Here is a 253825-nt window from a genome sequence, read left to right as displayed (position 1 = left end):
TGGGTGTGGCAAGAATGACCTCATGCTGAAATTAGGTAATGGCTGGTTTAGATTTTTACTTGAAGCAGTCTCTACTTTCCATGTAGCACGCTTATTGCCGTCCTTTCCTTTGGTGGAGGTAGCGTACATGCAGCAAGTCTCTCTGCTTTTTCCCAGATTTTCAGTTTACCTTGTTTTTTGGGAGAGGTTTTTTTGAGTTTGTTTGTTTTTTAAACCAATCATGCAGCAGGTTTCTGGTTGCTATTTCTTTCTTTTCAGCTACTTCCTAGGCCATGATTTCCATTCACACACACTGTAGATATTTTTTCCTCTTGCTTTGCTATACCTGTGGAGCACACAACCTCTCCAAGCCTGGGTGAAGTCCCCGTCCATCCTAGAAGATTGACAGTTTGGCTGGCCCCGTGCATTCATTTCCTCCCCACTCTCCCGCTTCTTGCTTACCCCGCTTGTTCACGCTGCTGTTTGGTTGGTGTTGCCATGGCACCGTGCAGCCAGAAAGAGGCTTCACATGCAGCATCTTGTGTTCTCTTCACAGAGGGCCACTAACAAGCGATTGAGGGCCAGTGACGCAAAACACACATTACACGAAAGCAGCTGTGTGGACTGACGCTCAGGATTCTGCAGCTTTAACAGTCGTGGGTTTACCTTCCCCTGTCAACATTCAGCAGAGGGACTGCTGCAGACTCGAACACATTGGGTGACCATTCGGTTCACCGAAGAGTTTTTTAGTTTTTTTTTTTCCTCTCAGAGTCTTGGTGCTAAACGCAACCATTTTTTCGGGAACGAAACTGGGATTTTCCCTCATATTATGCACTTCAATGGATACAGGTGGCTCAGTGGTTAGCACGCGTGCTGAGGAACAGTCCTTTCACGTCCGCTACAGGTAGGACTTTTGTCTTTTCACTAAAGTGTAGTTAGAGTGTAGAAAGTGTGATTGCTTTCCCAGTCTCTAGTTTCAGATGGAGTGTTGGTGAAGTGTTTTGTTGATGCCTAAGAGGAGCAATGCTATTTATAGTCATTGAAATATTTGTAATGTAAGATGTTTCACGTACCCAGTTGAAGAAGTGACGCTATGTTTAGTATTGAAGCTAAAGTTAAATGATAGACTGGAGGAATCATTTCACACTGTGGTCTGGGACTTTGTTGACTAAGGCAGGTAAGTTTTCTTTAAAAAAAAAAGGGGGGGAGCATCTTGCAGCTGTCCTTACATTGCCAGGTAAAGCACTCGGGTAGCAGATGTGACCTGCCAACCACATAAAGACCTGCGCCCGCCAGCTTCAATATTTAAACAAGCCCTGAAATATTCATCATTGCTCCCTGTGTTTATGTCCACATGCGTGTCCATTTTATTTAGATAGCTTAGGCGTGTGTTTGGTAAGAGGGTGGATTATTTTTACAATACTGGCTAGATTGTTGACATCAGTAAATTTATTCCACCTAGAGGTGCACAAATATATATCGAACAAACAGCTTTGTTTGACTGCCATTGGCTAATCAGCAAATAAGACATTGTGCAGATACAGATTTTATTTGTCATAATGAATTATTTGTGTGCTTGGAACATAAAGGGGAATAGATATCAAAAACAAAATAAACATTTTTACTTGGTAGTGGTGAAATAGTTATTTTAAACACTGGTATCAGCGCAGAATTTCACCCGTTCATCAGTGCATCCCTAATTCCATTACACGTCGCTACAGACTCTGTTTGTCTGACAGATCTAATCAATCTGTACAGCACTCACCGGCTTTGTAATCTCTCAGGTGCATACTCTACAGCCGTAATCTCAGGTGACCAGGTCACCAGGAGAGCGGGGCTTGGACGAAAGACAAGCAGATTAGCCGAGAAAACGCTGATAGAGCAGTTTCCTTGCTGGCAGGCATTGGAAGTTAATGCTGTGACAACATCACACGCGTCTCCTTGAAGGTTTTCCAGTGCGTGATGCTAAATTATCTCTGTGACGTCAGATGAATTATGGTTTTGATATTACCTAGGACGAATGCAGTTTAGTTTTTAGGGCATTTTTGTATTTAAAAGAGAAAAAAAATCTTTTCAACTCGAAGTTGGTCTAAGGTAATCTCTCCATGCTTCGGAGAAAGAGAAGGAGCTGCAGCCTGGAGGTTTTTCCAGTGGATACCTCAGTAGATGCCTCTCAGATGTTCCATGTGCTGCTGCTGTTGTTGTAAGACACAAAAAGCCAGCAGGTAGGCTAGCATTTGCCTCAGCTAGAGTGTTAAATGATAGTGTTAACGTGGCAGTAAACACAAAGTAAGCTCTTTAATATAAGGCCTAAGGCCGCTGCGCTGAGCTCTATTGAACTTTATTGTTCTTACACCATGTTTGCCTTTGTTCTCAAATTATAGCCTAGCTGGATGGTGAGACAAGCTGTTTGGTGTTTTTGCGTCATTTCTGGGTCTGTTTTTGCGAGCTTTCAGATAACCATAGGGTGGTTACAGGAGGAAATCTTGTTATACAAACTGAATAGATTTTTTTGTTAAGCCATTATGTCACTAACAGTACAGTTTCCTGAAAAACAAAGTTGGTTTATCTGACAGTTTTTGCTAAGCACAAATATGCCACTAAATTTGCCTTCACAGCCACTGACTGACACTCTTTTCATCTGGCTTAAAACATTTAAACCCCATGAGTGTTTGTTACAGACATTCATGTATTTGCTGTACTTCAAAAACAAATTTATTGGGTGTTTTGATTTTATTTCTTTTGAAGAAGTATACAGATGTCCAGTGTTGGTTGCTGGGAATCAAACATTTTGCTTTCACAAGCAATATTTTAGGAAATTTAAGATGTTTTTTTTAATCTTTGCCAGCAAAGATCTTTTAAATGATCGGTTATAAGGTGTTTAAAGTTCTAAAGCAACAGCAGCAAACATTACAAATACTGAATATCAAAGGTTCAGTTTTGGTTCAGCTGATTGGAAAAGGAACCTGTTTTGCTTTCTGGGGTAGGTCAAAAGGATGTGAGATCTACTATAATAAACACGCTCTATTGTTTTCTGTAGATGGAAGGAAGTGGCTAAACATTCCTACTTGCTGAAAGCCTTTGCTTCGAAGGACGTTTTGTTTTTCAGTTGTGGACGGAGCCATTTGGCTGTCGATTAGAGGACGAGGAGATTTTAGAGTTTATGTTTTTGAAGAAGAGAAGTCCAGACTGTGCTCCTCTCTTCTTTAGGATGGAGGTGTCCTGCCTGGAGCTGGCGCTGGAGGGTGAGCGCCTCTGTAAGGTGGGTGACTACAAAGCAGGCGTCTCCTTTTTTGAAGCTGCCATCCAAGTGGGCACAGAGGACCTCCAGGTGCTCAGTGCCATCTACAGCCAGCTTGGAAATGCCTACTTCCACCTGCAAGACTATGCCAAGGCCTTGGAGTTCCACCGGCACGATCTCACCTTGACGAGGTTGGACACATGAGAAACAGCTCTGTAAAAGGCCCTGCTGAGTGCAGCACAATGTTTATTTATTAACAGCGTGACGTGTCTTGTTCAGGACAATTGGCGACCTGGTCGGAGAGGCCAAAGCCAGCGGTAACCTCGGCAACACATTGAAGGTGCTGGGTCGGTTCGATGAGGCTGTGGTTTGCTGTCAGAGGCACTTGGACATAGCCAGAGACATGAATGACAAGGTGAGGCAACGTATTCGAGAAAATAAGCAATAAAGAATAAAAGTCAGATATTTGTATTCATGTATTTGAGAGTTTCAGAAGAAAGTGATCTTCACCACTCGTGTTTCCGGTTAGGTGGGGCAAGCGAGGGCACTCTATAATTTTGGGAATGTGTACCATGCCAAAGGCAAAAGTATCTGCTGGAGCGGAGCTGAGCCCGGAGATTTCCCAGAAGATGTCATGATGGCACTGAGGAAAGCAGCAGAGTACTATGAGTAAGAAGGAGAGCGTGTGATTTAATCAGAGTCATTTAACATTAGAAATAACAAGTTCTGTTACTTTGACTGTTGTGTCAAGTATCCAGTGTATTACAAAGTGAGCTGCTGGCTGACCGTTTGATTGCATATGCATTGTCAGGGCAAACTTGGCGATAGTGAAGGAGCTTGGAGATCGAGCTGCTCAGGGTCGAACTTATGGCAACCTTGGCAACACACACTACCTGCTGGGAAACTTTCGCAAAGCTGTAGCTTCTCATGAACAGGTGAGGGTGTCTTTTGGTAAGGAGTTCACAAGCATCCATGATGATGTTTTCTTTTAGTAAGTTACTTATTACGCCTTTTTAAATACAATGTTAAAATTCAGTGTTTCTGTTTCAGCGTTTGCTCATTGCTAAGGAGTTTGGGGATCGATCAGCAGAGAGGCGGGCTTGCTGCAACTTGGGGAATGCGTATATCTTTTTGGGGGAATTTGAAGTGGCAGCTGAACATTACAAGTAAGCCACACCTACATATGTGTATTAATGTTTGTTGTTGTTGGCCGCATTTGGTCTCTAGGCATGTGTGACTGGATCCTTAATCACTTGATCCTACATTGTCACCATGATTGTCTCCCCCAAAAAAGAGGAAATTGAATTATCAAATAACTGTAACATTTTTAGACTCTTTTCCTTACACAATAGTGGCAATATCTAAAATTCTATCATTGTATTTATGCATTATATTATGTTCCTATGAGCTCCTTCTGGGAAAGCAGGCCTGTATTGTATGAAGAAAACATAAAGCCAGTGTGCATTGTTTGAAGCATCTTGTCTGATTGCTTGTTAGGAAGACACTGCAGTTGGCGAGGCAGTTAAAGGACCGAGCCGTGGAAGCTCAGGCCTGCTACAGTCTCGGCAACACCTACACACTTCTGCAGGACTATGAGAGAGCCATAGACTATCACCTCAAACATCTCATCATAGCTCAAGACCTCAATGACAGGTACAGATGCAAACACAAGGTTTTATGATGCTTCTTTTGACGTAACTACAGTATGCCACAGTTAAATAGTATTTGCTTATGTATGGTTTCATTCTGTAGGATTGGTGAGGGCCGTGCGTGCTGGAGTCTTGGAAATGCCTACACTGCACTGGGAAACCATGACCAAGCCATGCACTTTGCTGAGAAACACCTGGAGATCTGCAGAGAGGTATGCACTGCTCATACTATCTTCACAGCAAAGCATTTCAGAAGTACTCAAGGCAAACTTGTTAAGAACAGATACAGAAATCCTTCAGCAGTAAAATTAAAAGTTGGTTTGTTCCTTCTGTTTTTTTGTTGTTGTTGTTGTTGTTTTCAGACTGGAGACAGAAGCGGGGAGCTGACAGCTCGTATGAATGTATCTGATCTCCAGACACTTTTGGGTTTGAGCTACAGCACAAATACCTCCACTGTTTCCGAAAATAAGGATATCGACTACAGCCTGCACGGTAAAAACTGTGTGACCTTCCCTATGCCCCTTGCTATAATATTTCAGATGCTTTGAATGTGTAGATTACGTAACATTGTTATTGTTTTACAGGAGCCAGGCCCAGGATGAGCAAACGACATAGCATGGAGAACCTGGAGCTGGTGAAGCTTACTCCAGACAAAGTAAATGTAAGAACTGCTCCACTGTAGTGCTCTGCTCACACCTCATCTACAAGAAGGGCTTCTTGTTACATCACCCTTTGCTATTGAACTTGTGATGATTGTGATCCATTTCTGTGCTGAAGGGTCAAAAGTGGAACAGCGACATCTTGACCAAACAGTCCAAACCCTCGCTGGCTAAGAGCTCCTCCAAGCTCTTCTTTGTTGGTCGTCTGCGAGGGAAGAAGTGCAAGTCTGGTGGCTCCAGTAAGGTCCTCCAGGACACCAGCAATACCCTGGATACCAGTCAGCCACCTGCACAGGGACCACAAAAAGTACGCAGACCTGGGGCATTCATTTGAAGATCACTCAGAGAGCACTCATGTATTCAAGATCAAACAACTTTTGCTGTTTTATTTTTATTTATTTTTTTCAAGTTGTTTGTTTTTGTTTTCCAGCGACTCAGCCCCGACATGCTCGGAGACGACGGTTTCTTTGACCTGCTGAGCCGATTCCAGAGCAACCGCATGGATGACCAGCGATGTTCGATACAGGACCGAGGCAGCAGGTTATCGCTAAACAGCGGCCCAGAGTCACCTCCCAGGACCATCAGGAAATGTAGGTCCATGCAATCCACCCACACAAAAAATATAACCACTGTTAAAATAATTTATAATTTGCGTACTTATTTATTTTCATTTGTAGCCATGTCAGAGTCTGCCAATGTGTCAGGCGCTCAGGGCAGGCGCTTAGAGGAGTCATCAGCAGCAGGGGGGAGCCTGCCAGGACTCAGGCTCAACCAAAACAGCAACCAGGCTGTGCTCAGCCACCTGATGGCCAACGCTGACAGCGCTGAGCCTGATGATGACTTCTTTGATATGCTTGTCAAGTGCCAGGTAACAGAAAAAGCATAGTTTACTGAATAGTTTGCTAATACACATTTATATAGTGCTGGGTGGGCACACTTGATATTCAAACACCGGTATAAACAGAAATATTTTAGCTCCTATTTAAAATAATTGTGTAGTTAAAGAGTCCCAACAGTGGAATCCATCCTATACAAGAATGATGTTTTTGAAGTGGATGCTGAAGGTAACAGGAAGCCGGTGTAACATAAGTAGAAGAGTGATGTCTGTTTGTTGTAGCCAGAGGTCAGGAGGCAGGATTCTTATTACCTTGCAAGAGATCAGCTGCACAAAGGAGCAAAGTATATTACAAAGAAAAAAGTTAGAAACAAGATTATAAACATCCTGTTACTCAGACATCAAAGTCATACTCTTTGCTTTCACCGTATTCCTTCCAGGGCTCCCGTTTGGATGACCAGCGGTGTGCTCCTCCCCCTCCTCCAGTCCGAGGGCCCACCGTACCAGATGAGGACTTCTTCAGCCTCATCATGCGGTCGCAGGCCAAACGAATGGACGAACAACGCGTCACCCTGCCTTCTGCTGCAAACGCTGCATCTAGGCCAAGCTCCAACTAAACAAAGCACTAAAGGGACTGTGAGGTCTTTTGTTTAATGAAGGTGTGGACAGTATCGTGATGGACCAGTGATCACTTCCTTGTCCTTTAGGACAACACATAGCATTATCAGCACTGTATGCAGTTGACAGTATGGGGGGGCGGGGGAACTCAGATTAACAAGGACTTTTCACACAGCTTGTACAAAGATGAACTCAGAGTAGCATCAGGGACAAAAGTGTTTTTTTAATAATTGTTTTTAATAATTCTGTACTGCTGCATACTCTCACTTCACCCTGTGTATTTTTAAATACACCACTGCAGGTATGTTTGTATTTATTGTTCTTGTCCCATGAACTGCCGTCCCACTGCTATGAAGTAGTAGAGGTATACTCATAGTGGTGTTTTAAATCACTCTTTTCATGTATTACAGCCCTTTACAGATGTGGCATACATGGCAGTGTGCGTGTCTTGTGCGTGTCTGTTTGATGTGATTTCATGGAGTTTCTGAGTTGTGCCATGTTGCAAGTAAAATGTAAATGTTTGAAGGTGTGATCTGTTCTGATTTCTGTGGAAACTTTTCATGAAAAAGTGACCATGGTGCTTTATGAATCTCATTGAGAAGAGTGTGTGTCTGTTTGTATGAGGTTTTTGTTTGAGTTAAGTTCCTGAAGTCGCACAGGAGGCACTTACAAAAGCTACTATGAGCAAACTGATAAAGTATGGATTTAACCCATGTACAGTCCGTGTCTCTTACCCTTTTGTACTAAATACTATGAGTTCAGAGGAATAAAACATGTCTGTTCATGTAGCCATCGTGACTTATTTGAAAATGTTCAGCATCAAGTATTTAATCCAAAGAAGAAAAGCAAAACACAAAATGCAGAGTTTGTGTAAAAGACACTTTATTGAAAGTACCAGCAGTCAGACTTCAGTTAGCTTGAACTCATCTGTCACTTTTAAAAACAAGGCTTAATACAAGAGCCACTAGCATTTCAAAAACAAACTAACTGTACATACATAAACACAACTGAAATAAATACATCTATGTACGTATTAGTTTGGCCTTCATTGTTAAAATAATATATACTATACATTAACATATAAACTTAAATATGCATCTCTGCAAGTAAGTCAATATTAGAAGACGATGTTAAAAGGACAAAGTGCGCAGGTTAAAATAAAAAATTAAATAATATGCATATGCCCCAAACACTGGTTCTAAATAAATATCAAAACACCCGTGCGTCCATCCAGAATCCATTGTGCATACGGTCAGACCCTTGTTTGGGGAAAAGACTGCCATCTACTGACATTACACACACACAGCAGTAGACAAGCCAAAGCTTTTGAACACAGCCAAATCCAAACTGTATGCAAGGGCGCCCAACCAATAATCACATGCTGTACTTCCCTTTGATACTAACATAGTAACGAGCAAGCCACTGCAAAGACACCAGAACAGCTTCAGCGCAAAAAAAAAAGAAAGAAAACAAAAAAACAAACACTGATTTTAAATTTAAACACACTAGCTCGTTTACACAGTTGGAGCTGCAGTAATACAGTGCATACAGTAATGTTAGACACCCCACGGGGAAGCACGAGATAGCCTGACTTCCATAGATTCGGCCTCCCGAGAGGAAAAGCTCACCACTGAAACACTGGAAAAACTACATTTTACATCAAATTTTTGTCTTTCTTAAACAATAGCAGCGTCTCACCAGCTGTAAAAAATAATGATATGCAAAAAGAGGAATGTATGATTCTCAAAATGACTTAACAAAATTTGATATTAAAAAAAGGACCATTTTTTGATTTTTTGTTTTTTGTTATGGAAACTGAGAACTCAAGGAAGGCACCATCATGAACAAAGCACTCCTGTCCTGTCTCTCCTACTCATCCCTTTAGGAAAAAGGACATGCAGCAACTGATTGGTGTGAGCAGAGAGCAAAAACGCAGGGCGAATTACAGGACGAAGAACGACGAAGAATCCTGCAGTTTTACTCCTCAGTGTGGTGATCAAGAAAGGAGAACATGCAACAAGTGTGCTTTTGATGTGTCCCAGGTGTGAGTCCCATTTGCTTTACTACAGACAGGAGGGAAAGGCTTGTTCACCAGTTTGTGTACCTATGAGTGTGTGTGTGTGTGTGTGTAAGGGTGGGTCAGTGTTTACAATGCAGAGGAGCAGTAATATTTTAGGGGAATGTGTCAGATAGAAACAACTGGCTCTGTGTGTATGTGTGTGTGTGTGTGTGTGTGTGTGTGTGTGTGTGTGTGTGTGTGTGCGCATACAAGTGTGTGTGTGTTATGGATTGTGTGTCCAAAGTGTGACAGTGCGATCAGCAGAGGATGAGAGGAAGGACAGGTCTTGTGTGTGCCATCGGCACTGGATCACTTTGTCACCGTGTTCTCCCACCACGGTCAGAGGCAGCTGTTTGGTCAGGTCACCTAGAGAGACGGAGGAGGAGGCAGAAAACCATCAGACACGCGCTAACATGTGGCCTCAAATATATACATACACTCTTAAATCTTTTAATATGTGGTGTTAAAGGATCTGCGACATCTTAACTAGCTGCCCACATGGACAAACCAAACTCTTTACCGTCACACGAGACAAAGATTGTTATTTGGCCACAGTGACAAGAGGTGCAGTATATTTGGAGGCGTTCAACCCTAAGAACACTGTACCAGCTGTCAAACATGCTGGTGGTAGCATCCTGCTCTGGGTTGTTTAATGTTGGGACATTGCACAAAATGAATGGAATAATGATAAAGGAGTATTACCTCCAAATTCTTCCAACTTCACCTCGAATCTACAGCTCAATGGTTAAAACTTGGACACGTCCAAATGTGATGCACCTATGATGTAACTCAGTCCCCTCTAGTGGCAGACCTGGAGCCAATCTCACAATCATCCTTTTAATTTATATTTTATTTAAGGAGGTGGGGAAACCTTCTATAAAACAGGCATACTTATCATCATCATTATAATTATTATTATTACAATTACTTCTGATTATTAAGACTCAAAAGATTGTTTTTTTCCCCAGATGTTAGTGATCAAACGAGTGGCTTTTTAATGAAACATTTTTAAACTTTGTTTGAAGTGATTCTATTGAATTAAGTGCTGTTACAGATGTTTTAACTATTGTAGCTATACCACATCATATCCAGATGCAACCACTGTATGCGCTCTGAAGGTAGACATACCTTGGAGGTTGGTGACCACAACCTTTGTGTCATAGGAACCAGTGAGCAGGTAGTGCGCTCCAGGGGAAAACCTAACGGACCGAACGTCACTGGTGTGCGGCCGGTACACCTGGACGATGCGTCCTCCTCTGATGTCATACAGCATGCATGCGCTATCTTCCTGTCCTGTTGCTAGGAGACGGCCACTAGGATCAACTGCGACTGAGGCAACAGGACTCCCTGTGTAGTAAAGAAGGGGTGTAGTTGTATGAACTGTCATTATTTTCAAATCGAGAACAACAGAACCAATGATAACATTTACTATTTCTGGTATCTTGGCTCACAATTCCCAAACACTTGCTATATTAAGAGGTGAAACACATGATGCGAGCCAAACCTGAGCCATGGAAAGCAGTTCCCACTACCCGCACACAGCTGGGCACTCTGAGGTCCCAGAAACGCACCGTCTTATCTTGAGAGCCGGAAGCGATCATCCAGCCTCCCCACGTGTACAGAGACAGGATGTGTCCTGAAGAGAGATTACACATTGTCCACTTTCAGCATCATCCTTACTCTCTCTGACTTCCACTTTGATTTGTGCTGGACAGATGGAGGGATGGAGCAGTTACCTGTATGTCCACTGAGGGCGTGCAGACCCTGTCCTCTCTGGCAGTCTGTGGTGTAGATGTTACAGTCTCCGGCCCCGGCACTGATCAAGATGGCTCCTCCACTTTCAGGCCCCTCCATGAAGGCCAGGTCTCTTATGGTACCGTCATGCATACTAAACTCCAGGTCTGGGCCTAGGATGCACAAAAATAAACAAAAATGAGAACACTGGCAATGCCACAAACGGGACAACCACCACACATTCACGCTGAGGACACTTACCTGTGGCGTTGCACGTTTCTGCGCTGAAAGGCAGCACTTTGACATATTTGTCATTGGAGCCTGTAGCCAGCAGCTGCCCACAGTGGCTCCAGGCCACACAGTAGATGGACCCTTTGTGGTGTTTGTTCCTCTTAAAGCGAACCACCGGCTGCTTTGTTGGACTTGAACCACTGAGGAGAGGAAAAGGTGGTCAGCTACTGTATGCAGAGATGAAAATAAACAGTTACTGGTTTGAACTTTCGAACTATTTACACACTAACTTTAACTAATATGGAAGAGAGGTTTATAAGCTAACTGACAGATCAGTGACCACATGGCAACCACCAGTCGCTAGGGAAAAATGTGTATTGCACATCTAGTTGCTGGCTGTTATGTGGTCATTAAAAGGTACTAAAAAGTCTACTTTTCACTCATATTTTAAAGGATCAGAAACAAAAAGATGGGTTTTAACAGAGATGTGATGGATCATACTAAACAAAAAAAAAATGGAAAAGAGAACATCTGTTAACATTTAACATTCACTTTTTTGATTTTTGTTACCTCGTGTCGAGCGTCTCTGGATAAGCGCACACGCGTAACGTTTTGGAGTTGGAGCCCACAGCGTACAGCGCTCCAGACGGGTGAAAGGCAACGGCTCGAATAGCCTGAGTGTCTTCCAAAGAATGCACCGGTACAAACAGGCTTTTTGGTTTGTCACCCTGAAAACACGCCATATACGAAAAACACACATTAGCAATGAGATTACAGCACCGTAATCTCATCTGATCTTCTCTACCCTATGACATGCATACTGCTGTGACATCACTGCCATTCAGATAAAACTGTTATAATCCGCTTAGCCAAATTAGCATTACACTGGATCATTTTAAAGTACAATGTAAACAACAGAGAATGTGCTGAACTTTAAAATCACACTACACAAGGTCAGAGCTAAACTAAGGGTAACACCTGAGTAACAACCTGAAACTGATTATTAACACCAGGTCTGTCATAACTGTTATTTCTAATGACGGCTGTCATTCTGCTGTCACCGTGTGTGTGTGTGTGTGTGTGTGTGTGTGTGTGTGTCCGTCCCTACCTCTTTAATTCGGGATAAAGAGCCTGGAGAGTCACCTTGTTGGCCTCCTTTTGGTTTTTGCCCACTGTAAAAAACAAACAAACAAACAAAAAACAGGGGCCAGTAATTCAACAAGCAGGTTTAAAAAACAAAAACAAACAAAAGCAAACTCACAAACCTCATTGTGGCGACAGGGGACTCGTTTGGAGGCGGCACAGGCCGACCCCCTACGGTGCGTTGCGGGGTGCTGCTGAGCACCCCTCCCCCTTGGGTCCGGCTCTGCTCGGGGGTTACAGACGGAGGGTTGTTATTGTCCTCGGAGGCGGGCGTGTTCCCGTTGCCATTACACTGCTGCGTCAGAGATTTTACCTCTTCTCCCAAATTCTCCATCCCCACGTTGAGCTCTTCCAGCTTCTGGATGGACCTGCAACAACCAAACACACGAGTTCTGTCTCCAAAGAGGCAACTTGTTTTCTACTTTCTACTAAAGACTTGTACCTGCAGGCCGACAGCCTGGTTAGAACTACAAAGGAAAACTCAAATATTAATGTAATTATTCACAGCTAGCCTTGTGAATAATTGAGAGTGCTACGTAGACTGGGAGAGGGAGGATGGGGAGGATGGGGAGGATGGGGAGGATGTCTCTGAGGGCAAATCAAAGAGCTTTTGTCCCGCTAGAAGAAAAAAAAACAAAAAACTATTTTGTCACCTCATTTTTAATCACTGAGCTGAAGCTAACTGAAGTGGTTTTGTGGTTAGAGAACATACAGTAAAAATATACATATAACATAATGCTACTGCAGTTTTGAGAGGAAACTGTGTCTAATATTGTGTACAACACAAACACACATGAGGTGGTGGTCCCATGTGTTATGTTGTAGCTGATTAGAGCAGATGGTGCAGTATAGACAGGAGGGGGTGTGCCATGCAAGCGAATCCACATGGGACTCGTCGTTTTTAAGAGCCTTAATATGTTAACCTTTTCTGACAGCTGCTCCTCTGCTGTTATACGACGGTCAATGTCATGCAGGCTTCACTTCAGCAAGCTGTCCCACAACTACCATGACAAGTGCGCCATACGACTGAACAGCTGTCTGTACCATATTTCCCCGAACTGTGAGATGAAGTCTCATTTTGGGGATCTGGTCCATTCTCCCCAGTTTAAGCTACTGCATTGCACTGTTGGTACAACCCAACCCTTCACGTGTTTACAGTGAAACAACTGCAGGGCTATATATATAGCTGCTGGATGAGATTAAATGAATAAATCAACTGCATATAACAAGAAATAACAAGAATTCAGTTTTTGAAATGCTTTGGTTATGCAGTCTACAGACAGATATCTGTATATGAATAAGAAGAATCTGCAAGCAAGCAAAATTTTTAGTATTGGAAGCTTTCTGGTTTCCATTTATCATCTGTTAGGCTCTAATGACCGATAACATTTGAAGGTTTTGGTCATGTGCAGGCATAAAGTCGAGCTAAAGGCAGACTGCATTTGCTCAAATTCAAACTTGACTAATGCTTAATGGAGAATCTGCTTTATTAACTTTTATCACTTTATCCACATTTGAAAACAATGGCCGGCAGACTAAACAGGAAGTCTTGGCCTGAATATCCAAAAACCCAACAGGAAGCCCTGAAAATCAGGCCGTTACCTGCGGAGGCTGAGTCAGCAGTTTAGCTGACTCAGCTGACTTGATACAAAAAAGCAGGACGGGACTTTAGAATAAGAAAGTTTATGTGAATGAAAGGATGAGCTTCAACAAATAAAAGATCTTGTAAACAGCATGATTATAGTGCTGAAGTAGACGCCACCCGTCCATGTCTATGCGCCTGCTTTGGTTTCTTTGTGTGAACCACACCTCTGGCTGAATGTGCAAACAGAGAACGCACATTCCTCATCTTGCAAAGAGCATTTAAGTCATTTCGTTCGCTGCGTTCGTACCTGTTGAGGAACTTCTCTGTGAGGCTGTGCTGCATGTCGCTGGGCGGGGGCTCCTGCTGGACCCCTCCCTCCAGCAACATCTGCTGGTACATCTGCCTCTGCTGCTGCTTCTGCTCCAGGTGCTGCTGCACGCGGAGGCGCTGGCGATAAAACTCCTCATACTTCTCTGTTGAGTCACGAAGCTGGGAATGAAGCATAAATATTTAATATTAGAAGCACATTATTTATACCTTTCTTTTTATTGAGCTGCATCATGTTGCACACAATTGAAGGGATAACCTGTAAAACATGGTGTTGCAACTAACCATGAAATCAAAATGTGTTTCCACCAGACCTGACCCGGCCTGCCGTCGCAGAGGATCACCATAATGAAGTTTACAGGATGATGGTGGCTTTGATGAAGCTACTCATCAACCGTGACTTTCTTCTACTGCTTCATTCATTTTAAAGGTTCAGTTCAATGTGAAATCAGATTTCCATTCAGATTGTTTCACTGTGAATTGCACAGTTTTGTAGATCAGCTGATGTCACAGATGTCTGCCTTCTCAAGTACACTGAATTTGTGAAGACTATGCAGCGATGCGCTCCAGAAATCATGACCTCTGACTGAAAAGGTCACTGAGATTCTAGGGTATGAATCTGAAGATCCTAGGTCGCCTCATCCTTGAGTTACCGTATTCACAAACTTGGGTGATTACGCCCCCCGCCCAGTAAGGTGACAATAATACACCAGCAGCCTTTAACAGCTGAGGAGTAAAAGAAAAAAAAACTTTCAAGAAAAAAATGAAATCACAAAACTTGTTGAGAGCAGTTTGATCTAAAAACTAGTAACCGGGTCGAAATATCAGCCAAAAACAAATTACTTTTTTTGACATGTACTTTCCATTATATTCAACATAATGCATCTCTACAGTGGACATCCAAACTCACGCAGAAACAATGCAAACTGTTCTAATGTAACGCTTTAAAAGAAAAAGCTGCACAAACCAAGCCACACCAGGCAGCTTCAACACTGCTCAAAGGCAGAAGTGTGATCATGTGACCCCTGCTCCGCGCCAGTTCAGGTATCAGCGGAGGAAGGAGGGGTCAGACAGGGAGCTGAGGACAGATCATTTCCCCCCTCTGTCCTCTGCTTCCTGTCCTCGCAATCTGATGGGAACAGACCTACCGGGTGTTGGGGGGGAGGACAGAGACGCTGGCATCGCGCCAGCTTGGAAAAGGGACAGAGAACAGAGAGGAAGAGAGGGCAGGGACGTGACTGTGAGATCACAGAGGTCCCAAAGTCTGCTTCTGTTTCTGGCCTCTTTGTGTGTCTCCAAGGTGACGGGGAAGGCAGAGGAAAGCACCAGCTTCACACTGAGCTGCACAAGAGGCCCCAGAATAGAAACCATGTGACAGACAGACACAGATACTGTGTTCACGATGTGTTTACGGGCAACACGAGGGCACTGATGAATCATTTTTGTGGCTGTGCTCCTAGGCTCTCGAGCCACATGTCCCCACTGACCCCGGATCATGACCTGGATCCACCAGCCTCATTGGTTACACAAAGCAATCGTTACAGAGCATATTATTAATGTTTAAATAGCTAGTGATGACTTTAGAAAGCATAATACAAATGTGTATGTACGATTTCCTTAATGCACTCTCATCCACACTAGATAACAAAACCTGGGCTGCCAATCAGAAGTGAAGAAAGACTAAAATACCAAATACAGACTAATCGGAACTGGTACTGTAGGCAACACCCATTAACGAAAGAAAACAATTAGGGAAGCTTAATAAAACACAGCACTTGTTTGGAAATGTGTTCGCATGCAACAGGCCTAACCAGTTCAAAAAGCAAAAGTCGCTGATGTTTACCTCATTCCTGTCAGCAGAACCAGCTGACGGAGCGTCTTCGCCCGGAGCTGAGGCAGGACGCGTGTTCTGGGCTCCAGCTGAGCCCATCATCTTATCCACAGGTGTGTCTGTCCTCGACCTTCACCGAGAAAACACAAACCCCAGAAAATCAATCAAATAAATCAACATCAATAATGGATCTTGCTCCCTTTTTGTATCTCTAGGAAAAGATTTAGAGACAGGAAATCTGTTTAAGCTCCAAATCTAAGCTCTTACGTTTCAGGGGATTCCTCAAAGATGCTGTGGCAGTCGGAGCTCTCCATCATGAGACTCCTGCTCAAGCTCTGCCCTCCTGCTCCCGGGTAGTGAAAGTTGGCAAACGAGTGGGACATCGGAGAGACCCCTTTACCCGGCGCTATTTCCCCGGCGCTCGCTCGCTTATCCTGGCCGGAGAGCCCGTAGGACAGCCCGTCCAGCGCTGGGTTCAAGGAGCGCGACATGTAGGTGTCAGCGGACTGCGGGCGGCGAAGGGGGGAGGAGGGGTATGGCGACAGTTTGCTGATGAGCGGGGTGAGGAGATCAGAGTAGCCAGTCTTAGCAGGCTTGACCAAGCGGTCTATGTGGATGTTGAGCTGCTTCTGTTCGAAGGCGCAGGAGAAGACGGTCTGGGCGAGGTTCTGCATCCAGGAGAGCAGCGACAGGTCCAGGTCGTCGCAGCCGTTACCGCACAGCATGTCGACGCCCAGGAGGACCTCGCTCTCTGTGATCTCCTCGCCCGTCGCTTTGCTCTGCACATAAGCGTCCGAGAAAGACCGGTTAGAGGCACAAACTCACTCAGGCCGCAGTCTTTACGTTAAATTTTAGCGTTTCACACCTGGCAGAACTCGACACAGCACTCATAGAGGACTCCCTTGAGAAGCAGCTGAAATAGTCGATCCCTGCTGGCCTTGAATCCAGCCTCACTCAGCTTCCTGTCTGCGGGGATGAACTCGGCCACCATGGTGCAGGCCTCCTCGAAACACTGAACTCTGGCCGTGCTCGGGTTCCAGTCCTGAGGGGACGCCAACAGAGAAATGAGACACAAAAGAAAATACATAGACAGTTTCCTCCTGCTGCTTCGATATTATGCAAGTCTTATTCTGTAACAGCAGACTGCGTGCCTTGAACTCAGCATGATTTGTGAGGCGAGGGAGTGTGAGGAGCAGACACAGCTTGCTGTAGTCGTCTTTAGACGGACAGAACTCCTCCAGGGCGTGGAGGCATTTGACAGCTTCCTGCATGGTGAACTCCAGCTGAAAACACATGAAATATATATTTTTATGTAACAGATGATCAAGGAGACGATTCCTCTAAAAAAACAGAATCAATCTTCTCTCAAAGAGCACACTATTGTTTTGGTTTTTGCCCTCTCGCACTGCCACGCGCTGAAAAATCACCACCAGCACACAATCAGGCCCGTTACACAAGTAATACACACCCCCAGCTACAATATTAACTGTGAGCATGCTCACTAGTACACGATATGCACAGATGTCCAAAGAAGTGTGAGCTAATCCAGTTTAACAGGACACGATGGCTCCGACAAAGCATCACAGGCAGCATCCACAACTACATCATGTTACAGCAGACTCACAGCTAGTCTAATTTGAGAGGATAGATGGAGTTTTCATGCAAGTCTGGTTGTCTGATTATACAAAATAGTGTGTGTCTGACTTCAAATTATTAGCAATTAGGACTAACAGAGAAATTAGAATCATCTCTCATATGAATCTTTTATAGCCTCAGCAGGGGAGTTTATGACAATGTGAATATTTTATTATGTACATATTATTTCTGCAAAACATTTAAAAAGGCTCTGAAAGTTAAATATGTCTGGACTCTTTTGGTCTGGTACATGTAATAACCCATCTATTACCAAGAAATCCAGCCATCTATTTTCCTTTTACCCAATCCAGCTGTCACTGGGCAAAACGTGGGGTACTCACTGGACAGGCTGCCAGTCCATCGCAGGGTTAACACATCGAGACAGACCACCATTCATGCTCTCATTTGTAACTACGACCTATTAACCAAACATGATGTCGGAGGAAGCCGAGGTACCCACACAACCACAGGGAGAACATGCAAACGCCACATAGAAAGCCCCCGGCCGGCGAAGTCAAACCCCGAACGTTCTTGCTGGGGGGCAACAGTGCTAACCACTGTACCACCGTAGCATTAGCCTATAAAGTATGTGTTCCTGATCCTTGTTCCTAACGCTGTCCTACTGGTGTACGCGATCCAGAACAAGGAGGGAGAAAACAGTCATAATCAGCTGTCACAGGTGGACAGATGATCTTTGTTAAGTGTTTTATCCACAACAGCAAACAACTTCATCAAAGGAGCAAATAAAGAGCTTAATCCAGATAACCTCTGACCGCAGTGTGGCCATCAGTCACTCCTTAAATGTCAGTGCTGCCACCATTAAACACAGACCCACACACATAACCCACCCACTTATAAGCAGAGAGCTTTTAAGCAGACTTCCACGGTTTCCTTTTCAAACAATACACATTACAAACAGTTTTTACCTGTTTTTATCTTGACAGTGGCCCACCTTGTTCACAGCCTAACAACACGTGACTGCTATAAAGGTTGGAAATTCAGGTTTTGTTTGGCAGGTTTTGATGACAGTCTTTAGTTTTCTGACTTACGTGCTGTGGCTCGTCTTCTGCAGACATGGCGTTATTCACACACAGAGCCTCCAGAAACTTCTGCTTGAGGATGATGTAACGAAACCTGGTGGCAAAATTCAGTCCTTTTACTATTTTTACATACACTTAGGAAAACATTACATCGCCTGTTTGTTTTAGTTATCAGCGACAAAGTGTCAAATAGGTCAAATGAACTGAATATGTGAAAAGCTGCAATAAAAGAATAGGAAGCCTCACCTTTTTCTGTCAAACTTGTCCATGCACTCCAGAGGCTGAATGAACTGCAGGACCTCATCCCACTGCCCGTCGAGGACCAGTTGCCTGAAACAAAATATTTATGTGACCTATGAATGAGAAGACTCACGGTAACATAAGGGTTTTTTGAATATCTTGTGTTTACTACAACAAAATGACAGCGTATAACAGAAACTTGACACTATTTGGTGAACCACTAAAATGTATTTTAATACTCAGATTCAGCAGACTGGCTTACTTCCAAAGCAGCACTCAAACATCCAGTGTGGAGGTGCAGTGTTACACTATCCTCACCATAGAAGATGCTATCAGAAACACTAAACTTACTGGACTGACTGGAACAGTTTCCCATTGCTCCTACTTCACAGAAATTCTTACACACCTGTATCTAGTCTGTACAGAGTGACCACTGAGTTCACTTACCTGAGGAAGAGCATGTCGTCTGAGTAGAGCCCGTTGATGACGCCGCTCTCTTTCTCCAGAGCGAGCATGCTGATGTGCAGCTTCCTGGAGTTGAGAAAGTCCAGGATCACCTTGATGATCTCCACCTCCTTCACATTTATGGTTTCCTCTGCTGTCATTGTGACGACGGGCTGCCAGTTACAGGATGAAAAAAAGCAAAACACAAATGATTAAAAAAATGTTGGGAGTGAAAACCATGGACAAAGTTAGAGGCAAGGCTGAGATGGTTTGGACATATGCAGAGGAGGGATCGTGGCTATATCGGACAAAGGAGGAAAACTACAGGATGTAGTGTAGTCATGGATATAGTAACTGAGGACATGCAGAGTAGGCGTGATAGAGGAGGATGGTGGCGACAGGATGAGATGGAGGAAGAGGAGCTGCTAAAGGGAGCAGGCAAAAGAAGAAGATTCATTCTCTTTGAAAAGAACAAATCTCACTGCTTTGGATATTATATTAACTGGATTCTGGGTAACACTGTCCACCTCCTGAGGATAAAATAGTAGGATTAGTTTTAATGCATCGCCAGGCACCGTGACTTCAGGATGAAACATGAAACTAATTTAGGGCCTTTTTTTTAGCAGGCAAAACAAATGCAGAAGCTTGTAAAAAGTAGATTTTAAGACTGAGATTACAGGTTTGCATTAAGTCTTCCAAAAAAAAAAAAAAAAAAACAGAGGTCATTGTGTGCCAGTCTGTGTAAATGTGTTAAACACGCTAAAACATACAAGCCAGGCAAAACAGAGGTTTGAAGTCAAAACATTAAGGTGCCGCCTCAGAGGTTGTGTTTACACTGGAGAAAACAGCACGTTATATGACTGTCGTGATACTATGTAGCCTCTGGTGTACTGATGGCTGTCTGTCGTCGAGATCGGAGAGATTTCATTTATAAAACTCCAGATAATCACAGCCAGGCACACAAACACACGCACGCACGCACTGCAGTACCGCTAAGCTAGCCTGAGAGATGGCTAGCTAATAACACTGGCACTAAGCCACAAGTCAAACAGCATAAGAAGCTTAGGCTACTTGTTAGCTTTATATAGGTCCTGGATCCAGCCTCCGGATTATGGCAAAACCATCAAACAGCTAGTTAGTGACAGAGCTCATACAAAGCTGACCAATTTCACTGGCTGACTAGCTTCAGCCAGGCCGAGGGGAGAGAGGCATCATCCGCTAGTTAGCTGGGCGGGCGGGGTGCTCACTGACAGCGTCCCCACCGACCACAGTAACCCTCCGCCGTGCTGCCATTACCCTCACCTGTTTCTGAACATACAGGGGATGAAAACGCTGGCCCTCAACGCCGCTCCGTGCTGCCCACAGCCGCTGTCACGACGGTACCGGTGCGGTATTGTCAGCGCCGTTTGTTTCGGTGTCTGTCGGTCCCTCCCTCCTCCTCCTGGTCTCTGACGGTGTCCCCTCCTTGCTGGATGTTTCTCTGCGGTCTGTTTGTTGCCCAGCCTGCCTGCCTGTCTGCTGCCTGCAGGGGCACCGCCTCCACCCACCCATCCATCCATCCATCCACCCACCCAGCAAACAGCCAAACTTCACACAATCAGCAGCATTAAACAGTGTATTATAGAGATAATGGCATTTTGTGAAGGGAAGGTGTGCATACAGTGAGGCTTTTTTATTGTTGCCTTCTTGAACGTAAAGACACATATTTAAAGGAAAAAGAATAAATAAACCATGTGTGACCCCTTTAGTATACGGGACGTATCTATCTATAAAAAAAGATAATAATTTAAAAAAAAGAAATCAATCTATTAATTAAATTAATTACTTCAGTTAAGGCGGAAATTAACAGCATCTGCATTAAGATGATGTGTTTGAGGTCCTCTGGTGGTCTGTTTGTGCAACATGCATGACATGCAGTGCAGGTTGAGATGGCTTTCAAGATCAAGACAAGCTTTATTATCCCCGAGGGGGACATTTGATTTGTAGTCAGCAGCATAAATAACACACATAAAGTATAAAGCCAAAAAACCACAAATCACATAATTAAAAAACGTAATAGTCGTAGGAACAAATGAGAATTTAAATCGATTTTTTTCTGCACCGAGGGAAAAAATGCCTCCTCCCTGAAGATAACAGCTGATACTCTGAAACAAAGGATGTGTGCCATCACCCCAAATCCTTTCTGCCTTAAGGGTCACCCTCCCTCTGTACATGAGGTCAGGATTATTTAGCTTCAGTACCTGCCACTTTGCTACACAATTTAACTATATGCTCCAACCTCTTCTCCAACTTATCTAAAATCAGTAACTATTTCCTTCATTTTAAACACATTAAATGTTTAGAAGGGACTGTCCACACCATGCTTGAGATTCATCTACAACTGGGTCACGATCTGCATCATGAAGCAGAGAGATGACCACTGAGTCGTCTGCAAATTTGATTATATGTCAGTCCTGATCGAGGTTCTGACTCTCATTTGTATAAAGAATAAATAAAAGTGGAGACACGAACCTTAGGGGAACCGGTGGAAGGTAAAGTACATCTGATATTGTTGACTTTCACTTTCTGAGGTCTATCTGTTAAAAAGCCTCACTGATTCAGATTCCAGGTAAGTTCACAAACATAAAGGTTGAAGAAGAAGAAGAAGACTGATTCCACGTTTTACTGTATATAATTACTATTAATTCTCTGTATTGTACCTTTAATGTATGTTGGCCTGTTTGTCCTGCAAGATTGGTCGGTCTTCTTCTTTCTTTTATTGCATGCTGTAAATACAAAGTCCATCCAAATATTGCAGGAAGGCCCTGCATCAAGACAGGTATACTTCAGAGATATCGATCTATCCAGTTAGGAAGCATAAACCATTATGAATCTGCTGTGAATTGTGAATTTCACCTGCTTTGGTGCAAATGAAAGTTATAACAAGACATCCCCCAAAAAGAGAATGGATTTGCAGGTGCTGGCCACAGATATTTCCTTTTCTCTTTATCTATCCTGAAGGATTTTTCTCTACTTTTGCTTTTTGATAGTTTCCATGCTACTGCTGGCTAAGATAATAAATGCAGCTTATTCAGCTCCTCAAAGATGCAGGAGAAACCATGAGGTGGACCATTACACACAGGGAGAGTGGACAGGGCCATATAAGGGCATCAACAGCGCAGCAGTACTAGAATGAGTACTTCGTGCAGACTAGTCGTGCATGTTTCTGAGCAAAATGTCAGAAACATTAGCTTTGAGGGCTCAACATCCTTTAGTGAGACCTGTGCTCAAAGCCCAGAACAATGAAGCTGAATTGGGATTTGCCCAAGCGTACCAGAGTTAGCGGGTCCACCAGTACTACCGAATTCTTTGCACAAACTAGAGCAAAACAATTGGCTGCCAATGGATTTTGTTTTGTTTTCAAAGCAGTGCATTCTTTTTCAAATGACCCCAAACTGCGCTATACTGCCAAACATACTTCCTAGTCTGCCTTCACACACATATGAACCCACAGCACTTTCATCATTATCACACTGTGGACAAGAGCATTTTTACAGCTCTTACTTTACTTAAGTCGTCACAAAGACAAGCACAGATAGTTTATTTAAAAAAGCACATTTTATGACACAGACATGTAATGAGACACCATACGTATTATTGATAGCTGGCATTTAATAAAGCTCAAAGGAATAGAAAAAACAATAACAACCACAAAAAAAAAGAGATCCATGAACAGTTGAGCATAGTTTGTTAATTGAAAAGAAAATGAGTTCAGAGTTGGAAAAAAAAAATACTATGGTTTTCTCTGTATACTTGCTGGGTTTTATACAATACCACACTAAAGCCTGTGTGAGACTTTACGCACTCTCAGCTACACTTTGCATTCAGCACACTTCCTTCAACATCTGCACTGCTTCCATTAGTACACACTTCCATCAGTTAAATGTTGTTACAAAAAATACTTCTATATGCCAAAATATATCTGTACAGTGTAAACACATACTGAAGGAACGTATGATTTTAAAAAAGAAAATGTAACAGTAACGTAAAAGAAATGTAATAAGCATGTCCTGAAGAGGGAACATCTTCGATTAGACTCGACAACAGTGGACGGGGTCCTCAAGTGCTATTTACAACTGTGGACGACCTCGAGGGCGATCACGCTCTTTAACAGTTTATCCACATTAAAGTGACATTTGTAGTGTTTGTTAGATCCAAATGCAACATGGTCAACGGCGAGCATTCGAAATCACTCTTAAATTGCACAGACTGATGACACAGTGTGGGATGTCCGTCTAATCTAATACTCACGATAGTCTCGTCAGCGACGCTGCTGAGCGGTCACACTTTTTGCATCTGTAGCACAACAAAAGGCCCCCGAACGACAACATACCGACACGCACGTGATAAATTATAAAAGCTACTCAAAAAGCTACCACAAGCTGACTTGTTCATCTTTAATGGAACTGCCATTATATACAAACTAATTTAACTTATACAGGTACAGCATATTATGTTTCTCTGAATAAAATCTAAGACGCCTTTTTTTAAAAATCATCTTCAAAGCATCGAAATCGCACTGAAATAAATTAAGAGCCTATTGCAGGTGCTTTCCAGAACAGTTTGATGGTACTGCACATGCTCGATAATCTCATCATTTTATTCGGAAAGTAAGTGCAATCACCAGCTGAGGTATTTTGAACCCTCACTCTTCATGGCACTTCACTATACACACACACACACGCTCATTCGAACACACACAGACACTAAATTTAACCGTCTAGAAGTTTTTCAGTCACGTGTACAAAAAACAAACAAACAAAAAAAATTACATGCCTCTGATCAAAGATGGGGAGGCGGAGGGGGGGGGGTAAGCTGATCCCTCATCTGTGCCGCAACAGGCGGTGACAAAATAACGTTAACACTCACGGTGTGTTCGTCTGACACAAAACAAGCATAAGGCCACACATGATCAACTCAGAGAAACCAAACGGCCTCTTTCAGAGGCGTGACATTCAGTGCTTCAGTGGTTCAACTAGATAAGGCATTGGTTCGCCTCTTAATATTTTATTCCATCTCTCTCTTTGTTTTGGCACATGAGAACATTGATGCACGTGCTGACGAGTACACACTTGGGGCTCGTTTGAAGCTGTCCAAATGGTTACAGCCAGCTCTGATTTTGTGAAAGTAAATCTGAGGCCCACCCGTGTTCTTACATTCCAGTTGTGATTTCTAAAAGTGGGAATGTCAATAAAAGAGCAAAATCCGCAAAGTCCTGTGTTTTTGCTCCGACGGAGCACATCCAGATGCTGCCCAACCCAATCTGGGCACTACTTGGGGTGTTTTTTGGGCGTGCCCTGTTTCTTGGTCTGCCACAGATGGCTGGCGATGGTAATGGCATCCACGCTGGCGGACATAGTTTTGGCAGGGATCTTGCTGAACTGCTTCCTATCGGAGTTGTACTTGTACAGAGCTTCGATCATCTTTGTTGTAATATTTTTCGGGCCGATGCCGGCCAGTTTGGTGATCTCCTCGGTTTCAGGGCAGTAGGTGTAAACGGACCGGAACTGGCAGCCGGCATCGCGAAACAACACCAGGAAGTTGTTGGCTTCAGATTTCTCCATTTCCTATGGTGGCAAATTAAAAGAAAAACAAAAAAACATCTCATTACGGTTTGTTACGCTCTTTTTAGTCAGGAAAAATATATTTATACACACAGATACAAAACATACATCAAGTATCTTGTTTTTCTGCCCTTCATTGACTTTGCCAGCCAGGCAGCAGTGAGCCAGGGCGTTCTGGATGATGTGCTTGTTGGACTTGGCACTGGGCTCCTTATAAAGTTTAGGTCCTGTGGGAACAACGCACAAGCGTGAGACTGCAGACAAAAAAAAATCCTTCATTGTTCAGCAGCTATGCAAATGTAAACAAACTATCTAAACTCCTGTGTCTACCTGTGTACTCAGTGTTGGAGGGGGTGGAGGAGGTGGTGGAGTCGTTTTCCCAGTCCTTCTCTCCGTTACGGCTGCCGGCCGAAGGACAAGAAGAAAAGCCTTCCGCGGAGTCTGGCCTGGAGGTGATCGCAACACAAACCAACAAATGACACACGCAAACATAACCACCACGAAGACGACAGACGAGCGTGGACACGTTACCGACACGTACGCCAACAAAATGCACACACACACAGACATGCACACACACAGATGTGGCAAAATAAGGTCAGACGCCGTGACACAGATCTCCAAGCCCTGCCTGTTGTCCCGCATTACATCATCGTACTGTCATAGTCAGATGAAACGGAGCAGCGAGGGGCAGAAACGGCACGTTCATCCAAGCAAAAGCAAAGTCTCGGTGCTGTCTTTATAGGTGCTGCGAGGGATGAGCTCAAGTACTTATGAAGGAACGAGCAAATACACTGGTGAAGCAGAGAGCAGCCAGCAGAGAGGAGAGAGCAAACAACAGCCTGAGAGCAGCACTGCACAGGACGGGAAGATGGGAAAAGAAAAAAAAACCAAGAAAGGTGGAAACAGCTCAGCCACGCGAGTCTCGGGAAACTTATTGCAGAAGCAGCTATTCAGTGTCGACACATCCATCTGCTTTTATGCGTTTGCCAATGAAATGAGGTTTATACAGTAAATCAACACAGAATCACATCTACTTCAGTTTAATGCACTCGCTCTGCTGAGGCGCTCCTCGTCGCAGGGTTACTAACCTTCCCTTTCTTTCTTTGGGAGAGCTTAAATAAAATGGGATATTGGCAGAAGCTAGTTTGTGGCCTCTGAGGGAAGCATGCAAAACAGAGGGAGAAAAGAAGAGAGGGACAAGAGAGAATCAAGATGCAGACTGCAGATCCTCACAGGGAGAAACGAAAAAAAGAAACATTTCCTCGAATTAAAATCACAGCTGGAAGGTCACAATTGGGAGGACACGAACCCACAATCCAAGTAATAAACTGCTTTTGAAATTAAGAGTTTTATTCTTTATTCCTGGGCTGGTTTCATTGACATGGACAGGTGTTGATAGATGTTTGCGTTCCTTCTCCTGGATCTTTTTGGGTCCAAAATGTGATCGTCAGGCAGACAGGCTGCGCCTTACCTGTTATTCTTCCTGTTATCTGCATCTCTGTCATTGTTGGCCAGATTGAGAGATGCCAGAGAAACGCTGGACACCGAGAAGCCTCGAGGACGCACACCTGCGCAACGACAGCAGACAGGTGCGGTTTTACCACGCGTCACAAAGTTCGGGTGCGTTTGCTCGCTGGGTTTGTCGCGTTGCTCACCTGTTGCTCTCGCGGGAGGAGTCGACGACTCCATGACGTCTCTGTGGATGGACTTGGGCCGCGGCTTTTTCTTGAGACTTCCAGATCGAGGCTTGATGACCTCGTCCATGTCCTCCATCAGTTTGAGCTGCTTCCTCCTCAGATACTCATTCTTGATGTATTCCCTCCTCGCCCTCTCGTCGTCCTTCTTCTGCTGTTCTTCCTCCGCTTTCAACCTAAAGAAGGAAACCAAGAGACAAGTAGGTAAATGCAAACTGTAGTTGGACGCTGAACACAGGCAGAAAGTCAGAAAGACAGACGGACCGTGCAGCTTCCCTCTTCTGCTCCTGGTCCAGCTCCTGCTGTTGTTTCCTCTCCTGAGCTTCCTTCTCTCTCTGCAGCCTCTTCTCCAGCAGAGCTGCTTTCTTGGCCGCCATGTCCTCTTCCCCTTTCACATCATCCTGGTGTTTCATGGACAGAAACACACAGATGTATAACAGACCTCCAATTATAAGCACAAGAAATGAAAGCTGGGTGAAGAAAGTGTGATTTGTGCAAATCAAGTGTGAAACTCAGGATCAAAGGTAAGAAAACTGACTCTTTGTAAGGATGGCAGCTCTGATGTTGGTACATTATCAGAGTGTACTGGACTAACGCGAGTTTGTGTTCTGGCCCGTTATTCTCGGCCCTCATTCGCCCGTGGTGTATTGTCTCTGATCAGCTCATGGCTCAACAGGCTCATCACCGCACATGCTGTTCCAGACTCACACAGTGTGAAACTCTTCCTTCACCATCAGGGCATGCAGTCTGTGTTATTAATGAGAAGTTGGTGAGCCGTGCACCAATTACCATTACAGTTGAGGGAAGAGAGTAAAAAATGTGGGGTGAATACTGAACAGCCCCGTTTCATGGCAGGTACTACTTACACATCTCGACTAGCGGTTATGCTGATGTTAGAAATGTTAGGCCATGTTTAAATCACCATCATTTGTAAAAGCTAAAAAACAAAAATCTGGAGGTTTGTTTTGAGCTAAAAAATTTGATGCTGAAACTCACCGTGAAAAAGAAGCCACAGCACATCTTTTGGTCTTCTCCTGTTTCTCCCTCTCCTGCCATCTCCTGACCTTGGCTCTCTGGAGGCTTCAGGTTCGACTGAGGCACCTCCACCACGTCTTTCCGATCCTCTGGGTCTCCTCTGACCCGGCTGTCTGTCGTCCCTTGGATCTCCGACACCGGCTGAGAGAGCACCTGTGATGTTTTCGATTGTTTGGATTCTCCCTTCAACTCCGTCTTCTTCTCCCGTCGCTCATCGTCCTTTTCTTTGGCTGCTTCTTTAGTAGGAGGCGTGTCAGCACTCGCCTTTACCACGGCTTGCTTTTCGTTGTTAGTGTTTTCTTTGTTGTCCTTGGTGTGTGCGTGCTTGCTTTCCCCAGAACCCTCATCGTGGCCCAAGTAAGCAAAAGAACTGATCTGTGTTTGGCTGGGGGTGAAACGCCTCAGTCTGGGCAGGCTGTCCACGGAAGTGGGTGTGTTGAGCATTCGGCTAAAGGGCGTGACCTTCAAATCATTTGGACGCGGCGTCCGAGGGGTTCTGGCGTGGAAGGAGGCCGGTCGTCGTTTGATGCCGGCAGGGGAGCGATTGGGTGCGTGTGGAGAACCAGAGGAGGACAGGATCGGCGATAAGGAACCCACCGAGCCTCTCCCTGATCCCCGGCCTGTTACACTGCTGCTACGCAACTCACGGAGCTGCCTGAGTAGAGCAAATACCCACAACATACATGTGACATGGTAGCAAGGTGATGGTAAGTGACCAATTCAAATAAGTGGTTTGGATTAGGTGGTACCTGTGTGGAGACGGTGCAGGAGGTGGGATGACCCAGGCTTGTTGCTGCTGCTGTCTCATGGCCATGATCTTCTCCTGCTGCTGGGCCAAACGCTGCATCTCTGTCTGCAGGAAGCTCAGCGACGTGTTCAGCCTCTCAATCGAGCGTGTGTATTCTGCAATATCGGTTTCTCCTGGCGTCACACCTGCGTCACCGCAAACATGAGCAATGACGTGAATTATGTACCTAAATAAATCTATTCAGACAGCTTCCTAAGATCCAGGCTGAAGAGTGAAACATTAGCAACTTGCAGAACAATACAGACATTTAATCAAAATATTTGAAAGACTCACTAAAAAACCCCCAAAAAAAACAAACATCTTGTGCTGTGATTTCGTACCGCCACCATCTTCACATGGAGATTTCGGAGCTGCCCCGTCTGGCTTGCACCTCTCGGCCCGCTCCATGTTGCCCTGCCTGATGTCCTTGGATGAAGTGAGCGGCTCTGGCGGAGGTGTTTCTGCTCCTGAGCTGGAGCTGGGGGGTGCTGTCACTCCCTTCCGCCTCACTACGTTCAGGAAGGCCGTTCTGCCCATTCTCTGTCGATGTCGCGTGAAAGCAGCTTCCACCTAAAGAGCGAGACATGTGATGTTTACACACTTATATGTGATGCTAAGTTGCTATGAATCTCTTTAAGTCCGTTTACCTTTTTCTTTTGTGCTTCGATCGCTCTGCGTTTCTCTTCCAGCTTCATCCTCAGCTGAATCATCTCTGAGGCGATGAGGTGCGAGGGATCTCTGGGTGAAGGAGATACTGGAGAGGGTGATGTGATTGGTAGAGGAGGTGTAGAGATCTGGAACCAAATGTAAACATCAGCAACACTGATTCATTGCTATTTCAGCCTGAGGTGTAATCCAGAAAGATTTGTGCGAGTGGCTCAGAATGAATGACAAACCTGAGATGAAATGTTTTTTGGTGAGTGCGTATAGGGGACATTGAGGTCTGAACTCTCTGGTGTGGTCCCTCCACTGCTCCTTCCCTCCAGCTTTCTGATCTTCTGCTCCACGAAGCTCGTCATCCGCACCAAGCCACCTCCGGAACCACCGGAAGATGAGACAGGGCTGACTGTGTGTGATCTGGGCAGCGTGGGCGCTGAACTGGGACAGGGGCTGTTTCTGTCAACTCCATCTCCCCGTTCACTCTCAGGGTTAGGGCCACCGACCCCTTTGCGTCCTCCCTCCTTGCTTCTTCCCCCTTCTAGCTTGTCCGGCAGAGGACACGACCGGGTCATGGCCTCACAGTCTGGGTCCATATCTGAATAGTCTCTAAGCGAGGACGAGTCCTCATCCAAGCTCTGGATGTCTTCGGTCCTCACATGGATCCCTGTGTCGACTTCATCAGTGGATACAGAGTTAGGATCGTGCTCATTGAGTCGCGCCTTTGCTGGACTCAGGTCATCTCCTCTACCTTGGGCTCCTGGAAGGTCTGAAGGTTCTGCACCATGGAGAAAGAAGGCATTATCTCCATCCCCCATCCCCAAGCTAGCGTGTGGTCTTTCAGTGTCATGGATAATCTTCAAGGCCTCCTCAATGCTCGGGGGAGTTGATGGGCTGATGTGGCCAGCGTGGCTGGGGCTGTTTCTGTCTGGCAGGACCCCGTTAGAATACCTGAGAACAGAGACACGTAAATTAACCGATTACAGTCACAGTGCAGGTTAGAGGAATCTTTTAACTTCCTGCTCAGTGAGAATCAGAAAGAAAGTGTTGGATACCCTTTATATCTCAACTTTCAACCATCACCTATCCAGCTACCATCCATCAATCCATCTGGTGTCACCATGTCAACATGCTACAAATAAATTGTTTTCTAGAAAGAGCATTTATTACATTCAATCACCACCTACATGTGTAAAACGAATTAAAAAACATTAGTTTTTGCATCCCTAACATCATTTAAAGCTGGCAGGAGCCATTACTTATGGATCAAAACAAGCCCGCTATACTGTACCTGCTTTGGCTCTTGACTGTGAATGTGTTGTTCCGTCCCAGAGGCTTGTGTGAGGTGAAGTCGTCATCCTCCTCTGGTATGTGTCTGCTCTGGCCGTTTACACTGACAGGCATCATGGAGAGCTGGCGTTTCATGCCTCCTCGGGACGCGTAGTGAACTTTGAACCCAAGGCCGTCGCTGCTGGCTGAGCGCGTCATGCCGCGCAGGGAGGGAGCCTCATCGAGCGGGAAGGTTGGGTCTCCATCCAGAGGAATTTCAAAGGAGATTCCTCGAGAGGAGGACCTAAAGAAGAGGAAAGGAGAAGAATTGTTAGTTTAATAAAGAAAAAAAGGTCCACTTAAGCCAAAGAAGGCACAGTTTAGCAGGGCTGTTGGATTTCAAGCACTTACTGTTTTTCTTTGGGCCAAGTCCCGACACAGCCATCAACATAAGACATGGAGGTAGATCTCTTCATTACACCTGTCAGAGACGCAGAGTATATTTGTTTAAGAGACTTATTGGCTGTATGAAAATATTTACACACACTGTGTGCGCAGTAAGTGTTTACTTTTACAGTGCTATGTTTAGATTGTTTCTACTGCTGCAAATCAGCCACTAGAGGGCATCTTGATTCAAAACAAAACCATGCACTGGTTAGTATTAACGCCCCTCAGTGACTTTCAGAGTACATTATTTTATTGTATGAGTCAAATAAAGCTCTTTGTTTTTTTGTTTTATGTTCTTGCCTCTTTTTCACACTTATTTCCACACTGCTGAATAACGAATCATCAGAAATGCTCTAAAACATCTATATCACAGCAGATGATCGATCGTTACCTTCAGAAGGAATTTTCTCTGGGCTCAAAGGTCTGTCTGCATAGCTCTGTTTGACTGGACTGGACACAGGAGCCATGTTTCTACAGGATACAGGCTCACAGGCTGCATACAAAAACATACAGTCAATATTCAGCTTTTCAATCATTTACCAACAGCGTGCTAATATTGTTGTAAAGCTGTACTATACCGTTCGGGTCGAAGATTCTGGGCTGTACAAATGACGGTTTAACCACTTCAAACCACCAGAAAAGCTCAGCCATAAACACCAGGTAGTTACTCTGCAAGACCACACCAGCTTAATGGTTAATTTGGAGATATTAGTAAATGACAATGAGCACAACACTTGACTTCTCCCTCCGTGTCTCTGTAAAGGTGCTACCAATCATAACAGATAACATCTGGATGGATTAATGAGGTCACAGCAAGTCAGCAGCCTGTCTCACTCTGGGGTTTGTGTGCATGTACTTCCAAATGTTTGACTGTCTGATTTACTTAATATCAAATCCATACACCTTTTGAAAACTGCCAAAAAACACCATCTGGAGTTTAAATTAACATGTGCACGGAGGGATGCAGAAAGCAGCACGAGTTGTGCATGTGTTAGTGTAATAACCAGATAGGCTCAGGAGGTCTGCAAAGATGATGATCTGTAGAAAACTAATTTGTCAGTTTATTTCTTCTCTAACAAGGTGAGTCTTTAGTGTAATGGTTTACACGTTCATCTAACAAGCAAAAGATCCTGAGATTGATCCCGAGAGGAGACCCAAATCCCTCCGAGGTTGTGTCAAGAAGGGCATCCTGGGTAAAAATCTGCAGAACTACCTGCTGTACTGAGGGCTGCTTTCGTTTCTCCTCTAACAAGGAAAGAACGAGAGCTGAAAGCTGTGATCTCTACTCCTCTGTGTTTACTTAAAGTAATGTACTGAAAATGAACAGACACATGCAGACAAACACTTGTTAAGATTCTGTGCGCAGTGAGTCTGTGGTGGACGGGCAGTGTGCCAGAGCCTTTAGCTGGCCTTCGTGATCCACCCCACTGTTGTAGTACTGTACCACTAAAAAGTCAACATGCACACACACTAAAATTTATGTAGTGGATGAGAAATGAAGGAAAACAGTGTGCAAATACGAAAACTTTCTGATGTTTTATTTTTTTTGAGGAATGGAAAGTCCCAGCGTGCTCGGATCATGGCTTGAATCTTAATGTTCCTTCCCACACTCTCTGCATACTATTTACCCACACTGCCACTGCTGCACTGGTGTTTGGATGGCACAGGGGTGCTCTTAAAGTAGGTCTCCTAACCATAACCAAATAAGCATGAAAGGAGGAGCTCTGTGTCTATAAAAGTCTTTTTTGTTTGTTTGTTTTTTCACAAGAACAAGAGAGACATGAAGAGAGAAGAACAAGAGAGGCGGGCAGAGATGTGAATCTGTCCTCTGTTGGAGAAGGGAGTGGGATGGAGTGAAGGGAGTCTCTCAAAAGTACAGACACTGCACTCTGAAAGCACCAGCACACACAGTCTGTTGTAATCTGTCTCTCTCTAACATATACATACATAGACACGCACACAGAAACATACACACAATAGCAATCCCTGTAAGAGCCAAGCCTACTCACATTCAAACTTTTCCTTGAGTGACTCATTTTTGCCCATGCGTAATTTCCCACTCTTGCTCTTCCCCCTCCAAAAACGTCTCACCATTTCTCCATCTCCTTTCACCGTGAAAGCAGAACTGTCTACATACAGTTTGACCAACCTTTATAGAAGCATGGGCGTAGAGCAGGTCCTCCAGGGTGAAGTGGCAGCAGTGGTTGAGGTTGTTCCTGCAAAACTCCTGCACCAGTTGTAGGTTGTACAGACTGTCAGCCAGGGACATGGTCTCCTTGAGGCAGATATCTGTTCAGCAAAGGGGAGGGGTCAAACACAGAGACACAAGGAAAGGGTAACGCGCCACACAGGAAGCCGAGGACACGATAAGAGTTTATGTTTAAAAAAAGACTAGAGGAGGAGGAAATGACTCTTAATTGTCCTGCATTTGTCATAAGAAGCCTCTCATTTGAATCACTTAAGCTCCTTGAAATAATTTGTGACGAAAACGTTCAAACCCTCTTCAAGTGCTTCTAGATGAATCATCAGGATTTTTATCCCCTGACGTTACTATAAGGACGGCCCGTGTATGTGTAGGAGGTCTGACAAGGCAACGGAAGACTACGGCAGCTGGTTTCTCTGCTGTGATGTCATTCTGCGCTTTACTTTAAAAAAAAAAGTGAAGAGAGTAGAGTAAATCAAGCTGCCAACAAGAAACCTTAACGAAGCACAGCTTGTTTTCACATCTGGTTCACATGCCTGAGATCTTCCTGCGAACTACAGTCGAACACCAGAGTTGTTTGTCTTTGAAATAGCAGCCGGCTCCACCTCTCCCTCACACAGCCCTCATGACCAATCACATTCCAACCCGGGGCATTTTCAAAAACGACAGTCTGGGCAAGCTCAGCGGAAACACGGCTTTGTTCTCCATGAATCCTAGTACCCTTTTTCTTCCTCTATCCCTCTATTTATACCACTATCAACAAATGCATATTGTGAAATATAAGGATTAGGTTTTGCATTTATAACACTCGCTTATGCACAATGCAAGTATTATTAATACACTCTTTGTTAAGCTATTGTAAGAGACTGGCAGTGAGAACAGTGACTTTTTTGTGCTCTGACTGAAAGTCACTGTGGTTAGTTTGATGTGCGCTATTCTGTCCTTTAATATGTGTGTTTGAACTGAGTTTAGTCTTGCAGTCTTGTGTGTAATAAAGCTAACAGACGAAAGTGTGGATAGTTAACAGAAGAGGGGGATGGTTGCAGACCTTCCAGTCTGATGGCCTGCGGGCAGTAGAAGTGCAGCAGCGCAGTCAGGGCGCAGCCATCTGTGTTGTCCTTCAGCAGGTTTTCCACCAGGGGGAGCGACGGCGCGCTCCTCTGGGCATGCTCCTTCCTGTAGCGAGCCTGAAACCATGGCAACGGCACAGAGACATCAGCTACATGTGTCATCGCGGTGGGTGTGTACAGCCGGCTCTCTGATTATCGATACAACCACATCTCCATGCTCCAGTCAGTCACACACACGGGTAAGGTAGAAGTGTTAATTTGAGGATCTTCAAACACACACACACCTGAAATAATACAGATTAACATCTTCATGCAAACAAACATTCAGTTAAGCCACACCTCAATAAGATTTATCATGTTATAAATGGTAAGAAGGACGCATATTCATAACCCTCACAACCCTGCTCTCTGCGACTGGTTGTGAGGCGTGGTTAATTCCCTGCATGCATGCTAGCAAATGAACGGTTTGCACCATTTCAACATCTACTGAGAACTCAGTGGCACTGAGGCAGTCTGAAGCTCTGGTGCTGCAGCAGACAATGTGTGTGATTTAGAGTTAAATAATAATGTGTGTGAGTGCATCCTTCCTCCCTGCAAGTTTTCTTCATGTCCCTCTGGGACTATCAAAACCACAGCAACAACTTTACTACATATTATTATACACATTCAGGGCATCGGTATTCTTAGTTTGCCCATGAAGACAAAATAATTATCACATACAACAGAGCGATTATGTTCAATAAAATTACTCAGTAGAAGATCTCATGTTTATGTGCTCATAAGAGCTATGCATAGCCCAGTAGTATAGGTGTAGCTCCCTAATGACAGGTCATAATGGTCACTATGATTTTTGTCTAAGATGTGAAAACGATGGTTGGGTTTGAAGGGTCGGGGGTGTCTGACCAAACCATGACGAGGGTCAGGGCCGCATGCAGTGACTGACAAGGCAAGTCGGGAGGTGAATGTGAAGGGACGGGGGGATTTTTGGGAGAGGAGGAAGTTGGCGGGTTTGTTGAAGAGGTGTTTCTAAGTATGAGTCGACTTACAGGTACTAATCTCCAGTACCATTTGCTAGGAGACTTGATGGTGGATGATGATCGGACAACAACAGGAGAGAATGTTAGGTGTTAGGTGTTTCCCCAAACAACAGCAGGGAAAAATATGCTACAGCTGCTAGGACTCATGAACAAACACCATCTTAATACCTCTACAAAAGCTATATAATACTTAAAATGTGTTACTTTCTTCACACATTTGAAATCAGCATCAAAACACACAGTGAGAATCACAGGATGCATCTGCTAAAGCAGAAGTTTAGTTGTGTCATACACCCATAGGTGCCCATGTTTACCCACATGGAAAAGAAATAGTAAAAACTTATGATTTACTCATGAAAGTGGCCACTTTCTCATTACTTTCATATATTGTTTTAGTAAGTATCCAAAACATACAAGTTTCATTATATAATTTTTCAAGGGATCTTATATCTGTTTTCACTCTTGTGTGCTTTTCATAGAAGTTTCACACAAGACAGATACAAACTTTATAAGATTTATATACATCTTTTCCATATGGGTACATATGACCCTGAACTTTATTTACACCACTTATTTTTGCTGCACTCCATTTCTTGTGATTTAATACAAATAAAAAATTTAAGTATTATTTACCTGCATTATTACAACTTTAAGCTAGTTTAATTTAAGCATCTGTAACCAAACAAAGTTGGTTTGAACCAATCAGCAACCCCTGAGAAGCTACTGGCCAATAAGGTCACAGCTGTCTGGGTCTGTCTATGTTTCATAGGTGTGACAAGAGTCAGATTGCTCAACCAACCCGCTGCCAAGTATTTCTTAAACGACTGGCTTCAAGCGCCTTATGTTCCAATTTTGCATAATTCTCATTCATTCAATCAACTGTAGGTGTTTTTTTTTTTTAGCAGTGTACCTTACCAATAAATCACAATCATCAAAATAAACAATTATTCCTCTTAGTCAAAAAGCCTACTGTGTCTTTAAGTAATGTAACTGGATTAATGTCAGTGAGGATGTTTATTTATAATAAGTAAATGTAATCATAATGTGTACCATACATAAAGAGACCACACAAAGTCACAAATACTACACAGCAACGTGTTTTGAGATAGAAGGCTGTAGTTTAGGTTCAAGGTGATTTATATTTTTAGTATTTAGATATAATGTTTATTGCCTAATTTCAGCTCCTTTTCAATTGCAAATGAGTTATTAACACAATGTACAGAGAGCTAATGGGAATAACTAATTGGGCAAAATAAAAACAGTCAGCGAGTTTGTCATATTCATTCATGGTCCCCAGACTAACTGCAGATTTGATCTTCCCAGTCCATTTGTGCTCAGGCAGGACTTGCAGTTTTATTTTACACTTAATTGTAGTTTAAATGTGCACAAGCCTGTTTCAAAGTCAGATCTGCATCCAAAGTCTAATCCCTCATTTCTTGGCCTGTCTTCTCAGTTTGTTCCATTAAACTTAATGCAGCCTTTTGAAAAGTTATTGACACAAGCTGCAAACTAATAAGCACTCGAAACCTAAAGCTAAAAATACTTTACAGAGCCACAAACATGACCTAATTTTTGCAACTAAGATCCTAAATCTTGTGTAACGATCCAACATTGTGTGTTTTCTAACTTTCTGCTCAATAATACGATTAAGACCTAAAGTCTCAGTCCACACAAAGAAACGCTGAGTGCTTGGTCATAAGACCATAGTTAACGACTTTTCACACAATCCTAGAATAAACAAGCCCCACTGAGAAGTGTCTTGTGCTCATCCTCTGGTGTGAGAGTGTGTGCTTGCACAGTGTGTGTGTACATGTAAAAAATCCTAATAAGTGAATAGACTTCTATCTCTCTGACACTGCAAAGACAGAGCTGTGTGATGGAGCATGGAGGAAAGCAGCTGACTGACTGAGCGTCCAGCTATTTCTCAAAACCTTAAAAAGGCTGTAGTCTTCCTTTGTTCTAACTTGTTTTAACAAAGCCTTGATAGGTCACACACCCCGCGTGTGTTACCACAGCGCAATCGCAGATAGGCACTGATCTCTCTCTGTCACTATATTAACACAAAACAGACAGTAAGCAATAGAAAACGTGCCAAGAAACTCCCACAGCAGATAAAAGCTCTCGTCTAACTGACTTAACCACTCGTGACGTCCTGCAGTTCTTTGAAGAGCCAGTTAATTCTGCTCCATATGAGGAAACACACTCACAGTGACACTGTGCAGGAAACTTACGACCTGTTGCCTGCGAACAGGTTCATCCACGACACTGTGTGTTTTCAGCTGTGAACTGCAGTGTAACTTTGTGGGTGCACCGCACATTCATGCTCCCCAGAGGAGGAATCCAGCCGACTCTGACGATGCCCTCACTTTCCGTGTGCGGCCATTATAAAGGTTCATATTTGTGTGAATCGCTAACAAATATCTAATAAGAAGATACTGTTACTGTTGGGCTGCTGAACTAACCTGTGAGCATGTTTTAGAGTTAAGGTGTCCACTCAGGAAGTGATTCACTCGCTGCTGGTGGACATTCCATACTCCGGTTGCCTAGGTAACCTAAGGTATTAAACATCCTGTCACTGCAGCTTACTCACTTCCTGTATGAATGCCCCTTTAATTCACTGCATGAAAGAGGTCAAATCAACATTTTGTGTCTGTTACCTGGGCTAACTATCTGTCAGTTCTGTGGGTTGCTGGAAAAAGACATTCATGTTTCCCAGATGATGTACCCCACTAGCTTTAGAGGACACTACACTTTCTCTGCTGTCAGCATCAACTTCCATTTCTAAGTTTTGGGCTCTGACCAACATTCCTCACAGAGGCACACAGGCCTGGAGAAGATTCTAGATCCTAAACAAAGGCATGTTCCTTGAATTGCATCTCTGAAATTAGTCCTTTCACTCCATTCAATCAGTGTTTACCTCTCTGAGTTAGAGTATAGCTAATCATTTCCATCTGACACAAGTGATCCCCCCTCCCCCGTTTGTACTCCATCTTGGTGAGATAAAAATCTTTTTTTCCATTTTTAAACGTTCGCCATCTTGTGCCCGTTTTAGAACTCGAGGCCCGACAAAGCACCGCACTGTAGCTTCACGGTTAAGTGAGCAGCAGAGGACGGTATCTGACTGCAGTGTGTTTGTGCCAGTAGACTGGCTCGAAGCGTTGCATAACTACGAGGCCTGCAGGATGACACTGCCTCTCTTCTGCTACAGCTGACAAAGTTCCTGAGTGTCTCTCACTGTGGTGTCATTTCTCCCTTTCCTCCATCTCTGATTATCCCTCCTCCCTCTTTTTCTCTCTCTTGTTTTCTTCCACCCCCGTGTCTGTCACCCTTTCTCTCGTTGGCTTCCCCGCACATTTCTTTGTCTCCTTTAACAGCAGTGTGGCAACTCTTGCCAACATTTCTCTGCAGCTGGTCTGAGACTGAGCTCATCTGTTCCTCTGATTCACAGAGCCCCGTGTACTGAGCTGCATGTGACTGCATGTGTGTGTGTGTGTGTGTGTGTGTGTGTGTGTGTGTGTGTTTAAAATCCAATAATATGAACGCGATTGGTGATAAAATGAGAAGTAATTGAAAGAATTCAAAAATAGATTTAATTAGATATGGCACAATACCACTTTTTTAAGTCCGATACAGATACCATAAATTTGGATATCGGTCAATACCGATATGAATCCGATATAGTGTTTTTAAATCAATAAAACTGTTTTTTTAATATCTTGCTGCATTTTGTATAAGTTCATACTTGAGTTTAAATAAACAACAACACTAAAGCTATTCTGTTATACCTGTATGTAAAAAATGAACTGCACCCAAAATATTTCATAGTTCAGCAAAACTGATCAATCTAATAAACTTAAACTTGCACCATCCTTCCTATTCTGGTATTTGAAAGAGTACTTAGCAGAAATATTAAGCAACCTAACTAATAGGGTTGCAAACTCCCAAAAAAAAAAAAAAAAAAAAAAAAAAAAAAAATAGGGAACCACCCCCCACCCTCCACCTCATGATGCTTAATCGACATAATCAACTTTAATTTGATGCAGTGTGGAAAAAAAATGCACAGAAATAAATTATTTTTCTACAATATTTAAATAGATTCAATATCTTTCTTCTACAGAACTGCAGACTGCACAGATGGTACCTTCCCAAAGGAAAAAGTAGTATAGCTTACTAGGTTACATTAGACTTAACAGTTACTATATACAGTAATGGACTTCTATATATTTTACATAAGATTAAAACTTTGGGTGTGAGATTAAGATAATTATTTATTAAAAGCTAGACATTTTAAATGAGAATAAGAAAGAAAAGTATGTCTTTGTGCCCCCTTTTCCCTGTTCATGCCCTATCAGTCCCCCTGGCTAAACTTTGCTAGATCCGCCCCTGCACAGTTACCAGCCGTCAGCTGCGTAGAAAAAGATCCTCGAGTAGAAAGTAATATTAAATACATTCTAACAACAGCTTATCAAGGTTAAACGTGCTGCTGTTGTTCAGCCGCTGGTTTCCTCTTTCTGGTGAGAAGTGGGCCAAAAACAAAGAAGAGAGACGGACTCGCGACAGAAAAGCCGATCAGCTGATCATTAAGCAGTTTCATGATTGAAGTAGCAACAGGAGAGGGAGGGGGAGAGAAGAGGCCGTCGCTCCATATATCGGTTGTTAAGCTTAATGCGGGAATGCTTTACAAACATTCAGAGATGAACTTACACACTTGCTTTACTTCTCTCTGGGATAACTTCATCGGAGATGAAATGCCGGTTTGGTAGCGAAGCTACAAATACACACAGCCGCTCTATCACGTGAGCACACTGCTCCAACGTGCAAGTTTTGTGAGGTGCTTTTTTGATATTTAATGGATCGGATGACATTTTTTATTTCTCTCCGATATCCGATCCAGTAATTTACGTCAGTATCGGACCGATACCGATACGTAATATCGGTTCGGTCCATCTCTAGATTTAATAGATTTTCTTTTCTTTTTTGCAACACCTGCATACAAATTTCTCATTTACTTTGCTGCTGGAAGTTACCGTAGATTGGAAGATTTATGCAACTCTGTGTGTAAAGTAAAACGCTGGAACAAGGATAAAATAAAAAAAAACTACAATCTGTTGTTTCACAAGACACCAGAGTTTCATTTAGAGGTGCTGATAAAAAGAGCTAACAGTCTCCCCATGTTTGCAGTTCTAATAACAGGAGTTTTATAGCACAGGCATCAGCAGGTCGTTGAACACCCTGTTATTTGGATCATTCGTGGAATTTTTTATTTCAGTCTATGCGTGCGTTCTTACTTTAAGCGCTGTGGCGTTTGACTCCTGCAGTGAAGCCTCTCTCAACTTCTGCTCCTCTACAAGGATGTCCCTCAGGTGTTCATTTACCTTCAAAGAAAGAGAAGGAACGAGAAAGGCAACGAGGTCAAAAGTCAGACAAGCATCTGGTGCACACTGAAAGTGAATAGTGAGTCTGTGCTGAAGACTTGAAAAACCGGCGGTGATAGTAAGAAGGCACACATCAAACAGAAGATTGTTTGTCACCACCACCTCCACCCATCAACGACTGAAGCTAAATATAAATATACCATCGAACCAATATACCGAACTCGGCTAAATTCTGATGCAAGCACAGGTTTAAAGGTTTGTTTTTATTGTTTTCAGAGGATACACATGGTCACATCAGCCATTCCCCCCCGCCATTGCGTGCCACGCCTCGGGGCTACGCAGAGACACAATCGTCAGTGTTTTACCAAGTGTGTATCTGTAAATAAATCCTGCAAAGTGTGCATCTTTCCGTCTTTGGCCTTGAAGCAGACAGCACATGAGTTCTTCCAGAAAGGATTATGGCTGATGATAAGAAGATCTTACATTTGATGAACTCTGTACTGAGGCTTGTTTTATTATTTCAAGGAGAAAGAAAGGAATTCATCTTTGAGATGAGGCTGTTTCACACTCAGCTTACTCCTCAAACACTCATCAAGGACAGTAAAAACCACTTAATGTGACCAAGCAATCTTTAAAAGCGCTGCAATAACAGAGATCAAACTGCTGTCATCTTGAAGGTAAATTTGAATGGATTTTTAATATAAATAGTCACTGCAAATACTGTGAAAGTCTCCAAATACTTAAGAATTACCTTCTTTCTTTTTGTTTTATATTTTTGGGGTGCTAGCCAGAAGGTTCCCTGGTAAAGAGTAAAACTTCCCTAGTTGTTTAATTTGAATTGCATCAAACTGAAATACTGTGTTGTTTGTATTCCTGGAAACTGTAGTTTTTTTGTTGAATTATGGATGTTTCTTATTATTTTGGTGCTTATTTGTCGGCCTTTCGTTGAGATGGACCGTAAAGTGTTGGCTCACTCTTTAATACACAATTTTAAGTGAACAAGCTTTGTGAGTGTAATTTCCCTCCAGGAATGTGCTTAACCTTCTAATTTACACAGTTGGCTGGAGTTAACGGGGTTCATGTTGGGTACGTGTTAGTGCTTTCAGCTGGATCCAGGTGGTGGATTGACCCCAGAGTTAAGTTTTACCCTTTGCCAGAGAACCCTCTGCATGGCACCCCAAAAAGATTAAATAAAAAGGGTATTAATAAGGTCATTTTTTGCAATCTGCTAACACACAGCCATGCTCCCAGCACAGCCCACTCGTGCCTGTGTAATTTATTTATTCTTTTTTTGGTAATTTGAAGTTTAACACTGTAGGATCTAAAATCTCTCAGCCACATGCACAAACGCTGGTTTGTGCATGGATGTAAAACCAAACTCAAGAGTCTGGCAGTCATTCGAAGAGCTGAAGACCAGTTAGATTAAATTGACTTTTGATATGTGATGTTCCACAACAATGAGAAAATCTTTGTTTTAGTGCGTCCTGCAGCTGTAATGCTAATGTTACCATTAGCTTTGATTGTCTCTCCACAGGCCAGAACCATCCTGAAACTGTAATGCTGAGAGAAACAGTAAGAGAGATTGCACATGGTAAATGGAGTGGTACTTATTAGTGCTTTTCTTTTCTGAGCATTCAAAGTGCTTTTACCACCCGCTTCATTCACACTCACACATACAGCCCTTTATTCTATGCCTTAAGCACTTTCTAAGTATCACACACGCAATCACACTCTGATGGATCAGGAGCAATTTGGGGTTCAGTGTCTTTCCCAACGGCACTTTGGGATGTAGACTGGAAGAGCCGGGGATCCATCCACCAACCTTCTGATTAGCAGATTACATGCTCTACCTCCTGAGCCACTGCAGCTTCCAATTGTGGGAACTTTAACGCTGATTTGCAATCAATAAACAAAGTCTGGCTGACGTTCTGTGTTTTCAGTTTGACCTTTGTAATCCAAGCCCAGCCTCTCTTTCTGACAGCAAGAACAGCCTATGAATGAAAATTTTAAAAAATTAAGTAAAGACTGGAGAAACACCCTTCAGATGTTACGAGTGTTGTTGTTGCGTAGTTTGTACACCAGAGGGCACTACTTCTCAGCAAAGTTAGGCAGAGTGCAAACAAGTTTTAGGAAATCTGTTCATGTTTATGTCTGAAGTGAAGAGTAACATCATGCAATATTTTTGAATATTAGATTTTTATATCACCAAATCAGTATCAGTATTGGTTTAAAAAAACAAAAACAAACCTGTATCGGTCGTAGTTTAGCTGAAACAGGTGAGACTACTATCAAGTTGTTAAAAATACTGACTGTATGTAGAAGATGGATGGAGATCTGAAAGTTGAAGCCAATGTGAAAGCTCTTTTAACCTGTATTCATTAGGTGGTCAGCAGGTGGCGCCTCCTCTGACTGAAGAAAGAAGTTCGGTTTTATAGAAATCCGCCCTGTGACTTCAGCAGATATTTTCCTGGTGAGCTCATAGTGACAACTGCTACTTATAAGACTCACTGAACACAACAAAGCTTGTTTTCTAAATTATGCTCCCGATTGCAGTGAAAGAGGAGAACAAAGCAGAAAGAAATGGCTACTCTATGATCCATCATTTGCTTATTTGCTTATCACATCCGATTTCAAAACATCAGTGAAAAATGCTCAGATTGAGGCTTCACAACTGGACTTACTAACCACCATCACGCTGGCTCTGTCACTCTTTTATATACAGTCTACAAGGTTAGAATAGTCGTACCTCAGTGGGGCTTTACAGGCTTTAAAGCCCCACTGAGGTACAACTATTCTTCCTAATCCTGCTTTAACAGAGACTGGGAATCTCTCTGGCATTATCACATGTGCACGGTGCCAGTTTTTCCATCTTCTCCTCTTGCAAACATATTAGATTTCTTACAAACAGTGGAGGAATTAAGAACTGACACACTTTCCAGGAGCTTGAGTGTCTACTAAATCCAGAGAACAAAGTAAGTAGAGTGAAACGATAAAAAGCCACCTTGGTAAACGGCTTAAGGCTTAATTTAGCTCGTGGAGACAACATCTCCCTGTGTTTGTGTATACGAGTACCTTGTTGATCCAGGTGGTGACTGCATCCTCTGTGTCGTAAGGCAGCTCCTGGATGCGTCCGTCGCCGTTCGATGGTTCGGCTGTGGAGTACCTGTTGATGCAGGACATCACCCTCTCCACGCTCACCATCTCTACGGTGTACGCCATCATCAGGGTGTCTATGAGCGCCAGGTGGGAACTCTGCACAGACACACAGCAGCCAGATCAAGTTAAAAAGGCAAAGTCAGCTACAGATTTGAAATTTTTATTTTATCTTTTTCTTTGAAAGGTTTTCCCAAAAGCAACAGACTGACAACTGGGAATTTTTACATGCAAAGTTGCCAAAAAGAGTGTGGGGAAAAAAACAAACCATGAAAGTAATTTATATAAATGGCACATTTGTTTTTAAAAAAATCCACCTCACTTTCACACAGTCTGTCCAACCAGACCAGCTGCTCAGCTGCCTTCTGATCACCATCCGTCTTGCCTTAAGCCATGTAAAACTGCTTCACTGTTAAACGCTGGAAAAAAATACTTATTTTTTTCTATTAGGCACATTTCGTCCAATTTTGAGTCATTGGCTTTATCTGAGTGGTTGTAAAAAAGCAACATCAACACCTACACAAAGCTTGACATTCTCCCAGCCTTCCTAGTCCCATTCCAGGCCGGTCAGACCAACAGACCTCCCCTTCCCTTTCCTGTCACCCTACAGTCAAAAACATTGTATATATATGTGTGTGTGTGTGTGTGTATGTGTGTAAGCATATTTGCCTGCTGCTTCCCTCAGCATTGCTCTGTGCGTCCAGCCTAACTAAACAACCATCTAAAATCTGGAGCTCCATGATCGAAGTGACTCAAACTGACAAAAACAAGCAGTGAGGCGCTGTGTCTAGCACAGGCCTCTATTCATAACCACAGAGCCACATGCAACAGCCAGTGTGACCAAGTCTTTTCCAAAGAAACAAACTCCTGCTTCAGCGCTATGAGTTTACACTTCCACTGGTGCTCCGAGTCATCACGGCATGTCGTCCTGCCAGTCTAAACATGCAGAGAGGTGCAGGAGTAAAATGAGCTCTGACCTCATGGAAATACGTGCTGAGATGCTTTGATCAGCTGTACCTGATGTGAGTAAATGCTACTCAAGTTAGCTGTGCTTACGTTGCACACATTAAATACTGTTATGTAGACCAAGTGCTCATACTTATCCAGTGTAAGCTCTGTTCTTGAGTTAGTTAATTTATTATTTAATATGAATCCCAACCCCAACCAACACATCAAAACCAGAAGCTATGCAAACAAACAGAAAAACAGAAGAAGCAGCAGGTTCTCACGCTTACCATGACTTGACAAACATCAGTTATTAAGTTGTTTATATAAACAAATATGTTGTGTAAGCTGGTGCGTCTGAGGATGGTGGCTGGTTTCACCTGCAGCGCATTACACAGGTGCCCAGGATTGTTTGGACAGCTCCAATTTATGATTCTTACCAAACTTATTGAGCTGTTTATGAAAACGTCTGCAGACAGACACTGTTTTCAATTCTTGCAGTTTCAGGATATTGCCAGATGTCTGACATTGTGTGCATTCTCCTCCAGATGTGCTGCAGGACGTCTGGCTGACGGCTGGACAGACGAACGGAGAGAGACGCCAAGCAGCTTAGAGCGAAGCTAAAGAGTGAAATACCGTGATTTAAATGAAACTCGCTGAGCTTTTTCTGTGATTGAAGCTTTTCTTAAGTCATTTACATAAAACTACTAAATCTTTAATATTGGTTAGAGGCTTGGGTAGGTGTGTGCATGAGTGTGTGCAGGGCTCTGAGCAGAGAAGCCACATGAATTTAAATGATTGTGACAAATCACTTATGTTCATTTTTTAAATAAGGATGTTTTTAAGCTGACATTTTTTTTATATCAGGAAAAAAAAAAAGCACTGACATCCAGCATTTTATTTGTCATATTTTATGGAGAACATTAGTTAAGGCACATAACTCTCTGTAACCTGGTAGGACAGACAACAGTTACTGTAGCTCTCTTTATTCTTTATGGTAATGTAAGACTGCCCATACTGAAGCAGCTCTGTGGTCTATGCAGAGAAACAGAAGCTAATTAAGTCCCTCCCACCGTGGATGGGAAACAATTCTGTTTTCCACTGACTTTGTGGGTCAAAGTAAAACAAAGTTACTGACAGTAACCTGTTAAATGGACGGATGGAAGCCTCGCCATGGCAAAAGTATGGTGGCCCTGAGAGGACTGTAACTTAAGAAAACACCAGAAAATAGAAAAAACTAAAATCGTAAAAGTCCAAAAAACACAAAAAAAGTTAAGTCTCAGTGCAGTGCGTTTGACCCAACTTTTTGTCTTCTATATATTTTAGCTTTGTAACAGCTAACCCCTCCAGTGGTTTTCAGTCTTTACAGTACACACAGCAGTACCACCATAGGTCCACACAGGCACATTCCTGGCAGATTAGATGAAGGGCAATTTCTGCTGTTTACCCTGCAGCCTGAGCGATGAAAGATAGTAGCGCGCTGCCCTGATAACTTTCCAGACTTGTAAAATCCTGAGTTGTATCCAGTAAAACCCACTGCAGTGTTTGACATTCAATTCAAATGAATGGCTCCGGTACTCAAAGTGCACTAGAGAGTACCTGACACAATGTGCTCGCACCTACACAGCCACTTAACATTGTTTTAAAGCAGGGCTGGTTTTTTGTCTGAGTGCCCACTAATGCTGCAAGAATAATAGCCTGTGCAGAAATTATAGTCCACGATGTCCATGTGCATGTATGTTGGAGTAATGGGGATGAACATAAAAGTGTGAGCCTGAAAGATGAGGATGAGCAGGACGGGCAGTTTTCAGTCGCTGCTTACATATTTACAGACTGGTCAGATATCCACAGGGGAAAAAGACGCTACTGTTGATAATACAACAAGATTTTAAGAGCCATGTGCCATCTATTATGCCTCCACAAAGACCTTTGTGGTGCGTGTCTGTGCACAGAAAGCACTCACGGTGACAGACACGCCTTATAAGGCTGTGGAGATGGCAGGCGCCTGTCATGTAAAGCGCTGCAGTACGCTCGTGCACATTTTCTAACAGGAATTCATCGGTATTCATTCCCACAGCTGTGTGCGTGCGTGTGTCCCTGATCAAAGGCATTTATAGTAAAGCACAAAATACAGCCAAGCAAACAGACAATAAAAGTCATTCTCCACAAACATCACAAGTGCAGGGACATCTGAGCCCCGCAAGTGGTTGTACTGCACAACTTTACACCTACACGCCTGCCTCTACCCAGATGTGGAGACTGATAGCCGTCTTTCTTTTGCAAACATCTGCAAAAATCTCCAAATTTTTCTGCGTTATTCAACAGAGAGCTGATGGAGGGATACACGCCCCTCTGCAGAGAAAAATCAGTTACTGCTCAGGCTCCGTCTCTCACTCTCTCATTTGTCACTTTCTCGTTTCAGTGTTTTAACACTGAGGGCGACGAGTCAAAGAGGAATGAGAAAATAAAGCAGGCCTTGTACACGCCACCGGACATCTGACTCCATCTGCTCCACGGAGGTGTGAATTTGAAGACGGGCAATTAAAGGAGCTCTAATTTGTGCGCCAGACGTTCTTTGACTCAGTGTGAGCCCCACCCTCCACAGTGCTGCAGTAGTGCACATCACGTCTTCCTCCCTCCTCTCCTCTAACCCTCCCTCTTCCCCACGTATGCCGCTCCTCTCCTCCTCCGTCATGCCCCCCTCCCCCCCCCTCCTCCTCCTCTCTCGTCTTTCCAGATGGCCATATTAACACGGGGCCTTTTCCACACATACTCTGGCACACACGTGTCCTCATGACTGCCAGAAAGGCAATACCTCCTTCACATCTTTTCCAAAGCTCTTCCCACACTCACCCTTTCCCCTCTTTTCTTGCTCTACTTTCCTGCTTTTCCTCCTGGACAGCAACCAAATGGCAGCCGCCAAACTACATCTCCCCCACTTTTTCCTCTCGCTCTCTCTATATATCCATTCGGTCTCTGACAAACTGCCACGCTCCCCTCCCTTCCTCCTCCCTCTCCTGACATGAGTTATTCTTCTGTAGCACAGCACTGAGAAAACCATGAGCTCATCATTTTCTCTGCAGATATACCATAACCCAAAATGAAAAGCCTCAACTCTAGTGTGACCGAAATGATCCTGCTGAGTCCATAAATACATACAGATCCTCTGCTTTGCAGAGGCAATCTAATGAAATCACAAGGACACAGAGTAACAATAAGACCAGAGAGATTAACTAATAGCCTGCCGGCGCGTCAGACAAATGAAGGTCGATGAGTTAGAGAGTCGATGGGCTCCATTTGTTTACTTAACGACTGTCACTAAATCACCTGAAGCACACAAAGACGGAGGCGTGTGGACACACACCGGTCCTTATGTGCACTTCTACAGGTGTGCAAGGACATGGGGTCATTTAGCGCTGCGGCAACCTTCAAGAAAACCTCACTCACGCGCTGAAGGAGGCAAAGAGTACAACCAAACACAGACACGAAAATTCAATTGGCTGCGTAACTTTGAATTACCTCTTGGAGCTGAAAATGAGGGCTAATAAAATTCAGCTACAGCCTGAGAAAAATGCAGCGGCACAGGCAGGCTTAATGAAAAGTGCTAACTGCACCAAAATTCAGGAGAAAATCATTTCTGGCTTAATTTCACGCATTAAGTAGAGTTAACGTGACGCAAAGACAGAGAAAGACGAGAAACGCTGAGAGAGGCCGAGAGAGTGAAGGTGGAAGAAGGATGGAGAGGGGTGGAGAGAGAGAGGGAGGGAGGAGAAGGAAACGGTGCACTGCAATGCAGACACCTTTTGGCGTCAGCAGAAGTGCCCGGGCTCCAGCCGTGCATGTGTTAGCAGTGTGTGTAGATCTGCAGGCATCAACTCACCATCCTATCAGAACTAAAGCAAAATACACTATTGTGAGCTCCTCTCACAGCTTGTAAAAGGTGACAACATTATTACGGCTTTATATGAGACAATCAATTTGTAGATCAATCGGAAATTATCAATAGTTACTGTAACTGTTTCAATTATATTTCAAGCAAAGATGAAGCCTTTTTTTATTTGAGAGAGAGAGAGAAATCTGGTCTGACTGTTTTATACGACAGCAAACTGATCATCTTTGTTTTGTTCCACCATTGCTTTGATTGGACCAACAACCAATTAGACGACATCGGTTAGCTAGTAAGCCAAGTAGTTTTTTCAATTTCAATTCAATTTCAGTTATATAGCATCAAATGACAACTACACTCACCTCAGGGCGTTTTTTTTTTTATTTAAATTTACCATTTTCTGACATGTTTTACGCAAACCTCACAATGAGCTTTTATTCGATGACGTAACGCCGCTACACTGTAATGTTTTCCATCCAGTCCAGAATGTAGTTTTGACAGCACACGACTATACGTGTAATATCTCTTAGTGAGGTGACCTGAGTCAAGTTTGCGCTGTATTCAGTGGCTAAACAGTGAGGAACAGTTTGCTATAGGAAACCCATCATTAGCCGTTGTTTTACTTGCAAGAAGACAGATCTGTGAGGATGGTTTAACAGTACGACTCATACGTATTCCACATGAGGTTGGCACACAGCAAAGCACACAGTAACAGCCACGGTCATATTAGTGCCAGTATAATTATTTCTAACTGTGTAATCAAATAAAGCTGCTGTCTGGTTAATTGATTAAAATGATGTTTAAAGTCACACATTTCTGCTTCCACTTCCTCAAAGTGAGCAGTGAGGGTTTGCAGGTTTCTCTGTTGTGAATAGTTTTGGAAATTTTGTCAGATAAACCAAACAATTTGAAAATAAATTGGGGTCTGGGAAACGCCGGCACTGTTTCTGTGCTGTTTGAACATTTTCTAAAGGATTTATGAAAATATGTGAGTAAACAGTCACTATAAACAAAGTATGATACATGTGAGCACATGCGTACATTTGCAGAGATTTAATTGATGTCGTCACCAGAGATGGGCAGTAACGCCTTATTTGTTACTTATAACGCGTTACTGTAATCTGATTACTTTTTTCACGTAGCGAGTAAAGTAAGGGATTACTATCGCAAAAACGGTAATTAGATTACAGTTACTTTCCCGTAGGAACGCTGCGTTACTGCGTTACTAAAACCGTGATTTTTTGCGAGAATGTCTCATGACAGTGATGTAAGCAAGTTTGACGTTCGTGACAACAGCTGTGTGCAGATCAGCAATGGATAATATATAGAGTGCGGGAGAGAGTATGAGCGTGCAGCGTTTAAAGCGTGGAAGTACTGACCTTACTTTGAGTTTGATTCCATAAAAAGTGACAAAAACATTAGCGTCCGTTGTGCGTGGGAAGAAAACTTCTTTTTACAGCGAAAAAAACCCCTAAACTTCCGAGCAAGCACCGAGTGCGCAACGACGTAATGGGAAACTCACAGAGAAACTCTGCACCAGGGTAAACCTCCGCCTACCCTACTCCTGCTTTACAGGTGAAAATAGAGCAACAGGACCTCTGAGTCTTTTATTATTTTATTTATTTTCTGCTGTGTTTTACTTGCATCTATTTGAAAGACTGAGTGTAAACACACAAAAAATATTTTATTTTATGTGCTGGAATGTGCAGAAAATAGGTTTAAATATTAAACAAATTTCTTCCAGTCAGAGAATGTTGCATATAATTTAATTTCTGCTTGATGCATGAAGTTAAAAGATTAAAACTAATAAAACAAGTTTTAAAAAGAGACTTTTCCATTTGATTACATTTTGTATGATGGATTATGCAGAAAAAGTAGAATTGGGCTGAAAGATCTATCGCTTTATCACCTATTCAGGTTGTAAATCGTGTTTTTAAAAAGTAACTAAGTAATTAATTACTTTTGGGGAAGTAATCAGTAATTAGTTATTGATTACTTTTTTCAAGCAACTTGACCAACACTGGTCATCACACATTTCACACATAACGCCTACACGGATAATACCATACCGGGATCTTTGGATTTTAAATGTGAATCCACACATGCTTTGAAATCCAAAAGACGTCGCTGTCCACGCTCATGAAAAACATCTAACGAATAAATGCTCATTGAGGCAGAGAAATCCTTCTGTGTCACCTACTTTTTCACTGAACTCATTCAGGCATTCTGCCAAAAACATCTCCACTCACCATGTTTATGGGTGTGCTGGTCAGATCCCTCTCTGTGACCAGTCTGTCCTTGTCTGTGACGTACAGGCCTTTCTGGGCCAGCGCCTGAATGACAGCATTGTGTCCCAGTAACGGTTTGACAGCATCGCTGCGGAGGATCAGGCTTCCCGCCCGGCAGTAGAGCTCTGCAGACTGAAGCAGGCAGGCGACCGGAGGCTTCAGGTGCTCCTGGTTGTATTGGTCCCTGTAGAAAGGCTCAGCCAGCTCCTCTGGCACTGCATCTGAGGGGTAATACAGAAACAGAAAATGAGACAGGTCAAAGTTCGCACCTGCAGTTCCTCATATGGCCACTTGAGACCATTCTACTTTTACAGCAGAAATAAACAAATCAAATTCAGTTTTGGTCTTCATGAAGCTGCACGGGACGGTTATTTCCTTTTATTTCCACAGATCTTACTCATTTAAATTATATTATGCTAATATAATTAAGACCATAGCCACCTACAGAGACAGGTGGGCTTGGAAACAGGTGACTGGAGCTACTAGCTGTCTGCTAATGACGCTCACTGAACAGGACCTCTCAGCTCTCTCTGTTCTGTGTCAGTGCTTCACAAATTATAGCGTCCCATGTGGTTCATTTTACTAACAGGCCATTCAGGAAGTCTGTGCTCCAGGTTTGTTTTTTTTTAAATAGTGAATACCTAGTAGCTCTGCTTCTGTGCGATGCACCCATGCAGGCTACGGATGTGCCTTGCTAACCCAAAAAACAAGATGATGATGGACAACATGCCAAACTCAACACTGTGGCCACAAAAACACTCACCTGCTACTTCATTAGGCACACCTGTTCAACTGCTCGTTAACACAAATATGCAATAATGGCAGCAACTCAATGCATTTAGCCATGCAGACATGGTCCGAGCACCCGAATGGGGAAGAAAGTTGATTTAAGAGACCCTGAACGAGGCATGCGCCTCTTTTGACCACAGTGAACCCATCGTCTGACGACTGTTTCCAGCACGATAACAAAACTCAAATCATCTCAAACTGGCTTCTTGAACACGACAATGACCTCACTGTACTCAAACGACCTCCACAGTCACCAGTTCTCTGCCCAACAGAGCGCCTTCAGAATGTGCTGGAACTGGAGATTCACATCATGGATGTGCAGCGAACAACTGTGTGACGCTATTGTGTCAACATGGAGCAAAATCTGAGGAACGTTTCTGTCCAACTTTCACCTTTAACCTTGTTGAATCTACGCCACGAAGGATTTGAACACTCCCGAAGGCATCAATGCTAAGAAACAATCACACAGAGAATCAAACAGATAATAAAAATGAAACCTGAATTTTACGCTCTGCTTTTCCCGTCTTTGCTACAATTCGCTACACTCTAACACACAGACACTCACAAACTTTCAGAATGTAATCAACACATGTCAGGAGGTCTACTGCATGTCCAATTCAGAGCCTGTGTTAGTGTTGGTGGAAGTGTGTGTTACAAAGCATGAAGCACCTTCTAATCCTGTTACCTCATCCTGTAAATCTGATTTGAAGAAAATAGCCAAACAGAAACAGACACACACACAAAACAGCTTCTAGAAGTCACTCACTCCGGATCCTTTTCATCCTACTATGCTGTTGTTAACCACAGGTTGTGACTCACAGCTGAACTAGTCATTAATCTATCACTGAATGACATACATACTGCGCATATGAACTTCCATCCCACAGGCATGACTTTCAGACAAGACGCCTGTATAAGAATGTGTGTGACACACTTTTAAAAGACTGTGTGCTTCAATACGCATGTATTCCTGGTGTGTAGGGTCATTTCCTCTCTGCCTGCGTCTGAATCACCCTGAGGAAAACAAAGGACACTGAAGGAATCCATCTTAAAGGTACAGCTTTCCTCTTCGAAACAAGAAAAACCGTGTGGAAGAAAAAGCTTTACCAAACAACTTTAAAAAAAATCAAATATGTAAAGCTCAGTGCAGGGAAAAAAACTCTTATTAGGCTTGTGATCAAACCTCAGCAGTTTTCCAGTGGCTGTGGTTAGCACAAGCCTTCCTGTGCTTCGACAGCGGGTGATGAAAAGAGATATTTAAAGCAACAGGCAGATGTTAAACGGCTCCATAACAAGCCCTCCTGCATCCAGCCTCAGCGTTCAAAAATCAGTCGAGTTTTTATAAGAAGTATAAAGTTGATTAGCAGAGAGGAGCTCACATCGCTGCGACTTTGGTGTCTGATAGTTACACTTTTGTTGGAACTGTTTAGCTGCACTCCACACAAAGAGCTGTGACAACGATCTTGGATAATAATGCTTTCTGTGTCACTTTAAAGTCCTAAAGAAATCACATGACCTTTTACACTTAAAGGTCAATAAAACAATTAAACAAGGAGCTAGAGCAGGCTAGGACGAAGAGCCCCGCTTTTGTAGAGTTCATGAAAATTTGCCTGGTCAAGTAAAAACTCTCTCCTTTGTGTTGGCCATCAAAGAGGAAACAGACAGGAAGTAGCTGCCACAGGAAGTCCACATGGAGAAGACTGCTCCCCTGGAGACCTCTGGGATTACCGCTCAGCAGCGTTTATATCTGCTGCCTTAGAGCTCTATGTTTAAATAGAATACATATTAGTTTTACTGGGTCTAGTTTAGTGCTCATCTTGATTATTAGTATACCTTTAAACCTTTAAAGACTTCTTTGGTCATTTGTGTGAAAACAACACTGACATCTTGTTTGAAAACTGTTGGTGAATGCATAAGCTACCAGACATGGAGCACCAAGAACACTCACGTTATGTTCCTGTCGATGTGGTAGATGTAAGTCTAATATCTATGGTCTCAACAACTCCGCTCGTTACACGTCAGATATCATTAAGTTTCTGATGTAGTAGCTGGGGAGCGCATTTACACTGGAGCACCTAAAATAAGGTCAACTAAAGGCCAGTAACAACCACGAGCACCTAGAGAACCAAACTCGGTGCTTCTCGTTATCCAGAACATCCTTGAATACTCTATTCTATTAATAGTTAGCACTGTGGCCGTGCTGCTGAAAAACTCAGGCGACCTTTGTTGTTTTAAGTTCATCTGATGCCAACGTGGAGCTCTCAAAAGTTTATTGTTTATTTCACACACACACACTAATCACAAACTCTGTTGCTGATCTTTTCAGCTCATGTGATATCAGTCCGCAGCTTTAAAAAGGATAGATTTTCAGGGTTGTATATATTTAGACACATATATGGCATGCAGATCCATTTCTCTGAAGTTGGGGCACAAACTTTAAACTGATGGGCACAGAGCTGTTCCCACTGAGCACCACCGGACTCAAGCCATAGCTCATGCTTCCTATCTAGGCCAAACAGGACTCTGAGGACCGGTTATGAATTGGGCCACAGTTCTCGCCGGTGCTGGGAGCTGAAACTGTGTCACCGGAGGCACGGAGGGAGAAAAAAAACCCCACCAAAGTGGCAGCAGCAGCATGCTGCAACAGCCGCAGGGTCCTGCACAACCAAGCTTGGCCTTCTCACACGCTACTATCCTGCATGTCTCTCCACCATGTCATTGCTCCTGAGGCTGAAGAAAAGTAACGTAGTGCTCACATTGGTAAACGCTGTAAGATCAATGAGGTCTGCCTCATTGTCTGTCTGTGTAGTGTCCACGCAGATGTTGAAAGACTTCATTAACAGCTGGATGAACCTCTGGGCTCAGACGATGCTGGAATTGCTCCGTCTTTATGAGGCCGAGATGTTTCACAGAGTACAAGAGACAGGCTAACGCTGAGGTACACACACATGCTGTCACATATACAGACAGAGATCCACATGAAAACACCACCATGACAGAAGAAGCTACAGCTAACACTGGGCTGCCTGGAACCTGTGAGCTCTAAGCAGCTGTTAGACACACAGAATCATTTCAGGAGGAGATATGAAAAAACTTCATTGTAATCATTTAAATGTTTTTTCCACTAAGTAAATGTGATGAAACTCATGTGTTTATGGGTTCTTTGCCATTTTTCTTCACTTTATGTAATGATAAAATTAAAGTTTTGGCACAAACTTTGGGTTTAATAATCATTGGTCAACATTTATCAGATGGCCTGATGTAGAGAAAAGCAAGTTTGCCATGATTAAAAACACAATTAGCCAAAGCAGAAGAGTCTGTGCTTGGTTCAGCCCACTGATTACTTCAATGATCATATTTTATGCATGTGAATAAATGCACGTGTGCATTTTATTTATAATCCATTCTTCCGGGGAGTATTTTGATTTTTTTTTTCTTTTAAGACCAAACTATTATTCTCTTAATATACCAACAAGTTACAGTCCTAAACTGAAGTTATGAGCAGAAGCTGATCCGATCTGTCCAACCTGACTTCTGCTATTGGGAATAATTAGCAGCAGGTCGGCAAAAGGTTAAACCAATAATCCTGAACCAATAGTGGAGGGATACAGTGAGGCTGATATGACATATGGACTGACTTTAGAAACCCAGCCTAATGTAACCAGGAGAGACATTATTATGGGCTCCAGCTAGTTTAAGCCTTCATATAGACTCCAGGTTAGTGTGCGGTTAAATAGGACTTTGAATGGGAAATAATGGGAAGATTTCTTGCCCTAATAACGAGGTTTAATTGTGTTTGTCTGTCACAGTGAGAGTCTGATTACAGGATGCTGTTTACAAAACAGTCTCACTTGCACACCCTCTGGTCCGACACGACAGCAGGCCTTATTATTACACATGTTAGATAATTATCTTAACAGCGTTTTCCACTATTCTCATCCAAAAAATAAATTTAAAAAAAAGGGAAAGGAGGAGCGAGGCACCACCTACCCGAGCCGAAAGCCTTGGCCACCAGCCACGTCAGACTGCATGATATCTTGGCCCTGGTGAAGTCGTAGTGATCGAAGCTCTTGATGGCAGGGACGATGAAGGTCCGTCTCATCCCTCTGTCATCTGCCGCATCTCCCATTGTTTCACTGTGAGGGACCCGCTGCTTTACTGCTGCTGCTGGAGGCTCAGTCTGCAGGAGTTCCTCCTGACTGCGGATAACATCCCGTCCAGAGGAATTCAATGCACCAAAATTTCCTTCTCCCAAAAAAACCGAAAAGAATCAAAGGGGGGAAAAAAACCCAACAACTTTGGCCTGGTTTCTGAGAGCACGACGAGCTGGAAATGAAACGGCGCCCCTCGGTTCATATGAGCTCCATCCTCAGCGTTACGTTTCCGTGATAGCCTTAAACCCTGGCAGCACGGCGCAGTTTAGTGGCAGGATTTCTGAAGATTTCCTCCATTCCCTGACATTACTATCCTCCGGTCTCCCGACATAACGGAGCAGCTGTGTGGCACGGGAGGAGCGCTAGAGCCCGGCACCACGGGGCACTTCCCCGGTCACACCGAGTTGGCTGTTGGTGTTCATGCCGCTCTCCTTCTTCTTCTTTTTTCCCCTTTCCTAACTGTTTTCTCACCCTCTGTATCTCGGCGGCGTCTCCCCTGCGCTTTTCCTGCCGCACTGATCGGAGGATGGAGCGCACTGCGCACGCGCGATCCACCCACCCACTCTGCTCAGTCCTGACAGGAGTCGCCACAGTGTAATATAAACCAAGGTGGAGTTAACTAAATCCCAGATGTTGTTTCCAAGGAGAAATACACTTCCAGCTAGTTCAACATGTTCTCCTAATGCTGTGAGGCGATCCGCAGTTCACTGAAGTGTTAGGAGATGAGGACAGAATTAGTAGCATCCCACCTCAAAAATGTGCTTAAAATATTCAATCAGTGGTGCGCACAGAGTCTCCCACAGTGTGATGTTATAGTACGACCGTCTGTCGCTACAGACATAGTATCATGTTACATACTGTTGGCATCCTTACAAAATGTACACAGAAACCTGACAATGTGATGTGGAAGAAAATTTATAATCAGAAGAAGGCTCTGGGCTTCTTCTCAGTTGGCTCAGTGGGTAGATTGGGTCATCTAACAATTGAAAGGTCAGTGGATTGATCTGTTGCTTCTCCAGTCCACATACCCAAGTATTCTCAGGCAACATACAGAGCCTCAGGTCCAAACTGGGAGCTGATTCCATGGCAGCCTGAAAGCTTAAGTCTTTGCCTCCCATTCTACTTTTAGAAACTCGAGGAACCACAGGTAAGCCCACAGTCTGAAAGCAAAGTGCTCTATTAGACTTACGTGATAGAATGGCATCTTTAAGATATGTGACCTTCAGACCATTCAGGACTCTGTGTGTGAGGAGAGGGACTTCAAAGCTACCTCTGGATATTACCAAGGCAGATAAAGAGATCCTAACATGAAAAGCATACGATCTCTCTTTCTAGTTTCTGTCAGCACTCTTACTTACATTTGAAACCAGCTGGATGATTGTTGTTGGGACCTCACAGTAATAATAAATTACAATAATCCAGCCTGGAGGAAATGTGGGTTTTTCAGCATCACTCTGAGACAGGATGCTCATAACTTTGACAATATTGTACAGAAGAAAGAAGACAGTCCCAGTACACCACCACCAACGTCTGCTGCCTCATAATAAACGCCAAGAAGAATTATCAGCTTTTCAACATTTTGTTTGAAAACTGAAAATAGAGAACATATAAATAGAATTAATAGCAGAAATGCTGCATTAGATTTCAGTGCCCGGTGAATATACGTGATGCGACACAACTCACATGCTAATAATCAACATTTTGACTTTGACTGTGTGGAAATGATGTGAGAACTATCATTATCTTCAATTTATTTAAAATAAATTTATATCACAATAAAGTGCAAAAAGCAAATGTTTCTCATAACCTTCTGAAGTATGTCAGTAGTTCAAAGCTTACGGACTAAAATTCTTACATGACAGAAGTTCAGGTCATAACAACTTGAGATGCTTTCTTAGCAACTGAGACTGAGGATCAGTCACAGAAGACAAAAGTACCATGAAATAAAGCACAAATGTGTTTGACAAAGACATCATCATCATCACCATCAGTAAACCGTTTGATATTACATCAGAAAATGTGACACACAAGGAGAACTTAAATGAAATATCAATGACACTAACAGTAAATCTATAAAAAAAAAAAAAAGAAGAAGAAGAAGAATCAGCAGAACTAAAAAGACATCTGGAAATGTACGTTTCTTTTGAAAGGTTTTAAAAGTTTTCCCTGGTAGTTTGTTTTGACATGAATATGACCCGATCAGCAAGTTCTTTAAAATCATCTTTCCAACCAATCACCGTTTGTCAACAAGTTGCTTCTTGTTGCATTTTTCCCCTTCATTTCAACTTAATCATCATCCAAATGTTACACATCTGTTCCAAAGTTTACACAGCAATTTCCTCCCCTCCCCACCAACCAGTCCTGCAGGTGGCTGCCCTTCCCTGAGCCTGGTTCTGCTTTTTCTTCTTGCAGTCACCAAGTACTTGCTCAGAGAAGGTCGTCTGATTGTTGGGGTTTTCTCTCTGTTATTGTAGGGTCTTTACCTTACTGTATAAAGCACCTCGAGGCGGCTGTTGTTGTGTTTTGGTGCTATATAAGTAAAACTGAATTGAATTGAACTGATTACATTTGGCCATACTCAAATCAGCACTTGAGATGAATATGGAAATTATATTAAAATTACTTTTTGGACAGTGACTATGCAAGATGACTGCAGTCATGGGAATGGATGAGAAGTGTGTAAGAGTGCTGCACCCTAGTGTCTGCAAAGAGCTCATACAGCTGAAGAGGTTAAAAAGGAAGCCTCTCTTATTAGTCAGTAGATGGCACTCCTATGCCAATTATACCATAAAATGGCCCTTGCTCTGTTCAGCATACTTTATCACTACTACACTGTTTTCATGTACTTAATGGCTCTTTTGCTGCTCTATTGGGATTTCTTTCGCTGACAGGTTTGATTGCACTGACGTAAACTACAGCAAATAAATTCCTCATAGTGGTCGTTACAGCTTTAACACTTTAGTGTTCAGGAAAAACATGAATACTTCTTTCATTCTCAGCATATAAACTGATGCCACACGTGCCATAAAATGTCCAGCTTCACTGCTCCCCCTTTGTTTAATTGGAATCCTCCCTGTTTGCATTTCCACCCAAATCCACATTCATTCGAGAGTCGTTACCAATCATAATGTAGTTAGCATTTTCAATATGAATGTTTGGCTGTGGGTGCCACGCAGCCGTCGGGGGCCCTGGTCGAAGGTTTGGTTCTACTGAGATTGTCAGATTGCTTATTTTATTTAAATGCTTCATTGTCTGTTTCTGAGCTTTCTCCTGTTTCCAGATCCATCTCTGTTTTTTAATTTTTGCAGGCAACAATGACTTTTGGATCTTTTTCTCAAAGTTCTTTCTCTCTTCAAGTGGATTCACTCCCTGCAGCACCATAGGCATATCCTGTTTGGGCATGCAGTTCTCTCGTGGCAGCAGAGGGATCACAGTGTTGTATTTATGTGCCTTGTTTATAGAGTTGACGAGGGCAGCGTTCGCCTTTAGATCCAGCATGCAAGTGTTGAAGTTGCGGGTAAGCAGCAGCAGGGTGAAGGCTGAGTTGTTGATGGCGTCCTCCATGCTCTTTATAGTGGTCTTTCCGGCAATGGAAAAGTCAGAGAAAGTCGCACCTTCAAATTCACCACCAATGACTGCTTCTATTTTCTCCTTTATGCTTTCGGCCATATCTGAATCTTCCGGTGCATGCAAGATAACAAATGCATAAAACATTTCTTCTTCCTCTTCTTCCACAGCTTTGCTTTCATGTATTTCTCCAGGAACACTCGTCTTCGGTAGTTTAGGACTTGGCGTTTTTGTTTGATTGTCTGATTTCGTGTCACTCTCATTGCTCACTAGTGATGCTGCTGCTGCTGCGCCATACTTACTTGAGTCTTGTTTTGGGTCAAATGGAGGAGATCCAGTGGTCTTAGGCTGAGCTTCAGATGACTGAGGTGGCTCGGTCACATTTTGTGCTCTGTTTTCTTTAACGCTGAGGATGGGAGGATTCGATTTGGGGTTTCCTGGGTTCCCTGGAGAGGTTCCGTGTGCTTGAAACAAGATTGTTGAGGGCATACTTATCTCCAGATGAGTAGGGTAAGAGGGCATTGAGGGGAGATTTGCACTGAGGGGGCTGGGAAGAGATGAAGCTGATGAAACCTGAGATTTTTCCACACTACTGAGAAGATTGGAGTCAGGCTCTGCCTTCTGATCACTGGAGGGGGACATCCACTCTGCACACTCAGGCCCACAGACATTTTTAGCTTCCTCCAGGAATTCATAGTTGTATAGTTCCAGGTCATTACCATTTCTTGTTTTTACGCAGTCACTAGAAAGAGCACGCTTGTATGCCAGATTTCTCAGCAGTGGATCACACAGCCTCTGCTCTGTCAAAACTTTAAAAACATGAGCCAGCTCTTCCAACGATTCTCCCGTTAAGGCTTCAAAAAGACCGCAATGAGATCCAAAATCTTCCAAATTGCCTCCTCTCATCTGACACTTCTCGGCCACATGCTTAGCGAGGGAGCTGTCCGTCAACATCTGGAGTTTGTCGAGAGCTTCCACCTCCTTGTGGAGGACGATGAGACACAAGGCGTGTATGATTTTATCTTCAGGAGAGTCACCCAACTGGAATGTCAGACTAAGGAGTCGTTCTGAAGGTGTCTTAACAAGAAGGTCAAAGACATCCCTCAGTCCTGTCCCATGGTTGGCTCGGCTCTCGAGACTCATTTTCAACTTCACCTGTGAGCCAGCGTGTAACAAAGTCGATGGGATCACATGTGACTGTCGAGCATAACCATTCTCAGTTCTTCAGGGACTTGAGTTGCTGAAGAAGTGCCGTTTCCTGTATGTTCCTCTTTCTTTAGGCATAAAAAAAGAAAACGTGTCAGAAATCACAGAGCTAACACGTGGTCACAACATGATGTGCTTCAACTGTATTCAAAAAGTAACTTCAATGAATTTTAATACATCAAGCTTAGCATTTTGTCTCCCTCTTGTGATCTTTCATTATTCCTCTTTGGATTATGTTCTGTAGAGGTAAAATAAACTTTCATCTGATCATTTTGGACTAAAACAACGGAAATCAGGACCAGCATCATGTTCCAAAAGCTATGACTGAGCTATGTGTGTGTTTCTAGCTCAGAATAAGGAAGTCCCAAAGAGTGCTTTTCTGCTTCAGTTAAGTTTTCAGATAGAAACTTTTTTATCTTAAAATCCAAAAACAAGGCTCTGAGAGACCGATGATTCCTCAGAATAACCCTAGCCTCAATAAGTCTCCTCAAACTTCTACACTAAACTTTTCCAGTGAACGTACCTGCTGAAGTTGTAGGCCTCTGCCAGCCTGAAGTAATTTTGGAGGACATACTGATGATGTCACAGCTTGCGAAGTACAGGAGCTCAAGAGGGACAAAAGACTGAAGCAGGAAGAAGCCTCAATTCCAACTGAGACTACAGCTCTCCCGTGGGTTCTCCATATTACAGAGCTGTACCGTCCTTAAGAGACTCTATTTATAATGTAAACATTTAACACTTTAACATGTATTTTCATATAGTATGGTAACTTTTTCATATAGTTTGCATCTGCCAAGAAGACAAAGAAAAAAAGATCTCTTCTTGCGGGGAAGTGTGGAAGTCTTGAGCACAATGGGCGTACAAGAGAGGAGGAATTCTGGCATTTTCCCCTCTCGGCTGAGAGGCAAGTGTATTTTTATCCTCAGAGGAAACCTCCAACCCTGTATTTACCAGGGGTGGGGTCACACCAGGCACACTGAAAACCAAGATCAAGTCCTTCAATGCAGCGCAGACACAGAGCCTCTCTGTTCTGAGTGCAGAGAGCGGTATGTGATATGTTTACTGCACGTAACCATTTCTGAAGGATTAATGTGACTCTATAGGAAGTGTGGTTTTTATGCCTTCCTTAAATATCTCAAGGCTGGAATTTCAGTTTCTTTATGGAATAAGACACATAGCACACACACACACACACACACACACACACACACACACACACACACACACACACACACACACACACACACACACACACACCCTCCTCTGTAACTGACAGCAAGCCAAGAAAACCAAAATCAAGAAACCATATGAATGATACATTTAATCTACACTCACTGGCCACTTTATTAGGTACACCTTGCTAGTATTGGGTTGGGCCCTCTTTTGCCTTAAGAACAACCTTTATTCTTCATGATACAGGTTCAACAATGTCCTTGAAATAGTCCTCAGAGATCCACCGCAGGACTGAAGTGTGGTTACTGTGGAGGCCTTTTGAGTACAGTGAACTCGCTGAAACCAGTTTGAGAAGAAGCCATCGGAAAATGGGTACACTGCAGTCATAAAAGGATGGACATGGTTAGCAAGAACAGTCAGACTGTGGTGTTTAAAAGATGCTCCCACACCATTACACCGTCACCACATTAATCAAGACAGGATGGATCCATGTTTTCGTGTTGTTTACAGCAAGTTCAGAACCTACCATCTAAATGTTGAAGTCGAGACCCATCAGACCAGGAAATGGTTTTCCAGTTTTCTAGTGTCCAACTTTGCTGAGCCCATGTGAAGCGTGACCTCAGTTTCCTGTTCTCAGTGTGGTCTTCTGCTGCTGTGGCCCAGTCTGCTTCAAGGTTTCACCTGTTGTGTGTTCATCTGCATAGCTTGGCTCTAACAAATTTGCGTTCCTGTTGCTTTCCTCTCAGCTTAAAATAGTTTTTCCTTTCTCCTGTGATCTTTGCCATCAACAAGACATTTTCACACAAAGAATTTCACTGGATATCTTCTCTTGTTTGGACCATTCTCTGCAAACCATAGAGATGGTTGTGCGGGACAGTCTCATTACATCAGTGATTTCAGAAATACTCACAGCAGCCAATCTAGTACCAATATCCATGCTACTGTCAAAGTCACGCAAATCACATCTCTGCCTCATTCTGATGCTCACTTTGAACTTTACAAGGTTGTCTTGAACATGTCTACATGAAAAAGCCCAAAGATACTAATAAATGACAAAAGAATCAGTGAGACTCAATTGTATTGATTATGCAACACAAGATGGTTTCTGTAACATTTTCCTGATTCTGAATCATGTTTAGAATCAAAACTGAGCCATTTTAAAGTTTTAATCAGGCTACATAAACTGACAGGTCACACAGAATATAGTGTAACACCAGCAGACAGGGGAGGTGGAGCTTTATAAAGAAAATGCCCCAAAGTTCTTACTTAAACATGAAGGAGAGCAGATAAATATTTAAGCAACCCGCGTATTGTGTGTACCGTGATGCAAATACAGCATCAGAAAGTGGTTTAGTTGACTAATGTCAATCCGTCAGACTTGTTAACAGCTTTGTTGCTTCTGTGTACATTACCAGCTTTGCCATGAAGAGACAAAAGAGACTCTGTAATAGAGTTAATAAATGAAAGATTCAGTGAGGGATTTGTTGTCCACAGAGCTCATGAATATGATGATTTTAGCTGGAAGTGCGCACAACTGAGACTGCCTTTCAGAACCCATCCTTATACGTCAGAGACAAGTCAGTGTACACTGTACGTACTATAAAACCATCTAGTGTATAGTTAGCAGCATACGTGACTCTTGGAGTTGCGACTTGATTTAAGGTTAAGAATAATAATTAACAAATATGTGTTCTTTATGCTGAAATTTAGAAAAGGTGAAATATGGAACATTTTGTGACACTTAAACAAATCTTTTCAGGTTTCAGGTGCAATTGAGGTTTTAACTGAGGTATGTAATTAATAGAAAATGTAAAACCTTGAATTAAATACTGTTAATTCACATTTTTTAGGATACTGAGGGGGAAAAAGGTAGCCATAGTGTTTTTAATGTCACAGAAAGAATCTGAAGAAAGTATTAAAAAAAGCTGGACGCCCTTAGGATCCTTTTCACACATATGTTATATATATATTTTCTTATGAACTCTCACACACCATTAAATGCCCTTGTATAAGATTTGCACGCAAGGTTTGCTACACACACACACACACACACACACACACACACACACACACACACACACACACACACACACACACACACACACACACACACAGCCTCGGGATCATCCTCAGTCTGTTACGTAACACACTGCCAAACGTCCATCTTTATTGAGGACAATTCTTCTAACGAGAGACACGCTCTCCCAGCAGCTGTGTTAGTCAGCCTGCCAGTAAATTTGCCTTCACCTGCAGGCAAAATCATGTAGTAAGAGGCTGTGTCAGTTCTGCAAATCCCGACATCGCACAGGAAACATGACGTGGTTTGCCACACATGCAACTCTCCCTTTATCAAAGCTGAAATGCAAACATGTGTATGTCTACGTGTTTGTGAGCGTGTTTTCTGGCCGTGGGAGAGAGAGAGGCCCCGGGGGACACACAGAGGGGTCACATATAAGAGGCTTTAGGGCAGACAAGTGAAAAGGGGGCCCTTCCTTGGACAGAGACTAAAGATTAGGATGAAAGACATATGAGTGTGTATGGAGCAAGTTGGAGGGGTTGGTGGGGGTGCCTCTATTTTTTATGTCTCACCCACTGCTGCATCTCTCACACGGGCCATTCAAAATGAGCAGGAAGTAGACGACAGATAAGATAGCGAGATAGGTGCCTAGCGAAAGACAAAGTGAGACCCTGACTGATCGATAGGCTCTTTAGAATTCAGTTTGTGAGAGACAGAGGAGAGGCCGCGCAATGCACGGCTCTTTTTCCCAGCCACCTGATTCGTCACACATGCTAAGAGAATTTAACACACTTGCTCCTGGCGAGCAAATATATTCTCCGCACACATGTACATGAGAAGACGTGCGCATACAAAGCCATGCACTCATTCAAACAAGCACCCCACAACTGCCCACCCACTGTTTTTGGCCTCCACTGGAACACTAAAAGAAACACCTGCGTTACGGCCAGTGCTCCACTCTGAGGGAAAGTTTTGCATTTTTCTGCAATTTTTGTTTAAAGCAGCATACAGCTTTAAAAGCTTACGCAACAGTTTATTTTGTTCAGATTAAGATAAAGGTTATGGATGGATGGGTGCAGCTTTAGGTAGCCTACACACATTCAGGCGTGTTCTGTGTATCAAGGCAAAAATAAACTATCACATACTGAGGCTAGTTTATGCTGTTGACAAAGTGAGCCAACAGATCTGAGCTAATGTGACAGTTAACCAGCATTAATTCAGGAGCAAAAGTAAATGAAGCGGGCCTGCGGACACGACAAGGGAGTGCAGCGGGGATGGGAAGATGTGTGTACTGTACCACACTGGACCATGCTTGGATGAGCATGTAGGCCATGCCAACAACAATGCATAATACAGCCTCTGGTGATGGGGGGATGGATACGAACACACAGAGCTCCCACCTTACCTCATGTGCACACAACACGCAGACATTCACTTGTGCAAGCGCACGCGCACAAACTCACACGCATGCACAGACATTGACGGTGATGCGGCATGGAGCAGTTTATGCTCATATCAAAAGAAAGTCTTTGATCAGTGTGACAGGAAGGGCACTCGCCCCAAAGGAATTAGCTAACTCTCCTGCCTTGCACAAAAAAAAGCACATCCACAATAAATCAGGCGTGCTTGCATTTGCAACAGAGGGGAGAGAACGTTTGATATTTAGCTTCATTAATATGCTAAATGTATGAATATGATTTGTTCCAGTTCACTGTCCAGACTAGCATGTCCATAGTGCCATGATAACCATAAAGAGCAGAATGTGCAGAAATTCAGGTTGCATGTATAATCCGCTCAGTTTAACAGCCTGTTACTCTGCACAAGCAATTTACATACAGCTTTTAAATTAGTACCACTTTTATTTCTCCTAAAAAAAAATGTCCTGACACGGAGAATACTTTTAAAAGAATCCCCGATTTTGTTTATTTTTGCTTGCTGGAGCGTTTCACCGATATAAGATACGGTTAAGGTGATGTAATATTTCCTCTTAGTATATAAAATTGAAGATAATTAATTAGGAACAGTTTGATACTTAGGTTTTATTGCTTAATGTTAATAAGAAGATTACAACATTCATGTTTGTCACTTAGATTTGAGGCCACAAACTGGAGCTGTTTAGCTTTGCTTAAGTTAGCAGATAACTTAACCCTTTAAGACCTACCATATAACCAAGTCCACCGGAGCTTATCTTTATATTTTTACATGCTGTAGTGCCATTTTTGGGAGCATTTCAAGTTGTTATACATCAATACAACCGTCATAGCCCAAATGTTAATAATATGTATGCATTAAGTGCATAATAACTACATAAATTGCAAAAAAGTGCAATAAACTACAAAAAAAAAAGAGTTAGTTAGAGAAATTTCCGAGGTTTATCCCTCAAAACTGTAAATACAAAAAAGTTGCACAAAATAGTTTCCAACAACAGGAAATGTATTTTGAGTGTCTTCATAGTTTTATTTTTGAGATACACCAATTTTTATATATTGCAGGAAAAACAAAAATAAATATTGTAATGCAAATTTGTGAAAAAAACAAACAAAAAAAGCATGTGCATAAAAAGAAACTATTTCCAGCAGTGCAATTTGAGTTCTAAGCATCCCAGAAACTATTCAGAAAAACATGAAGTCAAACATGACTTTTAAAAACACCAGTATAGGCATATAAGGTCCCAAAGGTAAAAAACAAAACAAAAACTACATTCTCTGCGAAATGACGTCACTTCCGGTTTCGGGCAGGTAATGGCGGACATGCTGAGGTCTGTTCCAACATAGGAAGTGTTATGAACAGCTGATCGGATGGCAAAGCATGTTTCTGGAATATTATGCTTTTGTTGCTGCAAGTGCTTTTTATGCAGTTTTTGCAAAGCCATATGTGGAAGGAAACCGTGACTTAGGATAAGCTGATGGCATAAGATGTAAATACAACTCCTGCAGTTTCTTAAGCAAAAGAAATTATTGCACTAGTGTACTTCTGGGAATCCATCCTACCTGAAATAACATCCTATCTAATGGTTCTGCGCAGACTCGGTGCATGCGCACAACACCAACCCCGAATTAACTTCTTTTTCTCTCACCTATCCGGAATATTTCTTAAGGTTATGGTTATGGTTAGGGGCAGGGTTAGGTTTAGTCGCAAGTCACTGTCAAATTTTAATACGGGTAGGACATTTTGTCAGAGTAGGATGGTTTCTCAGAACACCGGTTCTACAGGGATTTAAAAATAGTTACGCAAAACAGAGCATGCTGCTCCAACAGGTTTTAAAGGGTTAAAGAAAGAAAATGATAGAACAACCAAATAACCATAACTTTTTGTTTTTTTCAGTTCATAAGTTATATATAAAATAAACAAGCATATATATTTATTTATGAATTACACACCTATGAGAATGAGCAAGTCTAAATATTTTCTCTACTCTCAGCTAAGCTAAGCTAGCTTCTGCCTGACTATAGCTTAGCTGTTTTCAATCTCTTAATCTAGTTATAGTAAACAAAGTAAATATATAATAATATTATTATATGATAATGCAGCGGTAGAATCAGTCCATATTGTAATTCTACTGCTGTTCCTCAATAATTTGTAACTTTTTATAACTTAAAATTTCAAGATAACCACTCGAGTTATGTATCTAGCTTACATAATTTCAAACAACAAAACAAACACAAAAAACAAAAAATAAGCATCTTGAAATTACATGTTGTTTCTAAATGAGTAAGACTTAGAGATACTAACTTGAAAATTTGATTTTTGTGGCGGGAACAAGCTTCCAAACTACTGGTTGACAGTGACAATTAGCTACAAAGTAGCCACTGCTTCAAATTCTCTGTTACTTGTTATTGGTGTAGGAAGTCAACATTTTTTTATACTTTCATGCTTGCGTTAAAAGAAATTTAAAAAGAACTAGCTATGAGCTCTAATTGGGGGATAAAGTAGGATTTGGCAGCTAGGATAACCCTGAAGGCCTTTACACAAAAAGCATGCTGTGAAAAAGCAACATGAGATCTGAACTTCCTGTGTAATGAAATGTGAAAAAACGAACTTAACATCAAACCATGACGAGCTAGTTTCTAAACAAGAAAAATACGAAACAGATTCATATAATTCAAAATAGAAGGCAGTTTCGTACATATTTTAGGATGTCAGTCCAGCAGTTTGAGCTCTTGTTGGCAGAGTTGGGACCACATCTGAGGAGGCAGAGAAATATTTTCAGACAGCCGATTGACACCAAGCAGTGTCTAGCTGTATGTCAGAGGTAAGTATCATTGTATATTCAGTACTAGTGTATGTTTTGCACTAGTAGGTCACTTGCTGCCAAATACAGTGATCTGACTGGTCAGCTCTATTTATTCTGATCCTATAAATTGAGCTAAATGCCACAAAAAAATCATCCAGCGAAATCAGGCTGTATTATGAATAAGTGAGCCCAAAACACATTTTTATGCATCAGTTGTGTAAAGGCCTTATGACAGGGTCACTTAGAAATATGTCACAATAATTTTTTATATTGAGCTGCAATAATAATGGATTAATAATGGATTGGATTTATATAGCGCTTTTCAAGGCACCCAAAGCGCTTTACAATGCCACTATTCATTCACTCTCAGCTGCAGTGAAGTTACATTTCTATTCAAGCTGTGTGAAATTATATTACATCCTTATATGTGACCTGTGCTGCTGCAGCTGCTCTGAGAGTCACTGTTGTTTAGCCAAAGAAATTCAACACGATATAAGCAGAGGTTACATAATCATGCTGGTTTTCCAACCCTGTACAGTTTAAAGCTTGTACAAAGGATGAATTCGGTGAGTGAATCTAATCAGCATCATCATCTTAAATTTAAATTGCTGTCTGCTGCCCTTGATTTAATCTAGCATTGAGCATGAACAACACAATCTGCTCTGCACCAGTTCAACACAGTACATTACCATAAATGTAACCAGTTTAGCCTGCACTAACTACCTCATATTTTCATGTAACCTTCGAGCAACACAAAATTAGTGTGGTTCAGTTTGTTTTGCAAGATATTCACAGAATGGACCCCCCCGACCTATCAACACATTCAACAGCCAATTAAAACTGTAAAGAAATATAGAATTAAACCAGAATTAGTTTACCACACGTCAGTGCTTGCCTTTGGAAATCATTTGTTCTGTCTTCTTTCTTAGTCTGGCACATAGTCCATTTAGCTAGCAGACTCACTGTCCTCTGAACAGAAACAGGATGCAGTATGTGTTTGTTAAGCTGTTCGAAAAGTCGCATCTAAAGAAATTGCTCTTAAAAAAACTATAGATGCTGAAGTACAGCATGTGGGAACTTAATGACAGCTGTACTGTCAGAAGAAGGAACGGGTGGAGGGATCCAGATTCATGTTCAGATGACTTTATTAATCCCAAAAAAGGGAAATTTGTACCTGCTCACATAGTCAAACTCACACAACCCTGAGAGTGTGTGAGGTCGTGGGGTGTCGTTACATTCTTATTACAGAACAAGTATCTCCATGCCGTCAGCTGAAAGCATCACCAAGCTGCAGCGCACGAAAATGTGCTCACTCCTCAGTATTAAGTATTAATCTGCCTTTCTGCTTTAAATGCTCATTAGCCAAAGATGCCAGCACATTCGGGACTATTTTAGCCCCTAAATTTAACCCCTTCTATTCTTTTATACTTCGCTATAACCTCTAAATGAAACAGGAAGCTCCGCTGAGGGGATTCCCCCATTTATATAATCTGTGATATAGCCTATATGAGAGCTAATTTCTTCCCTCCTCTATTTCTCCTCTTTTCCCCCCTTCGTTCAGCCTCTTTTTAGTGTGAGAATCCCCCCGCCCCCCAGTTTATAGTGATGGTCAAATTGATGGCTCTAATTCTATCCAATGAAAAAAGGTTGTTAAATGTTATTAAAGTCACCCACCCAAAGCAGGGGAGAAAGGAAGTGAAAGAATAAGAACACGGTGAAGAGGAGAGGAATTAAAACTTGCTTTGTATCGGCAATGAAGAAAACTAAAAGAATAAATGGACCCAATCTGGCTGCACTTGGTGCTAGAATGGCTGCCCATCCAAAAGCCCATGCCCAATCCACCATGTCACTTTTGTCCGTCTCCAAACCCTGCGGATGCTCTGCTTTTATAGCAGATGCACAGAACCAAAGGATGTGAGGCGTGAAAGCAATGGGAAATTCATTACATATTCCTACCCCCCTCCGTTCACCATAATCACCACAATTAGCAGACATCTGCAGTGACTCCAAAGCTGGGAGTGTATTCAGGCAATCAGAGCAGCTTCACCGACAGCACTGACTGCAGCCCCCTCTGTGATGGGCCTCATCCTGAAGGGAAGCATTCCATTAGAAACTCAGTGATTAATTGAGACGCCGAATTCGCTTCTGGCATCGAGCACGAATGAAACCCAACAGGAGGCATCCATGATGGCAGAGCCGCGCACGGGATTGCGGTCCAGAGTTGGCGGGGACTTTAACATAGTGTCGATGGTGTTAGATGAGGCGCTCGCGCTGTTGGTTCGCAATTATCAGTATGAGAAGAGTTACTAGAAAACAGCTATGTGAAGATTTTCTGACCCATCAAGTAAACAAAACCTGTGTGTGTCTAACGATAACCTGGATTTTATAGGTACTTACGGATATTGGTATTATCCCCCGTGCTCTGAGAAACCTGGAATCCAGATTCCTGAAATCCACTAAAGCCTTTTATGTTGTTTAGCTGTAGATGTATCTTGTATGTAAAGGACATTTTAAAGGAACTGTTTAACTTAAATGTGAAGCACCGGCTGTCAGACATTTGCTTAGCATAATATAAAAGCAGGAATCTAAAATAACTTTTCCAACCAAATGATGCTGATCTGTACTACTGTGTGTTATTTCTACCCTTCATTTGTAAATCTCTAGAGATGTTGGTACATTTAGACTCCCTGTGTTTATACTTCTTGACCTAAGCAAAGTTAACACTCTCAGTTTACAGATATGAAGCGTCAAGCTTTTCAAATCTCTGCGAGAAAACGGGCACATTCTTCAAAATGTCAAACTATTCCTTTAAGACGTCTCTGATTGGATGATTATCAAAAGTGTTGGGTGGCCCACTGTATGTTCTCCATCTGTAGTGGATGACAGCATGTTAGACAGCTCATTACTGAAGCAGTTGGAGATGTCACTCTTACTAGGCACAGTATGGAACATCCACGGCTTTAAGCCTCAGCTTGTCATGAAAATTAACAGTAACACATTGGACTCTTATCATCTTGCCTTGAGTCCGGCGCCGGCTCGTTTCCCGGATTGCGCGGCACGTGGAAGTAAGTGTAAATACGTACATCAGTCGAGCTTACGCGGACGCAGCTGCAATTGAGCCTCATTGTCCTCGGAAAAAAGGGGGGGAAAAGCCAGCTTTTTATAAACTCAGCAGACAGGCATGTTGTCACACAGACGAAAACACATTTGGAGTTTATTAGATTCATCTGCAGGAGATGAAATCATCCAGAACAGTTGAATGATTATGTGTATCACTTTATAAATGGTTTTTAGTAACGACTGATGCATTATTTAGAGAAACACCACACTATAACAAATACTCCAAACAATCCAAAGGAATCCTTTTAATTTTCCTGTTTTATTTCTTTACAGTGAGTGTTTTTCTCCAAATGCACAGAGTACACGCTTGATATTTGCCAAACTTAGCTTTTCCTCCTCATATGCAAAGCTGACGTACTTTGTATTCTGCAGATTTTAAAATGTGCATTATTTACATCAGATGTGATTATGCGTCCGCAATGGATTTCAGTGCTTCTTGGCACATCACTACGTATCAGTAGAATAACATGAAAGCCAGCCACCGCAAAATGTACGGCAGCCGTCCCGCTGCTTGCGTGTATGTGTCCTAATGAGATGCAAACAAAACATAAGACCACTCATCAAAGCACCGTTCAGTGAACTCATGCTCAAAATATCCACATGGTGATGTAAAATTATAGGATTTTGTACAGCATCGAGGGTTGTTTTGTTTGAGGAAGTTGGAGCTAACCTATAACACAGAGTGGTGCAGTGGTTAGCGCTGTCATCTCACAGCAATGAGATGACAGGTTTGAATCCACCAGCTCGTTGGGGTTTTTCTGTGAGTTTACTTTACTCTGGCCTTCGTCTCCCTCCACAGTTAGAAGACACGTTCATAGTTATGTTGTGATTCTAAATTAGTCATCTAGATTGTCAACCTAGGCTAGCTTTTAAGAAACTTAAATGTGCTTAACTAGAAGTACAAAGCAGAATAAAATGGAAGGGCTCAATGAAAGTACAAATACCTTAAAAAATCAACTGATTTTAAAACTGCTCTCGCATTAGTGTGCATTTTCTACCAGTGTAAAAACACAAGCAAACAAAGAAGCCTTAAGTTTGGAGTTATTATGTGATGTATGTAATGAGTAAATGTGGGGTGTTTTTTCTTCTTTTAAATGAGGCTTTAAATTTGTATCTGTAGTTATAAATGTTAACACGCTAGTAAGAACATTCCAACCCAGTGGAGAGCTCTGTGATAAACGGATCGTTCTGTTCCAGGAGTGGTTCATCGAATTAAACGCAGACAAAAAGGATCTTTTCAGTTTGTCTTTTACAGCAAGGCCGTTTTCAGCTACTGTCACTGTGCAAGTTTATCATGTTACACCTGCATTTATTAATCACCGAAAAGACTCTTTCCTGGTGAAGTCAGCAGAACTGAAAGGGAATTTCATGCAACAAAAACTAACCCACCCAGCCCGAAACCCCGGGATTTCACACATATACTACCCTTCTCACAGAACAGAGCTGACCCTAACCAAAGCAGAAAGACAAGTGGGGGGCCCCAGTGCAAAACTGATGAAGAGGACAAGCACATCAGACGCCGCACAGGTCTTCAGGAGGAAGTTTCATTAAATAGCAGTGCTGTTGTATGATATCTTGTCTTGTTTGGTGTTGTGTTTGGTTTAGCTCACACAATGTGTTTGTAGAACACAGGAGTGGTGTTCGCTAAAAATGGACCGCTGAAACAATCGTAAACAACTAATGACATGTAATTCTGTGAATTCAGTGTCTTTTGCATTTCTGATGAATTCCATGTCATATCAGATCAAATACAAAAGGAAGGTCAGCTAAAAGGTAACCCTGAACTTTAGATTTCACTATACCTTGTCAAAAAGGGGCACCCAGATTCTTTAAAGTCACCGAGAACCATGTGACGCTTTGGTTTAAAAGGAAAGATGAATTGCACCGACTAAGGAATTATAAGGTTTTCACACCATAGCAGCCGCGCGCATAAACACCCACGTGGTTAGATTTGTGAAAGAGCTGTGATTGAAGCTGGGGCTAAATTAAGAGGAAAGACAGATTAGAAGCTTAACGGAAATCAAGCCAAGGCTGTTGCTCTCATTTGGATGTTGGAAATTAGACCGAATAGTGAATAAATCTAGGTGCTTTACTTTCGAGAGCACCGTTCCCACCAGTTATGCAAATTAGCCTTCAAAATGCACACAATAATCGAATGATGTGGCGCTTTGTTTGGAGCTTTGAGCGTGCTTATTTTATAGGTTTAACAGGGACGAGAGCGGCGCCTCCTCGTTTTGCGGCTTCTTCGTGGCTGTCGTAAAATCGTAGAGCTACAATGAAACGGGGTGTGATCCTCCACTTGGTGTTTCCTTCCTTCTAGCATGGGTCTGGGCCTTATAAAGGCCTGTGTGGTGTGCCACAGACACGCCGCCTTTCTGCTGTGTGGAGAAATGTGTTCAATCACCATGGCTACTGGACAGACCCCTGCTGTGGTTATTAGGATTTCTCTGTCTGCTCGCACAGGTTAACCACTCACTGTCTGTGTTACGGATGCGAATGTGAGTGAGTGTGTTCAAGAGGGTTACAGGTCAAGAGGTGATTTAATATTATAATTATAGAGCCAGAGTGGTGGGTTTTTTTAAAAGCAGGATCTCACCTAGAATGGATCAGCTCGGACCGCGCTGCCTCTCAACAGTATGTGAGAAGGGGGAACATGAGAAAGCTTTAAGCTGTATTGATTCAGCCGACTACTCTCGGAGTGAGTACCAGAGGATCTGAAGACAGAATTATCCATGCACCATTTCCTCCCCTGCTCCTGTGTGGAAAATTCTGCAGTTCCAGCTTTGTCGTAGCCTACATACAGCAGAAACACACACACACTCAGGGCCCCATAAACATTGTGCTTAGGGACACACACAGCAAGAGAGAGAGACACACACACAGCGTTGAGGTTTGATGTTGCAGAATAATAGTTGTTTGATTTATTTATAGTCATTCCCTTCCATCTGAATGGCTCTGCATATTTTTTTGTTAAATTAATCTTAAAATAGGACAAGCAGACGGATTAAAAAAAACCCTGCAGAAGCACGCTGCTGTAATGCTGTAAAATTTAGGATTTTCTCTATAGGCTGCTACATCATTTTTCCCATATTAAGTTATGCCGTAATGTGGGTTATTATAGCGGTCTCTGAGCCTACATAAAGTGCGCTGAGGTCTTTATAAACACTAATAACACGCACTTGGGTGCTCCAGTTTCACTCTGAGTCCATATGAAGAGATTATGGGAAGCCATAAAACTGTGGAGGATAAGTCCCACCAATGAAATCTGAATTTCTGAGACACGGGGCATTGTCTGCATATGCCTCTTTGCCCTGAGTATCCTCCTCCTCTACTCCCCACCCGGTTTCTCCTGAATAATGCACGATGGACACCCCCTCCTGCGCTTCCTCCCTTCAGCCCCCTCCTCCGCGCCGGCCCTGTGTCCAATAGCCGACGCGCATTTTATCAAGCTATCTCTTCTGAGCCAATCCCAGTCCACTCAGTGATCCCTGTAAACCGGATGCCCTCCCTTCTGCCCCTCAAACAGACGTAATCTGTGGATCAGAGAGGCAGGCGCCCAGTCAGTGCGTGGACTTGGTGTCGGATGAAGAAGATGGGAGTAAGAATAAAAATTAAAAAAATTAAAAAAGAAAAGAAATACTCCCCGCTGCAGAATCAGAAGAAACTGCGATCAGCGCCCCCGCGACAGGAGAATGAGTCCTGCTGCTTCACCAGCAGGGTGAAGGGAAATCTTGTGAGTATGCCATCATGTCAAATGCATAACCTAAAACGGGGATGTGGTGTTTTTTTTGGTTAATCCGGTGCAGTCGGCGCAAAACCGGCGGTTTAGTTAAAAAGAGATGATGCATCTTTTTTTAATATATGTGCGTTTTTTTAACAAAGTATGAATGAGCTGATTAATACGTGGCTGGATGTGAAACTCTGTGGCGGTGTGTGATGTACTCCGGGTTGTCGCTCGGTACTATCGAGGCGGCTTTAGCTCTCAATGCCACTCATTTCTTCTTCTGGGCATCCGTGTGACTAAAGGAAGAGAAGGGGAAAAGGGCGATTTCCGATTGCTTTGGCAAGTATGAATCCTTTTAAAGCGCACTTCAGTTAAAAAAAACGCTCTCGCAGACGCGTCGATTGCACACGGTGGGCAGACAAACGCTGCCCTCCCTTCTCGGAAAGTTTTAACGGTGTGTTTAAAAGAGCTCAAAAGAATCACGCCGAGAGGCTTCAGTGCAGCATAACTTTGACTGCTTTCACTCAGCAGACAGTCTTTCGTTCACACTGAGGCCTGAAAGTCGGCTGATAAATGGTGTCTATTATTTTTCCCAGCCGAACAATGCGTACCGGCTTTGTTTGGACCATCTGTCATTGTATCGACATTACAGCCAGCCCTCCTGCCCCACAAAGAATCCTGAGTGGGAGACACCTGAAGCGCAGACAGCAGACGGCGGTCGTTCAGAGCCGCCACCCGTCTCTCGCCAAGCCGTGACTCATGGTGTGGTCCGTCTGAGTGGATGGGTGCGTAACGCGGCCACAAAATAAACAGGCGCTGGAACAAAGTGTTGCAACTGAAACATGATTTGTTTTTGGGGAAGGGATTCCACATCATGCACGCGTGTCTGCTGATGTGTGGTTTATCCTCAGATGTACGCTGGGACTGGAATAGTGCAAGTAGAGAAAAGCGTTTGCTGTATTTGCGCATCCTGAATTCTCGGAAACAGCTTGTTGCGCATCTGACTTCCTCCCGGAATTTTTGGGCCTTCGGCACATGGCGAAAAAAACAAAACAGCCAGACTGCCATTTTCAGGGTGGGCACACACACACACACACACACACACACACACACACACACACACACACACACAGATACAAATAAACACACTCCATCACAAGCACTGCACACTCAGTTTGGGGCATAGAGGCCAGGAGACTTCAGAAACTGCACTGCTTAGCTTATAGACACGTGGTACCAAGCACTAATATGCCTTAAGGTTAATGAGGCAGTCTCCATAAATTCTTTTGCCATCTGGATATAGTAGGTCTAGACGCTTAGTGCAGCACTACATTTTACCCACTATAGATTACTCACAGAGTGATTTGATGAAAAGAAAAATCAATGGAATTGAAGAAAAAACATTTACCTACTGCCGAGAGCCATTTAACTGCGTGTACTTTAATTTCTTTTACATAAATTAGTGGGAAAATCTGTCTCAGTAAGTCGTGTGGTGGAAGAACACTCCTGATAGGCACTGATGTGATCAGCTGTGATGGCCTCGCTTCCATCCCTGTCAGGACTGAGTTACATTTAATTCACTTTAGCCGTGTCCCCTGTGAAGTAGAAAAAGCTGCTCCCTCACATTACAGAGCAACCAATGTCCGGGTGCATAGCTGTTTAATTCGGTTTCAGAGAGTTATCGGGGTGGGATAAGTGAACGGAGCAAAGCCAGCGTCTTCCTGCCGCTGTAATGTGGACGCAGGGGCGGTTTGGATGTTGGCTTATCTTATCTCCTGCTTGGATCTATGATCATCATTCCTGCATAGCTCATTATCACATATGATGAGTTTCATCAGCTGCACCCTGCAATTATGTTGAGAAGCAACCTGCTATCACAGCGGAGAGGCTCTCAGCCGCAGATCACTGTTGTTCCTCCATTACACGGCATCTATTTCTCAACAGAGTCCGCAGAACAGTTCCAATTAAACATTATTGTTGCTTTAGTTCGTCTCTGTCGGTGGAAATGCAGCGATGGCACAGGGGATCATCATCAGCAACAGCAGCTGGGGTTCGCCGATTCGTTCATTCTGGCTCAAATTCAACTCCTGGATGACGAAAGTGTTGAGGATAGCACAGCTCAGTTCAGCTGCACTCATTCAGCACGACTGCCTTTTTTTAAATAGCAAAAAACTAGTTACATCTTGTATATTTTTATAAATCCGTCTCTGTCTAAGGATCCAAAACAGCCAATACAATACAATCTCACAACTCCTGTGAAGAAACCTTGCGGTATGTCCATGCATCTCAGCTAAATGGAAGTTTAGGCCTGAATGCGTTCATATCAACAGGATCCTGTGTGTGTTTGTTCTTCCCCTGTGTGTGTGTCTGATTGGGTAATGGGTAAATGGAAAGGCTAGGTAATGGAGACCCCTGCACCCTGCCTTAGGCATTGTGACATACTGCGTGTCTAGATGAGTGTATGACCTCTAACCTCTTGTCTAGCCAACGGCTCAGGTCCGCTTGGGTCAAGCCAGGTGGCTTTCAAAAGCCTACTGGCCCGTTCACAAGCAGATGACATTTAAACTCTTTGCACGTCGGCTGATCAGCAGCAACATTAAAGCCACTTGCCATAACATTGTGAACGCCCACCTTGTCTTGCACCAATATTGCACCTCTTGATGGGTGGGCCTCCAGGATTGTTGGACCTTTGTCGTGTTTCTCAAGCTGTTCCTGAGGAGTTTTTGCCGCATTGTGGTGGACGCCGCTGCTATCAGGGAATACCCTCGCTGTGGTAGGTACACTTGATCTACGACCATATTCGGAGGGGTTTGATATGCAGATCAACGCACATCTCAGAGGAACGAAACAGTCCAAAATAAGATCTACTTAATTCAGCCTTTTCCTTACTTCTTAAATTCAGCTCCCGAGAAATGGCCTTTCTCTCGCAGCAGCTCAAAATCCCAAATTAAGATCTTAAAATGCTCTTTTTCTTCTCTCTGCGCTGGCCGTTTGTTTATTTGAAATGACTAACCCAAGAAAAGAGTAAGAATCAATCACATATATATGATTGGACTGCACAATATCAGAAATCAGTCTCAGTGATCGAAATCGAGCCTTTGAGTCTCTGTGCATTTTATCTCCTGCTTTTCTTGTGTTTCTCCTGCTATTATCCAACTGGGCAGAATAATTGGTCTTAGCTTGATTTATTATTTTGCTCTTCTTATGGTTCTGAGAGGAGACAAAGACGAGAGGAGACAAAGAAAATGGTTGTCTGGCTTTGTGTTACAGGTAAATTTATAGAGTAGTAGTCGTGGGAAATGCTGATTATGGTGCTAAGAAAACAAGTTAAACATCTCTGGAATAATCAGATTTTACCCGTCCCATGCCTACATATTTTTTTCCCCCCAAACAGCCTGATTCTTCTTCTGCTTTTATCTTAAAGGGTCAAAGTGTAGTTGACCAATAAAGATATGAGAAACAACAGATTTAAAAATCCAGACGCAGATCGGCTAATCTGCTCGTTTTTCCCACGTCGTGGTTGCGGTGTTTAATCTCAAACTACCATAAGACACAAACTAGCCTTGAACCTGTCGCTGCTGAGAGAAACAGCCCGTCTCCATTCTGTCACTACATGCTCTCTATTGTATCTCTGCACAAGAAACTCCCCATTGGAAATTTTGGAATCTTTCCCATTGTTCCTAAAGGAAAGGGGGGCTTTCATATGGAAGTGGGGAACGCCAGGAAATGACTGGCATTCTTTGTGGACAATTTGAAAATAAACTTGTGGGTCCTCACTTCTCTCTCAACAGCCAAGCACAAAACTAGAAATTAGAAGTGAGGGTCATGGTGTTAACAATTCCCTCTTTCTTGTGTTTGCTGCTGTAATTTGTCCCCAAATCTATATTTTCTTCTACTGGAGACGCGCCACCGCAGTTTCCGCTTTTTGTCGAGAGCTTTGCACCCTCTTCTCGACAGTTTCTTGAATGGACGCATTCTCTCTGTCTTTTTTTACTTTTCCTTTTCCTTCAGTATTTGTCCTTATTTTGCCTTATCTTCCCCCCGCCTGTCTTTAAACACAACCCCGCTGCTTGGGCTCTGCTTTATGAGGTGTGACAGTTGAAGTCTGGTTGCCGAGGCAGGCCGCGTGGACTGGAACGTAAAGCTTTGCATTCAGCCGGCTGCAGCCGGGTTTGTGGAGGACTTAAACTCACTTCACCCCTATACAGTACCTCGTATACAGGAACTGCCTTCATTATGCTGAGCTGGCATGAAAGTGCAGAACTGGAAGGAGGGGAGAGCGGGGAGAGGGAAAAAATAACACTTTAACCTCGGAGCTCGTAGTTGAACACATGCAGTTGCTACCTTTGAAGGGAAAAACTGAAAGAAGATTAAAAGCAGATGTTAATTGAATTAATTCATCACTTCAGCTGCACAAAGTTTAGCCTCTTTTTTTTCTTGTGTATTTTGGCTAAAAGTGTTCATAGCTCTCTCTCACTGCTTTGATTTAATACTAAACAGGCTTTCTCAGACGATCAGCCTCTCCACCCCACAGATTGACACTCACACCTTACCCTCCTCCTCAAACTCCTCTTGTTGTTTTTCCCACCGGGCCAGGGGTAGTTCCCAGGTATTTGACCAGTCTAGCGTAGCAGGGAGGCTGGTTGTTGTGTCCTCTGTGAGACAAAGGCAGCGTGCCTCAAGTATAGGGATGAAAGGAAACGGGGCTGTGCAGCCACTCATTTTTACAATGGGAAACCTCCTTAGCGAGGCTGTAGGGCAAATGACCACCTTCTCTCTTCCTTTTCTTTAACAAGCACCGAGGCTGAGAGCGTGTCTCTATCTTTTTTCTTTTTGTAGTAGGAGGAGCAGCGCCGCGTATATACCTATAGATGTGAGTTTGTGTGCGCGTGTAAAGGAGGAAGGGATATCCTTTGTCTCTGCGCAGAGTGCTTTTTGAGCTTTCGCTTCCTTACACCTGCTCAGCTGACAGATGGTGCTTCGCTGTTAAAAGATGAACCAGCAACCGAGGTTGAAATTGTTAAAAGATGGGTGGGGGAAATTTAAGGGAGATATCAGAAAAATAAATACGTATGCCATTTAAAAATGTTGCTGGATCCTCTCTTCAGTAAAAGGGGACACGGACATTGGGTGTTTTGCTTTCTTCAAAATTGAAGGAATTACCTTCAATTACCAGTAAGAAAAAAAAGAAAGAAATAAAAGCCACTTTTAAGATATTAAAAGCAACAAAATCTGTTCAACTTCACAGTGTTACATTTAAGGCTCGATAAGGGCTGTAGGACATTTTGGCGTCGGTGAGTCTAAAAACCTAAAAACATACAATATGATGTGAAAATGCCTTTAATTTTATGAGCAAATGATATATTTTTTCATTAAATCTTCTATATTGGTCCTCAGTGTAGTGTTGTCAGGAGGGGCGGGGGGTGGGAGCGGAAGCCGCAGGAGTCTTTTATGGCTCCAGGTCCAGAGACAACCTGTTCTCAGGCACTTCTCTCCTGGCACTTTTTTATGACATCATAAATTCCTCCATTTCCTCTGACCAGCCCTAGGTGGGTATAAAGGACGTACCTGGCCAGTAATTGTCTGTCTGGCCCTCTCATCTGTCGGATTCCTAATGCTGCTGGTGACCTCCTCCAGAGCCAGACTCTCAGACTGCCTCAGGATACAGAGATCTCTTAGATCTGCACCGTGGACCAATAAAAACTGTAGTTTATTTGTTGAGTGATCGAAAAAAAAGAGTGAGAGAGAAGAAGAAACAAAAAAGCTTGTTTCTAGTTCATTTAGATTAGCAACGAGAGTCAGCCTGGCACCCACATTATGGAGGCCTCTCTGCGTGCATGTGCTCTTCAGACCGTCAACATCAACCCACTCCCACTCTCAGACCTGTTGATACCTTTTGTTTGTTGAAATATGAGGACGAACAGCAGAAAAGAAGGGATTAGGGGAAGAAAGACAAAGTTTTTTTTTTTTTTTTTTTTTGGAGGGAAGGGGGCCCAGAAACACTCAGCGCTCACATTAATCTGACGCTCAGCTCGGCTGGCCTCAGGGAGGCTCGAACAATACACACACCAGCATGACAACATTCCTGGAGGTTAAAAAGGTCAGGGGTCACCCAGTGACCCCACCCTGCCAATCAGTTCCAGGGCACTAACTCGGGGCCTTTGTTTTTGCTTTATGTCTTCGCACTTGTTGAACAGACTCTGAGCCTTATGTTACAATGTGCCCTTTGCTCTCTAATAGACTGGATTGGCACGGAGCACTTTTACGTTTGTTAAGTCAGTTTTGGCTTAGATAATAATCGTTTTTTTAAAAACAGGGAGGGGGCTGCGAAGAAGGAGAGCGTAGCAGTGTTTCATTGCTGCAGCTTCGGGGTTCAGAGGCTTAAATGCAAAACAGAACATGGAGAAAGAAAACACATTAGCCCGAGGCTGCAAAATGTGCACATTGACTTTAAAAAGCTTTGGCCAGGTTTGCTTGGCAGTATACTTTTTAATATTATGTCTGTAGCCTATGGCGCATACTATAACCCAGCCAGATGTTTGGCAAGCCCACATCTATATATGGGAGCAAAAGGAACCACGGCAAAGCAGCCAAGCTGTAATTATTGTCCATATTTTCAATTGATTTATGCCCATTTTATATAATCAGCCCTCCCGGGTCACTTATTAGTCCAACATAGGCAACGTCGATGCTCAAAGTTGTATTTTTCCTTCCTCATGGAAAATCCAGCTTCGTTTTTTTTCTTCTTCTTCTTCTTCTTCTTTTTTTTTTTTTTGCAAACAGCACAGCAGACTTCAAATAAAGTCTGCGAGCCGTCATTAAAGTGGAGCGTATGCATGTGTAGGCATGGAGTGGCATGTGAGGCCCCTACGGGGAGACTGCAGGTCTGTTAGTCATTATGACTGAATGTACAGTATACACTGGAGTGGACACGCAGCTACATTAAAGCCTCACCCACGGCCACATTGGACCACCCCAGAGACACACCGCTGGCACTTCCTCTGCCCGCTTCCATCGCTCAGCCTCAAGGGAAGTGCGTTTAGGGATTTCCTGAGCAAACTCGGGGCAATTAATCGTGGGTTGATTAGGAAACTTTCTAGTGAAAATCCAATTAATTGTAAGAAAACATTGTACTCTTTTCCTTCTTTTTTGTGTTTGTTGTTCTGTGCATTGAAATAAACACCCTCCTGCGTTTTCTTGTCTTCTAGGTTTTCCCACCCGGCTCCGTGAAGATGATTTCAGTCAGGTATACTTCACCACAGCACTCACTTTCTTGCAAAAATATTCACAGTGCGTCACAGAAAGATGGCTATAAACCTCTTGAATTTTATCCTGCATGCCAAATCCGCTTATACAGTGGAGGAAGGAGACACCGCTCTCTATTAGTCTGCAGTTAGAAATGAAAGCCTATCTTGGCTGCAGCTGTGGAGGAGCTCCAAAGATGGGGACGTTTATTGTCAGGAGCAAATAGAGGCCTTTTTATTTTGTCTAGCAGCTGACGCCTCTCCCCACCCACTCCTCCATAACCGCTTTTGTCAGTAATGTAGAGTGGCCTGCTCGGGCAAGAGCGAGAGACCATGAGAGTTTCAGAGTGGAAAGGGAAAAAAAAGAAAAAGAAGTGGAGTTAGCTGTTGATAGGCTCGGGGAGGAAAGGCACGGCTGTTTGCCATATGGCGCAATTATCAGCTATTTGAAATGATTATCACTCTCCATCAATACAGTGTTTAAATGTATATATCTGAGTGTGTGTGTGTGTGTGTGTGTGTGTGATTTGATCTCTGGTTTGTGCCCCCGGTGTAATGTTGAGATTCTGTGACCTGCAGCCTGGCCCCCCATTTAAACTGGGATAGCTATGATCTACCCACCTCTAACCCCAATCCCTCCTCCCTCTGTCACCCCCTCCTTCCCTAACACACACACACACACACACACAAAGTCTACCAGCACAAAAGAAATATTCAGCTGTAGAGAGGGGGTCTCTCAGAGGGCGCGACATTGAACTGGGGGGGGGGGATTAAGTAGAAATGGCTGGCTGACACTGGGGTTGCCATGGCAAAGCCCCCTTTTTCTCCTCTCCCTTCGACCCTCCGCCTATTTTTCATTTTAGGTCTTATTGTGGGGGCGAGGTGTAAGTGTGTGTGTGTGTGTGTGTGTGACTGTGATGGAGTAGGGACAATCTAATTCGACATATGAATTTAGGCTCTTATCAGAAGCTGCCCTGCTTCACCCCGGGAGAAAAAGAGACCTCTGCTTCAGTCAGAAAGAAGAGAAACATCCGAACACGTGATGTTACAGACCTGCTATCTGCTGAGTATCATTAAATATTATGGTGCATTTTATTTAGCAGTTAATGTATTCCTGTCATTTAAAAAAAATAAAAAATGACTTGAACATCTTTGCATGTACACAGAGGAAAGCATCCCACGGCAGAATTCAGAGGCAGTAATTCAAAGACGCGGCGTACGCACGGGACAAAGAACCAAAAAACAAATTGTCTGTTTTATGACTGAATTACAGCGGCAGTAATATGGCGCATTACTCATCCGCTGCAGCCGGGGCGTTATCACGCTAGCCTCATGCTGGCCTCCCAGCAGCCCCAGCAGAGTAATGGATGCAGGTCGAGCTCGCGCGATGACATCAGCACCCTAAGCCGATGAAATGGGGCGATGAATGACCATAGATCAGCGTTTACCAACCTGACGTCAGCCCCTGCTCTGTGCAGCAGTGCACTGACACCGCCGGCAGTTGTTCTCTCAGATACTGGTCCGCTTCGGACAAAGGGAGCTCACAGCAGGACGTCAGTATTGTTCTCCGGACTCGGTGTCCATAAGACCTGTGCCAGGATTGAAGATGGTTAAGCAGAACTGCTCACAGGGTCTTTAAAGAGTAGAAATACAAGCATATGCTTATTATATTTTAGTAGAATTCAGCCTAATTACAGAAATCCATTTTCTCCCCAGTGCCCAGATATTTGTCTCTGAGATTTTATTTTATGCTTCCACCACAAAAAGACTGAAGATGAATGGAAGCACTACTTTGTAGTGAAGAAATGGCTCTAATGAACACCGCTGACAGAATGATATGTGGGTTATTTATAGAAGCTGGGACTTTGTTTCTGGAAAGATGGTTTCGGTATGTAACGTTTTGAATGTTTTTTTTTTCTCAATGCTGTGATCAAGAAAAACAAAAAAAGAAAACGGCATAAATCAAAGAGCTCAGACAGATCTCACAAAATCTATGCAAAAGAAGCCAAATTTATCCTCATGGCTACACACCACAGGAGGAAATGGAGAAAATGTTTGTCTGCGTGTGTGTTTTTCTTCTTCTTTTTTCATGTGTGTGAAATCAGTCTTTAAAGAGAAGACAGTGGGATATCAGCGCTAACAACTTTTTCTTCATCTGTGTTTCAGATGCTGTTACGAGCAATTTTCATCTGAAGATGAAAGACTTCGTGTTCCTCTGATTAATGAGGTGGTAGTAAAGCTCTAAAGCAGAGCCTCTCAGCTTATGCTCGAGCTTAAGTATGCTTCGTGATGCTTTTGTGTGTGTGTGTGTGTGTGTGTGTGTGTGTGTGTGTGTGTGTGTGTGTGTGTGTGTGTGTGTGTGTGTGTGTGTGTGTGTGTGTGTGTGTGTGTGTGTGTGTGTGTGTGTGCGGGGAACATAACCAGAACTGTCATTGCCCTGAGGACAGCGGACTCATTCTGCCACTGTCTTGTGTCGTTATGTCCTCTCGTTACGCAACCTGACCTCTGTGGTTCTGAGCATCGTCCCCGTCCCCCTGTCCCATGCCTGTCTGACTGGCTCTCCTCCCTCCTCTTCCTCCACACCCTGCCTCCCGTGTCAGCTCGGCTCACGGTCACAGCTGCCGTCCTTCCTCGCCTTGCTTGCCTCGGTGAACATTCAACGCTGTCGGTGAGTTTGGTATGGACACAAAAAACCATCGACCGTTGACTGTGCCCCGTGGTTCGCTCCGACGGCGTCAGGAACGAGCGAAGGAAGAAAAAAAAAAATGAACAAAGGGGCAAAGTGGCTGCATGAAAATCCGGTGACGAGAACAGACGCACACAGCCGCGCCGCACACAAAAGTGACACTCTGTTTCCACTGTACCCGAAGACCTAAGGTCACAATCAACATTCATTGCTGTCGCTGGGTTGGACTGTGTAGAAAAGCTCACTGAACAATGAGTGCAACTGTGGCCCAGATCTGCCTGACTCGCGTCTCAGCCAATCAGTCGGCCGGATGTGAGGCACTCTGATTATTTTATTTATATACTTCTTGTTTTTCACTTCTATTTTCTCCCTCCTTCCTCCCTCCCCGGTGCTGGGAGTCTTAAGGGGAAAGAGAAGGAGAGATAGAGACACAAATAGACTCCTGGCTGCTTGCTTGTCCTCATCCTCCTCTCCTCTAATTGATGGTTATGTGTGCAGCAAGGGGGAAGGAAGCGGAGTGAATGTGTAATCATTTGGAGTCTCTTCTCCTTTAGATGTTTCATCCCTCTCTTTTTTGTTTGTCTAATTATACACTGAGCTGAGTTAACTCTGCGTTAACTGTGCGCCTGTGCTGGCAAGAGAGACGGGCCGATGGAGAGGGAGGACAGGGAGAACAAAAACTCCAGAAAGCTTACAGCAGTAGATAAACGATTATCTAGTTTTCACTAGATTTTGCTCGATGTTCCCCCTCATGCAAACGTGCTGGGAGAAGGAAGGAAATTCCGGCTGTATAAAGTCGATTGTTTCCACCTTTCTCACCGAGGATGCCTCATTATCTGTGTTTGAGTTTCATGAGAGGTTTCCTGCCTGCCCCTGTTTGTTTGTGTGTGTGTGCGCTGGCTAAGATAGAGGACCTGTCTGGCAGAGGTGTGGACTCGAGTCACATGACTTGGACTCGAGTCAGACTCGAGTCATTAATTTTATGACTTTAGACTTGACTTGAAAAAATGTTCTAAGACTTGTGACTTGACTTGGACTTTTACACCAATGACCTGGGACTTGAATTGGACTTGAACCGGTTTACTTGAAAAGACTTGATATTTTACCCCAAATATAAAATTTAACATGCATATTATATAGAGATTGAAAATGTGACGTCATTCACGGGTAGAACCGCAAAGGATTCTGGGAACTCGTGGCAAGCGGTAGTAGCGCACGCAGGCTTTCAATTGAAATCAGTCACACAGCGATAAAAAGAAACACAAAAATGTCAAGAAGCCGTTGTATTATTAACTGCAATAGCCGGTCGCATGACAGCCACGGGAAGCCGACGGGTAAAGAGATCGGTTGTTATCGGATTACGTCGTTGAAGAGAAATTGTTCAAGCCATGTTTCCGAAGTAACAAAGACGCGACGGGTGGCCTGGATTGCAGCCATTCAAAGACCAAATATAACGTCCCAGAACACTCCAGCTCACAGGTTAGTCTGCTCCAAGCATTTACACGAAGGTCAGTGTTTTTCAGTAGTTAATACCTCATTTTCATAACATAATTGGTGATATAGGTTACAAGCAAGAACAGAAATTGTCGCGCTATGCTCCTTTATTTATTGTGCATAAATAGTGAATTGTCCTGACACAATATTGCGTTTCGCTTCTGTTATTATGGTACATTAACAAAAACATATACTTTTATTCACAGGATAAAACAGGTTTTTTGTATCACTAATTGTCCAGTACGATTACAGCATACAATATTGTTGTCACTGCTACATTTCTGTGATGCTACCAGAAATTATTTCCACTACTAATTAATTACCGTTGAGCTCAAAGGTCCTATTAATAAACGGTTAACGATTGTGTATTTATGACGACAATTTGTGAGACTGGTAAACTTATGATACGTACGATGGTCTTTCGTTCTACACGGTGCATTTCAAGGTCCTGTACCCATCCGTCGGTAAACTGTACCCGGACTTGTTGCAGTGACCTGAAGTTACTAAACTTCACGAGTGTATGCACTCACTCCAAGAACCGTATGATTATAAATATGCATATAAATATGCTACGATGAGATAGCTGACTTCATCCAACTAGCAAATGTTTTCCAGGCTACGTTGGTGATGCAGTTCTTTTTAATGTGTATGATATTTTTGTCATGCGATTTTAAAGCTGGTCCTACAACCGCATCCAAGAATAACATGCAGCTTATCTCAGAACTGTCGGTGAAAATTATTCTTGGAGCTAGGTTTAATTGAGCTGCATTTTAAAGAGGTGCAATTTCACAATTTGTGTATATTTTCTAAGTTCACTATTTTGTCATGTGTTGAGAAAAACACAGATTTTAAAATTACATGGTCTAATATTTACATTTAGCATAACTGCAACATTATTTTTTCGTTTTGTTTTTTTTAAAGACTCGAAAGGACTTGAAATTCAAAGTTTCAGACTTGTGACTTGACTCGGACTTTTACACCAGTGACTTGAGACTCGACTCTGACTTGCCTGACATTACTTGAGACTTGACTTGAGACTTGAGGATAAAGACTTGAGACTTACTTGAGACTTGCAAAACAATGACTTGGTCCCACCTCTGCTGTCTGGTGATCTCACGGTGCAATATGTCATTTTCCTTCTATGCTAAAGCCTGCTGTCTCATGGGGAGGGGGAAAAAAGCAGTCTATAACCTTGTCTTCCTTCGCAGTCTGGGACCGGCCACACCGCTGCCATTTCTCATTGTAGCCGCCTGCAACGACTTCTGTAATTCAAGTAAGGTGAACCCAAAGCTCACACATGTGATGTATGGGTGTAAGAATGTTTGTGTCACTGATTTGTCAATTAAACTAATAAAGTTGAATCAGTTCATTAGGCTGATGTGATTATTTACTGTTCGGATTAACTCGTGTTTCACGTAAGAACGATCTTTGTCATCTGTGTCATTTAGTCACCAAGTCCCATGTCCGTGTACCCCCGCCTCCCAAGTCTCTCTGTATTATTCATAGAAAAGCACTCTGTGCAGTGGTGCAGAAGAGTGGAGGTGATGTAATAGTGGCCGTGAGCGTGGCTTCGGACTGTCATTTGGGATGGATTCATGCGACAGGAGAAAACGCTCGGTTTGTTCAGCCTTGTTGGTGTCGCCAAAAGGCGCAGCTGATGGCAAGAGACGATAAATAAAAGTGTCATCACAGTTTTGTTGAAATTAAACTCGGAAAGTTATCCAAACCATAAAATGTATAAAGGGAACAGTGTGAAAGCCCACATCGTGTGAACCAGTGTGTAAGAAGCTGGGATGCTGAGAGACACGAGAAGAAACCTCGGGAACAGACTTGAGCTGGAAACAAATCCAAGTGTTATTGAAACGTTGTTTCACAGCACCTCAAAGTGACACTACCCCCATCTAGTGCTGAGCTGTACACACAGCCTCCCTCTAACGATGTGGAAATCATGTATCATTTATTTAGCATAGAGTAGCTGAGGGAAACTGACCAACCACAGCCGAGTATTTTGGTTAGCTTTAATTTTTAATTGATCTTGGGTTTTTTTTTTTGTTTGTTTTTTACAGAAGTGCATTCCTTGTCATTAATCTTTAAAATTTTAAATTGCTTTGGAGCATTACAGAAAAAAACAACAACATTAGAGTGTTACAGTTAAATCATTTCCAACCCTGGCTTTGGTTTGGTGTAATTAAAAGTGCTACATAAATTGGGAATTATCAATTTGTTGAGATAAATAATTTCTACATCACATTAGTATTGAGAAATTAATGTGCTCAAAAGCAGACAGCATATGTGTAATTTCAGTGGGCTAAACAAGCATACTTTGGATTGATTGTCAGGTAAATATGTTGTTATTTTCATTCTTCTTCTTCTTATTATTATTGTCATTATTATAGTACTGTATAAAAGCCTTGAGCCAGCCGTCATGTTTTTACAGTTCTCTTTCATGGAACTAGACTAAAGTGGTCTCGCACTGTAGTTTTTTTTCTTTGGACATCGGTTGCTTTTTCACTTCTGACCTTGTTCTATGAAGGATTCAAGCATAAAAAGGGCAACGAACTCCAGGGATGAACCAGTGTTGTGTCGACAAATAACGGACAACTTGTTAAAGAACAAATGTTAAAAACGATCTTTACCCACTTTGTTATAAGATGCTTTCTTTAAAAGACTCTATGATAATGATGATAGTAAGTAGGGACGGGTACCGGTGTTGTGCCAAAAAGTGATTGTCTGCCAAAAACTGATTTCCGGTATTTGCCAAAAAGCGATTGCTCATATTTAAAGTGCTATAAGTAACTTGTTGGGCTATAATATGTTAAACATATGTCAAATGCATCCCTTATGGATGACATAAAGTCATCTTGAGCCACAAACAACATTCGTGTAGCAAGATACAAGCCGCAATCAGTTTTTGGCAGCGACTTTTATATAACCTTTATTTATGCAGTAAAAAAAATCTCATTAACATTAAAAATGTATTTTGTAAGAGTAAGTTGGCCAAGAGCACAGCAGAAATGGCAGCAAATATTACAATAGTTCTGTAAAAATATTTTAAGTGGGGATAAAGGACCGGATTGGTTATAATGTAAGTACAAGTTGTAAAGATACTTAAAAAACAGATAATTTTTTAATTCTTTATGTAACCCCTTTGTATCCCCTGTTCACCGAAGTCTATTTACGAACATACGTAAAGATATTACACATAAAAAATACACAGAAACACTGGAAATCACTTTTTGGCAGACAATCACTTTTTGGCACAACACCGGTTCTGACATAAACGGTAGTAACCAGACCGAAAAGCAGCGCACATTTCGGTGCTTTTTTTTCCTGAGATGTCACTTTGGATTCTATAGCCAATCATTTTAGGTTTCCGAGGATAGTAGGCGGGCCCAGGTACGTACGTTCTTTTAGAGCAGAGCTACAGATTAAAAACGCCCAAGGCGAAGCGGTCAAAGTCTGGCTGTACTTCACAGCAAAAGATGCAAACTCAGCAGCCTGCAACAAGTGCTTTAAGCTGATACTGTGCAAAGGAGGTAACTCCTCGAATCTGTTGAAACACCTGGTGACGTATAGCATTTTGTTATACGCCGAGAAATGCTGCGAGACCTCACACCGGGCACATCTACTGCGGGTGTGGTGCCTGTTATTGGACCCAGAGTTAGCAACATCCCCCAAAAACACGAAGAGGAGAGTCCTGGCCCCTAGCCCTGCCAGTGTAGCAGAAATGATGACGGATGATGACGGCAGCAGCAGCCGTTCTTCTCTGCATGAGTAGCTTCATGTTGTTCGTGTGTAATTTACGTTGAGTACACTAACCAGTTATTACATTAATGCACGTAAGGTGAACTAGCAAACACCTTTGTAGTTACATGCAGCTGTGGTCTTGTTTGATGTCAGATACTCCCTGCACCCTGGCCAAAAAGGCTAAAATGACCAAAGAAAAAGTGGAAAACAGTTAAACATGAGAGGTTTTGGACAAAGTTTGTGTTTTTTCCATTGTTTAAGCACTGCTTCCAGCCAAGAGTGATGCCATAAATCCCCTATAGCTGCAGAAAAGGCTAACATTGTTATCTTTTTACAAAAAAAACAGCTGAACATGAGAGGTTTGTGGACCAATTTTGTGTTCTCCATTCTTTAAGCACCGGTTTGAGCACCGTTTAAGCACCGGCACCGTTTCAAAAGTACCGGTTTGGTACTGGTATCGGATAAAACCTAAACGATACCCATCCCTAATAGTAAGTGGTGTTGGGAATTATGATCACAGATAAGTACTGTCAGATTTTGGCCTCCTCAGAGCCCAGACCAACAGAATAAAAGACGGCCAACATCCAAAGAAGAGCTTTGAATGTCCTTCAAGCCTGGAGAATTATTCCTGCAGACTACTTAGAGATTAAGAGAAAGCTCCATGAAGAGAGTTCAGCCAGTGTTGAAGAATAATGCCGGTCACACCAAATACTGACTTTCAAGCTCTTTAGAATTGTACATGTTGTAAAGACCCACCTTTTAGCACATCCCAGCACACCCACTCACTTCACCAGATACACCTTGTTTAGTTCTCTCACCTTTGATTGGGTGTGGTGCTTGTCCTTAATTGCACTCACCTGTCACACATAATATAAGGACTGCATTCACTTTTGGCTCACTCCTTCATCACTCCCACATGGGGCGGCAGCAGAGGTGAGGTTCTGTTTGGGGTTTTTATTTTATGTATTGTTTAAGGTAATGAGTAACTTAAATCTCTGTTTTCTTTCAGCATTGGCAGTCCATGTGTGTCTTTCCTTCCTTCTTTGCTTTATTGATTTGAGAATAAAAGGAGAACCCTGTGAATGATTAGATGACTGCTTTATTCTTATTCTAATCGGATGAGCCCATGATGCTGATTACTTAAACCCTGAGCCTTCCTTCCTTCATAACAGTACATACTCTGTTTTTGATTTATATACTTTATATAGACTCTATTTCTATTTATGTCTGTACATGTTTCAATAAATCGTTGCATACATCTCTCACTTTTCTAGCTAATTTTAAAGAAATTAGGGTTTGCTCAAGACCTTTGCAGAATATTGAAAATGTGCTCCTGACAGCACTTTGCAGCTGTACAGTCCTTTTGTATTTCTTATTTTGTCTACTTAAAAATCTTTCCCTCATTGCCATATTACATTATTACCATTAAAAAGATAAATTGCTGTTCTTTAATATTTACTCCATGTCTTACCCACAGACGCTTACCACTGCAGCCAAGTTTATCGTAGTGAGTAAAACTTAACACTAAAACCAATCAAATTTTTTAAAAAAATCTAATTTTGATAACTCTGCTGCCTACAGGCTGTTTCTGAAGGAGCCTCGGTTCCTTGCATGCACAGAATCTAGCAAAATATAATTAAGATAAGACGAGAAATACTTTATTTATGCCAACAGCTGGGAAATGACTGTGTTTAAGCAGAAAATTAAATGGAAAATACAAAAAATGAAGATCTTCATAAATCGGAATATAATACAATAAGATTAAACACAAAATGAATGCAGGTAATGTGTAATGAGGTATTATACTAAGTCAAAGGTCAAACTAGCTTAACCACAGAAAAGCTACAGATTAAAATCAGGGCAGATTTCTCATCTAACTGTCAACAAAGAAATACCTGCTCTGCAACGTTCTTTAAAGAAACAGATCCCACATTGTCTTTCTGCTTATGTTACTGGAAATTCACCTAATGTTTAACGACTTCCTGGGTTTTTTATCACGTGGCACAGAACTTCCAGAAAACTTCTCACAGTGAGAACTTTCAGAGCTGGAATCTTTCAGCGTGAGAAGATAAACAAAGAACTAAGATAAAAGGAGGCATGCAGTGTCACGTGTTAATGTGGACAAATTCAACAGCACACAAGCAGAAGTGGTTTTAGACCTGAACAGGTACTCAATGTTTCCCTGAAACCACACAACCACTCATGGAACTGGTTACTCTTTCTCACCACAGCTTAATTCATGGACAACTCTTATATTTACAATGAATACAAACATTTAATATTACACAAGCTCTTAAAACTGAGTTGATATCTGCAGCATATTTGTCATTTGCAGCAGGCTCCATAAGACGCCGTTCACTATAAAACAGTGAGGAATTACAGGCTGCTGAGCTGGTGGATCCTCTGCGCTCTATTCCTAAAATGATGATAGATGGAGTTACTTCTCCTGCTGTTTATTAGAAAATCACAGTGTTTGCTCTTTATTCTGTTTCTAAAAATCTCACCTTATGCGATCGACACAGTTCATCACCCATCTCAGAGCTGGATTGGCGCATGCTTTCCCCTTCTTTGTGTAGAAACTACATTAAAACAAAGCAATATGTTAATATTTATACACCCACAGTAAACACTAATGTTGTGTCAAGTTTTTTTTTTTTAATTTTTAAAGCAGTTTGTTAAAGTAATTGTAATGATGCTCACATGATGGCATTGATGGGACACATCTCTGTGACAGTCTGGACTGAGTACCCCTCGATGGCTGAACATGGTAATCTGCCTGTCATGTACCTTCGACAGCAGTAACGATAAGCTGTGAAAGAAGGAAAGAAAACGTGTTAAATTAAAATATGTGTATGCTTATGTGTAAATGTGATTAAACAGACAAAAAATCAAAGAAAATAAGGCAAGAAGGAAACAAATACAAACCTGCTGATGTGTTTGCAGTCAGACAAACAGTAAGTGTGATCACCACCACAGCTCGGATTGGCAGCATGTCTTCTTCGTTTGTGTTGGCAGCAGTGACTCTGATGATGAAACTGTCTCGCCTTTTCAGGTGGAGTCAGAGAGGTTGTGCTGGTAAACCTGCTAATCACAGCAGCCTCATGTATACCTCAGCTCTAAACGCATCAACACATGTGACATCATCACAAAAAGTCCCAGCATTTTCCCGAGTTAAAGATAAAAAAAGAGGAAGCGGTGGAACAGGTGGAGCAGGTGGGAGTGGCTATAAATACAAACTACACTGTGTTAGTGTCTGCATACCTTTGTTTTGACTTTAGTAAGTATGCAAATATGTGTGCACATGTTTATTTCACAGATGATATCAGTAAAAAACAAACATTCATGATGACATATTTCCAAGCAGGTGAGGAAAAGATGGTGTTCTTGTTCCAGCAAAATTATTAAATGTTAAAAATTTAATATCAGTGCAAAAAAAGTGTTCTGTCTAACGGTTCTATATGCATGTATATCTACGATCATTTTTAGTTTTTTTCATTTCTATGTTTCAAACGTCTGTCCAGAAAAAGAATCCAAACTTTAAAATGATGAATGAATAAACAAAGCAACATATTATAAAGCTTAACACGCAGTATTTGGGAGGATGATGACTGGCATACCACTGGGACCACCATCACCTTCACCCTCCACATCTTCTCGAGCTCTTCTCTGAGCCCTTGGTATTTCTCGAGCTTCTCGTGTTCCTTCTTCCTGATATTGCTGTCATTCGGAACCGCTACATCGATCACTACGGCCGTCTTCTTCTGTTTGTCACCACCACTATGTCCGGTTGGTTAGCCACCACCATTTTGTCCGTCTGTATCTGGAAGTCCCACAGGATCTTAGCTCGGTCGTTGTCCATCACCCTTGGGGGCGTCTCCCATTTTGACCTCGGGACTTCCAGGTTCTATCTATCTATCTATACATACACACAATTATAAATTTATATAAATGTTAAAGATATATATATATGCATACAAATATTGGGTCACATGTTAGGTTAACACTCCCTGACAAGACAAAAACTCCTGCAAAGCCAGCTCCTGCAACATGGGAAGTTTTATAAGGAGTGTCTTTGCGACTTACCAGGCAGTTAAAACAATTAAAACATAAAAGAGGCAAAAATAAAACTAATACAGTGTGAGACATTCAGAAGCACATGGGGATAAAGTGTTTAAAGAGGATAAATTATCAACTAATGCAAAATTACAAATAAAAATGAAAATCTCTGGAGTTGGAGAGCTGGAAAAGGTCACGATGAACATGTAGCCGGTGTATCAGAGAAACTCAGGAGAGTTTTCGCCAAGCACAACATCCCAGTGTATTTCAGACCCAGCAACACACTCAGACAGAAACTGGTTCACCCGAAAGACAAAACTCCAAAACACAAACTTAACAATGTGGTGTATGCTGTACAGTGCAGCGAGGAATGCCCAGACCTCTACATTGGAAAGACCAAACAGCCACTTCACAAGCGCATGGCACAACACAGAAGAGCCACCTCCACAGGACAAGACTCCGCAGTCCATCTGCATCTTAAGGATAAAGGTCACTCTTTCGAGGATGCCAATGTTCACATTTTGGACAGAGAGGACAGATGGTTTGAAAGAGGAGTGAAAGAAGCCATCTATGTCCACTGTGAGTGACCATCTTTGAACAGAGGCGGGGGTTTACGACACCAACTCTCTGCCATCTATAATCCAGTTTTGAGATCCCTTCCCAGACGCCTTAACGCCCACTCACATCCTGGGCCATCTGACCTCAGGAAATCACATGATAGGGTGGGGTTAGGTTTCACAATGAGCTCACCCAAAACCAGGCTGATTGTGACCCACACCCATTTTCACACCTTGGCTCATGTGATTAGTTAGAGGATAATCAGGGGGTCCTTTTGTCCCTGTTTGGGGGGAAACTCCCACTGGGTTTAAATCTGGGACTCTCCACCATTTGACCTTAGAACTGAAGAAGCTTCTCGGATGAGAGATGAAACGTCTTCAAGCAACTCAAAGAAGTCCAGACGCTTTTCTTTGCAAGCTCCTTAGACTAGAGGTAGTAAACTATATTGCAGTTAATATATCTGATCAAACAAATACATAAATACATACAATGAAAAACTACTAGGAAAAAAAAGATAAGCATTTAAAACTATTACAAAGAAGTATAAAGCTAGAAGGCAACAAACAAAATGTCAAAACAGTTAAAGGAATAAAGAGACAGAAAAATCAAGGAGCCAAAGATTCAGGGACCACAATGAGATTTAAAAATAAAATTAATTAAATCAATTATACACAAAATGACCAGAAAAGACAACAAACTGCCATAAGAAACCATAAATTGGGTGATAAGAAGCCAGAAAATTGGAATAATAATATAGAAACATTTCCCAATAAAGCGATTATGAAACTGTAAATAATGATCAAGCAAAATGTGAAGTGACCATAAGAGCATAAGACATGCTGAACAGCCACGGTGTGTAGTGCAGAGTACCCGCAGTGGGTGGCAGTGCACAGCAGCACATGAAGGACTCGCCACATGACTGCTGTGCATCCATGCCATCTAAAAATCACTTTCACTCGCGTACCGATGTGGCCTAAAGCTACATTTGATTATCAAAGTGTTGTATAGCTGCTCAGAAAGTATCGCAGATGTTTCCAGGTAACAGGCCACATATAATAATGTTTCCGCTGCAGATGTAAGGTAAGATTCATATTAGCATCATAATATGGTAATACTATCCTAATACGTTAAAACATTAACCCATATTACCTTATTGTTATGAGGTTACAACCACTTTAAAGTCAGTAAATAAAAATTCAAATGCACAGTTCTTACAATTTTATTGCTAGCAGTTTATCATATTGTCCTCGATATACTGCTGTACTAACTGGCATTGTTTTATTGGCATATGTTGTTTCTACATTTCCCACTATTCCCATTTTCTGGCCTCTTATCACCCAATTAGTCTAATATTGGTTTTTGTCAAACAATTGTGATTCATGATATGACCTTGATATTACTTTAGTAATTAGTAATAACGTCCTCTTTCTGTGTTATTACTGGGCTCCTTCCACCTCATTACCCCCACTATTGCATCATTATTACCAGCCTGTAGTAAAAAGTGCAACTAAACACCATCATCAGAGCTGATGACATCTTGTCTGCACAGAAATACCTGTTCTGATACATGCTTTAAATAAACAGCCTGTGACTTCCTCCTGCTGATGTCACAGGACTTTCATCTGCTATTGTTTAACAATTAGATTGCAGCACAGAACTTCCAAGCTGGAATTTTTCACTGTTACAAACTAGGAAACAAAATAAAAGGAGGAATGCAGCGCCACGTGTTAAATGTGAAAAAAACTCAACAGCACATAACGGGTAATAGTTTAGACTCATTTTATTTAAATGTATGTATAAAATCACAAAAACATATTCATAAATTACGCTTTTTTGCCACAACACTAGATGCAAAAACCAAAATCTGATATTTACAATGTATAAATTAATATTATACAAGCTCTTAGTTTGTTTTCTGTAGCTGGCGTCAGTGGTCTGTTTAAAAACCTCAGATGATCTTCTACATCTGCAGCTGTGAGCTGTGCTGGTGGATCCTCTGCGCTTTTTTCCTAAAATGATGATAGATGGAGTTACTTCTCTTGCTGTTTATTAGAAAATCAGAACACTTGCTCTTTATTCTGTTTCTAAAAATCTCACCTTATACGATTGATAGCGTCAATCACCCACTTCAGAGCTGGATTGGCGCATGCTTTCCCCTTCTTTGTGTGGAAACTACATTAAAATAAAGCAATATGTTGATATTTGCACACCCACAGTAAACACAAATTTCTTTCAAGCAGTTTGTTAAAGTAATTGTAATGATGCTCACATGATGGCATTGATGGGACACATCTCTGTGTCAGTCTGGACTGAGTACCCCTTGATGGCTGAATACGGTAATTTGCCTGTAATGTACCCTCGACAGCAGTGAGGATAAGCTGTGAAAGAAGGAAAGACCATTTGTTCATATAACAGAGGACAAAAAATAGTGCTTATGTGTAAATGTGATTAAACAGAAAAAAATTAAAGAAAATAAGGCAAGAAGGAAAGAAATACGAACCTGCTGATGTGTTTGCAGTCAGACAAACAGTAAGTGCGATCACCACCACAGCTCGGATTGGCAGCATGTCTTCTTCGTTTGTGTTGGCAGCAGTGACTCTGATGATGAAACTGTCTCGCCTTTTCAGGTGGAGTCAGAGAGGTTGTGCTGGTGATGTGCTGATCACAGCAGCCTCATTTATACCTCAGCTCTTAGCGAACTAGAAAAATCCCAGCATTGAAAGTTAAAAATAAAAACAAAACAAAACAGGTGGAACATGTGGGAGGGACCTATAAATACACATGGATCCATGGATCTGCAGGCTTCTGAAATTGCACTGATTATGGAATGTTGTGATATTTATAGACCAAATATGTGCAGATGCTTACTATTTCACTGATAATATTAGTTTGAAAAAATTCCAGGTATGATTAAATGTCTGTTTCAAAACTATTTAAAGATTAAGTAGGCGAGATCACATTTTCCTTCTTATTCCAGGAAAATGACCGCAGATCCAGCAGCAACAAGCCATATAGCACCTGATGTAAAGTACTCAATAAAAGACAAGCTTATGAAAAGCTCAAGTATGCCTGGGTAAATATACACTAATTTAAAGTTTTTGACTTAAAAGTAACAAACTATATTAAACTCAATATATCTGATTTCATTTTTAGTCTTGCTGAAAACTTTTTAGTTGCATTTTTAAGAACAACACTAAACTACTGAGTTTTACATCAGCAAAGACAAAATTCTGATAAGTAAATGAGACTAAAGGACACAGTTTCTTAATAGTAAAAGTAATACTGACCCTCCAACCATCCAACCCATCATCAAACCAAACAGCTAACAATCCAGCCAGCCAAGCATGTGATAATTCATTCATAGAATGATTGGGATGCATTTCCAGTTCACTTTTTACCTGCAAAGATTATGGCTTTAACCAAACTAGTGTGGTTTACCTATTCAGAAGAAACAGTGTTTCAGCTAACCTTCTGCTGTGTCCTCTTCATTTTATTTATTCTACATTAAATAAATGTAGTTTTATCAGCTAAATGTTTGTAAAGGAAGGCTCCATGTGTTGCCACGGTGCAGTGGTTAGTACAGCAGCCAAACAGATGAAAAGTCCCAGGTCGCCAGCTGGGAGCAATACAAGCCAAGCCTCTGAGAATGGGGGAATACATACCACTGAAGCTACAAGTTTATTTTCAACCACACAGCAATATTGGAATTAGATGAACAAGAAAGTCCAGGTTGCTAGAATTCTTGACTAAATGAGGAGCTCTTTTTAAAGTCAGCAACAAAAGTCAAAAGCTGAGAATTTTCAGAAAGGCATTGCATCATGTTGTTCTGATATATCTTAAGGTTTGCCAATGTTTTCTTTTTTAGAGTGAAAAGCAAATCTTTTAATTTTGTGCATAAAGTTGACCTAGTAAATCTTTAGAAAAATGTTTGCACTGCCACAGTTTTTTCATTACTTTATTTTTGAGCCGGGTGTGTGTAATAGTGAACTTATAATGCATAGAATCCCTGCAGTGTGTCCCCTCAGTGTACCAGCAGCCCCACTTGATCATATCCACGTCACTGTGTTGTGATAAAGTGAGTAATTGTTAAAAAGTCAAACAGGATATCAGATGAAGCATGATTACCTTCTAAAAATGAATGTTATTCACATAATTTTGTGGTGCAATGTTAAATAATATTATTAAAGTGTAAAGCAACAATGTTAAAGTACTTGAGGGAGGAAATTTGCCCAAATTGAAACCGAGCTCCCTCGGCACACAGCTGCAGCAGCTTTCCTTTCTCCAAGTTTCATGAGTACATAATGTAGCTAGTCTGTGTTTTTAAATATAATGCAAAAGTGAAATGTACAGGAATGCAGCAAAGATGGTCACAGGAAGCTGAACCAGCCAAGCAGAGTGTGTAGGTGCAGCTCTGTCTGAGGACCTGGACTTCCCCTATTGTAGACTCCTCCCTGTTCTCTGGCAGCTCTGTGGTTCTGGCAGGGCCGCCGGAAAATTTCACCTGTCTTTGCCCGCAGGTAGGACTGTGGAAATGTCTCAGCAACTTCCTTGTTGGTTATCTGCCATTAATCAGGTGTTGTTGTCAAGGTCATGTGAATTAACATTTTCTGTTCGAAAGTACAGACAAGTTGTTTTTATGGTTTTTAATTGTAGAAAATTGACAGTCAATAAATCAGTGCATTCTTGAATGAGTGAGCAAAGAGTCTGTTACCATCAGCTCAACTGCCACCTGCTACCTGGCTAGACTTCCTTGGCTTCACTCCAGAATCATGTGACTGACAAAGACAAACTGAGGCGGATTATCACACCAGTTAATCATCACATTACTTCAAGTTTAAAGTTGAATGGGGTAAAGTTGAATGGCTTATATTGTTAAGCACTTTGTGCTATATAAATAAATTTGACCTTGACCTTGACCTATTAACACTAAAGTGGACAGAAAACAGGCAGTTATGCATTTTGCAGCTCTTATTTAAGCCTTCTAAGCCTTCCACTTCATCATAGCTGATGAAATACCTGCTCTACTACATGCTTTACATAAGCAGCTCCCACAACTTCCTCCTTTGAGAAGTTTCGTCAGTTATTGTTTAGCTGTTTTCTAGGTTTCATGTTATGACACAAATGTTTAGAGCTGGAACTCTGGAAAGATTAAAGGAGGAATGCAGTGTCACGTGTTTAGTGTGAAAAAATTCAACAGCGCATACGTGCTAATAGTTTTAGACCCACAAGAGGTACTCATTTTATTTCAATGTATGTATAAAACCACAAAAACAATTGCATAAATTACTCTTATTTAACACAACAGTACATGCACAAAACCAAAATGTTACAATTACAAAGTATAAATTAATATTATAGACCTCTTAAAACTGAGCTAATATGTCCATTGTATGACAACATCTTTCTTATTTACAGCAGGCTCCACATGATGGAGTTCACTGGACTATAAAACAGTTGCTGGATGCAAAGATCTCATAAAAAACTTGGTTTTCTGTAGCTGGCATCAGTGGTCTCTTTAAAAAGCTCCAATGATCTTCTATTTCTGCAGCTGTGAGCTGCGCTGGTGGATCTTCTGTGCTTTTTTCCTAAAATGATGATAGATGGAGTTACTTCTCTTGCTGTTTATTAGAAAATCAAAACATTTGCTCTTTATTCTGTTTCTAAAGATCTCACCTTATGCGATCAATAGCGTCAATCACCCACTTCAGAGCTGGATTGGCGCATGCTTTCCCCTTCTTTGTGTGGAAACTACATTAAAATAAAGCAATATGTTGATATTTGCACACCCACAGTAAACACTAGTTTCTTTAAAGCAGTTTGTTAAAGTAATTGTAATGATGCTCACATGATGGCACTGATGGGACACATCTCTGTATCAGTCTGGACTGAGTACCCCTTGATGGCTGAATATGGTAATTTGCCTCTCATGTACCTTCGACAGCAGTCAGGATAAGCTGTGAAAGAAGGAAAGACAATTTGTGACTAAACAAGAAACAAATCATAGAAAGGCAAGAAAGGACAAGAAAGCAACAAATACGAACCTGCTGATGTGTTTGCAGTCAGACAAACAGTAAGTGCGATCACCACCACAGCTCGGATTGGCAGCATGTCTTCTTCGTTTGTGTTGGCAGCAGTGACTCTGATGATGAAACTGTCTCGTCTTTTCAGGTGGAGTCAGAGAGGTTGTGCTGGTAAAACTGTTAATCTCAGCAGCCTCATTTATACCTCAGCTCTAAGCGCATCAAGACATGTGACATCATCACAAAAAGTCCCAGCAGAGGCACAAGTAGGAGGGGCGTATGAATCCACATGGATCCACACAAGGGCAGTGTTTGGAAACATTTGTTTTGATTATGGAAATTTATGGAACAACTTTTATTTAACACTTTTCCAGTCTTACAGTGTTTATGCACATACACACACCTGTCACAAAAAGGTAGTGTGATTACTTATTAACTGTGTAAAAACGTGTAACTTTTGGGAGGAATTGATTTCAAACCAGCTCAGTAGGAAGCAAGGAATTATAATTATGGGCAATTTAAAAGAAAAACATTGCATCATACATGTTAATTGTTGCATTAACACACCCTGACCGGACAAAGACTCCTGTAGAGGCAGCAGTGCAATGTGGGAAATTTTATAAGGCGTTGCTCCTTTTTGTGACTCTCAGCATTGACATCACAAAAGCGTCATTCTTAAATTAGGGAAATGTCACTGGTTTAAACATAGCTACAACCATTGATTTTTACTGGTCATAATCCAAAAGGCTGAGACAAAAATTCAATTATAAACCTGTCACTATTTTATTACCCAAGTGTGATATTTTATATATGGTATTTGTATTCAAATATCAGAATCAGAATCAGAATCAGAATACTTTATTGATCCCTGGGGGAAATTATTTTTTGTTACAGTGCTCCATTTTAAACCAACATTAAGACAAGACAGACAATACACTAACTAAGAATAGTACAATATATACATATATATACATACATACATACATAAGTCACTCAAGGACATACATACAAGGACACATTAGTGTCTGTTTTAATAAAACAAACAATGTGGTGTAAGATGTATCAGTGTTTCGCATATTTGTTCATAAAAAGAACATCTTTGTTTCTCCTTTGTGGTGTTTCCATCTTTATCTTTTGTTAGGAAAAAGAAGAAGGAACACGCTTGGGTTGCTCAGCCTCTGCTAAATACAACTGGAGAGCAAACAGAAGTATAGCCGAACTGTTTCATTCAAAGACACTGGAAGTATAAACTATTACACTTCCCACTGTTGCATATGTATTTTATTTATTCCCACTTAGATGGGAATGTGATTTGTGAGCCTTAACTGTGTTTAATGTTAAATTAAACAGTTACATTGTGTGGGAGTATGTGCTTAAGTTTCCTTTCAGCATATTTTTGAGCATTCAGTACCTTTGAGGTTTTACTGAAGAATATTCTGGACTTGACATTATATTTTTCGCTGTTTTGGATTGTTGCAAAAAAAAAAAATGTACATTGATCAAGTAAAAGGATGTAACTCATCATTAGTAACTCATCAGTAACTCACCCCCGACCCAGAGTGGTAATTCCACCCTTTTCTGGCTGATGACTATGACCTCAGACTTGGAGGTGCTGATGAACCACATCATCTGCAAAAAGCAGATACGAGATTCTGAGAACAAAGTGGAAGCCTTTTGCCACTTGACTACTGCTATAAATTCTGTCCATAAAATTTATGATCAGAATCAGCCCTGATGGAGTCCAACACCCACCAGCAAACTTATTTGCCGGCTATGCAGACCAAGGTCTTGCAATAGAAGTATAAGGACTGATCGGCTCTTAGATGCCCCATACTCCCAGAGCAACTCCCACAGGACACTCTGTGGACACGGTCAAATGTGCTTTTGAGACTGAGATCACTACAATCACTCTAGATCTCTAATATTTATTCTATTCTTTATCATTGTATCATCATAAATACAAAAGATAATAAAAACTAAACTGAAACTAGCAAACCCACTCTGTCTGTGTGAGTGGGTTTGCTTCAGGCTTATCTTTTCCTGTGTTATGACAGATTTTTCTTACCATTGTGTAATTAACTGTTATTTCATATCTGCTACAGGTAGATTTTCTGAATGAGCCTTGCTTTCAAGCAAGGAAAGAGTTTTCATTGGTGGAGATTTGATAGACCAGTGTCCATAAAATTTTATGCTTTTTCCACATCAATGATGTCATCCTGGGCTATGGAACATATGTGTTTTCTATGTGCAGCCAAAAAGAAGAAGAAGAAGAAATAACTGTCTTATAGCAGCCGATTAAACAGAAAATACAAAAAGGTTTACACCGTAGTAATTCAAAATCTGGCACAACTAGGGGATTAAATATAAAATGAATGCCGGTATTGTAACCCACACGGGAACAAAAGTATAGATGCACGCCTATTAAATGTTTTGGTAGCCTACACCAGGGGTGTCCAACTCCAGGCCTCAAGAGCCGGTGTCCTGCAGGTTTCAGATGTGTCCTTGATCCAACACGGTAGATTTAAATGGCTAAATTACCTCCTCAACATGTCTTGAAGTTCTCCAGGGGCCTGGTAATGAACTAATCATTTGATTCTGGTGTGTTGACCCAGGGTAGTATCTAAAACCTGCAGGACACCAGCCCTTGAGGCCTGGAGTTGGACACCAATGGCCTACACTTTTGATAGTAATCAAAAAATTTGTGGCCGAGTCAGTGCCAAGAAATTTTCAGCCAGAATGCCCGAAGCTCATTAAAGGTGACCAAAAATGTCTGGTTAAGCTGCAGCTTACAACAAGACTTATGCAAAGGCCATATTTTTGATCCTGCATTGATTAGAAAAAATCCAAAATAATTTCAAACTGGGGAACCCAAGTCTTGTTTTTTAAAGTTAACAAAAATGTGTGCTGTACAATCCTTCCAGTAGAATTCAAATTGTGACTGTAATACCTGTTAAATAGAGAATTAAGAGTAAAGGAGGAAGGATACATCATTCAAACAGCACAACACAAAATGCATTTATAAAGATTTTCTCTTACACGCGCGCTGATACTGCATTGTTTACACCAGCAAACCAAAAGAGTCGCTGGCTGCTGGCGGCAAAGCTCACACAGAAAACAACATGACCCACAACACGATAACCAATATGTGTGCAACAGGTTGTATAAAAATGTAAGCGCACGTGTCAGCTGACATTCTAGAAACTAAACGATCATCTACAATTATCCCAACTCACTTGTCTTCATGGTGGGACTGTTTAACCTTTAAGAAAACATCATATCATGTTAACTGTAAACACAGAGAAAAATTTGCAAAGTAGAAAGTAATTTACGCTGTCACAATAAAAAGTGTGGTTTAAAAAACCACAACGAAACCTCCACAGCGAAAACCCAGCAAAAAAAGCATTTCCTTCTGAATTATAATGGACTAAACTGCAGTAAAATACAGGAACTTTAAATGTGTACATGAGCTTATATTTGGGTATTTTTTTGAAAGAACTTTAAAAAGACACATGTTAGCACAAGGTTTTTAAGGTGTTGTTCCTCTTTGTGAATCTCAACATGCACTTAAAATGTAAGATACCTAAAAATAACTAATACAGTGTGTGACATTTAGAAGCATATGGGGATAAGTGTTTGAAGAGGATCAGGTATTTCACCGAAGACCTTCGTGCTCTTGCTGAATGTGGGCGCTACACGTGGGTTGCTTTGAGGTTATACGAAGGTTTTAGGTCAAAGGGGCTTATTTTATACCGAAGACCGATGCAACAAAGGAAAAGCTGTGCATTTGAACCACTGAAATAGGTCACGATCCACGGACTATAAATGCAATTGCTTACTATAAACTTTCCACCAAAACCATCTCATGTCTTGGTTACATATTTCTCATTTCTGGTTATTACACATAAACTACCACAAGTGGCAAGCGGCTCTAGCTTGATACAGAAGAGGAAGTCCACACAAGTGTATTAGGTGTTGACTGACAAAAGACAAAGGTCAGTAAATCAGTGCATTTCTGCGTGAGTGAGCAAAGAGTCTGTATCCATCAGGTCAGGCGTCTACCCATTATAACAGCCAAGGCTGTCATGGTCCTCCCGTGCATCGCTGCCATTCTCTCTCTCCTTCTTTATCACTATGAGTGTGTGGATGTGTTTGTGCGTGTGTGCCTAACCATGCTTTGTCTTGCAAGGGTTTGATCCTTCCAGAATTCCCACCTTCCACTCGGGGACACCTGACACAATCAAGCTCACCTGTTTGTCATGTGCTGATCAACCTGCCACTACTTATACTGGGAGAGATCCTTTAGTCTGCGTCTGAGTGTTGAATTAACCATGTTATTGAAACCTGCTCCAGTCTGCAACTCTGCCGCTTGTGTTCCTCTACGATTATTCACCTGTCCCTCTCTTCTGTGGAGAAGTTATCCTGCTGAGAGAAATCTGTGCGAGAGCGAGGGGTGGAGAAAAATTTGTTCCTCTTCACGTGCGATTGGAGCTCAGACCTGATTAATGGATTTTCCTCTACAAAGGACCTTGTAAATCGAGACTGTATGATTCGCGTTCATGAGCACTGCAAATAAACTCATTCAATTATGACAAAGTAACGTGATGGTTACACAAAGTAACACATTATTTGAGTTTGCTTTCATAGGTTATTAACATGGAGAGAAAACAGGGAGTTATGCATTCTGCAGCCCGGATTCCTGGTTATTGCATAGAAACTATCTCAGGTGTGTTTTTAAAAGACAGCAATTGACAGAATATTTACACAGTTACCTTCAAACACATGCTGGGGATGTAAGGTAAGTTTAATTTCATCGTCATAATATAATAAAACTTTTCTAATATATTAAAGCATCAACCAGTATTACCTTATTATTATGAGGTTACTACCACTTTAAATTTAGTATATAAAAATGTACATGCATAGTTATCACTATTTGATTCCTAGCAGTTATATATTCTTATTAATATATTACACTATATATTATAATATTTCTGATTTGCATTGCTTCACAGACATTATTACATCCAGTTTATGACCCCATATAACCCAATTAAATAAACTGCAATTTAATGTTATGCAGTTCAAACCATTATTGCTGTATTACTTAATTATTACATGAATGTTACTTTAATAATTAAGTGGTAGCTAATGACACCATGTCAACAGAAATACTGGTTCCTTCTTCAGCTCCCATGACTTCCTCCTGCTCATGTCACAGGACTCTCACCTGTCATTGTTTAACTATTAGCAGCACAGAACTTCCAAAGCTGGATGTTTTCACCACAGAAAACAACAGCAGACAAGCAGATCGGGCACATGTGCTCGTTTTATTTCAGCATTTATATGAAACTATAAAATCCTATCTTACATTTACAAAGAATATAAAATTAAAATATTACACAAGCTTTTAAAACTGAGCTGATATTGCTGTTGTTTAACAACATATTTGTCATTTGCAGCAGGTTCCACGAGACGGACGTCAGTGGAAGATAAAAGAGTGAAGTGTTTCTTTAGCTGGCATCCACCGTGTGCGTAAAAAGCTCAGATGGTCTTCTTTTTCCGCCCCTGTGAGCTGTGCTGGTGGATTTTCAGTGCTTTATTCCTAAAACGATGATAGATGGAGTTACTTCTCTTGCTGTTTATTAGAAAATCAGAACACTTGCTCTTTATTCTGCTTCAAAAAATCTCACCTTATATGATCGACAGCGTCAATCACCCACTTCAGAGCTGGATTGGCGCATGCTTTCCCCTTCTTTGTGTGGAAACTACATTAAAATAAAGCAATATGTAAATATTTTTACACCCACAGTAAACACTAATTTCGTCTCAAGTATTTTTTGATCTTTAAAGCAGTTTGTTAAAATAATTTTAAAGATGCTCACATGATGGCATTGATGGGACACATCTCTGTGTCAGTCTGGACTGAGTACCCCTTGATGATGGAGTCCTGTAACCTGCCTATCATGTACCTTCGACAGCAGTGACGATAAGCTGGGAAGAGTAAAATATAATATCTGTATCTGCCAGATCCCAGTAGTGGCAATGCTGATGTGTAAGCGTATGTGATTAAGGGAGAAAAGACAAAGAAACAAAAGAAACAAAGACAAGTACATACCAGCAAATGTGCTTGCAGGCAGACAAACAGTAAGTGCGATCACCACCACAGCTTTAATTGGCAGCATGTCTTCTGTGTTTGTGGTGGCAGCAGTGATGATGAAGCTATCTCACTGTATCTGGTGGCTCTTCAGGTTGAGTCAGTGAGGCTGTGCTGGTAATGTGCTGATCAAGCAGCTTCATAAATACTTCAGCTCAGCCCAGAGCAGAAGAAGCTACATCATGAAAAAATCCTGCCACTTTCCCCAGTGAAACAAAGAGGAACTGCTTGGATCATTGTTGGATCAAAACAATGGTAGCGTTTGCAATCATTGGTATGATTATGGAATGACAGCATTGTTCAAATTTTACAGTAAAGTTCAGAAAATCTCCTGTGTAACTGTTTTTAACTGTTTTTCTATTTCTGTGTTCTGTATATCATCATATTGGTGTGTTTGTACTGTACAGCACTGATGTTATTATGTTTGAGCAATTCAGTTTAAGTGAATAGTCCATTTTTTTCAAGGCTATTTCTACTCAACGTTCATCCTATGAAGCGTTCCTCATGTTCTAAAAGATCAAATCCAGAGTACTTGTTGGTCTGACCCGAGTCAAACTTAAGTTGGCATAAAAAAATCCTCTGTTTATGGCCTCTCTCGACATAAACAGATGTGTCCAAATTTTAATTATGGCTTCAAAACATGCCATGTTTCTGTGATAACAGGCCATCAGGAGACATAAAATGATAAAAAGAATGTGGGATTATAGATGTGAGCAGATTCTTCAGTGGAGAGAAAAGCAAAGCGGAGAAAATGAGAGATACCGATTTAATTGTACCGCTTCCTCTGACTGATAGGGGACTGCGGCAGGTGTTTTTAACGGGTCTTTTTGTTTTGATCTGTGATACTAACGACATTAACGGTGTCTGCTTTCGACTCAGTCTGCTCTTTTACTTGTTGGATGAATGTGTAAAACGCTTGACTATGGCATCATAAGACTTTAAAAAATACAGAAATAACAGAAATAACATTGTCTGCATATCAATAAGAGAGAGTTTGGGGTTTTGTTTGTTTGGGGATTTTTTGGCACTTTGTTTCCATTTTTTGAGACTGTGTGACTGTCAGTCCATGTATTTCTTATTATATCTATCTTATTTTATCATGATAAATAGAGAGCATAATAAAATATATCATCTGTAATATGCCCTTATCTCATATCTGCTACATGTAGATTGCTTTTTTCTGAGTGAACCTTGCTTCCAAGCAAGGAAAGTTTGTTTTTTTTATTTGGCGGAGACGTGATGGATGAATGCCCATCGAATTCTGTGCTTTTATATCGACTTAGACTATGGGAAATTTGTGTAAATTACTTTAAAAATGTCCATTTGTGGTGCCGTGTGGCCAAAAAAATGTGGATGCCTTGTTTAAACATTTAAATCACCGCATTTACAATAAGTTAGAATTCTGCATTCTCAGTTTGTGATAATGTAATTAGAATATGATGAGAAATACTTTCTTTATCACAAAAGTTGGGAAGCTACTGTGTTACAGCAGCTGATTAAATAGAAAAAATACAAAAAAGTGATGCAATCAAAGTGTGATGGAAAAAGGAGATTGAATAAATATATATACATATAGTCAAAGTTAAAATTATTTCTGGTGTACACAGCCTAACGATAAAAAATTAAACAGCACACAAGAACAAGTTGTTTTAGACTTGGAACAGGTACTCATTTTATTTGAATGATTAGATGAAACTACAAAACCATTAATAAAACAAATGACTCTTTTTATAAATTATTTTATAAACATATAAAAGCAAAAAATAAGATTTACAAAGACGATAAAGACATAATATGATACAAGCTCTTACAACTGAGCTGAGATATGCATTGCTGAACACCACATTCGCCATTTACAGCAGGCTCTTCAAGCTGGAGTTAACTGGATTTAAAAACAGTGATGCATTGCTGGTTGCTGGCTGCAGGCTGCAGAGCTCACATAGAAAACAGTCTGCTGTAGCTGGCATCCTTAAAAAGCTCAGACGATCCTCTATTTCTGCTACAGTGAGTTGTTCTGGTGGATCTTCTGCGCTTTATTCCTAAAATGATGATAGATGGAGTTACTTCTCTTGCTGTTTGTTTCAAATCAGAACATTTGTTCATTATTTTCTTTCTAAAAATCTCACCTTAAACGATCAACAGCGTCCATCACCCACTTCAGAGCTGGATTGGCGCATGCTTTCCCCTTCTTTGTGTGGAAACTGCATTAAAACAAAGCAATATGTAAATATTTATACACCCACGGTAATCATTGAAGCTGTCTTTAACCTTTAAAATGATTTTAGTGACGCTCACATGATGGCATCAATGGGACACATCTCCTTAATAGTCTGGACTGAGTACCCCTTAATTTCAAGATCTCGTAATCGGCCTGTCATATATCTTCGACAGCAGTAACGATAGCCTGTGAAAAAGGAAAGAAAATATATAATAATAAATAATAGTAATAAATAATTAAAATTAAAGATGAAAAACAGAAAGGCAGCAAGTACATACCGTCAGAACTGTTCGCAGTCAGACAAATAGTGAGTGCGATCACCATCGCCATGGCTTTGATTGTCACCATGTCTTTGTTTCAGTTGACAACAGTGATTCTGATGATAAAGTTGTCTCGCCTATCTTCAAGTGGAGTGAAAGGGGGTGCACTGTTGAGGAGCTTCATTTATACCTCAGCTCTGACCACATCAGTGGTGCTAGACTGTCACGAAAACCCCCCTAATTTTTTTTATTTATAGAACCCAAAATTCTGTCCAACCAAGAGTGGAAACGTTTAAATGGTAAAACCTTACATAAAACCACTACAAGGAAAAAAAAAACCCCTTCTAATTAAAAAGTACTTTCTATAAAATAAGCGATCAATTAAACTTGTTACAACTTTGCTTGTATTTAGGGTAGGGCACAATAATTATGCATCATATTATATATTGTATTTATACAAAGAAATTTGTAAAGTACAAAATTATTAAAACTGTCACGTAAAAAAGAGTGTGGTTAAAAAGTATTGCTCGCTGAACTGAATTGAAATAAAAGCAAAATACAGAAGCTTTTTGAAAAAGCTCTTTATATTATTCAGTGCTCATTGTGTCATATGTTGGCCAAATATAAACTAGAAGTTGTAATTATAGGAAAACTGAAAAGAGACATATTAGGTCACACATGTTAGACATGTGACCAGTGTGACCTGCATCAACACACCCTGATAAGACAGAGCCAGCCGTGCAACATGGGACGTTTTATAAAGCGTCATTCCTCTTTGTGACTCTTGACATAAACTTAAAAGAGACATAAAAATAATTATATATATATATTTATAGATAGATATAAAGTATGTGACATTTAGATACAAGTGGAGATAAGAGTTTAAAGAGGATGAAAGCTTCACTGAAGACCTCCGTGCTCTGACTTCACGTGGGCCGCTACAAGTGGGTTGCTTTGAGGTTGGATGTTCTTTTCTAGGTCAGAGGAACTTATTTTATACCCAAGACCCATGCAACAACGGTAAAGCTTTGCATCTGGAGCACTGAAATAGGTCATGATGCACTTATTGTAAGTGTAATTGCTTATCATGAAGTTTCCAACAAAACCACATCACCAAGTTCCTGCAGTTCGCAATCTCATAGTCAAACATCATTGAAAACTATATATCTATCTTTCTAATGCTTTTACTTTACTTATAATATTCTCAATAATGATATCGTTAGATAAGATATATTCATCACCCCCCCAAAAGAGGCGATTACTGCGTTACTTACAGAAGCCAAAACATTAAAAATAATATTATTAAAATTCAATAAAATAAATGTGATATCACAATAGAAAATGGATGGGGAAACTGAAATAAAAATCAATAAAACAAACTCATTTAAACAGAAAATACAGAAAAGTAAATATATTTTTGATTTTTCAAGACCATCTTAATTCAACAAAATTCGGTGAGAGAGTTTGCTGTCAGTGTAAATGTCCCTCCTGTTCCCCAGATGAAAGAGTCCCTCGAATAAGATAAGATGAGCTGAGATGAGACAACATAAGATAAGAAGAGATGAGACTGAGATGAGAAGAGATAACATAACATAACATTACATAAGATGAGATGAGATAAGATAAACTGTTTAATTAAACAGAAAATACAGAAATGTGACAGCCATACAGAATTATACAGAATGGGACTTTGCTTTATTATTAAACTGTACAGCTAGCACTGTATCTTGTTGAATCCATTCCATGACAAATTAACGCACTTCTGAATGCAAAAGTGGATCCAAACCGGTACTACAAAAGAGAACAGTGCGATGTCTGTCACAGCAGGAGATGATCAAGTGTAACTAATGACATTGTTTGCTTTCTAACCATATTCGAGTAAGACATGGCAATACATCAACAGTAAAGACTTTGAAATTAGAAAACAAGCACTGAGAACTTTCAGTGAAGGTCAACAGCTAAGATGAAAACAGCTTGCGGTTATACTTACAGATAGAAGCCCATGTCTTGTGCACATGGGCTTCTGATGTTATCCGTCTAGCAGTAACATCAACAGGATGTTTAGTACATCATGCTCCATCTTCTCGATTAGATTTAACTTATTTACAGTGATGACCTAGCTGGATATTGTACAGTAGACTAGCAAAATTACTTTAGAAATATTATGACAGAACATCTTCTAAAATTTGCAGCATTATTATTATTTTTTTTTTGGGGGGGGGGGGGGGGGGGGGGGTTGTATTGCATTGTTACATTACAAAGCCAACCGAATCACATCCTCTGCAAAAAAAAAAAAAAATTGAGATCAGGAATGATCTTCGGCCTCTTCAACAGTTGCATAGGGAGTGAATGGTTTGTAGCAAAGGGCCACACACCACATACCACCGAAGCATACACAAACCGAACCACATGTAGTCTGGTTGGGCAAAACTCCCACGCACCTTCAAATATCTTTGGTAGGATAAAGAGTTGGTCCACTGTTGCACGACCAGGACGAAACCTGCATTGTTCCTCCTGTATCTGAAGTTCAACCACAGAGTCACTTTCTTTTTCAGTACCCTGGCATAGACCTTCCCAGGGAAACCGTGGAGTGTGACCCCTCTGTATTTTGAGCATACCTTCTAGTCCCCCTTCTTAAAGATGAGAACCAATCCAGTCTGCCAATCCAGAGGCACCGCCCCAGATCTCTATGCAATGTTGCAGAGGTGTATCAACTAACGGCCCTACAGTATCCAGAGCCTTCAGGAACTCAAGGCAAACCATGTCCACCCCAAGGGTCCTGCTACCAAAGAGATGTCTAACTGCCTCAGTGACCTCGCCAAACTCCAAGAAAATGGGGATGGAGGAGGGGACTTTTGTACCATGCAGTAGTGGAGTACAACATACAGTTCTGGCTACGTGATTAAATGTTTTAACACAAGTTGAATAACAAACATACAGGGCTGGACTGGGACAAAAAATCGACCCGGGCATTTTGACTAGAGACCGGCCCACCAGGTATTATAGGAAAAACCATAAAGCCTTTGAATGAAAACAAACGCTGTTGTCACAGTGATGTACAGTGTCTTGTTGGTATATATGCATCAGTCTAATAAACTTAAACCTACACCATCCTCCCTATTCTGGTATTCTAAACAGTACCCGAAAGTAGACTGCTTGGTGTTAACCTCCTGAACTGTCTACAACACATGGTGAAAACCTGAAATTAAGACAGAGAAGACTAGAGGTGAGACATGATCATTACTGATTACTGATGACAGATTTAGATATATTTTCATAAACCATTCATTTGCCACATCAATAAACAGCATGGCAGGGCAAAATATTTTTTCTAACATGGCAACCTTTAAAAAGTGAAAGGAGATAAAAAGACAGGTGAGAAAGAATAAAACTTAATTGACTTTTTGATGGCATTTTACACACAGTACTGATACAGTATCTAGAAAATGTGGGAAAATACTGGCATCATATACAGTACTTAGCTACTTCTGAAGAAATTATGATGGGACCCTAAAAAAAATGCTATGTACAATAATGGATATCTATACATTTTACATCAGATGAAAACGTTTGTTGTAAGATTCAGATAATTATTTGGTAAAAGCGAGACATTTTAAATGAGAAAAAGAAAGAAAAGTATTTCCTTGTGCACACCTCTCCCTGTTAATGCCCTACCTGGGCCCCAGGCAAAACTTTGCTAGATCCACCCCTGTACAGTTACCAGTTGTCAGCTACATAAAAAGATGATACAGCCATCATTGGATGCGTATCAGACGGGAATGATCAGGAATACAGGGGGGTCATCAGTGACTTTGTTGGCTGGTGTGAGACCAATGTACTCCAAATCAACGCCAGCATGACAAAGGAGATGATCATAGACTTCAGGAGGAAGTCACCCCCTACAACACCGGTGAACATCCAAGGGAAAGACATTGAGATAGTGGACTCTTATAAGTACCTGGGTGTTCACCTCAACAATAAACTGGACTGGACTACAAATACAGACGTCCTGTATAAGAAGGGCCAGAGTCGACTCCACCTGCTGAGGAGACTGAGGTCCTTCGGAGTCTGCAGGACTCTGTTAGGGACATTCTATGACACTGTGGTAGCATCTGCCCTTTTCTATGCAGTGTCCTGCTGGGGGAGTGGATGCACGGACAGGGACAGGAGCAGGATTGACAAACTGGTGCGGAGGTCTAGCTCCGTGCTGGGATGTCCCCCGGAGTCTGTGGAGGTGGTTGGTGAGGGGAAGATGTTAGTAAAGCTGACATCCATCATGAACAACCCACATCACCCACTGCATGAGTATGTGAGGAGGAGCGCTTTCGCAGATCATTCATCCCAACAGCAGTTAGACTCTATAACTCCTCAATCACGATGTCATAAGTCACAGGACACTGTGAACATCCACGGTCACCACTTCATGCATAATGGACCTTCCATGTGTATGGACATGTGCAGGTATATATGTATGTATATGTATACATATGTATATTTAGTGTGTACATATGTGTGTGTACATGTCTACAAATAGGGATAGTAGTGGTACAATAGCTACATCAAGCTATATAGTTTATGTCTTCCATATTTCCAACCATATCCATAATCACATACTGTGTGTGCTACCATTGTATATAGTGTATTATCTTACTTTTTTTCATCGATTGTACTTATTTGTATTTTTGTATTTCCTTCTGATATCTGTACCTGAGCTGAGGTGACTCAAAAATTTCCCCGTTGTGGGATCAATAAAGTCTTATCTTATCTTAGAAAAGGATCCTGGTGTTATTTGTCTCTCAGAAACAGTTCATAACTTCCCTTCAACTCATTCATGTCACCTTAAAGGTAAACCTGTTTCTCCATCACCTGTTCAGCTCTGATGATTCAGTAAGGACATCTCCTGGTTTCACCTTCATGTTTCCCTCTCACCAGATAACCAAACCGATATCATGACCAGCTTTTACAGGTGTGGCTCCAGCAAACATCAGCTGATACTAGAAATTAATATTAAATAAATTCAGCTTTGTGTCTTTTTCATTGTAGCTGAAGTCCGGGACAAATTGTGCTCCTTTTCAGCTCAACACCAAACGCATAATATTTTCTCTGAATACGAGAGGATTCCGTTTTTTACGGGACGTTTGATAACTCTAATAACTAACCTTTATAAATAAAATAAGATAAAACAAGTTCAACATCATTAACATCACAGCACCCGCCCAGCTGTATATAAACTCCGCCATGCTAGCTAGTAGGCAGTACTACTTATTGTAACTGACTGTAAAAAGTCAGCATAACGAAAATAAACTCCACCTAAACTTGGTTCATATCTGAGCCAGATAGACTGCAGGTCATAACTTCTTACCTGAAGATCAGTTCACCGCCTCGGGTCTCTGCTCCTCCTGCCTTTCCCTCATCCACCTGCCAGTGTGTTGCACCTGCTGACCTCCACCACTTGCTAATGTTACTGAATCTGTGGAAGCTCCGCAATAGCCACCACCAAACAACTGAGTTATTTTTACACATCTCCCAGCATCTGGCCAATCCACCACCTTTCATTGTTTATACCGTTACGGGAAAAAAACGAAAAACAAAACAAAACAAACCATTGGCCCATAAAAATGAAAAATCACCAGTCCAGCTATGCAAACATATGCTAATTATTATTACATAGCAACTTTTAAAAGATGTTACATGTTCATATTATTTTTTTTAAACTCTTACTATCATGAAAGTAAACAATTTTGCATAATGTACACAGAGGAGGGGGTTTCGGTGGTTGAAAAAAAGACGAGTCACATTTCCCGTTTGACTCAGACAGGGTTTTCCACCTCCCTGACCTCTCGTGGGACATTTCCATCTCACACAGTATTTAAACTTCTCTGCCACAGCCGGTTACAATCATTTCATCACTGACTCCCTGGGAATCCTGATCAGAAAACTGATTCACTGCTGATTTACTGAGGATGGCAAAGTTCGCCGTGCGTGTCTCGGTACTGCTGGTGTTGCTGCTGGTGGCACTGGATGAAAGCAGTGAGTATGGCTTCAGCGATTATTCACTGAGACGTTATTATAATGTTTTTTGTCATATTGTCATGTAAAATGCTGTTTTCACTGAAATGTCTCATTCTTTCCTTCAAAAGGTTCCAATAAATATTGCTGTACACGGTACCAGCAAAACCCTGTCTCAGTAAAAAGGCTGAAAAGCTACACAGTCCAAGATGACAACTGCAAACTCAAGGCAATAATGTAAGTGGGGAAAATATCGTAACTGCATCTAAAACACATAATCCACACTGACTGCCAGCTCTGCTGTGATACTAATGTCTGAACTTTTTTTAAACATCAGTTTCAAGACTGTGAAAAACAGACATATCTGTGCCAATCCTGAAGACGAGTGGGTGAAAATTGCTATTCAGTTACTGCCACGGTAAGATCAATTCCTTACCCTATCAGTAGCTATCAAACACAAGAAGAAGAAAAAAAAAACCTGTTTCAAGATTATTCTTGTGTTTCTGATTTCTAATCCTTTCCTCTTTTTTTTTTTCTTTTTAAACAGAAAACACTGAGGACAACATTCACGGCGCTCACTTGAGTGCATCAGTTTACAGACTAGTTCTGTAAAAGTTAAATAGTATTGTATTTTATATTTTATGTTGTTTTTTATATTGTTTATACTTCATTTGTATAACATGATTCAAAGCTAATAAATACAGTATATTTTTTTAAAAATATATCAATAATTGCATCCGTTGCTTTTTATTGACCTCATGAAAAAACATCACTATTCTGCATCACTATTTAGCAGTAAAGCTGACTGACACAGCATGAGTACGCGTTTACAGAAAAGAAAAGAAATCCATTTTACAAACAGAAGGGAGTATCAGAAAACAGTAAAAGGTTAAAAGTGAGAAACTAACTTTTTAAAAAAAGCACTTGAGTACAGTAATGGAGTAAACATAAACAAGAATTTCAATTTATGAGATAGAAGTAAGACAGAGACTTAAAAGAATAAAAATGTGGAAGTAGGACGATACTAAAAGCAACAATAGATATAAATACAGCAAAAACTAATTACAAGAGACACAATAAAGATGCATAATACAACCAAAGTGTAAAGTACAAAAGGACCGCATTTCAAACAAATGTTAAAGAAAGCCAAAGGTTTGGTCACAAAGGGGTGCAGGATGACTAGTATAGACAAAAATGATGCCAGATGTCCTCATGAACTGTGTATGAAGGTAAAACAAAAATGTAAAATGACTAATGAGTGACGTGAGACAGACAGACAACCACAAGTAGGTGTCTTTCTCCTTCCTAGGAGTGTGGCACGTCCTGCATGCCCACAGCCAGGCACTCAAACTAAAAAAAGAAATGAAGAAATTGATTACAGCACCCACACAGTCCACACACTGCAGATCCCCATCAGATTAAAAAAAAGGCAAATTCATAACCTACAGATTTCTACAAAATCATCAATTTACACAGAGAAGGTGGTATTCTGCATTTACTACTTCTACATTTACAGTGAGGGAAATAATTATTTGAGCTCCTGCTGATTTTATAAGTTTGAGCACTTACAGAAAACGAACAGTGTAATTTTAATGGTAGTTTCAGTTTAACAGAGTGCGACAGAATATCAACCAAAAATCGAAAAACAACCAAACAAATAAAAGTTATAAAAATATTTGTACGCTGCTGAGTCAAAGTATTTGATCCCTAAGCAAAACACGATTTAGTATTTGGTGGAGAAACCCTTGTTGGCAAGACGTTTCTCTCGTAGTCAGTCACCAGGTTTGCACACATCTCAGGAGGGATTTTGGCTCACTCCTCCTTACATAAACCCTTTAGATTTCTTGGTTGTCTCACAAAACTTCAGCACCCTGCACAGATTTTCTGCAGGACTGAGATCTGGAGAGTTGCCATCCCAGTCCATGACCTCCATGTGCTTTTTTCCTTTGTTTTCTTGGTGGTATGTTTGGGTTGCTGTCATGCTGGAATGACCCATCTTCAGTGTTGTGGCTGAGGAAAGGAGGTTTGAGACTGACTGAATGTCACATAGCACACAGCCAGTCACTGGGAGCCACAATTCTGGCCGCTTTGCAGAGAATAAACTATTATTTACATTATTTCCCTCAATGACAGCAAAAAATAATTATATAATTTTTTTCTGTAATCACTTGGTAAAACCTTTACCTAATTCATAATGTATTATGGTAAATCTCAACAAAAACATTCTACACTTTTAGAGTTTTTCCCCCGCTTTAAGCTGGATGTATCCATGGAATCTGAAACACGGTGTTCCTGCAGTTCAGAGATCCCAGCAGTGGGCGGCAGTGGCCGCAGCACAGGAAGGATTCACTGCATCACCGGAAGACCCCGTGTCTGTTTTATTTTCACCATCACGCTATGTCTGCTGTCGATATAACTTTTACTCATCGCTAAATATGTCACACTGAGAGAAAACCGCTGTGGTTATGGATTTGAAACCACGATAAGATGAAGCGATATGGAGATGCTAGCGTACCTGCTGTGTGTGTCTGTGCTGTGCAAGCTAGCTCGAGCTAACGATGCTATTATACACAATGACAGCTACGTGGCGAAATGAGCTTAAAAGAGGAGCAAGGTAAGATAAATACACACATGCTGTTTCTGACATTATGTTTCCAACATCTCTTTGTATATTCATGTTAGTATGTCATTGGTATTGAGTGAGTGAAAGCTAAAACGTGAAGGTGAATATGCCGTAAAAGTCAGTGATGCTCTGTAACGGCAGCTTCCTCTCAGATCCGTGCAGACTTCACGAATGCATAATGTAGTTAAGGTGTAATGCAAGTGTTATATGTAGGTACATGCAGTGAAGGTGGCCTTTGGTCCAGCAGGTTTCCAGGCTGAAAGCAGCAGGAGCCATGAAAGAAGAGGGCGGAGGTCCAGCTCTGTATGAGGACCCGGACTTCCGCTGTGTGGACGCCTCCCTGTTCTCTGGCAGCTCCACGCCTCTGGCCAGACTGCAGGGAGACATCACCTGGCTACGGCCCCAAGTAAGCCTGTCTAGTGGAAATGCCCAGAAAATTCCTTATTGGTTATCTTTCCATTGATCGGGTGTTGTTATTGATAAGATCCTGCCACATAGGGCTTGACATTTGTGGCCTATTAGCTTGTGCCGCCTCACAAGATGAGGGGATTTCCTTTTTCTGGTGGTTGACCTGATTATGAAGGACTCTCAAAGTTACTGCTCTGTATCTCACAAAAATAAATATGTGCAATTAAATTAACCTGCTCTGCTGTTTCCAGCCATATCACTGTCTCAGTCCCAATTATTATTTCCATTTCACATGTCAAGGAGATCTGCCCGTCACCAGCTCTCTTCCCAAGCAGCATCAGCCTGGGGCATGCAAAGCAAGGCCTGTTAGGAGACTGCTGGTTCCTCTGTGCGTGCACCTTCCTGCTCAAGAACAAACAGCTTTTAAACAAGGTAACACAGGCTGGTTGTCTCATCAGTTTGATTTTGTGAGCCCCAGCACTGGTTTTGTTCTAAATGTGGAGAATGTTCATCGTGTGTTTCCTGTTGTCACTCGCATTGTCGTTGGATCCTGTGTAGGTTCTGCCTGAAGATCAGCCACAGTGGGGTGACAGCAGGTACAGAGGCTGCTTTCATTTTTGCTTTTGGCAGCAGGGACACTGGACAGAGGTGACCATTGACGACCGCCTGCCCTGCATTAATTCATCTCTTTGCTTCTCACGCTGCCACTCCCCCACTGCCTTTTGGGTTGCCCTGTTGGAGAAGGCCTATGCCAAGTCAGTTGATTCCTTGAGATTAACATGTATTTTTCAAACAAGACCTAATCATGAGGAAAAGTTTGAAACCCCCCTTTCCTTTCCCTTTCATCTTCTGCAGGCTTCGTGGTTCATACGAGCGACTGTGGGCAGGTCAGGTGTCCGAGGCCCTGGTGGACTTGACAGGTGGTCTAGCTGAGCGATGGAGCCTGGGTGACTTTGGCTCGGAGGAGGAGCAGCAAACAGCACAGGACAGTGACCAAGTCAGAAAGAGAAGGCTGGACCTGAACCTTCTGGACCCTGTGAAGGATGACTGTGCGCTCAGCTTCTCCACTCACAGCACGCCCGGAGGTCAGAAAAGTGTCTGCTCACAGATAATACAGTGAGTGATGCTGTGCCACATCACTTGCTGGCCTTCTCTATTTCAGGACTCACTGAGCTGGATCAGTACCACGCTCTGACTGTCATGGAGTGGCTGGATGTGAAGAAGGTGTCAGGGGGTGAAGTACGGCTGCTAAGGATCAGAAATCCTTGGGGAAGACGCTACTGGGGAGGAGCCTGGGTATGGAGGTGTGTGTCAGACTTGTCTATTGTGGAGTATATCTGACACCCAGATGTGTGGAGTTGAAAGTTGTTAAACCAGATGCTTCAAATTACAGATTACAAATGTTCTTAAGATTAAAGCTTTTTGAGTGCTCAGAAAAGTACTATACAAGAACCAGTCCATTTACCTTTTATTTACCTAATATTCTCAATAGCAGTACCTTGGCCTCCAGTAACACTGTGATGAATCTCATGGTCATTTTTGATCAGGAAATGTCCTGTAGTGTCCATATTAAACAAATGAAGGAGCACTATCTTGAATTTGTGTGATATGTCTAGTTCACACATTCAGTACTTCTAGGCTGGACTACTGTAATTCATTATTGTCAGATTGTTCCAAAAACTGTGTATTTGGACATTGATTTAAATTTTTAAAGTTAAATCATTCACAAAAAAGAAAGCAAAACAAGACAGCTGATCTGTTAGCTACTAGTTGATGCCATCACTCTACAGATCCACAGCCACACAGGAGCATATTCACATAGTTAGGTTCTGGTGACAGCTCAGTGCTTGCTTCGGCAAGCGCGTACGCTAAATTGGATACGATACAGAGAAGATTAGCATGGCCCTTGCGCAAGGGTGACAGCTCTTAAAGGTAGAGTTCTGCTGATATTTGGTGATTTAAAAGTCAGATATTCCAATATATAAACCAATGTTGTTGTTTTTTTTGTGTTTAGTTATTTCTTTACTCATTTATGTCCGACTCTGCTTGGATCAGCTGCTTTATTGTGTTTGGAGTGTTCCCAACAGGGAAGTTGCAGAGTGCCATCTTGTGGACAAACTGTGCAACATCAACACAGCAGCGCATCTTCTATATCTTTTAGTTTTGGTTGATAGATTGGCAACTAGCTCATATCAACCTGTCAATAAATAAATTGGCCGGGCTCTACTCAAAGGTTACTCAATTTATAAAGTGATTCATTAGATTTGACAGCACTGGCTTTAAGATTTCAGACTTTAGTCGCAGCCATTAGGTGTAACTGATGTCTGTCTGAAGTTGTGATTTTATCTCACTAAAGTCACAGTTATTATACGGAATTTGGAGTGCATTTCTGGAATTCACACCTACATCAACAAATTTGTAAATGTGGGAAAATCCAGATGTTTCTTTGCCTCTCTCTCTGCAGAGGTGCAGGTTGGGATTCTGTTGCCCCTGATTGTGCTTCGGAGCTACAAGCCAGGGTGGCAGAGGGTGAATTCTGGTTGGACGAGGCTGAATTTATGTCCCAGTTTGATGACGTCACAGTGGGCTATCCCATCAGTGAGGAAGGACACTTGAAGAGCATTTATACTGGTGTTGCCTTATTTTGTTAAAGAGGTTTTTGTTGTTTCAGATGTTACTTTCTTGGTGCCCTTGTTTTAACCTGATGCCTCTCTGCTCCGGCAGGAAACCTGCTGACACACAGTCATCAGCTGGCTGGTCGCTGGGTAAAAGGGCACTCTGCTGGCGGTAGCCGAAACTGCGGCAGCTACGGCAGCAACCCCAAGTTTTGGCTTAAAGTGTGCGAAAGAGGAGAGGTGGTGGTGTCTCTGTTGCAGTGCCGGAAATGGAGAAACACAGAGAAATATGCACAAACCCCAGTCGAGGACAGCAACAATACAAAGCACCAGCATTACCAGGCCATCGCGCTGCACTTGTGGAAGGTTTGTTCTCTCATTTAGTGTTGACATGCGCTCGTGTGGCTTTCCATCGCTTTACTGAAAGTATGTTTGCACTAGGTGGAAAAGAAGCGTTTCAATCTGAGCCGGATGTTGAACAGACCTCCTCGCGCTTCTACTCACTGCCATACCTACGAGAGAGAGGTGGTTCTCCACGGGCAGCTGGAGCCCGGATTCTACCTTCTCATCCCCAGCACCTACCAGCCAGGAGCCGAGGCCCGCTTTCTCATCAGGGTCTTTTCCTTCTCTTCCATCTCCCTCAGGTAAAATTATTAAGTTTTTCACGAAGTTATTTAATGTTTCTGATTTTATTTGCGCCATTAAAACAATTAATCTCATCCTCAGTGCCATGAAAAGCCCAGCACCCCCACTGCCTTTAACAGCAGACAGTGAGTGGGAGACCAGCTACTTCCACGGCTCGTGGGTTGAGGGAAAGACAGCCGGAGGAAGCAGGAACTTCCTGTCTCACTGGCAGAACCCCTTCTTCCCTTTTACAGTTTCTGATGATCCAGCAGTGACATCAGGAGTTAACGTCAGGGTTACCCTGCACCAGAGCCGGCCTGATACGGATCTGCACCCTATTGGCTTCCACATTTATAAGGTCAGTAAAATACAAAGTCAGAGCATTAGTGTTAGCTTAGATTATGTGACATCCGTCCTTCTGCAGTTCAGTCTATACACTAGGATAGAGTTCACATCGCCTCTGAATAGCTTAACATTATTTTGCTTCTCTTTATCCGGTACTGCTTTAAGTCGAAATATCTGCTTTTAACAACATAACTAGGTAGTAGAAGGACAATCTGAGCAGATGATATCCAGGGATGAGGATCCTGTGGCCAGCTGTGTCCCTCACTGTTACACGCAGGACGTCAGTCTGGCCTGTTCACTTCCTCCGGGGGCTTACTCCATAGTGCCGTCCACTTATCAGCCCGACTGCTCTGCAGGCTTCACTCTGAGCCTCGCTCGCAGAATACAAAGGTTAGCTCTGTCATCAAGCAGATGTTTTTTTTAATAGGTAACAAGTTCTTGTCGCTAATGATGGTGGATCTGTGTGTGTCTTTCAGGAAAGTAGTGAAAAGCCAGGAAAGGCTCGGGAAAGCCGTTCAGGAGGTTAGTGAATTTGAATTATGCATTGTATTATGTAACACGAGGAATTCATTAGGTGGAACCAAAGGATTTAGTGTCTGGGTGAATGTGCAATATTGTCCCAATCCTCTCCATCCTTTCCTGTGTTATGAACTTGAATAATGGCCAGAAATGTAGTTACCGACGAACATTATGACATCACGGCGATGTTGACCTTTGACTATTTTAATTGTTTGATGTCATTACTTCTCCATTTTTTCCTATTAGACTTTTGTGATAATTTTCTTAGAATTGACATGAATTCTTGCAATGTAAGCTTTTTGTAAAATAAGGGTGACCTTTAACCACCAAATTCTAATCATTTGTCCCGATGTTCAGGTAAGTGTTTGTGCCAATTATGAAGGCCTGACAACTCGCACTGGAACACACGCTAGTACAATTACGACTTGTTAGCATGCCGCATATTTGCGTGACTTAATGCGTAGTTAACTGTTTAATGATTGTGGTCAGAAGATGGCAGCACTCAATAATCCCTCTGTCTTGTCTGCCTCTGTCTGGACGGCAGGTTTCTCACGTCTCTGTGATGCAGAGCTAGATCTCTGGGACCGTTGCTGCTCCACTAACATCGACTTACCTCCATTTGCCTCTTGGCCCGTGATGAAAGAACCAGCCAGGCCACAGATATCGCGTGTGTGTTTGTGTGAGCATACATGTACACGCTCCCTGTGGATGAGAAGGCAAGCAGGCTTAGTGGGAATCCCAAAAAAAAGCCTTTATCCTGAACCGCCAAGGCTCTGGGTTGATGGGCAGCTACATGCTTGTCGGCGATTAGGACATCAGAGGTTGTCGGTGGGCTGGGCTGCTAATGAAGTATGACGGGACTGGCTGGTGTAAACAAACAGCCGCCACTGAAGAAGGCCGCCGCTGCTCTTGCTCATTCACTCACTGGTGCGCCTGCCGGCCCAGAACAAAGGGCCCTCTCATGAAGGTCCTCGTGGAGGCACAGGGGGCGAGGGGATGGTCTGCAGAAGCAGCGCCAACCGAACCACACCACACCGTGATATACCACCCCGGAGCTTTCCTGCTGTCCCTCACCCCCAAACACTCTGCTTTTTATCTGGCTTTAATTGTTTGTTTCCAATACACAAACACAGGGGTTTTCATGGTCTTGTAGCCACTAAGCTTCCATAATAATGCCTGAACCGATTTGGACCAAAAGAAGTCCCAACTCCATCCTCACCCTCCAGCTCCCTTTGTTTTTGATTTTTTTTGCCTCCCCCACCCCTCTTCAAAACTTGGTCCACAGCTCTGCTTGGACCTGAGCACAGCTACTGTTTGAAGGTGCCGCGAGAACAGATTACAAGCAGAGGAATGGAAAGCGATGAAACGAGGGTTGCAGCGTATCAGAGGAATTCGATTGCTGTGATTAAGCCACCCGTGTTGTTCTGAGGCTGTTCTTGTGTGACAGTGTGTGTCGGCCTGCACATACATCTGCGCTGAAGACACAGGGTTTCTGTTTATTCAACAGAGTCATCAGACTCTGAAAAACTACAATTAACAGATCACAGTGGTACTAATGTGCATTTATTATATCTTAAAGTTCTGAAATGTGGAGAATAAAATAAAATTATTGGGACTTTTGCTTCATGTATGCATATTTCTTAATTACTTATTTATTTTAATGCACATTTCAATTAAGTATAAATGAGCACATGCTTGATAGTAAAGATGTGGCTCACCTTTGACCTTTTCGTGCTCATCACTAAGATCGATACATGGCATGCGCGTCCACTAAACCGCTGCTGTGCGCGTCGCCGTCACTTGCTGCGGGATTCAGGAGGCTGTGGTCGGACTCCGAAAAGACTCCTATCTACAAAATAATGAACAACAAATTTGACGCGTGAGTATTTAAAACATTTCGCTGAATATCCAGAGAGCGGTCTCGTCGGTCGCTACTGTGAACTCACTGGGGAGGGTAACGTAAGCTGACCGTGGTTTGCGTGTGTGAGAGGTGTGTCAGCTTTATTATATGTTTTTGCATGAATTCTGTGAGTTAATAAAAGAACAGGAGTGCGAGGGCAACACCTACACGCGCTTTTAAAAAGAAAGGGAGCAATACCTGTGAGTAAATGGTGCTTTTTGATGAAGAATTTCAGTGTTGTTAGCTGTTAGCTTGGCCTGGAGGAAGGCGGATAGGCCTCGAATCCTCGGTGTGGTAGTTAACTGAGAGGCGGGGAGAGGCGCGTAGAGGCCGGTCACAAATTAGACTCGCGTGGCCAATAAATGCAGGAAACTGGAGAGACACGGTTACACGCAGAGAGCTCTTATTAATAGTGACCGTAGTTTAAGATTAGCACAGAGCGCATGTTTGCAGGCCACAACTTTAAAATGCATCAGTTGCAGGTTTATTGGGTTAAGTTGCCCTAAATGAATACAGCAGCCATACTGCAAATCTTCTATTCGTCGAGGATATAGTTTGTGTTAATTTTTTTTCTTGATGTGTTGACCAGGATGAGGGCACAACTGAATAATTTAGATACTGGTTGCTGTAAGACGGTATAACGCCAACAGACTGGGTAACAAAATGACAAAAGATTTGATTTAAAACACTCTGTAAAAGGAGTTAAAATGAAAAGGGCTGTTACCTGACAACAGGTGTAAAGTCCCTTTTGATTTCAAATATTGATTGCATTTCCCTCGATTGTAGTCTGAAAGACGATGACAGCGGAGACCACGACCAGGACCAAGGCTCACCGAAAGACGGTGAGAAGGAAAAAAACGAAGATGAAGAGAAGGAGCAGAACACTTCCAAGAAAAAAGTGAGGCCGCTAAAGTCTTACACAGATGTATGTGCAGATTGTGCTACTATTTGTTGAACAAAGGTACAGTTTCTTTAGTTTTGGCTTGTTTGTTAAACTATAAAATTTTGAACATCTGGAAATGAATTAAACAGTAAATATAATTTTTGAAGAACCTCTTAAATTAAAGCAAAAAGTCTGCACTTTAATCACATGTTAATTATTAGATTTAAAATCCGCTTTGGTGGTGTACAGAGGCAAAATGACAAATTATAGCTCTGAGTCTGTATAAAGTTAATATGTCAATGAGCTGTACAAGTTACTCTCTCATTTCCGGCAGATGGTGGTGCCAGGAGCAGGAGAACACCCTCTCCAGTACAATTACACCTTTTGGTACTCCAGACGCACCCCAGGGAGACCAGCCAGCACTCAGAGCTACGAACAGAACATCAAACAAATTGGCAGCTTTGCTTCGGTCCGTCGCTCCTCATCACATCTTTATATGGCTTAAAACAGGAGCCAGTGCACTTTTCCTTTTGTTTATGTGCCCATGCAGAGCTGCACACTCCACATATTGACTTGTTTTCCACTAATTATTACAATTGTCCATCCCAGGTGGAGCAATTTTGGCGTTTCTATAGTCACATGATCCGACCTGGCGATCTGACAGGTCATAGTGACTTCCACCTCTTCAAAGAAGGCATTAAACCCATGTGGGAGGTAAACACACTGGCTGATATCCTCTATTTGCTCTGGTTGTTTGGTTATGCGTGAAAGGCCTGATCTGAAATTGTGTATGTTTAGGATGATGCTAATAAGATGGGTGGGAAGTGGATCATTCGTCTGAGAAAAGGCCTGGCGTCTCGATGCTGGGAGAACCTGATCCTGGCTATGCTCGGAGAACAGTTCATGGTAGGAGAGGAAATCTGTGGGGCTGTGGTGTCAGTACGTTTCCAGGTATTGCCAAAAGCAGACACACTCGGTTGCACATGGTCACTAACTGCCTGACCTAACGCTCACACATGCCTCCTCTTCATGCTGCTTCTCGCCAGGAGGACATCATCTCCATCTGGAACAAAACAGCCAGTGACCAGGGGACCACCGCCCGCATCAGAGACACCCTGCGCAGAGTCCTCAACCTGCCCCCCAACACCATCATGGAGTACAAGACACACACAGACAGCATTAAGTATGTATGTCTTCTCCTTTTTTTATTTTCTTCTCCAGCTTTCCTTTCTCTTCAGCTCATTCCATAAACCTGCATGCTCACACACATTTTCCAACCAAAGAGGCAACGAGAGAGTACACTTACATGTTGCCTTTTTAATGGCTTGTTTTTAACATGCTCAGGTGATAAGATGATGGTTTTCTGTAAGTTAGATTTTTATTTTGACAGTATGTTTGGATTTTAAGGGAGAAATAACAAACACAATTATCAAAATGTTTTATTTTATTGTTTGAAGTATTATTCCAAATTGAAATGTATAACTGTACACACAACCACATATCTTGTGCACGTCTATATACTAATATAATTTTACAAACTCCCATATTTTTCTATTAGTTCATTAGAGAGTGAAACAAATGCCCATTTAACTGATTATAATGGTTTTCCATTGCAGTCTTAACCTTGAGTCAGTATTTCTTCAGTATACAAGAACTCAGTTCTGCCTTTTGTTCCCATTTTCATGCTTTGGGGAAAAAAACAACTAGTTCTGTGTCCATGTTTGTCCTTTGTAGCTTTGAATGTGAATGCCTAGTATGATGGCTTTCAAGTCCTTTTACACAATCTCTATATCCTCATGTAGATGTTGTTGCTCCATTTTTTTTTTTTTTTTGCTTGGCGCTTGATATTAATGAGATGGGGATGTTCTTGACACACGTTGTTAAAAACTTCTGTTTATAATGGCCAGCCTGTCCAAAGAAAGGATAAAAAGCTAAAAGACCAACTTCTTCTGCACGAAGGCACAGAAAAGATGCACAGGGATTATTTTGAGCTCTGAATCGTGCAAAGCTTCTCTAGTAAAGTCTAGAAATACCAATATGGAGCTAAGAATAATAAGTCCCATTCATTCTAACATGGCCTGTATAAATCTTTATAATATTGAAATGACCTCTGTTAGTATATTTCTTTATTTTGGCAGCTTTAGCTCATAAAGCTAAGCCTAAATTTTTTATTTTCATCATTAGTTTTTGGTAACTGTGAATACAACTATTTTTTTCCCCATCTAAAGCTCTCATTCAGTTAACTGATGGGCTTACGATTCTTCAAGGAAAATAATTATTTCTTTATGCTTTTTACTGCGAATTATAATTTACTGCATCCTCCTCTGTTTGCAGAGCATGGGAAGACTTCCATGGTCTGGTGAATGCTAGCGGAGGACGTTAGCCCCCCGTCACCGAGATGCTCAGCGAAGAGTAAGAACTCCTGCTGTGGGATTTCACATGAACAACAACACAACCTGTGTGATGTAGTTAGACTCTACTGATGTGGTCTCTGTTTGCGGTGTGCAGGTGTGTGCATACGGGATGTGTTGGGGGAAGCCGAGTCCAGAGAAGGGCAGCTCTGCGTGGATTGGCACTGCGTAATGCGAAGACAGAGCAAAAGTCGGGGACCGAGGCCAGGAGACCGTTGGGTCTTTGTGTCAAATTGGAAATGAACAGAAAAGCCTTTCAACAGAACACTGAAACAGGTCTATGAAAGAGGTGATTTTAATCAACTGGAAGAGGAAATTACAGTTTTGTTTCTTTTTTTTTTTCTTTTTTTCTTTTTTAGTAATGCAAGTTGTAACATCTTTTAACCAGTGAGTGACTGGTGTGGGCTGTTCTGGTCATGAACGCTCGACAAAGTGTGCTTTAAATACAACAGAATCAGTTGTACTCTATATGATTTTATTGCTTAACGTGACATTTCACCTGCTGTTAAAATAGGTGTGCTAATCAGTTTTATTGGGACTCAAACAGGGTTATTATAACACAGTGCTGTATTATAACTACAATTCCTCTGGTCATTTTGGACTAGAACAAATATTAATGTTTAAATGCAATCCACATCAAAGATCACTTAATACGATTTTTAAAAAGTTGTATCCCAAAGGATGAGGATCCTGTGTTGGGCAGGTTTCTATAACCGGCATCTTTAGAATGAACTGCCAAGCTGCCTAAATCACTGTGCCTGGCCTCAAGCCCGACCTGAACCAGGTTTCCCTTCCCTGCCTTCTCCTTTCTTTACCCCACCTTTTAAAGGAAGGGCTCTGCTTTAATGTTAAAGGTGTATAGGAGTCCTGAAACACTGATATTCACTCCTTTTCCATTTTGTAGTCCACGAAAGAAAACGGGGCCCAGGGTCTGTTACAGTTTTTATCCTGGGGAGCTTTTTTGTTTTTTGTTTTTTTGTTTTTTTTAATATGTTAAGAAAGAGCCTACAGTTTGTTGAAAAACTGTAATGCTGCCCTTATTTGTTATTGTGATGATGGATGCAGGTGTGTGTGTGAGTGTGTGGAAAGCGAGGAAACACTGTTGGATGTACACCTGATGGATTATAGCAATAAATGGTAAATATGCATCTGCTGCTAAAGATGGTTTAGTGCCATTTTTCTTTTATAAACGCTGGAACTGAAGCTGTGGAGTTTGCAAGAAGCCGAGATTCCTCTTTATCCGCTCTTCTTTCTTCCCAGACCGGGAAGCTTGGGTGCCCGTTGGTCTGTAAATCATGTGATGATGCTGGTCAGCTCATTTCAAAAAACATATGATTCTGCAGAGAAATCATTCAGACAGGTTAGAAACAGTGTTAGTTTTTCCATCAATCTATTCGCTTCCACTTATCCTTTTCAGGGTCGTGGGGGGGCGCTGGAGCCTATCCCAGCTGTCATAGGGCGAGAGGCGGGGTACGCTCTGGACAGGTCGCCAGTCTGTCACAGGGCCAACACACAGGGACAGACAACCATTCGTACTCACATTCACACCTAGTGACAATTTGAATTATCCAATTAACCTATCCCCACAAGCTGCGTGTGGGAGGAAGCCAGAGTACCCGGAGAGAACCCACGCAAACGCGGGGAGAACATGCAAACTCCACACAGAAAGACCCCGGCCTGATGTTGGAATTGAACTCAGGACCTTCTTGCTGTGCGGCCACAGTGCTAACCACTTAGTTTTTCTTTGTATTAAAATGTCTTCTTTATGTATGCTTTTTATGTTTTTTTTAGAGAAAGAAAGCAAGTGTGCAACGGGGGGGGGAGAAGAACGGTCTGAACACTTTTTGGCTCAAAGTAATAATTTACTCCTTAAAGAATCTTTACATAAGCAGATTTTTGATGCTTGCGATTGATACCCGAGGAAGATCCCACACATCAAAATGTTGCTTTTGTTACATGTAAACATGTTGGTTGTTTGCATGTAACATCAATATAAATTATGATCTCCAGTTGTAATGCAAGTTCCAATTAAACCAAATCGTGAAAGGCTTCTTACGAGCCAATACATCAAATATTATATTCTAATATTACAGTGCACCCATCTGGGATCATCTTAATATAGTGTCCTGATTTTTATACTGAACCGCTGATTTCCAGTTAGTATACAATGATCCCAAGGCAGGGATGTCAAACATACAACCTGGGGGCCAGATTGGCACTACCAAAGGATCCAATCCGGACCAAAAGCATTTAGGAAAATTAAAAAGAAAAAAACATCAAATAAGGAGGGCATGAACTTAAAATATGTTTAATAATTACTCAGTCAAACTAGAGTGAAAATAGGAGAAACCTCCTTGCAACTTAAAAAACAAAAACCTTTATCAAAGCATTTAAAAAAAATAAAATAAAAATTAAAGGTATTTGTAATGACCAGCTGCTTACCAAGAGATGGAGCGTGTCAGTGATCATGAGACGATTGCCAAGATTGCCGGGTGGGAAGGAACTTGTCTTCTAGACATATTGCATCTTATTGCCAATTTGACCTCCATTCAGTCACAGAGTATGCAGATTCTGTCTTATTGTGGTTTTATTGATGTATTAATGCACAAAAGTCATTTTGAAGACAGCAGCTGACTGCGAGTGGTTGCAGACCTGGTCCTTGTCTTCAAAGCAACCACCAGTACAGATGGACCAATGATACTGTTAGCTAAATGTACTTTTATATTAATAGGATTAACAGTTGAAATCATTACCTAAAATTACAAATATATAAGTTATTCACTAAAATTATAGAATGAAATTAAAATTGTTAGCTGCTGTTTGAAGTAAGTATGAATGAACAGATAAAACTGTTGCTGAATGTTTATTCATTAGTAAGCTAATTTATTCATAACACATACTTGCAACTAAGTCTTCAAAGTCTGAGGTAGAAACTTTGGGAAAGGTATAATTATATTGTGTATGACAGAACATCTTCCCACTGACGGACACACGTGCTTACCAACAGGAAAGTGGCTGCCAGGAGAAGGAGTTTGGTGTGTGACTCCATACTGAGTGGAACTAGAAGATGAAAATAGAATACATACAGTTGTACTAAAGCCGTGATTAAATAATAAACTATGTTTGTGACTTTGGTATACTTAGAAATGTTAAAGAAGTCTGATACTAGCCAGAGAGATGCAGTTAATGTTTGGCAATTATCTTTTTCTTTAAAAAAAAAACAACAATCTAGTGGTGTTAGTTGATGTCCCTGTAAATATCATGGAACAGTCTTTTTTTCCATTTATTTTTTATAAATTAAAAGCATTCACCGGTGACTTTATTAGGTACACCTGTTTGGCTGCTTGTTAACACAAATCTGACCAGCTAATCACTAGAGGTGGGAATCACCATACATCCCACAATACGATATTATCACAACACTTAACCCACGATACGATATTATCACAACACTTAACGCACAATATGATACGATATTATTGCAATTTAAAAAAAAATATTTTTAAATATATTCAGATTCTGTACATACAGGTAAACTTTATCAATATTCATTTTATCTAATATCAAAGTCTCACACTCAGTCTCTCATTTCAGTCAGTTTTATTGTTGACAAACTGAACGGTTTGTATTACAGTCTAGTCCAACTTAACTGAATGCAACCATCTGGTACAATTATAGCTATTCTGAACTATGAAATTTATGAAAACTATGCAGCCCCTTCAGCAACTGAAGAATTTGAAAGTAAATTAAAACAAAATATAATTTTACATTAAATAAAGTTTTAAACTTAATTAAAATAAAACGTGTCTTAAATTAAAATAAGTAAACTGTCATGTTTATTGCTGCCAAAAAAAGTTAAACACATTTGGACAGTGAAGTAATGTCAGGATTCTGGCTCAGAAAAAGGATCAACATGCTCTGAAGTCAGAGCATGTTCCATTCCACAAACTTTTTTTGTAACAAAATATCGATTTCTGCTGTCCCTGTATCGATACATTATTAGCAAACAAAATATCACGATACTACACAGTATCGATTTTTTTCCCCACCCCTACTAATCACATGCCAGCAGCTCGAAGCTTTTAGGCATGTGGTTGTGATGAAGACGATCCACTGACGTTAAAGTTAAAAGTGCCTTGTTGATGCAAGATGTCAGAGGAGAATGAGCAGATTGCTTCAAGCTGACAGGAAGGCAGCACAAAGTCAAATAATACTAACTTTATTATTAAAGTTATATAGCACTTTTCTAAACAGAGTTGCAGCCAACGTATGCAGAAGACAGTGTCTGAATGCACAATACATCAGGCATGCTCTTGCATACCTAGCAGAGCTACAGCAGACCACACTGGGTGCCACTCCTGTCAGCTATGAACAAGAAGTGCATTGAGGTGACTGTTGTTGAGGTTTGGTGCTATGAATAAAACTGAATGTTGTTGATTTCTGCTGCAACATTCAGTTGTTTCAGAATTTAAAATGAACAGTGTGGAGTCATCGATCCATCTTGCCTTGTATAAATGGTTCAGGCTCCTGGTGGTGTAATGGTGTGCCAAATATTTTCTTGGCACTCTTTGGACTTAGTAAAAACAGCATTTAAACACCACAGCCTACCTGAGTATTGTTTCTGACTGCGTCCATCCCTTTATAAGCACAGTGTACACATCTTCTGATGGCACCATGTCTGAAAGTGCAAACTGTTTGTTTTGTTTTTAATGTGACAGTGAGCTCACTGTGCTCCAATGGCCTCCAGTCACCAGGCCTCAATGTAATGGAGTAACTTTGGGATGTGATGGAAAAGGAGATTCCCATCATGAATGTGCAGCCAAAACTTCTGTTCCAACTGTGTGATACTGTCATGTCATGATAGACCAAAGTCTCTGAGGGGTGTTTGCAGCAACTTGTCGAGTCTCTGGCACAAAGACTTAAAGCACCTCTGAAGGCAAAATATACTGCAGTTTAGTACTAGCGAGGTGTACCTAATAAGGTATCCGGTGAGTGTGCTTTATTATATTGGTCTGTTGTTTTTCTTTCAGTCATGTTTCTTATCTGTTCAGTAAATAAAAGTATCAGATCTGAAGAGGTCGATTAAAGTAAACTTGGTCCGAAACTAAACTTTGGGAAAGGTAAATGTTCTCTGGCATCCTGTCAAAGACAAATTAGGAATGTAATTTACTGAGGTAGAACTCACCCTCCAGCCCAAAGTATTCATGGTCCATGTTGTGTTCTTCGTTGAAGCCAGGCCATTTCTTCCATATCGTGCCTATTTCCTCACCAATGTTGGAGACAATCTAGTGTATAATTTAAAACTGCATGAAAGCACTACTGCAATGTTACACTTTTCAGTCACACATATACTTTTATGAGTTATAAATATTCCTACCTGGAATTGTTGGTTGGAGAAGCAACGGCATGGACAGCAGGAGCCCTGGATTCTGATGGTAGACACCCCTCCTGAAGCGCAGACCTCCAGGAGGGGCGTAAACATGCTCCACCTGAAAAGATGGTCACCAACACACAGCAACTCAGTAACCGTGCACTAAGCCTCCTGGCAAAGAGACTGGCCAGTGCTTCACACAGAGGCGCAGCCCAGTCTTGATGGTTGGATGATTGCATTTTCAGCTGTCATGATTCTGCAGCACCAAAGCAATTGTTTGCTCGATGTCAGAAGAGTTCAATTTGGGACATGCTTTATTAGAGCACAACTGAGAGAATATTTATACCAAGTCGAACTCTGGTCACTGAAACCTCTGCCAGGCCAGTCCTAATTGGGCACAACTTCACCGACTGTCGCTTCTGGAAAACTCTAAATTTGACACACAAAGACACCCCCGCTAACCCTGGAGTCAGATTTAGGCCAGATGAAGAAGGAAGTATTTTGGGTTGACGACAGAAGAGCCGTGAGCCTGCCATGCCATTGGCCAACATTCCCATTAGGAAGGATGTCGCATTCCTTCCCCTACGAGCCCACGCCAGCTCTGTTGGTGTGTTTTTGGTGTGCAGACAGCTGTGCTGTGCATTAACCATCCCAGGTTTATATTACACTCAGCCTGTTCAGAACAGGAAAGGCCCCGACTGCTATTTACAGACAGGCCTGAGCATCTAGGCCAGTGTGGTCCCAGGCCTTGAATGACATGGAAAAAGGCTCACATGCGAAGTGTTTAGTCTGACAGTATAAAATGCTACTGGTGTTTGTTCACCCAAATTAAAAATGTAAAATTATAGTAATAATAATAAGAAAAAAAATATACTATGTGAATGTTATTCTTCAAACTCAAATGATCCACAAAACAACCATTTTATCCAGACTAGTTCCTTACTTCTAGGCTGGACTGCTGTAACCCATTATTATCAGATTCTTCTAAAAGTTCCCTGAAAGACTGTCTTTTTGACAGTACCTAGGTCCTGTCAAAATGATGACAGGACCTAGGTACTGACAGGGACTAGAAAGAGAAAGCATATTTCTCCCATACTGGTTTCTCTTCATTGGCTCCCTGTTAAATTCTGAATCAAATTTAAAATCTTTCTGATCACATACAAGATCTTGAATAATCAGGCCCCCTTTTATCTGAAAGACATCATAGTACCATATAACCCCAATAGAGCAGATTGAGGTTTAAAATGTTCCTTTCTAATCAACTTATAGTTAGGGCTGGACTCTGAGCCAGGTTCTCCCAGAGGTTTCTCCCTTTTAAGAGAGAGCTTTTCCTTCCCTGTGTCGCCAACTGCTTGCTCACAAGGGGGTCATCTGCTCGTTAGGGTTTCTTTCTAATATTGTTGGGTCTTTACCTAAAGTGCTTTGAGGTGACTGTTGTTGTAAATTGGCAATATAAATAAAACTGAAATGAATGAGTGCAGACTAAAGACTTCTGTGGACTCCTTCAGACATAATTATATTTATGTTTATAATTTTTGTTAACCCATTAACCAAAGGCCAGTAGTTTGTAAAATTCAGTTCATTAGATTTCTCAGAGAAGCTAAAGAGGCTCATGTATGAAGTATGTCTCCTTAATATAAATCTTCACCACTAACTTTACCTACTTACCTACAGTACCTACCTATATATTCACTCTCATTATAACAACAGAAGTGAGTTATATAAGCCTAAGTGTGGCTTGATCACATGTAGTTTAGAATTACTGAGCAACATAAGGAAACAAACTCATCAGCGTTTAGTAGGAACATATATACACCAAGGAATGAACAAGTTTCCTACCTCTGATGTACGGTGCCAATGAGATGGTTTTGAGGTGTGTACGCTCTCATCTCCATCAGGCAGCAGCCGAGGCAACAGGCGTCCACCCTAAGGGGCCTTTCAAAATAAAAGACCTGACTGCCCTCACTGTCAAAGCCTTTCAGGGTGTAGGCCCGAGCTGGACCACAGCACTGCAGACACACACAGGAGCTCTCTAAGAGGAGGGAGAAGAGAACAAATGCTGAGAATATGCTGAAAAACATCAGTAGTTATAAGAGTAAGACACGTGGTGGAACGGGACAAATACCTTCCACAGCCACAAATGACTGTGACCTGTTGCCTTCTGTAGTGATGTTATAGATCCTCCTAGAAACACACTGAGGACCTGCAGTCAGGATGTGGTATTTTCTTAACGCACACACATCTAAACAAGAGTCCTGTTTTATGTAAAAGAAAAAAGTAGTCCTCCTCACCTTGCAGCTCTGGCTTGGCAGTGATATGAATCTCACTAGCAGTTTCCAGCACAGACATAAAGCATGATCTCACTGCACTACCAGTCTTCTTCACCGGTGGCTGAATCAAGCCATTCTCAGCAGTCTGGCCCAAAAGCTGCTCTTCAGATTCCAGGTCAGGAGGCATTTGGTGGGATTTGGGTGGAGTGCTTTGAGTCTGGCACTCACAAGAGGGTCCACAGCGGTTGTGAAAAGCCCTGAAGACCATGTGAATGTGCTTCTCTCGCTCAAGTCGTCCAAAGGGAAGAGGCTGATTCATCACGGCTGACATGGTCTCAAACTGAAAAATGAATCATACCGAAACCTTAAACAAAACATTTGAAGGATGGATGCTTTAACTCATACCCAGTCTATAGGCTGCAAGCAAGTTACTTAAATAAAGTATAGTAGGTGCTTAAAGAAGAAAATCCACACACATCTTTCATTATTTACAAACCAAATTCCCCCAAAAGTTGTGAAAGTGTGTAAAATGTAAATAAAAACAGAACATGGCAGCAACATGTATTAAAAAAGCTGTGAGCAGGGCCATGTTTACCCTGTGTAGCATCCCCCCTTCTTTTAATAACAGCCGGTAGACATCTGGGTACTGAGAAGACCACCTGCTGCACTTTTAGAAAAGCTACGATCATATCTGCTCAGCACTGCTGGATCTTTGTCATATTTTTGTTTAATGGTGCAATTAACCTAATTAGTTGTAAAATGTTCCTCCAGCTGTTTCCTTTGAGTACCACTTACTTTCCCAGCCTTTTGCCCACCCCAATTTTCGGAGCCATTTTCTCAGTTTAAACGTTTGATATGTTTTCATTGTTCTATTGTTAAGAAAATGTAGGTTTATCAGATTTTCAAACAATTGCATCACAACTTTTTGGAGCTGGTGTTGTGCCTTAAATACTAAATATTAATCTGACAAAATGATAAAACATCCACTAAAACGGTCTCAAAATCATAGCAAATAGATCTTTATCATGTAAGCTTGTAATTTAAAATTTAATAAATTTTTATGTTGTGATCAAAAGTTTGATAGGGGAAAAAAGGAGCTTTCCTTCTCCTGTACTGTGTTTCTTGGCAGTTCCCTGGTATCAATATTAACATCCTCCTTGCAATAGCTTAATACTTTTTCACATTCAGATCACACGTTAATATTCCTGTCTCACCCAGCCTGCAGCTGCGAGTAGCAGCTCACAGCATCAAACCGAAGCTCCCTTGTATAAACATTGATAGCTCAAGAGTTTCTATACTGGCTAAGATCTTCCTGGAGCCTTTACTTATCATGTATTTCCAATAAGAGATTAGAAAGAAAGAAAACAGCACAAAAGAGCATCACAGGCCTGCTTACCATCAGTGTTCACCCTCCACAGACTCGGATCATCTAAGTGTTACGAGCAAGAAACCAGGCGAGCCTTCATGAGTTATCATTATCTGGAGGGACTAAGCCTTCTTACCCCCCGTGTGTTTGTGTGGCTATTCACATAGCAGTGTTTGGCTTTGTGAGTGTTTTCGGACTTCAGCTCCATCTCAAAACGACTCTGTTTCCATCCCAACCAGCCGGATCTGCCTTTTGTTGGGGTAGAAAGGCACCACTCAGTCATGTAATTGAAATGCTTCCAGAGGAGGGGGGCTGTGCAGGATATTTGTGCTTCAGTGGCAGGTTTGGGAGTGGAGGGGTGGGGGCTGAAACTTTCCACTGGCCTCAAAAATGACTCAGTCACAAAAATCATACAATTAAAATGCTTTTATTGATAAAAAGAAAGATTCTCGTACAACGAATGAAATCTGTGGTCGACACCATGTCTCGTGGCTTGTGCCCATAGTTTTGTTAAAAATGAACAGCACTTAGAGCAAACACTGAGATGTAAGTAAGGAGACCATCTTCTCTTTAAATGCAACACAAACAATCTCAACAGCCAGGACAGCTGATACAGTATGCATTCACACAATGGTGCAGTGGATTGTACTTGCTTCTGTGATCGTCCGCAGCCCCACAGCAGGCACCTGTGCAGAAAACACATACAGCTGCATCTTCTCCATTCTTTGTATCATAGTCATTAGTGAAAGATCACTAATGAAGGCTGTCAGATTCTCACTCTGGCTAAAGTGATAACATCAAACATTTTCTCCCTGGTTCACCCTAAGGCGTTTGTTTCCATTCCTGCTACAGCAGTAATGTTGTGTAGTGGAGGGAGATACTTCTTTGGATCCCCAGGAAAAGGTGTAGAGGGCGGCTGGTTGAAGTGGCCCATCAAGAAGATGCCAACAGTGCCGATAAAAAACACCAACACCATGACAATAAAGCAGACCCTGTCGATGACACGGGCAACCAGGAACCATTCTTCATTTTCCTGCGGTTGAGTGAGATGATACATTGCTATTAGCTCTGGCATTCCCAACTAAGACCTCATCTAAATGTCCATTGCAAATGTGCAAAGAGTAAAATGGTTAAGCATACACTCTGGAAGTCATTCTGCTGTCTTGCAGTCTCAGCGATGTGTTTGCAGGAGACCACACACTGCTTCAGCTCTGGACTGGCCTTTGCTAGACTATTAACAAGGTGCTGTGCTGTACCCCCCTCCAGCCCATCATCTGGAGTCATATATTCACAAAAAGCCATATATTTACGTGTTATATTTATGCATTTCAAAGGATAACCTAAACTGTCAAAAGTTTTACAAATAATTTAAAAAGAATGTGTAACAAACTCTTTCAAATACTTACGTAGCTTCTCCAGCACTGATTTCATCAATCCATTTCTCCCTCTGAGTTTGTCAAACATGAGCTCAGACCGAGCTGTTTTCATTACGTATTCCTCCGCCTTAGTGATGACAGTGATAGAGCTGCGGCGACGGCAGGGAACCAGGTGGACACCATTCCTGCCTGCAGACACAGTTTCACCATTTCTCATTTCTGATGCATGGCCGGCGTTTGGTGTCCAGGGTTGCATCTGCATCCTAAGTAGGCGAGGCAGGATGTTTAGGAAGATCTGAGGGTGACACGGTGTTTAAGATGAAATCACAGCTAAATAGACGTGTTCCCTTCATTGAGCAGCTTTAAAAGATATTCAAATGATTCAGACACAGCCTCACCTTCCGGACTTTGTCTGCCATTTTGTGAGTGTTTGGGGTTCTCAGGGATACGTTGAGGACTACGACACTGTTTATCACTACCATGGTGGTCACCGACATCACAAACATCAGATACCTGCGGTCAAATGTTCGTATCATTTTCAACACAAACCTAAAACTCTGAGCTGAAATCTGAAAATCAGCCGCTTACTTTCCAATAAGAGGCACCGCTTGAGAAGTCTCTGGAACCTTCTTAGCAATGAGGAAGAGGAACACAGTCTGGCCCAGAAGAGTCACAATAGACATGGTGCACTTCTGACCACCAGCTGTAAAACCAAAACCAGCACTCAGTCAGGGTGGTGCAGTTTTGACCTAATGTATGCATCAACGGCTAGATCGTCACTGTATTTCTATGATCATAGGTCAAAGTATGAATAAAATCCTGACTCACTGTCTACGTACATCAACAGGCACAACATTATGACAGGTAAAGTGAATAACACTAATTATGTCTTCATCATGGCACCTGTTAGTGGATGGGCTATATTAGGGACCAAGTAAACTTTTTGTCTTCAAAGTTGAGGTTAGAAGCAGGAAAAATGTGCAAGCATGAGGATTTGAGCAAGTTTGACAAGGGCCAAATTGTGATGGCTAAACGACTGGGTCAGAGCATCTCATATTTTGCAGCTCTTATGAGTTGTTACTGGTCTGCAGACCAAATGTGGTCCAGGGAAGAAACAGTGGTGAACCAGCAACAAGGTCATAGGCAGCCAAGGCTCACTGACACATGGGCAGCAAAGGCTGGCTCGTGGGGTCCAATCCAGCAGACGAGCTCCTGTAGTTCAAACTGCAGAAGAAGTTCATGCTGGTTCTGATAGAAAAGTGTTAGAATGCACAGTCCATTGTAGCTTGTTGCATATGGGGCTTCAGACCTACATATTCACTCCAAAATTCCTTACAGTTCAATTCAAATACATTTTATTTATATTGCAATTACAACAACAGTCGCCTCAATGTGCTTTAATTGTAAAGACCCTGCAATTATACAAAGAAAACCCCAACAATCAGACAACGCCCTATGAGCAAGCACTTGGTGCCAGTGGGAAGGCAAAACTCCCTTTTAAAAGGAAGAAGCATTGCATAGCTGCATGATGCCCCCAGTCTAATGGGCATGTGCATGTCAGAACTGGATCACAGAGCAATAGAAAAAGGTGGCCATGTGTGATGAATCACTTTTTCTTTTACATCACGTGGACGGCCGGGTGTGTGTGCATCACTTACCTGGGAAACACCTGGCACCAAGATGCAGTATGGGAAGAAGGTGAACTGGTGGAGGCAGTGTTATGCTTTGAGCAATGTTCTGCTGGGAAACCTTGGGTCCTGCCATCCATGTGGATGTTACTTTGACATATACCACCTATGTAAAGATTGTTGCAGACCATGAAAAAGCTTTCATGGAAACAGTATCCCCTGATGGCTGTGGCCTCGTTCAGCAGGATAGTGCTTCCTGACACAAATGTTTCAGGAATACTTTGAGGAGCACAAGAACAGGTTTGAGGTGTTGACTTGGCCTCCAAATTCCCCAGATCTCAGTCCAGTCGAGGATCTGCAGGATGTACTGGACAAACAAGTCCAATTCATGGAGGCCCTGCCATGAAACATTTTAGGACTAAAGGATCTGTTGCTAACATCTTGGTGCCAGATACCAGAGCACACCTTCAGGGCTCTAGTGGAGTCCAGCAAAAGATGGACCACCACAGTACTAGGCAGACAGTCATGATGTTATGCCTGATGGGTTTATGATCACACTTTACACAAAGTAAGAAGAAGAACCTTTGGCAGGTAAGTAGTAGACTAGCAGGCCGAGGGAGGAGAAGAGGACACAGGGAGCAATAATGTTAATGATGTAGAAGACAGGCTTCCTCTGAATGATAAGAAAGAAGACCAGCTCCTGATACTCCAGGTCATCTTTGGTGTACTGAGTGTTGATCACCTTCTTGGCTGGTCTGTGTCTGATAATCCATTCTCCATTCTCTAAAAAACACAAAATAAAAGTCTTTAATAGTCTTTTATCACAAGAAAAAAAGTTTCTTCTTCTTTATATGAACCAATGGATGTCTTTATTGTGTTCACTAATTTCAAATCTATTCTTCAAATACCTGTAAAGGCCTCTGGGTCGATATCCACCCACTCTAATGTGACGTCATCTTCTTTTGTGAGAACCAGCTCGATCTCATTGGCGCTGTAAGTCTGCGAGCTGAACACATGGCACAGAACATGCGGTCAGAGTCGACCAGTCAACACCTTCAAGAGCAAGAAGGTAACATGACTGAAGGAAGCTGATTGCTGTTGATTTAGACACTCTGGATTCTTTTTACATGTCATGCCTTTAATTAAATTTTATTTATATAAGAAGAAATTACATAAAAGGTTGACCCTATAATAATACAGAGAAAACCCCAGCAATGAGAAAACCCCCGATGAGCAAGCACTTGGTGACAGTTCGAAGGCAAAACTCCCTTTTAACAAAATACCTCCGGCAGCACCAGGCTGGGGGAGGGACAACCATCTCCCTTGACCGGTTGGGGGTGACAGACTTGTGATTGCTTGCGTTTTGTACAGATCAAGTCCCATCTGATCTCTTACCGGAAGACCATGGTGCAGTTCTGCCAGTCGAAGGGAAAATAGTTCACAGTGATGGCACAGGCGCTGTGGTAAATAGCAGGAGGCAGCCAGTACACACAGCCATCAGGAGACACCAGTGCATTGCAGTAAAGAGCTACCTCAAAATGTCCATCAATGCTACGGACCAGAAGGAAGATGAGAAAGATGGTGTATGGTTTATCTGCAGTTAATTGCATACATTCGTGCACGCATGCACACATCAGGCCTCATTCATGATTTCACACGTACAGGCTTGTAGATTTATCTTAGATAAGAGAAACTTTACCTGGAAACAAATACATCTGTCATCATAATGTGATAATATGTGTTTTTAAATGATTGCAATAGTATTAAAAACGAAATCTGCCTCTAACAGTGTGAGAGTGCAGAACCTGAAAGCGCTATCTGAAGTTCACTCATGACTTCTTTTACCTAAACTCTGCCCTTTGCTTCCATTTTTGCACCACTGTGCTTCTCCTCGGCGAGCACAGAGGAAAGGAGATTTTAGAAACACGATGTAATGTTTACCTTTCACTAGGGTTGCTGCAGCTCAAAGAAAACAGAACCGAAGTTTTGTTTAAAAAAAAGGCAGCTACATCTTTGGTGAATGCTTTCTTCGCCTCCCACATGTTGTTTGGTTTACTTTCAAAGTACTTTAGGTGCATTTACAAGGCTTTAAGCAGACTGGTTAGTCCAGAGAAACCTGATTTAACCCACAGGTCTCCTGAATAAACAAATATCAGAATCAACTATGATTTGATGGGTGATTGTATGAATGCATTTTTAATGTTCCCATTTATCCTGAAAATGAATTTATTGTTAATTAATATTTTAGAATGCTTCAACTAACAGCCCAAAAAAGTCCTCAGAGACGTATCATGATGGCTGCCTAACCATTAAAACTCATATCTCAATGGAAAATTCATATCTGAAGGTGGATTCACTCACTTGTTCTCCAGTACAATGTCAGGCAACCAGATGCTTTTGGAGGGGACACGCAGACTAGAGGTGATGTTCCCATACAGAGCTGACCTGGGTGACTGGTCCCATCTCAGCCTGTAGTCGCACCATTGCTACACACAGAAACACTGCAGGTTTGACTTCTTTTCGAATGCATAAACTGGGTATTTTTGAAAGAAGCTAAAAAAGGACCTCCAAAAGTTACCATTTCGATCCAGACGTTGGTGGTCAGGGCCTCCTCCTTTTCATTCTGAGGACACAGTTTGGTAAACATTGCAACCATAGACAATAACCCTCTGAGGTCATTATAGATGATAACCCAACTCTAACCCTAGCCTGTCCTACGTTTTGAAGACGAAAATATTACATTTTTGATGTGTGTCAGTTAGACTTTGCTCATGGCTTGGGAGAATAATTTAATAAAAATAAAAATGATGTATCCTGATTGTCTAATGTGAGAATTAGGGTTTTGGTCAGGGTCATCACTGGCTAATCATACGCACCAGGACAAGCTCTACTCACCAGAGAGATGAGGTTGGTGAGCGTCATCTTGATGGAGACTTTAGTGATGTCTCCACTCTTCTCCATGGGCCGAACGTTCTTGTTGTAGCCCTTCATCAAATCCTTAAACAGCTCCCTTTCAAGGTTGGCTGCCGAGGCTGCGCACAAGAACATGAACAGCCACGACAAAGCAGGTTGATTTAAAGGGTCGATCTGCGCATTTTTATAGCAGGTAAAATAGCCAGACAATCCAAAAAGCTGTGGGAATCAGCAAATAAAGATAGTAAGTTGTAAAAGATTTGAATTCGACTGATCTTCTGGTCAAGATCTTCTCAGGCACGTCCAGATGTCTTCCAGTACATCTGATTTTATTTTTGTAACTTGTTAGAGACACAAATGCAAGGGGACACAATGGAACTTCTATGAAGTGAAGCAGATGTAGCATCCGTGCTGAAATAAGTCCAGAAGTCTTGTGTAGAGATTTTTATGTTTATGTGATGATGCCCGCAGCTTTTCGATCGTATCTCTTGCATTGTCTGCTCGTCATAAGGAATATTTGCTCCATAGTTGCGTCAGCTCTACTGTGACGTTTGAGATTACAACATGGTTACCGCGGTTTCGATTTGTGGCAAAATTATTAACAAACAGCCTGCTTTAAAAACTGGATGAAAGAAGTTAGTATATAGGAGGTATGGGCATTTGATTAAAAATGCTATTGAGCTGCATGATGGGAAATGTAGGCTTCAGAACTTATTAAGCCAGAAGATTAGGTATCTCTACTTACTTCTTTCATCTCCCCAACATTATGGAAGCCTAACAAAAAAACTGCTGAAGTGCACGGGTAAAAACAGTCTCTCGTGAATGTTTTGACAAAGTTTAATTTCCCAGAGAAACTTTGTCGTAATAATCAAATGATCAATGAAGAGACAACTACATTATAAAAATATTTGTTTTGTAAAAACCACCAGCGCACAAAAGATTATTTCAGTTTACTAACAAACTGGAAAAATAACAAAAAACAAAAAAAGTTATTAAAAACAATTTCAAACTGTCTTATGGAGGAAAGCTTTTAATTGTCCTTTGGTGCCCGAGAAAACAAAGTAGTAATGACTATTAAAATGTATATTTCAAATATTCAATAATTTTTTAAAAATGTAGTTACCAGACTAATAGTCGACTGTGAAAGAGAACACATGTATAGTATCAGCATAACAAAATGAGTGGGACTGTGTGCACTGACAAATGTATATTAGATCTTTTAGATAGAACAGATGTTTTGAGATTTACCAGTGAAAATGCCAACAACACATGGTCTGTACAGTCTGGTGATCAGTGCTTTTCAGTGTACTGCACTTTGTTTGAATGCAAACACAGTGAGAATTAGTGAAAATAATAGACTGCTAAAAAAAAAGCATATTGTTTCTAAGCAACACTCAGCAGCATCTTTGGTCTTCAAAAACAACAGCATGCAAATCACAGCAACAAGAAACCCAAACTGCTTCCCTCAAACTGTGCAGTGGCTCCTTAGTGTTCCTACCTGTGGCACAAAACACCAACACTCCAATAAAGAGTGGCAGAGTGCACGGAGCTCCAAAGTCCATCAGCGTGTCTTTGTGCAGTGCTGTCCCAGACAAACCCTCAACCACTAATGTGACACGCACGGACTCGGGCACCCGTGTGTGCTTCCCACCAGAGGTCGAAGCTCGGGTTGACGGGAAGGCTGAAGGTTGGGGGTTGGTGACTGGGTGATTGTTAGGGTAAAATCCAAAAGTGGATTTCCAGCACGGCATAGCCAGCTGTCACACAGACACACACCCATAGTTTGAGCATTGTACTCTGTCCATGGCTGCCCTCCAGTGTTAAACATGTCGCATTATAATTCTGTTCGGTGCACCCGTCTATTGTTGCTCAGTCACATGAACGCAATTCTCTGTAATGAACTCAAAGCACACTCGGCCCAGCACTGATATCTAAAACTCTCAGTTTTATAGTCTCAGTTAAATCTATTCTTTACAACAGAGGGATTAGACAGATCTGGTGTTAAAGAGAGAAAGAGCACAACAAGCCAGAAACTAAAAAAAACTGACAAACAGCAGAGACGACAACAGGTGGGAAGTCTTGTCCATTTACAGCACAGCGTCTGTGATGAGTGGCCAGGCCCTGGATGCCAGCACATTTGTGTCCTGTCATGACTTGTGTGTGTGTACGTGCATGTTTGTCACAAAAATACACACACTTAAGCACGCAGGTCAAAAGCAGGAGTTAATGTGATGTAACAGAGGTATGTATCTGTGTTTACTCAGCTGTCTTGCCCCTGTATGTTCCTTTTCTGGGAAATTACCTGTCTGTGATCACAACGTTAAGTACCGGCTTAATTCAACCGATTGTTTAAAGACTCAAATACAGGATTAGAGAAGCAAAAGTCAACACAAAGCAATAATGCGGGCCTGTTTGCTGCTCAAAGAGTGCCACTTCCTTTAAACTTGCCAGTTGTGGATAATGACAGACAATAAGAGACTCTAGAGGGTGGTGTATTTCTGGATCCTGTTAAAATTACCCATCTTAAGAAGAGAAATCACGGAGGTTCTTGTCATCACAGTAACAGCTGCTGCACTGACCGTAAAGCTCTGCTCAAAGGGTGAAACCAATGAATGTGGGGTCACAAAGACGGGAAGATCAGAAGCTGCATTACTGCTAATTCAATCTTTCCTTACAATAAACACAGCATCCCATAACATTAATAACTTTTTTATTTATAGACCTTAATTTTTGTTTTGTTTTTTTACAAAAATACAAATACTTTTCTCTATACAAATAAATATTACAAGAATAAACATTACATAATATATATAGCACGTATGTGCTTTACAAGAGGCTCAACCTTTGTAAAAGACAATATGAATAACTTATCATTTTTGTTCGGGTTCATACGTTAGACAAGGCTGCGTCTACAACCACATACAAAAGCTTGTGGTGTGACCGGTGGTCAGTAAGTGGGTTGATACATTCATGTTTTTCGTTTAGAGTCAGGAAACAGCAGAGGCAAGAAGTAAAGTCTGTGCGCGCTTTCAACGCATCTGTCTGTTAAAAGCTTCTCAGTTGACTTGGAGAGGCTTTCTGCCATCATCTCTCCTTTTTAGCGTTGGCAGCAGTTACGACTTGAGAGCCTCCAGTGCCAAAGCGATGATCCTCGGCACGCTGCGGTAGAAAGAATCGTTTTCTAGGCCCACAAGACTGTAGAAGGTCAAAGGTCGTCCTCCAACTACAGCTCTGACCCGCGCTTGGTAAAGTCCTCGGTCATTCTTGGAGCCCAGATCAACTAACACCTGAAGAAAGGAGAGAGCTCATTAAAAGGCTGTTTCAAAAAGAATATTGCATGCATCTTACTGGGACTTACCTCCTGGAAGTTCATGTGGAGATTCTTGCTCGGGATGTTTAACACCCAGCTGTAAGAGTCTCTGACTTGGCTGACTTTCTGTGAAGACTCTCTCACTCCAGGACAAACTACAGGGGGGAAACAAACACACTTGAGCACATGCATTTTGGAATATATGTAATGAAACTTGTCTGAATAAAGATGTGGCACACACTTTTCATGTTGGCGCCGGTCGTTTGCCTCCTGTGAACAAGGCTCCTGTATTTTCTGTGAAGAATTAAAGGCTTGACAGCAGCCTGTCTGAGGTCAGCGGTCTCTGTGGGCGCGCTCTCAGTGACTGGCTGGAGAACAGTTGTTGACTCTGTGCTGTCTCCATTCTCAGAAAATGTCAAATCCTCTGACGCGCCTCTCCGTTTTTCATTAGCAGTAGCTTCTTCACTAAATGAGCTTTCACTCTGCGATCCTGCTTCTGTGGCAATCCTACTTTGTGCCTTTAAATTCTTAACATCATTTATGAACGCTGTCAGAAGTGACCAAGGCTTCTGTGATACCCAGGAAGACGAGGGTGGGTGGGTGTGGTCCGGCGCTCCAGTGGATGGAGTAAAGACAGACGGAGACGCCTCCTGAAGGTAGACTGTGTCCAAGTGCAGGATGGGAGGAGCAGCTCTGGAGTCCAGTTTGGAACGCAAAGCTGAGATGATGGATTGATATTCTCCCTCGAGCTGCTGCAGAAAGGAGTCCTGTGTCTGGAGACATTAAAAATAGATTTTGATGTTCAGATTAAGCTGAAATTAAAACATACGGAAACAAAGTGAAGCCGTAGCTGAAAGAAACTCACATTAACCCTCCCTAGGTTTGATTTTCATTGTTTTATCTTACTGGGATTTGTTTTGTGCTGTAATTAACCACAGTTTACTTTGTACACATGCAGTTATTCATTAAATTAAACACATATACAATTCAAATTGTCGTCTGTGTAAGATAAACCATGCATCACTTTATTCTTGAGCATTAAACAGCGCACCTGCAAGAAAAGGTTGTCCTCCTGCTTCCTGATTTTGGAGGAGATATCTGTGTCAGGGTTTTGTTCATCCACATCATCGGCCATGCTTCTCAGATATTTCTCCCAGTCATCCACCAACGCCCCGACGTCTGTGAATAAGGCTGGGGGAACTGGAGAAGGGCCTTCCTCTGCTGGCACCACAGCACCACCTAGCTGTTCTGCAAGTAATAAAACACCTGTTACAGCAGCAAGCAGCAAAACATGACAGGCATCCTCTGTCAGTCATGTACCTTCAATCTGTTTAAGACTGTGGCTCAGGCCTAGGTCCCGCCTCTCTCTGGTGTGAGTGAAAGCTGTGCTGTAGATATGCTCCACAAGCTGAGGCAGAGTCTGGGTGAAGAAAGTCAAGTCCACTTTGTCCCTGATGTAGTCCTCGGCCCTCTGGAGCAAGTCCAGCAGGGTCTGCAAGAATGAGTGCAACTCTAGATGATGGAGAGAGAATGAAAGATCAGAAAACTCAGCGCAAACAGTATATCAGGTATTTGTTGTACATTCATGAAGCCAGGCGTTTCAAATAAAAGTACTCACGGCATTTCTTGAAGCGGGTGAGGCATTTGTCCTCGGCCAGTCGGCTGCAAGCGCTGGCAGACTGACCAGAAGGACAGGTCAGTTTATAGAAGCGACACAGAGAGCTGAACTCTGACCTCTGTTCTTCTTCTGTCATTTCAGTTGTCTTTAGAAGCTCTGGACATGTAGGCTCACGGCTCCCAAATGACTCTAAAAAGAAGAAGTAGAAGTGATGATTTCATGATGAAGTGCAGTATGTCAGTATTACGGAGTAGCCACTGATAATACTTTTCAAATTACTCAGATGAGTTTACTTTTACGGTAAAGCGAGGTTATGTCAGATTACTTTATATTGATATAAATACACAACTTACTTTGTATCTCTGCCTGAATCCAGTCAGAGAAGGCAGACACCCGCGTATAAACGCCAGGCTTGCCTTTCTCTCCACAGCCGTCTCCCCAGGATGTGATGCCATGGAGCTGAAATCGACCAGATATTCGGTCCTGGTAGATCAGGGGGCCACCAGAATCTCCCTGTAGGTGATAGTTTATGGTTTGCAATGAATTAAAGTGGTGCCACTTCAGTAACTGATAAAGATAATTCAAAAAGAAAACCCAGAAATTCTAATGTGCCCACCTGACAAGAGTCTATGCCTCCAGAAAGATAACCAGCACAAAGCATAGTGTTGGTGACCAGTTCTTTGCCAAGAGCACTCTTACAGGTGCTTTGAGGCAGCAGGGGCACCTTGGCCTCCATCACCACATCAGCAGATGGGCCATCTGTGGACAAAAATACACCATTATTGATTTGGTAGGATACAAAAATAAGTTGAGGCTAGCATGACACAGTGTGTCTATAGGATACTGAACTCACCTTCATAGAGGGAGCCCCAGCCTGCCACCAGACACGGGCTGCCAGTGGGGGGCTCCATACCAGAAGGAAGACACACTGGGGTGACGTGTTGAGACAGGACCACTGGAGAAGTCAGCTCCACCAGTGCTATATCATTGTTAAATGTCTTTGGGTTGAACTGCAGAGACGTGACAGACCTGTTATTGCCCCTGATCAATAAATCGGTGATTAATTAAAATACTAAAAGCTATGATCCCGCACGTTGGATTTTTACCTTCGGATGGGGGATGACGCGATTCACTTTGAGAACCTGTTCATCAGGGTCAGTCTTGGTGATGTCGAACTCACCTACGACAGCTGTCCAGTAGCTCTCGCTACGGCTGCTGCAGAGGTCAAAAGACAGTTTTAACAAATGCTAAATGCTGTGAATTTGACTACTATCTCATCTGTCTTTGCAAAGAAAATAGTCACACATGCACACTAACCCAGCAAAACAATGTGCGGCAGTGACCACCCAGGAGCTGTCCACCAGAACCCCTCCACACATCAAGGCACCATCCAGCTGCAGGTTAACCAGCCAGGGCCAGCTGCCTGGAGGTGCAGGAGAGCCGCCCACAATCCTGGAGCGAGGCTGCGTAACATTTTGCACTGTGGCTGACCTCTGACCGCACACTGCTGCTGGGACAGAGAACAGGCATCGCTGGTGAAAAACGATGCAAAGCAATTAAATCTAATGCCTCTGCGTGTGTAAAAAGATGTCTCCGCTCACCCTGTGCGTGCGTCTGCATAGCCGGTTCCAGGTTCTGCATTGTGTTGAGCAGGCTGCACTGGAGGACGCGAGCGCTGCAGCTCTCCCCCATGACCCTGATGCAGCTCTCCGTGTCCGCCTCACCAGGTGGGCAGCGATGCTGATAGTACGCACAGGCCTGACTCAGAGCCCAGCTCCTCTCCGCCTCACCTTGAAGCTTCTGGGCCTTACTGATGACCTCACAGCTAGGCTCTGATAGAGCATTGGAAGAAGACGCTGTTGACAAGAAGGGGACATCTAAGACACACCAAGATATAGCGGTGGTGGAGCGGTGACTCGATGTGACTAAAAGGTGATCAGGATTGAACAGGCAAGTAAGCATGATGTTGCACTCACAGCAGGACCCTGACAGCTGTCCGCAGTTCTGAAACAGACAGGGAACACAACCCCGGCAGCTGGCTTCAGCCCGGCTTCTCTCAGACGTTGCACGCTCAAGAGTGGATAGAGCACTGGCCATGGCTGCTTCCAGCACAACAGTGCCCCGATCAGACAGAGCTGCAGGAAGGACAGGAAGAAAAAGAAAAGAAGAGAAAGGAAAGGTGCAAGAAAAGAGAAGAAAATACAGATGAGCAACATAAATCAGCCAAGCCGATGTGCAATGACATACGCTGATATTTGCCTCCAAGGTCCAGAACTGCACTGGGATGAATTCCAAACTCAATCAGTTCTACTGTGAGATTTTATTTCCTGAACACATATGCAGAGACTTGTTTGCATTATTATCAATAAAATGACCCAATTTTTGTTTTGAGGAGAAGTTTGTGGCAGTGATTTTAAAAAGAAGGACATCTAGGTCATCATAAGGAAGACAGTCATTTGCTGTGGGAACACAGTGTATGTAAGCATTAACATGAATTGGTGCAGCTTTCTGGTATGTGTGTGAGTAGCCCCCTTTTTTCTCATGCTGCTCTTTGAGCTCATTGGCAGCATTTTGGGGAAGCTAGCTCACGCTCAGCGCCCTGGTGAGTCTTCTACAGACACACTTCAATCGGGCCGCCGACCCTGCTGCCCCCCTCTGTGCTGGAAAACATCACAGGATACGCCAGTAACAACAACAATACTGATTGAAGATTTAATTAGAAGGCCAAGGCTGAGCGGGCAGAGGCTGGTGGGCAGGGACGGGCCCTAAGGGCACAGGCTGGCAGCCCCGGGGCCGTTGGGACCCATAGTCCCTTGTTCCAATCACACTGCCATCACCAGTCACTTGCATGAAGGCTCTGCTGTGCTCAGCACCTCAACCAGAGAAGGCCAGAGGCCCCTCAACACTGTGCTCTACTGTAGGATTTAAAGGTCACACAGCACTAATAAAATTAATTTAAACAACTGTTTGCTGCTTCAAACAGGTCCTGAAGAGTAGTGCTGAAATTGGTCAGTACTCATTATTTACATTTGTGCTCTTTACAATGTGTTGTTTTCAAGCATTGAAGTTAAAAATCCATGAAAGCAAAACTTTAGATTTTTTTATTAGATGTGTACATGTGCCAAACTGAAGGTGAATCTCACTCAGACTAGCAATATCCCCAGATGTTTCTTCTTGTGTTTGACTCACTGAGAGGTATTAATGCTTTAAGCATTACTATTTGTTTTCTGCAAGAGACACATTTGCTACTGAAGACATCTGACATAAGCTCTCCTAAATATAGTCACAGATAGCTACAGCTGTGACCACTCTTAACACAAACTGCCATCAATGAGAAATGATGGGTCAGTTTTACCTTTAAGAGCACTCTGGGGCATCCTGTAGACCTCTCTTCCTGTTGGGGCTCCCAGCAAGCAGTCCAGCCCCATAAGCAGCAGTGACACCAGCAGCGGCATGCTGTCAGAGCATCAGACCTCCACTCCACAGTGGCAAGAAGCAGGCAGGCAAGAGACACACAGAACGACTGAAGAGGATGCAGATGAGCTGGAGATGAGTCTGCAGTGTTTCCAGGTCCTTGTTGTCTGGCAGCTCTATGCATTCACTAACTGTCTCCCTCCTCCTGACTCTCTGGGCTCTTTCCCAAACTGTGGTGCAGGGCATCTGTCTGTAAGTTTACTTAGAGGAACAATAGATGCCTGGAGTAGTCCCTGGTATATATAGAGCCCTCAGGGGACCACAAGCAAGAGGGAGGGGGTAGAGGATAGGAAAGAGAGGGAGAGGGAGGGAGAAATGCTCCCATGGCCAATACACAAACAGATGAATTCATTAAGACTGTGACAGCAAATCGGGCGCAACTTGCCAAGGCTGGACATTACAAAGAGGCTTGGTTCTATGAAAGAAGACCGAGTGAGGGAGCGAGAGAGATACAGAGGAGGGGGGGAAGAAGAGCGATTGGCTGGGCTTTGAGGAAGGGGGTGTTGTCTGAATTAATGTGATAGAAAGAGGGAGAAAGTTATACAGTTAAGGATAGTAAATGATGCAGAGTATAAGCATCTAAACCAAAGAGTCATAGTATTGCAGGAGGAAGCAGGAAACAGAGGGAGGCTGAGTGTGAGAGAGCAGGAGCGAGGGAGAGGGAAGTGTCTGCCATTGCCCATGCCCCTCAAAGAGGGCATTGTCCCAGGCGTCCCTCTGAGGATGGCCACATCAAAGCCGTCCTCCGGGCATCACTTGGATGCCGCCTCCATTGATCACTTACAGTCTTTTATCCCCCCCATTAAAATATTGTCAGTTCACATCACTTTTGTCTTTCTCTGCTGAACTTTGCTTTTGTTACATAAAGATACAGTAAAAGACTGCTCAGGAACATGATGTATTTTTTAAAGAAAAAGAGAAATCCTTGATTAAGACCACAACTTGAATTATGTTGTAGATTATGGTGATATTCTCACCCGCCAAAACAATAGGGGCACGTTAAAAGTCAGAACAATTTCCTACTACATAGACATGTTACATTATAAACTTTTTTAAAATGAATATTTATAGGTTTTTGAGAAAATGCCACACAGGGCAAGCAATAAGATTTTGTGAAATGTAAGGGATAAAACTACGGAAGAGGATTAGGGCCACTGGAAAAAAATCTGAGAAAAAAGTCAGAATTCTGACTTTAATCTCAGAATTCAGGAAAAGAAAAAAGAAAAAAAGACGTGCCCACTTTTTTCCCCTAATCCTCTTCAGTATAAAACTGTTATGTAAAAATATTAGATGAATAAATCAACAGGACTATGCCCCCTATTAAAAAAAACAAGGTTAATGCAGCATAAAGGCAGTGGTTAAGTGACGTCATTAGTTGCAGTTGTACAGTGTAGACTCAGGAGCATAAACAATAAATGCTAAGTGTCGCTAAGTGATATCTAAAGATGAGAACAATCATTTTAAGGCTATTCCAGCTGTTAAAATCTGGAAAAAACAGCTATACTGTTTCATCTGATGTAGGCATAGTCCCAAATCCCTGTAGTGGAGCTAACATGCTCACTAATTTAATCTATTTTTAAGCTGGATCTGTTCTACTTTTAACTTACACTTTATGTTTAGAAATAAATAATCAGCTTACCATTTATCAGTTGTGGTTAGAAAACTGCTTCAACCATTTATCCATAACTACTGGCTTGAGTTAAACCATTTGTCTACTAATTGTTGTTACTACGCTAATCAATTTAACAGCTAGCTGTTAAGCTAGTTTAAACACTTGTAGCAGTTTCCATCCCATCAACAATTTCAACTGATTGCCACACTTTAAGTGGGCTGTTTCAGCTGTTTCTATAACTTCTTTTGACCATTACCGATCATTTTAAATCAGATATGTATTTATTTTCGTGGTCAGTGTTTTCTTTTTGTCATTTATTTATTTATTAACCATTTAGCTCAAATCTGTTAAGGTCCACTGATTGAGCTAATTTCTCACCCAACTCCAGCTACTGCACATGTACCACCTGAGTTGCCTGCTTTAACTTCTGGTTGTGAATGAGGCTTTTCCAGCCTTAGGTGCCACCAGTGACTATACAGCTGACTACCCAGCCATTAGGCCAGAGTACTTAAGGCCACAGAGAGGCGAGCTCCAGTACTAGAGCGCCTTTGTGTTGCAGCTTGTGAGCTGTGTGTGTGTTTTGGCAAGGAGGGTGTTTTGGCAATTTTCAACTGTTTTGACTTACTCTTTTGATCAGCTTCTAGGTTTTGTTGGGCTTTTCTTCTTTTGATCGTGATAGCAGCTTTTGTTTGATTACTTAGTAAGAAAAATGTATTTAATTGGCTAATTTACCCTCATGTCTCCTTTTTCAAACTGAACAAGTTGTGTTGCTTTCCCCCCATTACCTTAGCTTCCTGGGGTATAACAACCAACTTTAGTAGTTTTTAAGAGTGATTATATTGAATAAAAACAAAATTCAACATGTTCTGACAACATGGAGCCACAGTCTAGATGGACGGACAAAGTGGTCTCTGCTGACAAACCCAAAGGAGGAGTACAAATTGGAGTCAACTCTGAGCCAACTAACCGGCTGAACGATAAAAAGAGCGGCTGCCCAATCTAGCAGAGCATTATCAAAGAGGGCCGTCCACTGCTGCCACAACCCAGCCCTGACAGTTCACACTGACAGCATTATATACTATGTGTTAGTGTGTGACTGTGTGTTTATGTTTCAAAGCTTCTGCTTACGTAAGTTCAAACACTGGAAAACCGCAAACAGTCAAATATGAAAACACGAGACTTTAAAAACCACTCTGAGTTAAACAAACTGCGCTAATTGCACTTCTTCTTTTTCAAGCTTTGCTTAGACATTTGTTAATGTGCATATGTTTTGTGGTACTCATTGTGCTCCAGCCCCCTGTATGCACTCGTGCGGCATGATGAGATCAGAGAGCAGGTTCGGGAGGAGCAGAGCGGGACTGAACAAACGGGCGGCACTCTTTCATCCCTTCCCCATTTGCTGTTGATGTCCTTTGATTAATTTGCCTTTTGATGAATCTTCCTTCATCTATCTACCAAACATGGAGCGCTCTCTTTTTTCCCCCTGCCAACTTCTACATCTGTGATGTTCTGTTCTCCAACGGTTCCTTTGACACATTTCAGGATCTTCAGTTTAAGGCAAAGGTTTTGTCATTCTGCTTGTTGTTATTGGGATCTATGAGTGTGAAAGAAGAAAGAAAGAAAGAAGCTTTGCAGGACTCTGTGTAGTCATGTGAGAAACTAAGCACACCCCAGCTTCATGAGCAACTTGAAGCAATCATTCACTGTGTATCTATCAGTCTCTCACATGGTTGTGTAGAAATTTTTCCCACTGTGCCTTTCAGTGTTGCTTCTTTTCATTGAGCTTTACAGACATTCACCTATGTACAGATCTCCAGTATTTCAATCAGGCTGAGGCCTGATTTGCTGCTGTGCATGGGATCATTGTCCTTTGTATTTTAATTTGGGCCAACCTTTAGCTCTCAGACAGAACGCCTCACATTTGACTCTAGAATCTTTTAGTTTAACACTGTAAAGTGCTGTGGCTGCAAAATAAGCCCAAATCAACATCCCTCCACTACTGTGCTTGACAGCTGATGTGATTTGTGCTGGTACGCAGTATTTGATTTCTTTTCCAAATGTGGCACTGTGCACCATGACCAAACATCTTCACTTTGATCTCATCTATCCATAAGACATTTTTTTTTCTCTTTAGGAGGCTTTCTGCTGACAATCCTTCCAAACAAGCTTGTTCAGTCTTTTTCTAACTGCTGTCATGAACTTTAACATTTAACGTGCTAACTGAGGCATGTAGAGTCTGAGATACGGCTCATGTTTTGCAGTTTCTCTGAACACTGCATGGGTGAATATGCTGAGATGTCCACTCCTGGAAAAACTGGCGACTCTCTTGAATGTTTTCCATTTGTGAATACTATTTCTCACTATAGAATTATGGCCTTCGGATGGCTTGGAAATGGCCTTATAACCCTTCCTATTTAAGATCAATAATGAAGTATTTCCTACTCAGTGTTGTGTTAGCACACACTTGAATATTTTAGACCAGCAAACTGCCTCTGCTTTTATAGAGGTGGTCACCTAAGCTGATGAACAGTGAATCAAGAGCATTTGACTAGCAGCTCTGGGCTTTAATTAAATTAATTAAATTAAATTAAAACTGCAGCACTCAACCAGACAGTGGATGGAAATTTCACTTTTCTGTGACGCAATAAAGACAGGGTTTAAACAGTATTTTTAAAACTGCTTTTTATTATTATCACATAACAAACAAAATTAAGATCAGATTGTGGTCTAGTGAATAAATGACTACTTTAAGATTGTTAGCTTCCCCAGGTTTCAGGACAGATCAGTGTAGCTGGTATAGTTTTAGGACCTGCTGGCATTTAAGGTTATTCAGTGGTCTACATCTGTCTCAGGCCTTCAGTGAAGCACTGACTAAAATATATTTCTCTGCAATCGATATTAAAAGCACCACACTCCTCAGGAGAGTAATGTTTTATTGAGGAAATATGAGAGGTCTGTTAGAAGCAGCAAGGAATATACTAGCTTCTCTGCAGAAATTCACATGGATGCACATCATCTGCTGAACAGTTCACAAATGATTTACTGAGGGGTTCACAGGCTTTTCTGTGGTTGGCTGCTTGAGCAGGTTACATTGAGAAAACGCACAATGCACAGCACAGCACAAACTCACACTACAATGCGACATTAACAACAATCGTGTTGAAAAACTCCCAGGTATTGTGTTCAGTTATGAAACCATTCCCCCCCCCATTGTCTCGGGCCGAAAACAATTGAAATCTAGGTCAGTGGGGTACGCAAGGGAGAAGAGGTTCCCAACATTTCAGCACAGACAGACACTTGAACCTCATGACAATAGTCAAGCAGAAGCAGCTCGTCTGCACAGGCCTGTCATTGTTAGACATGTTGTTAATTAGATCTATTATGACCTCAACAATCACATTAACTGCCATTAAGTTCACATTAACCACCAACTGTTCGATAATGAAATCTCCAATTTATGTAAATGGAGTGAGAATGATGACATGGCTGATTAAGTTTATGTGGAAACATAGCTCAGATCATCTTTCCTGATAATAATTCAACCACGCACCCATGATCTTCTCATAAAATATTGCATTTTTAGGGAAATAGATGGAGTTGTTAAAAGAGTGGCACGGAGATATAAAACTGTGCTTAGCTATGGTTTGAAATTGGATACTCTGAATCTGTATCTTTGACCTTGGAGCCACATGTGAGGGGTGAAAAGCTTTTTCTTTCAGTCACCCTTTGCTAAATGCTTTGAAACTACTTAGCATCTTCTGGTTCATGTACCTGCAGGGAACAGGCAGTCTGTCTCTAAAATGTGTATTTCTCTGTGCTGCGTGCTTTGGGCTCCTGATCACTGAAATAAGGCCACACTTTGTTGCATCAAAAAAGAAAAAAGACTAGCAGCCAGCTGAAAAAGGAGACAGGCTGCAAGAAGAGAATCCACAAGCAGCAGCTTTGTAAAGACTGACATCTAGTGTCACAGCAGTGAAACCTCCTGTTTTAATAGCTCTGCAGTTCAGTCTGGTAGAGTATTTACCCTCTGCTAAGATCCAGTTCAATTTATAATCTTCAGTTTTTATATAACAGAAACCGAAAAAACAAAACTACTTATATAAGATCGTGTTAGATATTTAAAGCCTGTAAGTGACTGTGTTACTTAGACTATATTGATAAAAATAATAAAGTAAGAAACTGCTTTTGCTTTGAATTGTTAATACAAAGTTACTTAACTGGCCAATGTCATTATTCTTATTTTAAGCTTCTTCAAAGAAATCCATCTTTACTTCTACAGCTAACTAGCTTAAGCTGTTAGCTTGTATGCTTTCCTCCAGCTTCGGCATCTTTGGACTCTGCAAAGCTTTCAGCTTCTTCTGATCCAACACTTTAGGCTGGATTAATTTCTGTTGTTTTAGATCTGCTGTAAAATGGAGTTAGCCTGACAGTTAATATGAATCGGTTATTATATGCAGACATTTAATACTTCACGTTTTTCCATTTCAATAAAATAATTCTTTTCAGTTTAGGTGTACTCAATATATTATTTGAATGGCTGAATATAGTCTATATCGGTCAGCTAAAGGAGCAACTAGAATCATCGCAGCTAAGTAGCTAAGCTAGCCTAGCTAATAAGCTAGCTAGCTGTAGAAACATCATAGGGATTTTTTAATTACTGTTTGGTTGCTCAAGTGTGATCATTTATTTAAAATGCAACATATTAATAACATTTTTACATTTACATTTTCACACAATTTCAGTTATACTGGATTTAAAGGCACAGGGAAGAAAGGTTAGCCAGATCACCCCATGCTCTCTCCCTATACCTGCCTTTGTGTTTCTGTTGTACAATTCACAAGCAAAAAAAAGAGTTTTAGCAATGTACTCGTATTCATCATAAATAAATCCAAATATGGCATTTTAATATGTGCTTATTGGATGCACCATTTAATTAATTTAATGATAAAGAATGATGCAATATAAAAAACAGACAGTATTGTACAGTGTCTCATGTCTTCCCATGAACATCAAAAACAAACAGAGTGCTCTTCAGGTGAACTATCAGGAGATGGTACTCTACTATGCTGACCTTACCTGCTTCCTTTCTCTTTGTATGTATCTGCTTTTCTGTCTCATACACACACACACACACACACACACACACACACACACACACACACACACACACACACACACACACACACACTTACACCTGTACCACATTGAACTGCCAAAAAGTAGTGGATAAAACTAAGCAAATAAACAAATAATCAATAAAATGAATACAGTTACTTGTCTTGCAAAATGTTCTATCTATATATCTGCTTACATATATGACATTAAGTTTAGCAGTGACAGAAATGTTTTCATTTTTTAAGTTTCTTTAATCAGCATTTTTTTTGTGACGCTCTGCCAGGCCTTTTCTGCAGCTGTTTTTTGCTGCTTGTTAGTGAGTCTCTCTGCTTACAGTTTCGCAAACAGTAAAAGACGTCCAAGCTTTAAGATTGTTACATTTCTTTGCTTAAAGAAGCCCCTGGTTCAGTTTGTCACTATCCCCCTGTGTTGTGTGGCGCCACACTATCACTTTTGCAGCAGTTGACTGAATCTGATCAGCGATTAATGCCCTAAATTTAGTTTCATGAATATTAGAATTTGCATCATTAGTGAACATTAGTGACCCAGTTCCATTTGCAGTCATTCTTTCCCTCTGCACACTCTTCCCATTATTTTTAGTTAAAGTTCATCCATTTTCACCTGGCAGTTCAATCAGGCCTTTCTGTTCTTGAGTTACAGGTTTGCATCCTGAACTAAAACCTCTTTACATTCATGAAGGCGCCTCTCATACTTATATAACAATGAGCTTAATTTGCATAGCTAGAGTTTCTGTCAAATTCAAAACTCCAGAACTTTTACTGCTTTCACTGTCTAACTAGATATGAACCCAACTGTGATGCTCTTTTAACACATTTTTAATACTTTTTAAAATTCTGTAAAATTTATATTTCAAACCATGGTCTCAGATGACAGATTGAATTAATTTTTTAATTCTTTGCAGTGTTAGACCCACTGAAATGTAGACTGGAGGACAAAAACCTGTTCCTTCCTTGGTGTCACCTCCCCATGCCTACTGCTGCTTCTGACTGACCTGTTGGGAGAGGCAGAACACATCACCCCCCCCCCCCCCCCCCCTTTCTCTCCCTAGCCAAACCATTAGCCATGAATTATGGTGCTGCTACCATCACGGCCAATTGTCTGGATGAAAAGCAGGCTCTGCCTCACTTACCGATCTGAGCTTTTGCCTCAACATCAGGTTCCCGATCATAGTTTCCGATCATCCCCTTGGCTCAGGTCAAAGCAGGTAAGCAAATGACATTTCACATAACAGGAAATGTGGGTTCGTGTGGAGATGCATGCTGGTGATTGATAGCAGCAGTGAGACCTGTTGTTAATCTGAAAGAGTCATTTTAATGCGTTGCCAGGCAATGAAAACACATTTGTACAGACTTTATGTAGCTACAGTAGATGCATGAATGGGCCAAATAATCAGTTGTACATGAAGATGTTTTTATCAGCTATTAGCTTTGTACCATATTTGTTGTTCATTAATGAATATGCATTTGTGACAGTGCTTTGTGACTTGACTTTCTTTATAGGGCAACTGCTGGATTTATGGACAGAGGCAAGGAGAGACAGAAGGAGGGAGCGAGAGAGACAGAGAGGGAGGGAGGGAGAGCAGAAAGCAGTATCTGTTAACAGGAAAACTCCTAACGTATCACTTGGGAAACCCGCAAGCAGATGTGGTGGCGGAGTGATGCAGGGACTGGACAGAGAGGCAAATTAGCAGACACAGCACAGTAAGTGTTCCTGGACGATTATTTTGCTTGTTATCTGGGGATTGTAACTGTCATGAGGAGACTGCAGTGTTGCCCAGAGCCAATTCGCAACCACCTCTGCTACTGCAAACACCGGACTGCTTGATTAAGTCTTGGCAAACAAACACAGGATCATCACTTTCTAAGATTTCAGTCTACTTTTAATGCATACAGTTTGAATAGTGGGTGCCATGGCGACTTTTCATGCACCTGAATATGTTACAGGATATGTTGCAGTATTTGTTTTCATATTTCATATATATATAAATATATATATATATATATACATACTTGTTTCAGGAACAACTCTTGAAGGTTAATATGTACATGCATACATAATTTTCATCTTTATTCTACAATATGTATTATATGCATGCACACATGCACACACTTACTGTGTAAAGATGTCATTATCTGTGTCTTACTTTTTTTGTCAGCAATAAACCTAAACAGATCTTCTATCAAGATTATTCATTAGCTTTGTCAGAGATCTTGTTCTGAATAGCCCAAAGAGGGCCGCTGTTGTACTTTTCCTTTCACGTGTGTTCTAGCAGTATTACTTTGCCCTACTTTGACAAACCAGACATTTATTTGCTTGTTATGCACTGAGAGCACAGTAGCCAGATGGAGGCTGTTGATCTTGTTAGAAAGGTAGATGTGAAAAGACCATTACCTTGAACACAGCAAACACACACACACACACACACACACACACACACACAGACGCACGCACACAAATGCACCCATGTGTGCATACTCAAACACACGTACATACACACACACAGAGTTTAGTTCACCCTACCACTCACTAAGTAAGCTATACATAGGTTTCAGCACCTGTTGCACTTACAGTTATGAAGTGATCAGTCATGAAGACTTATTGAGTACAGTTTTAATTACATACATGAAAATTAGGACATATCTTAACAAGTTTTAATACTGTATTATTTCTTCCTGCAGTTAGAAAAGACTGAAGTAAGTATGGCACTGCAGTTTTAAGAACATGTGGCTTTGCATAGAGATTAGCAGCTAATTGCAAATGCTAGGCATGATGCATAATGGAGCAAGTGCTGACCTGCAGTGTTAATGATTAACCAAGCCTGTTATACTCCAGCTATCACAGTTGGTTGCTACGAGCTTGAGGAGACACGATAGGATGTTAGATGGCCAATAACTGATATGCCTGCACATATAAACAAGAAATATATGGCCTACGTTGTGTATACACATAAAATTGGGAACTTATCTGTTTTTGTTTAGTGTTAATTTGAGCAGCAAAAATCAGGTCTGGTTTACAAGGATCATTGTAATTGTGCTCTGAATAGAAAATGAGAGAATTTAAATGCACACTCACATGTTCCCCTTCCTGTCTGTGCTGGCCATTTGTGTACCTGTGTTTTGATCCAACCAGCAGGGCAGAGGCTTAATTTTACAGAAAAGATGGTGGGGCTGAGAAACCGCTCTACATGGAAACCACTGCTACTCAAAGCCTCCTGCATCAAATCTTGTGCTAATGGTTGCTCCATGGGCATCACTGCGCACCTTACCTATGCCAACGCTGACATAGAATCTGTAGAAGGTGAGTACTAACTGCCAAGTTTAGTGTAGCTAAACTGTGATATTATAATATACCACGAGACACAAGAAAAAGAGTTTTTGAGTGCAAAGGATAATGATAATCCCAGATTAAAATTGGGAGTGGGACAAGACTTGGCCCGTGAGGAACACCAGATACTTTGAAGTAAAGATGAAGAGTAAAAATCAACAAATCTCTTTCATGTTTATTTGTACTTTATCATTATCAAAGACATCTAAAACCAACATGACCAAAACTGGCCATTCGATGAAATAAACAAGCAAACATACAATAGTAGTATGTCTATTAATTTTCTGTATATTCAGAATAACTGACAAGTTTTTTACTTCCTTTAATAATCAGGAGCCCCTGTATGAATGTTCCAGAAGACTAAACATAGTATTTGCTTTGCCCCTATTAAATTTGTTCAAAAAGCTGCCACTGTCTTACACATTATATGCCATGAAGGCAGCGCAGCAGGAGCTGATGGCACAAAACAACTTTAAGTCTTCTCCCTAAGTTTTCCTTGAAGTGTTTACTTTATTAAAAGCCCTTGATGCTCGCCTCTGTCAGTGCGCCCCAGGGTGGCTGTGGCTACAATGTAGCTTGCCATCACCAGTGTGTGAATGGGTGGATGACTGGATATGTAAAGCGCTTTGGGGTCCTTAGGGACTAGTAAAGCGCTATATAAATACAGGCCATTTACCATTTACCATTTATTCAAGTAAGATTTTCTGCTTATCTTCTACTTAATGAATACCTTACAGCCAGTCAAAGTGATGCACAAAAGACCTAACTTACCAAGTAAGAAGAAGAAAAGACCTATAGCCCTGACTCTAACTTAACAGTATAGCCAGATTTATTACAATAAGTGAGGAAATTAAAAAAAAACAAATGTGTTTGTTGGATTCATTCCTTTACGACAGAGTAAACTTAGCACAAAATGTAAGGTAAAAAGCAAAGCAATTGTTGTTTATTTTACTGCTGAAAAATATCTTTCAGTGAAAAAATATCTTGTTCTTTGAAGGAAATTTGGTTAAGGAAAGCTGGGAGAAAGACACGCAGTGACCAATCTCAAGGGTAGATTTGAACCCAGGCTCTTCCATAAACCCTACAACAGCTCAGTCACCTATTCAACCCAGCGAGCTAAACTAGTATCCTGACAAAAGAAACGTATTAAGGTTTTCCATATTATGTCTTACCTAAGAAGAGAACTTAAGGTATGCAACTGGCTCCAGATCCCCCGATCTTAGAAATATCTACTGTACTTATTTTACTTATGAACATTTCTTTAGCAAAAGCCTGTTTCAGTTTTATGTGTCTTAGCAGCTTGTGTGTCTGTAACCTTCATCCAGGTGTGTTCATATACCCTCTCGGTGAAAAGGAGGTTGTGGTGGGCTTTGAAGCCGTGATCGCAGGCCGGTTGGTTGGGGTCCAGATCCAAAGCCGAGGAAAGTTAAAGGACTGCTGTTTGGATTGCTGCCCTGGAGTTGGTCTTGAAGGGAATGGCCTGGAGTGGGGCTGCTGTGGGAGCCCCAGTCTAGACATGCAATGCACCAACGGTGAGGGGGAGGATGGAAGAATGCCGTGAAGGCAAAAATATTATGTTGAAGTTGTTACATTTTTCTCTGATACAATTTCAGAATTGTAAGGAATAAACATTAGAGTTATACCAGCTTGCATTTAAATATATATAATATTATAAATGATATATAATATTATTTATGGATACTGCTGCAGACATGATTCATTGCTTCTCTCCTTGCAGACAGTCTAGCGCAGACATAGAGAGGGCTATCTGAAAAAGCCATCTTTACACTTGTGAAATGCATATATTTAGTTTGAAAAGCCCTTGATACTGATGCTGATGCTGATGCTGCATGACACTAAAGCAATAAAATCGGCTTTTAGCTTATAATAAAAATGTTTTATATAACTGCAAAACATTTGTGTACTGATGCTGCAGTAATAATGTGGCTTCAGTACGGTAAGTCCGTTCTGTGTCAGATGAGGAAGGCCATCTGATCTGGATCCCTGCCTAATGTTGTAACGGCATTCACTTAGTAGAAACATATCTACTTAACTGCAGACCACAGAACAGTTTATTTAATTCAGCTGATGGTGATGGATTATTCTGAGTAAATACCAGCAATTAATGTGCGTTTGTGTGCTAGGTTTTCAATCATGTGCTCTTTTCACATTCATCTACATGTATTTTCATATTTATTAATGATGTCGCAGACAGTCTTGAAAATTTAACATAAGGTTCTAACACAACATTGTATTTTGGGCTTTAGGACATCTGATCCTGGATGAGGACCTGGAGAGAACCACTTTCATCGTGGGCACCGGAGTCATTGGCCCCATGGATATAGTGTCGATCATCATAAGCACGACACTAGAACTTCCCACATTAGAAAACGGAGCCATTCGGATCGTCTACCCCACACTCCTTACCCCGCTTGTCACTGGGAAAATGACTCCAAGCAAGAGTGAAAGTGGAGGGAAGTCTGATGAAACTGGGTATTTATCAGACGTGGACTCCTGATTTTTCCCCCCCACTTCTTTCATATTATTTTCCTAAAAAACTTCCCATTGTGCGCCTTTTTTTCTTGTTTTTGTAGGGCGACCAGTTGTTTTGGTGCCACCTCAGGAAAACAAGATCGGATCGTGCACTCTCAGCAGCAGTGTGCGCACGCCATCTTCACCAGCCCAGCTGTCAACCTGGCACCTTATGAGCTGAACTTCCAGCTGCTGGTCAGAGGGGCCTGTCTGCTGGCTGGTACTGCCTGTCTCCTCAAATAAGGCTGATTCAGTGGTTTTCATCTCAACCATTATGAAATATGAGAACAGCAGGCAATCTCATTACTGAATAAAATGAATAGCTTCATAGGCGATCTCAGTCCAAACACAGCCAGACGATGAAACAGATTTAATCTTCACTAGTGTGAGCTGTAAAGAAAAATTAACTCATTCAAAACATTGTAATATGTTTACTGATTTTCATTTTTTGCCTCTCTTTATTGATAGGACTGGAGAGCCCTACTCACGCTCTGAGGGCTGATGCAGATCCAAGTGCCCAAAGTGCCTCTGCCACCTACATCACCTTGGCACAGGAGCATCCCTATGACAGACACATAGAGATTATTTTGCACCTCAGCGGTGAGCGATGACAAAGTGGTTTGGGAAGGTCTGAACTTTTCATTGCTGTGATTTTCTTTTTATTCTGACTTTTAAACCCTTCCTCAGAACCTCACAGCCCCTTGGTCATCTTAGAGAGAGGCAGGCTCTCCTTCAGCCAATATGAACAGCAAATCTGCTCCCGTCGAGATTTCATCCGATGCACCCGCAAGGATTCAGAACCTGAAAGAAAGGTTTGTTCGTTTTTTCCTGCTGTCAAGCATTTAAATACACCTTTCTCAAGACGTTAAGCTTTCATTGCTGATTTTCCTTCTTCGCCTGCAGCTGGAGTTTGTCAGGAAGCGATACCACAAAGACATTCTGTGCAGCCCTGTGTTGATGCTCAATTTCTGCCCCGACTTGCTGCGTGAACCTCTGGAAGTGCACAAAGCCACCAGGGAGCTGCTGTTTCTCATTGATCGCAGTGGCAGCATGAGTGGCGCCAACATCCAGCGTGTGAAAGTGAGCAGTAGTCAAAAGCATGCAAATAAAACATGAAGTTCAGATTTGAGAATGTATATATATGTATATGACTCTGGCTCCATCCTGTATATGCTTTCTTATTCTGACAGGAAGCCATGGTGGTGGCACTCAAGAGTCTACCTTCTGGCACAATGCTCAACATTGTGGGATTTGGTACCACCATCAAGCCCCTGTTCACCTCCAGCAAGCTTTGCACTGATGTCAGTATTACCTAATGAGCTTTGCCCCTGAATTGGGTATTTTTAAAAGATTTTCAGTGTTTTTCATGATATCTGTGAATCCCTTCCAGTAAACGAGAACACACGGAGCATTTGGATGATGTTTTTCTGAACACAAAATGTCATTCAGTCGTTCAGGACTATCTGTTCTGTTTTCTACTCTCTAATCAGGCAATAGGTCAGTTCTTGGGTTGCCTTAGTAGCAGAGTATCAGGTTTTATCCAGACCCGGGGCTGCAAGCACAAACAGTCTTTCCACATTCTCCTCGCCATATGGTGGCCTTTCATGCATTTTCACTTAGGCAGGACGTGTCCCTCCATCTCCTGCACTGACAGCTATGTTTATCCACCATGTGAACTGAGGTCATTTTAAGGCAGGTGCTAATGTGTGTTTGTTTGTGCTGTCTTTATTAGAGAAGGGTTGATTTAATTTGTTGCTTCCCTCACAGGCTAATTAGTGCATCTGATAACAAACAGTAAATTTATCCTGGCAACATGTTTGCACAGGCGCTGCGGTTCGACAGGAGTTGTTTGCTTCTCCCTCCTTTACTCAGGATCTGATTGCATCCCCACTTTAATCACTTGTGTGTTTGCGTGCAGGTCACACTAACTCGGGCCTACGAGTACGTCCAGAGGATGAGAGCTGACATGCGAGGCACCAACCTGCTGGGGGCGCTCTTCTGGGTCTATCAACAGCCCATGCAGCGCTCGTACCCTCGCCAGGTCTTTATTATTACAGATGGATCCATCAGCAATGTAGCTAGAGTGCTGGAGCTAGTACGCAGAAACGCGTGTGCTGGCAGGTATGGATATTATGTGCGAAGGAGGGTACAGAGGGAGCAGCTAGTTATCTATCATGACAGACAGATAAAACTGACAATAGTTGCAACAGCTGGTTAATAAAAATGCAATATTAAATAAACCATTAAATCAGTGAGGTTAGGAAGCAGGAGATAAGTAAAGGAGAGTGAATGGAGGCAGAACCAGGTGAATGACATGACAGAGACAGTATATGGGGGAGGACAGCAAGAGAAACAGAGCGTGGACCCAAGCAAACAGTGATCATAAAGACCTGAGAGCAAAGCTCTGTGGAAGAAAGACAAGAAAGGCTTGAAGTATTTTTCAGCCCCGCCCAGTAATCCCGTTAAGTGCTCTCCTCTGCAGTAAGAGTCACGCCCCTCTGGTTTTCCCCAGATGCAGAATGACTTCATTTATGCCTTATTAGTATTCGCCTGTCGGACTGACTTTCTCCACTGTAATTTTTCGCTGTCCTTTAGCAAACTAGGAACACGTTTGTTCGTTTCTTTATTCTTATGGAAAACATCTAATTCTGCCCAGTGTAAATTAGATTGCCATCTCACTGCAGTCTGCACCTGAGAAGGTGTTGTACATCATTTTGAGCTTCTGTTTCCATATTTAGCCAGCCAGACTGCTGCTCAAGAACTCAGCCTTTTTCGATTATTCCGTCCCCTGAGCCATTTAAACTCTTAGCTAGCCAAATGGCTGGTGATCTCCACCAGTGTCTGTTTGATGACTCTACATTTTCTATTTGTAAGCGACATAGAAGCAACATTTTAGGTTATTTTCAGGCTACTTCAATAGACATAAAAAATAAACTGTTATAACACAAACAGTGAAAATCATCCACAATTTAATATCATAATTAAATTTTCTCTTGTGACGTGATAAAAATGTAATGTACACACTGTATCACCTTTGCAGATGCTTTGGCTTAGGCCTTGGTCCACGAGCCTGCAGGAGACTCCTGCAGGGCGTTGCCAAACTGACAGGAGGGACTACAGAGTTCTTGGATGATGAGGAGAGACTCCAGCCCAAGGTCAGCAGCGCTGCAGCACTGCCACCTATTGGAGTGAAAAGAATTGCAAATTAATTAAAAGCAAAGTCTTGAAAGAATACATATGTAAACCTTGGGGCATTACATTAGCATTTCAGCATAGAGAAAAGCAACTAGCAGTCGTAAAGTGTAATAACTACTCAAGCATTTAAGTATAATTTAGAGTTATTTTACTTTAGTATTTTCATAGTATGGCTTTTATAGTTAGTTTAACAACTGTTAGCCATTGAAGATATACATGTATAAGTTTAAGTTTACCAATTTTTTAGCTTATGACAAATCACGGAAAAAGTGTTTTTTTAATTAGTTTGATACGTTTACTTCTTCTCCCCATTTCTGCAACAGTTAATCAAGCCCCTGAAGAAGGCCTTTGAACCTGTTCTGACTGACGTACGGATCGACTGGTATCTGCCAGAAAACATGGAGGCTCTTCTTACACCCAATGAAATCCCTCCACTCTACCCCGGGAACCGCCTCATAGGATACTGCACGCTTTACGACATGACCAGTTTCAAAGCAAAAAAGGCAGAGGTATTACTCTGTGTGCATTACCATGTAAAATATTAAGTCAGCACTTATTTGTTTATGTTGCTTCAAGTGAGTCAAATGTTATTGTATTTTTACAGTGTTCTTGAGCAAGAGTTCTCCAGGGTTTCTGAAACTCTTGCAGAGTTTATCTTTGGACATTTGCTGATTTTTCGCTCGTTGTTAGTCCAGTCCTTGTAGCTGACCAACTTTAGAGCTATAACTGACCTATGAATCATTCAATCATAAATAACACACCAAACTAAATGGATGAACCAGTCTTGTGTCTCCACATAACAGACAACTTAGCAAAGAACAAATGTTAAATTGTATCTTTAGGCACTTTGTTCCCATTCCTTTAGTTGAATCTATGACAAATGTCAAAGATAACACAGTTTGGCAGGGATAAAGTATTATTTTTGCACCTGGAAACCTATTCCTGAAGATTACTTAGAGAACCTATGAGAACGCTGCCAAAGACAGTTCAGGCTATGTTGGAGAAAAAAAGATCGTCCAAATATTGACTTTGTAGAATTCTAATGAGTTTCAAACTCTTTCTTTTTGCTTTATAAGCTGTATTTTTGTACATGTATATTTTAATACATTGCTGAAGCCATTTCCAGTTTTTCTACCAAAATATGCAGAAGTGAGGGTTGGCCCCATATTTTTGCACAGTACTGTACCATTTTTTTAAATGTAATCTTTGCATTTTATTTTTTTGCTTCAGGAACAGAGCTACAAAGATTTACTTCGTGGTTCTACGGGTTCAGTTTTTGGCCAGTCGAACGATGAGCTTTCACCTCCTCCTGCCTCTGAGCTCATGCCTGTGGTGACATGTGCAGATGGCACTGAGTTGGAGGAAGCACTGAGGGAAATTTCTAGAGAGATATCCTCTGAGTTCTCCTGTGCCAAAGACACAGACACAGGCACCAGTCCAGGTTGGTCACTCATCACGAACATTTGCATTTGCCAGCACACTTTAAACCACAGTGGCTAACAACAGGCTTTTGTCCACTATAGGTGTGGAGTTGGACTGGTCCAGCGATGTGAGGAAGAGGATCCAGGAGAGCTCTTACATTCAGGAGCAGTACATCCTCACTCGCTGCTCACTCAGCAGTGAACGAAGTCTACAAACGCAGTCCCACTCTCACATACATGCCTCAAATTCTGACGGGGGCTTTCTCTCCAGCTGTCACTGCTCTGGTCCAGTGCTCGATACAGGGTCTCTGCCCCAAGGCCTCGAGAAGATGCCCCCTCCAGAACAGAGATCATCCCTGTCTCGCTGGGCAGACTCATCATGGCAGCAAGACCTTTCAGTCAAATCCCCAGACAGCGGGACCAAAAAAGTAAGACTAAAGACTGACAGACTTTTTTTTGGGAATTTAGTAAGTAATTGGGAACACACAGACAAAACAAGACATGAAAATATAACAACTATATATAACTATAAACTTCTATCTTTCCTTTGGAAGAAAGATCATATAAATTAAAAAGACTGCTTATTTGAGTCATGCACAGCTGAAGCACACAGTCAGTATATCACAGGAGGTTGCTGCAAAGTTATTCTTGCAACATGGCAAATACATTTCAATCTAATGACCTTAACATACTGCAGAGAAAAGCAAAATGATACCCAAACCTACTTCTCTTTGCTTGTCCCCCTTTTACAACCAGAACGGGTGTCTGGATGGAGCTGAGGAGTCTCGTAGGAGACAAAAAGCACTAGCACGTTCAACGATGGCAGCGCGAAGTTTTTCGTCCCCCCAGGGTGAATTAGAGATGCATCGGCTGAGAAGGGCTCTGGAGAGGGTCTCCTTTGACCAAACACTGGGAGGGAAGCTGGAAGAAAGTGACGCGGAGACACAGCCAACACCACGAGGGACAGCGTCCCACAGAAGCCTCACCGACTCCAGTAAGTTTCACTGCAAAGAAAATAGGATCATATTTATTTATTCAGTCCCGTAAAATTTCTATCCTATTTTTCGCTCTGCCCCTTAGATGGACTCTTGTTTCCCGCCTCCCCTCTGGACTGGGACAGTTTCACAGATCCAGAGTATCTCTTCGCTGCTGTCCCGCCTGACAGTCCTCCCCCAGGCCAGTGCCGTTCCCTTATTCATGGTGTCCTGAGTGGCAGGCCTGTGTCCTGGGAGGTCACTGTAGACCTGGGGCACCTCTGGACCCCTGAGAGTCAGGACATTGAAGTAAGTGGGGTATATGGAAGGGGAGGTGAAGAAGGAAGAGGAGGGAAATCGTGCCAGGAGATCATTCACCAACTGACCGCTCGCTCAGTTATAAGAGACTTTGAGAAAATGGCAGAGAAAGAGAGCGACATTGGACATGGTGGGCGGTTTACCGGTTGCTTTTTCCTACTGATTAATGTGCCGTTATCTCCAAACTACTGTGCATCTCTTACTATTCCTCTGTTTGATGGCTTCTTAGGCTCAGCGAAGCGATATCGTACAAAGGCTATCCAGACAAGTAAGCACTGTAACATCATCTGTATGTACACAGCCTTCACCACCACTGACAGCAATCCCAACAAAGGCTTGGCTGACATGGATGTGCAAACCACAGGTGTGCCACCTACCAACACACATACACAGAATAAACTCTCAGCTCAACTTTCATCCAGGAAGTTTTGTTTACTTGTCAATGATAATAAGATATCTGTAAAGAACAATCCTGATCTTCTCATTGGTGTTATGAGGAATCAAGCATTAGAATTTGTCTTCTCTTTGAAGCCTGGTTTTATGTGTATGCAAGTTTAGAGCATGCAGCTTGAAAGACTTTGGCAGTAACAGGTCTGTATAATTCTGTATTTGTGTCTGATCCCCCTGACCTTGATTTGGATAATGGAGGGATGGACGGACAGACGGAAGGAAAATCAATAGCTCTTCTGAATTCTCTAACTTAAGGAAAACAGTGCTAAGTGAATTACAGAAGCACCATTTTAAATGTTATTTTTATTTATTGTTGGATTCAGTTGATATTTTTAAGGGTCCACATTGTGTTCTGATTATTTGTGTGTGTCTGCAGGGCTACATTTGGGAAACAGGCAGGCTTTTCAGTCAGGAATTCGTAGGCAGAGGACTTATTCTGTAGGTCTGGGCAGACGGCACACCACTGGAGACAGTGCAGAGGTGGAAGACACCTGGAACTCTACAGGTAAGAACGACCGAATGATGCCAGCACCCATTTCTGTTATCAAGACTTTAGGTCATCAACAATCTTTGTATCTCTCAGACAGAGATGACACTCCTGCCTCACCCTGTAGTGTAACATCCTGGGACTCTAGTAAGTACTGCTGTCCGTTCGCTCAGGGAAAACTCTGGTGTATGTAGTCTCGAGGCTTCTGAAGAGAAAGCTGTGGTGAGAAGGAGAAAAAGGAGGACCCCTCTCCCCCGACTCCATTACACACACAACTTGTGAAGAAGCTCTTAAAGGATCAGTTCATCTAAATAAATCTTCCTTAACTTTATTGGTATCCAATCGCACAGACATATTTGCTTTTATTCATTTAGTTCCAGATCCATGTAAAATACCTCTGATCAGTTTTGTTTAATCTGGATGAGCTGAGCCTTTAAGCACAATCAGAAAACACCACTTTTATCACTGAGCTGATAAAACAATACAATTTAATGTTTTAATGTCATCCCAGGTGTAGGGGGCAGCTCCTACTACACTACAGCCATGGCAACAGGCACCCCGAGCACTCGCTCACAGCGATCTATAGAGAGCAAGTCAATGGAGAGCTTCTTTGGCACCAGGTAAGACTTTCATATTAAACTCTTTTAACAGTTTGTGTGAGACTGACAAAGATGCAATAAAATAAACAGCATGAAAGGACTAAAAGGCGCTAAAAACTCCTAAGAAGTAAGACACGAAAACAAATACTGTAGTTACTTGAAAAGCTCCTACTTTAAAGTTGTTCATGTATACACTCCGGTTTGTGCACATGTTACTTAAATGTAAGAAATGAGCCACAGCATCACCACTCTGTTTACCCACATCTGTAAATGTCCTGAGAGTGAATGATGGGCCATTTACTGAAGTGTAGGAGTTAATAAATATGTGAAAACAACTCGGCCCTGGAACTCATACAGCACAGACTGTAGGTTCTAACCGTGATTGATGCAGTGAATGTTGTTCAGGTCAGGGTTCATCTTTTCACGCAGGCATATGGCTGTTCACTGCAGCTGCACGCTAATTCAAACCCAACAACCCTTACACGTGACATGTCTTTAGCGACTCCCATCACAACAAAGGTTTCTAACTGCAAATTGTCAAAAGTTGTTGCAAAACTCACTGTTGTAGTGAATTCTGATGTAGATTATACGGAAGTATTCATAGGATTTCTTTTTTGCGAGGCTCCTGTTAAATCTGACACTCTGAATCCATGTAATTTGTCTTTTGTTTAGTTAGCGGTAGTGTTCTCACTGAAACAGCAGTGTTATAATGACATGCAGACCACAAGGGTGTACGCACAACTCCCACATCTCCACTGGCAAATTGCACTCTCTTTAAATGTTAGATTTTTTTTTTTTAGCGTACCTGTTTTGTTTTTTTTAATTCCAGGTTCCCGCTGGGCAGGCTCAGGTCCTCCATTTCATCAGGAAAGCAGGTGCCTGTCAAGTCCCACTGCTTATCTGCCGAGACTGAGAAACATCCTGAAAGTGAAGCTCCAGACTACCTGCCCCTGGTGAGCTGTGCCAACATGGAAAACAGTGAAGTGCTAAAGTTGTGTCCACTTTATTTGTTTACCCAGCACACAATACATACCATCAGCTCCCAAATTCATTCTGCAAACTCCTGGAGTCAGTCAACATTTAAAGGCAGAAGAACTTTGGAAAGTTAAACCACGTGCTATGACAAATAGTGTGCAAAAGAGAAACACTGCCACGTTAAAGGCAAAGTGCATTTGCAGCATTGTAATACTGTGCACTCATCTTCAAGTGTGCTCATTACCCATGTCTGTTATGACTCCTCAGGTTCGTCTGCAGCTGGCATCAGGAGCTTTTCTTCTGACTGAGATCTACTCTGACTGTGTCCAGATTCCTCTGGACCGCCTTAAAAGAGCATCGCCATACAGTCTCCACCGCCGTAGTCTCAGCCCAGCCTTACGCTGCACATCTCCCAGTGCTCCATCCTTGTCCACTAGTGCCAAACCTCCTGGTGCTCCCTCTGGTCACCACGTTACCTTCTCTCCTTCCGCTTGCTCCTTTGTCAGACCAGCCATTCCACCTTTCCACCACACTCCAGATGATACTCCCCTAATTTTGGAATCGAGGCTTCGCCGAAGATACCTCTCTGAACAAGACCCTGTCACCTCTCCCACTGACCTCCCCAGCTCTGAAGAGGGTTCTTTGGAGTTATCCATCAGCCCCTTTCAGAACCAGAACCTCGGCCAAGCAGACAGTGGCCGTGGGTCAGAGACAGATATATATGAAGGCTCTACACCTGAGCAAGCTTACCTCCAAGGGAGCAGCCAGTTGGCTCAAGAGGATCTGGAGGGCTCAACTTGGGCCACAGCTGTGGCCCTAGCGTGGCTAGAGCACCGGTGTGCCGGCTACTTTATGGAGTGGGAACTGGTAGCAGCAAAAGCAGACTCATGGCTGCGCTGTCAGAAGCTGCCCGAGGGACTGGACATGGCAGGGCTTAAGGGAGCAGCCAGACAGCTGTTCCTGCTGCTGCGCCACTGGGATGAGAACATTCAGCTGAACATGCTGTGTTATAACCCAAATAATATGTGAGACAATCGTCTCAGAGGAAACCAAGCCAACTCTGATTGTTAGCATTCTCACCATTTCCCAACGATAGTGACTCTAAATGCCTTTACATGGAAAAATCGTGTTTTATTAACTTAGGCAGTGCCAAGTTCATTCTAATACTACATGCCATAGACCAGGGGGCCTTTTATGATCAGTGTGCTTTATGCAATCACAAATATGCCTTTATCATCTAAATGGGCTTTTTGTAGTCTAGCTTTTAGTTTGCAGCCAGTATAATATACTACTATACCAAATATGTAATCACAGTTACTGTAAAATGAAGATTTTGATTATCAAGATGATTATTTGATAAATTAAACAAAGATGAGCTTTAAACAGTGAAATGATTGTTGGTAAAAATAATAAAAAACACTAAAATTCAACCATTTGTTGTATTGTGTAACAATGACGACCACACGGGTTTAGTAGAATCCATTTGCCGTTTTTCAGTCTACTGCATGTTTCTCACATTAAATCCATCTATGAGTGCGGCCACTCACAACAGAGGATGACAAGTTACAGAAATCAGACAAACAGACTGATTGTCCACAGCTGACTTTTACACATTTGTGTAAAAATACAAAAAAACATCCCCTTCGATAGAGAATACTTATGTTTCATAACTGTGGCAGAGGAAATGCCACAAGCTTACGCTTGCTATGCAGTTATTTTAAAGCTTGGCGTTCAAGTTCTTATGCACATTATTGACACTTTCAATATACGATCATCCTGAGCACCAGTAAATAAAAACTTGAGATGATATCAGCCTACATGACTAGACCAGAGGAATTATGGACTGAGTGTAGTTGTACCACAGTAAGTGGGAATAGAGCTCATGTAATCAATTCTTTCCACACAGCATAACATCCATGACATTCTCATAGCCTCCACTCTTCTTATTTTCTATCTAAAACTAAACCAGAGAATTCTTATTTTCTCTTCTTATCTCTGCAACTGCATATTATTCCATCGTGTGGGCATCAGTCTGCACACACATGACGCATCCTTCACTTTAAGCAGTGAGAAGCTTTAAATGGCTCCTTTAATTCACTTATAAACAGTCTACCACAGCGACCGCCCTTTGCACTGGTGCTGTCAGGATCAAAGACAGGAGGATGGAGCGGGCTTGTCATCAGCTGATTCAGCCGAATAATACTTCTGGTCCGATCAGGCCGGGGCTCAGTGGCGTTTGTCCTTTACAGCTTTCTGCTCTTGTGTTTCTGCTGCAGCTGAAAGCAAAGGTGGAGCTAGCCAGAGACATAACAGGATGATGAGGTGACAGACGTGAAGGGCAGCTGAGCTGCTGTTAGTAGAGGGATAGGTGTTCCACGAAAGCTCGATCAGACCCAGGATCAGGACCCTGCATGCAAAAATAAAACAGTTTTTCATTAAGATGTGGCAGAGTGTTCAGGGAGGTGCTATGCTTCAGGACTTGTGATTCTGTCTCACCTGAGCAGATGGGCCAGCTTCTTGACACCTCCACTCCACAGCAGGTAAGGCAGCGAGTGGAAGTACCAGACGTAAAACTGGTAGTGCAATGAGCGACTGAAGCACATGCCAATGAAGTTACAGGTGAACAGAATCAGCACAATCTGTGATTTTCAGATAAGGACAAAAAAAAGGCATGTCTGGAAGATCATATGAAAAAATCTGCTAAGCATTGTTTTACCATGTCCTGTGTCCTGTAAAGAGAATGTTCAAAGCAAAGCTAATTTCAGGTGCTCACTTGTCACCAGGTTTCCCACAACAAGTAGCACCACAAGTTTTTTTGTTTTTGCAGAGTTTTGGAAGAGAAAACCTTCTTTTCCTGTGACTCTATGTCTGTCTCCTCTTGAATACAGTGGAACTTTAAGCACTAAGTTTTTGGTTCTCTGTCCAGAAATCTTGACCCAGTTACTCAAAATAATTAAGATCCACAAATCTTGCTGAGAAGAGTTTTCTGTATGATTTTTTTCATTCTGTCAACAAGGCCTGCAGATTCATAGTAACATCTAACAACAGACTTACTTAAAAATATATTTCACATTAAAGACAGGAGTAGATTGAAATGGAACAAAAGGATATGATCCACAGTGCTTTTCTGAGCTGGGATTTTCCTCTTGCCTGGTTCCTTTAGAAGTTCAAAGATGCTTTCTCCTGGTCTGGTGCCACAGACAGAATATGGTTATTTGCCATTTTAGAGATCTAGGAGGTACGTGTGTATTAGTAAAACATAAAAAGGTTTCTGCTGCTGACTGATGAGAACCCTGAAATACCAACAACCATTTAGTGCTGTTACTAGAAATCAATTGCATTTCCTTGTGGCCTAAATGTCTCTGCAGAGTATAAAGTAGTGACAATCCTGCTGAAATCGCCTTCCATTTTTTCATGACACCTGTCATGCATTGTCATAATGATGTGGTTTTGATCAGTATGTTATCATGCAAAGCATTTATAAATGTAAAAAGAAAACAGTGTTCCCAGTGTATCCCTGGCACATTCAAAGTCTATCTCACCTCTTCCAGCGGCGGAAGGCAAAGAGCAGCAGGGTGAGCAGATGAGCGGCCAGCAGGAGTAAGTGGAAGTAGCGATTCAAAAAGAGCCATTCTGGCAGGAAGCGCCAGTTGACCGTCCACTTAAACATGAACTGGCGGCCAAGATCAAAGGCACGGCTCATGTAACCAACGGGATTCTCTAGGAGGAAAGGGAGCCCCAACACAACCTGCCACATAAGATAAAGAAAGAGATGATGTTAGCAAAATACAGTCATTTGCTAAAATTTACTGTGGACAGAGTACTACAGTCAAGCTGTACCTGTTTTAATGTGTATATTTACCTGTATGCCTGCACACAGCGATAACTTGGGGATCGTCTTCATTAGACCAAACTCTGACAGGAGGAGGAAAAGTAATCCAGGGGCAAAGAGAAGCACGTTCATTTTCACAGATACTGCTAAACTGTCAGAAAGAGGAAAAGATTGAGTTGTAATTTCATCTTGCTACTCTCAGGAAAAATTAACAATGACAATGTAGAAGGTATGTAACACATTACAGATGTACAGGTGCCACTTGTTGATTTAGGGGAAGCCAATAAATGAGTATCCGCTTTAAAGAAGAGTGCACACTTGCCTGTAGAGGCCACAGCCCAGAGTCCAGTATCCATCTATGAAGAGATTGACAGCTGCAAACAGCAGCATCATGGCCACTGAGTCATTAAAGAGACGGAGCACAAAGATGGAGTGGATCCGATAGGATGCACAGCACACGAAGAAGAACACATAGGGAGGAACCTGGAGAAAAAAAAAGAAGGAGATTTAATTATTTGTGAGATTAATTATTAGAAGAAACGCTAAAGAGATTAATTCTGCAAGTGGCTCAGAAAAAGAAGAGCTGCAAGTAGAGGAAAAGGGAGGTCTCAGTATTTTTGTGGTTCTGGCCCTGGAACCCAGAGCCAGATATGCAACAGAAAACTAATGAATTAATGTGTGAGAATATTCTGAAAATAACATTAAATTTTGTTTCTGTAGGGTATAAAAGTTGAATTCCACACAAGGACACGCCCATGTTTCAATGAGCGTTTTAGCAAAATGACATGCTGCTTAATATATAGGGTTCCTGGCACATTAGTATTAACATTAGGCTCACCTTTTTGGTGCGATAGTATATTCTGAAGACAAGCAGCAGTGTGAGGAGGTAGAAAAAAGCAAAAATGTACTGGCCCAGACGGATGTTCACCCCATGGCCGGTAATGTAGTAGAGAGCTGTGAAGATGTAGACGAACCCAGCTGGGTACCTACAACAACAGTGTTCCAAATTATCTAGGAGACCTGCACTGAAAAGCGTGGTATGGAGAGAACTACATCATTTTGAAACTCACACCAAAGGGCCTGTGTCCCCTTTCAGCTGGGTGTAGTCATAGGTGCCATTGATAACTCCTTCCACTTCATCCATGTATGCTTTCCAGTCGATCTCAGTGTCTGCAGTACATAATAATATTAATAATAACGATGATGTGGATGTGAATATCTTGATGCATGCTCAATAGTCATGCTCAGTGATGACGATAGGTTCTGGAAAAGACAACTCAACCAGAACAAACAATCAATTTAAGAAGGAGAAAATATTATTGGTATTTTTCTGTTGCAGTTCCGTCTTGTATGTGGACGTGTAAAAAGTGAGCAGTTACTTTGCCTTTAGAAGTTTACTTCTTGTATTTACTATTGAAACAGCTACCTTTGGTTGTATATAGTCTTAAAAGTAATGGACGTTATTTGACGTTGGGAGAGAGTAAACCATTGTATTTGGTCATGCAGTGACAGTAAATTCCCTTTGACAGGTGGCAGGCAAAGCTAATACTTTTCTGACGCTAGCTACTTAGCCTTCAGCCGCGTTCAGATAAACGTCAAAATACAATAGCGTGCTAACTAGTCGACCAGCTACTTACATGCTACTTTCTGTATGACCCACACATTGATGCCGATCTCCAGGAACCACAAAACTGAAACCACCAGCAAGGTGTATTCCGTCTTGAACAAGAGCAAATACTTGTCCTGCCAAAGCGTATGGAGTTTCCCCCACAGCGGGGACGGGGAAACGGGAGACTTTCTCCGCACACTTCCAACTCCTGCCATGTCCGCGGCGTAGCGACGTGTACGCGGAGGCCGTAACTGACGCATGCGCCCAGACTTCGTCACGTGACAACTCTGTCACCGCACGTCAGATACACGGTGCTGCAGAGTGAATACTGGGAAGGTTTCGTTTCCTTTACAGGTATAAAAAACAAACTTATTATTAGTTCTAATTCTTGTTGAAATATATGTGTTTTATAAACTTCTAAGTGTTTCTTATATGACTGTTTAAAAAAAATCTTTAGAGGTCACTGGAGCCATGTCAACGTTAGCTGGCTAGCAGCTAACTTTGTTGTAGGGAAAACGATCAGGAGAATAACAGCATGTAAACATGTTTTAAAAGGCACAGCAAAGAAATGAAACTTCAGACAGTGGAAATACATTTTATTCAAGCTTTCCATCAAATAACGTGTGACTGCAGCTTGTTGAAGTTTTAATTTTAATGTCAGAGTGATCAAGAACAGCTAAGTGTCCAAAATCATTTTCCTTCATATTATGGAGTCACATTTGTTTGTTTGCTTTTCCCATTTTTATTTGTTCTCCAACTTTTTCTAACTCTTACCTTAATAAGCTGGTTTGTCTTTTCTGTCATATTATATTATATTTTTGAGCTCCTGAGTCACTTTGCTGTACGCTGCATCTTGATGTTTTTGCTGCTGGACTCCAGAAATAAATTTCACAGAGAAATTGTTGGAATAAATATGTCCTGTGCCTTTGATCAGACCAGAGAGAAATTTAGCAGTCTCATTGGCATCATTTTAAAATTCAATCGAAGCAGTTATGCAGCTGTTAATAATTTGTTGTTTCTTATGGTATTTCAACATAACCTCGTTTGTGCGTGGTGGCATTTTGTTGTGTTTGATTTTTGTATTATAATGTGTGTATGTATGATATAGATTGTGTATGCCATTGGGATGGGCATTGCTAACCAGCTTGGGCTATGAATGTTGTGGTATATTGCCTGGTTTATGTAACACACTTCGTCCTATGTAAAAATATGTAGAGGAAGCACACAGTAAAGATGCACAGATGTAGTAAAGGTGGACATGCACAGGGCTCATGTAACAGATATGGATCTAGGGAGGTAGCTAATCTGCTGTGGTAACCCCTAAAGGGAGAAGCTGAAAAACGAGGAAGACTACCTGTTGCTAGCTTTTTATCAACATTAATCCCATATTTTTATTTTGCAGTGTGAAAACAAAAGACATGCTGGTGAGTCTGTATTAGAAGAAAAATAATGTTCCTCTTTATCACAAAAGGCTGCAGTTCAAAATGTATGGCAGATAATTAACACTGTACATAGTTAGAGAGGCAATATTATCAGTTCCTTTGTTATGTCCCACACGTACCTCAAATCAGCCAGTAATCACTGCCACATCGTGTAGGCACATCAAAGCATGTCACAACATAGCCATGAGCCCCGCAGCTGTGGGTTTACAGACAGGTGATTCTTCTTCTTCTTCTTTTGTGTTTGTGCAGGTGCTCTTGGAGCCGTTACAGGAGACACGGGGCCAATGGAAGGATTCTTCGTGACAATTTCAGAGGCAGCGTGTCTTGGAGTCAGCCTTGCTCTCTCAGGCTTCTCCTTCTACCTATATAAGAAGAGCCGAACAACAATAGACAAACTCAACGTGAGTTGTTAATTTTGTGTAATTAGCTTTATTGGAAGACTAAACCTCTAAGAAGCTTCTACTTCAAACCCCTCATTAGAGATTACAGCTCATATGTTTTTGATGGAAGAGTTAAGGTCCCTTCTCAGATGTTAGTAATTTTTTCAGAGATGTGAACAATTAATCTGGGTAGAGAAATAACACAACAGGATTTGGAGTAGTTTAAATGTATAAGGTGAGCCATATATCACAGTAACATTTAGTTTATCTTCACCATATTGCAATAGACACTGTAAAAACAAACTTGCATCGCTGTTATAAAGCTGTAGGTGAGAACAGTGAGCACATCTGTGGCTATATTGCACTAAAAAGTTAAGATGGAGAATTTGGACAAAAATGCAAAAAATTGACATTCTGAGAATAAAAACAAAATGTCAAGAATAAAACTGAAATAGTATTTTGAAGGGAAAAAAAATCAAACTTGGAAGTGTTGGCTCCATTTGTGCAAGAAGAAATAGTGGCAATGGACAGATGCAAGGGGGTGTTGTATCAGAAGATCAGGCTGCAACTGACATTTCACAGATGAAGGTGTAAGATACAGTTGGGCAAAGTATTTAGTCAGCCACCGATTGTGCAAGTTCCCCCACCTAAAATGATGACAGAGGTCAGTAATTTGCACCAGAGGTACACTTCAACTGTGAGAGACAGAATGTGAAAAAAAAAAAATAAACCCATGAATCCACATGGTAGGATTTGTAAAGAATTTATTCGTAAATCAGGGTGGAAAATAAGTATTTGGTCAATAACAAAAATACAACTCAATACTTTGTAACATAACCTTTGTTGGCAATAACAGAGGTCAAACGTTTACTATAGGTCTTTACCAGGTTTGCACACACAGTAGCTGGTATTTTGGCCCATTCCTCCATGCAGATCTTCTCGAGAGCAGCGATGTTTTGGGGCTGTTGCCGAGCAACACGGACTTTCAACTCCCGCCACAGATTTTCTATGGGGTTGAGGTCTGGAGACTGGCTAGGCCACTCCAGGACCTTCAAATGCTTCTCACTCCTTTGTTGCCCGGGCGGTGTGTTTTGGATCATTGTCATGTTGGAAGACCCAGCCTCGTTTCATCTTCAAAGTTCTCACTGATGGAAGGAGGTTTTGGCTCAAAATCTCACGATACATGGCCCCATTCATTCTGTCCTTAACACGGATCAGTCGTCCTGTCCCCTTGGCAGAAAAACAGCCCCATAGCATGATGTTTCCACCCCCATGCTTCACAGTAGGTATGGTGTTCTTGGGATGCAACTCAGTATTCTTCTTCCTCCAAACACGACGAGTTGAGTTTATACCAAAAAGTTCTACTTTGGTTTCATCTGACCACATGACATTCTCCCAATCCTCTGCTGTATCATCCATGTGCTCTCTGGCAAACTTCAGACGAGCCTGGACATGCACTGGCTTCAGCAGAGGAACACGTCTGGCACTGCGGGATTTGATTCCCTGCCGTTGTAGTGTGTTACTGATGGTGACCTTTGTTACTTTGGTCCCAGCTCTCTGCAGGTCATTCACCAGGTCCCCCCGTGTGGTTCTGGGATCTTTGCTCACCGTTCTCATGATCATTTTGACCCCACGGGATGAGATCTTGCATGGAGCCCCAGATCGAGGGAGATTATCAGTGGTCTTGTATGTCTTCCATTTTCTGATGATTGCTCCCACAGTTGATTTTTTCACACCAAGCTGCTTGCCTATTGTAGATTCACTCTTCCCAGTCTGGTGCAGGTCTACAATACTTTTCCTGGTGTCCTTCGAAAGCTCTTTGGTCTTGGCCATGGCGGAGTTTGGAGTCTGACTGTTTGAGGCTGTGGACAGGTGTCTTTTATACAGATGATGAGTTCAAACAGGTGCCATTCATACAGGTAACGAGTGGGGGACAGAAAAGCTTCTTACAGAAGACGTTACAGGTCTGTGAGAGCCAGAGATTTTCCTTATTTGAGGTGACCAAATACTTATTTTCCACCCTGATTTACGAATAAATTCTTTACAAATCCTACCATGTGGATTCATGGATTTTTTTTTCCACATTCTGTCTCTCACAGTTGAAGTGTACCTCTGGTGCAAATTACTGACCTCTGTCATCATTTTAAGTGGGGGAACTTGCACAATCGGTGGCTGACTAAATACTTTTTTGCCCCACTGTATTTAAAGAATGACCATTTCGTGTAAAGTTTTATTCTGTACTTCTGAAACCCGTCATCCTTTTTATTCAGTTTTTAGCTGTTTATGTTGTGCACTTTTAGTCTTTCTGTGTTTCTTGATTACATCCTGATTGTTCTTTTAGCTCATGCCATTTGCATCTGTCTTGATGTAAATCCATGAGGATCTTTTAGGGACATATCTTTTCTTTTTCTCAAACTAAACTGGTTCTTTTGAAAGATTTACTATTACAACCAGTCATTTATAGAATTAATAGCAACACTGTGATTGCTAGCACTGCACAGAAAAGTACCCATTTACAGCCAGCTGATTAACACACACCAAAGACATAAAACCACTGGGAAAGCAAATGCATGACTTATTAATTAGTCAGTCTTATTTAATGTGTGTGCTCCATGTTTCCAGAATGCTCCACGGTTACCCATAGATAAAAAACTCAAGGACCTCTTGAAAGTTACTCCAGGAGCGTGTCTACAGTATGTCGTCATTGAAGGTAATCAGTCTTTTATTTGTTTTTGATAAGGAGTAGTACATTTATTTATTTTTTTAATCTGAAAACTTGTATACCGGCCTGCCTCTCATTCCCTGTTACTGTATGTGTGCTTGTATACATTTTAGGTGGTGTAAAACCAGCTGGAAAGCCTCTCATTAGTTGGTACAACATAGAAAATGTTGGTGTGCTGCGTAGATTCATGGTGAAAGAACACAGGCTGTTGTGGAATGGATTTTTACGTACATGGTGAGAACATCATCAGATCAAGCTGAAGTTCCAGTACATCTAACTTTTTCTACTTATTATCAGATATGCAAACTGTTTCTCACGTTACCTTTGCAGGACAGATAATGAACGACTCTTGCACGAAAACGTAGAGGCGGTGCCCTTTTTATTAGTGGGACTGGATAATACCGAAATCAGAGTCTTGTCGCCTTTACAGGCCGCTGGGCTGGACATGGAGGTCACATATGAGAAATTTCACCAGGTCAGTCACAGTTTGGGTGACCTCATGGGACAGTACTTTACTGGGGAGAAGCCAAAAGGTCAACTGGAGATCGAGGAAATGCTCAAAGTAAGTCATTCTATTCAAACTTGAATGAATTAGTGTTCACTTCATAAAGCCCAATTTGTTGTTAATATTAAAAATATATTCTTATTGATAAGTGCCACACCTTTTTTTTTTTCTCAAGGTGGGGACAAATCTTACAGGTGTAGGCGAGTTGAATCTGGACACAGATGGCACTCTGAGTCTGCGACCCCCTTCTAACGGTTCACAGTACTTCCTGACCCCAGCGGACTTCGACACCCTGCAAGGGGAGAATGAAGACATTGCTTTTTGGTGGAAAGTGTTGGCCATTACTTCTGCTTTGGCAGGGGCAGCAATCATTTTCTGGGCCGGGTTACGCTACTACCGCCACCTTAAGGATCTCAGGGAGCAGGAACGGGAAAGAAGGGAATTTAACAGACTGCAAATTAATGTACCAGACCAGGACAACCTTCAAGACGTGGCCATGTGTGTTATTTGCCTCAGTCAGCCCCGTAACTGTGTCCTGTTGGACTGTGGACACGTGTGCTGCTGCCACACCTGCTACCAGGCTCTGCCACAGCAATATTGCCCTATTTGTAGACAGAGGATTGTAAGAGTGCTACCTCTATATCAAGTCTGACGTATTTGTGGAATCAGGTCACTTCAGTAGAAGCTTCACGTCTAAATTGCTTAACTTATTAAATTCAAAATTAAATGTGAGTCATGTTGTGAAAACATTTTGTCCATAATAGAGATTTGTTGTGGGAAATATGGGGATATAAAGCAAGTCAAAAAAATGTGTAAACTTGTGCAATACAAATGTTTGTTTTGCTCAGTGCTCATGTGCCTTATTTTACCATTTTCTGCCGAGTGATGGTACTTTAAAGTAAATAGAGTGATTATTTTATAGTGCTTTCCTACCCTACCTGAGCACTCAAAGCACTTTACACAACTTCTCTCATTCACTGGTTCAAGCACTTTTTTGCTGTGATTTTTCTACGTAGGTTCTTTCTCCCTAACAGTTACAGTGATTCGTACTCTGATGGATGAATCAGAGGAACTTGGGGTTAGTATCTTGCTTGGGGATATTTGGCATGCAGACTGGAGCAGAGTTCAGACAGTTTAATTTCCATTCTTGTTTGTATCGGAAATTTACTGAAACCCAAATAAATCTAATGTCGAGAAGTTTTACCCTTAGAGTGTATTTAAGTGTATTTAACACATATTTTAGAATCCGTAGTGTCACTTTTAATGTGTGCATGCACACTCACACCCAGTTTATTATGTATTATGTTTGTTTGACTTCTCCTTAATGCAAATATCTTATCAGCTGATCACATGACAGACACTCAATGCATTTAGATGTTCATACATGGCCGTACTGCTTGGAGCTGATAGGAAGGCCAAAGTAACTTGTAAAACAACTCCTTAGAACCAAATTATACAGAAGCGCATCTGAATGGACACATCCAACCTTGAAGCAGATGGGCTACAGCAGCAGAAAACCACACTGGGTGCATATTCTATGAACAAATAACAAGGAAGCAGGAAACAACCAAAGCAGGACAAGAGAAGGAAAAAGACTTAATCTGATGAGTTGTGATTTTTGCTGCGACATTCAGATGGTAGGGTCAGAATTTGGTGTAAACAACATGAAAGCGTGGATCCACCCTGCCTTATATCAGCTACTCAGGCTCCTGCTGATGCTATAATTGTGTGGGGAATATAAATCTGCAGCACCTGCAGGATGCTCTCATATCATTAGACCAAAATCTCTAAGGAATGTTTCCAGCACCGTGTTGAATCTATGCCATGTAGAATTAAAGTAGCTCTGAAGGCTAAAGGGGATTGTCGAGGAGGGAAATTATTTTACTGCTATTGTTAAATAATTGTTATTGCATTAATAATATAATTTGCAGCATGGATATTGCATTCCAAGGTTTAGACAGTGTCTCTTTCAGAAAGACTGAGTTGCAGGCTGACAGGAAGTCGTATGCAGAAAGAAGCAGGAAGTTATTTTGAGCCGCAGGCTAAGACGAGGCTTTAACAATGTAACAGATAGCTTTATCATTTTATATTAAGGTTTTAGTAGAGGTTCTTGATTAAAACATTTATTTAGTAGAAGACATACACATAGTCTCAGTGAGCTTCTGGTCTGGTAAAAGGTCAGAAGTGTAAGAGGTGACACAAAGAGCATGTGAGGTCAACACACACACACACACACACTTTAAATTAGATTTATTTAGAGGAGAGGTTAGTTATGTTTGGCTGTAACTGCAAAATTGTCTTGGTAAAAGAGGAACCGTTTCTTGGTGTCTCGGCAAGAAAGAGGAACAAGACAAGAACTGAAAGGTAGACAGGAAGGGCTAGCCATGAAAATAGAAGATGATTTTCTAGGTGAAAAGTCATGATGTTGATCTGATCTATGTATAAAATGTATCTGTGACGTATGAAGGGGCGTCAGTAAATAAACCCTGATGCTATAAAATATCTGTTCATGCTTTGATTAAGTCGAAGACTACTTCCTGTCTGCGTACAGAGTTTTCTTCCCACGCGTGTATTCATTAAAATCATCGTTTGACTTTACCCGGCCGGATCGGTGTGGTTATTCTTCGATCACCTCTTGTACCCTTCCTCAATATTGAATCTTAACATTTGGGGGCTTCGTCCGGTTATTGGGGAAGGAGAGTTGGAGGTTTGGACGGAGAAATCCGGGGTCTTGGGTGGTCTGACGGGCAGACGTGAATTCCAGTGGTCTAAGTGAGTGGGCATAAGCCGGCTTATCCAAAAGGTAAGGCACTACCTGTTGAATTATTTCCAAAGTGTGCCAAATTGGACATGATAAAATTTAAGTCTACTCACTGAAGTTACTGGTGGATGTCTGTTTTGATTTTGATGAGAATGTCATGACAGTACTGAGGATTTAAAGCAGTTGGACTGCTGGTAATGATTGAATGCGGTTGGACCGTTTAGTATGTTAGGGAATCTGGTTATTTTTTGGTTATAAGGTTGGACCTGCTTCAGTCTTACACTTTGTTGGGTGTTTTATTGTTGTTCCAAAGTATTATAAATTACTCAAGAACGCCAGTTGGACTGGTAGGAAGCGCAGTGCTCAGAGGTAACGCTTGCCAATGCAAAGGACGCTTATGCATTGTCCTCGAAGAGGGATAGTCAGTTGGTCACTGTGGAGCTTGGGGCACTCCAGAATAACTAGGAGTTAGAATCTCCTTACCGTTTGGAACGGTATCTGCGCTTTTTTGGGCAGCAAAGGTTGGACCTTGGGTGTTGGACACTTTTAAATTGAGTTAGGGACTTTAGAGATGAGGCCAGAAACTGTTGGACAGATACTGGTTAATTGATTACAAAAAAGTTGGACTTCTATCGGTTAGACCGTTAACTTAAATTTTTCGAAATTCGGTAGGTGTTAAAAGGCATAAAATCTGTGCAGTTGTAAATATAAGACGTCTCTGTATTAAAAAAGATCTCTGTGGGTCGAGTCAGCAATGCACTGACTGCCTGCTGCTATTCTTAGATGAAGAGTGTGTGTGCATGCAAATGAGGCAGCTGATGCAGAGCGCATGAGAGGACTATGCTTTCGGTTTTGTGTGTCATTCAGCTCTATAACTATTGTTTGCAAATGTGGATAAATGTCTGCAGTTAAAATGCTGGCTTAGTAAATAACAACATTGTAAATATATGAATGGTGACAGCGTTTCAAAATAGAATATAAGAATTGTTTGTGTTTAAAACCAACGGTTAGGTAAAGAAGATTTAAGGTGGATTTGAAGGCATAAACAAAAAATAAAAGGGTTACAGTCTGCAAGGGTTGTTAATTCATGAGCTGACTGGATGCAGAGTAAGTGGAGTGGTCATCCTGAGAGGATTGAATGATGCTCTAACTCTGTGGTCAAGTCAGACATAGGCTTTAAGCAACCATGAGCCACTAATAAGCGTGACAGATTAATGAGTATGTGTAAATTGAACTTGTTAAATAGTTTTGATAGGAGTAACTCAATGAGCACGCAATAAAGTGGACTTTTTAGGGGCAGTTTATCACTGACACCATAAAAAGCAACTTAATTAGTAGTTCAATAACAAATTGTAAAGATAACCTTTGTTATTTGATAAGAGAGAGAAAATTCAGGTTACATATAGTGAATAAATAAGGAAATGTTAATCTCTGCGTCATTCCACACTGAAATTTCAATTGTAGGGGATCATTTGGAGGTGAATTGTGTAGGACACGGGGAGACAGAAGAATCTCCCCATGAGTTTTCAGTGTGCATAGAAATTGAGGAGGCTGAACTGGAAGCCTGCCTGGGTCGTTGTTTTTGTTTATTTGAGGGTCTGCTGGAAGTTTGTGAAAACGACCACCTTGATATGTGGGAGCCTTCTCGGGCAGCGATTTTTTTGTTAGACCTGTGGCAGGCTGTGCAACATGGAGAAAGCTTTGACATAATGTCATAAAGGTGATTTCTTGGTTTTAGATTTATTAGTACGGGATGCTTGAGGGTGTGTTGCTGTAAAGTATATAAGGGACGCGCAGCGCCGTTAATGGGTTTAAAATAAATGAAAAAACACTAATCCGAGGAACTATTGGAGAGGTAAGTATACGGAGGTGAGCGCGTTGCGCATAAGGGTTGCTGGTGTCATATATTAACACTTTGAGGGCGAATAATTTTGATTGAGTGTCAACGCTTGAGAACGCGAGGACAGCGTCTAAAGGGCTGGGTTAAACTTTGTGTATCACCGAGCAGGGGAAGAGGAGCCAGTGGTTGCGAGAACAGCGAGACGAAGACTGAAACTGAAAGTTAAGCGTGTCTGGGTGACCTAGACCAAGAAGGTGGAGTCGACCAACGCCATTGGAAGAGGTAAGTCTGTGTTTCAGAGAATGGCTGACAGCTCGGGTGCGACACCTAGTAGGAAAAGGGGATGCAAACCTCTGAAGGATCAGCTCGAACAGCTTAAGAAAGCTGTTCGCTTGGCTTCCCCTGGAGTATCAAAATCAGCAGAGAAAGAGTGCCAAGCGATGGAGGTTGAGGTAAGTAAACCTATTATATCCCAACAGAAAGGGCTGGGTGATAAAATACCTCTGAGCTTGGTGTTAAAAACTGAAGGAGAAGTGTATGGACAAATGCATGAGGCCCTACGTGCGTCCATAGAGGCATTAACGGCATTGGAGGTTATAAAACAGAGAGTAATGCAGGGAGGGCCAGAAGAGGAGAATGAAGACCGTGCGACGTCATCAGGAGAAGAAGACGATGAGGAGGACGAAGATGGAGGAGCTGAACCCCAACCAAGTACAAGCCTAATTTTGAGGAAAAGAAGTGTGAAGAGAGACCAAGCACAGAGACAGCCCATATTTAAGAGCTCAAAGGGGAAAGGAAAGTTGAGGAAGAGTAGAAGAGTGAGTTTTGAACAAGGAGCTCCTGACCCTGGTTTAAGTCTGCCTCTAATAGCAGGTCCAAAGAACGAACCAGTTTATCGCGCCTATAAGGTGAGAGATTTGGAAGCATTGGTTAAACAACTTCCACCAATAACCAAGGGAGAACATTGGGAAGGAGAAGAATTAGCGCTGGGCGACTTTCGCACTTTGGCCGGACGTTGTATGCTGGGTGGTGGGTTAGCAGATGTAGAGCAGATAGCTCAAACAACCAGATATGCAAATGACCTGAAATATCATGAGGTGCAGAGTGACTTAGCAGATGCAGTTCGGGAGAAGGACCCAACTCCTAACTTTGGAGCCATTCCAAAAATTATTTGGGATCCCAAAAACACACCCAGAGAGTGTTTAGCTAAAGCAAAGGAACAATGGTTGTTAGAAACAGGAATACATCCGGGGAAGGAGGGTGAAAGTAGAGCGTGGTTTCGTTCGGCAGTGCTGGCAGGGCTGCCCAACCAGGTTGCAGTTGACTTGGAAAAGAACCCAGATTTTGCCGTTGCAGACTCGGTGCAGTGGGAGAGACATGTGACCCACAGACTTCAGCAGGAACAGGATTTGGCAAACAAACAAAAGAAAGAGTTAGATGAAGTACAGGCGCAGCTGCTTAGGCTGCAGCTGGGTGAGGCTCGCGAAAAATATAAAGCGAAGAAAAAAGAACCGAAAGAACTAAATAAGACTATAATGGTGGCAAGGCCTCAGCCCGATCCTGTGCCTGACTGGCCAGATCAGGATCCGGGTCTCTACCCTGATGACCGTTGGCCCGCCAATGCACCAAGGCAGCGTCAACCCGTAGGGAATTGGGGGACCGGTGGACCGCAGAGAGGGCGTGGTGGATCCGTGAGGGGAGGACAAAGGGCTCGGAATCCGGGGAATCCTGGCAGAGTGTCTTGGACTGCGTGTCTGAGATGTGGAGCAGAAGGACACTGGGCCCGAGATTGCCCTGAACCGCCGCAGAACTATCAGGGGCGAGGCTATCAATCCCAGGCACGAGGAGGCCCAAGACAAAGAGCTGCTTACAGGGGAGCACATCAAGCTCCAAACCCGAATGCAGCACCAGCCCCCCAGTACCCAGTAGCCGACTGGGGCTGGGAGGGGGAGCAATACTGATGGAGCCCGGAGAAACTGAACAGCGTGGGGACGGCAGAACCTATGCTGTCAATGATGATGATCCAGCATTGACACAGCTGGGAAAACAGACTTTGAAGCACCAATATGTGGTGTCCTCACAGGTGCCTGGAAAATCTCATGGGCAGGGACCTGCTTGTGAAACTGGGATCACCTTCAAAGACTCAATATCTAGTCCAGAACTCTGAACAACCCACTGCCGAAATCTACTGGGGGAGGCTAGTGGAAGAAGGCATTTTGAGACATTATCAGCTATGGAAACCCTGGGTAATGAGCCTGGCCGTCTATTCCCCTCCGCGAGATCCTTTCCACGTTACACTCTTTTATGATAGGGAAGATAACGATATCTATTGGGAACAGTTCCAGTCTGATCTTGAGGGACAGACGTGGAATGTGCAAACACATAACATTTATGTTGGACCAGAAGGTGTGGCCGCGGCTGTGAAATTTACTGATGAACAACTGCCTTGGTACAATGTGGGAGAGGATTCAGCCCCTAACATTACATTGGCGGTCCACGAGGGTCATGGGCCAAGAGATCTGGGACCAATGGTCAAGCGGGCGCTGGACAACGCATGCTGGCAAGGCACCCAAATTCCAAATGTCTGGTATGCACCAAAATGTAAAATATATCGCATAACTTGTTTGTCCAACGATGCAGTGATCTTAGAACATAAAGAAATCTCCAGAATACATGGCAGGGAAAGAATGGATCATCCTGATGCAGTAGCTGAGCTCTCAAAATTGCCTGGTACTTTGTGGTCCGCAGGGCCCACAGATGTGGGTCTAGCTAACTGTTCGCCTGTCCTGTTCCGGCTGAAGTATGACATACCATTTAACAGACCATAATAGAAGCACAAAACTGAAGACCAAAAGTGGTTCACATGTATTGACCTAGCGAATGCATTCTTTTGTCTCCCACTGCACGAGTCACTCAGAGACATTTTCTCATTCACATACAGAGGCCGCAAATTTAGGTACACACGCCTACCACAAGGCTTTGCACTCTCACCAGGAATTTTTAATCAGGTGTTGAAAGAGGCATTGTCCCCATGTCAACTGCCAGGGGGCTGTAAATTAATACAGTATGTTGATGATCTTCTTATTGCAGCCCCGTCAGCAGCGGCCTGTACGGCAGCATCGCTCGTGGTGTTGAACAGATTGGCGGAGTGTGGCTTCAAAGTGAGCAAAGAAAAACTGCAGTTGGTCCGGCCAGAGGTAACATTCCTGGGGCGGGTGATCGCACACAGATCAGTGGGGTTAATGAACACACACAGAGACCAAATTCTGACACATCCAAAACCAAGAACTGTGAAGGAGTTGCTTTCCTTTCTTGGCTTGACAGGTTACAGCAGGCAGTTCATTCCGAACTATGCGGGTAAAACGGCCCCTTTAAGGGATCTGATCAAGAAAGTTGGTGTTCGAAATCTGAAGGCTGAATTGCCTTGGACGCCGGACACAGAGACAGCGTTCATTTCACTAAAATAGGATTTGTCAAGAGCCACAGATCTGGCCACACCTAACTATGATGAGGCATTTTATCTTGATGTTTCAGAAACAAAGGGAGTTGTGAATGGTGTGTTGTTTCAGAAAAAAGGGGGAGGTAGGGATGTACTTATGTATGTCAGCATAAGATTAAATTCAACAGAAGTAAGGCATCCCACATGCACACAACACGCAGCAGGAGTAGCAAAGATAATTCAGAAAACAGCACATATAGTGAGGGAACACCCACTGAAAGTGCTTACTACACACAGTGTAGTGGCCTATGTGAACTCACAGGCATTCACAATGACTCCACTGACGCAACAAAGGTTCAGCAAAATTTTAGAGGCGCCAAATCTGATATTCACACATGAAGGAATAAATATGGCAGACCTAATGGGGTCAGGAGAACCACATGACTGTATTAAGAAACCCCAGGTTGAAGGAAAAATCGAGGGACAACAGTCGGCCCAGAGAGCTGAAGTGATAGCCCTAACTCGAGCCCTGAGGTTGGCTAAAAACATGAGAGTGAACATCTACACTGACTCAGCATATGCGTTTGGAGCAGCTCATGTGGAACTGGCTCAGTGGAAGAGAGCCGGGTTCAGAACGGCCACTAATGCACCCATCTGTCACAAAAAGGCCCTGGAGGACCCAGACGAGGTAAGTATTATAAAATGCAAAGGCCACTCACAAGCAGACAGTATGGTGGCAAGAGGAAATCAGAAAGCTGACGAAGCCGCAAAGGAAGCAGCGGGCTACAAAGGACAGAGACAACTGGTGCAGGTAACCCCAGAAGAGGAGGTTAGCACTAACAGCATGGAAGAAGTTAGACAGGCTCAGGAGGAGACATCCCCAGAGGAAAAGGGGGTGTGGGAAAACAAAGGAGCCTGGCAAGATGGCGGTTTGTGGAAGGGGCCAGATGGGCGTCCCGCTTTAACGGCCAAAAATGGCGGAACAAAAGGTGAATGAGGCTCACGGGCTTGGTCACGTGGGAGTGAAACAGATGGAGAGAAATTTGTGCCGATGGTGGCATCCTGATTTGAGAAGGATGATACTGGAAAAGGCCAGAACGTGCCTAATTTGTGGGGCACACAACCCAAAGCCAGCAGTAAAACCTGAAGCTGGTAAGGTTCTCATGCCAGGAAGGCCAGGAGAAGAGGTCGTGATTGATTATACCGACATGATTGATACAGGCCCAGGTGGGGTGAGGTATTTGTTGGTGTGTGTGGATGTTTTGACTGGATGGCCCGAAGCATGGGCGACCAAATGTGAAGACGCGAAAAGCGTGATTAAGTGCTTAATCATTACATTCCAAGGCATGGGTTTCCCAAGAGAATTAGATCAGACAATGGTGCTCACTTCAAGAATAAAGATTTGCAAGAGGTAGAGAGGATGAACCTAAATTTGGAAAACAAATTGGCTAAAATTTGTGCGCAGACAGGGCTAAATTGGGTCGCAGCCCTGCCCATTGCTTTGATGACCATAAGATGTTTATGATGATGTTAACTTTGTATTTCAGGTGCAGTTATAACTATTTTATACATATTGCATTTTGTGCTTTTAAAGGAGTTGTGGCTCAAATTTGTCTCTGGAGGGTCATGAGCCTTTGGCTAGCGCTATGATTAGCCAATCTACTGTGAGGATAATATGAGTTCATGAAGGATTGCACACGCTTACAGACACAGAGTTAAGAAACACACATGACAGTATTGATTCCAGGCAAAAGGCCCTAAATTCATTTAGCTTTTAACTGAACTTAAAGAAGGACCAAAGAGGAAGGAAAGCATATATTTTGGTTAAGTCTGATACATTAGAATTAGAAGGTATTGTTACATTAAGGGAGCAAAATGAAATAAAAAGGTTATACCAAAACAGGTGATAACATAGGAAATGTGAGGTTTTAAAATGAAGTTAGTGTTAACACATAGGAGTTGTTTCAAGGCAGCATTTAGCTATGATGAAATGTATACAGGAGTAATTGCTTATATGCTTAAACTTAATTGATTGAAGTGGTTGTTTTCTTTTGGAGTTGATTAACTTGCAGCAGCGACAACTTGTGCATAGGATGTTGATGATCAGATAAGGGAAAGTAGAGCGAGCAACTGGACGTGAAACCAGCGCTTAAAAGAATTTTAAAGTGATGAGTAACGTTGAAGAGTATACATAAATACAAGTCAATAAGTTAAGAAGATAATTAGGATCAGGCTTTTAATTAAAGAGTCCCAGATAGGATAAGTTAGGGAGATGCAAGAAAAGGTGTTTTGTTTCCTTTGCAGAAGACTGATCTCGGCGACCACAGGAGGGGCGAGGATCCTGGAGATCTCGAGGTTCGAGACCACCAGAGAAGGGTCTGCGTGAGGACACAATGTATTGTGACCTCTGGTTTTCCAGAGGTCAAAAGGGGGAGTGTCGAGGAGGGAAATTATTTTACTGCTATTGTTAAATAATTGTTATTGCATTAATAATATAATTTGCAGCATGGATATTGCATTCCAAGGTTTAGACAGTGTCTCTTTCAGAAAGACTGAGTTGCAGGCTGACAGGAAGTCGTATGCAGAAAGAAGCAGGAAGTTATTTTGAGCCGCAGGCTAAGACGAGGCTTTAACAATGTAACAGATAGCTTTATCATTTTATATTAAGGTTTTAGTAGAGGTTCTTGATTAAAACATTTATTTAGTAGAAGACATACACATAGTCTCAGTGAGCTTCTGGTCTGGTAAAAGGTCAGAAGTGTAAGAGGTGACACAAAGAGCATGTGAGGTCAACACACACACACACACACACTTTAAATTAGATTTATTTAGAGGAGAGGTTAGTTATGTTTGGCTGTAACTGCAAAATTGTCTTGGTAAAAGAGGAACCGTTTCTTGGTGTCTCGGCAAGAAAGAGGAACAAGACAAGAACTGAAAGGTAGACAGGAAGGGCTAGCCATGAAAATAGAAGATGATTTTCTAGGTGAAAAGTCATGATGTTGATCTGATCTATGTATAAAATGTATCTGTGACGTATGAAGGGGCGTCAGTAAATAAACCCTGATGCTATAAAATATCTGTTCATGCTTTGATTAAGTCGAAGACTACTTCCTGTCTGCGTACAGAGTTTTCTTCCCACGCGTGTATTCATTAAAATCATCGTTTGACTTTACCCGGCCGGATCGGTGTGGTTATTCTTCGATCACCTCTTGTACCCTTCCTCAATATTGAATCTTAACAGGATCCAAGTCAGTGCTCCAGGAAAACTAAGAGTTATTCCCCTGGAGGCTTCGGTCAACCACATGCTGAATTAAGCCTCCTACAGGAGTTTCCCATTACATATTTCCACTTGATCAAGTCGACTGATTCAAAGCTCTGGGACACACGGGATTAAGCTCAAGTATGTACAGATCACATCATCTTATATAAGGTCAAGGTCAAGGGTTAGGTAACTTTATTTATACCCAAAGACAAGGTAAATTTGCTTTACAGAAAAATGACAGCATTTGGCATCCCTTTAAAAGAAAAAAAACACACACACACATACCTAGTAAATATATAAAGCTCACTGTGGCACATATATAGTAATTTTAATATTTCGAATCAAAAACAGTTCTTATTTAATTCAGTGACAGCAACGGGGACAAAGCTATTTTTATAACGCTTTGTCCTGCATCTCGGAAATAGAAACCTCTGTCCTGAGGGAAGAAGCTGAAATTCACCCCTTAGAAGATGGGAACCATTTTTAAGGATTGATAAAGCCATCCTCTGTACCTGCTTAGAGTACAGGGAGGCTAAACAAGACTGTGGCTCACCTATCAGACGACTGGACCATCTCACTATCTGATTTAGAGAATTTTTCTCTGTGACAGAGGTCTGACCAAACCATGCCACCAAACAAAAGGATAAAACAGACTCAATAAAAAAACGATAAAACAAAGTTAAAATTTTTTGGTCAATGTGGAAATGAACAAGTTTCCTAAGGCAATAAAGGTGCTGGTGACCCTTTTTACAAACTGATTTGCAATTTTGATCAAAGTTCAGTTTTTCATTTATTATGGTCCCAAGATATTTATATGATTGTACTTGCTCTATTTTCTGACCTTTAATTAAAGTGACTCCGTGCCCATTTTGTTGTTTCCTAAAATCAATCACCATATCTTTTGTTTTAGATATGTTCAGCTGGAGATAAGACTCCTCACACCACTGAACAAAGTCATCAATGACTGGACCGTGGTTAATTTCACCCTCTTTCAGTAAGCTGACAATAACAGAGTCATCTGCATATTTAATAATGACCCTGTTTTCATGTCTGCTCTGACACATATTTGTATAGAGAGTGAATAATAAGGGCGATAGGGCGCACCCTTGAGGAGAACCTGTGGAGGAGAACACTGGGTCAGACAGAACCCCATTTATTCTCACTCTTTGTGACCTGTCAGTTAAAAAATCTAAAATCCAGCCCACCAGGTTTTTCCTGATTTCAAACTGTTCTAAAAGTCTTTTAATTAAAATATGGGGCTGTATTGTATTAAAATCCAAAGAAAAATCAATGAAAAGAAGTCTTGCAAAAGTCCCTTTACTCTCTACATGTTTAAGAATTAGATTTAGTAAAGTCAAAAGTGCGTCCTCCACTCCTCTGTTGGGCCTGTATGCAAACTGCATTGGATCCAGCTGACCTTCAGTCTCTTTCATAATCACATTTCTGATGATTTTTTCAAAGACTTTCATTACAACTGAAGTGAGGGCAACAGACCTGAAGTCGTTTAGAATTTTTGGACGACTAGATTTAGGGACAGAAACCACGACTGCTTCTTTCCAAAGAGAGGGCACATGTTGTGTTTGCAAGGATTTGTTAAAAATAACCTGAAATATAGGACTGAGTTCATCAGCACAAGATTTAATTAGGCGGCCACTAATATTATCAGGACCCTGGCTCTTATTCACATTGACTGTATGAAAGGCCTTTTTAACATCGCTGAGTTCAATGATAAAGTGCTGAGTATCTCTCAGTTTCTGTTTCAGTTCCAAAATATCCTCGCTAAAATCAGAAGAACTAAAACGAGCATAAAACATGTTTAAAGCATTTGCAAAATCTCTGTCTTAATTAAAACCATCTAAAATGACCTGACTACTGCTCTGGGGATTTTGAAACCCTGCTATGGTTTTCATACAAGTCCAGGCAGACCCAAAATTTTTTGCAGCAAATTTGCTTTCAAGAAGGTTTTTGTAGCTCTGTTTTGCTTTCAAGATCTCGATTTTCATTTCCTTGGTGGCTGTCTGAAAATCGGCAACAGCCCCCTCTTTAAAGGCCTGTCTCTTTTTCCTTAAACAGGATTTGACGCTTTTAGTGACCCATGGCTTATTGTTAGCGTAGACTTACGGGGTATAATCATGTCTTTACAAAATACTGCATAAGAGCTAGTAACATCCACCAAAGCGTCGAGATCTTCTCCACAAGACTGAATAAAAACTTCCCAATCTGTACACTTAAAACATTCCTGCAAGGTAAGCACAGATTCTTCTGACCATATGTCAAAATCCTTAGTCTTTGTCTTCTCTCGTTTTAAGACAGTTTTATAGATGGGCAGAAGATGGACACAGTTATGGTCAGAAGATCCCAGAGGAGGAAGCGGGAGGGATTTATAAGCATTCTTCACCGATCCGTAACAAAGGTCCAACATTTTATCCCGTCTGGTAGGATAGGATACATATTGATACAGATTGCCCAAAGTTGATTTAAGGGAGACATGGTTAAAGTCCCCCATTATAAAGTTTGGTGCATCAGGAGAAAGCGCCTGCAGCTTCTGCACTACGTCTGAAATGATGCTGCAAGTGGAGGCGGGGTGAGCCTTCGGGTGAATGTAAACTACGGTAATAAAAAGTTGTGGAAACTCACGAGGGAGATAAAAAGGGCGCAGTGACACGGATAAAAGTTCAACATCTGGTGTACAAATACACTCTCTAACAGTCACAGCGCTACAGTAACGTTTGTTCACATACAAGCATACTCCCCCTCCTTGAGAGTTCATACATACATGAGGTGAGGTCCTTACCATCATACGGTAAGTTAAGTTGTAACAGTTCGTCGCGGGAGTAAACAATCCTCAGCTGACTCACAGCCTCACCCACCTCATTGGAAACAAGCCAGCACAGTAGAAATCCAACCACAATGAAGAAGAAAGAATCCATGACGTTCTCACTGTTGTGGAGCGTGTGTCACTTTGTAAGAAAACTGTCACTTCTTTCAACCAAAACACATGCCAGCAATAGAACCGAAAAGAAATGGTAAAAACTTAAAAACTTAGGATGCCAAACTTAGGATGCCAAGCTCTCACTCACTGCCGGTCGCTGCGTGCGCGTGCGCATGCGCCCTGTGACTGTAAAGACTTGGTGACCACCTGTTCATCTTAAACATCAGGAAAGTAGTTTTGTCTTGGCCCGAACAGGCACACATTTCACAGAACTCTAAAGATGGTAGGGGTTCATGTTGGGTTTTCTAAAAACACAAATGCTTTTTTACAGCACCTGGTGTCTGAAAAGACTCGCATATAGTGAATTATCAAGCACACTATTTCTGTCACCCCTAACCAGCAGTGGCTGTGACACGCCACCTCCAACCTTTTGCTTTTTTCCCAAGCATTGCCACAGAAAGACAAATGTTAACTAGTGTGTGTGTTTGAGGTGGAAGACGGCATGTGCAAGATGAAAAGTGCAGCATCAGGCTCAGGTCAAAGAAGAAACCGGGCAGGTGGATCCCATAAATCTTCTTCAGTGGTCATAAGCTGGACAAATACAAAGCTCTCTCAGCAGATGGCAGCTGTGGTTCAACAGGACCAGATTATTACTGCAATCTCTCAGGGCATGGGGGAAAAATGCTCTGTGTGTTTACTTCAATGAAAACTTGTATGTTTTTGTTATAGAAGATTGTCCAAATATGTGAGAGTTTTCGAATTAGCACTGCATGAGATTAACTGGGGCACAGATCATAGATCAGATCATGTTGTTGCACAATAAAAATGATGGAGGTGTCAGAAATGGTCTGGCCCTGGTTATTGTCTCAGATAGATTACTAAGAAAATGTTTTATTTAAAAATGCAGAAGGAGCAGGAGCTCTCCTCTCTTCAGGAACTCACTCTGCAGGCGGGGGAGATACAGGAGAGGTGGAGGAAGATCTCAGCCTGGGCGTCTATTGTCTCGTGTAGTCTGGAAGATGACTGGATGACGGGGTGGGTGCTTTTTTCTGTGTGGTGGGGTCGGGTGGGCTGTCCCGGGCTCTGTGGGGCCAGGTGGTGCTGCTGTACTGGGCCCCGGTCCGGATGGGCCTGGGCCCCCTTTCCCTGGCGGGTTGCAGAGTATGGGGGTGCCTACTGGGGTCAGTGGGGGAGCTGGCCCCAGGGAGGGGTCACTTGCCCCTCCCTTCCTTCCCTCCCCACCTCCAGCTGCCTCCCTCTTCCCGCTCCACCACAATCACCCACACATGCAGGGCCTTGGGGTATCACCAGGGTGCAGGGGAGGCATCCCCCCCCCCTCTGTCCCCTTCTGGCTGCCTGTGCCTCAATTTTATCTCACAACTTAGACATTCACATTCATATAGGATCTTGGGGGTGGGCACGCTACACGGACTCCAAATTACCATCAGGGTATGCACCTCACCCCTGGCACCGTTGCCCACCTCTCAATTTTAAATACACGTAGACATTGAGGGCTATCAGGAGGGGCTATGCGCTTACCTGCTGCTCTCTGGCAGGTAGCTCCATGCCCTCCTGGGTTTTAAATGCACCTTAGAACACACATACACCAACACTACACTACATATGAGCGGGTGGAGGGAGGTTTGGAGTCTTCTCACACCCCCGTTCTCTGCGGCCTGCTCGAGCAGGGGTGCTAGGAGGAGGAGTTGGCCGTCCGACTGGGGTCTGGAATGTGGGGCCTCCCTGCTGCTGCGGAGTTGGGGCGGTCTGCTTCTCCCCACCCCAGGGAAAAGGGTAACACCACCTGGGTCTGGGTGCCTAGACCTGGGGTATGGAGTACGCTTGGGGAGTGTGATTGTGTGTACAGTGTCTCTTTATGTCTGTCTCCACGTTGGGTGAGTGTTAAGTAATTGCATATGAGAGCAGACGCCACCTCTCTGGGGACATCTCAGGCCCTCCAAGGTATGGAGGCCTATCTCCCCCCACCACTTCCCCTGCCAGCTGCAGACGCCCTCAGACATCGGTGCGTTGGTGGTTCTTTGTGTCCGGGGATGGGCGTCCAGGTACACATCGGCTCACTCCTTGGTGGCTGCTTATCGGGGCCTGGAGCCTGGGGCTCGCTCGGGCCACTTCGGGGGTGGGGTGCCCTCGGCCTCGGATCCAAATTTTATTCTCTCATACCCTGTCCCACCTGCAAATTAGCGGCATAATACTATAAATAAGACTTTGCCAGTGTGGTTCTTTATCACAACTGATCAAGATGGCAAAAGATTATCTGCTGCGAGGGCCATCCAATTGGTTTTGGAAGAGAGAGAGGCTTCGGATGATGATGTTGACAAAGAGGTTTCAGAATATTTCACATTTCTGAAAATTCGGGTTTCCGGTACGGATCGGGTATTGACAAGTCTGTCGCTACCCGATCCGTACCGGAAACCCGATCGGTACCCCGCATGCGCAAATCTTACGTCACTTCCTCTCTTTGCCAACATTGCGACATTCAATATATTTGAATGACACGGTTAGCGCCCAGTTAGCTCTTAGCATTTCTCAACAGCTCTGCCTCCTTTTTGACTACCAGGACATTTAAACAATGGATAATCTGTATCCGCAACAAATTTTTGCTTTTCTCCTCAACAGAGAGCGTCCCCCGATTGAACAACAGCGCCATAAAATAAGAAGAATGGTGCCTAATGACAGAGTTAATAATACAGACTTTGTAATATGTCACGTGAAGATTCAGCAGCCAGATGAAGTGTTTACTGGCAATTGACAGTGATAGCGGACATCATCATAACTATTCCAACAATCCTCTCCAAACAGACAAGCATAAACACATTCGACTATCACTAAATCAAATTCAACACACGTTTGTAATGATGCTAATTCAGTTTACAATAGGGTTCATTCGCTCAGTCACCAGGTGGCGGTATCCTCTTACACTGGGGAGTAAACTGCCATTAAACGAATAGAAGAAGAAGAAAACCCCTGCACATGCGCGGTACGGATCGGGTAGACCCGATTTGTACGGCCCGACTTTGCACATGCGCAGTAAGGATCGGAAGTTCCGATCTGTCACTATCTTTTTTTTTTGTTTGTTTTTGTCTACATTATATTAAATGTTTCATTATCGGAAACATTTTAAGAGATACTTGTTATTCTTAACATCTTAACAGATACTCTGACATGTAACTATCGTAAAATGCTTCGACCGGAAGTAGACACCTTTCGCGCATGCGGGGTACCGATCGGGTTTCCGGTACGGATCGGGTAGTGACAAAGTCCGATGCACACTTCGTGGTCCCATATATACGGTGGCCCCTAGAGACAAAGCACGTACAAACTCCAAAGCACGTGCAAACTCCAAAGCACGTGCAAACTCCAAAACACTTGCAAAATCCAAAACACTTGCAAACTCAAAAACACAACGGAAGTGCTCCAGGACGCTAGGGGCAGTGTTGAGCTTTTGTTACCTAGTAACTACACAAGCCAGGAAGTGCCAATGACCGGATTTGGGGTTTGCAGCCTTTTTTTTTTTTAAACTTTATTTATCACATTATAGACATACAGTCAAGTAAAACAGGGATCACATAAAAGATGACATTGTGGTAGTACAATGAGGAACAGAAAGAGTGACAAGGACAGTGAGACAAAAGTGAGTACAAAAAATAAAATAAATTAAGGGGAACATAAATAAACAAAAGTTTGCAAGAGCCAAAATCAAGTTAGCAGTTTCAATCGGTTACAGATGTTAACAGTCTTGAGAGCCTTCGTGTTTTTTGATGAGGAGATTGTCCTTATATATTGTGCAAGTTCCATTTTTAATACAAGAAGTTCAGGCTTTCTGCCAAGGACTTTGCTTTTGTGTATATGAAATTTTGCCAAAAATAAAACCAAATTTATAAAAAAGAAAGCATCATTGTCCTTGTCTTTAAAATTATAATAGCCAAAGATAACATCCTTATAGTACAGTTGAAGATTAGGGAGAACAAAGTCAGTATTCTGGAAATCCTTCCAGAATTTACACGTAAATTTACATGACCAAAACAGATGAGAAACTGTTTCAGGTTGCTCTTGACAGAAGGTACAATTTACATTTATTTCAGCCATAAATTTGGACAAATATTGTTTGGTAGGGTAAAACTTATGAATCAACTTAAAAGAAATCTCTTTAATTTTGTTTGTCAAGAAAAACCTTTGTGGTAAAGTCCAAACTTTTTTCCATTCAATATCTGTTACAAAATTGGCCCAATAAAATATGGCTGATGGAACAGAGACCATTGCATCCTGAAAGAGAGATCTTATTTTGGTATTTATAGACTTATGAGAGGAAAAGCAAACATTGCCAAGAGAAGAATGTAACACATCCGGGGGAGTGACCTGTAGTGGAGCACTGTGGGAGCATCTGTGTAACATGGACAGACCAGATGGGATGGCATCGAACACTATTGAGAATTCTTTAGGCGTTATCGGTACATTGTATCTCCTGAGGAACTCAGAGTAATTATAAAAGAGTCCATCTTCTCTAAATAACTGACTAACCAAGATTATTCCATTATTAAACCAGTTATTTAAAAAAAAAAAAGAGTTTTATTTTTATAAATAATATTGCAGTTATTCCAAATAAAACAGTTTTGTGGAGAGAAATTGTGTTTGTAAATCAGCGCCCATGCCAAAAGAATTTGTTGATGAAAGTGAGAAAGTTTCAGTGGTATTTTTGGAATACTATAATTGCAGAGCAGTAGGAAGTTAAGGCTGCCTAAATTAGAGAACACATGATGTGAGATAAAGTTCCAGATAAAAGTGGGATTTTTTAAATACTTTTTAATCCAGTTTATTTTAAAGGTGTTGTTAAGAGCACCGAAATCAATAAAATTTATACCTCCTTTATCATATGAATTTAAAGCTACTGATTTACGCAAGTAGTGAGTTTTATTTTTCCATAAAAAATTGTATAATAATTTGTTAATTGACTTACAGGTTGTATTATCAACATGTAGTGACTGGGCAGCATAGGTTAGACGGGAGATACCTTCAGCCTTCGATAGCAGAACTCTACCCTTCAATGACAGGTCTCACTGTAGCCAATGATTAAAGATTTTTTGGGATTTATCTATAATAGGAATGAAGTTTGTGGAGCATCTGGATTGCTCATTTTTTATTATTTGAATTCCAAGGTATCTTACAGAGTTTCTTACAGGTATTCCATGAATTGAAGTTGCTAAACAACTTTTAACTGGTAAAAGTTCACATTTATGCAGGTTGAGTGAAAGTCCAGAGGCTTTAGAGAATGGCTGTATATTGTTAATGGCCACTGAAACTTGCGAGGCGTCTCTGAGGAAGAGAGCTGTATCGTCTGCCAGCTGACTTATGAGTATTTCTCTGTTAGCAATGACCAGACCTTTTAAAGAACTGAGTTTAATGTGCGAATTAAGGAGTTGCACAGAAAGAAGGAATAAATATACGGATAGGGGGCAACCCTGCCTCACTCCACGCTTTAGAGAGAATCTTGGGGAAGTACCAGTGGCAAGCTTTATGGAGCTGTTACTATTGGAATACAGTGTCCGAATGGCATTACAGAAGGACTGACCAAACCCAAATTTATTTAAAGCAGTGAAAATAAACTCATGCTCTAAGGAGTCGAACGCCTTGTAGAAATCTAAAAAAAGAATAAGACTATCATCCTGTACAAGTTCTGGGTAATCTATTATGTCTAGAATTAATCTTATGTTATTTGATATATGACGATTCTGCATGAAACCAGACTGACTCTCATCAATAACTTTATCTAATACAGGTTTCATTCTATTAGCCAGAATTTGTGCCAATATCTTATAATCATTATTCAGTAAAGAGATTGGTCAAACCTTGACATAAAGTGGGAGGGAGTGTACCTCTATCCATACTTTCCTTAAAAACTTCTAAAAGAAACGGGGCTAAACTGTCAGTGAACTGTTTGTAAAACTCGGCAGTAAGGCCGTCAGTTCCAGGTGATTTGTTAATCTTTAGATGTTTTATAGCATCTGCAACCTCAATCAAAGAAATCGATCTGTCGCAAAGCTGACTATCCTCCTCATTCAGCTGAGTAATTTTGTCTAAAGAATTAAAAAAAAAGTCAGACAAGCTTCAGGGCAATAACTAGAAGAATAAAGTTTGCAATAAAAGTTTGAACAATATTTTGCTATGGTATCCTTATCATTAGAAATTGTCCCATTAATATTTAGTTGTAGGATGGAGTTGGTGTTAGATTGATGCTTTTCAAGTCTGAAAAAATAGGCTGAATTCTGCTCTCCTTCTTCGAGCCATTTCCTGCGAGACCGAATAAATGCTCCGTCAGCTTTGCGTTTGTAAATCTCATCTAACTTATGCTGCAGGTCAACCAGTTTTATCTTATCAGATTCACTGAGGGTACCTATTGGTTTGGAAGTAAGGCATGTGATCTTTTGTATCACTTGCGTCTCATCAGATCTTCTTTTTTTTGCTAAATCACTGCTATATTTTCTAAAGAATTTTCCAATTTCATATTTCAAAAGTTCCCAGTTACTACAAAATGTATTATCTGTGAGAGCTTTACTCCAATAAAGTTTAATGAATCTCTGAACTTCACAAATCACTTCTTTATGCTCAAGAATGGTACTATTTAACTTCCAGTAAGAGGTTTTAGTGATTAGGGAGGATGACAACGGGATTGATAAGCTAACCATTTTGTGGTCTGAGAGTGGTGTAGGATAAATATCAGTTTTAACTTTTTCTAAATCTTTTGAAATAAGCCAAAAATCAATACGTGAGTGTCTGGTTTGAGTCTTATTGCACCATGTATAAGCTATCTGAGACGAATGAGAATCCCTCCAAGAATCGACTAAGTTGAATCTTTGTGCAAACAGTCTTATGAATGAGTTAGAGTCTGAACTTCTAGAAGGCCATCTGTCCAAATAGCTGTTAAACACTGTATTAAAGTCTCCACCAAAAATAATAAAAGAATTGGGATATTTAGATAACCAGCGCAGTAGGCGCTCCTCCAACCTATCAAAATATAGTTTATTCTCCCTCTGACAGTTAAAACCATACACATTGACTAAAATATAGATAGAGTGTGCAGCCTCAACTATTAGAAAAATGTAATGACCATCTTTATCTATGTCAGAATTCAAGATTTTACCATTAAATCTTCCTTTAAGTATGCAGACACCAGCAGCATGCTCTGTACCATGGGACATCCACAGATCATCTCCCCATTGAGATCTCCAAAATATTTTTTCTTGTTCTGTTGAGTGAGACTCTTGTATAAAACAGAAATCTGAATTGAACTGCTTGCAAAACAAAAAAATAGCCTTACGTTTAACATTGTTTCTTAAACCTCTTGCATTTAAAGAAATAACAGACAAAGACATAATGATAGTAACAAAAATTAAAAGTGACAAATAAGAAAAAGCTTAGACCAAGTAAATGAAGAACAGTTGAATTGGGAACCTGGTCACTTAAGAGAGTCGTATATAAGATGAGAACTGCAACCCCTGAGTAAGGAAATTGGGAACTTGAATAATAATAGGAATACAATAGCCTAAAACAATAAAACCAATGTGGTAAAAAATAAATAAATAAAATAAATAAATGCTTCACATATGAGCATTGAAAGGGAGCTTAATATAAATTTTTTTGCTCCATTTAAATAACTAATTATTCAAAAAAAGAATAAAAAAAAACACAAACAAAATAAAATAAAAAGAAGCTTATCCAGCTTGCTCATAACATTTTCAGCAAAAATATTGCAGCCAAACTGAAGACCAATAAACTTATAACAAATAAACTGCATCAGTTTAACTCTGATCGTTTTATGAGTCCAACAACAAAAACGAACGAACAAAAAAAGAACGGCAGTGAAACCAAGTTAATCTTAAGATACTTCAGTTTTCACCTCAAAATACCTTGGATCAAGTTATAGGGGTGGAAAAATCTCTTTTCCCTCCACGAATGCACGACCTCCTACAAAGAACGCCAGCTTGTTTTCTTTGCGTCTGTTTCTTCGGGCGCGGTCGTCAGGGGACAGATCCTCAGCCAGCTTTAGGTTGTTACCTTTCAGGTAGGTGGACTTCTTAGCAGCGCGCCAGACAGCATCGCGGTAGATCCTGGATGTAAACTGAATGATGATTCCCCTGGGTTGGTTGTTGTTGGACTTCTTGGGACCGATGCGGTGGACGGTGTCAACGACGTCGGGGAATTTATCTTGCATCTCCGGTAGGACTGATCTACAGACTTTGATTACCTCCTGCCGCACGTCCTGCTTGTCCCTCTCGGTCAGACAGTAGAGCTTCAGATTCCAACGGCGTGAATAGCTCTCCAGGTGAGAGATGCGCTTTTCCTGTGCTTCAGCGATTGCTTTATATTTTTCGAGCTGTGCCTCAACACTGACAACTCTGCTCTTCATATCATTTAACTCAGCACAGACAGCATCAAATGACTCCTTAACAGCTGTGATATGTTCAGTGTTCTCTTGGACAGCTTTTTTCATCTCGGAGATGGCTATGGAGTTGTCACTCACCATTTTTTCAAGAGTGTCCGACCTCGAGTTAATCAACATGGTAAGTGATGAGAGCTGGGAGAGAACCGTAGATGTCTCCGTATCCGCAATTTTTCTTAGCTTACCAGCGGGAGAGGCGCATGGAGTGATAGGGAGAGGGGGAAACTCTTCTTCCATCCGTGAATACTGAAGCGGTTCGGAAACTGCCTCCAAATAGTCGTGCATGGAGTCGATGAGAGTATTTTTAGTGTCGGCGGGCATCTCAGTAGCGAGAGAAGACTGAGCAGCTTGGCTAACATTAGCAAGCTTGCTAACGGAGCCGCTGTTAGCATGCAACTTCTTAGAATCGGTCTTTCTCTTCTCGGGTTTGCTCATTTTGGTTCACAAATGGATACCAAAATGAGAAGTAAAGGATGACTATTGCGTAGGCGTAAATAAAGTCTCTGTTCACTGTGTGTAATATATATTTTAAAAAAAAGGCCAGGTTCGCAGGTATGGAACGCCAGGACTGCCATAATGAATGAATTAAATACACCATTAAATAATTAATTAAATGTGTCAATAATTAATTAAAATTGGAATTAATTAATTAAATAAATAGTTCTGACACATGTAATTAATTAATTATTGACACATTTAATTAATTATTTATGTATTTCACATTTTAATTAATTATTGACACATTTAATTAATTATTGACACATTTAATTAATTATTTAATGATATATTTATTTATTTCATTTTGGCAGTCCTGGCGCCTGGCTCTCATCATGAAATAATTTTATCTGTCAGCCTCACCCATCAAACTCAGGGGGCGGGGTTAACGCTGCCCATGCAGCTTCTCTAACATTTGATTGGTTGCCGTGCAAAGTAAGTCAAAACAGGTCGATCCTAGATAATCGATTGCTTGTGTAGACTTGGGGCAGCCAGGTATCCCAGAATGCAGATCAAATCACAGGCAGCAATGGTGGTGGTGTAGTTTTAAAATACCTCGTTTTTCTGTCACCAGCTACACTTTTAACAGTGTTTTAGCCGCGAATGTCGCGCCGTATGTCTGGTCAGGTTGTCAACATAGAACATGTTTGCAAAAGTGCTCAGATGTTTTCTGAGATTTCACTAGCTCTGCTAACAATTAGCATGCAGAGTGCACCGAGGGGGTTACGTTAACCGGTTTGTTTACATATTCCACTCTCCGTGTTCCACATGTTGCATTCGCAGATTCTCATTTTCACCGAACGATCGTCTCTTTCCGCCTGGTCTTGTGTCTCTGTGCTTCTGTAACATAAAGAACGAGCTGACATTTTTCTCACAAAACCAGCGATCAGCTCAACAGACCCTCACTTTACCTGCATGCATTCTCCTCCTCATCTGTCAGCTGTTTAACACCTGCTGCTAATTCAAGAAACACGCCTACGTTACCTGGTGATAGTCACAGTTTAACTGGGCAGCCGGTACTCGATATAACGCAATGTCAGCGCATTTTTCTGCACAAGATAAGTAAATATAGGGTTTTTTCCCGAGCGCAGAGCTGCTGGAGCTTGTTTCCTTACAGAGCACTTTATAAGTGAACCAGCTTCATCAGCGACTGATGTCCAATCACCGGCACACAGCTTTGAAATCTCAGCTGAGTTTTAGCTCTCAGTAGTTAAACGCTGGACTTCATTCACTCAGGTTCTGTCTGTCGGGTCACGTTTACTTCGCTGTTTTATTTACAACTGAGCAAATCGGTTTGGCTGAGGTTAAAGTTACGTTTCATAACTGCATAGTTTCACAGACGTTTAATGGTTCACTGGCACATGTGTTAGACTGAACTATCATCTAAATATCATCTGTTTTTTAATAGTTATTCAACTGTATTCTAAGCACCAGCTGTCTGTTAGAATGTGATTTTTTTTCTCCCTCTGTTGGCAGAGGTATAAAAATGCGCAGGAAAATCTGACGTGCATGGCGAACTTCACCGACGATATTTAGGGAGGAATAAACACACATCAAACATAAATGAACCATTTGTCTGTCTCCATAATTGAGAGCATTTTCTCTTCTTATGTCAACACTCTCTCTCTCTCTCTTTTTTTTTTTTTTTTGCTTTTTCGGTCATGTTATGTTTACCTGTCAAAGGCTTGTTACAAACTATGAAACACATCGTGCAGATTTCTGGATGTTAGAAGAAAACTAATACTGCTCATGAATGAGACTAAAGGCAGGAAGGTGTCCTTTAAAACTAAACATGTTAATAGGACCTCCCTATTTATATCATAGTTTATGATATAGCACGTGTATTTCAGTAATAGCCTGCTGATTTCAGTGTAGTGGTGAACAGTCGCACAGCTCACATAGACATTATCTGTGATACTCCTTAACTATAATTTATCCAAGTTAACTTCAGTTAACCATTCAGACAGTTCTTTTGCAATGAAAAACAGAAACACCCATGCTGCCGGTAAGCTTCCTCAGTGCCAGCTGTTAACATTATAGCTGCTTATGCAGTAACCATGGTAACCACGGACTCTGAGCGGCTGGATCGACGGAGGTCAGACAACAATTTTACATGTATGATCTTAAAACAGGACACAGCCACTATACGTGCTATACATATCAAATGTGAAGGCAGACTGAGTCTATGTTTGACGTTTGTTTATATCTAATCTTCCTTTTCAAACATTTAAACAGCAGCGAGTCTGCGGCTGAGGGAACACAAACTCAAATTGTCGGAACAGGTTTGCTCGTTTCTTGGATTCATTTGGTGATTTATTAAATGTATAACTGTTATTCTAATCTGCTGCTGAGTCTCTTACACTTTTCTTTATGCTGTATATTTTCACGTCTCTGGAATAGTTGGCAGTTAGATAGTCAGCTGGGAAACTTTGTGTTAACTCATGGAGCTGAGGATATCGTGGATATCGTGGATATGCTGACCTCGCTGCGTGGTGTACAGAGCGAGGTCAGCGTGATTAATATTCACAATAAAAATATTAGCCGAACATCATGAAGTCTGTATGTGTTTCATAGTGTCGAACAACCTTTGTACAGTTAAAGCCAGCAGTTACTACATGACAGAAACACCAACGTTATCTCTTTTATGTGTTTATACACAGGTCACGCTGATTACTGAACAAAACCCCAAAGATCAGATGTTAAACAGATTTATTTGCTCTCTCTCCTCCTTAAACATGTTTTTAATGTTAGTTATAATTCAGAATTGGCGACTGAAACACGTAGGACACATAAGAACATCAGGAAATAAAACACCGATAAATATAACCTCAGTAAAAGAAGTCAGCGGGGGTTACTACAGCTGTGTACCGGGGCCTGCGCTTTGTCGGTGGGATTGCTTGCGAGGCGAGCGGGTCTATCCCACGCTTTGCCGTGAGACTGGGCAGACATCTCCGAAATCATCGAAGCACTTTTGCAAAGAGGCTGTATCTTGACAAACCGACCAGACACATGAAGATTAAACCACTACATTCTCGGCTAAAAAAATATTAAAACGGTATTTGGTGACACACAAACAGGGTTTTTCAAAGTTCAGTTCTGTTAGCTTCCACATGCAGGTTGTTGTGTGCTAGAAACAATGGCCACCAGGCCAAAGCAATGGTTTTGACTCGATCAGCGTTAACCCCGCCCCCTGAGTTTGATGGGTGAGGCTGACAGATAAAATTATTTCATGATGAGAGCCAGGCGCCAGGACTGCCAAAATGAAATAAATAAATATATCATTAAATAATTAATTAAATGTGTCAATAATTAATTAAATGTGTCAATAATTAATAAAAATGTGAAATACATAAATAATTAATTAAATGTGTCAATAATTAATTAAAATGTGAAATACATAAATAATTAATTAAATGTGTCAATAATTAATTAAAATGTGAAATACATAAATAATTAATTAAATGTGTCAATAATTAATTAATTACATGTGTCAGAACTATTTATTTAATTAATTAATTCCAATTTTAATTAATTATTGACACATTTAATTAATTATTTAATGGTGTATTTAATTCATTCATTATGGCAGTCCTGGCGTTCCATACCTGCGAACCTGGCCTTTTTTTTAAAATATATATTACACACAGTGAACAGAGACTTTATTTACGCCTACGCAATAGTCATCCTTTACTTCTCATTTTGGTATCCATTTGTGAACCAAAATGAGCAAACCCGAGAAGAGAAAGACCGATTCTAAGAAGTTGCATGCTAACAGCGGCTCCGTTAGCAAGCTTGCTAATGTTAGCCAAGCTGCTCAGTCTTCTCTCGCTACTGAGATGCCCGCCGACACTAAAAATACTCTCATCGACTCCATGCACGACTATTTGGAGGCAGTTTCCGAACCGCTTCAGTATTCACGGATGGAAGAAGAGTTTCCCCCTCTCCCTATCACTCCATGCGCCTCTCCCGCTGGTAAGCTAAGAAAAATTGCGGATACGGAGACATCTACGGTTCTCTCCCAGCTCTCATCACTTACCATGTTGATTAACTCGAGGTCGGACACTCTTGAAAAAATGGTGAGTGACAACTCCATAGCCATCTCCGAGATGAAAAAAGCTGTCCAAGAGAACACTGAACATATCACAGCTGTTAAGGAGTCATTTGATGCTGTCTGTGCTGAGTTAAATGATATGAAGAGCAGAGTTGTCAGTGTTGAGGCACAGCTCGAAAAATATAAAGCAATCGCTGAAGCACAGGAAAAGCGCATCTCTCACCTGGAGAGCTATTCACGCCGTTGGAATCTGAAGCTCTACTGTCTGACCGAGAGGGACAAGCAGGACGTGCGGCAGGAGGTAATCAAAGTCTGTAGATCAGTCCTACCGGAGATGCAAGATAAACTAGAAAAATTTGCATTTCCTGCGAAAATGCAGTGTGGATGCTTAAAGCTGAAGCTGTATGCAAAAAGTAGCTGAAAAAGCTGAAAAGTTGCAGAAATTGTAAAAACTTTGCAGAAGCAAAAGAAGTTTGCTAAAATGGAATAACTTAGCAGAACTGCAATATCTTAGAGGAAACATAATACTTGGCAGAAATACAATAGCATAGCAGAATTTAGCAGAAATATTGTAACTTACCAGAAACATGATAACTTCTCAAAAATACAAGAATTTAGGAGAAATAGTATAAGATAACAGAAAGAATATATTTAGCCAAAAATACTTAAACATTACAGAAACACTATGATTTAGAAAAATAGTACAACAGAGCAGAAATATTGTGATTTACCAGAGACACTGTGATGAACTATGAATATTGTAATTTTAAATTAAGACTATGTTTTAGCACAAATATTATAATTTGGCAGAAATACTATAATTTAGCACAAATACTATAAAAAGCAGAAATACTATAATTTAGCAGAAATACTATATTAAGCACAAACCCTATAAAAAGCAGAAATACTGTACTATGATTTGGTAGAAAAAACTATAATTAATCAGAAATACTATATTTGGCAGAAATACGGTATTTGGCACAAATCTTATAAAATAGCAGAAATAGTATGATTTAGCACAATAGTAATAACTTAAACAGAAAAATTGGAAAAGCAAAAATGGACAGCTGAAAAAATGATGAACATGCTGAAGGTCCCTCAACTATACTTGTTAAATGAAAAAAATCAGCAAAAAAATCTATAACAGCCACACAATCACAAATATGTACACATAAGAAAACACACATGCACAGAGAGACACACACACAAGATCCAATTCAGTCAACCAGTCTAAATATATTGAATTTGAATCTTAGAATGAGATCATCCCATTAAAAGCCTTTCTCTCTCTCTCTCTCTCTCTCTCTCTGTCACACACACACACACACACACACACACACACACACACACACACACACACACACAGGGAGAGAAAAGTGAGTTTCTAGGTCAGCCTGGGAGCTGCTGAATTTGAATCCACCAATCAGAGAGCCTGTGCACTCTTTCCCTCCAAAACAGGTGCATCCTTTTTACACACGCAGCACAGAGAGACACAGGATCATTGCAGTCTATTTCTCATAATGACGACTCCCCTCAAACAAATGACCATAATTTCCTAACCGTAGGAGCTAGAACGGTCATTCTTACACCGTTTTGTTCAGAAGAGATGGGGGAATCTTCAAGTGTTGACAATTTATCATTAAAATATGAATTTTTAGAGATATATGACACGGATGACTTGTTGACTTAGAAGCCACGAATTCCCCAATATGCAAATTTGAATACCTGGAGCCCACATACATGATTGGCTGGCTGGGAAGCTGTGCAGGCCCTGATTTGTGGATTTGAATTCCTCAGCCCTCAGATATGATTGGCTGGCTTAGAAGCCATGAAGTCCCCAATATGCAAATTTGAATGCCTCAGGACACATATATGATTGGCTGGGAAACCGTGCAGGACCTGATTTGAAAATTTGAATGTCTAAGTCCTCACAGAGGATTGGCTGCCTGGGGACCAGGCAGAAATATATAGAAATACTATGATTAAGCATAAATACTACATTTAGTAGAAATACTATGTTTTAGCACAAATCCTATAAAAAGCAGAAATACTATAATTTAGCAGAAATACCATATTAAGCACAAATCATATAAAAAGCAGAAATACTATATTAAGCACAAATTCTATAAAAAGCAGAAATACTATATTAAGCACAAATCCTATTAAAAGCAGAAATACTATATTAAGCACAAATCTTATGAAATAGCAGAAACAGTATGATTTAGCACAATAGTAATAAGTTAAACAGAAAAATTGGAAAAGCAAAATGGACAGCTGAAAAAATGCTGAACATGCTGAGGGTCCCTCAAATATACTTGTTAAATGAAAAAATCAGCAAAAAAATGCACAGGGAGAGAGAAGTAAGTTTCTAGGTCAGCCTGGGAGCTGCTGAATTTGAATCCACCAATCAGAGAGCCTGTGTACTTTTTCCCGCCAAAACATGTGCCTCTTTTTACACACGCAGCACAGAGAGGCACAGGATTATTGCAGCCTATTTCTCATAGTGAGGACTCCCCTCAAACAAATGACCATAATTTCCGAACCGTAGGGGCTAGAAGGGTCATTCTTACACCGTTTTGTTCAGAAGAGATGGGGGAATCTTCCAGTGTTAACAATTTATCATTAAAATGTGAATTTTTAGAGATATACGACATGGATGACTTGTTGACTTAGAAGCCACGAATTCCCCCAATATGCAAATTTGAATGCCTGAGGCCACATATATGATTGGCTGGCTGGGAAGCCGTGCAGGCCCTGATTTGTGGATTTGAATTCCTCAGCCCTCAGATATGATTGGCTGGCTTAGAAGCCATGAAGGCCCCAATATGCAAATTTGAATGCCTCAGGACACATATATGATTGGCTGGGAAACCGTGCAGGCCCTGATTTGAAAATTTGAATGTCTAAGTCCTCACAGAGGATTGGCTGCCTGGGGACCTGGCAGAAATATATAGAAATACTATGATTAAGCATAAATACTACATTTAGTAGAAATACTATGTTTTAGCACAAATAGTATAAAAAGCAGAAATATTATAATTTAGCACAAATAGTATAAAAAGCAGAAATATTATAATTTAGCACAAATAGTATAAAAAGCAGAAATACTACATTTAGTAGAAATACTATGTTTTAGCACAAATAGTATAATAAAGCAGAAATACTATAATTTTGCAGAAATACTGTATTTAGCACAAGTACCGAAAAGTACCAGAAATACTATGATTTAGCAGAATAGCAATAACTTACAAAATTACGAATATGGAGGCATATTGAAACAGAAATGCAGAGAGGGACACACAAACACAGGCTCTAATCCAGTCAATCAGTCTAACTATATTCAATTTAAATCCTACAATGACATGCTGCCAAATAAGGGCAGGGTCCTCTCTCTCCCACTAAACACACACACACACACACACACACACACACACACACACACACACACACACACAGAGGGAGAGAGCTGCCGAATTTAAATCCACCAATCAGAGTGGCTGTTTACGTTTTCCCGCCAAAAAAGGTGCATCTTTTTACACACGCAGCAGAGAGAGGCACAGGATTATTGCAGTCTATTTCTCATAGTGACGACTCCCCTCAAACAAATGACCATAATTTCCTAACCGTAGGGGCTAGAACGGTCATTCTTACACCGTTTTGTTCAGAAGACATGGGGGAATCTTCCAGTGTTTACAATTTATCATTAAAATATGAATTATTAAAGATATTTGACTTCTAATGCACCATAACTGAGTAGAGCGAAGCAAAAACTGCCTTGACTTGCCCTTAAACAACGCTTTGTAACTTGAAATCTGTTTGCAGTATCAATATCATTCTTTCACCGTAAGAGACAGCAGGCTTTGGTGAACAATCATGGAAATTTTCAGGTCTCTGTGGAAATCCAACAAAAAGTTATGACGAGAGAAAAAAGTGGTTCATTTCCAGACTTTGAAATCTGAAGAAATCTGAGCGAAGGACGAATTTCCTACCCTCAAACAAGTCCAACTCATTTCAGAACGGTAATAGTTGAGAAAGAAATTCTTGAATTGTGAGCGCCAGGAGTGTCTGAAGATATGCCGGGACAAGCCTCATGTCTTAACTTTGCTTCGTTAAGGAGATATGACGATTCGAATATGCCTCTCATTACAGAAATGCAGCGGTGATTTTGAACAAACTCTCCATTGACTTTATATGGAGAGTTTTCTGACCTTGTGTTAGTCTGAGGAGATTTGCGAAAGTTCTATGAATACCACAACAATGATAGTGACATTTTCTGAAAGCCAGCAAAAATACCTACGTTTTGATGTATAATTTGTGGAAGTTGAGTGAAAATTGAGCAAGTAGCAAACAGTTGTTCGGACATGAAGAGAAGACTGCAAAAGCTTCAGTGGCACACTGGAAGCCAAGAGCATAGCAACCATAACAACGCATGTATTTTGTGAAAAATCACAATTTTGCAACTCAAAACTTTAAGAGGCATAAAAGTAAAACAGTAAAAGATTTGAAAAAGCTGAATCATACCTGAATAGCCCAATAATTTGTGAACATTTTAAAATTTGAATGGTTGTTCTAGGTGAAAGTATGAGGAAGTAGTTAAGTTTCAAAAACAAGCAAATTTTAGCAGAATTGCTGAAGTTTCCCATTCATTTCAATGGGACAAATTAAAGGAAAAAAGTGGAATATTTTAAAAAGTATAATAGTTAAAAATAGCAAAAGTCATAGCCGGAAAGAGCAAAAATAGCTGAATAGTTTAAAATTTGAACGGTGAAAATCGGCTGAAAATTGTGGAAGTAGTTCTACGGCGAAAAGTGTACGGAAGCAACTTGAAGAATAATAATAATAAAGATAATAAAGAATAAAGAGAAACAGGAACTCAATAGTGTGGATGCTTAAAGCATCCACACAATTCCCCGACGTCGTTGACACCGTCCACCGCATCGGTCCCAAGAAGTCCAACAACAACCAACCCAGGGGAATCATCATTCAGTTTACATCCAGGATCTACCGCGATGCTGTCTGGCGCGCTGCTAAGAAGTCCACCTACCTGAAAGGTAACAACCTAAAGCTGGCTGAGGATCTGTCCCCTGACGACCGCGCCCGAAGAAACAGACGCAAAGAAAACAAGCTGGCGTTCTTTGTAGGAGGTCGTGCATTCGTGGAGGGAAAAGAGATTTTTCCACCCCTATAACTTGATCCAAGGTATTTTGAGGTGAAAACTGAAGTATCTTAAGATTAACTTGGTTTCACTGCCGTTCTTTTTTTGTTCGTTCGTTTTTGTTGTTGGACTCATAAAACGATCAGAGTTAAACTGATGCAGTTTATTTGTTATAAGTTTATTGGTCTTCAGTTTGGCTGCAATATTTTTGCTGAAAATGTTATGAGCAAGCTGGATAAGCTTCTTTTTATTTTATTTTGTTTGTGTTTTTTTTTATTCTTTTTTTGAATAATTAGTTATTTAAATGGAGCAAAAAAATTTATATTAAGCTCCCTTTCAATGCTCATATGTGAAGCATTTATTTATTTTATTTTATTTTTTTTTACCACATTGGTTTTATTGTTTTAGGCTATTGTATTCCTATTATTATTCAAGTTCCCAATTTCCTTACTCAGGGGTTGCAGTTCTCATCTTATATACGACTCTCTTAAGTGACCAGGTTCCCAATTCAACTGTTCTTCATTTACTTGGTCTAAGCTTTTTCTTATTTGTCACTTTTAATTTTTGTTACTATCATTATGTCTTTGTCTGTTATTTCTTTAAATGCAAGAGGTTTAAGAAACAATGTTAAACGTAAGGCTATTTTTTTGTTTTGCAAGCAGTTCAATTCAGATTTCTGTTTTATACAAGAGTCTCACTCAACAGAACAAGAAAAAATATTTTGGAGATCTCAATGGGGAGATGATCTGTGGATGTCCCATGGTACAGAGCATGCTGCTGGTGTCTGCATACTTAAAGGAAGATTTAATGGTAAAATCTTGAATTCTGACATAGATAAAGATGGTCATTACATTTTTCTAATAGTTGAGGCTGCACACTCTATCTATATTTTAGTCAATGTGTATGGTTTTAACTGTCAGAGGGAGAATAAACTATATTTTGATAGGTTGGAGGAGCGCCTACTGCGCTGGTTATCTAAATATCCCAATTCTTTTATTATTTTTGGTGGAGACTTTAATACAGTGTTTAACAGCTATTTGGACAGATGGCCTTCTAGAAGTTCAGACTCTAACTCATTCATAAGACTGTTTGCACAAAGATTCAACTTAGTCGATTCTTGGAGGGATTCTCATTCGTCTCAGATAGCTTATACATGGTGCAATAAGACTCAAACCAGACACTCACGTATTGATTTTTGGCTTATTTCAAAAGATTTAGAAAAAGTTAAAACTGATATTTATCCTACACCACTCTCAGACCACAAAATGGTTAGCTTATCAATCCCGTTGTCATCCTCCCTAATCACTAAAACCTCTTACTTTAATTAATTATTTATGTATTTCACATTTTAATTAATTATTGACACATTTAATTAATTATTTAATGGTGTATTTAATTAATTCATTATGGCAGTCCTGGCGTTCCATATTGCAGAGCTCAGCGATACGTGACTGCTCAGAGCGCCATCTTGGGGGTCTCCGGTTTGCAGCCTTAAAGGCCGCATTTTAAGGCCGATTACGTCACAGCGACAAGAGAAGGCTTTCCCAATTCAAAGGCTGCTCAAAATGCGGCCCTCAAATGCGTCCTTAATTTCCCTGAATTTTAAGGATGGGTCGGTGTAGCCTTCATGGCCCAACATATCCCAGACTTCATAGTACGGTGGTGGTGTGGATAATTTTGCCGGAAAAAAACGGTGGAAGCGGAGCGGAGGAAGAGTAAACTTTCAGAAGTAAGTACTGAATATTATGTCACTTATTTATGCGCAAATATTTTTTTAATGAAGAACATTAAAACATTACTGTTGGCCACATGTCGGGAAAGTTATGTGACATTAGCGATGTCTGTACTTTCAGAATTAACTTGGTTTTAAAGCCTTTACTTTAAATATATATATATATATAGTCGACCTTAATCTTACAGAGATTGTGATGATTTTGTGGATAATTAAAGTCAGTCATATATCCACAAACACAACAAGCTGAAAGTCAGTGATGCTGTTCGGTTTGCAGTCCTGAATATCACGGCACAAGCAGGATCCACTGCACTGTTAATGTTAGCTGTGTTATATTGCTGCCTCTGTTCGGTGGTGTCGAGCCAAACGGACTTTAACGTGTGTTTGAACGAGCTGACGGTTCACTTGTTAAGCTGAAAGAAAGATGCTTTAATCGCAGGAGTCACACATGTGTTCACTGCACCATCTGGGAACTCTTCTTGTTTCGTAATAACACAAACACTAAATCCTCCTTCTTTTGTGCTGTTTTGTAGCAGTGTATACACCTGAGACTGCCACCTGTCTGTCTGTCCTGCACTCTCTCTCTTTTTCTTTCTCTCTGATTGTGTAATAAAAGTATGAACATGTATTTATAAGTTACACTTGTGTTTGAATCCTGCAGCTTATCACACATTTGATTTCCATGTGTGACAACTGCAAGTGTCCAGAGTGAGGACAGACTGAGGGACCCACTGCTGCACATCATCTGTGAGGCTTTGCACCCCTAATGATCCACCAGGACAAACTCAACAGTGTGTGAGGAAGAGGAGGAGGAAGAGCCAGCAGCAGCTGACAGATGGAGAGAATAGACAGACTGTTCCCTGTTTTTGAAGGACTGCTAGAAAAGTTTAAAATAACTAATTGTCTGTCCTGAATCAGTCTTATTAGGTAATGTTCAAATAATTTTATCATTCCAGTGTTTTCAGTGTGGGAGAAAGTACTCAGGGCCTTCAAGTTACACACTATGAAAGGCAGCAACAAGTGTAATATTCAGAAACCTAAAGTATGTATCAGCAGCAGAATGGAGCTAAAAATAAATGTTTGTTTCAGTTCTATGAAGCTTTGAGTATTTTGGATTAGTAGCACTGCTGTGTTTGTTGCATCATATTGCTGTAATTGTTTATATGCTTTATATATTCTGAGCTAAGTTGATCTATAGTGTTACATCATATTCTATAAGGATGTTATGTGTTTGTATACTTTCTGCCCAGTTTGACCCATTTAGTAGAAGCCAGCCTGTTTAAGGCTCTGATATCTATTCTGTATGACTTAAAGCAGTTATGACATGGTCTGATTTTCTCACCCAATAAAGGAATATTTCATATATCAGTCTACTCTTCATTTTATCAGAAACAGTTATCACAGCTTGTACATTTTCTTTTTATAAATATATGTAAGCAATGAGCCAAATTTAGTAATGCCAGCATGAAGGAACAACATTTGTCTCTTATATATGATACACCTATATATGCACTGTCAAAGATACTTGTCTTTGAGTGAAGATTTAAGGTGATAAGACATATAAATAACTGCAACTTGAATCTGTACTGAAGCTCAGTATTTGACACAGAGTTCATGTTCACTGCTGTAATAGCTAATAATGATTAATATAATAACTATAATATTGGCCATATTATATTTACATTACCAAAGTGATATGACTTTAGTCTCAGCCTCAGATACTTATCAAATCACACAAAGCTCTTGTAGAAACAAACAAATGAACAAAATATGTTCTCCCTCATTTCTGTCAAACCAAGTTGTATGACACGTTTCCAGCGGTTAGTATCATGGGAAGCGCAACGGAGACTAGACCGTGCCATACAGACAAACTTGCCGTTTATTTTGCAAATCGAGCTCAACACTGCCCCTAGCATCCTGGAGCACTTCCGTTGTGTTTTGGAATTTGCATGTGTTTTGGAGTTGGCAAGTGTTTTGGGGTTTGCATGTGTTTTGGAGTTTGCATGTGTTTTGGATTTTGCAAGTGTTTTGGAGTTTGTACGTGTTTTGGAGTTTGCATGTGTTTTTTAGTTTGCAAGTGTTTTGGAATTTGCAAGTGTTTTGGAGTTTGTACGTGTTTTGGAGTTTGCAAGTGTTTTGGAGTTTGTACGTGTTTTGGAGTTTGCAAGTGTTTTGGAGTTTGTACGTGCTTTGTCTCTAGGGGCCACCGTACATATATCCCACAATTCATAGCGCGGCGGTGCGTGTGGATAATTTTGCCGCAAAATACGGCAGAAGGAAGCGGCTGAAGAGGTTTTTTGTTTTTTTCCCCCCAAACTTTATTGAACTTATAAAGCGAACAGTCAGTCATTCCAGTTCAGTTTGTACAGTAGACATACAAGGCAAATAAGAGTAACAATATACAGTACAATGAAATAAGAACGATAAATAAATAAAGGAGAAAAAAGAAAAAAAGCGGGGGGATGTGACAGACTTCATAACAACTTTGTACTTGAAAGTTGTGACAGCTCATTCGTTAAACATTTCTGAATGAATTTCAATCAATGATAAACCTTTTTTATTGGAAGTTAATTTAAGAAAGTTTAAGTAATATTCAATTTCAATCAAAAACAAATTAAATGATGGGGCTGAGTTTTGAAATTACATTTATGTATATGGAATTTCCCTAATAAGATGGAGCGGCCGAAGAGTGAACTGTCAAAAGTACTGAATATGACGTCACTTATTTATGTGCGAATGTTTAATAATTAAAGTCAGTCATATATCCACAAACACAACAAGCTGAAAGTCAGTGGTCAGTGATATATGTATATACACTATATACACCCACTATATATATATATATATGTATATATATATATATATATATAATATGAGGAGGGAGACGAGGAACCATCATGGAAGGACAGGCCCCTGCATGGTATGTACCACCGGCAGATAGAGGAGGTGGCTGATATCCAGAAATCCTACCAGTGGCTGGACAAAGCTGGACTGAAAGACAGCACAGAGGCACTAATCATGGCAGCACAAGAACAAGCTCTGAGCACAAGATCCATAGAGGCTGGGGTCTATCACACCAGGCAAGACCCCAGGTGCAGGCTGTGTAAAGATGCCCCAGAGACAATCCAGCACATAACAGCAGGGTGCAAGATGCTAGCAGGCAAGGCATACATGGAACGCCATAACCAAGTGGCCGGCATAGTGTACAGGAACATCTGTGCCGAGTATAACCTGGAAGTCCCGAGGTCAAAATGGGAGATGCCCCCAAGGGTGGTGGAGAATGACTGAGCTAAGATCCTGTGGGACTTCCAGATACAGACGGACAAAATGGTGGTGGCTAACCAACCGGACATAGTGGTGGTAGACAAACAGAAGAAGACGGCCGTAGTGATGGATGTAGCGGTTCCAAATGACAGCAATATCAGGAAGAAGGAACACGAGAAGCTGGAGAAATACCAAGGGCTCAGAGAAGAGCTCGAGAGGATGTGGAGGGTGAAGGTAACGGTGGTCCCCGTGGTAATCGGAGCACTAGGTGCGGTGACTCCCAAGCTAGGCGAGTGGCATATATATATATATATATATATATATATATATATATATAAAAAACACCCAGCACGCCCCTGCGGGCGGTTTATCCTTCAAGCTCGGGTCCTCTACCAGAGGCCTGGGAGCTTGAGGGTCCTGCGCAGTATCTTAGCTGTTCCCAGGACTGCGCTCTTCTGGACAGAGATCTCCGATGTTGTTCCCGGGATCTGCTGGAGCCACTCGCCTATCTTGGGAGTCACCGCACCTAGTGCTCCGATTACCACGGGGACCACCGTTACCTTCACCCTCCACATCCTCTCGAGCTCTTCTCTGAGCCCTTGGTATTTCTCCAGCTTCTCGTGTTCCTTCTTCCTGATATTGCTGTCATTCGGAACCGCTACATCGATCACTACGGCCGTCTTCTTCTGTTTGTCTACCACCACTATGTCCGGTTGGTTACCCACCACCATTTTGTCCGTCTGTATCTGGAAGTCCCACAGGATCTTAGCTCGGTCATTCTCCACCACCCTTGGGGGCATCTCCCATTTTGACCTCGGGACTTCCAGGTTATACTCGGCACAGATGTTCCTGTACACCATGCCGGCCACTTGGTTATGGCGTTCCATGTATGCCTTGCCTGCTAGCATCTTGCACCCTGCTGTTATGTGCTGGATTGTCTCTGGGGCATCTTTACACAGCCTGCACCTGGGGTCTTGCCTGGTGTGATAGACCCCAGCCTCTATGGATCTTGTGCTCAGAGCTTGTTCTTGTGCTGCCATGATTAGTGCCTCTGTGCTGTCTTTCAGTCCAGCTTTGTCCAGCCACTGGTAGGATTTCTGGATATCAGCCACCTCCTCTATCTGCCGGTGGTACATACTGTGCAGGGGCCTGTCCTTCCATGATGGTTCCTCGTCTCCCTCCTCTTTCTTGGGTTTCTGCTGCCTGAGGTATTCACTGAGCACTCGGTCAGTTGGGGCCATCTTCCCAATGTATTCTTGGATGTTCGTTGTCTCATCCTGGACTGTGGTGCTGACACTCACCAGTCCCCGGCCCCCTTCCTTCCGCTTAGCGTACAGCCTCAGGGTGCTGGACTTGGGGTGAAACCCTCCATGCATGGTAAGGAGCTTTCTTGTCTTTATGTCAGTGGCTTCTATCTCCTCCTTTGGCCAGCCTATTACCCCAGCAGGGTACCTGATCACGGGCAGGGCGTACGTGTTGATGGCCCGGATCTTGTTCTTATATATATATGTATATATATATATATACACATATATATGTATATATATATATATATACATATATATATATATATAAATAAATAAATAAATAATCTGGCAATACTATAATATTGGCCATATTATATTTACATTACCACAGTGAGATGACTTTAGTCTCATGAACAACACTAACTAATTGTTATTTACTAACTAATCTTAAATGACTGTTCAGCACAGAAATGAAGCCCAACAATCATGTTTTACAGTCCCATGGTCTCAGCCTCAGATACGCAACTAATCAAAGTGATGTCATGATAAAAATGAATGACTAACAAAACATTTTTCTCCTTCATTTCTGTCATACAATGCTGTATGTAACGTGTCTCGCGGTTAGTATCATGGTTGCTAGGCAACCTGAACAGCGCGACGAAGCGTATACCGTCCCATTTCACAAGCCTCTCACTTCCGCACTTCTCGTACTTGTAGTACGCGTAGCGCGCGTACTTCAAGCGTGCAGACCCTGAATAGGGACACAGCCTGTGTGCTGCAGTTCTGACATCCTGTCTTTTTTTCAGGACTCTCGTCCTCCGCCATCATCACCAGTCAGCAAGCGTCTGCCTCGTCCATGTACCCGCCCGTACGGAGGTGAGAACGGTAACGCGCACAGAGAAAGAGATTTATTTATTCTATATTTATTGTTGTTCTTTTGCACTGTATGGAACTGGAGCCTCGTCGTCTCGTGTCTCTATATACTGAACTGTATATAACAGGTGTTACAAAAATCACCTTTGTTAGATAGAAAAGTATTTAAAAATAAGTTCATTTCATTTTGTATGTTCTGAGCATGCGCGGAATGATCCCCAGCGCTCCTCTGATGTCATTGTGTATGATCTGAGCATGCGCGGGATGATCCCCAGCGCTCCTCTGATGTCATTGTGTATGATCTGAGCATGCGCGGGATGATCCCCAGCGCTCCATTGAACCTTTGAACTTCTCAAAGGATCATTGTGATGTCACAGTGATGTCACAGTCGAAAAGTCTTTAAATAGAGGAGCTCCTTTAACACTTTAACAGTTTACATTGGAGCATTTTCAGAAAGCCAGTTGTTTTTAACAAAGCTAATACTTCTGCATTTAAATAATTCAGAGAAGGTATTTAACTTTTGACTCTTTGTTTTAAACGTTTTAGGAAATGGAGTCATTAAATAATTTATCTTCTAATAGCGATACTGAAATTGGATCACTCAGGCTGCAGGGTCAGGAAGTTGTGATGGAGATTTGCAAAGAGCACACAGCTTTTAGGAAAAAGATTGCAAAACTCAGAAGACGGTACAAAAACATTAGGGAAGAAAACACAGAACTCAAAAGAGGGTACGAAAGTATTAGAGAAGAGAATGCAGAACTCAGAGGACTGTACGAAAATATTAGGGAAGAAAACACAGAACTCAAAAGAGGGTATGAAAGTATTAGAGAAGAGATTGCAGAACTCAGCAAAACTTTGGAAAATCATCAGCCAAAAGTGGAACTGGCAGATAATGTAATAACTAGAAATGCTCCTGAACCTGAGGAGGTTAAGACCCATGGTTCATGGTATCATGGTGGTGCCAAACACCTACTTCAAGCAGGTTTAGGTTTTGCCATAGTGGCCATTGTTGTTCCTGCAGCTTGCTGGTCCATCTCAAAGCTTTTCGGCTGAAGTGAATGTCCCGCTGTTCTCTGTGGGATCATGCTATTATCTACTTCAGCCCTACTGTAATTGTGGATGTGGACCAGGTACTTATTAAAAACAGTAATAATGTTTTCCAGCCACGGTCTACCAACTTGTCATAAATATGCTGTGCTCTCCTTTATGTTCAATTTTATTTTGCCCCTCACCCCCCCAACCAGTCATGGCAGAAGACTTGCCCCTCCCTGAGCCAGGTTCTGTCAAAGGTTTCTTCCTGTTAAAAGGGAGTTTTTCCTTTCCATTGTTGCTTAGTGCTTGCTCATAGGGGGTCACTTGATTGTTGGGGTTGAATTTTTGGATTTGATTTAATTGGCTTGAACTGAAAAATCTAAAAATTCAGGTGATGGGTTCACATAGTGGAGAGCACTGCATTTGTTAACTGCAATTTTCTTGTTTGTAGTTTTTGTAGTGCTTCCTACTACAAAAACTACAAATAAAAACCTTGCAGTTAGCAACAAATTAAAATAAAGAGAACACATTTAAAAAAATCCACTACTGCTCTGTGTGTTTACTTCAATGAACACTTGTATGTTTTTGTTATAGAAGATTATAGATTGTCCAAATATGTGAGAGTTTTCAAATTAGCACTGCAGTGAGATTAACTGTGGCACAGATCGTAGAGCAGATCGTGTGTTGATCTGAGTCCTGTGCGCGTGTGCGCGCGTGTGCATGTGTGGCGGCTTCATTTGTGGAGCCAGCTTTCCTCACTAGTTTGTCCCCTTTCCTTGCGTCCTTGTTTCTGATGATGCCCCCCACCCCCGTAACAGACTGGAGCAGCACACTAGCCACAGCAGAATGAATGCTGCAGATGTCAAGTGATATTTCTTAAAATGAGGCTCTGGCCCTTTTGAATTCTACTCTCTACCAGACAGACACGACCCCAGAGGTTTTGCTGGACATTGCTTTTAATGAAGCCATTGATATGTGGTCTCTGGGACTGGTAGCTGACTGATGGCCAGTCTAGCTATGGTAGTGCCACAGTGGCATGGTGATGTCACACACAGACCTGTTTTAGGTGTAAATGCAGGTAGTAATGACAGCCCTGCATTGTGATGTCAACCCTGCAGTGTGTTCATACACGCTCGAGTTTCACATGTACTTTTTGGCTAAGTCCACACACAAATCTTTTTTACACATACAAATCTTTTTTACAAGTACAACATATTTATGACCACAATTTGTGCCCATACTCATCCGTAAACACTCTTTCATGTGATTCAGTTTATTTTGAAAAGTCTCAACAGGATCTTGAGCTTTATTGTGAAAGGGAAATAAACAAGCGGACACGATGGTTTTACCGTCCTTGTTGCTAACGACAACACATAAAAACAGTCGCTACGCCCTCTCCAGTGACATCACACTCCAAAGCTGACGTCAGTTTCACGTGATACATTTTCAGCTTTGATCTGGTCCTACCAGCTCATAAATAGGCGCGGAGGCAAGGCAAGTTTATTTGTATAGCACAATTCAACACCGAGGGTTTGCTTTGCAGAGACATTAGAAACAAAAGTTATTAGAGACACTAGTAACGGGATCAGAGAACAGCACAGAAAAAAACTCAAATGGATTCCTTTAAAGCAGACAGTCCACAGGAAACCAGGCCCATAGAAATATCTGAAGAGGAGATGCAGACAGTTCTCTTCAAATCCGCCTTTATGACCCGTACACGGGCAGAGAGACGAGAAATGGATGAAAAAAACTTTATCGTTCAGTTTGTTGTAAAGCTTTCAAACACCATTACAACAAAAACTAAATTAGTCATAAAACCCATCGACATGTTTTCACTCATCAAAACAGTCACAGAAAAAACTGCAGGGAAATTACCTGCAGAACTGCCAACATCTATAAACAGGGTGGTTAAGTCTGTTTTCCGTGGACTGCAGAAGATGTACAACTCCAAGGACTTGCTACGATTTTTCATTGTATTTTGTCAGTCAATATTTGAAGAAAATGTCACAAGAATTTTAATATCAGAGATCAATAAGGTAAAGGAGAAAAGGATAAAGGGTTCTGTTGTTGGGGAAAATCAGACCAGTCCTGCTGAAACGTCTGAAGAACAGATCCCCAGTCCAGGGCAAAGGACACAAGAAACTAAAGAAAGAAACTTTATAATTCAGTTTCTTGTTAGGCTGAACAACATGATCGCCTTAAAGACAGGCACAGCAACAAAGCAGGTCAACATTTTTGCCATTTTAGAAAACGTCATTGAAATGGCTGTGGGTAAACTACCCGCACAACTTCCAAAATCTTTAGGCAAACTTGTTAGAGCCGTTTATAAGAGTCTAAAGAAGACATATAAGTCTAAAATGATGGTACAGACTGCCATGGAATTCAGGCAGTTAAACTTTGAAGATAATGTAGCAAGAACGTTGATATCTGAAGTGAACAAGATGAAGGAGAAGAGGATTAAGGTTTTTGTTGATACGGAGAATAACAACAATTCATCTGAACAATCCTCTTCAAAGACCATTAGGAACTGTTGTTCTTTTGGGCAATTTTTGAAAACATTGTTTCCCTACAAAATCATAGTCGAAATCATAGCGACTATGATATATACAATTCACAAGATTTCAACAATTTTAAAATCCTACAGTGTTGGTTCTGTCTCGCATCAGCCCCATCCAAACAGGTCGCGGCAGATGGCTGACCCTCTCTGAGCCTGGTTCTGCTGGAGGTTTCTTCCTGTTGAAAGGGAGTTTTTCCTCCCCACTGTTGCCAAGTGCTTGCTCGTGGGGGATTGTTTGGGTTGGAGCTTTAATTTTGTAAGGTTTTTACCTTACAATATAAAACACCTCGATTCAGAACCTCTCACTGTTGTTGAAATTGTTTGGCCCTTTCTGTGAGGGCACTGCATGTTCTAAATCTCATTGGGAAATGCTAAATTTTGCACATGAATGCAGATTTATTCTAAATTGCAAAATGCATTTGCTAAAAATAAACAAACTAAACTAATGCTATGGTGTATTTTTATGAATCTCGTACTCAGGTAATAAATACTTTTGTCTTATTACTGAGCAATAATAAAGTTTAAAAAAAAACTCATGTCTTTTAATGAACCGCTTGTGTTTTAGTTTAGTTGTAGTTATAGTTAGCTACATTAACTAACTATAGTTAATGTAGCTACCCTAACCCTTTAGTTGTAGTTAGTTAATGTAGCTTGAACTGAAACCTCCATGCCTCATAAGTCTGGTTAAAATAAACTAGTGCAATCAGGGTGGAGCACAGCAAGAATTTGCTGAAATTATTTTCTCAGCAAGTAATTTTTGTAACTTTCTATGTTAATATTAGTAAATATGGTAAAAATCAAGAGTAACATGTGGAAATCACAAATATCAAAACTAATTTTGTTGAGAGAGGAACTGTGATACTGCACGAGCCATTGATATGTGGTCTCTGGGACTGGTGGCTGACTGATGGCCAGTCTAGCTATGGTAGTGCCATCAGTTAACCTTTCGCGTGCCAGTTGTGCCACGCGTGCCCAGGGTTGCCGACGCCTGGTTTATCTTATTATTATAATAATAACAGCATAACATTATTATTGTGACATTTTTTCTGTGCTGTTTTAAGGTTACCAGAGTCAGGTTGGAATTCATGAACATCATCAGTGATGTTTCTCCACAGCGGGCTCATCAGTACCTGGTGACAGAAGGTCAATCCAGCTCTGACTTGAGGCTGTTCAAGAATCGGCGCCACTTGATCTGGTTCCACCTCTACCACAGGCAGAAAAACACAGGGTGAGATCTCCCCCTGCCAGTCATCACGCTACAACTGTGTCCAATTATAGGATATTATGGTGAGAGGTTCTGGTGCGAATGGATATTATACATGGTTATGCTCAGGATAAGTCTGCCAGTTTCCACTGGAAATGCCTTTTGGTTAAACTGTCAGCAAGGAATTAGCACTGTTAAATTTTTATATAGCTTTAATGCACATAAAAAAACAGCTGCTTGTTTAAGTGAAAATACCTCGATGGGATTTTTGCACTAATAAAGTTGTGGAGTTGTAAAGTATTTTGTCTAATGTCAATTATATCGTTATTGCAAATTATCAAATGTATATCATGATATATATTTTTGGCCATATTGCCCTGCCCTAGGTAGGGTTCATGTTGGGTTTTTTAAAAACATAAATGCTTTTTTACAGCACCTGGTGTCTGAAAAGACTCTCATATAGTGAGTCATCAAGCACACTACTTCTGTCACCCCTAACCAGCAGTGTCTGTGACACGCCACCTCCAACCTTTTGCTTTTTCCCCCAAGCATTGCCACAGAAAGACAAATGTTAACTAGTGTGTGTGTTTGAGGTGGAAGATGGCATGTACAAGATGAAAAGTGCAGCATCAGGCTCAGGTCAAAGAAGAAACGGGGCAGGTGGATCCAATAAATCTTCTTCAGTGGTCATAAGCTGGACAAATAAAAAGATCTCTCAGCAGAATGGCAGCTGTGGTTCAACAGGACCAGACTATTACTGCAACCTCTCAGGGCATGGGAGAAAAAATGACATCTGATCTGTTTAACAGAGGATAGCAAGACTTCAGAGCAAAATTGTTGATACGAAAACTGTCATTTATAGTATGAAAATAATTTCATTTGCTGCAAGTTGTGCAGAGCTCACCCACCTGTCAATACAAGTCATCATTTTTTTTAATTTCCAGTCATTGCTTTGACCACTAGGTGTCACTCTTTCTTCATTTGAGGTGCTGCCCGAGACACTGATTTTAGTAGAGGCTTTCCAAGTCAAATGCAATTATTGTACACTGCAAGATCCTGTTTAATCCATTCTGATAGCTGACAAACAATTTAGATGATATTATTGTTCTCTAATTGGCTCTTCTTCATGGGTGTTAATGTCGGTTGGTGGCGATGGTGAGGGTGGTACATGGAGGTGGTTCAGGCAAGTGAAACCCTTTTCAGCATTATCTCAGCTATCATGAATATATATAATCAAACAATCATCTGTCCTGTTGATCCACTACTGGCCAAAATTATTTTACTATAAAAATGGATTTCTGTCAAATTTGGTTCAGACTTTCACAGAGGGCAGACGATCCAGCCAAATGAAGTTGACATACGTGGTCTTGAGGGAAATGTCTTCACAGCTGCTTTCAAATTTGGAGCTCAGATGTGTCTCCCACCTAGGAGCAGATGTAATGAGTTCACTCAGAGTGTCCACCTGACTTCTCATCTAACACCTTCATGTCAAATCTTCGGTTCATTCATTAGTGTTTGTGTTTGATTTACAGTGAAGAACCTTACAAGGTAATACAGCACCAGCCTTGCAGTTTGTGGTATGCAACATACCAGTGTTGGGTTTTCTTTGTGGTTCACATTCATCCTTCGTTTGTACAATGAAATGCTTTGGATTTCTCTCAGAAAGCGTTCAGATCGCAGCAGATGGAGACAAGTGCTGCATTTAGCACAGTAGAGTGTAAAATGGCAAACCTCCAGCTCTGAAGACCAAAGTTTTGGTAGATCTTTAAAAATCCCAATACACTATGACCTTATGTGGCCGTGCTTCACATAAGAACAGGTAGGGTTGGGGGCTGTTTTTTTTTTTAAATATTTCTGTTTTAGTGGTGCCAGCGAGATTTTAACAGACACTCCAACAGACAGCAGGGGAACGGTAGAGATGCAGTATCTCAGGAGAGAGAGAGAGCCACCACAGCATGCTGTAGGCCCTGATGCCAATTACTGCTGTCACCCATCTGCTTTGGGCATGCAGTGAAACGTGGGATAACTGACCTATTTTCTGACAGTAGTGTGACTGCGAAACTTCTCCTCACATCAACAAACCGAGTGCTCTCTCCCTGAGAAGAGGAGGACAGGGATGGTATCATAGGAAAATACAAACTGGGCCGATAGAAAACACTGGTTTACTTTAAAGTTTTAGTTTGAGAGGATTACACTGGTTTTTAGAGGGGTAAAAAAAGTGTCATGATATTTTGCCCAGCGATATAGTGATATAGATTAAAATGCATTAAGTACTCTAAGAATACTATGAACAAGGGGGCTCATCTCATGCACCAGCAGCCTGAGATAACATCTGAAAATTTTTAAATAAATCAACTCAGTCAAAAAACATCCAACACTGAACACTCAGCTTGACAAAGCGTCCTCCTAATATAAAACTGAGTCAAGTTAATTTCTGTCTCTGTAGACATCAACCGATATGCAGTTTTCAATGATTAATCAAAGTTGATTGCTACATTATCAGAAACAGAATGCATGTCATTTCCAACTTGACCTCATTCAATTTAAGACAATATCAAGACTGATAGTAGACTGACTGTCTTATGGATACATTATGTTTGACAATCTTATTTTGCAGCAAAAACAAATAGCTGAAGTGAGATCATTTGATCTTCTCTGATAAAACAGATATGGATAAAGTGTAACTTTGCTGTCTGGTGTGAGATTATTACACTATCTTATGCTACATTATACTTCTAATCAAAGAGTTGTTGAATCATTATACGGCTATAGGCCACATTATACCTCTGATTAAAGATTGTGAAACCATTATATAGTTTTAAGTTGCATTCTACTCCTGATTGATTGCAGAGAATCATGGCCTTGCTTTTCTGATTATAGAAAGAACAACTATACTGCACAGGAAGTCAAGGTCAAGAATGTGAATCCTTAGTTTGGAGGGGGGCCAAAGCTATAAGAATGTGAGAAACGGTCAGACACTGCAAGATTTTGCCGGACACCCTCCTGTGCAAATCTCCCATCCGGACGTAATGCTCAAAGTGTTCTATGGAATAAAGAGATTGTTGATTGAGCATTAAACACCGAGTGTTGTTCTTCCTTCAGTCCAAAGATTAAAGAGTTAGGGTATTTAACACTGGTTTTACCGAACTCACTCACATAAGAGTAAAGTACTGCATTCCCATTTTCTTTGGGGTTTTTTATGCTAACTTTGTAGTTGCATTTTCCTCAGGTTTAATAAATATTTCTGTGAGTGTCCTGCTGGTCATTACAGTACAATCGAATATAAATACCGCAGCAAATTAAACATTATAAAGCCATTTACTGTTCTGTCACATGATCAGCTGCTTGTTAATGCAACCAGCCAATCACATGGCAGGAACTAAATGCATTTAGGTATGTAGACATGGTCAAGATGACCTGGTGAAGTTCAAACTGAGCATCAGAATGGGAAGAAAAATGCTGAACTACTGGAATTTTCCCACACAACCAACTGAGAAGAGGAGCATCTCTGAGCGCACAACATAATTTTCACACTTAATGCAGATCGGCTACAGCGTGAGAAGACCACACACCAGGTGGCGCGCCTGTCAGCTAAGAACTGGAAACTGAGGCTACTATTCACATAGGCTCACCACAAGACTGGAAAAGATCTCCTGATAGTCTCACTTTCTGCTGCTAAATTTGGATGGCAGGGTCAGAATTTGGCGTAAACAACATGAAAGCATTATACCTGCCTTGTATCAAAGGTTGAGGATGCTAGCGGTGATGTAATGTGTGTAATGTTTGGGGGAATATTTTCTTAGTACGCTTTGGGCCCCTTAGTTCCAGCTGAGCATCATTTAATCGTAGTATCGGTGCTGGCCACGTTCATCTCGTTATGACCACAGTGTACCCATCGTCTAATGACTGCATCCAGCAGGATAACACACCACATCACAAAGCTCAAATCATCTCAAACTGTTTTCTTGAACATGAAAATAATTTTAAAACTGTTAAGATCAGAAATGACGTTGTTGAGAGTAGTAAGAGTGTGCTAGATTAGTAAGGGGGCACACAGTCAACATTAGATGAAGTAATGATTATGAAACAACACACAGTACTAAACAACACGAAACATAGACTTGTGATTAAGCTTTCACCTCTGATGTAGATGAGGTGTGGTGGCGGCAAGCAGTGCAGCGTGGCATCTGTGGCTCCAGCGTGCTGCACTCGACAGCTGTGAACCTTTCTGTTTCAGTTGTGTACTCGCTGATCCAAGGGCAGGAGCCCTGCCAATGTTCCTGCAATCTACTGGAGCATATTTATGCAGGAAAACAAACAGCATTAATCTTCATGATGAGGAGTGCAGAGACACGCAGCGCTTTCCTTCGGTCAGCAAGTGCAGATGGTGTGTGTATGGCTTTTCTTTCTGCTGGTCCTCGAAGCTACATTTTAAGCTTTCCTGAAAGATGCACCTGCTCCCTCACACACATGCAGGCAGTCATATTTCCATCACTTCACTTTCATTGACTTATATTATTTCTTTTATTTTAATCTACTCTAAAGCTCATAAAGATCACAGCTGTTGTCCATCCTGACCTCACACAAAGTCTTACACCTTAAATGTAGTGCTTTACATGATGGGAACAATTTGTCCCCAGCTAGGACGCGAGTACACACACACACACACACACACACACACACACACACGCACACAAACACAAATCCTAAGGGCTGAATTGATCCTGGCTCTCAGCTCTAGGCTTGTTATTGCTGTTTTTCCTCAGCTAGTGTTCCTAGTGAACAAACTGTGTGTGTGTGTGTGTGTGTGTGTGTGTGTGTGTGTGTGTGTGTGTGTGTGTGTGTGTGTGTGTGTGTGTGTGTGTGTGTGTGTGCAAGTTCAGCAGAGCTCGGTCTCCTCAAGAGGAAAGATGGGGAGGGGGTGAGTGACTCAGCACGGTGATTCATTTGTAATTTGGAGCAGTGCTTCTTAAGGGTGGGCACACTTGTCAGAGATGAGACTGACTGAGTGAGCCAAGTCATTGACAACCGCTGCCTCCTAACAAGCCTGAGAAGACGGAAAGAACGGGGCAGGGGGAGGAGACATCACACCACGGACAAACATCAATTGCGTTAAACGGAGACAATTCAAATGAAGAATTTCTGCACATAACTGAGAAGGGTTTAATGGTGCGTACAAGGCAGTGCATCAATAAGGGGGGAAAGCAATAAAGGGAAGCGTGACAGTTTGTAAAACATATGCATGTTCCTGCCCTAAATTGAGAACATGAAGCATCACCTGGTACTATGTGGGTTAGCAGGCCAGATTTTCCCTCCAAATCTGTCGCCAATGGATGACATCATGTGAAATCCCTGGCCCTCGCTTGAACCCGTGAATCAACAACTCTGCCTGTTGACAGCTGGAGGCTGCAGTTTATTGGGCAGGAGGAGTTTTGTGAGTCATCCCTGAGGAATTACATCGCGACTGAGCGGCAGATTTATGATCTCTGATTCACGTCCTTATTCACAGAGCGCGAGAGAAAAATCACAATCACATATTTGAGGATAATTACTTGCAGATATACATGCTGCACTGTATGTCTTCTCGGTCACTTGCAACTTTTTCCCATCAGCTTTTTTTGCCATCAGTGAAAGACCACTGTTTGGATTGAATCTGGCTCCAAAGAGCTTGGCTGCACGTTTCATTAGTATAAAGAAATGTTCTCAGAGCTCAGTAATATATTTTGCACGTGGTTATGTGGTCCTGCCAGACGCTCTGAGCTAATTTTCACTCTGTGGTCATTCCACGTCTTATCCCCAAAGGTGCCTCGCCAGCACCACTCACCTCAAGACTGTCAGCTGGCACCTCAAACTGGTCAGTTATGCAGACAGGCTGCTAAAAAAGATGAAAGGTTATTGGCTCTTTATAGATAGGTCAGCTGGCCCGAGTTGCTGAAACAGGTTTGGTGCAAAAATAATCCTTCTGTCAGATCACTGTTGTAGCTCTCTCTAAGATACCATATGCTCTGAGGACAGAGAGGCGTAGCATATGCAGCAGGGAAAAACAATAACGCTATTTAAAACCTTTTTTAAATGTTAAACTATATTGTCTCTGTCCATGGTGCTGAATTGAGTCATTCTTTTATTTTCTCCTGGCAAACTGCCAGTTCAATCAGGCGAGGTTATTTGGAAGAACTGAACGTGATTATACTCCAATGGCCCGTCAGAGCAGAGGGGTGACAGGAATTAGGACTGGACCAAGATGGAGGCTTGGATGGGGCTCTGAGTGACCGGGGTGAGGCAGATGTGGGAAGCAGGTGGCTTGCACCAATGAGAGTCTGAAAGGCAGAATGACAGAGGAGTGCTGAGATTTAAAGTAGGCAAGATGGGGGCAGATTGGCTCGGAGAAGGCAGTGTGGGAAAGTGGAAAATCTTTTCTGTAGGTGTAAGGTTATACAGATCTTATTACTACAGCTTTTAAAATAGATTAAACCAAAAATTATCTGCAAATTTCTTTGACAAACATGTGACATTTGTATGTATTTGATCGAAACTGACCTGACATTATTGCCGTATTAATAAACTGAGTAAACAATAGTTAAGTTCCACAAAAAAAGAACATTTCAGTGTTGCTGCTGAGATGTCCTAACACTACGTCTGCCCTGTACTGAACTAAACACAGGCTGTTGGAGCACCGCGACATTTCTCATAACTCACAAAGTGACACAAAAAAATTAATTTTCTGGCCACAGCTGTGACTTTTCTAATGATGTCGTCAATATGCTCAGACAATGAAAAATAGTGGTCCAGTGTAATTCGCCATAATCGAATTGGCTTGTTCTAGTTTTTGAGACCTGTGCCCGGAGCTGTTAGAGCGCTCTCACTGTAATTTAGATATATTTAAAACCGTATGATTGTACAGACCAAGTTTAGCACAGTTGCCAATGTGTCCTAGCACAGCAGATAAATTATTGCAGTAGAATAAAGCACAGTGGAATAATTGGTTTATGACCACAGCATCCTGAGCATGCCTGATCTCTGATCTGATCTTGGACACTGAGCAGGGTCGAGACTGGTTGATGCTTGGATGAGAGACTGCCTGGGAGTACAGGGTTGTGTAAGCTTGGACGCCACAGTGGTGCAGTGAGACGTTTCCTGGTTTGATCCCTGGCTTGGGTTTTCTGTGTGGCATTTGCATGTTCTCCTTGTGTCTGTATGGATTTCTTTTGGGTATGTCGGCTCCCTCCAACTGTACAAATACATGCATGTTAGACTAGGTGGTAGATTAGCCATGGATGTGAGGTAAGTGCACAGAATAAAGCAATGTATGGTTAGCACTTGTTTCACTTCCAAGAAGACAGACTTACTTTTTCACTCATTTTCAGTCCAGCGCTTGTAGCTAAACACTTTCAAAGGATGTTGTTCTATTTGTTAAGCCACTGAACACTGACTCATGCTGAGGACCAAAGCAGATAAACAGTATATGAGGGAGGGAAGCAAGGAGAAAAGACTGAGGTATTGTTAGGGCCGAGATGGCCAGGCTGTGGGTGTGGACTCAAATGCAGACACGGCTTGGATGGAGGTACGCAGTCACTATAATGAGAGGAGACAAGTAGTCAGTGGCAGTCTAGTGAAACACAGCTGAAGGATTAGACTATGGTGGTTAGGGCTTACGCAGGGTAAAGTGTCATGTGAGGAGGGGGTGTCCAAGGGTTTCCGGGTGAGGAGTGTCCAGAGAGGATCCAGAATATACTTGGAGTGAGGGACTTGGCAGGGAGGCAGGCAGGTGTAGTCCAATGATGGAAAGGAAGCAACCAGATGACAGAACCAGCGTCCAGGTGGAGATGTGAGTAGTTTAGCTTGGGAAGTGCGACTGCCAGGTGGGTCCTATGACAAAGAAAACACGGTGAGGAGAAAAGCAGTAGGGCTCTCACAAGGGCTTGGCGGCCTAGCACTAACGTGAGTTAGCAGAAGATCTGGCAGAGGTCTGTTGTGAATGCTGGTCTTATATGCTGGTGACTTGATTGGAACCAGGTGTGGAAGCTGATTGGAGTCTCTGCTTGAAGGTGGAGCCCAGCAGAGTGGAAAAACCCCGTACTCACCCGGACCATGACAGGTATGACAAATTACACAAGAACTGGACTGAAATTCACTGGCAACAGATCTTATGGAGTGATGAATCCTAATTTGAACTTTTTGGTTGAAATCATCACAAATCATCACATCAGTGGCACAAAGAAAGTCCAGAAGTTAAACAGTGCGTGTCTTTAGCCTTCTGTAAAACACGGTGAAGGTGCTGTCATGGTTTAGGGCTGCATTTTCCATTTGTAGCCAGTGGTCTTGGGGATCTTGTCAAAACTGATGAAATTCTGAATAAAGAAAAGTTCAGTCAGATTTTTATCCACCATCCAACAGCATCTGGAGAGCATCTGCTGGGTAACACCTTCATTTCATTTTGTTGGCAGAGAGTAGTAAAAAGAAGCAAACATCCCTCAAGTTTGTGGAAAAGTCTGAATTTTGAATGGAATAAAAACTGTTACTGTTAGCACTAACATAAAAAAAGGGGGGGGGGTCATTTCTATTAAAGTTTTTATGTATAAAAAGTGTTTTTTATTATTTTATTTTTGTCAGTCGAACATTGCATTGCAAGCCTCCACCCAGCTAAATCTTACATCTTCTAGCTGCATCTGGCACAGGGTATACATTGTCCATCGTTCCTGCCAAATAAATAAACATAAAACGGTTATACTAATAAAGTACATACAAATAAAATTGAAATTAAAAAGTACTTATTCCCCTTCGAAAAGCAGAACAATAAAAAAGGTAACCTATGGAAGGGAAATGCAGACTATAACGTGCCACATTAAGCGCTTTCCTGAGTCTACAGGATGAATAGACATCCTTAGGAAAAGTCCACTTCTCGAAGCCTCACGAGGCTGTGTCAGTATCTAGCAGTTTCGTCTCTCGCCTGTTGATGTCAGTCTTGCTCCTCTACCCCTCGGAGTCCCCACGCTCACACACATTTACACACAGCCACACTCTCGCAGCTTCAAACCCGGATGGATGACTTCACCGTTCTGCCTGGGTTTCCTTTATGATCCCGGGATCTCCCACTTCCCTCGCCAGACATCAGCCAGCAACACAGGCGAACACATCTCTCTCTCTTTCTCACACGCACACACAGATACGCACACACAGTCACGCTCGGTTCCTCTGCTGCCGCTGCAACACATCCAGAGACCACAGAGAGACCACAAAAGCACCCGGACCTCACGCACCGGCTCCCCTCATCCACGCAGACCGAGGATCGCAGCAGGAGACGGCGCTCTCAGACGGAACTGTACTGGCACCACCGGGGAAGAATTTCAACAACTTTTTTTGCTTGATTTAAAAATTAAAGAACTTCCCGAAGCTGGTGACCCTTCTTCACTGTCGTTCCACGATGTCTGAGGTGCTGCCATACAACGAGGGGAAAATGAGCGGCTACGGGGCGGACAGCGAGGTCAGCCAGATGTCCTTTAGCTGCGGACTGCAGGACACAAGCGCCTTTTTCGCAGCGTCGCAGGCAAAAAGACCCCCAAAGCTCGGGCAGATCGGCAGAGCCAAAAGAGGTAAAAACGAATTCAGACGCTTGACATTTACAAAGAATGGCAGAATTATATACGCTGCGCAAAAATGAGCTAGTTGTATGAATGGCGCTTTAAGTGACTTTGGAATTAAGTTCCCACATTACTGTCGTTTCCAGAATCTTCCGTGATTACCAGCAGCTCGATGCAAAATGCACCGCAGTTGTTGTTTTTCTCACAAGTGTCACTGGTCGTGAACGACATCCAGACTGTTTACATTCACGCACCAGCGATAATATTCATGCAAGGACACACCCCGTGATGCAATCGACTCAAGTGTAGGGTTTAAACGAAGGGATTAAATAATATTAATAATAATAATAAAGAAATGGCTCGAGAATGAGTTGTTTTCACCGAGTGCGTGTGTGCGGGGATTGGGGATTTGCGATAGTAATAATAATTCACCGTGCAAGCGCACAAGGGCCACATTTGCCCAAACTTACTTTTATTTAGTGCGCAATACCCCCCAAAATAAATCGTGACTTCTGATTGTGGCTCTGAGTAAACAACCTCTTCCTCTTTTTCTCCTCCACAGTGGTCATCGAGGACGACCGAATAGATGAAGTCCTGAAGGGGATGACAGACAAGTCTTCGCCCGGCGTTTAAACGTGACCGATGCCTTGCAGACTTTTTTAATTTTGATCACCGATTTGAAGCACTTGTCGGCTGTGCATGTTCGAGGATTGTGCGGGGAGGAAAAAAATCACGACGGCACGAAGCGAGGATGGGGTGATGAAATGAAATGGAGAGGAAAAAAGAGGCAGAGAAAAGGGAACGGAGAAGGCTGAAGAGAAGAGATGAAGGGAAGAGGAAGGAAGAATAAGATGAGAGAGAGAAAGAGAGAGACAGAGAGACTCTGGGGAGGAAAAAAATAAAAGACCAAGATTTATCATGGGATTGCTGGCAATTCTCCAAACGAATCCCGATTTTAACTACAGCTGCGCAGCAGGATGTTGAGATGGCGGGCCCCGCTCTGTATCTCAACCTCTGCTGACTTTAATGATGGATGAACTTGTCATTAATTCACGACCATCTCTATTTTTTCCTCCTTTCCCCCCCTAAAGCGCTGTAAGCATCAAAAATACTGCAACTAGAGGCTGAAGCTAAATCCCAGCCCCATTTCAATAAGTTGTACAGTAGGTAGGCTAAGCTCCGAGACATCCCCCTCCCCCCCTCCAATACCTTCCCTCCCTCCTTTAGGCTCTGCTTTGTTGATTCAATCGGCGACGGTGCATTCAAGGGAGCTGTCCTTTCAGCACCGGTCCAATGCATTCCTGTTGCTGCTAATGCTTTTTGAAAACAGACCAACCAAAACTCTACAGTCTGCTAAATAGAGGAGACACGTTGTATGTAAGAAAAAAACAAACAAATATATATATAAATACATATATAGATATATATAGGAGGGTGCAATGTGAATATTTTCTGTTTTGGCACTTAAACAACAATAGGCTGCAGATTAATTGAAAAAAACAAGGCTACATTCTTCTTCTTGCATCACCCATCAGTGGTGAAAGGTGCAGGCTGACACCTTCATGTAGCCGATTTACACCTGCACATATCTCTTTAAAAATTAATCTTTTCTTTGCATTTCCAAATGCTCAGATATCTACAGAGGCCAGCAGGAACACGGACATTATAGTAATGTTTTAAATAACAGTCATGAAATTGATGGGAAAAAACATTTGCTCTCTATAATTTGGTTGTTTAGATTTTGCAAATATTTGTGTTTCGTCTTCGATGACTTTAAAGATTCTCTCCATCTATTTGCATGAACTTTCACTCCGGTGCCAACGCAGGTGCCACCACTCTTACCCTGGCACGCTTCTTTTTAACGAAAGTCATATTTGTATTTTTATATCTAAATATTTGTTATTTAAATTATATGCTAGTCTATCGTCTTAGAATTCATCAACAGGAATATTTGTATTACGGAGAGGATATACAGAATGAGACTGGCCTTCAGAGAGGCAAAGCGAGGACTTTTTGGGGGGAGTTGGACTGGTCTCATTCTATATCAGATGTCGCACATTTTTTAAAGACTAACTGAATGTGTCTGGGGTTTTTGCACACATCAATGTTAAACTATTATTAAGAAATCGTATACTGTGACTTGAGCTTCGTTGATGAATTTGTTAGAAAATGGCAGTTTTAGAGTATATTGCACTGTTTACGAGTATCCTCAAATAACATGTTGTTATATGATCGATTTTTGGACATTACCGTTTTTGTTTTGTTCTGTTTTTCTTTTTCTTTTCTTTTTTTGATTTTTTTTGTTCATTTTGTACCATTATTTTAAAGAAACTGGATATGGTTTGTTGTGCATGAAACCTTAATATTTTCAATAATGAAACATCGTTTTATGAAGCAAAAAAGCAACAAAAATGTCATGACATTCTAAGAATGAGTCATTGTATATTATGATGCCATTTTCACTGTATTTGGTGAATTAATAAATGGTGAAAGAAAATGTTAATGCGATTCGTTGATATGGCTTTTATCCCAAGACACTCTCTCTCTGTGTGTGTGTGTGTGTGTGTGTGCGAGCAGAATAACAAACAAACTTGGACTGCTTCTGTGAATCGCACTGCAGAAGGCAAAAAAATCAACAACAACACATAAACGAAACAAAGGGCGCACCATGCGACGCACACCGTTGCAGCACTGGGAATCGAAAGGCTTTTGTGCAATCGGTAGCCATCACCTTTGTGACAGTAAATACTGATCCTCGATTAAAGAGCGAAACAGTGATCCAGCTGCTGAGCTGTAAAACAGCTCTTGTGCCGGCCTACACTAGTGAATCCGTTAAATCCAAAACCCCTAGGGAGCTACAACTGGCTACATGATCATCTATCAAAGTCTGGCTGTGTCCCTCATACAGTAGCTCTTGATTAGTCTATCACATGTTCAAGCTCTCTTTAATTTCCCAACTCTGACGCACAGGTATCATAAGTGTCATGGTCTTAAAATACTGGTTGCAGCATTTTTATTTATTTTTCTTCATCCAATGTGCCCCCATTGTCCTGTCAGGTGAACTACATTTAAACTATCACTTTGCCACCTCTCAGTTATCATCGGTTAACTGGTCCATTACTAGTCAGCCACTACAATAAGCTTGTGGTCTATGCTATTTACCAGAAGTACATACTATAACACAGGGATCAGTGAGCTTGGAAAGAAGGTTGACTGGACTTCTTTGAGTTTCGTGAAGATACTAAACAAAAGAACTGAAACTTTAGAACTGAAGAAGCCTCTCGGATGAGAGGTGAAACGCCTTCACAAAGATTAAAGAAGTCCAGTCGCTTTTCTTCAAGCTCTTTAGACTATACAGACCAATGATTTCACCTGTTGAGACCTTCTAAATCCTCAAGAACTGTTGCTCTTTGGACTTCCTAGCACTCCTTTTTAGTTGGTTGGGCTCCTGCACCCATTCATGGCAACCTTCTGATAAATTGTTTGCTGAGCATATTTTGCTGAAAGTGAGAACATTTCTCCAATTGAAAAACGCTACGTCCAGATGAACAGAATGAACCTCTTGGGAGTCACTCCACAGCTTTTCCCTATAGAAAGCCTCATTTTAACAGTGATTCTTGTTTGGGAATCATAGTTTTGTTGTTTGTTTGTTTGTTTTTATGTTTCAGGAAGAGCTGCTAATGAATCCTGTGCCAGCAACATTGCTTATCTTTTCGGGGAAACATGGTCAGGTAATATCAGCTCTCCACAACAAACTGAACACAGAGCCAATCACACTCCAGCTTCTATTTCTGGAAATCATGCAAGCTCAATAATACATTTCATCAGTTTCAAACATCGAGTACCAGGACGGATCTATAAACAGCTACATGTTATGACAACAACAACACATGCATTTTTATTTTAATTGCACTCCATCCTAAAAGAAGAATATACGAGCGTCGACAAAGCGTCACGAGTGTAACCATCCACGTTCCCATCAGCGACATTATTGACTGTCCTCACAACATCAGCACTGTGCAGAATGAACAAATAGTGCTATTGATTATGTTGTTGTTGTAGTTGGTCTATGTGTGCGTGTGTGTGTGGCTGACTGAGGCCGTGGACAATTACACATCTCACAGTAATGGGCAGTCCTGGCAGGCCGGAACCAGACTGACATATATGGGCTGATATTAAGCTTCATGCCTCTTACCCTGTCATCAGCATGTCTCTGTACATGTGAATCGTTTAAAAGTCAGACTATCAATGGCGCTGCAGTGGCTGTTCAGATTCTGTTGTTCAGGATAATTATCAAATATGTTCATGTTCAGGAATTGAACAGATTATGCATCAATCTATAGAAATTTAATTTAGATATGTAGATTCTCCTAACATGAAACACCTCCCTAACTATTAAAAACACAAAACTGACTATTTCACTGAGTAATCTATTCTTTGATTACAATCATCTTGTATTATCTCCCAAGAAAACTTTGAGATTCAGTAGTTTCCATTAGCTTGGTGTCATCCAGGTCATGGTAGCCCAGCGTGTTTCAAAACAAGGCAGATGGACTTCTTTAGGTACGTGAAGACATTTTGCCTCTCATCCAAGAAGCTTCTTTGGATCATAGTCACAGGTATTTAGGGCTGTCCCCTTGGGGCTATCCTTTTCCAGGCATTTTCAACCCCCACTCACACCTTGACTCAGGTGACCTCAATAGCTTAAATGGTAGTAGGCTGTGGTGCGGCAGGGATTTCACACCTTGGTCCTGGTGATGGTAATGAACCACAACTTTTTTAAAACCTTGGCTCATGTGTTAAGGATTGGCCTTCCCACAGCCTGGAACTCAAAGGTATTGAAAGAGTGTGAGATCATCTTGACAGAGAATGTGGAAAAACAGCCAAGAAGAACCTTGAATGTCTTTTAAAGAGCTTGGAGAGCTATTCCTGAAGACTTCTTAAAGAAACTATAGTACAAGAAATATTGGCTGAGAAAGGTCAGGCTTTGCTGAAGACTAAAGGTGGTCATACAAAATACTGAATTTCAAGCTTGTTAGAATTGAAAAAAGTCAGTTTTTTCCTAATATACTGTATTTTCATCTATGTTTGCACACAGTTCAAAAAACTGCATTTTCCTGACACAATATAAAGAAATAAGGGCTAAAGACTTTTGCACAGCACTGTATGTGAATAAAAACAAAAGTCATAATAGGTTCTCTTTAAACTGCAGCATAAGACGTTTCTTTAACATTTCAGTGAACCTGTGAGCTACTGCCCTCTGATGACACACTCATTCAGTTCCATCCAGTCATCATTTTACAACTCTGAAGGTCAGAGGTCACATGACTGCTGGCTGGACTCGCAGATGTAACTCAGGCTGATGTAGAAGGTAGCCTGGGAGTACAGGCAATGCTAGGGTCACGAGAGACGTGGCATTCTGTGCTAGGATGCAAACACGAGCCCCACAAACATGCAGAATGAGCACTGTCGATGTTATTGCCGTCAGACCCTCTGTTGTCATCCCTTAAGCACACAAACGCCACTTTCCCCAACATCCTGAGTGGGCATACATTAATATTTCTCCTCCTGTTACATAATTCTGCCACACAAGATACCATACCATTATGCCCTCCCACGAGACGTGCTGTTGAAAGCAGCAGCGTCATTTCCTCTTAGACTACGCTGCTTTTAATGCAGCTACCGCAGCTAGTCTGAAGCCAGTGGCTACACTGTGTGTAAGTGAAAGGAAAATACTTTATTCATTAGGATAACACTGAACACCCTGAATGCTACTAGAGTTAAAAACCAAAAGGGAGTGTCCCTGAAATGCAAGAAAGACCACCTACTTATGCAAGGAAGTTCAGTGTGCACGCAACCACGGTATGTAGCTGCAAAGGTTAAAGTTGACACACACATACCGCTATGACCTACAAGGTGAGGGTCCCATAACTCAGGAGGGGGGGTAGCTGAGCTAGTATTACCATTAGCAAGCTAATCTGCAAGAAAGTTTACAGGCGCTGCTGAGTGTGTAAGCTATTTCTATATTAGGAAAAGCAGAAAAACCAGAAACAACTGCAAAGTCATCATGTGTTTTAAGGCTTTTTAAAGAGTTGTTCTCAATGCGATTAAACTGGTAAATTTGGACCAATGTTATTATCAATTATAATATCATTTTAAAGGAAGTTTTATTTTTGAGTCTTTCCTGGCACTGGCTTTTCGTCTCTTCACTCTGGACCAGAAAGGTCTTTTTCACAGCAGACATCTTGGCCTGTCACAGTACGGAGAACACAGACGATGATGGATGGATGCCACTTAGGGAGGTCCTGCTCATCTGCAGGCTGGTCAACACAGTGGGACACAGTGGAAATGAGCCATCATTGCTAAACATTCCTGCTGTTGTTCCTCTGATGATGTATGATATATGCCTTATGAAGAATCAACAGCAGGCTTGACCGATAAGTATCGCTGTATCTCCAACTTTGATCCACTTTGATCTTGAGAGGGCCTGACCAGTGAAACTGCATGATAACTGTGTAACATTTCAGTATAGTGAGGTCACGGCCATCACCAAAAAATAGTTTGTGATGCTTTGAGTTTTGTGACATCGTTTGTTATCCTGTTGGTAAAAGGCATCAGAAAATGTAGCCATGAAGGGATGAGCATGATCAGCAGCAATATTCAGACAGGCTGTGGCATTTAAAGGATTCCTAGTTGGTACTAAGGGCCCAAACTGTGCCAAGAAAACATCCTCTGCAATATTAAACCTCCACAAGCAGCTTGAAGTTTTGATATAGGGCAGGATGGATCCAGGCTTTTAAATTGTTTGCACCAAATTTTGATCCAACCACCTGAGTGTCGTAGCAGAAATCGAGACTCATCAAACCAGGTAATGTTTTTACCTTCTGCTTCCCACTTTTGATGAGCGAGGTGAATTGTAGCCTCAGTTTCCTGTTTGTTGCTTACAGGTGTGACACCCAGTGTGATCTTCTGCTGATGTAAATAATCTACTTCAGAGTTCAGAGATGTTCCAATAAAACTTACCTGGGACACAAGCAGGCAGCAAAGTTGTGTTGTGATTCTGCTTAAACAAAAATGTGGCAGAAAAAATCCAGATATGTTGTGTTAAAGCATGCTGTAGACTGTTTGACTTGCATGATCTCCCACACAACACCCACGCTTCCAGAGAGGACAGGGCGGTGGTAGAGACAGACATGAGAGATTCAGAGAGGCATTGAGTGTGCAGTAGATTAGTGTTGTTGCTGCCCTTGGGCAACAGAGCATAGAGGACAATTAGCAGCAGGAGAGAAAAGTCCGGCTCCATTTTCTTACACACACACACACACACACACACACACACACACACACACACACACACACACACATATAAATACTCAGCACTCACTTAATCACAGCTTGAGACACCTGGATTTCTCAGGGTGAGAAACAAAAACTTTTCAGAAGGAATATTTTTATGTTTATCTTTAAACCTCTTCTGTGTACGGCCTCTGCCTCACTCTGTGGTTATATAATACTAGCCCAGTCGATTTAAATCTCACTGTCGGGGTCTGTGCTACTGCACATCAGTCATTCCAACTCACAGAGCTGAAAATTAAATTTAAGGATGGAGGAAGTTATTCGTATACGGACGGGAAGCAAACTAAAGTAAGAAAACTGAACCCAAAGGAGAAAGAAGTGGGGAAGATGGCATCATGCTGCAGGGGACAAGAGAGCAGAAAATATAACTCCATGAACAGGGACATACCCAACCTCCACACACACAGAGTGCTGAATCCATCAAATGTTATGTCCCAGAGCTGCAGAGTGGCTGGCTGCTGCCCCCACAGCAGCCTCTGTGGTCAATATCAAACCCGCTGCCATTTAAGAATTACATAAGCACCCTCTTGCTATGCACATTGAACAGGTGCCAGGCCGTACCTGAACTTTGCTGCTCACAGAGCAAGGGCATTACAGCCATTTGTCACCATGGAAACCAGATAGTGGTCAGACAACTATCCAGTGGGGTTTACCCAGATTTTTAAGTGTATGCAAGTATTTGTTGTAATGGGAAAGCCAAAAGTAACAGAAAGCACAAGGGTGGTAATGTTACACCCACTTTAACTTCTAAAAAATGATACCATATGATATATAGATATATAGATATTTGCACACTCACATTTCTCAGATCAAAGAAATGTTAATATTGGACTTAGATAACCCGATTAAATACAAAATGCAGTTTTTAAAGGATGATTTCATTTATTAATAATGTAAAAAGGTTATCCAAACCTACTTTGCTCTGTTGCAAAAAAGCAATTCCCCTGCAAACCTAGTAACTGTTTGTGCCACCCTTGGCTGCAAGAGTTTCAATCAAATGTTTGCAGTGACTGGCTAAAGTCTTCATTGTTCTTTGGAGAATTGCTTAATTCAGCCAAATTGGAGGGTTTTCAAGCATAAACAGACAGTTTAAGGTCACGCCAAAGTATCTCACTCTTATTTAACTCCGCGTTTTTGAGTCATTCAGAGCTTGCTGTTGTGTTTCCTGGCATAACCCAAGTGAGCTTGACCTTTATGAACTGGTTGCCAGACATTTTCCTTCAGGATTTTCTGGAAGAGAGCAGAATTCATGGCTGGAGTCCTGCTGAAGCAGCAAAGCAGCCCCAGAGCATCACACTGCCACCACCATGCTTGGCTGTTGGTATGATGTTTTATGAAATGCTGCATTGGTTGCACAGATGTAACACGATGTAAACCTTCCAAAAACTTTTAAAAAATCAGTCCACAGAGTGTCGATGGTGGAAGTGCACGCAACCACGGCTTTTTATCACTCCTGGGACTGTTAAAGTTACAGTGTGTTAAATCTCACCACCAGTAGACTGGAGACTGCTGAATTCTACTTTCTTGCCTTTCCCAATTCAATTAGATAATCCTAGTTATGGTGGCTGTTAAAGATATCCTGAAGTTTTCTGTTGGCAAGCACTGAGGTTTTTACCGCCATTAGCTGCTAGCCTCTGTTAGCTGCAGTTAGCCTCTGTTAGCTACAGTTAGCCAGCTTTAGTGAAAAGGTCTTTGAAGTGGTTTGAACATTGTTGGCCTCAGACACTTGGAATGGAATCCAACTGTTATCAAAGACAAAGTGTGATTTTTAGGACACTTGAGCCTAAAGTTAGCTGCTACAATGTTAGCTTATAACCAGCTATTATTTAGCCGGCTTTGTCATCAGCTGTTCAGAAACAGAAGGGTCGTATGTCTAATCTGCTAACAATAAGTGTTTGTGCACCTATTTGTGAGTTACAGCCCTGACGTCAGTTCAGAAAATAAGGCTTATGTTAAGAAGGAAGAGGATGACATGTAGACACTTGTGCTGACTCTTTCCTTTGTATTCTCACTTCTTTTGTGAGGTGGACCCTTTTCAGATGATAAAATGTAGTTATGATGATGCATATCTTGATTCTGAATGTGCAGACATGACTTAAAATTGACCTCAACTGGGTATACTCATGGGCAAGCAACTTGGTACTAGCAAATTGTTGTCAAGCCAATAAAAGTTTAAGAGTTTGGTTTCAAAGTGAGATTCAGCCCTCTTACATTTCAAAACACCATGAAGGAAAAGTCTGGTGGTCTGAATGGGACTTTGGTTACTACCCCCATCATTTATACTTTCTATGCCAAACAGGGTACCATCAATCCTGCATAAGACCTCTATAGTCATCAATAACTCCCAGTTCTCCCTGTTGTTCAAAAGTTAATAAAAACCAATATTTCTGTGCAGTGCAACAAAAGCTTAAAATAAAATTCAACTATTGCTTTTTTTCATATTACGATAAAGCTTACACAGTGCACGTAGTGCTTTTCTATCACCCACACCTTGTTTTAGTGGTTTTTTTAATACTTGCATGATATTTTTTAATTCTTCTGATTTTTCTTATAGTTTGCTCTTCCTTTACAAATTTTGCTGCTCTGCTGCCAGTAGACCTGTCCATGTTTCTGACTCGTCTTAAGCTGCTAACATGAATTCTTTTATATCCTGGATATGTTGAACTTGCTGTGTTGTACAGGTTAGCCCACAAGTGGGAAAACAGGATAGACTCGGAAAAGGAAAAATACCAGGGAAACAAGGCAGAGGAGAAACCAATGAGGCCAAGGAAGACAACAAGGAAGGCAACAAGTAAATGCAAAAGAGCTGAACATGCATAAAGAAAGTGACAAACAAAACAAGGCAGAGACACAAACGGCAATGACAGGAGACCCCATCTAAGAAACCTGAGGGGAAAAGAACAACCAAAAAGAAGACAAGTTTCGAAAGGAAAAATCAAAACCATGGCACAAATTTTTTATGTTATTTATTTTGTTAAGAGTGATTACATTCAAGGAAACAACACTTGAAACAATCATGAATCAGTTAATTCATCAACAAGCGGGGGAACTCTTTCCTCGGGAATGACAAGATGAAAAGCTCCAGAGAAGCTGTGAAGCAAAGCTTGAGGTGAGGCTGTTTTGTAACCTCAAACTCAGAAACCAAAGCTACGGTTTATTAAAAACAACAACAATAATAACTAGAAAAATTTGCATTTCCTGCGAAAATGCAGTGTGGATGCTTAAAGCTGAAGCTGTATGCAAAAAGTAGCTGAAAAAGCTGAAAAGTTGCAGAAATTGTAAAAACTTTGCAGAAGCAAAAGAAGTTTGCTAAAATGGAATAACTTAGCAGAACTGCAATATCTTAGAGGAAACATAATACTTGGCAGAAATACAATAGCATAGCAGAATTTAGCAGAAATATTGTAACTTACCAGAAACATGATAACTTCTCAAAAATACAAGAATTTAGGAGAAATAGTATAAGATAACAGAAAGAATATATTTAGCCAAAAATACTTAAACATTACAGAAACACTATGATTTAGAAAAATAGTACAACAGAGCAGAAATATTGTGATTTACCAGAGACACTGTGATGAACTATGAATATTGGAATTTTAAATTGAGACTATGTTTTAGCACAAATATTATAATTTGGCAGAAATACTATAATTTAGCAGAAATACTATATTAAGCACAAATCCTATAAAAAGCAGAAATGGTATGATTAAGCACAAATACTACATTTAGTAGAAATACTTTGTTTTAGCACAAATCCCATAAAAAGCAGAAATACTGTACTATGATTTAGTAGAAAAACTATAATTAATCAGAAATACTAAATTTAGCAGAAATACTATATTAAGCACAAATACTATGAAAAGCAGAAATAGTATGATTAAGCATAAATACTACATTTAGCAGAAATACTATATTAAGCACAAATCCTATAAAAGCAGAAATAGTATATTAAGCACAAATCTTATAAAATAGCAGAAATAGTATGATTTAGCACAATAGTAATAAGTTAAACAGAAAAATTGGAAAAGCAAAAATGGACAGCTGAAAATATGCTGAACATGCTGAGGGTCCCTCAAATATACTTGTTAAATGACAAAAATCTGCAAAAAAATTTATTACAGCCACACAATCACAAATATGTACACATGAGGAAACACACATGCACAGAGAGACCCACACACAAGATCCAATTCAGTCAACCAGTCTAAATATATTGAATTTAAATCTTAGAATGAGATCATCCCATTAAAAGCCTTTCTCTCTCTCTCTCTCTCTCTCTCTCTCTCTCTCTCTCTCTCTCTCTGTCACACAGACACACACACACACACACACACACACACACACACACACACACACACACACACACACACACACACACACACACACACACAGGGAGAGAGAAGTAAGTTTCTAGGTCATCCTGGGAGCTGGTGAATTTGAATCCACCAATCAGAGAGGCTGTGCACTTTTCCCCACCAAAACAGGTGCATCTGTTTACACACACAGCAGCACAGAGAGGCACAGGATTTTTGCAGTCTATTTCTCATAGTGACGACTCCCCTCAAACAAATGACCGTAATTTCCTAACCGTAGGGGCTAGAACGGTCATTCTTACACCGTTTTGTTCAGAAGAGATGGGGGAATCTTCAAGTGTTGACAATTTAATATTAAAATATGAATTTTTAGAGATATATGACATGGATGACTTGTTGACTTAGAAGCCACGAATTCCCCAATATGCAAATTTGAATGCCTGAGACCACATATGTGATTGGCTGGCTGGGAAGCCGTGCAGGCCCTGATTTGTGGGTTTGAATTCCTCAGCCCTCAGATATGATTGGCTGGCTTAGAAGCCACGAAGGCCCCAATATGCAAATTTGAATGCCTCAGGACACTTATTTGATTGGCTGGGAAACTGTGCAGGCCCTGATTTGAAAATTTGAATGTCTCAGTCCTCACAGAGGATTGGCTGCCTGGGGACCTGGCAGAAATATATAGAAATACTATTATTAAGCATAAATACTACATTTAGTAGAAATACTATGTTTTAGCACAAATATTATAAAAAGAAGAAAAACTATAATTTAGCAGAAATACTATATTAAGCACAAATCCTATAAAAAGCAGAAATACTATAATTTAGAACAAATAGTATAAAAAGCAGAAATACTATAATTTAGCAGAAATACTATGTTAAGCACAAATCCTATAAAAAGCAGAAATACTATAATTTAGCAGAAATACTATGTTAGGCACAAATCCTATAAAAAGCAGAAATACTATAATTTAGCAGAAATACTATATTAGGCATAAATCCTATGAAAAGCAGAAATATTATGATTTAGCAGAAATACTGTATTTAGCACAAGTACCGAAAAGTACCAGAAATACTATGATTTAGCAGAATAGTAATAACTTATTGAAACACAAATGCACAGAGGGACACACAAACACAGGCTCTAATCCAGTCAACCAGTCTAACTATGTTCAATTTAAATCCTACAATGACATGCTGCCAAATAAGGGCAGGGTCCTCTCTCTCCCACTAAACACACACACACACACACACACACACACACACACACACACACACACACACACACACACACACACACACACACACACACACAGGGAGAGAGGACTAAGTTTCTAGGTCAGCCTGGGAGCTGCTGAATTTGAATCCACCAATCAGAGAGGCTGTTTACGTTTTCCCGCCAAAACAGGTGCATCTTTTTACACACGCAGCACAGAGACATAGACCTGCTTCTTTCAGTTTATTTCACATAGTGAGGATTCCCCTCAAACAAATGACCATAATTTCCTAACCATAGGGGCTAGAGCGGTCATTCTTACACCGTTTTGTTCAGAAGAGATGGGGGAATCTTCAAGTGTTGACAATTTATCATTAAAATATGAATTTTTAGAGATATATGACATGGATGACTTGTTGACTTAGAAGCCACGAATTCCCCAATATGCAAATTTGAATACCTGGAGCCCACATACATGATTGGCTGGCTGGGAAGCTGTGCAGGCCCTGATTTGTGGATTTGAATTCCTCAGCCCTCAGATATGATTGGCTGGCTTAGAAGCCATGAAGGCCCCAATATGCAAATTTGAATGCCTCAGGACACATATATGATTGGCTGGGAAACCATGCAGGCCCTGATTTGAAAATTTGAATGTCTAAGTCCTCACAGAGGATTGGCTGCCTGGGGACCTGGCAGAAATATATAGAAATATATAGAAATACTATGATTAAGCATAAATACTACATTTAGTAGAAATACTATGTTTTAGCACAAATACTATAAAAAGCAGAAATACTATAATTTAGCAGAAATACTATATTAAGCACAAATCCTATAAAAAGCAGAAATACTATATTAGGTACAAATCCTATAAAAAGCAGAAATACTATATTAGGCACAAATCCTATAAAAAGCAGAAATACTATATTAGGCACAAATAGTATAAAAAGCAGAAATACTATAATTTAGCAGAAATACTATGTTTGGCACAAATCCTATAAAAATAATAAATACTATAATTTAGCAGAAATACTATATTAGGCACAAATCTTATGAAAAGCAGAAATAGTATCATTTAGCAGAATAGTAATAACTTACAAAATTACAAATATGGAGGCATATTGAAACACAAATGCACAGATGGACACACAAACACAGGTTCTAATCCAGTCAACCAGTCTAACTATATTCAATTTAAATCCTACAATGACATGCTGCCAAATAAGGGCAGGGTCCTCTCTCTCCCACTAAACACACACACACACACACACACACACACACCCACACACACCCACACACACACACACACACACACACACACACACACACAGACAGACACAGAGGGAGAGAGCTGCCGAATTTAAATCCACCAATCAGAGTGGCTGTTTACGTTTTCCCGCCAAAACAGGTGCATCTTTTTACACACGCAGGACAGAGAGGCACAGGATTATTGCAGCCTATTTCTCATAGTGAGGACTCCTCTCAAACAAATGACCATAATTTCCTAACCGTAGGGGCTAGAGCGGTCATTCTTACATCGTTTTGTTCAGAAGAGATGGGGGAATCTTCCAGTGTTAACAATTTATCATTAAAATATGAATTATTAAAGATATTAGACTTCTAATGCACCATAACTGAGCAGAGCGAAGCAAAAACTGCCTTGACTTGCCCTCAAACAACGCTTTGTAACTCGAAATCTATTTGGAGTATCGATATCATTCTTTCACCGTAAGAGACAGCAGGCTTTGGTGAACAGTCATGGAAATTTTCAGGTCTCTGTGGAAATCCAAAAAAAAGTTATGACGAGAGAAAAAAGTGGTTCATTTCCAGAGTTTGAAATCTGAAGAAATCTGAGCGAAGGACGAATTTCCTACCCTCAAACAAGTCCAACTCATTTCAGAACGGTAATAGGTGAGAAAGAAATTCTTGAATTGTGAGCGTCAGGGGTGTCTGAAGATATTCGGGGACAAGCCTCATGTCTTAAAGTCGCTTCGTTAAGGAGATATGACGATTCGAATATGCCTCTCATTACAGAAATCCAGCGATGATTTTGAACAAGCTCTCCATTGACTTTATATGGAGAGTTTTGAGACCTTGTGTTGGTCTGAGGAGATTTGCAAAAATTCTATAAATCCCACAACAATGATAGTGACATTTTCTGAAAGCCAGCAAAAATACCTACGTTTTGATGTATAATTTGTGGAAGTTGAGTGAAAATTGAGCAAGTAGCAAGAAGTTGTTCGGACATGAAGTGAAAATTGCAAAACCTTCAGTGGCACACTGGAAGCCAAGAGCATAGCAACCATAACAACACATGTATTTTGTGAAAAATCACAATTTTGCAACTCAAAACTTTAAGAGGCATAAAAGTAAAACAGTAAAACATTTGAAAAAGCTGAATCATACCTGAATAGCCCAATAATTTGTGAACATTTTAAAGTTTGAATGGTTGTTCTAGGTGAAAATATGAGGAAGTAGTTAAGTTTCAAAAACAAGCAAATTTTAGCAGAATTGCAGAAGTTTCCCATTCATTTCAATGGGACAAATTAAAGGAAAAAAGCTTAATATTTTAAAAAGTATAATAGTTAAAAATAGCAAAAATCGTAGCGTAAATTACCAGAAATAGCAGAATAGTTTAAAATTTGAACGGTGAAAATCGGCTGAAAATTGTGGAAGTAGTTAAGTGCCAAAAAGTGTACGGAAGCAACTAGAATAATAATAATAATAATAAAGAATAAAGAGAAACAGGAACTCAATAGTGTGGATGCTTAAAGCATCCACACAATAAACTGGTGATACTCAACAACAACAAAAAACAGATTGAACACAAAGGCATAGAAAAAAAAATCACACACCTCTTTTTTCCTCCACGTTTTAAAAATAGGCAGTAATTAGATCTCAGTGGAGAATTAAAAATAAATGATTTCTACTTTATTAATGTGGTCCCCCCCTCCAGTCACCAGCCTTCCTGTCTGTCTGCACGCCTGGTGCTCTCGCTCCCCTCTCTCTCCTGTCTATATTTAAGCAGCAGAGATCATAGGACCTGCACTTCATCTCATGTATCCTCAACAAATCGCACGCAGGGCAAGCTACTACTTGTATGTACATTTGTATGTGCACAAAGGTGTGTCAAATATGCATATCTCCATTAGCAGCGATTGTCTGGAATCTAAAGCAGACACGGGGCTCATGCAAACAACCCCAACAGAAAGGGGAGACTGTGACTGACATATTGATAGACTCTAATAGTTACTTTACATGCAGGCTGTTGCTGCTGTTGGTATGCACTACGTCTAGACATGCCAGCTTGTCTTGCAATCTGCATAACATTGGCAGACTAGTACTGCACTCCAGAATGCAGAGATCGCTGAACTATCCTGATATATTGTCGAGACAGGCATGACACTGGGATGTGAAATTGGTTTATAAATGATAAAAGTTTCAATTACGAACTGAAGAAGAGCCGAAGCTGGTGTAGTAGCAGCACAGACGGAACATATTAACACAGAAAGAAGTCGCACCATGAGTCACAGTTAACCTATGAACAAATCCTTCTTGATGATGTCATAATTACACTAATTGACGCAGCAATAAACATGTTAAAAATGAACAAAAGTCCGCCTCAGAGGCAGGACGGTTACTTGGTTTCCTGTGGAAGCGCATTCTCCACATTCAAATAGGAAGTCTTATCTTACATAATTCGAGTGTGTCTTCTGTATCTCATAATGACAGGAAAGCCAGCTCTGTTACAAGTATAACAATTTTCTCGTAATTACAAGTTCCTGATGTTGTAATTATGAGAAAAGGTGAAGGTGGTTATCAATCATCGCTGTTCACTGAGAGACATTTGTTTCTATTATTTTCTTTCTATATGGTCTAAGACAGTGAGAGACATTCAGTGAGTCTACCTGTGTGCACAGCAGTTAAGTCATCACTGGATCATATTATCTATATTTTTTACACATTTTTAATCAAATTTTATCACCTAAAGGACAATAAAACTGTCTTTGCGTTTCCTCTGCGTCCAACTGTCTTGTCTCTCTCTCATAATGTCCAAATCTTTGGAATAAAGGCAAACTTACTCTTGATAGAAATCACACTTAATGGTGCAAAAGTGAGAGCTCCAAATCATTCGTGTCCTAGCTTTAATCTGCCCGAATCTGGGAAATCACAAGGTTTTCCCACTCTTTTCTTGTATGTACGAGAAGGCAAGTTTGAACTCATAAAGAGATTAGGCCAAGTTTTTTTTGCCTCTTTGGGGAATGTGATGCATTTTTGAAATATCAGACAACTCAATACTCTTTTGGGATTTTCCCACATAGGGGAGGATGATCCGGGAAAGAGAAAGTTTCCAGTAAGCGGCAGTTCTGTGGGTCAAAATGCCTCGTTGATGCAAGAGGTCAGAGAAGAATAGCCAGACTGCTTCAAGCTGACAGGAACAACAACTCAAAGACGCACTCATTACAACCAAGGTATGCAGAAGAGCATCTCTGAAGCACATGGGCTATAGCAGCAGAAGACCACACTGGGTGCCAGTTGTTCAAAAAGTCTTAATATAACTAGAAAATAAGAGACTGGAAAACTTTGCCTGGTTTGATGAGCCTCGATTTCGACTGTGACATTTGAATGGTGGGGTCAGAATTTGGTGTAAACATCATGAAAGCATGAATCCATCCTGCCTTCTGTTAACAGTTCAGGGTGGTGATGGTGCTGCTGTGGCCTCCACAGTCATCAGATCTCAATCCAACAGAGCAACTCT

The 253825-nt window shown here is 41.6% G+C and overlaps 16 protein-coding genes, 2 long non-coding RNA genes and 1 other non-coding gene across 32 annotated transcripts in view; 10 read left to right on the top strand and 9 right to left on the bottom strand.

The window, feature by feature from the left end:
* gpsm2 (G protein signaling modulator 2) overlaps positions 1-7769 on the top strand; it is a 12464-nt gene extending 4695 nt beyond the window's left edge. The window contains exons 3-16 of one of the 3 annotated variants that reach the window (XM_026150554.2): positions 536-883; positions 3190-3411; positions 3500-3635; positions 3750-3889; positions 4032-4155; positions 4271-4386; positions 4718-4873; positions 4973-5081; positions 5232-5361; positions 5454-5530; positions 5647-5835; positions 5959-6118; positions 6206-6396; positions 6804-7769. In XM_026150554.2, the coding sequence (XP_026006339.1) occupies positions 819-883; positions 3190-3411; positions 3500-3635; positions 3750-3889; positions 4032-4155; positions 4271-4386; positions 4718-4873; positions 4973-5081; positions 5232-5361; positions 5454-5530; positions 5647-5835; positions 5959-6118; positions 6206-6396; positions 6804-6980 (1992 nt within the window). In that variant the 5' untranslated portion in view covers positions 536-818 and the 3' untranslated portion in view covers positions 6981-7769. Of the gene's footprint in view, positions 1-535; positions 884-1886; positions 2205-3189; positions 3412-3499; positions 3636-3749; positions 3890-4031; positions 4156-4270; positions 4387-4717; positions 4874-4972; positions 5082-5231; positions 5362-5453; positions 5531-5646; positions 5836-5958; positions 6119-6205; positions 6397-6803 lie in introns of those variants that run through there. The other 2 variants (XM_026150555.2, XM_026150556.2) reach the window with 2 other exon arrangements.
* A 77-nt stretch (positions 7770-7846) lies between these two features.
* Positions 7847-21454, bottom strand: wdr47a (WD repeat domain 47a). Of its 2 annotated transcripts, XM_080293088.1 has the most exons (18): positions 20553-21454; positions 19254-19423; positions 18813-18896; positions 18576-18660; positions 17043-17174; positions 16757-16933; positions 16159-16670; positions 15904-16021; positions 14041-14222; positions 12271-12516; positions 12114-12177; positions 11576-11733; positions 11036-11205; positions 10777-10947; positions 10545-10676; positions 10169-10387; positions 9244-9406; positions 7847-9209 (listed from the first exon to the last, which is right to left on the bottom strand). In XM_080293088.1, the coding sequence occupies exons 2-17, from the start codon at positions 19409-19411 to the stop codon at positions 9264-9266; spliced, it is 2751 nt and encodes a 916-aa protein (XP_080149214.1). In that variant the 5' UTR covers positions 19412-19423; positions 20553-21454; the 3' UTR covers positions 7847-9209; positions 9244-9263. The 2 variants fall into 2 exon arrangements, with proteins under 2 accessions (XP_080149214.1, XP_026006337.1); XM_026150552.2 differs by having other exon boundaries at positions 7847-9406; positions 20553-21394.
* Positions 21455-22813: 1359 nt separating this feature from the next.
* camsap2b (calmodulin regulated spectrin-associated protein family, member 2b) lies at positions 22814-56356 on the bottom strand. 4 transcript variants are annotated; one of them, XM_080293085.1, is made up of 23 exons: positions 55482-56356; positions 50664-50923; positions 43503-43682; positions 40344-40430; positions 35065-35097; positions 33997-34135; positions 32895-33034; positions 31324-31414; positions 31137-31238; positions 30710-30779; positions 30321-30602; positions 29269-29980; positions 29020-29166; positions 28714-28942; positions 28335-28518; positions 27547-28240; positions 26815-26951; positions 26512-26726; positions 26328-26424; positions 25945-26010; positions 25184-25299; positions 24962-25080; positions 22814-24856 (listed from the first exon to the last, which is right to left on the bottom strand). In XM_080293085.1, exons 1-23 carry the CDS (start codon positions 55618-55620, stop codon positions 24560-24562), a joined length of 4536 nt encoding a protein of 1511 aa, XP_080149211.1. In that variant the 5' UTR covers positions 55621-56356; the 3' UTR covers positions 22814-24559. The 4 variants fall into 4 exon arrangements, with proteins under 4 accessions (XP_080149211.1, XP_080149212.1, XP_026006331.2 ...); XM_080293086.1 differs by lacking the exon at positions 25945-26010; XM_026150546.2 differs by lacking the exon at positions 35065-35097 and having other exon boundaries at positions 55482-56230.
* Positions 56357-57381: 1025 nt separating this feature from the next.
* ticam1 (TIR domain containing adaptor molecule 1) lies at positions 57382-61679 on the bottom strand. Its single transcript, XM_026150545.2, has 2 exons — positions 60942-61679; positions 57382-60486 (listed from the first exon to the last, which is right to left on the bottom strand). Exon 2 carries the CDS (start codon positions 60353-60355, stop codon positions 58703-58705), a length of 1653 nt encoding a protein of 550 aa, XP_026006330.2. The 5' UTR covers positions 60356-60486; positions 60942-61679; the 3' UTR covers positions 57382-58702.
* A 12803-nt stretch (positions 61680-74482) lies between these two features.
* Positions 74483-84320, top strand: LOC145422003 (uncharacterized). Its single transcript, XR_013903369.1, has 3 exons — positions 74483-74695; positions 81895-81932; positions 84097-84320. It is a non-coding gene; the product is annotated as an uncharacterized LOC145422003 (long non-coding RNA).
* Positions 84321-91493: 7173 nt separating this feature from the next.
* On the bottom strand, positions 91494-92986 carry LOC113010950 (C-C motif chemokine 20-like). Its single transcript, XM_026150251.2, has 4 exons — positions 92783-92986; positions 92558-92666; positions 92362-92436; positions 91494-92273 (listed from the first exon to the last, which is right to left on the bottom strand). Exons 1-4 carry the CDS (start codon positions 92847-92849, stop codon positions 92234-92236), a joined length of 291 nt encoding a protein of 96 aa, XP_026006036.2. The 5' UTR covers positions 92850-92986; the 3' UTR covers positions 91494-92233.
* A 15306-nt stretch (positions 92987-108292) lies between these two features.
* Positions 108293-109295, bottom strand: LOC113011060 (C-C motif chemokine 20-like). Its single transcript, XM_026150426.2, has 4 exons — positions 109142-109295; positions 108941-109049; positions 108772-108846; positions 108293-108684 (listed from the first exon to the last, which is right to left on the bottom strand). The coding sequence occupies exons 1-4, from the start codon at positions 109209-109211 to the stop codon at positions 108645-108647; spliced, it is 294 nt and encodes a 97-aa protein (XP_026006211.1). The 5' UTR covers positions 109212-109295; the 3' UTR covers positions 108293-108644.
* Positions 109296-117469: 8174 nt separating this feature from the next.
* On the top strand, positions 117470-123892 carry capn10 (calpain 10). Of its 3 annotated transcripts, none has more exons than XM_026149444.2 (13): positions 117470-117746; positions 118003-118161; positions 118464-118595; positions 118722-118918; positions 119019-119248; positions 119326-119467; positions 120628-120794; positions 120888-121144; positions 121220-121422; positions 121505-121760; positions 121944-122137; positions 122224-122269; positions 122811-123892. In XM_026149444.2, the coding sequence occupies exons 2-13, from the start codon at positions 118030-118032 to the stop codon at positions 122838-122840; spliced, it is 1986 nt and encodes a 661-aa protein (XP_026005229.2). In that variant the 5' UTR covers positions 117470-117746; positions 118003-118029; the 3' UTR covers positions 122841-123892. The 3 variants fall into 3 exon arrangements, with proteins under 3 accessions (XP_026005229.2, XP_080149208.1, XP_080149209.1); XM_080293082.1 differs by having other exon boundaries at positions 117481-117746; positions 118000-118161; XM_080293083.1 differs by having other exon boundaries at positions 117609-117746; positions 120628-120761.
* Positions 120009-120115, top strand: LOC113029929 (U6 spliceosomal RNA). Its single transcript, XR_003273523.2, has one exon. It is a non-coding gene; the product is annotated as a U6 spliceosomal RNA (small nuclear RNA).
* A 73-nt stretch (positions 123893-123965) lies between the features above and the next one.
* Positions 123966-128620, top strand: eif4e2 (eukaryotic translation initiation factor 4E family member 2). 2 transcript variants are annotated; one of them, XM_026149449.2, is made up of 8 exons: positions 123966-124145; positions 124953-125064; positions 125384-125518; positions 125659-125763; positions 125848-126000; positions 126096-126236; positions 127384-127461; positions 127558-128620. In XM_026149449.2, the coding sequence occupies exons 1-7, from the start codon at positions 124021-124023 to the stop codon at positions 127417-127419; spliced, it is 807 nt and encodes a 268-aa protein (XP_026005234.1). In that variant the 5' UTR covers positions 123966-124020; the 3' UTR covers positions 127420-127461; positions 127558-128620. The 2 variants fall into 2 exon arrangements, with proteins under 2 accessions (XP_026005234.1, XP_026005233.1); XM_026149448.2 differs by having other exon boundaries at positions 123970-124145; positions 126096-126232.
* On the bottom strand, positions 128289-136637 carry LOC113010422 (phospholipid scramblase 1). 2 transcript variants are annotated; one of them, XM_026149446.2, is made up of 8 exons: positions 136498-136637; positions 135123-135441; positions 134957-135034; positions 134671-134863; positions 132838-132949; positions 132646-132745; positions 130462-130520; positions 128289-128797 (listed from the first exon to the last, which is right to left on the bottom strand). In XM_026149446.2, exons 1-8 carry the CDS (start codon positions 136498-136500, stop codon positions 128771-128773), a joined length of 891 nt encoding a protein of 296 aa, XP_026005231.1. In that variant the 5' UTR covers positions 136501-136637; the 3' UTR covers positions 128289-128770. The 2 variants fall into 2 exon arrangements, with proteins under 2 accessions (XP_026005231.1, XP_080149210.1); XM_080293084.1 differs by lacking the exon at positions 128289-128797 and having other exon boundaries at positions 130311-130520.
* Positions 136638-136878: 241 nt separating this feature from the next.
* On the bottom strand, positions 136879-144294 carry chrng (cholinergic receptor, nicotinic, gamma). The gene is made up of 12 exons (XM_026149630.2): positions 143883-144294; positions 142367-142503; positions 142050-142094; positions 141833-141957; positions 140867-141022; positions 140380-140477; positions 140054-140254; positions 138432-138546; positions 138242-138356; positions 137874-138138; positions 137608-137741; positions 136879-137500 (listed from the first exon to the last, which is right to left on the bottom strand). The coding sequence occupies exons 1-12, from the start codon at positions 144133-144135 to the stop codon at positions 137285-137287; spliced, it is 1860 nt and encodes a 619-aa protein (XP_026005415.2). The 5' UTR covers positions 144136-144294; the 3' UTR covers positions 136879-137284.
* A 783-nt stretch (positions 144295-145077) lies between these two features.
* prss56 (serine protease 56) lies at positions 145078-151031 on the bottom strand. Its single transcript, XM_026149860.2, has 14 exons — positions 150668-151031; positions 149289-149447; positions 148914-149168; positions 148630-148819; positions 148419-148527; positions 148166-148322; positions 147929-148071; positions 147666-147825; positions 147313-147501; positions 147015-147206; positions 146746-146942; positions 145936-146467; positions 145743-145849; positions 145078-145671 (listed from the first exon to the last, which is right to left on the bottom strand). The coding sequence occupies exons 1-14, from the start codon at positions 150765-150767 to the stop codon at positions 145498-145500; spliced, it is 2664 nt and encodes an 887-aa protein (XP_026005645.2). The 5' UTR covers positions 150768-151031; the 3' UTR covers positions 145078-145497.
* Positions 151032-159068: 8037 nt separating this feature from the next.
* On the top strand, positions 159069-173239 carry vwa5b2 (von Willebrand factor A domain containing 5B2). Of its 2 annotated transcripts, XM_026150062.2 has the most exons (22): positions 159070-159234; positions 160664-160831; positions 162184-162390; positions 163126-163351; positions 163453-163610; positions 163859-163990; positions 164078-164202; positions 164294-164470; positions 164581-164691; positions 165309-165511; positions 166431-166545; positions 166909-167094; positions 167816-168026; positions 168109-168434; positions 168763-169000; positions 169087-169428; positions 169528-169662; positions 170125-170253; positions 170332-170382; positions 170747-170855; positions 171664-171787; positions 172077-173239. In XM_026150062.2, the coding sequence occupies exons 2-22, from the start codon at positions 160693-160695 to the stop codon at positions 172836-172838; spliced, it is 4206 nt and encodes a 1401-aa protein (XP_026005847.2). In that variant the 5' UTR covers positions 159070-159234; positions 160664-160692; the 3' UTR covers positions 172839-173239. The 2 variants fall into 2 exon arrangements, with proteins under 2 accessions (XP_080149269.1, XP_026005847.2); XM_080293143.1 differs by having other exon boundaries at positions 159069-159234; positions 170125-170382.
* On the bottom strand, positions 173230-177525 carry alg3 (ALG3 alpha-1,3- mannosyltransferase). The gene is made up of 9 exons (XM_080293146.1): positions 177279-177525; positions 176712-176811; positions 176480-176627; positions 175964-176124; positions 175672-175792; positions 175352-175557; positions 174922-174997; positions 174306-174451; positions 173230-174216 (listed from the first exon to the last, which is right to left on the bottom strand). The coding sequence occupies exons 1-9, from the start codon at positions 177508-177510 to the stop codon at positions 174036-174038; spliced, it is 1371 nt and encodes a 456-aa protein (XP_080149272.1). The 5' UTR covers positions 177511-177525; the 3' UTR covers positions 173230-174035.
* On the top strand, positions 177466-183502 carry mul2 (mitochondrial E3 ubiquitin protein ligase 2). Of its 2 annotated transcripts, XM_080293147.1 has the most exons (7): positions 177490-177604; positions 178653-178674; positions 178942-179093; positions 181695-181782; positions 181908-182028; positions 182125-182356; positions 182475-183502. In XM_080293147.1, exons 3-7 carry the CDS (start codon positions 178977-178979, stop codon positions 182949-182951), a joined length of 1035 nt encoding a protein of 344 aa, XP_080149273.1. In that variant the 5' UTR covers positions 177490-177604; positions 178653-178674; positions 178942-178976; the 3' UTR covers positions 182952-183502. The 2 variants fall into 2 exon arrangements, with proteins under 2 accessions (XP_026005845.2, XP_080149273.1); XM_026150060.2 differs by lacking the exon at positions 178653-178674 and having other exon boundaries at positions 177466-177604.
* Positions 183503-184164: 662 nt separating this feature from the next.
* LOC145422016 (uncharacterized) lies at positions 184165-190084 on the top strand. The gene is made up of 2 exons (XM_080293144.1): positions 184165-186915; positions 187183-190084. The coding sequence occupies exon 2, from the start codon at positions 187203-187205 to the stop codon at positions 188859-188861; it is 1659 nt and encodes a 552-aa protein (XP_080149270.1). The 5' UTR covers positions 184165-186915; positions 187183-187202; the 3' UTR covers positions 188862-190084.
* A 13878-nt stretch (positions 190085-203962) lies between these two features.
* LOC145422014 (uncharacterized) lies at positions 203963-229676 on the top strand. Of its 2 annotated transcripts, XR_013903384.1 has the most exons (3): positions 203963-205109; positions 221739-221808; positions 226456-229676. It is a non-coding gene; the product is annotated as an uncharacterized LOC145422014 (long non-coding RNA). The 2 variants fall into 2 exon arrangements; XR_013903383.1 differs by lacking the exon at positions 203963-205109 and having other exon boundaries at positions 221289-221808.
* Positions 229677-235698: 6022 nt separating this feature from the next.
* camk2n2a (calcium/calmodulin-dependent protein kinase II inhibitor 2a) lies at positions 235699-238679 on the top strand. Its single transcript, XM_026150826.2, has 2 exons — positions 235699-236188; positions 236739-238679. Exons 1-2 carry the CDS (start codon positions 236020-236022, stop codon positions 236807-236809), a joined length of 240 nt encoding a protein of 79 aa, XP_026006611.1. The 5' UTR covers positions 235699-236019; the 3' UTR covers positions 236810-238679.
* Positions 238680-253825: the final 15146 nt, after the last annotated feature.

Source organism: Astatotilapia calliptera, chromosome 18 (genome assembly GCF_964374335.1).
Source record: "Astatotilapia calliptera chromosome 18, fAstCal68.1, whole genome shotgun sequence".
Lineage (NCBI taxonomy): Eukaryota > Metazoa > Chordata > Actinopteri > Cichliformes > Cichlidae > Astatotilapia > Astatotilapia calliptera.
The sequence above is the reverse complement of the archived record's forward strand: the minus strand, read 5'-3'. Positions and strand labels throughout refer to the sequence as shown.

What these genes read in the sequence shown, in the direction of transcription:
- wdr47a (XM_080293088.1), bottom strand. Translation starts at nt 19,411, where the DNA reads ATGACAGCAGAGGAAACCATAAATGTGAAGGAGGTGGAGATCATCAAG. An exon ending in CAAATCATGCTGAGTTCAAG is followed by an intron (nt 16,934 to 17,042) that starts GCACGCAGTCTG and finishes GCGTCCCCTCAG; the next exon opens with GACTGGAACCCGAGCACGGC. An exon ending in TCCCCTGTCGCCACAATGAG is followed by an intron (nt 12,178 to 12,270) that starts GTTTGTGAGTTT and finishes TGTTTTTTACAG; the next exon opens with TGGGCAAAAACCAAAAGGAG.
- camsap2b (XM_080293085.1), bottom strand. Translation starts at nt 55,620, where the DNA reads ATGGGAGATGCGGCAGATGACAGAGGGATGAGACGGACCTTCATCGTC. An exon ending in CAAACGCCACAGCGCTTAAA is followed by an intron (nt 35,098 to 40,343) that starts GTAAGAACGCAC and finishes TCCACCATCAAG; the next exon opens with TCTCCTAGCAAATGGTACTG. An exon ending in TCCATGTGAAGATGGTGGCG is followed by an intron (nt 28,519 to 28,713) that starts GTACGAAATCAC and finishes GCGGTGACGCAG; the next exon opens with GTGTGACGCCAGGAGAAACC.
- ticam1 (XM_026150545.2), bottom strand. Translation starts at nt 60,355, where the DNA reads ATGAGTCTCGAGAGCCGAGCCAACCATGGGACAGGACTGAGGGATGTC.
- LOC113010950 (XM_026150251.2), bottom strand. Translation starts at nt 92,849, where the DNA reads ATGCTGCCAATCCGAGCTGTGGTGGTGATCACACTTACTGTTTGTCTG. An exon ending in TGTCCCATCAATGCCATCAT is followed by an intron (nt 92,437 to 92,557) that starts GTGAGCATCATT and finishes GTTTTAATGTAG; the next exon opens with TTTCTACACAAAGAAGGGGA. An exon ending in AACTGTGTCGATCGCATAAG is followed by an intron (nt 92,274 to 92,361) that starts GTGAGATTTTTA and finishes TCATCATTTTAG; the next exon opens with GAATAGAGCGCAGAGGATCC.
- LOC113011060 (XM_026150426.2), bottom strand. Translation starts at nt 109,211, where the DNA reads ATGGTGACAATCAAAGCCATGGCGATGGTGATCGCACTCACTATTTGT. An exon ending in TGTCCCATTGATGCCATCAT is followed by an intron (nt 108,847 to 108,940) that starts GTGAGCGTCACT and finishes GTTTTAATGCAG; the next exon opens with TTTCCACACAAAGAAGGGGA. An exon ending in GACGCTGTTGATCGTTTAAG is followed by an intron (nt 108,685 to 108,771) that starts GTGAGATTTTTA and finishes TCATCATTTTAG; the next exon opens with GAATAAAGCGCAGAAGATCC.
- capn10 (XM_026149444.2), top strand. Translation starts at nt 118,030, where the DNA reads ATGAAAGAAGAGGGCGGAGGTCCAGCTCTGTATGAGGACCCGGACTTC. An exon ending in GGAGGAGCCTGGGTATGGAG is followed by an intron (nt 119,468 to 120,627) that starts GTGTGTGTCAGA and finishes CTCTCTCTGCAG; the next exon opens with AGGTGCAGGTTGGGATTCTG. An exon ending in CTTGAAGAGCATTTATACTG is followed by an intron (nt 120,795 to 120,887) that starts GTGTTGCCTTAT and finishes CTGCTCCGGCAG; the next exon opens with GAAACCTGCTGACACACAGT.
- eif4e2 (XM_026149448.2), top strand. Translation starts at nt 124,021, where the DNA reads ATGGCATGCGCGTCCACTAAACCGCTGCTGTGCGCGTCGCCGTCACTT. An exon ending in AGAACACTTCCAAGAAAAAA is followed by an intron (nt 125,065 to 125,383) that starts GTGAGGCCGCTA and finishes CATTTCCGGCAG; the next exon opens with ATGGTGGTGCCAGGAGCAGG. An exon ending in AAATTGGCAGCTTTGCTTCG is followed by an intron (nt 125,519 to 125,658) that starts GTCCGTCGCTCC and finishes TGTCCATCCCAG; the next exon opens with GTGGAGCAATTTTGGCGTTT.
- LOC113010422 (XM_080293084.1), bottom strand. An exon ending in ATTGGCACCGTACATCAGAG is followed by an intron (nt 132,950 to 134,670) that starts GTAGGAAACTTG and finishes CCATCTTTTCAG; the next exon opens with GTGGAGCATGTTTACGCCCC. An exon ending in TGAATACTTTGGGCTGGAGG is followed by an intron (nt 130,521 to 132,645) that starts GTGAGTTCTACC and finishes TTCATCTTCTAG; the next exon opens with TTCCACTCAGTATGGAGTCA.
- chrng (XM_026149630.2), bottom strand. Translation starts at nt 144,135, where the DNA reads ATGCCGTGCTGGAAATCCACTTTTGGATTTTACCCTAACAATCACCCA. An exon ending in CCAACGTCTGGATCGAAATG is followed by an intron (nt 141,958 to 142,049) that starts GTAACTTTTGGA and finishes TTCTGTGTGTAG; the next exon opens with CAATGGTGCGACTACAGGCT. An exon ending in CTACTACTTACCTGCCAAAG is followed by an intron (nt 138,547 to 140,053) that starts GTTCTTCTTCTT and finishes TTGGTTTTACAG; the next exon opens with CTGGTGGTCAGAAGTGCACC.
- prss56 (XM_026149860.2), bottom strand. Translation starts at nt 150,767, where the DNA reads ATGCCGCTGCTGGTGTCACTGCTGCTTATGGGGCTGGACTGCTTGCTG. An exon ending in GAGGCATAGACTCTTGTCAG is followed by an intron (nt 147,826 to 147,928) that starts GTGGGCACATTA and finishes TATCACCTACAG; the next exon opens with GGAGATTCTGGTGGCCCCCT. An exon ending in GACCGGCGCCAACATGAAAA is followed by an intron (nt 145,850 to 145,935) that starts GTGTGTGCCACA and finishes TCCCCCCTGTAG; the next exon opens with TTTGTCCTGGAGTGAGAGAG.
- vwa5b2 (XM_080293143.1), top strand. Translation starts at nt 160,693, where the DNA reads ATGGTGGGGCTGAGAAACCGCTCTACATGGAAACCACTGCTACTCAAA. An exon ending in CCAGCAAGCTTTGCACTGAT is followed by an intron (nt 164,692 to 165,308) that starts GTCAGTATTACC and finishes GTTTGCGTGCAG; the next exon opens with GTCACACTAACTCGGGCCTA. An exon ending in CTCCAGACTACCTGCCCCTG is followed by an intron (nt 171,788 to 172,076) that starts GTGAGCTGTGCC and finishes ATGACTCCTCAG; the next exon opens with GTTCGTCTGCAGCTGGCATC.
- alg3 (XM_080293146.1), bottom strand. Translation starts at nt 177,510, where the DNA reads ATGCGTCAGTTACGGCCTCCGCGTACACGTCGCTACGCCGCGGACATG. An exon ending in GGTCATACAGAAAGTAGCAT is followed by an intron (nt 176,812 to 177,278) that starts GTAAGTAGCTGG and finishes TATGTACTGCAG; the next exon opens with ACACTGAGATCGACTGGAAA. An exon ending in GCCTTCCGCCGCTGGAAGAG is followed by an intron (nt 174,998 to 175,351) that starts GTGAGATAGACT and finishes CTGTGGCACCAG; the next exon opens with ACCAGGAGAAAGCATCTTTG.
- mul2 (XM_026150060.2), top strand. Translation starts at nt 178,977, where the DNA reads ATGGAAGGATTCTTCGTGACAATTTCAGAGGCAGCGTGTCTTGGAGTC. An exon ending in CAACAATAGACAAACTCAAC is followed by an intron (nt 179,094 to 181,694) that starts GTGAGTTGTTAA and finishes CCATGTTTCCAG; the next exon opens with AATGCTCCACGGTTACCCAT. An exon ending in AGATCGAGGAAATGCTCAAA is followed by an intron (nt 182,357 to 182,474) that starts GTAAGTCATTCT and finishes TTTTTTCTCAAG; the next exon opens with GTGGGGACAAATCTTACAGG.
- LOC145422016 (XM_080293144.1), top strand. Translation starts at nt 187,203, where the DNA reads ATGGCTGACAGCTCGGGTGCGACACCTAGTAGGAAAAGGGGATGCAAA.
- camk2n2a (XM_026150826.2), top strand. Translation starts at nt 236,020, where the DNA reads ATGTCTGAGGTGCTGCCATACAACGAGGGGAAAATGAGCGGCTACGGG. An exon ending in GATCGGCAGAGCCAAAAGAG is followed by an intron (nt 236,189 to 236,738) that starts GTAAAAACGAAT and finishes TCTCCTCCACAG; the next exon opens with TGGTCATCGAGGACGACCGA.